At 38.9% G+C, this 288,358-nt stretch overlaps 5 protein-coding genes across 6 annotated transcripts; 2 read left to right on the top strand and 3 right to left on the bottom strand.

The window, feature by feature from the left end:
• The first annotated feature begins 21,681 nt into the window (after nucleotides 1-21,681).
• On the top strand, nucleotides 21,682-32,209 carry colec10 (collectin sub-family member 10 (C-type lectin)). Its single transcript, XM_081388729.1, has 6 exons — nucleotides 21,682-21,900; nucleotides 22,873-22,944; nucleotides 25,327-25,398; nucleotides 26,017-26,070; nucleotides 26,235-26,330; nucleotides 31,317-32,209. The coding sequence occupies exons 1-6, from the start codon at nucleotides 21,786-21,788 to the stop codon at nucleotides 31,712-31,714; spliced, it is 807 nt and encodes a 268-aa protein (XP_081244855.1). The 5' UTR covers nucleotides 21,682-21,785; the 3' UTR covers nucleotides 31,715-32,209.
• Nucleotides 32,210-33,302: 1,093 nt separating this feature from the next.
• mal2 (mal, T cell differentiation protein 2) lies at nucleotides 33,303-40,696 on the top strand (the record flags this gene model as incomplete). The annotated part of the gene is made up of 4 exons (XM_081388525.1): nucleotides 33,303-33,416; nucleotides 33,695-33,865; nucleotides 37,035-37,205; nucleotides 40,564-40,696. The coding sequence occupies 4 exons, from the start codon at nucleotides 33,303-33,305 to the stop codon at nucleotides 40,633-40,635; spliced, it is 528 nt and encodes a 175-aa protein (XP_081244651.1). The 3' UTR covers nucleotides 40,636-40,696.
• A 16,206-nt stretch (nucleotides 40,697-56,902) lies between these two features.
• On the bottom strand, nucleotides 56,903-92,885 carry enpp2 (ectonucleotide pyrophosphatase/phosphodiesterase 2). Its single transcript, XM_081388638.1, has 25 exons — nucleotides 92,765-92,885; nucleotides 92,203-92,305; nucleotides 88,748-88,903; nucleotides 87,553-87,678; nucleotides 86,684-86,744; nucleotides 86,148-86,245; nucleotides 81,782-81,861; nucleotides 78,613-78,732; nucleotides 77,748-77,803; nucleotides 76,665-76,730; nucleotides 76,220-76,292; nucleotides 75,831-75,939; nucleotides 75,617-75,742; nucleotides 75,073-75,104; nucleotides 74,476-74,603; nucleotides 71,054-71,138; nucleotides 70,870-70,957; nucleotides 70,059-70,228; nucleotides 68,797-68,842; nucleotides 64,831-64,970; nucleotides 64,582-64,717; nucleotides 64,119-64,196; nucleotides 60,819-60,951; nucleotides 59,221-59,374; nucleotides 56,903-57,778 (listed from the first exon to the last, which is right to left on the bottom strand). Exons 1-25 carry the CDS (start codon nucleotides 92,780-92,782, stop codon nucleotides 57,608-57,610), a joined length of 2,553 nt encoding a protein of 850 aa, XP_081244764.1. The 5' UTR covers nucleotides 92,783-92,885; the 3' UTR covers nucleotides 56,903-57,607.
• Nucleotides 92,886-93,133: 248 nt separating this feature from the next.
• Nucleotides 93,134-179,604, bottom strand: taf2 (TAF2 RNA polymerase II, TATA box binding protein (TBP)-associated factor). Of its 2 annotated transcripts, XM_081389078.1 has the most exons (27): nucleotides 179,406-179,604; nucleotides 179,187-179,241; nucleotides 178,623-178,783; nucleotides 173,545-173,663; nucleotides 171,704-171,845; nucleotides 165,550-165,781; nucleotides 159,165-159,349; nucleotides 150,561-150,674; nucleotides 148,308-148,407; nucleotides 148,128-148,213; nucleotides 147,887-148,022; nucleotides 147,536-147,690; nucleotides 146,407-146,521; nucleotides 146,152-146,261; nucleotides 145,904-145,969; nucleotides 128,746-128,998; nucleotides 127,913-128,053; nucleotides 121,305-121,415; nucleotides 120,900-121,093; nucleotides 114,095-114,234; nucleotides 106,771-106,840; nucleotides 103,040-103,149; nucleotides 100,327-100,535; nucleotides 100,036-100,125; nucleotides 96,256-96,414; nucleotides 95,943-96,033; nucleotides 93,134-94,302 (listed from the first exon to the last, which is right to left on the bottom strand). In XM_081389078.1, the coding sequence occupies exons 1-27, from the start codon at nucleotides 179,453-179,455 to the stop codon at nucleotides 94,025-94,027; spliced, it is 3,672 nt and encodes a 1,223-aa protein (XP_081245204.1). In that variant the 5' UTR covers nucleotides 179,456-179,604; the 3' UTR covers nucleotides 93,134-94,024. The 2 variants fall into 2 exon arrangements, with proteins under 2 accessions (XP_081245204.1, XP_081245205.1); XM_081389079.1 differs by lacking the exon at nucleotides 100,036-100,125.
• Nucleotides 179,605-212,260: 32,656 nt separating this feature from the next.
• Nucleotides 212,261-213,659, bottom strand: LOC308704522 (C-C chemokine receptor type 5-like; the record flags this gene model as incomplete). Its single annotated transcript, XM_081388893.1, has 2 exons — nucleotides 213,419-213,659; nucleotides 212,261-213,335 (listed from the first exon to the last, which is right to left on the bottom strand). The coding sequence occupies exons 1-2, from the start codon at nucleotides 213,499-213,501 to the stop codon at nucleotides 212,261-212,263; spliced, it is 1,158 nt and encodes a 385-aa protein (XP_081245019.1). The 5' UTR covers nucleotides 213,502-213,659.
• Between the last annotated feature and the right edge of the window lie 74,699 nt (nucleotides 213,660-288,358).

Genomic DNA, 288,358 nt, shown 5'->3' with positions numbered 1-288,358 from the left:
CGCCTTTGCCTGCTCACTCAGTGCATTACACTTGGATAGTTTATTAAGTGTTTAATGTAAAATACTGCCTCATCAATGAAGCTTTTTTCCCCTGCGAATTTCTTCTCCCATATAGATGTTTTGAATGTGCTAAACAGTAAGTTTGTATGCACGTTTTTTTCCAATTTTTTTATTTTTATTTATACAGATGTGAGATACCAGCCCACATGAGCTATTCTATATGAATGTGGTGAAGGGGAGCTCACTGATTGGAAGCAGGGTTTTTTCCTCCAGTGAAAAAAAATAAAAAAAAAATAAAACATTAAACACCTTGGAAATGGATGTGATGTTCACTTATTAATTTGAACAGGATTTGTTTCCAGGTGTGACTTTCAAAATGTGCCTTTGACCCTCATTTATATTTGGATTATATTGCTAACTATACTATAAATAAACTAAAAACCTCACATTCTTTCTTGTAGTTCCCTCTCAGTCACATTCCTCATTGAAATAGGGGAGGACTCTTTACAGGCCTGTCGCCAAAGGGGGACATTAATAACAAAACTTGCAAAACGTGCTACAAAACGTCGTATGGTAATTTAGCAAACTTACGATTAAGAGCAAAAGAACTTAATTCTGAGGATCAATGACACAAATATATTAAAAGATCATTCTTTAAAAAAGAAAGGGGGAGAAATAGGACAAAAGCATTTCATCCTTCAAAAATTAAATTGGCTTCAAAAGTTTGATGTCATAACTACAGGTGGTCCAACGGTTCAGGTTTTTAAAAATCTATCTTACATCAGACTACTGCCTCTTTACCTTTGGGTTCTCTGAAATCTGAAAAATAAAGCATGATGTTAATTAAGAACAAGTCAGTTCAGTTGTCATACATACAGTCATATTCAAGAATGTTAATATACTAAACACAATATGATTCACTTTAAAAAAAAAGTTGCTGAACACAGAATAATCTAACTACAATTATAGTATTGTTAAATTCTTTTTATTTCATTTATTTTTCTAAAATCTATTAATGCTTCAATATCAAAAGAAAGCACTATGGCAGGGGTGTCCAATTTTATCACCAGTCCTAAATAAACACACCTCAAGCAGCTAATCAAGGTCATCAGGGTCAATGAAAACATCCAGGCAGGTGTGTTGGAGCTAAACTCTTCATGAAGAGGTACAAAAACCTTTCCATAGTAGGAAAAAAATACCATGGGAGTCAATGGCTACCATCAACTGTCTGGTTATCAACATTCTTCACTCTATCTTCTTTTGCGTGCAGCAGAAATTCATACAGGTTTGGAACAACCTGAGGGTGAATAAATGATGACAATTTTCATTTCGGGCTGAGCTATCCCTTTCACCTTATGTAGACCTTAATCTCTTTAAATATCACAAAATAGCCAGTCACTTTCTCAAAAAAAAAAAAAAAAAACGTGTTTTGTGAAAGCTAAACTGAATGGAACTAAATGGAAATCAGTTACATTTCTCAAATTTAATACAGATTCAGGAATATGAAAAATTACCTGAATAAGCAGTGAAAAGGCACAGGATATCAAGCCCAGATGGATGCAAGACATGGGCTATGTTTGCAGTGTAACATTCTTGCTCATGTTCATGTCTCATGCACTTCAAGAAATCTGTTAAATGACAGATCTTTATTTGGGAAATTCCTAAGAAAATTTACTAAAGCAAGCTGCATTTTTTTAAAGAATGTAGAAAAATAGATGCTTAATTCAAACACTTTAATAACTTTTTAATGTATCCATTTACAGTCAAGTCAAGTAAAGTCACCTTCATTTATATAGCGCTTTTAACAATATGAATTGTTTCAAAGCAGCTTTACAGTGATAATAGGAAATTACAGTAACAGATTGTTTTGGCTTTACAGCAGCTCTAGGATAAAGTTATTGTCCAGCTAAAGTTAGTTTGATTGATTTATTCACTTCAGTTGCGAAAATTTACTAAAGCAAGATGCATTTTTTTTATAGAATGTAGAAAAATAGATGCTTAATTTAAACACTTTAATAACTTTTTAATGTATCCATTTACAGTCAAGTCAAGTAAAGTCACCTTCATTTATATAACGCTTTTAACAATATGAATTGTTTCAAAGCAGCTTTACAGTGATAATAGGAAATTACAGTAATAGATTGTTTTGGCTTTACAGCAGCTCTAGGATAAAGTTATTGTCCAGCTAAAGTTAGTTTGATTGATTGATTCACTTCCGTTGCGAAGATCATTAGTTATTAATTTAGGGGCCGCTAACACGACACCGTTCTATCCGCCCATCCGCACAAAACATTATTTATTTATTTATTTACTTATTTTATTGCTTTAAACAACAAAACAATACAACATACAATTTTAGAGCCAGGGGAGCAAAGAAAACACATATAAAAATAAAATAAAAATAAACAATAATAAATCACAAGAATACAAGACCTTTGTATCAATCAAAGATTTTGAAGACAGTACACATATTAACAGTCTTAATAGCTTTTCCAGTTGTACTAGAATGAACGATTATCAGTTATCTCTGCGCAAACATAGACGTCGTGCACATGCGCATCACGTGTTCAGTGCACGTTTGAATACTGTATGTGTGCAGGCCTGTAGTCCTACTTTACAAATCAACCCTCAACAAACTACTTATCTGGCCTTAAAAATTTATAATACAGAATTATTTATCGCGTCCGCGTAGCCACGTGGGGACTCTGTACACATCCTTCATCAGATCTGAATATAGCCTGAATCCGGCGGACTGCGGTAAACCTTGGGATAAACATAGAGACTAATATTAGCGTAGACACCATCCTTCTTATAATGTAACATTGTTCCCGGTTCCGGCTGACCTAAACTATGCAGCCTTACATTGAATTATTGAAGTCTATAATGTGTTATGTGTATACTAGGCCAAAGATATGTGTTTTTAGTCTAGAGTGAGTCTGCTTCCCGGACAATGTTGAGAAGACTGTTCCAAAGTTTTGGTGCTAAATAGTGGACATATTTCGTGGTTCTGGTAAGAACTCTAGCTGCTTCATTTTTGACCAGCTGTAGTTTATTTATTAAGCGTGCAGGGCAACCAACCATAATATCATTACAATAATCTAGCCTTGATGTCATGAACGCATTAACTCATTTTTCTGCATTTGTTATTGAGAGCATATGACGTAATTTAGATATATTTTTAAGATGGAAAAATGTGGTTTTACAGATACTAGACACGAGACTTTCAAATGAAAGATTGGTATCAAAGAGCACACCCAGGTTCCTAACCGACGACGAAGACTTGACAGAGTAGCCATCAAGTGTTAGACAGTATTCTAGGTTATTACGTGAGGAAGTTTTTTGTCCAATAAATAGAATCTCTGTTTTTTCAAAATTAAGTAGTAGGAAATTACTAGTCATCCAGTTCTTTATATTAGCTATGTACTCCGTTAATTTTGTGAATTGGTAAGTTTCGTTGGGGCCCGACAAGATATAGAGCTGAGTATCATCAGCATAACAGTGAAAATGAATGCCATACTTCCAAATGATATCTCCTAAGGGTAGCATGCACAGGGTGAACAGCAACGGTCCTAGTACTGAGCCTTGTGGTACGCCATACTGAACTTGTGATCGATGTGACATCTCTTCATTTACTGCTACAAACTGATAACGGTCAGATAAGTTTGATTTAAATCATGCTAATGCAATTCCACTAATGCCAACATAATTTTCAAGTCTATTTAAAAGAATGTTGTGGTCGTTAGTATCAAATGCAGCACTAAGATCGAGTAACACTAATAGAGAGATACAACCCAAATCGGATAATAAGAGCAAATCAGACTCTAATGAGAGCTGTCTCAGTACTGTGGTACAGTCTAAATTCTGACTGAAAATCCTCGCAGATACCATTTCTTTTAAAAAGGAACATAGCTGTGAAGATACTGCCTATTCTAGTATCTTTGACAGAAAAGGTAGATTCGAGATTGGCCTGTGATTGACTAATTCTGTAGGATCAAGTTGCGTTTTTTAACAAGCGGTTTAATCATAGTCAGCTTAAAAGTTTTTGGTACGTATCCTAATGACAAAGATGAATTAATGATATTAAGAAGAGGATCTATGACCTCTGGAAGCATCTCTTTCAGTAGCTTAGTCGGTATAGGGTCTAACATACATGTTGTCGATTTAGATGATTTAACGAGTTTAGAAAATTCTTCCTCTCCTATAGCAATGAATGAATCAGATTTTTCCTTAGGGAGACTACAGCCTGATGCGATACTGTAGTAGACGGTTGCATAGTTATAAATTTTCCCTGATATTATCAATCTTATAAGTGAAAGTCATTACTGCTGTGCTGCTTGGAAACGTCTGGGCTTGAAGCTTTATTTTTCGTTAGTTTAGCCACTGTTTCAAATAAATACCTAGGGCTTTTGTTTATTTTCTTCTAATAGGGTTGAAAAATAAGCAGATCTAGCAGCTTTTAAGGCCTCTCTGTATGCAATCATGCTCTCTTTCCATGAAATGCGAAATATCTCTAGTTTTGTTTTCTTCCAGTTGCGCTCCATTTTTCTGGCTGCTTTCTTAAGGGCCTGAGTGTGCTCGTTGTACCACGGCGTTGGACTATTTTCTTTAATCTTCTTTAAGAGCAAAGGAGCAACTGTGTCTAAAGTGCTGGAAAAGAGAGAGTTAAAACATTCTGTCGCAATATCAAGTTCTTCTAAGCTATCTGGGATGCTGAGATGATGAAACTTATCAGGAAATTATTAATAAAGCAATCTTTGTGAAGTGACAGATCTAACATATTTGTAACACGGAGTCAGCTTTGGAGCCTTGGCTAAATGAAGTTTACACGAGACTAGATAATGATCTGAGATGTCATCGCTCTGCTGCAGAATTTCAACGGCATCAACATTGATTCCATGTAATAATATTAGATCTAGAGTATGATTACGACAATGAGTAGGTCCTGACAAGTGTTGTCTAACTCCAATAGAGTTAAGAATGTCTTTAAATGTCAATCCCAATGCATCTTTTTTGTTATCTACATGTATATTAAAATCACCAACAATTAGGACTTTATCTGCAGCCAGTACTAACTCTGATAGAAAGTCAGAAAACTCTTTGATAGAGTCTTTATGGTGCCCTGGTGGCCTGTATACAGTAGCCAGCACAAATCTCAAACGTGACTTATCATTTACACTAGATAGTATTACATTAGGCACCAACACTTCAAAAAAATTATATTTGAAACTAGACTTCTTAGTAATTCTGAAAATATTACTATAAATTACAGCAACACCTCCCCCTTTGCCTTTCAGACGAGGTTCATGTTAATAACCATAATCTTGGGGGGTGGACTCATTTAAAGTAATGTAATCGTTTGGTTTTAGCAAGGTTTCTGTCAAACACAGCACATCTAGTTTATAGCCTGTAATCATATCATTAACAATAAGTGCTTTTGAAGTAAGGCATCGAATTGTCTGCAAGCCAAGCTTTATCATTTGCTTATTTGTATTATATTTGTTTTTTATTTGTTGAGCATCAATACAATTTTTACCCTTAGATGGGTTTGGAAGTTTTTTGTATTTCCTAATCCGGGGAACAGACACAGTCTCTATATGATGATATCTAGGTGAAAGAGTCTCCATGTGATGGGATTTATCTGACCTCAGTGACATGAGACAGCTAGCAGACGGTCGGTTTAGCCAGTCTGTCTGCTTCCAAAACACTAAACACTATTCGAGTTAGACAACACGTATCAGGACCCACTCATTGTCATAATCATACTAGATAGATATTAGATTAAGATCTAATATGGTCACATGGAATGAAAGTTGATGGCGTTGAATTCTGCAGCAGAGTGATGAAATCGTCTCGCATACACAAACGCTTCTCGCTGAGGAGCCGAACGGTGTCCAGTCCTCCGCGAAGGTACAGCAGCATGGCGACGGGACGAGACGTCTCCGTTCCCTACTCAGGGAACGAGGGTTACCATACGTAACCGAGACGTTCCCTTTCGTTTGGGAACTCCTACGTCTCGTCGGAGGAGTTTCCAACGAATTGGGATCCCTAATAAAACGCCATGGTGCTGGCCCCTTCCAGCGCCCTGCCTAAGCTTAAGCAGCAGTTTCTTGAAACTTATCTCTTATGTGCAGAAGCTTAGCTGGGAGTGTCACACTGCTGTTCCGCAAGACCCGCTCAGTGGACATTGGATAACACTGGGAAAGCGTGCCCAAGATGTAGAAGGGAACGCTGCGGAGCCCAAAGCCTGCACGAAGGGAGGCACTAGGAATACACATGTGCACTAGCCCGCAGGGTAGTGAACACATGGCAGTCTCTGAGGTAGCCCTAGCCCGGAGGGTGGGAGCGTACTCAGCAGAGACGACAGACAGAGTCTGTCAAGGGGAAGACACTGGCTAACCCGGAGGGTAGCCTAACGTGGAAAGACACCTATGGGGTCGCCGAAGGGACCCCTACATAGGACCCAGCCTGAACTCAGCTCAACAGAGAGGAACAGGCCTGGCGACCGGCGATCCGCCTTGCCTGTCGCCGGAGGAACTCACGAGGTTAGCCGTTTGTTGGGTAACCAACGGAGCAGAACGCACTTATCTGGCCCCTAGGGCGAGAAATGGCGTAGCAAGCCGACACTAACCTAATTCCTCGCGCTACTGGCCGAAGCGAGTACACGGGAGGAAACAGGTTCTACACGAAGGCTATAAAACCTAGCGAACGTGTTGGGTGTCGCCCAGCCCGTAGCTCTACAAATATCTGTCAGCGAGGCGCCTTGAGCCAAAGCCCAGGAGGAGGCAACACTCCTAGTAGAGTGTGCCCTCAACCTAGGTGGACAAGGCACGTCCTGGGAATCATAAGCCCGGACGATAGCATCCACTAGCCAGTGGGCTAACCTCTGCTTGGAGACAGCCTTCCCCTTCTGCTGGCCTCCGTAACAGACAAAGAGCTGGTCTGAGGTCCTAAAGCTTTGAGTCCTGTCAATGTAACAGCGCGAACAGGACAGAGCAAAGCCAGGGCTGGGTCTGCCTCCTCTGGGGGCAGCGCTTGCAGGTTCACTACCTGATCTCTAAACGGAGTGGTAGGAACCTTGGGCACATATCCGGGCTGGGGTCTCAGAACAACGTGAGAAAAATCCGGCGCGAACTCTAGGCACGATTCGTCGACCGAAAATGCTTGCAGGTCCCCTACCCTCTTGATGGATGCCAAAGCGAGCAGGAGAGCTGTCTTCAATGACAGAATATTTAAATCGACTGCATGCAAGGGCTCAAAAGGTGGATTCTGGAGTGCTCTGAGCACTAAAGTCAGATCCCAAGAGGGTACGGGGTGCTGATTACGAGGAGGATTCATTCTCCTAGCACCCCTGAGGAACCTGAGGATCAGGTCATGCTTTCCCAAGGACTTACCTTCTACTGCATCGTGATGTGCGGCTATTGCGACAACATACACTTTGAGGGTGGAGGGAGACAGCCTTCGCTCCAACCCATCTTGCAGGAAGGAAAACACGACACTGATCGGGCAAGTTCGGGGGTCTTCCCGGCGGGAAGAGCACCAATCGACGAATAGGTTCCACTTCAACGCATAGAGGCGCCTCGTAGAGGGGGCTCTAGCGGAAGTGATGGTGTCTACCACAGCCTGTGGTAGGCCACCTAGAACCTCCGCGTCCCGTCCAGGGACCAGACATGAAGTTTCCAGAGGTCTGGACGCGGGTGCCATAGAGTGCCCCGTCTCTGAGAGAGAAGGTCTTTCCTCAGAGGAATGGGCCAAGGAGGGGCTGTCGCGAGGAGCATGAGTTCTGCAAACCAAGTCCGGTTGGGCCAATACGGCGCAACTAGCAGGACCTGTTCCTCGTCCTCCCTGACTTTGCACAGGGTCTGTGCGAGAAGGCTCACTGGGGGAAACGCATATTTGCGAAGACCCTGGGGCCAGCTGTGCGCCAGTGCATCCGTGCCGAGTGTTCCTCCGGTCAGGGAATAAAACAACTGGCAATGGGTCATGTCCGGAGAGGCAAACAGATCTACCTGAGCGGCTCCGAAGATTCTCCATATCAGCTGTACCACCTGGGGATGGAGTCGCCATTCTCCCGGAAGTGGGGGCTGTCGTGAAAGCTCGTCGGCCGCACGATTGAGCACACTATGGGATATGAATGGCTCGAAGCGACCTCAGATGCTTCTGACTCCAAAGGAGGAGATGGCGGGCAAGTCGCGACATACGACGGGAGCGTAGACCACCTTGATGATTGATGTACGCAACGGTCGCAGTGCTGTCCGTACGGACCAGTACGTGCTTGTGCCTGAGAAACCCCTTGAGGCGACACAAAGCTAGGCGTACTGCTTGCAACTCTAGGCAGTTGATGTGCCAATGCAGTTGGGGCCCCGTCCACAGACCCGAAACTGCATGCCCGTTGTACGTGGCCCCCCAGCCGCTGGCAGAGGCATCTGTGGAGACCACAGCATGCCTGGACACCTGGACTAGAGGCACTCTGGCCCGTAGAAACGCAGGGTCCGACCAAGGACTGAAGGTTTGGCGACAGTGCGGGGTGATATTCACCCGGAACGTGCCGCTCTGCCACGCCCATCTCGGGACTCGATCGTGAAGCCAGCGCTGAAGCAGTCTCATATGCAGCAAGCCGAGCGGCGTTACCGTGGCTGCGGTTGCCATATGCCCCAGGAGCCATGCTTCGAAGAACCGTACCAGTGAGCCGACCCGAATCACCGGCGTACCCGGGGTGGGGCAGCGAGGTGGAAGGCAGGGACTCGACTCCGGAGGCCCTGGGGCGGCCGGAAGTGGAGTCTGGGTGTGACATGCAACACCAACCTGCTTCCACGCGGGGGCAAACGACAGGGAAGGCACGGAGGCGTTCGGCTGTTCGTTGCCCTGAGGCGAAGGAGGGAGGGGAAATGAGGAACGAGGCCCGAGGGGATCGAGTCCAAGTATCCGCACCTCCCTGCCCAGTGGGAGATGAGAGTGATGAGGCCGAGGCGGCATCACTGTCATCTGAGCACTGGAAAGAGGGGAATGAGAGCGGCGAGGCAATGCTGCGGCGCACACTGTCATCCTGGCCCTCTTGGATGGAGGAGACTGAGAACGGCGAGGCAACTGAGCGTCGTCCTGAACTACCAGTCTCGACCATGTATGACCCAGGGGAAATAGAAATTGCTCTTTCTTTGAAACTTTGGGTACCGCTGGTCTACTGGCCAGCGGCGGAACAGAAACAAAAGGAAACAAAAGATTCTCCACCCGGCCCTCCTCCGGGGGAAGGAGAGGTGCAGAGGCACCCTCCCGAAGAGCAACAGGTACGTCCCCTGGGTCGCCTGTCTCTGGGTCTCTTCCCTCTCCTTTTGCCTGGAGGTTTAGAGGCGCTGGGAGCAGGCTGGGCAGCCCTCTTGTGGCCGGCACCCTGCGGCTTAGGTGAAGGCTGCTGCCTAGGCTGAGCAGGGGCGGAGGCGGCAGCAGGAGGGCGCCCTCGGCGACGAGCAGCCGGAGGCGGAGCCGGTGAAAACTGGGCAGCAGCACCCTTCTTCCGTGGCATGATGTGCTTGATCACCTCCGACTGCTTCTGGGCGGCGGAGATCTGTTGGGCATAATCCTCCACCGCGTCGCCGAAGAGCCCACCTTGGGATATGGGGGAGTTCAGGAGCTTACTCTTGTCCGACTCCTTCATATCGGCCAAGGTGAGCCACAGGTGTCGCTCCTGGACCACAAGAGTGGACATCGCCCGACCCAGGGAACGTGCGGTGACTTTCGTCGCCCGTAGGGCAAGGTCCGTCGCCGTACGCAGCTCTTGGAGCACCCCTGGATCAGTACCACTCTCCTGCATGTCACTGAGCGCCTTCGCCTGGTGAACCTGGAGAAGCGCCATGGCATGCAGGGCGGAAGCAGCTTCCCCACACGCACTATAAGCCTTTCCGGTCAGACCGGAAGAGAACCTACAGGCGCGGGAGGGGAGCGTGGGGTTACCCCGCCAGGTGGATGCGGTCTTGGGACACAGATGCATCGCCACAGACCGTTCCACTGGGGGGATGCCCTCGTATCCCTTCACTGCTCCGCCATCAAGAGTGGTGAGGGAGGAGGAGGGAGAGAGTCTGTGTCGGGCCGCCAGAGGGGCCTTCCACGTCCTCGTCACCTCTTCATGCACTTCCAGAAAGAAAGGCACTGGAGCGGCGCGCTGAGAACCAGCACGGCCCGCGCCAAGATACCAATCGTCGAGCCGCGAGGGTTCGGGACACGGTGGAGGATTCCACCCGAGCCCGACACTCGCGGCCGCCCGGGCAAGCATAGCAGCCATTTCCGGGTCCGACTCGGGCAATGCTACCACACCCGAAGGGGGCAACGCAGCCGAATCGTCATCCCCAGAAGATGACTGCTCTCCCTCCGATGCCGCGATCGACATCTGGTCCTCCGGTGGAGCTCCAAAAGAAACCGCTGGAGTCATACGAGATGACCCAGCCGTCTCAATTGAAGACTCCGATGGCTGCGACACGGAGGATTGAGGGGCCCGTGGGGGTCTTTCACCCGGCGGGTTATTCCTCACAGTAATCCTCAGACCACCCATGGGATTAGCCGAAGTAGACTTCTTCTGAAGTGAACCAGAAGAAGAGCTAGATCGGGGAATCGCCAAAGGAACTCCCCCTCGTCTGAGGGATCTCAGTCTCAGTCTCAATGTCGCGATGGTCATGTTCCTGCAATGAGAACATGACTCATCCACTAACGCTGTCTCAGCGTGCGCGAGGCCCAAACACGTGAGACAGCGATCGTGACCATCAGCCGGAGGCAGATATTGACCGCACCCAGAAACACACGGGTGAAACGTCATCCTTAAAAGGACGCGATCTTCACTCGTGTTGCTCTTTCAGAGAAAATACTCTTTTAGTGTGCCGAAGCACGCAGGGATCAAATGCGGCAACACAGCGGGGAAACTGCAAGCCCGCTGTGTGCACTCAACCGAATACCAGCTGTGACAACAGCTCTTTGAAAAAAGCAGCTCGCCTGAAGTGACAGATGGGATCCGGGAGATCGCGAAGATCACTGCCGCGCCGTAACACCAACACAAAGAGACTTCTTGAAACAGCAGACTCGTTGAGCTTCACGGAAACACAATCCAAAACGCTCATACACTCAGAGGACACAACCGGTCGGCTCCGAAGCAGAAAGCGTTTGTGTATGCGCTTGCTTCCGCTTTATACCCGCGCTGGTAGGCGGGCCGCGGAATGCAAATCCTGCATGCCAATGTTTATTGGCTCGTTTTATTTCACTCGAAGACAGTTGGTCTCCCTAGCGTGATCCCAATTCGTTGGAAACTCCTCCGACGAGACGTAGGAGTTACCGAACGAAAGGGAACTCCAATCATTATCTAGTCCCGTGTAAACTTCATTTAGTCAAGGCTGCAAAACCAACTCCCTGTTACAAAAATGGCAGAATTATCACTTTCCGCCACTAAAGATTACTTTATAAATAATCTTCCTGATCTTTTTAATCTCCTCAGCATCCCAGACAGGGTTAGAAGAACTTGATGTTGCAACAGAAACTATCGACTCTCTCTTTTCCAGCACTTTAGACACAGTTGCTCCTTTGCGCTTTAAGAGGATTAAAGAAAATAGTCCAACGACGTGGTATAACGAACACAATCAGGTCAAAGAGCAGCCCGAAAAATGGAGTGCAACTGGAAGAAAATCAAACTAGAGTTGGTAAAACAACCCTTGGTATTTATTTGATACAGTGGATACATTAATGAGAAATAAAGCTTCAATCCCAGATTTTTCCAAACACCACAGCAGTAATGACTTTATGAACTTCTTTACTTGCAAGATTTATAATATTAGAGATAAAATTATAACCATTCTAGAGTCTACTTAAATCAGACCATGCATTGTAGTGTCCCTGAGGAAAAATGATATTCATATTGCTTTATGAGAGGAAGAATTGTCTAAACTCGTTAAAAAATCTAAATCAACAACATGTATGTTAGACCCTATACCAACTAAGCTACTGAAAGAGATGCTTCCTGTGGTCTTAGATCCTCTTCTTAATACCATTAATTATTCTTTGTCATCAGGATACGTAATGAAAACTTTTAAGCTGTCTATTATTAAACCTCTTATTTAAAAAACGCAACTTGATCCTAGAGAATGTCAATTACAGGCTGATCTTGAATCTAACTGTTCTGTCAAAGATACTAGAAAAGGCCGTATCCTGTGTTCCTTTTTAGAAAGAAATGGTTCTTACGAGGATTTCCAGTCAGGATTTAGACTGTATAATAGTACTGAGACTGCTCTCATTATAGTTACAAATGATTTGCTCTTATATATATATATTTGTGTTACTGGATCTTAGTGCTGCATTTGATACCATACACCACAATATTGTTTTGAATATTGTTTTGACTCGAAAATGATGTTGGCATTAATTGAACCTCATTGACATGGTCCAAATCATACCTATCTGACCGTTATCAGTTTGAAGCAGTAAATGAAGAGGTTTCATATCGATCACAAGTTCAGTATGGTGTACCACAAGGCTCAGTACTAGGACCGTTGCTTTTCACCCTGTTCATGCTACCCATGGGAGATATCATTAGGAAGCATGACATTGGCTTTCACTGTTACGCTGATGATGCTCAGCTCTATATTTCTTCGCGCCCCAACAAAACTTACCCATTCACAAAATTAATGGAATGCATAGCTGATATAAATTACTACTAATTTCCTATTACTTAATTCTGAAAACAGAGGACCCAAAACTCCGGACGCAATAACCTAGAATACTGTATAACACTTCCCTTACGAAAAAAAAGTATACTTCAAGTTCATTTTATGAAGTATACTTGAGTAATGTTCAAGTATATTTTTAAGTATACTTTATGTAGTAAGTATACTAATGTCAATATGTACTAGTAGTAAACTTGTAAGTGTACTATTTTAATACCGCTTGGGACTAAATTGGCCCACTTGAAGTATATAAAAGTATATGTTTAAGTGTACTATAAGTGTAACAGTAGTAAACTAAGTGCACAACTAGTTTTCTTTTAATGTACTCTCAGTAAACTACTAGGTTAGTAGTTTTATACTACAAGTTTTCTTTAAGTGAACTTAACATTATACTTATAGTTTACCATTTCTATATTATTTTTACTCTTTTAGTGTACTCTCAGTAAACTATTAGTTTATTAGTTTTATACTACAAGTTTACTTAGAGTACACTAAAAAAGTAAAAATAATATATAAATGGTAAACTATAAGTATAATGTTAAGTTCACTTAAAGAAAACTTGTAGTATAAAACTACTAAACTAGTAGTTTACTGAGAGTACATTAAAAGAAAACTTGTAGTATAAAACTACTAAACTAGTAGTATTCTTTAAGTGAACTTAACATCATACTTATAGTTTACCATGTATATATACTTCCGATATACCAGTCATAAATGTTTGAGGAGGGATTAACATGATGCCGACAGTGCAGCGACACTGAAGGAGATTTATAGATCACATTACTTCTAGCTTTTTGCTATAACTATTGTGCCTTTTAAATTCACAGTTATAACAGCCAGAGAAAATATAATGTTTAAATATCAAAGGCTAGAGCCCAACTAAAGCCAACACCTTTCACCATCATGGTGACTACAAATTAGTCAGGGGGCCAATTCTGAAAAGGGCTTCCGTTAAGACTTTTGCGGACATGTTTTGGTACAAGCTGTCACCCTATTTTTTTAGTTAGAAGACACCCATAGGTAAGATATTAGGGTGGTTGTCAAGCTGAATTTTTTTTTGTGTGACTTGTACAAGCAATTTCAGGCCAATTTTTTGGTTTCCTGCTCAACACGACATGCCAACAGTAAATGTTGAATATCTCCACAACCACAAGGACCATATTCATAAAAATGGTATCAAATGAAAGCCAACACTCATGGGATGTCTGCTGAAGTGTCAGAATGAACATTTATTGTACAGTGTTAGAGACAACAGAACTAGAACATGAAAAAAACTATCTCCGCCTAAAGAGAACCAGTTTTCAAAGTGAATATCAGCTTGGAAACATAACCTAGTATCCCAAAACCTCTATCAATCAGTACCCATATCTATGGGAATGAGTCAAGCCAAGTTTAAAGCTTGTAGGGAGAGACAGTGCAATGCTGCACAAGTTATAATACTTTAATGTCAAGGCGGAAATTTAGAACTGTAGATGATGGTCTATGGTGCTATTTGACTTAATTAGTGTACTAGGTTGTAACACAAATTATATCACATTCACATATCACTATAGTTACTAATTCCATCCTAACAAAACTGCTCTCTCACTTCTTTAGGGTTAGGGGTTAGTAACTAGTTAGTAGTAATAACTATGTAATAGTCGTATGGCAAAGGTATGTTTTTCCCCATCAAAGCAGTGGCTCTCAGGTTGGCAGAGGTTGGCTCTCAGGTTGTCAGTCTCATCCCTTTGATCTTGACAAATGAAACATTGTTCCCAATCAATATCTCTTCCTATTTGTTTTTCTTTGGACGCTAGGCTTACAGCTTCCTCTGGATCCATGTTATCTCATCTGAAGGCAAATACATTTTTCACTACACTAGTCTGATTGGTTTCTGAGTGGATCACTACAATGTCCTCTGACATAAGCTGAGGGCTTTGCTATCTAACAAACTTATTAACGCTTTTAGCTATAGCAGACTGTAAAATAGGACAGCAAATAAATTAAAAACAATATTTCCATTACACATCTGCACAAAACTTAATTTACCTATTAGTAAGTATGCTAGTAATTATGAAAGTAAATTAGCCTAGCTAGACACTCACCTAAAGGATTATTAGGAACACCTGTTCAATTTCTTATTAATGCAATTATCTAATCAACCAATCACATGGCAGTTCCTTCAATGCATTTAGGGGTGTGGTCCTGGTCAAGACAATCTCCTGAACTCCAAACTGAATGTCAGAATGGGAAAGAAAGGTGATTTAAGCAATTTTGAGCGTGGCATGGTTGTTGGTGCCAGACGGGCCGGTCTGAGTATTTCACAATCTGCTCAGTTACTGGGATTTTCACGCACAACCATTTCTAGGGTTTACAAAGAATGGTGTGAAAAGGGAAAAATATCCAGTATGCGGCAGTCCTGTGGGCGAAATGCCTTGTTGATGCTAGAGGTCAGAGGAGGATGGGCCGACTGATTCAAGCTGATAGAAGAGCAACTTTGACTGAAATAACCACTCGTTACAACCGAGGTATGCAGCAAAGCATTTGTGAAGCCACAACACGCACAACCTTGAGGTGGATGGGCTACAACAGCAGAAGACCCCACCAGGTACCACTCATCTCCACTACAAATAGGAAAAAGAGGCTACAATTTGCACGAGCTCACCAAAATTGGACAGTTTAAGACTGGAAAAATGTTGCCTGGTCTGATGAGTCTCGATTTCTGTTGAGACATTCAGATGGTAGAGTCAGAATTTGGCGTAAACAGAATGAGAACATGGATCCATCATGCCACTGTGCAGGCTGGTGGTGGTGGTGTAATGGTGTGGGGGATGTTTTCTTGGCACACTTTAGGCCCCTTAGTGCCAATTGGGCATCGTTTAAATGCCATGGCCTACCTGAGCATTGTTTCTGACCATGTCCATCCCTTTATGACCACCATGTACCCATCCTCTGATGGCTACTTCCAGCAGGATAATGCACCATGTCACAAAGCTCGAATCATTTCAAATTGGTTTCTTGAACAATGAGTTCACTGTACTAAAATGGCCCCCACAGTCACCAGATCTCAACCCAATAGAGCATCTTTGGGATGTGGTGGAACGGGAGCTTCGTGCCCTGGATGTGCATCCCACAAATCTCCATCAACTGCAAGATGCTATCCTATCAATATGGGCCAACATTTCTAAAGAATAAGGGTGTCACGATTTCGATTTTAAATCGAAATCGATCGAAATTAATGCTCAATCTCGATTATCGAATCAAAAAATGGAATCGTCGATGCTGCCACGCCCCCATGTCACGGCAGCTCGGCTTGCCTGTAATAGGTAAAACTCCTTTTCTCGAGAATATTGAGCCTTTATTTTAAAACACATTGCAGCTGCACAGCGAGAACATCATATCTCGTCTGAGCGAGCTGATTGTCTGTGCTGCGGCAACTGCACGAACCTATGGCGAGTTAGCAGTGGCGTACGGTCCAATGGGAGCGCATGGCGCCCTGCCAACCTCGAGCGCGCCAATTTGGACGTGGCTGGAGAGTATAATTCACAAAAAACTCGCCAAAGGATTTTAGGTTTAAATCGACTGAAGCGAAGTACCTGATATGAGCGAAATAGCACGGCAAGGCAAAGCAGTACTCGTTCCCTTATCTCTAAGGGAACCGAGGTTACGCAAGTAACCAAGTAGCCTACGTTCCCTTACGAGAACGTTCTCTCGTACTGCGTTGCAAACGCTGTGGGAACCCAATTTAAAACGCCGTGCTATTCGCCTGTGACTGCTCTGAGGAGTCCAGGGAGCCCCGGGACTATAATAGCCAGGTAATAGGTTATATTGTTTAAGTTTCCAATTGACTGAAGATAGTTATTGTTACATTATGTTGTTAATAAACGTTTTAAATTTGACAATGTAGTGTGTGGTATTGCGAACAAAGGTCAGATATTATTATATTGCATAAAAGTCTTAAAATGGCATAGCTTGTGCTTTCAATTTATTTATTTTTAAATCGAGAATCGAATCGAACCGTGACTTTAGAATCGAAAATGTAATCGAATCGAGGATTTGGAGAATCGTGACACCCTTACTAAAGAATGCTTTCAGCACCTTGTTGAATCAATGCCACGTAGAATTAAGGCAGATCAGAAGGCGAAAGGGAGTCAAACACAGTATTAGTATGGTGTTCCTAATAATCCTTTAGGTGAGTGTATGTCTGGTAAGTATATAGCTAGTTGGAAAACAGTTTAGCTTACCTGTTTCTGGCAACATTTGATGGTAGAATGGTAGAATCTTGAGGTAAATGTTTGTGTTGACAAATAGATCAAGTTAATCTGTTGTGTGATTGTGTGATTCACTCCTTTATAAAGTTTTGTTCAGACTGTACTGTTGACACCTGCTGTGATCATCTTCTCTGGATCTGCTGCCTCAATCTACTGCCAAATCACAGCTGCGCTGACACAACAGTGCCCCTTGTGGTGTGATACTCTTGTGGTATTTATTGATTATTATTTTTTAATGATCATGCTTGCACATAAGTTGGATTATATTGCACATTTGCCCAAAATTACAATAGGTAACATGGAAGAAAATGGAAGCACTTTGGGGAAAAAAATCCGCTTTTACCACTTTTAAGAATATAGTGTTAAAATGGACAAAAAAAATTTTCTAAGCTGACAACCTGGCTAGAACACATGTTGAGGGGATAAATATTAATACTGGATAGGTTGTATACTTGTACCAAAAAGTGTCCGACAAAGTTTTAATATCAGTTTTGGCCCCCTGACTAAATGAAACGATAAATAATCAACATCTAAACCTCTGTTGATTCTCAACAAGATATTTTGTAGACGTCTGATAGAAATAAAGTCAGTCTGTTTAGTAATAAGTTAAGCTGGTAATGTTCGTCTTCGGTTCAAACTTGCAATGGCACACTCTGCGCACTGTCACCTGTTTAAATAGGCCACGCCCCTCCCTTACAGAAGCTTAACATTATCTCAGCTTAACATGATTAGTGCAATGAATCTTTCAGCTAAATAGTACAAACAACTAATGTTGTTTAGTAATGATAGCAGGTTTTTACTAAACATAAAAGAATAAGTAATGATTACTCGTAAGTTTAATTAGAAACAAAATCTGGGTTTACAGTGCTTCATCGTTCTGATTGTTTTTAAGACTATCCAATTGCGCCCAGAGGAATATTGAGCTACGGTAGCTTCTCCAGACCCTACACTCAGTTTCAACTGAGAAAGGTCTGGTGTTAACCAGGCTACCATTTATCTATTATTTTTACTCTTTTAGTGTACTCTCAGTAAACTACTAGTTTAGTAGTTTTATTGTACAAGTTTACTTTTAATGTACTCTCAGTAAACTACTAGTCAAGTAGTTTTATTCTTTAAGTTTTCTTTAAGTGAACTTAACATTATACTTACAGTTTACTATTTATATACAATGTTTGCAGTTGCAGTAGGCCTGCAGTACACTACTATGTTCAAATGTTATTTTTTATACTTGAAAAATACCTTTAATTCTACTTTAATTTTAAAAACATTTTATTAGCTTCATCCTTTTTTATCAACACTTAAATGTCAGTAAGTTTCATAAAGAAAGGGAACATTTTGTTAAAATGTTGAGAAAATATTTGAGAAAAATCACATTTTTGTCAAAGACTACGCCTTGATCAGATCAAGAACGATGATCAAAACACAGGTGGAGTAGATCGAGTCCAACACCCCCAAAGCTTCACAGTCGTTTTCTCTTCATGGGTTAGGCCTACACTTAATTTCATTTGGAAACATTAAGCAGTTTTGATTTACAAGCTGTTTAATGTTTGATGTCACATTATTTTACATTTGAGTGAGCAATCTTCTATCACATGTTTCAGCTTCTTCTTCTCCTGTGTTTTGATCCAGAGATTCTGTTTTATGTTTTACATATCTGTTTTATAGCAACACTTTAATCAATATTTTCAAACAAAGTTTCATAAGACTGTATATGAAAAACGATGTAAAAAAAGTATATTTAATAGGCTACTCGATCAAAAGAGTTAACACAACTACAAGCCAAGTATACTTTGAATAATTAAAATTTTAAGTATATCTTGATCAAAAGATTGAGTACAAGTATAGGCTAAATATACTTGGACTTTTCTCTCAGTATAAGTCAAGTACACTTAAGTGTATTTAAGTATATTTTTGAGAAGTATGTAAAATGTAGACTAAAAGTATGCTTTCTTCTTTTTAGTTTAAAAGAAGTATACTAACACTTGAATAAACTTATTTTCCATGCTCATTTTATTTACTCTATAAGCTATTCCACCGAAACTTTGTTACTATATAAAGCTGAACATGTTAGTTTATAAGACGGTGTGTAATATTATGTTTTTAAAAAAGTATTTAATAAGCTCCTCATTAAAAATAGTAAACACAAGTACAAGCCAAAAATACTTAGAATACTTAATTATACTTTTAAGTATATCTTGATCAACAAGTATAGGCTAAATATACATAGACTTTTCTGTCAGTATAAGTCAAGTATACTTAAGTGCAATTTGAAGTATATTTCTGAGAAGAACATAAAGTATATTTCTGAGAAGTATATAAAAAGTAGACTGAAAGTATACTTTCTTATTTTTAGTTTAAAAGAAGTATACTAATAGAACACTTGAATAAACTTCTTTTTCGTAAGGGTTGGTGGCTGCTCTGTCAAGTCGTCTTCGTCGTCGTCAGTTAGGAACCTGGGTGTGCTATTTGATACCAATCTTTGTTTTGAAAGTCACATTTCTAGCATCTGTAAAACCGCATTCTTCCATCTTAAAAATATATTTAAATTACGACATATGCTATCAATGACAAATGCGGAACAGTTAGTTCATGTGTTCATGACCTCAAGGCTAGATTATTGTAATGCTTTACTGGGTGGTTACCCTGCACACTTAATAAACAAACTCTAGCTGGTCCAAAACATAGCAGCTTGAATTCTTACTAGAACCAGGATCTTAAATACACAGAGATGATTAACTAAAAGATGAACAGCTGTGATGATGAGTGTTAGTCCATGGTGACTGATGAGTGGTGGGAAACTAGAACAAAGGATAGCATGTGACTAGTGAAAACCAAAACAAACTGAATATGACTGTGACAGGTATGCTAACATGAATCCTGTTTTCAAAAGTTTGCATTTTCAGCCCCCAAAAATGCTGGTGTAAATGAACGGCTCAGAAGCATAAAAAGTTTTCCATTTTTAGTTCATATAGTTGATTTTTGTTGTTGATTTTTTAGTTCATTTTTGTTGTATAAATGGCCCCTCAGACTCTTTCTGTTTCATTGTAAAGTGACATAACGTCTAGGCATGACATAACATCTAGGTTACTAATGTAACGTCAACATCAGTGACTGACAAATTGGGATCTCGCCTGAGAGCCCAATCACCTTCAGGTGGTAACAGAATAAGCCAATGCACTTTGGCGAGTGAGATTTCCATTGTAAGCCGCTCCCCGCTTCCGGGTATATAAGGCAGCGTGCAAATATTCACATTAAGTTTTTTCGCTGAGGAGACGAGATCATTCTCTTGACTTCGGGCCTTGCATTACGTCACCATTTTCACAAATTCGTGTTTTTGTAGTTTACACTGAGATTATAACAGTATCAGTTTCAAAAACTTACACTTTGAATCCCGTTTTCAAAAGTTTCCACTTTCAGGCCCTCAAAATGCATTTTCATGTAAATGAACGGCAGTTGGAAACAGTATAGTGTAAAACCGGCCCCTGAAGGGGAAATAACAATTTATGAGGAAAATCTGTCAAGACATTTTGCTGTGTGTTACCTCACAAGGAATTAAGCCCTAAAAACAGTATTAGTTTATTTTTCACAGACCAGGTCAAAAGATTGGATATAATAACAACCATCCCAAAATGTGCTATTAGACTATAATTTGACATTAAGTGGTATGTGTTTTTAAATATTGTCATTAAGATATGCAAAAACAGTATGATTAATTAAAATATCCAGAAAGTGTTTGGGTGAAAGATGGAAGGCAATTCTTAAAAACAAAACAAAAACAAATGTAAAAAAAAAAAAAAAAAAAAAGCAAACTTTTTGAAAGGTTGGTGCTTCAATCCCCGGTTCCACTTGGTCAAGTGTCGAGGTGTCCATGAGCAAGACACCTAACCCCAGCTGCTCCCGACAAGCTGGATGGCGCCTTGCATGGCTGACACCGCCGTCGGTGTATGAATGAGTGAATGAATGGGTGAATATGAGGCTATGTAAAGCGCTTTGGTGGCCATAGGTCTGTGAAAGCGCTATATAAATGCAGTCCATTTACCATTTACCATTTAAAATCCCTCACTTTATTAATGTTTTTACTCTACATTTGTGCAGTGTTGGAGGATTTAAGATTGTTTTTAAATGAATATAAATAAATTGAAAAACATTTTTTCATAGACATAAATGGTAGACTATAAAAAAAATGTTGTTACATAATTTGTCGAAACAATAAACATTAATAAAATGAGTGATATATATATATATCTCTGGAGACCCTGAACTTCCTGAGTGTGACTTTTTTCACTCTAACATACAACCTGATATCTTTCAAATATATATATATATATTTTTTTTTTTGTAGAGCTAGCAAGTGTCAACCACCACATCAAGTCTCATGTCATTTAGATGAAGGGATTTATTTTTATTTTTTATAATTACATTATAATGTAAAAAAACAAACAAACAAAAAAACATTTTATTGTCTGGGGTCTCTGGAGTGTACAATAAATCTCTGGAGTTAAACAATAAATGCATTTTAAATCACAGTTTGAACACACTAGATTCATTAAACTTAATAAACTATTTTGAAAATTAGTTAAACATTTCAACATATGATGAACAAGACATCTCTTTAAAATTCATATAGTATGTACATTTGCCACAATACTATCAGAAATTATCTTCATGGTGGCAACACTTTTTTACTCAACCAAATTCCTCTCTTGCAGTGCAAGGAGATAGTCTGCGTTCTGGACAGTGTTGTTTGAAAGCTAAACACAGATATGATAAGGTCTGGTAAACATATGTTAAACTCCCTTTTCACTCTCCTCTTGAGAACAGAACGAAGTTTCCGATTCAAGTCATGGATGTACACACTTTTAGCAGGAAACTTTTTTTATTTCTATTTCTTTGTAATGTATACCTTTATTGTACTACAACTGAAATTTGCTCCAACAACATTCTCCCTGGATCAAAAGGTATTTGTGTTTTTTATTTTTTATTTGATGAAAAAGACGATTTTATCACCTTTTTAATCATATTTTAATAGTTTTTAACAGGTTTTTAATAGTATAGATTTCAGAACAGCTATTATTATTATTATGATTATTATTTTCTCTGGTCAAACATAGTTTGGACAAATAACCTTCACTTTTTTTGTGAATTGCTATGATAATTCATGTGGTAACATCTAAAACATTCATGTGGTAAGCATCAAACTGCTTGTCCTAAGCAGGGTTCCAATGATGCTGGAGTCTCAGGGCCAAAGGCAAGGAAACACCCTGTGGATGGATGGCCTGTCCATGGCAGGGCATTACTGTATCAACCTGAATAACTTAGGTTACACTTACAAATCTAAATTTAAGGGCAAGATCAGTTAGAAATAGCTCTTTAAGTTAACAATTGCAGATGACCACTTTTGACATTGTTGGCTCCCTGCTGGTTTGTGCTACAGTAGCTTCTCATATGACAGGAAATCTGCTGGTAAACACAACAGTGTGCCTTTGTTAAAAAGTGGTTCTGTCATTGAAAGGATCACAGTGTCAGCAAAGGAAATTTTCTGGAACATTAACGTGTCAGTGATTATTCCATTGCGGTAAACAGCAAGCATTTAAGAGCTGATGTTATTTCTGGAAATGAGGTGTGTGTGTGTGTGTGTGTGTGTGTGTGTGTGTGTGTGTGTGTGTGTGTGTGTGTGTGTGTGTGTGTGTGTGTGTAATGATATATACAGTTTGTTTGTTTCATAAACAAAACAAAAAAACTGTTAAGAGGAAATGTCTCTCCCCGCAGCTCATACTTTTGGCAATGCCAATAAACTTACCCTTCTTGATATTGAATAACTGTCTGTATTTAAACAGCTGCGATGTAACTGAGAAGCGTGTTTGGGTAAGACCTGTCTGTACATTTTCTGTTGAGAGGCCCCAATCTCTAACTTTGTCTTCATCTAACAGGTGATCCAGGTGACGTGGGAACAAACGGTGAAGGGGGCAGACTGGGGAAAACCGGTCCACCTGGCCAGCGAGGTCTCTGAGACGTTGTTGGTTTGTTATTTAATGAATCAGTGATAGATTAAAGGGAAGTTGGTTGAAGCATGTCTGTTTACTGTTCATAGCCAAAAATATCCAGTAAACTCAAATCAGCTGCTTTAATAAAACTTGCTAATGCAGTTGCTCAATCTGTGCTGGATTTTTTTAATTATTTTTTTTAATTTTTTTTTATATATATTTATTTTGTATAGCACTTTTTCAAACAGATTGTTTTAGGTAAATGCATGTTGGCCATAATGAACAGGGAATATAGCATTAAATAAAGAATTTTCCATTTATCTTTTTTAGCCCCAAATGAGCAGCCAAAGGGGAAAAAAACACAAATGTGGTGAGGTGTTGGAGAAAAATCTTGAAAAGAATCAGTCTCATCTGGGTCCCATACTCCTCTGGCAACAAAATAATGTCATATAACAATACATATTTTAAGATTCAAGTCACATGTTCAGTTAAACAGATGTAAAATTATGCTGCCTTTTGACACATTATTAAGGCAGTAAATACAGCTTTTGAACATAATGATTGCAATATAAGGAAAATATTATGGAGTCCATCCTTCCATTTTTGACTACTCTAGTATCCTCAGTATGGGAATCCCAAAATAGGAAAGCAAAGGAGAAGGGTTAGCATAGCTGCTAATCATATTATTTCAGACACTTCACACTTTCATGAGACATAACTGTAATAGGTTATGAGATGTGTTTTGTGAATGCTTGGCTAAAGAGTTGTGTCTTTAATCTAGATTTAAACTGAGAGAATAGAAAGGACTTTCCATAGTTTAGAAGCCAAATGCAAAAAAAAGCTCTCCTTATTTACTTTAAAATCCTATTGGAACAATAAGTAGTCCAGAGTTTTGTGAACTTGAATGAGTTTTGTGGAATATGTATTTTAAAAAAAATTAGCTTCATTACACTGATCAAGCTGCTGGAATTTCCTAAATGCTAGACAGTAGCTTCTTATATACTACTCTAAAGAAGTGGTAGCATATGTACTACTCTACTAAGTTTGACCTGAAGTTAGCTGTTTGATGTGTCCTTGCCCTCACTGGGCATCAGAGTGTAGCTGGAAGACTGTCTGTTTCTGCCAGACCACATCTTCCCTTGAGGGAAGTCACGTCAGGGGCATGCAGACATGTTAATTGAGGCCAGGGGCAGCGGTGTCGCCATGTGTTCAAAGATGGAAGTGCTGCAGCAGACAAGCCTCTTCCAGGCTGTTAATCGAACCAGTACAAGAACGCCTGCAATTGCAATCACAGGAAGACATGACCTCTTTTCCACACATAAACGTACTTTACTAAAAATAAAATGAAAAAAAGCCAAAATGCCAGGAAGGCTCTTAGCCTGTTTTTTCACTCTACAGAGTGACCACAGAGGAATTAAGTTTTTCAATGGCTGTTTACTGCAAAATTTTGTTGTATTTTTAGCTATGCATCTAAATGTAACATATCTGCAAAATGCTATACATGAAAGCTAAATGTTCATCAGAAAAAAAAAAGGAAACTCAGAACCGATGGGTTTGACTGGCAAAACCATGCTAGACTCTGCTTTAATTCATTTTAAACAAGTACAGGAAATTATCATTCCAGTTTTTAATCAACCTCACACCCTCAAAGCAAAATGAAATCATTCACAAGAATAGAAAAAGTTCCAAAGTTTAAAAACAAGAATTGCAGGATGTCATTTTGAGACATTCAGATGGTTCAGTTCCTCTTCTCCACATAATTTTGTTTAGACACAAGGATGGTTCCTGTACTCCACAAATCATATCATAAATGCTGTCTGAGGTTTTCCAGCCTAGTTTGCCGTATAACTGAAATATTTTAATAAATGGAGCAATCACTGCTGATGGCAGAAAGCAACTGAAACGCTTTATTCTGTAAAAAAAGATATGAGAACATATGTATGGGAATGTCAGTGCCATGCACTCAGCCAAAATGATTAATCATAGAGATGATATTAAATGACAGTACAGAAATGAAAGCAATTGTATCCTATTAATGCTTTGGCAGTTGTATCCTATTATTGCTTTGCAAAACTCAGGAATGCCTATTAACCATTTCCAGATGGATATTTAATTAGGAACTTTGCTCCAAGGCTGTCACAAGCAGTCCCAAAAACAGCTGTCTCAAACCTTTTAACGAGCTGGAAAATGTAATTTAATCAGTTTTATATCAAAGACTACTGACACAATATAATTTCACCACACACAAAATGCAATGATTGAGGCTAAAAGAGTATGCACATAACAAGACTTATTGTGCTTTGACAGTGTGCTTGATTCCATTGGAAAAGCATTGTGAGGCAATTTTCATGAATTTTGGCAGAGTCAGATAACCAGTAACCTTGTTTTCTTCTTCCATAGGCCTGACCGGTGAATATGGAGAAAAGGGAGAGAAGGGCCAAATGGGAAAGATGGGCCCGAGGGGAACGAGAGGTTAGACTCTAAACAGAGATTGAATGCTGTTTGTTTATGTATGCTATGTTTACATATTATGTATGCTATATTGATACTTGGTGACTGGAGGCTAAAATGCAATGCTCATTGATCTAATTAGTTAATGTGGATGTCCTAATGCCCTTCTAGAAAGTGAAGGTATTTACTGTCCTACATCAATATTTTACACAATACTGTACCAGTAAAATTCCAGAAAATTTGGCACTCAAAGAAATAACATACATAATTTGAAATTATTCTCTAATCTGAACAAAATTGCAAAAAAAAAAAAAAAAAAAAAAAAAAATGTGTTTAATTCCCAAGTGTTTATTTTTTTTATAACAGGACACAAAACACTAATGTTTCAAAAAGAAAAATCATGGTTAGTTGGAGACAGACATAATTTGCTTTGCAGATAAGGGGGAGACCAGTGTGAAGTACTGTATGTACACTGCTGCCATCTACTGGTTATTCACTCTTATTACTGGATTCTATAAATCATTGCAAGACAAGTGCTTGCAATATTAATAATTAGAGGCTAATGTTTAGTTATTAGACTGTATGTTTACATGAAATGTCAGAGGTTAAATTGTAACTGTTAATCTGTTACTGTGACAGGGGACAAGGGACAACAAGGAATTGATGGTCTCCTAGGGTTAAAAGGAAAGCCTGGTAAATGTCAAAGCATCTGTGTGTTTTCCGCTCTATCTGAATGCATTTCATTTAAGAAAAAATACTTGTATCTGTCTCTAAATAAACAGTAGGCATTAGATTTTCTTCATATTTATTATTGTTTATGATAACACCACCTAAAGGCTGCACAATTTGTGTAACAGGTACGATCTGTGACTGTGGGAGGTACAGAAAGGTTGTCAGACAGATGGAAATCAATATAAGCAAACTGAGAAATGCTGTCAAGTTTCTTAAGAACGGTGAGACTTGTGTGTTTAATTAATCGAATTCTCTTGTGTGATCTTGATATTGTTTTAATGTTCTCCATTGTGATAATCATGCCATTTCCATGATATTAGACAACATAAGAAACAATACACAAAGTATTAACCCTTGTAAACCTTCACACAAATGGTGCAATAAAAAAACAAACAAACAAAAAAACAACAACATTGATTTCATTATATACTAATACTAACTCTAACAAATGCATTATAATTTGTTGATTGGCCTAACTTCATGAATATTTTTTTATTCACAACACCTGCCAAATAGTGAGATTTAAAAATGCTTAAAGGAGAACTCCAGTCAATTTTAACATTGAGCTCATTTTTTTTTTTTTTTTTTTGTAAATTTGGAGTGCTGTCAGTACAGAGAACAACGACAAAAATCGGTGTTGCCTACACCATGTTATCCTCTTTTTAAAATTTGCACCCTGTTGACTTCAATGGGGCAAGTTTTAAACCTGCTTTTAGCCTCTTAACATCCTTGATGTGTCATTACAAGTGCTCAGCTAATGTGAGTGATTCCTTTAGATATATGAGAAAGATATAAATAAAAATGATGTTTATTCAGCCAGCGCACATACCTGTATTTACATCCTGTTTTCGGTTGAAGTCTACAGTAGTCGATTGTCGAGTTCACGCGCATAGTAGTCAGGGGGCCAAAACTGATATTAAAACTTTGTCGGACACTTTTTGGTACAAGTATACAACCTATCCAGTATTAATATTTATCCCCTCAACATGTGTTCTAGCCAGGTTGTCAGCTTAGAAAATTTTTTTTGTCCATTTTAACACTATATTCTTAAAAGTGGTAAAAGCGGATTTTTTTCCCCAAAGTGCCTCCATTTTCTTCCATGTTACCTATTGTAATTTTGGGCAAATGTGCAATATAATCCAACTTATGTGCAAGCATGATCATTAAAAAATAATAATCAATAAATACCACAAGAGTATCACACCACAAGGGGCACTGTTGTGTCAGCGCAGCTGTGATTTGGCAGTAGATTGAGGCAGCAGATCCAGAGAAGATGATCACAGCAGGTGTCAACAGTACAGTCTGAACAAAACTTTATAAAGGAGTGAATCACACAATCACACAACAGATTAACTTGATCTATTTGTCAACACAAACATTTACCTCAAGATTCTACCATTCTACCATCAAATGTTGCCAGAAACAGGTAAGCTAAACTGTTTTCCAACTAGCTATATACTTACCAGACATACACTCACCTAAAGGATTATTAGGAACACCATACTAATACTGTGTTTGACCCCCTTTCGCCTTCTGATCTGCCTTAATTCTACGTGGCATTGATTCAACAAGGTGCTGAAAGCATTCTTTAGTAAGGGTGTCACGATTCTCCAAATCCTCGATTCGATTACATTTTCGATTCTAAAGTCACGGTTCGATTCGATTCTCGATTTAAAAATAAATAAATTGAAAGCACAAGCTATGCCATTTTAAGACTTTTATGCAATATAATAATATCTGACCTTTGTTCGCAATACCACACACTACATTGTCAAATTTAAAACGTTTATTAACAACATAATGTAACAATAACTATCTTCAGTCAATTGGAAACTTAAACAATATAACCTATTACCTGGCTATTATAGTCCCGGGGCTCCCTGGACTCCTCAGAGCAGTCACAGGCGAATAGCACAGCGTTTTAAATTGGGTTCCCACAGCGTTTGCAACGCAGTACGAGAGAACGTTCTCGTAAGGGAACGTAGGCTACTTGGTTACTTGCGTAACCTCGGTTCCCTTAGAGATAAGGGAACGAGTACTGCTTTGCCTTGCCGTGCTATTTCGCTCATATCAGGTACTTCGCTTCAGTCGATTTAAACCTAAAATCCTTTGGCGAGTTTTTTGTGAATTATACTCTCCAGCCACGTCCAAATTGGCGCGCTCGAGGTTGGCAGGGCGCCATGCGCTCCCATTGGACCGTACGCCACTGCTAACTCGCCATAGGTTCGTGCAGTTGCCGCAGCACAGACAATCAGCTCGCTCAGACGAGATATAATGTTCTCGCTGTGCAGCTGCAATGTGTTTTAAAATAAAGGCTCAATATTCTCGAGAAAAGGAGTTTTACCTATTACAGGCAAGCCGAGCTGCCGTGACATGGGGGCGTGGCAGCATCGACGATTCCATTTTTTGATTCGATAATCGAGATTGAGCATTAATTTCGATCGATTTCGATTTAAAATCGAAATCGTGACACCCTTATTCTTTAGAAATGTTGGCCCATATTGATAGGATAGCATCTTGCAGTTGATGGAGATTTGTGGGATGCACATCCAGGGCACGAAGCTCCCGTTCCACCACATCCCAAAGATGCTCTATTGGGTTGAGATCTGGTGACTGTGGGGGCCATTTTAGTACAGTGAACTCATTGTTCAAGAAACCAATTTGAAATGATTCGAGCTTTGTGACATGGTGCATTATCCTGCTGGAAGTAGCCATCAGAGGATGGGTACATGGTGGTCATAAAGGGATGGACATGGTCAGAAACAATGCTCAGGTAGGCCATGGCATTTAAACGATGCCCAATTGGCACTAAGGGGCCTAAAGTGTGCCAAGAAAACATCCCCCACACCATTACACCACCACCACCAGCCTGCACAGTGGCATGATGGATCCATGTTCTCATTCTGTTTACGCCAAATTCTGACTCTACCATCTGAATGTCTCAACAGAAATCGAGACTCATCAGACCAGGCAACATTTTTTCAGTCTTAAACTGTCCAATTTTGGTGAGCTCGTGCAAATTGTAGCCTCTTTTTCCTATTTGTAGTGGAGATGAGTGGTACCTGGTGGGGTCTTCTGCTGTTGTAGCCCATCCACCTCAAGGTTGTGCGTGTTGTGGCTTCACAAATGCTTTGCTGCATACCTCGGTTGTAATGAGTGGTTATTTCAGTCAAAGTTGCTCTTCTATCAGCTTGAATCAGTCGGCCCATCCTCCTCTGACCTCTAGCATCAACAAGGCATTTCGCCCACAGGACTGCCGCATACTGGATATTTTTCCCTTTTCACACCATTCTTTGTAAACCCTAGAAATGGTTGTGCGTGAAAATCCCAGTAACTGAGCAGATTGTGAAATACTCAGACCGGCCCGTCTGGCACCAACAACCATGCCACGCTCAAAATTGCTTAAATCACCTTTCTTTCCCATTCTGACATTCAGTTTGGAGTTCAGGAGATTGTCTTGACCAGGACCACACCCCTAAATGCATTGAAGGAACTGCCATGTGATTGGTTGATTAGATAATTGCATTAATAAGAAATTGAACAGGTGTTCCTAATAATCCTTTAGGTGAGTGTCTAGCTAGGCTAATTTACTTTCATAATTAATAGCATACTTACTAATAGGTAAATTAAGTTTTGTGCAGATGTGTAATGGAAATATTGTTTTTAATTTATTTGCTGTCCTATTTTACAGTCTGCTATAGCTAAAAGCGTTAATAAGTTTGTTAGATAGCAAAGCCCTCAGCTTATGTCAGAGGACATTGTAGTGATCCACTCAGAAACCAATCAGACTAGTGTAGTGAAAAATGTATTTGCCTTCAGATGAGATAACATGGATCCAGAGGAAGCTGTAAGCCTAGCGTCCAAAGAAAAACAAATAGGAAGAGATATTGATTGGGAACAATGTTTCATTTGTCAAGATCAAAGGGATGAGACTGACAACCTGAGAGCCAACCTCTGCCAACCTGAGAGCCACTGCTTTTATGGGGAAAAACATACCTTTGCCATACGACTATTACATAGTTATTACTACTAACTAGTTACTAACCCCTAACCCTAAAGAAGTGAGAGAGCAGTTTTGTTAGGATGGAATTAGTAACTATAGTGATATGTGAATGTGATATAATTTGTGTTACAACCTAGTACACTAATTAAGTCAAATAGCACCATAGACCATCATCTACAGTTCTAAATTTCCGCCTTGACATTAAAGTATTATAACTTGTGCAGCATTGCACTGTCTCTCCCTACAAGCTTTAAACTTGGCTTGACTCATTCCCATAGATATGGGTACTGATTGAGAGGTTTTGGGATACTAGGTTATGTTTCCAAGCTGATATTCACTTTGAAAACTGGTTCTCTTTAGGCGGAGATAGTTTTTTTCATGTTCTAGTTCTGTTGTCTCTAACACTGTACAATAAATGTTCATTCTGACTTTATGAATATGGTCCTTGTGGTTGTGGAGATATTCAACATTTACTGTTGGCATGTCGTGTTGAGCAGGAAACCAAAAAATTGGCCTGAAATTGCTTGTACAAGTCACACAAAAAAAAAATTCAGCTTGACAACCACCCTAATATCTTACCTATGGGTGTCTTCTAACTAAAAAAATAGGGTGACAGCTTGTACCAAAACATGTCCGCAAAAGTCTTAACGGAAGCCCTTTTCAGAATTGGCCCCCTGACTATAGGTTTAGTATACGATCATGCGCCCGAACTCGACAACCGACTACTGTATTCATATCTTGCACATCTACTGCAGTCAGATTCACCTGTGTTCACTCTGAAGGAGTAAAAAGAGGATTTTAAAAAGAGGATAACACGGTGTAGGCAACACCGATTTTTGTCGTTGTTCTCTGTACTGACAGCACTCCAAATTTACAAAAAAATTAGCTCAATGTTAAAATTGACCGGAGTTCTCCTTTAATAAATATATTTATTGACTCAAAACCATATACTTTTTATAACTGTCAACATAATTTTTAGTAGTTGTATGAAGTCAACTTATTTTTGTGAAATAGATGTCAAATTTTTGTATGATTTAAAAATGTGGTATTTTTTGTTGTAGTTGCTCTCTTGCAAAATTAATACTAGATGAGCTGAGACAACAGCTCCATTCCATATTGGCATGTCACAATTATTTCCACTGAAAACACGGAAAAATGTTTATTAGACACTAACCAGTACTATGTTTTGTCAATTTCTTTAAAGTGGTTCTAGGTATCAGGGAGACTGAAAACACGTTTTATCTGCTGGTGACAGAGGCACGGAGGTATGAAGACTCACTTCTAAACTGCAAGTTGCGTGGGGGGTCTCTTGCTATGCCCAGAACCACAGAGACAAACACCTTGCTGGCCAACTATATCAGAGAAGCTGATCTTGCTCATGTGTTCATAGGACTACAGGTAGGGGTGACAGAGGTGGGGTATGTGTATGTTGATGGTAACCCCCTCTTGAATACCACAGTCTGGGCTCTGCAGGGGCCACACAGCAGTAAAGGTGCCTGTATGCAGCTTGGTAGTACCGGAGGCTGGAGCCAGGTAGATTGTGGAGCCACACAGTACTACATATGTGAGTTTGTCAAAAACAAAAACACTTCAGCAACTTAAGACCTGTGATGGTTTAATGGCCACAGAGGAAAAGAGTTTTTATTTTTACATCATCATTTTAAATATGCTATACTAATGTATGAGTAAATGTCATATATCTTGTCTCATGTTGGCTAATGTATTTAGATTTTTTATAAAAATATTAAGATGTTTCTGATTTTATGAAATTATCCACCACCCTTTAAATCACTTAAATTAAATAAAAAGTAAATAGGATAACAAGGGGTCTGTGAGTGTGTCTATGCCTTTCTTTAATTAACGGTGAGAGAACTTTTCACTCTAAATCCTTCACTGTTAGATGTCACTGTTTTTTTACAGCAAAATACTGCCAGCAAGTGATTGTAAAAACTAATTACAATAATCTACTGCAATTGCTGAATATGGTTATTTTCTGATTACTGTACAATGTAAAATATAAAATTATGTTTTATTATTATTAATTTGCAGACTCAAGACTCACTTCTTATTCACTTCACTTATAGTTGCTTCATCATTAACAAAATATAAAAAAAGAAAAGAAAAAAAAAGTGATTTATTATTGACATAATGTAATCAGTATCTGTACAGATAACATTTATTTTTCCAGCAGATAAATAGAATTGCATGTTGCTATCTGTTCATCATGGCATTGTCACACGTGAAGCTAAGGTACTTTTTATAAGAAGCTCTGATAAATGCTAAATACCTAAACAAACTTAAAATTTCCTGTGCACATTAGCAGTATTCAGTGTATATCCCTCATCATTGTACAAACTTAACACTAAAGCCACTAAAGCAGTGGTCTTATCCACGAAACTAGGCTATAATTTATAAAAATAAGCCTATGCACTTCACCTTTATATCATTAATGGTGAATTCTATCAACAATCACCTTTTTAGAAAGCCTTTTACCCCTTTCAATATGATTCCACTTCAACTGTAAGTATATTTATTTCATTCAGTACCTGAATTCAAATAAAACAAATCATTTTAAACTCCATTAATGAATTTTATAACTCCACAAAGCACTGGAAGAAATGTACATTATTTATTTATAGTTTATTTGGTAGGGTAAGATACAGTGAACATAGATTATCTTCTCGAAGCAATCCCATGTCAGTATCATGTTTATAGCCAAGGCTAATTCACAACTCCGCACATTCACGTTTATCTGGGCTTTTTTCTGGGCTTTTCTTTATAATCATTTCAGGGTGTAACATAATATTTACTCAGGTATGTTGAACCTAAGCATATGCATTAATCATTAACCAAAGTTGTGAAACCATTCAGTTATTTTTGTACGTGGCCAAACAGAAGAAGAAAAACCATATGGTGCAAGGAAAATACAAATTGAGAGGCATATTTTAAATACCTTCATTTTAAATAGGTATTTAAATACCTCCTTTTTTAAAGGAGGTATTCATTCACAGTAAATGAAACGGCCTGCCCTCAGTCCCAGGGATTTGGCTGAACTGTGGAAGTGAGAAAGGACAAGAACAAAATGGGAGTGGCCACACACCTGTCAGACCTGTTCCTGATACATGACTCCAGCAGAATTCTCCTATGGATTAGTCTTTTGTTCAACCTGTGCTTGTCGAGCTGAATGAGGATGGCGGAAACACCGAACCCAGCCACTACCTCCTTCCCAGCACCGACTATTTCTCTACCCCTCGGAGTGGAAATACTGAGGACGTATTCCGGGGCCCTGATTTGTTTGGAAATTGTAAGTGTTGTTTGTAGCTATTTCAAGACTTACTGGGTTAAACTTCTGTAACTCACAAAGGTGTGTCCCTTGTAGTATTATGGCAATACACACCTTGATAACTAAAACATGGTCAAATAATGGTCATAATAATATGCCTGTTATGATTATTTATACTTGATAGTCTGAGAGAGAATACAGTAATACTACATTAATTATGTCTGTACACACCAATTATGCTACACAATCTTTGAGGCCTCTGAATTCAGAAATTTCTTCTTCTTTTTTTCAAACACTAGGTGTTTGGAGGATTGGTGTGGATATTAGTAGCATCGACGAATGTGTCCGTGCCATTGTTGCAGGGATGGGTGATGTTTGTATCAGTAACCATGTTCATCTGTTCATCTGTATACCTCGCCCTGTTTCTGCTGGGCCTGGCTGACAAGATTAACACTGACTGGAATTTCATGGTGAGTGTGTATTTCTTTACAAATGCACAGTGCTCAGACTAGCTCTAACACATACATGGAGTTGACACTTTAGTGTAGATTATTGTACACAAATTTCCAGGACAATCCTCCAAGTAGAGTTTGGGGTTAAGCACCTGCCTCAAGGTCACTGGGTTGGTATAGCAGGAAATAGTGCTTGCAAGATTTAAGGTCATTTTTCAGGTTATTTTAAATGCAAGAAATTCACTTTTAATAAAACTACATCTTTATTTGTGTAATATAAAGGTCACTTTAAAAACATATCAGACATTTTTGTTATTACATAGTTATTACACTACATTAAAATAATGATTTGATCTCTGATTTCTGATGTCACCACAACTAACAAATTTGCCCCAATTATCTTTTTATTTTATTTTAAAAGTTGCAGTAACAAGAAATACCTGTGAATAAAACATCAAATTAGACCCCCTTTGCCAGTGTCCACACATTGTAATGTTTTTTCTTTGTTGTGCTCAAAAATCAACGCACATTTTGTTTAATTTCATTAAATGTAAGAAAGATAAATGGCAAAAAAATAAATAAATAAATCACAATTCAAACATGTACAATGTCAATGTACAAGAACAATGTCAGTTAAATTTTGAAAAAGTGAAAAAATGGGGGATTTTCAAACTCTAATCTTACATTTAGCGTTTGAAGATGGGCCCCAGAAACAAGGATGAGGAGGAAGAAGAAAAAGAAGAAATAAAAGAAGTTTAAATATAGTCCTGCTTTGCAAGCTGTAGAATAGGCATTTGGCTCAGATAAATCTAATAGCAAGACTTAAGTGTCAAAGAATAAGCATTGTGCCAGTTTTCAATAGTGGCCATGGCCTCAACTCCAGTGCTGAGTAATGTCTACTCTATAACCATGATTAATGTTCATGGTCTACCACACTTATGTAACAATTAGTTCACTGAAGGTGAGTTGAATGTGCAGTTTATTAAATGAAACAAACCAAACTAACAAAAATAAACCATGACATAAACATTAGCAAACTTGTCTAAAACTTGGCATTAACAAACTTGACAAACTCACAGACAGAGGGATTACAAAAAACAAAGCTACACAAGAAACAAAGTAACATGAGAGCCATAAATACACATGGATTTATCACATAACACCTGAGAGTAATCAGCCAATGACCAAACAGAAAAGAGAACATGACTAGAATAAACTAATAGGTGTGTTCGACTTCATGCGGCACTGCGCAGACTGTTCAGCGAGATTTGCTGTTTGCAGTTGGGGGGGATTGAAAATTTGCTGTTATAAAAACGTGAATTTGTGAGTATTAGCAGAATTGGTGTCATCATAAACACAAAACACACGTCATTATTGTCATTGGTGAACGCCCTGACGAAACACCCACACAAAACAGTCCAGGAGGGTGGTGGATTGGAGGAGGTCCAGGGGGAGGGATGGAGGGCCAGGCCCGTGAAGAGGAAGAGGGCGTGGACCATGGCTTGGATCATGGAGAACAGGCAGACCAGGAATGTGGAGCAAAGGTTGGCCTGGATCATGGAGCAATAGCATGCATGAAACATCCGGCAGATGACTACACTATGCAGGATCTGGTGGCCATGGTGGATCCAGCAGGGATGGGTACCACCAGAGTGGAGCTGGTGGTTGTGATTTTCACCAAAGCAGCACAGATTATCTTGTGGACTCAGGGGGCCATGGTGGAACAAAGGCCAGGGCAGTCCTCCTGAAAGTCTGTGAAAGGACTTTGTGGTCGTGACATGGGACATAGACAGTCCTTGTACAGCCCAGACAGATGACTGAAAGAGCTGTAGCCGTCGCCACCGCCTCGGAAGGAGTGAGCCCCACACACACACACAGCATAGCGGTGGTCATTACAGGAAGTACTGTGGACAGAGGTATGATCTCAGGAACTACCGGACCTAGACTTGGAACCACTGGACTTGATTGCTGCTCGACCTGACCTCAACCGTGGATCCATTACACTAGTGGTCAGTCTCGTCCATCCCGAGCCTGGTCCATTAGCTAAGAAGGTTCGTGGTGAACCAAGCTCCACGGCTGTTGAAGCTTGGGACGTATAGCACCCCACCCTGCCAATCGACTTTTTGTCCCTCTCCCCTCAGGCAGGAGGCTGTGCAGCATCAGAACCAGTGCAACCAGGTTAAAGAACAGCTTATCAGTGGGGGCCAGTGAATCTTTCCACCAGGAAGCCTTATTTATAGTACAATAGTAGTACATTTATCTCTCCACACGTGTCCTGCAATGTCCCTCAAAATTACATTTCCTACAGATGTGATGATGAACAGAGCAATAACCAGGTGGTTGCCCTACCTGAGAGAACTCAAACAATGACCCAATGATCAAGCATAACTAGGGCTGCACGATTAATTGCAATTTCCATGTAATTGCACTTAAACCGATTTGGCTGATGGGCTAGGATGCAAGGCATCAGTTGTCGGGGTCTAGAGAGGACAAGCCACGATGCTGAAGCCGCCGCCCCTCGTGCCTCAAACCAAAGAGAGAGAGAAGGGTGTGTGACCGCCAGACACCACTCCCCCTTTCCTGGACCCATCCCATCTCTATTGTTTATTCAGCTACAGCAATGATGCCCGATAGGGACTTCCTGGAATGAGGCACGTTATTGTACTTCTGCGGCAGGGCAAATTTGGCATGGCTGCTTGAGAGCGCCCTCTGGCGTTCAGATGGAGCAGCATTTACTACTGACCAGCCGCACTGCACTGACAAGCTGCGCGTAAAATAATCACAGCCTTTGCCAAATCGCGTGCGGTTTCTTTGCAGTTAATTGTGCAGCCCTAAACAGAACAGAGAAACAAATGACTTGAATAAACCAATAACAACATAATACTATAGGAACAGGGAACATATTGTTATGACAATTACAAAGTAAAAGGCATGAAAACCTAAGTGATTCAAGGTCCAAAACCAAATGTGACAATTTACATAAACCATAGTAATAATAGAGGTTAGAGGATAATAATAGTTAATAAATAGAGGTTAATAATAGTGCAGTGATGTATATTATGAAAAAGCTATTATAAGTTATAAGTTATAACTAAGTCATTATTAATCTGACAGGATTCTCTGAAATACAGTCTTTTGATCTGGTGATCTGTACACATAAGCATTAGAAATTGTCTTCCATTCACAGGATATGTTCTACCATTTCATCGCTTTGCTGTTTTATTTTGGTGCATTCTTGCTGGAGGCTACAGTTTCATCTGCGGGTACATATGTAAACAGCACCTGTATACGCAGACCCCGTGGCAATATAATGACATTTCTGGACTATCGGGAATACAGCATTAATGTTGCTGCTGCGGTGAGTTGTTAACACTTCCTTTATTTTCCCTTGCTATTTCATTACCCCTTTAGCGTAATTTTTTGATGAGCAGGTTGCACCATTGCTTTCAGTTACCATATGTGTCAGATCAAGACGCATTCAATTCTTTGTTTGTATTTGTAAAAGTAGAAATATATATATATTTTTTTATATTTTATTTAGATATTTCAAAATGATCCAACCCCTACCCTAAACCTTAACAATTTCTCAACAATATAAAACACATAACAGGCAAATAAAAGTACATTAATTTGTATTGTCAAGTATTTTGTTACAACGTGGATGCAGCAGAGATGAAACAGGATTTAAGTGCTGCAGCTTTATTCAAAAACAAACTCAAAACTTCACAAAACAGGAACATGAACAGAACAACCACGAACATGCAACGTAGAACTGACAAAGAACTGATAGAAACACAGGGCTTAATTAGACAGCAACTGAGGAGCAATTTACAAGACACCTGAACTGAAACTAAAATCAAATCAGTTACCATGGAAACAAACAGGCAGGGGGCGGAGACTGAACTAGAAAGAACTGAACTAATTAACGGATTAACCAAACACTGAGAAGAACAGAAATCAAAACAAACTGACAACGTGACATATTTTTTTACAGCAAAAACTGACCAAAAACAGGATAAAAGTAAACAACTGATGTTGCATTCAAAGTCTTCTGAAGTCATACGATATACACCCGAACCTTAGCATGACGCAATCAATCACGAGACAGACGAAAGTTGATCCCATTTTACAGTCAAAGCTGATGTAACATTTTTTTCTTGCAGCAATTTTTGAATGTGTGCTCAGGATGACGATCTTTACGGCAGATGGTAGTGATCGATTTGGTACTGTTCCTAAAACAAACCTATGTAGAGAGAATGGTGTCGTCTTAGCGGCCCCTAATTTAATAACAAATGATCGTTGCGACGGAAGCGAATCAATCATAACTAACTTTAGCTGGAAAATAACTATTAAAGAACCGAATCTTCCAAAACAATCTCTGTTACCCTAAATTATACGTTTGTCTCTGTAAAGTGGCTTTGAAACAATCTACATTGTTAAAAGCGCTATATAAATGAGGATGACTTGACTTGACAAACCAATTGTTTGGTACTTGTACTTTTTGAAATATATTGTGACAGCACTTGAATCTGAATCATTTCTACAGTTTGGGGATTGTTCCCATGAAACAATACTGCATCATTTACATAAAATGTTTTCTCCCTTTGACAAGACAAAAAAAAAATTAAAATAAAAAATAGAATTTTAAAAATGTTTTATAAATGACCTGTTTATTCCAAAATCCACCAGGCCTGTTATATACTGTTTAATTTTAGATAATATATAAATGGGTATGGTTTGGGTAAGGGGTTGTGTTATGTGCTCAAAAATATCTAAATTGTTTAATGGAAATACAATTATTATGGCTGTTTAAATTGAAAGTCATACCTCAACACATACGTCATAATGGCAAAATTATAACCCAATATATAATTTCAACATGACTATAAAATTCCCATGCACATTGTGTCTGTGTGTTATGCAAAGGTTTATAATTGAAAACAATGCGAAAGCCTGCATGTCAAAAAATTACACTAAAGGGGTACACAGTGCTTTAAAAAGTGATAAGCCAGTTTGTAATCTTATGTTTAGTTCTACTCACTGTCCAGTATTGTCTTTGTTTTTGCAAAACTGTTATTTTTTGCTATGGGCAATGATTTGGATATTCTTCTTAGTTTTGCCTTTTTTTTTTTTTTTTTATTAAAGGGAGAATTCACCCGAAAATGAAAATTCTGTCATCATTTACTCACCTTCAAGTTGTTCCTCTATGTTTTTCTTTCTTCTGCTAAACCCAGAAGAAGATATTTTGAAGAATATGGGTAACCATCAGTTGACAGTAGCTATTGACTTCCATAGTATATTAAAAAAAAAAAAAAAAAAAAAAAAAAACTATCATTGGCTACTGTCAACTGTTTGGTTACCCATATTCTTTGGGTGAACTATCCCTTTAAAAGCCAACTGAAATCAAAATTGACCCTATTTACTTTGTTAGCGCATATTACTAGTCTTGTGGTGAAAAATTAATCCGTGCAAGTTCATAAACAAAAAAAAATTGTTTGCCGTCGTAATCTTTAATCAAAGTCTGAAAAGTTACTTCCGGTCTGGAATGGCTGATGATGTAGGTTTGACGGCTTGGGTTGGGAAACGCTTTACCACTCCCCTCAAACCGTTAGTCCGCTATGAGTGAGAGATGGAGAGGAGGAGCGCTAGAGTAAAACCCTGCCCTCTGTTCAATATTCCTTTTCACTGGGAAATACGTCACAACACTGGAGAAAAGTCGTTTCCAACTTCTGGTTCACGCAGACTTTAATAATAAAATGGCTGATATTAAGATCCACCTCTCCCTGCTCCATATTCCTTTGCCTGCTCCAGGAGTTGCTGTTTTGGACTGGTAAGGATGCTTATGCAGAGTAATGATTTGGACACTCCACTGAGTCACAGTGTTTACAACTTTCAAGGGCTACTTACCAGTGGCTACTTATACCTGCTCAAAAAACAAACAAACAAACAAACAAACAAACAAAAAATTAAGGGAACACTTAAATCACACATTGGATCTGAATGAATGAAATATTCAATTTGAAAATCTTTATTTATCATTCTATAATTTGTTAAGAACAAAATTATGTGACAACAGTCATTGGAAACCAAAATCATCAACTTACTGGATTCAAAATCATACCAAAAATCAATGTTAAAAACTGAACTTACAGGCTGATCCAACTTGCATGAAGTTAATCACAGCAACTCATGATGTAAGTCAGTAGTGTGTATGGCCCCCACGTGCATGCCTGTATACACTCACAACAGCGTCTGGGCATGCTCCTGATGAGATGACGGGTGGTGTTCTGGGGATCTCCTCCCAGACCTGGATCAGGGCATCTGTGAGCTCCTGGACACTCTGGTGTGCTACTTGGCAGCTTCGGATGCTCCGATACATAATGTCCCAGAGGTTCTCAACTGGATTTAGGTCTGGGGAACGTGAGGGCCAGTCAGTGGCATCAATGTCTTTCGCCTATGCCTTTTGTCATTCGTCACTTAGTTAAGCTCTACTTTGTGCCAAAATAACATTTGATACTCTTCCTGTTTGAGTTTGAACAGTGTTCAATAAGGAATATATAATTATATAATTATATATGCAACCTTCACCATTCACATTCTAAAGCAGAAACAAAATCGTAATATTTATGGTGAGCCATGTTTGCATTTGCTTTCAAGCGATTAAAATTCTAAACACTTACAGTATGTAAATAATTCTGTTATTTCTCTCTCCACAGATATTTGCCTTTATAGTGACTTTGTGTTATGGCTGCAGTATGTTCATGGGCTTCAGGAGATGGAGAAAATAGCACACAAAAAGTGGAGCATATGTGACCCATTCATAACACAGAGTCTTCAAATGTCAACTGTACTATTATGGACTTTACACAAGGTGATAATGGTACCACTGGTTTACCACAATGTTTCCAAGTTCTTTATTCACATTAAAGTAAAGAGTCATTTTGAAAGCTGTAAAATATATTTTTTTTTTGGTGATTTGGCCAAAAAGATATACAATCATATTTAAATTTTACTTGTTTTAACATGTTATCCTTGAACTTCACTGGTGCTCAGAGAGGTACAATATTTCACCAGTCAGTGCTAGATTTTGATTTTACCTTATTGGTAATATTTCTAGATATATTATCGGTCCCAAAAACAAATTGTAAGTCCTTTTTCAACTGTATTACCCTAGTGAAAATTAAGTATACTGAAATGTTTTTGAAATGCATTTATTTTATGCTAAGTATACAACAAATACATCTACATATTTATGTACTTAATATAAATACCCTGCAATTGTACTTTTGGTATACTAAATGGGTATACTTAAAGTCTTCTAAATCAGAAACAAATAATTTTGTACTTAATTATCTTTAGTTATCCAGAAAGAGTGCTGAGGACCAACTGAAGATATACTTAAGTATATTTGATTGTGCTAAAGTGAAACTATTGCAAGTATACTTTAAGTCAAGTCAACTCACCTTCATTTATATAGCGCTTTTTATTTACAATACCGATTGTTTCAAAACAGCTTTACAGTGATAATAGGAAAATAATGCAACAAAGATTGTTGTGGCTGTACAGCAGCTCTGACAGCATGCCAATGCGTATTACGTGTGTTTAGTCTATAGGCATGTGGGTAACATTTTAGAATACTGTTCCTTCATTAATTAATAAATACACAGGAACAAATGAGTTACACACTATTAACATTCTACTAACTACTATTAACAAGAAACTCTGCTTAACCAATTAGTTAGTCGCGCTCAGTTGAATAGTTCACTATTAGCTAATCAGTAACTACTTTTTTTTCATACCTCTCAGAGAACTATTATATAAATAGTTCTCTGAGAGGTATACAATTATTATATAATTTATAATAAAAGGTAACGGTAACCCACTAGTAATGACTCAAGTGTGACTACATCCTTCTAAAGAAACGACTAATTATTTGGATCAGTATTCTAAAGTGAAAAACATGATAACTACCTAATATTGAGTGAAGTCATTGCAAGCTTTTAAGATTTTTGTAAGATTTTGAATAGGAATTCCTTCCGATGTATTTGGTAAAACTTTAGTCATTACTTGTGTGTTCCCATGATTTTCACTTTAGAATACCGATCCAAATAATTAGTAGTTCCTTTAGAAAGATGCAGTAACACTTGAGTTATTACTATCCAAAACCTTACAAAAACCTTGAAAGCTTACAATGTCTTCAGTCAATATTAGGTTACTGATTTGCTAATAGTGAACTACCACATTCGTCTGAGCGCTGTTACTTATTAAACTGTTAATCAGAGTTTCTTGTTAGATAATAGTAGTTACTAGAATGTTATAATAGTGTGTTACTCATTTGTTCCTGTATAGTTATTTATCAATGAAGGAACAGTATATTCTAAAGTGTCACCAGCATGTGTATAAAGATTGGTATCAAAGAGCACACCCAGGTTCCTAACTGACGACGAAGACATGACAGAGCAGCCATCAAGTGTTAGACAGATTTCTAGGTTATTACGTGCAGAGGTTTTTTGTCCAATAATTAGAAACTCTGTTTTTTTTTTGTTTTTTTTTTAATTAAGTAATAGTGGTAAATTACTAGTCATCCAATTTTTTTACACAGTATCAGCTATGTATTCCATTAATTTTGTGAATCATGCCAATGCTATTCCACTAATGGCAACATAATTTTTGAGTCTATTCAAAAGAATGTTGTGGTGGGAAGTATCAAATGCAGCACTAAGATCGAGTAACACTAATAGAGAGATGCAACTGCGATCGGATGATAAGAGCGAAACATTTGTGACTATAATGAGAGCTGTCTCAGTACTATGATACGGTCTGATAGGAATTCCTTCAAGATACCATTTCTTTCTAAAAAAGAACATAGATACTAGAAAAGGCAGTATCCTCACAACTTTGACAGAAAAGGTAGATCTGAGATCTCTAGAATCAAGTTGCAGTTTTTTAATAAGAGGTTTAATCTAGGCATCTTAAAAGTTTTCTGTACATATCCTAGTGACAAAGAGGAATTAATGATATTAAAGGTGGTATCAGTGATTTCAGGCCCAAAAATATTTTATCACATTCATCTAATCTTTCCTAACGATCCGCTAGCTGCCCGCCCCATAAGCATGCCGTCAAAAAACTGCGTCTCTGTAGGCAGCCTAGGCTCTGAGATCTGCACACAAAAACAAATGGTTTAGCCAAACACTCAAAACCAAAACAAATAGTGTTCCAACCAATCACCGACAGGGGGAGGGTGTTGTGAGGTTTTGTGCTCGTGCACGGCTGCACGCGAAGTCAGAGCTGAAGAAAAAGCTGGCTCAAAACCTCACAACACCCTCCCCCTGTCGGTGATTGGTTGGAACACTATTTGTTTTGGTTTTGAGTGTTTGGCTAAACCATTTGTTTTTGTGTGCAGATCTCAGAGCCTATGCTGCCTACAGAGACGCGTTTTTTTGACGGCATGCTTATGGGGCGGGTAGCTAGCGGATCGTTAGGAAAGATTAGATAAATGTGATAAAAAATATTTTTGGGCCTGAAATCACTGATACCACCTTTAAGAAGATGATCTATGACCTCTGGAAGCATCTCTTTCAGTAACTTAGTCAGAATAGTTTTTTTAGGCCTAACATACATGTTGTAGATTTAAATGATTAAAGAGTTTAGACAATTCTTCCTCTCCTATAACAATGAATGATTTTTTACTCGGGACACTACAATGCACTGCCTGATGTAGTAGACGGTTGCATGGTTATAATTTTCTTCCTAATAGTGTCAATGTTGCGAGTAAAGAAGTTCATAAAGTCATTACTGCTGTGCTGTTTGGAAACGTCAGAAGTTGAAGCTTTATTTCTCGTTTATTTAGCTACTGTATCAAATAGGTTGTGTTTATTTTCTTCTAAAAGAGAAAAAAATATTAAAGTCTGATATCATACTATCCCTACTAATAGTGATGTTAAACACATTTTAGGCTTAATATTAAGAAATGTGTATTGTGCAATAAAGAACTCCAAATAAAGTTTAAATATAACTTTTATGTCAGTAAGTCTCAAGCGATATGCCAGTAAATATGTTAATGGGTTGGTAGTATGAAATAAATGTATTTTACATTTTTTCACTAGGGTAGCCATTACTGTAACAACAGCAAGGCAAAAGCTATTTATATGACAAATGTGCTTAAGTTAGATGCAACAATGTATGTAATAAGTATAAAATATTTTATATATATATATATATATATATATATATATATATATATATATATATATATTTTTTTTTTTTTTTTTTTTTTACATAACTCATGTTAAATTTTATAATAGCTTTTATAAACCATACTTTTCTTGTAATAGCTTGTGGAATTTTCTGTTTTGGTGAAATGTGGCCACTAGAGGTCATCTTTTTCATGAATTATAAAAACTAAAATGCAACTGCCTGGTTCCTTCATTGAAAGTTTTTTTTAGAGCAAGCTCAGTGTAGATACTATCAGTACCTACAATATACTGTTAAAGTCATTGCAAAATGCCAGTTAAGTTTTTAAACCTTTATATGTTTAAAAAGTCTGTAATTTCCCACACCAGTAAAACCTTTGACCCTGACAGTGTAATGTCGGCTTGCTTGATTAATCATTCCTGCAAAGGGTTCTGTCATGCTGTCTAAATTATTCTAACATGGCAAAATGTGGGTGACCTAAGAATTGTTTTTTGGCAGGACAATAATATTGAACACAGGAAACTCCAGGAAAAAAAGTGTAGTTTATACATTTGTATGCTTTTTAATATATTTTTAAACTATAAATATATTCAGGTAATATACTCATCACAGTGTTTAGACAGAGGTTGTTATGTAATGTTAGGCAAGTGTCTTAACAATTTAATCAAATTGTTGGTGGTAGTTGGGTCTGTATCTATTGAATCTTAAGAAAATATGGTCATGTTTCAAAATATGTATTTTATACAACAATTCTTACTGTTATTTTATTTTTGTAGTCGTTAAAATTTAATTAGATTTACAATTTACCAAAATAACTGCATTGAATGTAAGTGAATAAACCCAAAAGTGAACCATTGTATTGTATAACAGCAGTTTGGGAAGAAATTGAATTGTAAAACTCTGATCATGTTAATATAATCTAATACATTGCCCAAAGTATTCCAGTACTGTCCAGAGGTATTGTTTCTTCAGCCTGTCAATGGCTTTTTCAACATGTAAAGACAATGTAGCACATGGTGAACCAATTTCCAGCAGCGTGAATAAACAGCGTACATTATTAGCTGCCAGTAACGTAACCAGTATGATCACTGTGCGCCAGTTTAGTCATAAAAAAGGCAAAATGGGAGGCTAACATTTTAATTTAACTCCTCTATTTAAAAGAGACAGCAGTCTACGATTCCCACAAAGAGTTAAGTCTTGTCATGTCACAGGCCTCCCCAGTCTAGGGTCAGGGAGGGGAAAAGGAAATTTATGAACAGAAAAATAAAAAAATAAAACAGGCAACCAAGAGCTCTCCTGTCCCAGCACTCCAAAAAAAAGAAGAAAAAAAAAGAAAAGAACCCCTCAAGAGTAACATTTATTGGGAAGTTCAAAAGACACAAAAAGAAGCTTCAAAAAGACATCAGGAGGGGACCAGCTCTCTAGGACTACAAACTGACAGGTCAGACCTAGAGTAATAAGAATATGAGCCGATGGTTTTAACTTCCCAACAGCCCTAGGAGCGCCTGACCACTTAAACCTCTGTTTTTTTTGGGGCCCTGGAGAGATTTTGACATGCATTGCTGCATTTGTGCTTATTTCAGTTACTTTATAACATTTTAATGGATAAAGTCTGATTTTACTATATTCAGCACAAACGGTGCTACAATAATATGGCAGTAGGCTACATAACATGTAGGCTAGTTAGTATTTTTAAGAAAATCAAGTTTACACCTGGTTGCACATCACAAATTATGTGAAATTTATGTCTAATAGGCCTATCAAGGTTTTAAACATTTTTATTTGTTTGTTTGTAGTTTATTAGCAATAGTAATAATTCTGATTGCTAGAAGTTTTCACCCCCAAAATTGATTAATAATATACCTTTTGGGCAATTTCAAAGAATAAGTAGAATTTGTGAGAAACAATTCTCACAAAGATTTTGAGGATAAAGCTAAAGGTCTAGAGAAACGATTTTTAAATAGAGGGTATACATTTGAACCATTCAAAAAGCTAAGATACTTGCAAAAAATATGACAAGGGAAGATTATGTGCTATACTTATGACCTGAATATATTTATTTTTCATAAGGGTCATTAGTGAGTTGCCACCACTTAATTTTAGTTAATTATTTAGAGTATCATTTCATTTTTCATTCAGCCTTATGGTTCGGAGTAAAATCAAACCTAGGGTCCTTTGCACCATGACCCCCAGAAGCCTTTTTTCCCTTGGTTGAACATTATTAAAGTCCCTGTAAAGTATGTGTTCTGAGTTTGTCACACCACAGAAAAATGTGTTATTAGCCACCCAGCCAAATTTTAATGATAAATTCATTAACATTTTTTTTATAAATTTTATAAAGTTTATAAAACTATCCCGTGTAAAATGATCACTACAGAGGCGGGTTTTGGCGGTGATCCTCAGCTCTCCATCAAGGTGGCTCTTCACAAAATGAATGATAGTTTTTCGGAAATTTAAATAGGGACACATATCTGTTTTGTACGTGATCGCATCCAGGTAATACGCATTTCCGTGACAAAGGCATAGCTAGCTAGCAAACTGTAGGATGTAGTAACTAATAGTACTGACAGTAACTCGCGATTGAGTTGCAAACTGATGTGAATGGGCTCCAGTGCGTCATCAAGTAGGGGCGTTTTTTTTTTTTTTTTTATAATTGAATTGCTAAGAACATACAAAATCAATGCCAGGGGTAAATACAATTGCGAGTACAGCTACAAATTATATATTCAGGAGAATATTATGCAAATGACACAGTGAGACAGTTTTAAGGGCTTTGGAATTGCTGGATGTACTGAGAGTGTCCAGGTAGGATTTAAGTTCCTTATAGAAAATAAAAAAGTAGGGCTTAGCATCCTGAAATTTACATTTGTGTAAAAAGAATTTTGCTAGAAAAATAAAGAGGTTTATCAAAAAATATTGGTCCTTTACATCTTTATCAAAGTTGTGTTGACCAAATAAAACATCTTTGTATAACAAAGAGAAGCTCTGTGATGAAAATGTGCGAACAAAGATAGAAAAATCCTTCCAGAACAGACTTGTATATGTGCATTCCCAGAAGAGATGAGAAATGGATTCGTGTTCAGCACCACAAAAAGAACATAAAGTGTCAATATCAGGAAACATCTTTTTTAAGTAAAGCTTCACAGGATAAAAAAGATGAAGTAATTTGTAAGACACATCCTTAACCTTATTGGTTATTAAATATTTAAATGACAAAGTCCACACTTTCTTCCATGGAATATTGACAAATTGACCATTCCAGTACGACACAATGTATGGGAGAGAAACAATCTCATTTTGAAATAGCTGTCTAATTTTTTTGTTCCGACTACAAGAGTTAGATAAAAAACAAATATTTCCAATCATTGTATCAAAAGGATGAGCAACTGATAAAGAAATCTGGGATCTAGCTGAATCTCTGAGAAGAGTTATTGCTCCATAAGGGATGGCATCCATTACAATAGCAAACTCTCGTGGAGTGACAGGTATATTGTACTTGTTCAAAAACTCTGAATATGAATACAGGTATCCATCAGAATTGATTAATTGAGAAACCAAAATAAAATTATTTTTAACCCAGTTTGGGAAAAACAATGACTTATTTTTATAGATAATATCACAATTATTCCAAATAAAGTACCGGTGAGGACTAAAATTGTGTTTATAAATTAGGTGCCAGGCCAAAAGCGCTTGTTTATGAAAATTTGACAATTTAAGGGGCAATTTGGTGATATTATAATTACATAACAATAGGAAAGGGAGACCACCCACCTTAGAGAAAACAAGACTAGGAAGAGTATTCCAGAATGAATCAGGGTTAGTTAAATACTGTTTTAACCAATTTATCTTGAAAGTGTTATTTAAAGAAGTAAAATCTAGAAAGTTTAGACCACCACATTCATAATTATTAATAACCACAGACTTTTTAATATAATGCCTCTTATGCTTCCACAGAAACTCAAAAAGCATTCTATCAATATCTGCACATGCAGCTTTATCCACATATAAGGAGAGAGCAGGGTAAGTCATTCTTGAGATACCCTCAGCTTTAGCAATAAGAGTTCGTCCTCTCAGAGATAAATCTCTCTGTAACCATGAATTGAATTTCCTTTTAGCTTTCTCAACAACTGGGTTAAAGTTCAGTCTGCATCTGACTTTGTCATCCTTACATATGGATATACCCAGATAGGTCACCTGTGACTTAACTGGAATAGCATAAAGAGAAAGAGAAGGACAGGTTTTAATAGCTAACAACTCACATTTATTAAGATTTAAGTTTAAACCGGAAGCTTTGGAGAAAAATTTAATGTGTTGGATTGCAATCGGAATCTGTAATTCGTTTTTTAAGAACAGGGTAGTGTCGTCAGCTAGCTGACTAATAAGAATATGTTTGTTGGCAATAGTAATACCTTGCAGATGAGTTCTCAGAAGAAAGGAAGAAAGAAGTTGTGCAGCCACAAGAAATAAATAAGGGGATACAGGGCAGCCCTGACGAACTCCTCTTGACAATTGAAATCTAGGCGAGGTACCTGATTTAAGGTTGATGGAACAGTTGGCATTATTATAAAGAGTTCTTATAAACTTGCAGAATGGATCACCAAACCCAAGCTTTTGGAGAGCTAGAAAAATAAACTTGTGTTCAAGAGAGTCAAAAGCTTTGTAAAAATCTACAAAAAGAATAAGACTGTCATCATCAACTAATTCGCTATAGTCTAATAAATCTAGAACAAGTCGGATATTGTTTGCTATATGTCTTTTTGGCATAAATCCTGATTGAGTCTCATCAATAACTGAACTCAGAACACACTTAAGTCTTTTGGCCAAAGCCCAAGCTAATATTTTATAATCATTATTAAGAAGACAGATGGGTCGCCAATTATCTATCAATGTTGTATCTTTTTTAGGTTTAGGTATCAGAGTTAAAAGCCCTTGAGTTAAGCTAGAAGGCAAAGTTTCTGACTGAATACTCTCCAAAAACATATTTAGCAGGAACGGTGCCAATTCTTTAGCAAAGCTTTTATAAAACTCGGCCGTTAGACCATCGGTTCCAGGAGATTTGTTATTTTTAAGGCCCTCAATCCCCTCAATTACTTCAGTGATTGTTATAGTTTTATCACAGGCAAGCTGCTCATCTTTAGATATAGATTTAACCTCCTTTAATGACTGAAAAAAAAGGGAGGCTGAGTCGTTACAGTAATTAGATGTATATAGTTTTGAATAGAAGTTACTACAAAAAGATGCAATATCCTTAGAATTATCAGTCAACATGCCATTGATTTGCAGAGAACTAATAGAAAGATTCCTAGAGTTGTGTTTTTCCATTCTAAAAAAATAAGCAGAGCTCTGTTCACCTTGTTCTAGCCAATTCCTCCTTGAACGAACATAAGAGCCTTCAGCTTTGTATTTATAAATATTGTCTAATTTAGATTGGAGCTCTGCAAGTTCTGATAAATCAGTTTCGGATAAGCTTACCTGAATTTTGCTCTGAAGTGTTATAATCTTTGATATGACCTTCTCTTCTTCATACCTTCTCTGTTTTGCCAAATTGCTGCTAAAATGTCTAATACATATTCCTACTTCATATTTTAACAAATCCCAATTTAAGCTAAATTTATTTTCAGAAGAAGCTTTCACCCAGTAATATCGAATCAGAAAGGAAATTCTTTTTTTCAGATCATCATGCTTAAGTACAGATGAATTCATTTTCCAATAAGAGGCTCTGGAATTTATATTTGAGTGTCCTGTGGATAGAGGAGTAGAAAGAAGAATAGTGTGGTGATCCGTTAAAGGAGAGGGAAGAATACTAACCGAAACATTATAATCTTTGAAAGAGTATGGTACAAGCCAATAATCTAAACGAGAAAGTCTTGAGCGATTCTTGTTACCCCATGTATAAGATTTAGTATTTGGGAACTTCTCCCTCCAAATATCAACTAAATCCAACTTCTCCATGAACATTTTCAATTTTAAATTAGGAGAAGTAGACTGCCTAGGAGGAAATCTATCAAGATTATTATCAGGAGTGATGTTAAAATCTCCACCAATACAAATTACAGCATCAGGAAATTTATTAGACCATAATAAAATTTTGTCTCCTATCTCATCAAGTAACAAGTCATTTTCTCTAGAGGTATTATATCCATAAATGTTTACCAATAAAACAAATATATTATTAATACAAATGACCAAAATAAGAAAGTGTCCCATAGGATCTATATAACTCTGTAACACTGAACCTGCAAAATGGTTTTTCACTATCATAAACACCAGCAGAATGTTCTGAACCATGGGCCATCCAAACCTCATTGCCCCATTGGCTTTTCCAAAAAGAAATGGAAACAGAGTGAGACTCCTGGAAAAAATAAAAGTCAGTTTTAAAAGATTTAGCATACAAAAACAATGCTTTGCGCTTTACATTGTCACGCAACCCCCTGGCATTGAGAGAAACAATTGAAATAGACATTTAAAAGAACAGAACAAGAGAAATAACAAAAATACCAGTAGTAGAACCCTCAAGGGAAAAAAAGGTGCATCAATAGGCAGCTGACTAATAGTGTCGGGTAAATCTTCGGCATGAACTCAGTCAATCAAGTTAGTGAGCTTTCTTAAAATGAAATCTGTTACACCCACTAAAAATAAACTGGTTAACCTTAAGGTGGATGAATTTCAGATCCATCAACAAAGGCACGACCCCCAATGAAGTGAGCTTTCTTTCCCTCTTTTCGAGCCTTATCTACAGCAGGCCAAAGCAGCTGTCTTCTTTCTCGATCAGTCGCGATGAGATCCTCAGTGAAGCGAAGTTGATTGGCACGAATAAACTCCGACGTCCTCGCTGCCTTCCACACACCGTCTCTCGTAACTCGCGAAGAAAATTGAATGATGATCGATCGCGGTCGTGAACTATTCTGGATCCTCCTTCCAATGCGGTGAACTGTGTCGATTTTGTCTGCTAGGCTGCTTCTTCCCTCAGGGAAAGTGGCTTCACAGATACGGATGGATTCCGCTCTTACATCCTCTCTTTCCTTCTCGGTAACACCGTGTAAGCGTAGATTCCAGCGACGGGAGTATCTTTCCAAGTCAGTGAGACGTTGTTCACAAAATCCCATCTTCTTCTCTTCAGTGTTCAATCTTTTCTCAACGTGACTGACTTGGCCTTTGATGTCATTTAGTTCAGCACATACGAAGTCCACTGTTTTTTTTAAACCTTCAATTTTTAGGGCATTTTCACTCACCATTTTCTCTAAGGTGTCAGAGCGAGTGTTAATCAAGGTGGAGAGCGTCGAAACAACAGAGGAGATATCATCATCTGTTTTGCCCTTCTTGGATGGAGGTTTAGCTGGGCTGTCTGGAAGTGGTGTTTTAGCCCCAGGCAAAGTTTCTTCCATAGACTAAGGATGGCTGACGCGAAACAGTCGTTCCGAAGCTTTGCGAGATCCCGAAGCGCAGATGTTTCGAAACACTGATCCGAAGCGTGATTCAAAACACCTATGTCACGTGACTATGGCCAAACGAAGCCTCGAGTTTTTCACTAAGTGTTTCATCAGGTGTGGTCCGCCGAATCAGCGTTTGATTGACACGGTCGGGAAACAGACCACACAGTCGCACATCTGTATAAAAGTGAAATCAACGCATCTTGACCTCGTGGGTTTTTGTGAGAGGAGTTTGATTTTGAGATAGCGGATTTTTGGTGATATAGTGACATAGTGCGATTTGATTAGTTATAGGCTATTTAGGCTTGCATTTAAATTTAACATGAATTTAAATGAAACTGGAAAGAGATAGCAGTAATCTTTCCTCATTTGTATGTCCTAGCTAAAAAAAAATATCTCCGCCGTCGGCGTCAATGGCCTCGTGGTCAGTGCGCCGACATGTAGCGTCTTTGCACTCGGGCGTCCCGAGTTCGAGTCCCGGCTCGTAGACCTTTCCCGCCTAGTTTTTTGTCATCTCTCTGTCCTGTCACAATAAAAGGAAAATCACCAAAATTTTTTTTTATATATATATATATATCTTTGCATGCCAGTAACAAGTGTCCCTTGTGAGAGGATTTTTTCAAAGGCTGGAGAAATTATCTGTAAAAAAAAGAAGTAGTCTAAGTCCTTCCACAGCAGAGAAATTAATATTTTTGAATAAAAATCTCTAAAAAAGTGAGACATTGTGGCTTGATTTCTTTTATTAATATTCATTTTGCAAGACCAAAGTGAGGAGCCTATAGGTTACAATCTTCACATATTAGAAAATTATAATAATAAAAAAAAAAAAACACATTTTTTTAATGGCTCGTCAAGGTTGTTTCAGATCAACACCTGCAAGTGACCACTAGGTGTCACCGTTGAGACGGGTGTCGGATTGATTCGAAGCCTCGAAACAATATGGCACATTTGGTTCAACTGTTTCAATTGCTTCACGAGGCCTCGATCTGGCCATCACTACCATAGACACATAGTTGTGAAAGTCCGTCTTGTCAGATTGCCGCGAAACACGCGACATATCTTTCCTTTTGTCAGCGGATGACTTCATATTTCGAATGTCAGAGAAAGCAGAAATCTAGATGTGGGTGATTTTGCGTAAAAGTAACTTTAAGGAGTGATATTTATGCCGTTATTAAAGATTGTCAGCAGAGCTCGGCAAAAGTTGTGTTAGCAGGATGCCATCTTGGACCAGCCTCCATCAAGTAGGGGCGTGTCCAGGAGCTCAGGGGCTCCAGTGCGTCATCAAGTAAGGGCGTGTCCAGGAGCTCAGGGGCTCCAGTGCGTCATCGAGCCCCCGTTTTAGCCCCGCCCAAAAAATCCGGAACACAGCAACGGTGAAAAACTGTTTAACGGTCTAACTCCACAATTCAGTACTTCACATTGCACAGTCTTTGTAATAAATTTAGCAATACATTTCTAACATTTATAATGTGTTTAGAATTTTTTTTTAGAATTGCCTTTACAGGGACTTTAAAGTTAGAGCTTATTTAGAGAAATCAGCCGGATGGCTTAAATCCTGCTGAATGTGCCCTAGTTATTGGTGATTCTATTACACGGAACGTGACAATAGAGACACCAGCCACCATAGTCACATGTTTGCTGGGAGCCAGAGTGCCTGACATCAAAGCAAATTTAAAAGTGCTGGTTAATGCTAATCGTAAATTCTCTAAAATTATTATTCACGTCGGCATTAATGATGTTCGACTTCGCCAGTCGGAGATCACTAAAATTAACATTAAAGAGGTGTGTGAACTCGCAAATAGGATGTCAGACTCTGTCATTTGCTCTGGACCCCTTCCTGTTCGCCAGAGTGATGAGATACTCAGACAGCCAGCCATTGAGTGAGGACAGTCTACTAAGTGGTCTCCGCAGAATAATATAGGGTTCATAGACAATTGGAAAAGTTTTTGGGGCAGACCTGACCTGTTGAAAAGAGATGGTATTCATCCCTCCTGGGATGGTGCTGCTCTTCTCTCTAGTAATATGGGACATAGTCTCAGAGTTGATCATTGACTATCTGATTCTGGGGCCCAGGTCAGGAAGCAGACAGACTGGCTAAACCAACCGTCTGCTAGCTGTCTCACATCACAGAAGTCAGATAAATCCCATCAGAAAGAGACTCTTTCACCTAGAGTCTCAGTCATCATAGAGACTGTGTCTGTTCCCTGAACTAGGAAATACAAAAAACTTCCAAACACATTTAAGGGTAAAATTTTTATTGATGTTCAACAAATAAAAAATAAATGTAATACAGATGAATAATTCAAAAGCACTTATTGTTAATGATATGATTACAGATTATAACCTAGATGTGCTGTGTTTGACATAAACCATGGCTAAAAACAGATGATTACATTACTTTAAATGAATCCACCCCCAATATTACTGTGATAAAACAAGCCACGTCTGAAAGGAAAAAGGGGAGGTGTAGCTGTAATCTATAGTAATATCTTCAGAATTACTGAGAAGTCTAGTTTCAAATATAATTCTTTTGAAGTGTTGGTACTTAATGTAACACTATCTAGTGTAAATGATAAATCCCTCTTGACATTTGTGCTAGCTACTGTATACAGGGCACCATACAGACTTTATCAAAGAATTTGCTGATTTTTTATTGGAGTTAGTATTGGCTGCAGATAAAGTGCTAATTGTTGGTGATTTTAATATCCATGTAGATAATGAAAAAAGATGCATTGGGATTGGAATTTAGAGACATTCTGAACTCCATTGGTGTTAGACAACACGTGTCATGACCCACTCATTGTCGTAATCATACTTTATCACATGGAATCAATGTTGATGCCGTTGGAATTCTGCAGCAGAGCGATGACATCTCAGATCATTATCTAGTCTTGTGTATACTCTATTTAGCCAAGGTTGCAAAGCAGACTCTGTGTTACAAATATGTTAGAACTATCACCTCTGCCACTAAAGATTGCTTTATTAATACTATTCCTGATCAGTTTAATCTCCTCAGCATCCCAGATAGCTTAGAACTCAATATTGCAACAGAAACGTTTGACTCTCTCTTTTCCAGCACTTTAGACACCGTTGCTCCTTTGCGCTTAAAGCTACACTGTGTAGGATTTTCTCCCATCTAGCGGTGAAATTGTTTATGACCTCCCATTCCGAGGGCGTTTTAACTCCTACGGTGGCCGTATTATTTCAAATCTGCCGGCAGTCGCGAGTAATCTCCCCCTCGCATTCGTCACGGTGCCACTGAGTGTAAAAACGCGAAAGGCAAAGCTTGAATTTCCAGGTATGTCCCTCTTTGGCTAATGTATTTTCAAGATGGAGGCGCAACATGGCTGCCGCCATTCGAGCGACTCACTCGTATGTATTCTAAATGGCAGATTCTATGCTTACGAGAATACTTGATTAGTTGGTAAAAGTAATTACACATTAATTAGCACATATCATTTTGAAAGAACAAAGTGTTTTTTTTTTGCTAATAATCAACTTAAAAAATTACACAGTGTAGCTTTAATGAAAAAAAAGAAAATAGTCCAAGGCCGTGGTACAACGAGCACACTCGGGCCCTCAAAAGAGCAGCAAGAAAAATCGAGCGTAGCAGGCAGAAAACAAAACTAGACGTTTTTTCCATTTTGTGGAGAGAGAGCACGATTGCGTACAGAAAGGCCTTAAAAACTGTTAGATCTGCTTATGTTTTGACTCTCTTAGAAGAAAATAAACAACCCTAGGTATTTATTTGATACAGTGGCTAAATTAACAAGAAATAAAGCTTCTTCTGAAGTTCCCAAAGAACACAGCAGTAATGACTTTATGAACTTCTTTACTTACAAGATTGATAATATTAGAGAGAAAATTATAAATATGCAACCGTCTACTACAGTATTGCATAAGGGAGTGCATTGTAGTGTCCCTAAGGAAAAATTCCATTAATTCGTTGCAATAGGAGAGGAAGAATTATCTAAACTCTTTAAATCATCGAAATCAACAACATGTCTGTTAGACTCTATACCGACTAAGCTACTGAAAGAGATGCTTCCAGAGGTCATAGATCCTGAAAACTTTTAAGTTGACTATTATTAAACCTCTTATAAAAAACACACAACTTGTTCCTAGAGAATTAGTCAATTACAGGCCGATCTCAAATTTACCTTTTTGTCAAAAATACTAGAAAAGGCTGTATCCTCACAACTATGATCCTTTTTAGAAAGAAATGTTGTCTGTGATTATTTCCAGTGTGGATTTAAAGTAAACCATATCATAGTACTGAGACTGCTCTTAGAGTTAAAAATTTGCTCTTATCATCCGATTGTGGTTGAATCTCTCTATTAGTGTTACTCGATCTTAGTGCTGCATTTGACACTATCGACCACAACATTCTTCTGAATAAACTCGAAAACTATGTTGACATTAGTGGATTTGCACTAGCATGGTTTAAATCATACTTATCTGACCATTATCAGTTTGTAGCAGTAAATGAAGAGATATATCAATCACAAATTAAGTATGGAGTACCACAAGGCTCAGTACTAGGACATTTTCTGTTCTCCCTGTATATGCTACCCTTGGGAGATATCATTAGGAAGCATGGGATTACACTTGTTGTTGTAGTGCAATGTGGGATTGAATAAGTGCACTCAATAACGTACACTATGGTTTCGGACACCACTACAAGTGGCGGCCCCCTCAAATAACGCCCTATTTGAAGGTATAGGGGGTGATTCCGGATTCAACCATTGTATCTATCACCATCTCTTTCATCGTGCACTTTCTACAGCCTCCAGACACGTTACACAAATTATAACTGAATTGGTGAATACACAAACTCACAGGTGCGAAATTGCTTGAGACTGCCTGGATAAAGATGTCAGTCGAACTCAAGCATTATACTAAAACACATTTCATTTATTTTAGCATTTGAGATGTTATAATAATGTTTGTAATTATATTAAAACAAATGAAACAAAAATACTTTAATAAATATAATATTTGTACAATAACTGGGGCCTCGTCATAGTGAGGCCTATACCCATCAGGCCCGTCTGTTGGCTACGCCCCTGGATTTATCTAATTTAATTTGTTTGTAACTTTTTCAGTCTTGGTGTTCCTTTGTTAAGATAAACATCCTGGGATTTGCCTGTTCTCTTGTGGCCCATGCCTGGATTTATTTGAAAAACTCTTTTGACTTGTTTTATTTATACTTTTTTCCATTTAAAGATTTATTGGACATTGTTTCCTTTATCAAGTCTACTGTGGATCTGTATCCTCTTCAGTCCCTGCATTGGATTATTGTACTTTTTGCCTGTGTTTATTCAAAAGGATTCTAAAGACTCAAGTCCTGCCTGCCTTCATTATTTTAATGCACTTCTAACCAAAATAACCTTTGAATGTAATGAACTCTGGATGAAAGAGACAAACATTTAACACAAGGCTGTTGTATGTTTATGTTGATGATCCATAAAATAAAACATTGTGAGCAACAAAAGTAACATAATCAAAATAAGTAAGAAATAATCTCTTGTTGGACAATAACCTGCAAACTGCCATATAACCAGCAGTCGGAGCTATTCTCTTTAAAACGAGCATGTTAATGGCCTAAAATCTTTAATGGCCTGAAACAAAACATTTTGAAAATGTTAAAACAGGACAATTTGTACAGACATTAAAAAAATTGGTTACTTTGAGCACATTAACATCACCAGTCAACACATTTACACAGTATTACAAAATTCATAAACAAAAAAATGTACTCATGGTTATAATTTACAGTCATAAAGTGGGAGAATGTAAAAACATACACTTAAGGACTAGCAATAAAAAAATAGGTAACACTTTATTTTACAGTGTCCTTGTTACATGTTACATGTAGTTACTATAGTAATTACAATAAATTGTGCATAACTACATGCAACTAACCCTAAACCAACCCCATTCCTAACCCTATACTAAGTACATGTAGCTAATTATTACTACTCAGTACTTAAATGTATAACTATACTACAGCACGGACACCTTAAAATAAAGTGCAACCAAAAATAAATATGATAGATTCTATAAAAATATACACCTTACTTCTGCATTCTGACAGTTAAGATGTAGGGGAATGCTAATGCAGGGATGCAGTGGTTTAGATCTCACTTTCGTAAGTGTGTAAGTACACTTTTAGAGAGAGAATCTCCCCATAGGTCCTGCTGGTGCGACGATAAAAGTCTAGTCCTGTGAGTAACTCCACGTCCCGTAGGCGCGCTGTGTGTGTCTTCATTAGTTCCTCCACCCACTTTGAGTCGTCTTCTGAACTCTGGATGACAAAAAGTGTGTTTAATGCTGTTTTTGCCTCTGACTTCAATTATAGACTCCTTAGTATTTAGTTGAAAATGGTGAGGGGCCATTTACACGACACCGTTTTAAACTAAAAACTTTGCCCATTTATTTACACGACAACGGTGTTTTGGTGGACTGAAAAAGTGAACTTTTGAAAAGTGCATGTTTTTGAAAATGATAAAGTTATTGTGTAGACATTATATGTGTAGACTAAAAAAACATGAATTTGTGAAAACGGTGACGTTATGCACGCATGCATATTACGTGTTAGTAGTATATAGGCATGCCGTTTTTCTTCACATAAAAAAAAAACTTTTCTTTGCATGCATAATACAGCGTTTTTAATTGTTTTTGCGGATCCGTGGGAACAGGGATTGTTTTGACAACGTCGTTTGTATGCAAAAAACACAAAGGAAAAACTTTTCCGTTTTTAGTACATCGTTGTCGTGTAAACGGCTATACTGTATGTAGAATTCAGAAACTGACAGTGATGGCCCTTAAGTAAACTGCAAACAACAAACAAGCTTGTTGCTTTTACTCGTGCACACCTAATGTGATTTAAGGCACCGATATACTCACAGCAAAGTTCTTTTTTGTTCTTTGCTTAAAGTAAAAAGTTGGAAATACTGGGAACACTTTGTTTTGATGGTCCCTTTTGAACTATGACTATAACTACATGTCAACTTAATCTAACCCTAACCCTATAAGTTTACTAATACTCAGCTAATACTCTTATGACATGTAGGTGCAATGTTACTTGCAGTCAGCAGAATGTGTTAAAGGGACCATCAAAATAGAGTGAAACCGAAATACGTTTGCAGCGAACATATTCACACTGGAATTTTTAAAAGTATGATTTTGGCGCTCCTGTCCATGTAACTTGGCACAGGTAAGTTTGGTAAGTGATTGTATTAGCAGAAATTCTTCTGACAGCAGAATAGTTGCATATTTACTATCTTACATAACAGTGAGACTGCCAGCTAAGTAATGTTCCTGTCTGGTAATAAACAGCATGAGGAGAGGAGAGGAGAGGAGAGGAGAGGAGAGGAGAGGAGAGGAGAGGAGAGGAGAGGAGAGGAGAGGAGAGGAGAGGAGAGGAGAGGAGAGGAGAGGAGAGGAGAGGAGAGGAGAGGAGAGGAGAGGAGAGGAGAGGAGAGGAGAGGAGAGGAGAGGAGAGGAGAGGAGAGGAGAGGAGAGGAGAGGAGAGGAGAGGAGAGGAGAGGAGAGGAGAGGAGAGGAGAGGAGAGGAGAGGAGAGGAGAGGAGAGGAGAGGAGAGGAGAGGAGAGAAGAGAAGAGAAGAGAAGAGAAGAGAAGAGAAGAGAAGAGAAGAGAAGAGAAGAGAAGAGAAGAGAAGAGAAGAGAAGAGAAGAGAAGAGAAGAGAAGAGAAGAGAAGAGAAGAGAAGAGAAGAGAACTTACATTACAGGTCTCATCATTATCTGATCGGTGTGGAAGAATGAAAGAGAATGCACTTAGAGGGCCAGCACAGGAGTCAGGAGTCTGTGTGTAATCCAGACAACTTGTAACAACAATGTAGTAATGAGTTGGGATTTGCACAGAGCCACTGACATATCTGTCAACAAAGAAAAAGTTACATACTCAGACTGAAGGATTATATCAAATTAAATTATGTACATATTAGGGCTTGTAAAATGCTAGTTTTGTGTCAACAGTTGCATTATGAATCTGGTAATGGTGATATGCATACTTTTATTTGTCACCCCACATCATCTCAGATGCACAGACATTCTTTCCACTCACATACTGTCTGTCAACACAGTATTGCTTTTGCCAGAAAGAGCAAAAACCGCTGATGCTGCTGCTGCATGTGGAGTCATTTACACAAGATAAACTCTGACCCACAGACCAGTCAACTACTGGTCATTTTTTGGGGGATAACTAGTAAAATCATAATGTATGCATACAGTATGTCTACACACCCCTGTTTAAATAGCTGTATTTTTATGATGGAAAAAATTAAACAAAGATAAATCATATAAGAACTATATCTATTGCCTTGGAAATGTTTTTGGAGCTCTCACCTGAGCGATACAGTACCTTTCAACAATGAGATCCTACTGATGCTTCATAAGCTCTTTGTGGTCCATGGCTCTTGTATTAGCATACAATTAAGATGTCAGAAAAATCTTTAGGTGAAGACAGGTGTGTACTGTTTCACATGAACTTAATGCTTAGCTAATTCAATTAGCTAATTTAGCTAAGAAAACACTCATGCAGGTTATTTAATTTTTTCTCTTTTTTCTCTGGAATGTATCGCTTTGGATTTCAGTGTCACTGCATAGGTTTTTACATCAAAGGTGCAAAAGTTTTGATATGATTTATCGTCATTTTTTTTTTATATAACAAAAATCATCTGTTTTAACGGGGTGTGTAGACTTTTTATATCCACTGTATGTGCCCTTAAATTTGTCAGGGTTCTCATCTGTCTGTTCTGTCTGTCTTATCTTGGTTTAATGTTTCCTTGTTTGTTGTGTTTGAGCACAAGGCTCTGTCTCTGTTTGTGTTGGCCATGTGCCCCTCTCCTCCAGTCTCCATGTTTCCTGTTACCACACCCCCTTGTTTAAGCCCTCTTTAAGTCAGTGTTCTGAGTGTGCTCACCTGTTCCTCATGATCTCTGCTCCCTATTTATTGTGTTCTCTCTCACTAATTTTGCCAGGTCGTTGTAATTGAGTGTGTTTTGCTACCTGTGTTACTTATTGCCTCATTTGCTTTCTTTCCCATTGTTTCAGTTGTGGATTTCGTTGTATGTTGTTCCTGTCTAAGTTTCCTGTTGTGTGGGTCAAGTCAAAGTCAAGTCAAGTTGGTCTTTGTGCTTCGTTCCTTGCCTTATGTTGGATTATGTTCACCTCCTTTCCTACCATCTCTTGTCCTGCCTGCTGTGTCTCAATAAACTGTTTAAAACTCATTCTGTGCTTGAGTCCTCTCTCACTGTTCCGTGACAAAATTAATAAATGTACTGTATATGTGATAAGTATAAGACTGTGAAGACAACTTACTGTTTTATTGTCTCTGCTGAATCTCTAAGACCATTGTAGTCATAGTCGAAGATGGGCCCAACGACCACATTCACTCCATTTCTCTCACTAGCATAACGTTTCACAAGTGATTTCTGGAAATAACCCCACACACCTGAGAGAGAGAGAGAGAGAGAGAGAGAGAGAGAGAGAGAGAGAGAGAGAGAGAGAGAGAGAGGGAGGAGAAATGCATCTTTAAAGGACAGAACAGAGATTAAACTTTAGCATAATGATTTTGAGTGAAATATTTAATTGAATGCATATTTCACAATTTCTTAGTACTGTGAATTCTAGAAGTTTGCTGGAAATCTGAAAAAGAGCACCTTCAAAAAAGAATAAAATCTTACTTCTTGTACATGAGTACGATACAATACAATAGCCTACTATATGATAATACTTCAGTGTCGGACAAAGTATGACATTTTTCTTGCATCACAGTATCTATGTTCAGAATGATTCAAACCATGACACAAATGTATACACTCAGTCCTCATGTTACACCTTACAGTCACATAATACATGGTATCACAAGATGTAACCCTAAAAAGGACAGAATGATCAAGCATATCTGGTTTTCCTCATCATAGGAACATCTTTACCCATTACAGTTTGGTACAGGCATTACCCTGCAGCAGACCTTTAGTTGTTTATAATCTTCATTTTTACAAGCTCTTCACAAGTTATCAGCTGGTAAAAATATCATCTTATGTATGCACATACAATGATTGGATCCTCCTTCACTGTGTGTGCGGCAGAGGAGGAGGAACCCTTCAGCCCCGCACCCGCCATGGGCCCAGTGATGAAGCCCGTGCCCACCACGGAACTAGAGACCAAGCCTGAGCCTCCCACGGACCCCGCACAAGAGCCCACTCCAACAATGGAGCCAGAGCCAGCCACCGGATCTGGCCACAGTATCAGTCCCAAGACTGGATCTTACTGCCAGGTCAGCCTAAGAATCATCGCCTACTGCTCAGACCATTCCAGAGCCAGAAGCAGAGCTTCCAGGCTCATGACTTCACCTCGGACTGTCAGTCTGTTAGTTGGAAAATAATTGGAAAGGAGACCAGAGGCCGTTTTTATAGATAGATGTCAATGGAGAAGAGGTTTCACTACACTGAATAAACTGCTTTTATGGGAAAATTTGCCCTTAAATATTTGTTTTGGATTTATCTATTTTAGAAATTACGACAAAACATTTTTTATAAGAGAAATCATGGATAATTTTGCATCCATCAAGGCTGCAATGTGATTGGTTATCAAGGCACACGTGATACAAGTGGGCCATTACATTTTCTCCAATGGTAGAGCCACAGACCCTGGTATCTCCCAATCATAAGACCATTTATGCCCCAGGTTTGACCTGGATCATCAGCAAAACTCCACCCTAGCTCCTCCCTCAGTCAGCTCCACCGGGAGGGGGTGTTATGTCATGATTATGTTCCGTTTATGTTTTTTCCTGTTCCTTCACTCTATTTAGTTTTGGCTTCCTTGGTTTCTGATTATGTGCCCATTTGTTTCAATTGTTAACCATTATGTTATCCCATGTCTTGTCTAGTTCCCTTGTTTGTCATGTGTACAGTATTTAGTTTGCAGTCTGTTGGTTATTGTAATTGTTTTGAGACATTGTGTTCTATGATTAATATTACTCCTGCAATCACCTGGGTGTTCCTGGTTCAAATAGAAATAAAGTTTTTGTTTTGGATGCTCCATTGTCTTTGAGCGATTACTACAACCACTCGTATGACAAATACATTAAAGAGCAAGGAGGAAAACATATTTGATGTGCTGTCTATATCTAAAGGTTTGATCTTGAATTGAGCCTGAGCTCTCAGATTACCCAACATCTGTTGAAAAATACCTAAAGTGACAAATATAAGCCTAAAGATGGAGAAGGGTAGGAGGAGGGATGCTTGAGAAACACCATCAGAGGGAGGTAGGCTAAGTTACTGCTTATATACCCTTGTAACATGATTGATGGGATTAAACGAACAAGCTCCTCATCTGAACATCTTTTAGTGTGCTTAAACCCTGCCCCTGCAAGCTTGCATTCATCTGCCTTCCTTTTTGAGTGCCACACCCAAATCTCAAAATCGAATCAACAACAACTGATAGATAGAAGCAAGTCCCCGTCCTACATTTTTTCTTTTCCGATAATCTGTTTCACTCGGATGGATGTCACAAAACAGAACAAAAGATCGGTTGCTACTTCCACTTCATCAAGACTTAAACAGGAATTTTTACTCCCATCTGCACTTTTCATATTCACAAGAATGCAAACAGCAAGCTGTTTTAGTCTTATCGTTTATGATAAAGTGTTTACAAATATTATTGAGCCACAAATCTAAAGAAACATTTCCCTCATTTTATGTTTGCTATAAGGTTTGCTGGGATGGTTTGTATCTTTTAGGAAATCACAAGTTTTACTTAACCATTATGGCCCCCAGGAAACCCTACAAAAAAAAAGGTGAAAATGAAATTAAGTGTGTGTGCGAGAGTGAATTAATTTGTACATCTGTCTGTAAATTAGAAGCTTATGTGTGTGTGGCCTGTAGTAGCACTTTGAAAACAAGCCACTTAAGAGCCACCTCTGTTTCAGAAGAAGGAACTGTACACACGTCAAAGGAAATGAGTCCCCACAAAGACACCCAAACAAAATGCTTACTCAAATATTCACAGAAAACATCATTTAGATGTAAATAAAATTTCCTTTATACTAGTTCAGGTTTACAAACAAATTCCCCACATGTAATATGCCTCTCTGGAATCTGTAAATGTGTATTTAGAGGGTTTGGCAGCAGAGGTGAAAGGAGAGTGCAGTGATGAATGGTGTGTCTGCTTTAGATTAGCTGTGCTAGGCTTAGGCAGTGAGCTGCCACCCACAGAGGGACACAACCCATTCCATATCTTACAGCAGAATGTGTTCTCTGTCTTTTTTCAAAACATGTTTTAAAAAATCCTCTCTTACTACTCTGAACTAAATTTAAAGAGCTATTTCTAAAGTATTTAACTCATTCAAATTGTTTTGTTGGTATAAATTAATTATATGATCAAGTGTCATTTTCCCCAGAGGGTCCAGTCATGACACTTTGATTAATTACAAGGTCAAAATGTAAAAAATTAAAAGAAACATGCACGGATGAATTGTTCACAAAAGGCCTATAACATGCACTCACAAAAAAAGATTTTAAGACTTTAAGAACTTTAAATTATTGTGAAAATAATGTGGTTATAATCTTGGGTGACTCAATGAGGAATCAATGCAAGCATTAAAGGAACACTTACGTTTGAATGCTGGATACATTGGTACAGTATTGGTAATGAGAACAGCATCATATCTCGGTTCCAGGGTGGAGGAAAGCTCTGTGAATTGTAAGATCATAATTTTCATAATCACAATCATAATGATCAAAGATCATAATCATATATATATATATATTTTTTTTTTACAGACATCGAATAATAAAGTCAAAATTCTTGCAGTTTTTATACCAATTTTGTGTGAAAGCACAAAACTAAAAACACTAAAACCTGTGTACTAAAAATATGCTCTGACCCAATTCTATCAATTGAGATATCAATTTTAATTGTATCCTTTGACACAGTTTTGGGTCCTATAAACTTGATTTTCAGGACATAAGCCCAATGCTGTACTAATTCGGTCTTGCTGGTTTCTGGAATTGGCTTATATTTAGTACATGACATTACTGAGGCTAGGGTGTACACTATAAAGAGAAGGAAGCCTCACGAGGTGGATAGAGGAAGCTGTAGGAGATCTGTTTGTCTGCGCGGTAGCTTGAGCAGGACTGACTGTAGGCTGGAAGAACTCTAATATCAGGCCGAACACAGTTACTCAGATCCTCAGTCAGAGGGGTGAAATCTACCTGCAACACAAAAGCCACACATTCAAGTTCAGACTCTAATACAACAGTCAACAGTTTACCTATTTTATTTTTTGTGAAATGACAACAAACTAACATAATTTTGTAAATTGTACCTGCTTAGATACAGTATAAGATGTCCAGAGAGGCATAGACAAAGCTTCACTGTAGCCGCTAATGTATTCACTATGATGAAGGATGCAGTATTTGGTGCGGAACATGACCGCTGGACGACCATAAGGAAGATTCTTGTTGTCTAAAAAATGAAAAATGAAAAACAAAATCAAAAATAGGAGTAATCTCTTAATATAAAAAAAAAACGAATAACAAAATAGTACTCCATCAATTAGTAAGTTAAAAGTCCACAAAACCAAACATTTTCAAAAAGCAATAATGTCTGTTCAGAAAACTTGGATCAAAGTGCTTGATTCATATGGATTACAATGTCTTTAGGTACATTTTGAAGTTTGAAAGTATTGGTTGTATGGACTAAGTGGATGGGCAAAAATTATGTTAGATTATTAAAAATGTATTTGTGTTCTTAAAATGAATAAAAGTTTTTGGCTGAATAATCCCTTTAAGCCAGACAAGGGTTAGTTCACCCAAAAATAAAAACACTGTCAATTAATTGCCAACATGTTATTGTCACGTGTATGTTCTGTTTTGGTTTAATTCTAGTTCCTGTTTCCTTTGTTCTCACTTTCCTGTCACTAGCAATTTCTGTGAAATTTCTGTGAATACATATGTGTCTCATTACAAATTTAGTGAAATGCTGTAATCATCTGATCTGCCCATAAAAATGTTGGAAATTATGCAAATGTGAAAATAGATCGTAACTGGTGCCCGTTGCTTTATATCTTCGGTTAATTATAAAACTGTGGGGGGACATAGGGACACACTTTAAGAGAGCAGTCAGAAAAATGGAGCGCAACTGGAAGAAAACAAAACTAGAGGTATTTCGCATTTCATGGAAAGAGAGCATGATTGCATACAGAGAGGCCTTAAAAGCTGCTAGATCTGCTTATTTTTCAAACCTATTAGAAGAAAATAAACATAATCCTAGGTATTTATTTGAAACGGTGGCTAAACTAACAAAAAAGAAAGCTTCAAGCCCAGAAGTTTCCAAGCAACACAGCAGTAATGACTTTATGAACTTCTTCACTTATAAGATTGATAATATCAGGGAGAAAATTATAACTATGCAACCGTCTACTACAGTATCGCATCAGGCAGTGCATTGTAGTCTCCCTGAGGAAAAATTTGATTAGTTCGTTGTTATAGAAGAGGAAGAATTTACTAAACTCGTTAAATCATCTAAATCTACAACATGTATGTTCTACAACATGCTATACCGACTAAGCTACTGAAAGAAATACTTCCAGAGGTCATAGATCCTCTTCTTAATATCATTAATTCATCTTTGTCTCTAGGATACGTACCAAAAACCTTTAAGCTGGCTATGATTAAACCGTTTTTTAAAAAAACGCAACTTGATCCTACAGAATTAGTCAATTACAGGCCGATCTCGAATCTACCTTTTCTGTCAAAGATATTAGAAAAAGCAGTATCTTCACAACTGTGTTCCTTTTTTGAAAGAAATGATATCTGCGAAGATTTCCAGTCAGGATTTAGACCGTACCATAGTACCGAGACTGCTCTCGTTAGAGTCACAAATGATTTGCTCTTATCATCCGATCGTGGTTGTGTCTCTCTATTAGTGTTACTCGATCTTAGTGCTGCATTTGACACTATCGACCACAACATTCTTTTAAATAGACTCCAAAATTATGTTGGCATTAGTGGAATTGCACTAGCATGGTTTAAATCATACTTATCTGACCGTTATCAGTTTGTAGCAGTAAATGAAGAGAGTCTCATCGATCACAAGTTCAGTATGGCGTACCACAAGGCTCAGTACTAGGACCGTTGCTGTTCACTCTGTACATGCTACCATTAGGAGATATCATTAGGAAACATGGAATTAGCTTTCACTGTTATGCCGACGATACTCAGCTGTATATTTCTTCAAAACCTAACGAAATTTACCAATTCACAAAATTAACGGAATGCATAGCTGATATAAAAAATTGGATGACTCGTAATTTCCTACTACTTAATTCTGAAAAAACAGAGATTTTAATTATTGGACAAAAAACTTCCTCACGTAATAATCTAGAATACTGTCTAACACTTGATGTCTGCTCTGTCGAGTCTTCGTCGTCGGTTAGGAACCTGGGTGTGCTCTTTGATACCAATCTTTCATTTGAAAGTCACGTGTCTAATATCTGTAAAACCGCATTTTTCCATCTTAAAAATATATCTAAATTACACCATATGCTCTCATTGACAAATGCGGAACAATTAGTTCATGCGTTCATGACCTCAAGGCTAGATTATTGTAATGCTCTACTGGGTGGTTGTCCTGCACGCTTAATAAACAAACTACAGCTAGTTCAAAACGCAGCAGCACGAGTTCTTACCAGAACCAGGAAGTATGACCATATTAGCCCGGTTCTGTCAAAACTGCACTGGCTGCCTATTAAACATCGCATCAATTTTAAAATATTGCTGATCACTTACAAAGCACTAAATGGTTTAGCTCCGCAGTACTTGAGCGAGCTCTTAACGCATTATAGTCCTTCACGTCTATTGCGATCTCAAAATTCCGGCCAGTTCCTTCTCCTATTTAGCACCAAAACTTTGGAACAGTCTTCCTACCATTGTCCGGGAAGCAGACACACTCTGTCAGTTCAAAGCTAGATTAAAGACACATCTCTTTGACCTAGCATTCACATAATACATTATAGACTTCTATAATTCAATGTTAGGCTGCATAGATTAGGTCAGCTGGAACCGGGAACACTTCCCATAAATCCTGATGTACTCGTTACATCATAAGAAGAATGGCATCTACGCTAATTTTAGTGTCTTTGTTTATCCCGAGGTTTTCACGCAGCCTGCCGGATCCAGGCCGTATCCAGATCTGATGAAGGACCTTCGCCTGGACCCGATCCAACGCAGTGCTGAAGTGCCAACTAGTCTCTCCCTATGGAGGATCCCTTTACCACTCTACAGATAAAGCGTTGTCAGGAAACTCAATTCGCGTACCTACCCCGAATTGATAAAATAAAATAAAATTCTGTATCAAAAATTATAAGGAAACACCAGTACTTTGTTTAGGCTTGGTTTGTAGGGAATTCCAAACCTGCGCACATATATTCAAACGCACATAACTATAGAACCAATTCTTAATGCGCATGTGACTGCCATCAGCGTTTCTCAAAGGTTCGCGTTTAAAGTCTGTGTAGAGAGAATGGTGTCGTCTTAGCGGCCCCAAATTTAATAACAAATGATCGTTGCGACGGAAGCGAATCAATCAAAACTAACTTTAGCTGGAAAATAACTATATTAAAGAACCGCTATAAAGCCAAAACAATCTCTGTTACCTTAAATTATACGTTAATCTCTGTAAAGCTGCTTTGAAACAATCTACATTGTTAAAAGCGCTATATAAATGAAGATGACTTGACTTGACATAGTTAATGAATGGGAAACACTGTTCCATATGACTTACTTTCTTCTGTGGAACACAAAATGAAAAAATTCTGCAAAATCATGATCTTTTCTACACAATAAAATTGATGGGGGCTCCAAAAAGGACCTTTAGCCATTGCATACTTGCAAGTCATTTTGAATAAAAGTCTGTTAAATGCATGACATGTAATTATCACTGTGGATACATGATAATGATAGCACAGAAGTCATATCAACTACCTGATACATCAGGTTTTTTTAAACCTGTGGTCAATATGTAGTGACATTTTATGAAACAGATTAAGTGTGAAAGAGTGTGTACTACAATTTTTTTCCTTCAGTGTTTTTTGGAAACAACAAGCAAAGTAAATGAGAATGACTGAATACTGACAGAGTTGTACAATTGGGTCAGCTATTCCCTTTCAATAGGCAAATACAGTAATATTAAGATAACACTCAAAATGAACCATAGCAGCTAACTGTTAGCTGTACATCAAAAAGCTGTTCAGCATCACTAAAGCATTCCAGAGAGAAGGGAAAGGAGTTACCATCAATAACTTGTCTCAGTCGTTGATTGAGCTCTTCCACTTTGTTCTGTAACAGACAGAGCCACAGTGACTCCAGGTTATAGCCTCTTACAAGGGTCACTTTCATTGCCCTCTGCCCCCTATTTTTTGAACGCAACTGCAAAAGATTAAAGGTGAAAATCTCCAGCAAGAGATCTACATTTGAGCAGAAGGTAAAAGCACTTTCAGAGGGAAGAGGATGAATCACCTTGATCCAATACAAGGAAATGTCAAAATAATCTAGGCCAGGGGTTTTCAAACCGTTCCTGGAGCCTCCCCAGCACTAAAGATTTTTGGATGTCTCCCTTCTCTAACCCAAGTGAATTAAGTCATCGGCTGAATAGCAGAGTACTCCATGACCTGAGTTGGTGTGTCCAATAAGAGAAACATCCAAAATGTGCAGTGCTGGGGAGGCTTCAAGAAACTTTGAAAACCCCTGATCTAGGCAGTTCAAGAGAAAAGCAATGGCAGCCAACTATCATTTCTGAGCAGGACTTGAGGGAAAAACTTACAGACAATAAAGCATGCAACAATGATAACTGATAAAAGCATGGGTACATGCACACAAAGCACTTTACAAGATTTTATGAGGGTTTCTGCAAATAAAAATAAACTGTGATAGTATATGAAATGCAACAGTAAATACTGCTTTAGAATCTGGTCATCTACCTCATTAAATTGCAATAATAAAATGTAGCACAATAATCCTGAACTGTATGTTTTAAAATAGAAACAAACAGAAGGAACTAAATCTACTAAACTATAATTACTAAAATAGAAATAATCAGTAATAACTAAATCTTCTAAACTATAATTTCTCAGGAATTGTGAGCAATGCTTGCAATGTGAGTGCAGTGATGTTCTGGTTGCCAGCACATTGCTGAGTTGTTGCTTACTAGCCAAAAAAAAAAAAAAAAAAAAAAAAAACCTTGCCAAGTGTCTATGATATTCTGGTCCCAAAATATGATATGGGTCACTACTTCAGTGAAACTGCATGAGATGTGTTTTGCTTGTTTCATTACCTGCCAGATAAAAAAATAAAAAATAAAATTGCTTAGAAAAGTAATAGCACAATGGGGACAAATTTCCAAAGTTCGATATCATGGTAATTAATATCAACAGTAATGTCGATGCCTGTCTCAGCAAACACCAATAATAACCTAGCTTTTAAGTGTTTAGAATCAACATTTCTTAACAAAAGTTTAGGAAGATTAATAAAGATCTGAAAGTACTCTATTGCTGACCTTGTCTTCACAGGTGCAGCCCAGATCATCATTACCAGCTGTGACTAGTCCTGCAGAGTTTGGCTTGGACACTTCTTCAGGCATGCTGGGTGCATACAGAGGGGTCCTTAGGAGCTGGTTAAGGCTACCATGAGTACCATTGTTAGGGGCTGGTTTCAAGCCAAGGAGATCTGGGAAGATCATGGAGGCAAAAGATCTGATGTGCTGATGTGCTTGTAAAGCATTAAATAATCAAGTGTTATTAGAGTTGCCAAGTATGCAGTTTTTATGGTATTGAGCAACTTTTACATGTTTGCTGTGGGTATTTTTTATTTATTTAAATTTATAATTATTTTTAATTGTTTAAATTGTACACATTTATTAAATTAATTTATGAATGAATTTCAATTAATTTCAATTACATTTATATGAAATAATCTACTTTTAATCAATTCTTAGATCCTATCTGATCTCTGCAAGACAGAAGAGGGCACTCACAGACTTCACTCACTATAATGCCACTAATGCATTATTACATTGATTAATATAGAAAAATAGTGCAAGAACTTGGGGAAATGTTGAACTTTTCAAAGATTTTATGCTGCTTATATTGGGGAAATACATTTTTTTGTATTTGCTTTGTGAGTGGATATATTTTAAGCTTGCCTCATTTTGGTTGGACATTTACCTGGCCCTGTCATGTAGACCTGGCAACCTTGATCATTATGCAAATATTGTGAATAGAGATCAGTGCTTTTGTATTGAAACTCAAAATATTGTGGTAGTCAGGATCAAATCTAGAGAATGAAAAATCAAAGGCACTTTTCCTCACCGCACATGACATTGTAAAGCTCAATATTCTCAAATGGTGGGATTTTTGTCTTGAATTTAAAAGCTGGTCCATATCCAAGGAAAATGGTCTGAAAAAAAAAGGCCAACATAAGTAACTAATGTACCACAACTTTAACATAACACTTAAAGCTGTAGCCATTAAAAAAGCAATTCAAACAACAAACCTGCATGCTGTTGATCTTATTGTCATATCCGTGATCACCAGCAAACCCACATTTCCCATGATTTCTTTTTGTTTCATAGAACTTTCTGTATCAAACAAGACACAACCATAGTAGGTCATTGCAGATTCTATCTCAAGAAAAACATTAGGAGGAGACATGCAGCAACATTCTTAACCTGTTGTATGATTCGACTATAGAAAAAAAGTATGGGAGGACTTAAAGGTAGGGTAGGTAGGATTTTTATAAAAAACTTTTTTTTCAAATTTGTTTAAACTGTCTTTATATACCAATACATAATTAAAATGTAAGTGCTCTGAAAAAGAGAGTATAAAAATCGAGTGACTGTAGACCTTTTAATCTGCAATAAACAGCTCATTATTTCCATTCGGGACGAAACAATTGATTGGTTTGGCTGACTGTCACTCACTCTCGCAACCATGGCTACCACCCCTGTTGCTAGATCTGCCCATATGCGCGCGCACCCGTTTGATTTGAGGAGTGCAAGAGAGGCGTGGAACCTACGAAGAGTAAAATTATGGCAGAGAAAGAGCATTCAAAATTCAAAGCACCTGCATATGCAGTCAGCGAAGGCAAACAAGGCAAAAACTACTTCCTCGGACCCTGGTTGCCCGCACTCTTGAACGACCTCCTCTGCTTCGCCCTCGACCCCGGACCTGTCCTCGAACCGACGAAGCGGTACTTGTCTCCGGAGTGTAGTCCTCATTAGAGTCAACAATGTTTTCATCATGGAAACTCCCAAAACACCGTATATGTTATGAATCTTACACGAAATTCACCTTCGTCACAGTGTAACTGATTGTAATGGACAAACATGCATCAATGCAACCTGTTTTTAGCTTTGCCTTATAAATATAGCTTGTTACCTATAAATATAGCTCGTTACCGAATCAAACAAAGTATATTTTAAACTTTACCAGTATCGATATGCTAGCTTGATAGTGAGTACTAAAATAAATCTTATTTGTTTATATTTATAGTGATAAAGTTAAGTATTTTATTACATGTGATTCTGACATGATGTCACTGCATGCACTGCGCTCCTTCCTCTCCACTTGTCTCAGGTAAATAAATGCGTCTTCCAGCTGAGCCTGAGCGTTTGGCGTCGCGCGTTCATGTGTTTTGGGGGCGTGGCTTTGGAAGGAGCTCAGAAGGGAGGGGGTGGGAGTGAATAGAAATAATTAGCTGTGTTTACAACAGTCGTGAGAGGTCTTTTTCAGAGTACTTACATTTTAATTATGTATTGGTATATAAAGACAGTTTAAACAAATTTGGAATGTTTTTTTTTTTATTAAAGTACTACCTACCCTGCCTTTAATTTTATCAGTCACAATAAAGTAATTTCATTTGTGATCGAAAAAAATCTAATCGTGTCCTACATTTTGGTTCTTGTTAAATGGATCACTCTCACTCAACACAAATCACAATTTTGATTTCATGCTACCCATAAGAATAAAGGTGTGAATCTTCGCTGGCTTGCTTTAAAAACGTTTCAAAGGTTAACAATTCGGTTCGATTCTCAATCAATCACGATGGGGTACTAGGAGTTAGTATTGTCAGTATCCCTGACCAATACCAGTTAAATACAACGATTCTTCAAGCTAATTTTGATACCAATGATGAAAAGAAATGCTAGTGAACACCTCTAAACAACTGTTTAACTATTTTAAAGTATTTAATTTGGTTACACTTTATTTTAAGATGTCATTGTTGCAGTGAAATTATATATTTAAAAACTGAGTAATATTAAGCAACTACATGTACTTACTATATGGTTAGAGTAGGATTAGGATTTGGTTGAGGGTTAGTTGCATGTAATTATGTATAATTTACTGTTATTACTATGGTAAGTCCATGTAACATATGTAACAAGGACACTGTAAAATAAAGTGTAACCTTTAATGTTTTATTTTAACATTTTTGAATTACTAACTTTGTGTAATCACGAGTAGGCATTTTTTTTTTTTTTTATAATTACAAATTAATAATAATTTAAAACACTTGTATTTAGGAAAGTAATTTTCAGCTAAATAAATATAGTTTCAAAACAAAAGCAAATAGTCAGTAATAAAGAGGAAAAAATAAACACAAGTCAATCACGTGGTAATGTTGCAGATGTCATGCTTAAATACTGAACATAAAAGTCCAGTGTTTAAATTCCCTAGCATAAATCAGTATTTAGAAGTCACTGAACATGCTGAGTGAAGCTGTGCCCCAGAGCCAAATGGTTCGTATGAAGCACACTTAACCTCAGTCATCACTGTGCTGTAAACTGTCCGTTTTAAATCAGTGGAAAGCAGACACTACATTAAATCCATATATTCCAGCAATACGTCTTAGCCCCAAAAGCATTCAGCTTCTTCAAATAGCAAGAGACCTGCTCATAAATATTCTATTTCATTTCATAAAACCTGAGTAGTTGATTTAACTGTGTGCTTCATGCAAGGACCTACAGGCCAGGTGAGACTACCCTAACTACTAACTATGAAGTAGTTCACTTCATGAGTCTGGTGCCACTGATTAGACAGGACTATATCTCTACCAGTGTGCCTGAAAGCTTTCTTTCATTAGGTATCTAGTGTCAGCCAAAGCAAACAAAGGAGGGTGTCCCAACCCGGCTGTGAGGAACCGTCTCTGGACCTGCCTCTCTTTTTCTGCATCCTCATCTATGGTGGATGTGTTATAAACCAATGGCTAATTTCAGTGACCTCACTGATTTTCCTTTTTGGAGATTAAAGCTTTCCATTTCAGTTGGAAATGAGCATACTAGGGATTACAGTGTGGTTTTAAGCATCTAAAGAAAAGCTAAAAACTAAAAAGGTACTTCAACTGAGCAGCATACACTGCAAAAAAATCATTATCAGTATTTTTGTTTCTTGTTTTCCACCAGTGAAATATCTGTATCTTCATGACAGTCAAAATTGAAAGATATTAATACTTGTTTTCAGAGAATATATTTTGAATTAAGCCTATTTTATAGTATAATTCTCAGAACATTTAGTAAGGTTAATGTTTAAAATAAGAGAAAATGTTAACACTTTACATTAAGGCTCAATTGGTTAATGCATTAGGCATCATGAACTAACAATGAACAACAGTATTTATCGATCCAGGTTAATGTTATTTCTACATACGCTTTTAACATTTCAAGTAGTGTAAATTGATATTAATGAATGTATTATGAACTAACATGAATAAACAATGAACATTAGTATATTTATAAATTTTTATCCAACATAATTTTGCCTCTCGAGTAAATGTATCTAGTTTTATAGATGATTGGATATTTTTATTGGAAAATAAGACAAAGTACTCCTTAAGATTTTCTTTTTGTAGGTTTGAGCATCTTTTAAGAAACATTCACAAACTCAGTAATTTTAACAAAGAAGGCTTAGATTATTTACCGTGCTATGTGCCATTTCCTCTCAACCATCAAGTGAATCTCCTCGATTCTGTGGTTGTTGGCATAGTGCAAACGTTTGGGAAGGTGCTGCTTCAAGTATGGTTTGAAGTGCTGGTCTGGCTTTTTACACTGTAGGAGAACCAAGTTTGGTGAAGTAGAACAGTGCATTCTGTACTGAAACATTCAAAGTACATTTTAAATTAAACCATTAAAATAATCAGTATACAGTGGTCCCAAAAGTATTTAGAGACTACTGGAGACTACAGTCACACAAATAATACTAGACTTTCCTCAGAACTATCTTCACTTTTCTGAGCCATTTTTACAAAGAGTTTTAACCAACTTTTAGTGGTTGAATAAAGTAAGTCCCCCTCAAGTTCACAGAGATGTGGTAGGGAAGTAACCACAGGATAGGTCATTACATTAACTATGGACAAGTTTTACTATGTTTGACAACCAGAAAGTGTCACATTTTGGGCCCACTGTAAAGCTTGTCTAAAATGTTACAGTTTCTTATAAAAGGCTTAGTAAAATATTAATATGATGTAAAGTTACAGTAAGTATATCATTATAAAGAACTTTAAAGAATGTCACTTACTGTAAGGTTTGCTACAACTGCTTTTGCATCGTCTAGAGAAAAAAGAGAAAAATGTAATTGTTTTGATGCCAGATGCTTTTAAAACAAAATAATTCCTAAAAATAGTGCATTATACTCTATTCTAGTTTCTTAAGTCACATGCTCTCAACCCAATTTTCAGTTGTAATGTGACATTTCATTAACACCAACCAATAGCCCACACAGCCTAGGTGACATCAGCCAAAAAGAGAAAGTAATTTAGGCACAGTAAGCTATTACACAAATTAGGGAAACATATATTTTTTTTCTAAGGACTAATGTGCTGTTAAATTGTGAGAAAGAATTAGGGAAAAAAAATTGTCAATTTTGGTTACATGTTGACTTAAAAAATAAAACTACACAAATTTAAACCTGTAACAAAGTGTGTAAAAAAAAAGGAAAAAAATCTTTTTCTTACTTAGACTGTTTTGATCTGATTGTACTCTATTTGTTCGAACACTAAGGATATATTTACAAAAAAATCCTGTGATTTCTAAAATTCTCCTTCTGTTTTTTAATAACTAACATTTAGAGTTGTTTGGATTTCGGGCTCTGATCCTTCCCAGAGAGCCAGGAATTAGGATGATGTCATCTGTGTTGGACATGTAAGAGCTTAGGAACTCTGTGCGGTCACAATGAGCTTCCTCCATTCCTGAAGAAGAAAATACATTTATAATTGATTTGCAAAAAAAAAGGCATCATCCCTAGAAACCCTAAACCAGGACTTCTAAATGTAGTACCATGGTCTCCAACCAGTATGATATTGACACAACGGTGCAGTTTCATCTGTTTCAGGCCATTCATCAGCTGTCCAATCACCTTATCAATCTCCCTCAGAGCACTGTCAAGCTGTAGAATGAAACAACATTTGTATAATGCTCAAGGTGAAACATCAATATACTTCAAATTTACTTGAGGCAAGTTTGAATTGACACACTATGGTTAGTGAATGTGAGCAGTGTTTGCAGTGAGTCTGTATTTGTGCTGAGAAGTTTGTTTTCATTACTGCTACATTTGCAACATGACCATATATGATTAGATGAGTAATGTGTGAGACTGAAGCCGGTGTGAGAGACAAGGTCAGCCAACTGATTTCATGAACTATATGATTCCTGTACAGTCTGCTTACCTCGGTGCTGTGGGGTCCTAATTTGTGGCCATAGGAATCCAGCTGTTCAGAATGCATTGCATAAACATATGGCCTGCAAAAACAGAGACACATGTTACCTTCAATAAAAAAAAAAAAAACCCTCAAAAATACAAAAAACAAATAGCATCTATTACTAGTAAATAGTACTACCTACAAAGCCACAGTTACTATAAGGCAAAGTCTAACATTAAAGCAATTAAAAACGAATAATGTGTTTGTTAAGATAACTACATAGTGAACCCAAAGAGAAATATATCAATGTCCCATTCACTATAAAATACAGAATATTGAACTTAGTTGAATAAAAATTAATGATTGGAGGGAGTTTTCAGGAGATTAGAACATTTTAAATGAAATGCTCAACCAAAAATTTATGTTCACAAAGCATTTAGGAGGGTATTTACAATAAATAATACACACTGACCTCTCTGCATCCGGAAGGTGAAGCCATTGCAACATAGTCAGAACTCTCCTTTCCAATGGAATGCCACTGTTAATATACCACACATCAGAATTGGTACATACACATAAATACTACGTAAATACAGAACATGCACAAAAATAGCCCTATAAAATTATTTAGTCACCATATTCAGGCAAATTTAAAGCATATATAGCTGAAATTTTCTCAAAGAGCGGTCGGCTGGGCAGTTAATTTGGCAAACCTTTGTATCTGAGTTTGAGGCCTGCACAGCACATAGTGTTTATGTAGGGTATCATGGGTCAAGGGAGCAAGAAAGATTTCAATCAATCTCTACAGGAAACCCTTTCCCCACTACCACCTCCACTCATCCTGACCTCCTGTCCAGTTGTATCAACATTAGGTCAATGTATGCACTAGCTAGGGCTCCTTAAACATACTGGCTTAGATAAGAATATGTGATTTAATTTCCTCCAGCTTTGAGGCCAAAGGAAGTAGCTCTGAAAAGCACTTTGCCCTTCCAATTTGCTTATTTCAGTATGCAGTTGATCTAAAGTATGCAGGGCCTTGATTTCACTATATAGGACCTTTTCTCACAAATTGCATGCAAAGCAGTTCAAGCTATCTCTTTCTATGCCTGAGTGAAAAAAATACAGTCTGAAAGCCCTCAGTGAGTGCAGATGAGGAGACCTTTGTGTTACAGTCCTAGGAAAGCCTAGGACTTGCCAGAGAGCACATAGAACAAAAACATGTGATTTCCTCATATGAAATTTCACTTGTGCAGTTCAGTTGTAATTTTCATGTCCTTTTAAGAAAATGTGAGTGGTGCTTGCCTGTGCAAAACTCTACATTCCATTGCTTTGTGGTTTCTAGAGTGATGTTTGATGTTTGTTTTACTGGCCCACAACATGCTCACCTAAAAAATTGTGAGACTGCACACCTCTACTCAACAAGCCACATGATCTGAGGTATCACTCATGTCCATAACATAAACAGTATGGAATGAGTTATTTAATTAGCCATGTAACAGAATAAAGACATTAAATATACATTGTTTGCATTTGAGTTTGGATCATGTTGACTTACACTGGCCAGAAAAATGTACCAGCCTTTACTCCCTGTTTCACTGCTGTTATCCAGATCTAGAAATGGAAGAAAATGTGTTATCAGAGAAAACATACTGTATGTTGTACTACTGTGGAAAAAGAGTTTTTCCTTTCATGTTTCTAAGAACAATCTGTCTCTCATTTTACATATCAGACAACCTGATAGATCCTTAAAAAAAAAAAAAAAAGGGATCACAATTCAGAAATGTTCTATATGTTGGGTAATTTTCACAAGTGTCTGGGCAGAACTTTTCAAACTGGAGTGACGAGGCTGTGTAAGTTCCATTTGTGATGGCCTCATTTACCGCTCAAGTCAGTGGGGTCTAGAAACAGCCAGAAGAAATAAAGTTCAGTGAAAACTAAGAATTGATTCCAGCTGCTGGGCTAATAGCTGACATGTGTGTTGGAGATGTCTCCTTGTTTTCATGTAGCTTGCACATGATCACAGATCTAAAAAGCTCACTGACATTATGCTTTATGATTCCACCGCTTGCAGTTTCATAAAACTGTGCCAGTAAGGTATGTACATGACTGGATTGACCTTTAATAGTTAAAATTTAAGTAGCCTTTTATTCCTGGATATTCCTTTTATCCTTTTATAAACAACTAAAAATGCTGTATTATACATGCCAGGCCAGTAGTTGGGAAGATCAATTTCAGCCTGTTTGTCCTTTGAGCCTGTTTGTCCTATCATATAGCTCTAAAATAACTGGAATATAGTGCACAAATTCTATAGATTATTTTTATGGTTCTAATGGACCAATGTGAGTAAATGAAGACAGAACTTCATTTTTAGATGAACTATCCCTTAAAAAAAAAAGAAAAGGAATGGAATAGCAACTCACAGGTTGTCCTCCCCACCATCGATGGTTGAGCTTTTCTTTCCCACGGAAGTTAAAGTTAGCATCAAAGCCAGGGTCATGCATGGAGTTACCCACAATTCCATGTGACTCAGGATAAAGACCCTAAAGCAAAGGAAAAACAAAAGAAAAATGTTCAAATCAAACTGTTTAAGATGTGTGGTAGATTTTGCCCTTTGCACCTGACTTAAGTTTACCTGGGGCGTCAACACCACATTTGACACTTAATAATACATAATAACAATACACATAATATTATAATATGACACTGAATTTATAAATAATATTTATACTCCAGCACTGCGTCTACAGTGGATAACTGGTTTCGAGTCAGTCGATGTCTCAACCTTTTTGAACACTATCACTTGGGAATAAGGTCTTTATTGTTCCACTAACCTGCTCCACTAAACACTATCATTTGAGAATAGAAGAAAGATCTCTAGTGTCTTGCCGGCTGCACAGCAATAGTCAAACAGACTCCAGACAATGCCTTTGAGTGTGCTTTAATCACGGCCAGAGGACCGCAGACCAATTTCAGAGAGAATCCCACCAGCAAAAAGAATACAACAGTTTTTATAGAATAGGAGCATGGCAAAGGTGACATGATTCATAACATAATTTTTCTACAATATAATTGGTTCTTCATACGTAATTCAGCAAACCCTTCTGTTACTAGGTAAAAGCAAATCCTGATCTCTTGATTACTTCACCTTGTTATTCAAAGTCATGAGTTTATATATTTAGATAACTGTCTAGTTTAATTTCCCCTTTTTGTTATATTCAGATATAATTCAGACACACACTGACTTTGGCCCAAGGTTTGGGGACATTTAGGTTTCAAAAGCACATATTTGTTAATCCTGCAAGAAAAATACAGAAATAATATTATAATTAGGGGCCAAGCACCGAAGGTGCGGAGGCACCTATTGTAATCGTTAGTGTTCTTCTTCTTCTTCCGACTGGGAGTCTATGGCAGCCCATAGAACCGCTTTGCGGGAAAGTTATGAAATTTGGCACAGTGATAGAGGACAGTCTGAAAAGTCACCATAGCAAATTTGGAGTCTCCAACTCAATCCCTCTAGCGCCACCAACTGTCCAAAGTTTCACTCATGTTTATGCTTATGTTAACTTTTGAACCGTAAGGGCTATTGAGCCTGATTCCTTGGCTCAAGCCGATTCGATAGCACCATATGACTTAATTTTCCGTCATGGAAATTTGTCCGCCATTTTGAATTATCTGAAAAACATACTTTTTCGAACTCCTCCTAGGCCGATGCTCCGATTTTCACGAAAATTGAACCAGATCATCTACAGACCATGCTGACAAAAAGTTATTCATATTCATAAAAGAATTCATAAAAATTTGTCAAACCATTCTCGAATACCGCACACATTAATTTTACGTAGCGCTTGCGAAAACAGACATAAAGCTGTATCTCTGCAACGCTTTATCGTATTCAGACCAAACTTGGTACATGTCATCACAAACATGACTTGAGGCTACATGCTGCGTTTCAGCGCAGCGCCACCTACTGGTCCGGAGATATGAAAATTTTATATTTTTGCTTATAACTTCTGAACAGTTTGTCCAAAAATCATAAAATTTGTCTCGTTAGATTCAGGGCAACATGCCGAGTTGACTGATATCCAATTTTAACATATTGGCTATTTTGGCTGTCGGCCATTTTAAAGGAGAACTCCGGTCAATTTTAACATTGAGCTAATTTTTTTGTACATTTGGAGTGCTGTCAATACATAGAATTGCCTACACCGAGTTATTCTATTTTTAAAATTTGCACCCTGTTGACTTCAATAGGGCAAGTACTAAACCTGCTTTTAGCCTCTTAACATCCTTGATGTGTCATTACAAGTGCACAGAAAACGTGAGTGATTCCTTCTGAGTGAACACGAGTGGATCTGACTGCAGTAGATGTGAAAGAAATGTATAAAAATGATGTTATTTTAAGCCAGCGCAAATACCTTTGTTTACATCCTGTTTTCGGGTGAAGTCCAAAGTAGTCGATTGCCGAGTTCACGCGCGTGATCATAGGTACTAAACCTATGCGCGTGAACTCGGCAATCGACTACTTTGGACTTCACCCGAAAACAAGATGTAAACAAAGGTATTTGCGAAGGTATTGCGAAGGTATTGCCTGTATTGACAGCACTCCAAATGTACAAAAAAATGAGCTCAATGTTAAAATTGACCGGAGTTCTCCTTTAAATTTTGTGCAAAAATGCTCTATTTTAAGAACGCATTAACGGATTGTTATGAATCTTGGTATGGGTCAGCAGCTCGATGCCCTGAAGGAGCGTGATAAGTTTCGAACCAGCACCACCTAGTGGTCAAAAGTTATAACAAAATTTCCAAAAATGCTAATAACTTTTTAATATATCTGCCTATTGAAATGCCACTGGTCTTAATAGATTCCTTGGGTCATGCCGAGAACATAAATACCAAGTTTACTTTATTTGGCCGAACTTCCTGTCCGCCATCTTGATTTTCATTCAAAACCTACTTTTTCAAACTCCTCCTAGACACCAAAATCGAATCGTATAATCTCCAGACTATGGCGACTAAAAGTTATGGATTTCGTGTCGAAAGACGAAACCGTTTTCGTATGGCGCAGCAGCAAAGTTGAAGCATGATGCCAAAATGACTATTCAGGCTTTATCTCTGTAATGCATATTGACACCAAACTTTGTATGTGTCATTGTCACTTCACTCTGACCACATCACATCAGTTTTGTAACTGCGCCACCTATTGGTCAAACGTGATAATCCATTAAATCATATTTTAAATTACTGTTTAAAGGATTTTTCAGTCATTTCGCCTAAAATCCTCTTTAAACGTCTTTAATTGCTCATTGTTGCAGTTGGTCTGACACTTTCAGCCATGTCTTGTCGTCTTATTCTGCTTGGCCCCGATAATGGCTGCTTGCAGCTATATTTTAAAGTTGTAATTGTAAGTTTACATTCCCCTTGTAGAATCTAAATCCTATCATTAAAAAAGTACCATAGATTTAGTTTTTCCCCACTAAGTAAAAATAAAAAAACAAAATGCAAAAAAAGAAAGATAAACATCTTTCAGATTCTGAAAACTTATGAGCAAAAAAAAAAACAAAACTTTTTTTTTTTTAAATTAATACATACCGTTGCAATTGTATACAAATTCGGGTAGGTTTTGGTGGGGTACATAGGTCTCATGTATGGTGCATGGGTTCCACATGATCCTACAAGAGAAATGACAAGTCATTTTTAGGACTGTTAATCGAAGGCATTAATTTAGTACAAAATATATATATTGCAAACTTCCCTTGCAATTTTGAGGTTGTGAGGGATAGACTGACAGCCTTTACAATGACATGAAGGTCCTAGTTCAAACGTAAATTTCAGAGCTCACAACTTTCACAACTGTTTTGTGAAGTATGTGTCTGCTGAAAGTTTTGGAAAGATGTTTCATGAGCTGAAAAATTGCCATATTATAAAACAACAGTATACAATCTATTTAACAAATTATCCTTTGTCTCTTGAGATAAGCTTGTTTTCAGAAATTAAATATGGTACTACCCTGCCTAAGGTCTTAGTAGACCTAAGGTCTATTAGCACATATAGAATACATGTTCTGTGAACAAGAATGTGTCCCATGTTGACTGTGTTTACTTTGTATATTGTCTTGCCTGTTTTTACTTCAGAAAAGCTCCATTGCAAAATGGATTGCTGTAGGCTGCAGGCCAGAAATAAGTGGGGGAAAAGTCAGCAAAGTTTTCTCTGAATCAAACCACACAAATTCTGAATCGATTCTTGGGTTTAATTTTAAACCCCTGCTGCTTGATGGCAGTTTTGTGTTTGCTAAAGACAGTCTATTTGCTAATTCCACAAGGAAAAAGAAAAAGAAAAATTATAAACTGTATATATATATTAAGTTGGATATATAGTACAACAAAACTTACCAGCATAAAAACAGTACACTCCAGTATACAGTATACACCAGTAAAATTGGATGTATAAGGATACTGACACTATTGGATGAGGACTGAATTTAGCTGGACCATGAGCTGGACAATGACATCACTTTTTTCTGCAGAACTGCTTTATATATTAAATTAACTCTGTTTGAATCATTGAATCATTTTCCTGTTATCACTGTAAAGCTGCTTTGAAACAATATGTATTGCCCTAATGAAATAATATACCTATACCAAAATATATTTAAAATACATTTATTTCATACTAAGTATACAACAAATCTATTAACATATTTACTGACATATCGCTTGATACTTACTGATATAAATACTACAATTAAACTTTATTTGGAGTACTTCTTTATTGCACATTTCTTAAATAAAATAAAAATAAAAAAAATCACTAGGGTGTATAAAGCGCTATATAAATAAAGGTGACTTGACTATATCAAACTCTATCCGCATATATATATTTACATCAAATAATTATGTTAATATATATATATATATATATATATATATATATAAATCTGCTTTGAAACAATATATTGTGAAAAGTGCTATACAAATAAATTTGACCTGACTTGACAGAGTTTAGAAAGGGTAAAGCAAAAAATTACTTTAGTGCAATTTATGTGGTTTCATAGCACAAGATTTGTGAGCATATCCCAGGGTCCTATGTTCCCCAGATTTACAGTATATGGTACATATTAAACACATGAAAATGTGTCTTATGTTCCCAGGGTCCTATGTTCCCCAGTTCAAAGGTCAGTTAACACATTAAGTAAACTTTTTAAAAGGCCAGGACTCACTTTCCCAGGGTCCTATCAACTTTATAAACGTCTACCCCTAAACCTTACCTAAAGAAGCTATGACCTTTTGTGATTCTAATACTCTAACCATATGTTTAGTTCTCTCAAGTCAAGGCCTGTTATATAGTACACCAGTGCTGGGGAAAAGAAAACCCCTTTGACAAGTTCCCACAATAACCCATGTCATATTAAGCAAAAACAGTGCTTGAAATATATATTTTTTCAGGTTCCCACACTGTAAAAATAAACCTGTAAAATTGACAGTAAAAATGCAGCTGTTGCCAGCACAAAAAAAAATAAATAAATAAAAATCATCACAAGAGGCCTTTCCACAAGCTGAGGTATATACTAATTTCAATCATGGCAACATTCAAAACAGTTTTAGCATGTTATTGAATTATTGCTTCAGCAGCAGAGCAAGTATAATGCAATAAATTGGTAACACTTTATAATAAGTATACGGTAATAAAGTGCTAACAAATCATTTGCAAACTATTAGTTTATAGTTAACTCATAGTTAATTGTGTTAATTACAGTGACAAAGAATGAATAACTTACTATTTATATACAGCCTATTAATATATTAACAATGTAGAGACTACAATATATCAACTACGAATTAACTATAAACTAATAGTTTGTTAATGATTTATAAGTACTTTAATATTGTATATTTATTATAAAGTGTTACCAGTAATTACACTATTTACACAACATAAGATATACCATAAAATCCTAATGTATGGAATTAGTAAAAAAAATTACGAGAAACAATAATTTAAACAAAATACCATAAAATGTAGTGTCACATGGAATTGTGGGAATGTCAGTTTACATTTTTTCACTGTAGATAATAAGATTACTAACAAAATCTGTACATTTAACAATATTTTATTACGTAAAATATCCCGTAAGATCTAGAAGCTGGGGAACATAGGACCCTTTTTCATGAGTTTTTTATGTGCCATATAAATCTGGGGAGCACCCATCTGTTGTGGATGACATGCTTTAGCTTGATGTTGCTTGATGTTTGGCCTCAGTTTCAAGCAGAAAGAGTGACCTGTGCAATGGCCTGTGATGCATGTTTATTACTACACGCTAGATCACCTGTGAGTGGCAGCTCATGTAAGTTAAGAAAAAAAAATAGACGTATCATTGGGTCATTTTGGAATTGTAATGTGCTTCTGATATGAATCAGAACCAAATCGGATTAAATCGTGTGGTGCTTAAAGTTCAAAGCTGTAAAAAGAAAAGAAAAAAAAAAAGCAATATATTACCTTTATAATTATTTTCATTTGGAGGCCTTTCTTAAATTTTAACATACAGGGTGGGCCATTTATATGGATACACCGTAATAACATGGGAATGGTTGGTGATATTAAAGTCCTGTTTGTGGCACATTAGTATATGTGAGGGGGCAAACTCCTCAAGATGGGTGGTGACCATGGTGGCCATTTAGAAGTCGGCCATCTTGGATACAACTTTTGTTTTTTCAATAGGAAGAGGGCCATGTGACACATCAAACTTATTGGTAATGTCACAAGGAAAACAATGGTGTGCTTGGTTTCAACGTAACTTTATTCGTTCATGAGTTATTTACAAGTTTCTGACCACTTATAAAATGTGTTCAATGTGCTGCCCATTGTGTTGGATTGTCAATGCAACCCTGTTCTCCCACTCTTCACACACTGAATGGCCCCCAAGGTCTCCCGATCTGACCCCCTTAGACTTTTATCTTTGGGGTCATCTGAAGGCAATTGTCTATGGTGTGAAGATACGAGATGTGCAGCACCTGAAACTACGGATACTGGATGCCTGTGCTGGCATTTCTCCTGCGGTGTTGCTATCAGTGTGTGAAGAGTGGGAGAACAGGGTTGCATTGACAATCCAACACAATGGGCAGCACATTGAACACATTTTATAAGTGGTCAGAAACTTGTAAATAACTCATGAACGAATAAAGTTACGTTGAAACCAAGCACACCTTCTTATCTTGCGGATTTAATTCATTTTCATACACCTCTCCGGTCCCTCAGATCTAATAATCAAAATCTGCTAGCTACGCCACGAACTCGCCTAAAGACAGGTGGGGATAGAGCTTTTGCCGCTATCGCACCTCGTCTATGGAATGCTTTACCGATCAGTATTAGGTTTGCTGAGAATGTGGACAATTTTAAGAGACAAGTGAAGACTCACTTGTTTAAGTTAGCTTTTGGGTGATCTATGTTGTAGATGTTGTTAATTTTATCTGTTTCAATTGATTTCAAAGTGTTTTATTATGTTTTATTGTCTATTGTAAAGCGCCTTGTGACCCATTGTGTCTGTGAAAGGCGCTGTATAAATAAATTTTACTTTACTTTTTACTTACCATTGTTTTTCTTGTGACATTACCAATAAGTTTGATGTGTCACATGGCCCTCTTCCTATTGAAAAAACAAAAGTTGTATCCAAGATGGCCGACTTCTAAATGGCCACCATGGTCACCACCCATCTTGAGGAGTTTGCCCCCTCACATATACTAATGTGCCACAAACAGGACTTTAATATCACCAACCATTCCCATGTTATTACGGTGTATCCATATAAATGGCCCACCCTGTATATACAATTAATTGGGATTTATTCTATCACTTAATCTGTATATAATGTAATACACTTCATAATTTTTAACTGATTGACAGCTTAGTCAATATTCATTCAAATTCTGTTTGTTGATTTTAATGAAAAGACAGTTCTTACTGAGTTTCTCGATATTGGGGATCACTGGGCTTCCTCTTTTCATGTAAGATGCACGAAAGCCATCAACAGACAACATAATGACAGGGGGCCGAACGAACCTAGATAAGCAGAAGCATAAGTACACAAATACAAACAAAATGAAATTAGGATTTGTTGCTAAAATGTGTCCTTATTTCTAGTGGACAAGTGGTCTTTTATTTGAATGTTCTTTTTATAACAGGCTTCCTTAGGCATATGTTTAGGCTCAAAATCTCACACTTAATGTGCATACATTAACATTAATTGTCATGCAATCCACCCAGCAGTCTTCCTGGATAGGTGTTGTCACACAGAAACCCAATATCCATCTCTTAACCCCACTGTGTTTGCTGTCATTCAGCACTTCACAGCATTAAATAAATAAATAATTCCCTTTCTTCTAGTATGTGAAGCACAGTTGTGAAAATATGAGTTTCTTTGACCTAGTGTTGAATATAAAAGGGGGGATGGATGAGGAGTGTGATGTTTGTCACTGAAATCACAACTGTGTCTCTCACCCGGAAGGACACTCATGGTTTTTAATCTCTTCACACTCGTCCTGTAACCAGGGAACATCACCTAGACAGAGAGAGGAAGTCAGTCAGTGATGCAAGTCAAGTCAAGTCAAGTCAGCTTTATTTATATAGCGCTTTTCACAATACAGATTGTATCAAAGCAGCTTCACAGTATTAAATAAAATAGTACATCAGTGTTTGTTTCTAGTGTAAAACGTCCACGTTTGGTAATGCTCATCAATAGTATTGTTGATTGATTAATTAAATTAAGTATCCCCAACTGAGCAAGCCAAAGGCAACAGGTGACAGTCATACATATGCAAACACGTCTAATGTCCAGGCAATACAGTGCTCTTGTTTTACAGTTGCACTTGAAATACACCCATCGCCACCTTTTTTTAAATTGTAGTTGGTTTGTCAAATATCAAATCATTATTAGAGCAAATCTTGATAACGCCCTGGCAGCTACTTTCACTGTTAGCTATTAGTGAACTACCACATTCGACTGAGCGCTATTACTTACTAACTTGTTAATTAGAGTTTCTTGTTAGTTAATAGTAGTTACTGGAGTGTTAATAATTCGTTACTCATTTGTTCATGTGTAGTTATTCATTAATAAAGGAACAGTATTCTAAAGTATTACCCTACTTTCTAGTTACGCAAATACTGTGCCTAAGAGCTTGATGGGAATTGACTAAAATATACATGATGGGCATTCTAGAGCAAAAAGTACAGCAATGTATTTGCCAATATGTGGTAGGCACTTTTAAATTAAAATATTTTCTAAGACTGGTCTGTCTCCTCCACCTTAAACCAGGTTTGCTAAACTTTCTGCAAATTACATAAAAATAAAATACATGAAGGCCTCCAACCTTTGCAGAGAGACCTGTAGTTGGAGCAGCAGTCTCCTTTGGCCATGCAGTCCTCTGAGCAGTGACAGGCATGGTGCTCATTACGAGTTTCACCACAGCGCTCTTTACTGCACTCAAACCCTCCCGCTGAAGGCACAAAATAATGAAACATCTCTCGTAGACAAAATCAACATAATGCAAAATTAAAGGAAACTGTTACAGAAGCCTGACACAAACAATTTAAGGTATGCCTGTCCTTAGACAAAGACAAAAAGTACAGAGGGGTCCAAAAGTAAAAATACTTTAATTTGAGAATCATGAATTTGAGAACTTCTTAGTATTTGGCAGAAAAACATTTGTGTAAAACCTGATGAATCCATATTATCCAGCATGATTTGAGAATGTTCCAAAATAGCATTGTTTGCTTCAATGGATGCAAATAAACATGATCATTTGTAAACCATGTTTACATTGACATGAGTTGTCAATGTAAAAATTTTGCTTATTTCATTATTGACCTAACATTGCAAAATTTTAACATTTTCCTTCACTTCATAAAGTCTCAGGGCCCTATTTTAACAATGTAAGCGCACGGTGCAAGTGCACTTAGGACGTGTCAGAATCCACTTATGCTAGTTTAATGAAATGGTCTAAAAGGGTTGTCCTTATTCTCTTAATAAGTAATGGGTGTGTTTTGGCCGTAATGTGCAATAAACCAATCAGAGTCTCATCTCCCATTCCCTTTAAAAGCCAGGTGTGCTCGTGCCATGGCGGATTCTCTATTTACATGGCGGAATTTGCAAGCGGAAAAACTGAACACTTATCTAGCGAGGAATCGGATCTGCTCATGCACGAGGTTAAAGCACGCAAGCAGACCATCTATGGGTCAAAGTGTATGAGCGTTGTGGACCCGCCTATAGGCTCAGATTACTAACGCGCTCTTTAAATAACAAAAAAAATAAAAAATACAATGGCATTGACTTTAGACCAGGTTTTTGTTGGTCAATGGCGCAGTCTATTTCTGTTGCCTCAAAATAGCAACGCGCCAACAATGCGCCTGAACACATGATGATAACTGCGTTGGACTGAAACTAGCAAAGAACACTTGCGTCGCGCCTGGCGCCGCATTGTGCCGGTGTATGATAGGGCCCTCAGACTTTGGACCCCACTGTCCATCTCGTAACTGAAAAGAAAAACAGATGTAGATGGGGCTTACCTGTTTTCAGGCAGTGCTCATCAAAGTCTGAGCAACACGTATCGTATGTTTTACACAGGTTGTCACAGCGACAGTTTGGGGGTTCTGCTTCCACTAGTTCAAAGCACCTGTTTTTGCAGGAACCTGATAGGCTGTTAAGAGGTTGGTCAGAGAGAACTTGGGGGGGGGGGGGGATGGGGGATAAAGATCAAGAAAGAGAAAAAAAGAAGATAAAACAAAGATTAAAGAGAAATTTTAGATCTAAAAGCACATACCACCAAAATCAAACGTTTGTCATGCATGTGCAAAGACTGCTCTGCTTTGAAGCCAATGAAGCCTTGACAAGCATATGCAGTTCAATTACTTCCACCTGTAAAATCTCAAAAATGGGTCAAGGAGCTGAAATGTTCTCTCTACATCTCAATATTGACTTAAGGGTAGAGCAAAGCAAATATTTCCTTAATTTTCGATTACCAGCTGAGAGAGCAACAGAAAATGGCTGTTTCATTAAATGTTCCCGGCTCATTACTACTAACCTACATGAACTGACTGACATGAAGGCTTGATTAAAAAAAATAAATGCGGACCATTTAAACAAACAAATGACGCTATGAAGTTAAATTGCAGAATGAACAATGAATCATTGAATACTGGATAATGCAAGGTCAAATTATTTCCTTTCGTTCAAGCTCGATTAAATTCTCAAAGCTAGGCTACAGAAACAGTCTTGACATGTTTAGAATGGCTTCAGTTGAATTGGCCTGGTAGATAAACAGACCAAATACAGTGATGCTGTCCAACATACACAGTAAAACCAACTTGAGTGAAACCTCTAATATCACACGGGCTGGACTCACAAAGCTATTACATGCATGCATTTTAACACATCAACATAAATGTACATTTCATTACATTTCTAACTAAATTTCTAACATTTATAATATCTGAATGTACGTTAACTTGTGATCTTTTAATCATTAAACTTTGTAACTAAATTTGAATTTCAAAGGCAATACTTGCAATTTGCAAGGAAAGTGTTAATAATCTATGTAAAGGAAGTAAAGGTAATTTTAAGGCAGTTAATGCCTACTTTGTTCATGCAACAGTTTGTGTAAGACTGTTAAATAATAAAAGTAGTCAACAGAGCTGCTCAGTCATGATGTCAATTTTTAGGCCAACCATGGCCCTGTTGCCATGGGTTCTCTCAGGAATTTCCTGAGTTTACATAATAGTTGTGATAAATATAATTGTGATACAAATAAGGTTCAAAACATTATTTAAAGAGACTTTCACATTTAGTTGTACAACATAAATTACGCCATCATACAAAAAAAAAAAAAAAAAAAGATCAAAGAACTTATTTTACTGACGCCTTTATTATTTTCCTCTTATTTTATTCTCGTTTTCCTTTCCAGATATTAGCACTAAAAATGGTGGCGCAACTAAGAAAGAAAGAAACCAATGACAGTTCAGTCTACAAAATATTACAAACACGCAATTACAGTTGATTATATTTTGAATTTCTATCAATTTAAAAGAGGTCTCTGTAAGTTTTTCTTTACGTTTAGCTATCCGTAAATGTCCCAATAGCATTGATAGTCTTGGACTTTATTCTGACGCTTAGTTTGTTTATTACGGCTGCCACTTCACAGTGAAGCTGTTTGTTCATGTTTAGTTTTGTTCCTTTCCATCCATGCTTTTCAAATAATATACACATTCATACTAAATAATGATTTTTTTTTTTTTTTTTTTTTCTGGTGCACTGTTGGTGGCTTGTGTTTTACAAGGCTGGCTCATTCATTGCCTTGGACTATGAGATCTCTCCCTGTAGCTGTATTCTTAATCTATGTATGTGTGTATGAATCTGTGCATCCAATATGGCAGACAACTTGTGTATAGCAGCCCATAGAAATAGCTGCTAATGCAGTATATATGTAGGTTATAGATATCTATGGAAGTAGTTCTAGTAGTAATTCCATATGACATGTCTGGTCATGTTATGTCAATATGGCAGCACCTTTGAGTGGGTGACCCACACTCAATAGAAACAGATTTTTCTTCTTTAGAACTCTTATATTTTAATATTTTCCTTATGTCATGTGACTGAACATCAAGTTTAGCTTATTTCTTCATATTTCACATTTTCACATTTTTTAAATAAAAAAATAAATAAAAAAATAATAATACTGAATATTCAATTACAAATTGAAGCTATAGCCTATATGGGCTATTCCTAGTTTTTTGTGCCTTTTGGACATCATAAAGTTTAGAAAATCAAAATTTGATTTGATGAACTTTGAGTGCCAGTTTAAAAGAAATGTGTCCCCTCGTTAGGGACAAATGAATAACAGTTTAAAATACTTATGATTCTAATCATAAGTAGATTATGTGTATCATTGTGTAGATTATTTTAAATAACTTGTGTTCCTTTAAAAGAATATCAGTTAATAAATTATTGGTAACACTTTACAATAAGGTTTCATTAGTTGACATTAGTTAACACAAACTAATAATGAACTGCATTCTACGGCAGTTATTAATCTTTGTTAATGTTGTTAATAATAATAATTTGTTACATTTATATAGCGCTTTTCAGGTACTCAAAGCGCTTTACATAAGTGGGATCTCTTCAATCAACACCAACATTAACACCAACAGTTAATGTTTATTTCAACATTTACTAATACAGTATTACAATCAAATGTTATATTTGTTAACACGAGTAAAAGCACTGTGAGCCCTAGTGAAAAAAAACCTATACCAAATGTATTTAAAATACATTTATTTTATACGAAGCATACTACAAATCCATTAACATATTTATTGACATATCGTTTGAGACTTACTGATATAAATATTATAATTAAACTTTATTTGGAGTACTCTACTGCACACTTCTTGATATTAAGCCTTAAAATGTGTTAAATATCACTATTAGTAAGGATAGTATGATCTCTGTATAATATCAGACTTTAAATGTATTTCAATATTTAAAGTGTATCTACAGATTGGACATTCTGACTTAAAATCAGCCAATGATATGAGCAAAAATAAGCTAACATAAAATAGTTCTCAAAAAAACCCCCTCTATATTAGAGAGAATCATTACTGATATATCAAACAATGCAACAAAAATGGGGGAACAAATTCATATATAGAAAGTGTTGTATTTATCATAAAAATGGAGAACACACACCTCAGGACAAAGGTAAGATTTTTTTGGTTCAAAAGGCTTTAAAATGTCTAAAACATTTTTTTTTTATAAACAACTTCAATATGCTAAGAGTTCAAATTGTGTTATTTAGGGCTAAAATTGCTTTATATTACAAAGCAATTTATATTTACAATTTATATTATTCAATATTTTAAGTAAGAACATGATATGTCCTGCACGAGGACACAAAAGCCACATAATCTATATAGGCCTATATTATATAGTATATGTAACCTAAACAAATTCTGAAGTATAAACCTACATCCAGAGAAAGACTCATCTGATGATCCTGCCTTGTCGGACCGCCTGACCACATACGCCTCACACACAGTGCACCGCGAAAGAAGATACATGACGGAGAATACCTGCGTACAAACACACCGTTAGAGAAGACATAACGGAGTGGGTAGCCTACAGATATAGCAGTAAAACACACTCATTCAACTATGAATGAGGTAGTAGAAGTTGTAAAATAATGCAAATTTAAAGCGCCCGTCAGTTAATTTCACATTTCTATCAACATATAGGACGGAAGAGAAGACATAATGTAATGGCATTTTATTAGACTTCTTGCATTGCAAAAAGATAATTGAGGTTTCCAAACAGCAAATCCAAGCAGTCTAATATATTTATATTTTCAGCTGCCAATAAACTGCCTTTTAAAAGTTTTCATGCGACTATGTTAAAAGACCTATGTGCAATAAAATGGCGTTATAATGCCTTTGGGTCAAGGCATATTACTTAATCACATCTATAAAATGTACTAGAAAAGTCAGCTAAAAGTATAACTCTTATTATAAAGAGAACACAAAAACGTACCGTACCCATTTCAGTTGCAGCATGGTTGATGTGTGTCTGTTCCCTGACTCACTGCAGCACTGAGTGAGATTCACGTTTACTTTACCCTCAACCAATACACACAAGGAAACATGAACTAACGTCACATCTGGCAAACCTGTGACGAATTACACTGAGACTTTTAAAAGCCCCCACAACACTTAGCACTGATATCAAGCAGACATTTGTATTCAAGAATGAGTTATTTTTGGGCCCAAATTAATTTGTAGTTAGGTCTAAAAAGATTGGAAACATTAGAAGGAATAATACAAGTTTTAGTAAAATAACATCATAGTGGCCTGTAGGCCCCTAAACAATCATGAAAGTAAATCATAACAGAACATGGAACTTTTTTTTGTGCTAAACTTCACATGCTACATTTTTATTTTGTTCTTAATATCAGGGTACTCCAAGCGTGCATCCCAAACACTAATTCCAATAAGCTTACAGTTCCTCACCACATGTATAGATTTACATGCCTGAGAAATAATTAAGACATTTAGTTTTTTACCTACAGTATTTATCAAAACAGAGATCCAGTTTAAGAACTTTTTTTTTTTGTGGCCAAAAAAAAAAAAACACAAAAAAACCCCACAAAGATACAAAGCTTATTCAACAAAATCTCTTTATGGATTTATACAATAAAAAAGGAAACAAGTGAACAAAAAAAAACGTATTAATTGCAGTTCTGAATTATAAAATTCCTACAATAATGAAACAAAAACTGGGCTGGGGTGTAGATGTGAAACTGGTAAAAATGACTTATGGCTTTAATTATTACACTTTCCAATTAACAGTAAGTTCAGTGAAAAGTAAGTAAACCATAGAGATCACAGACTGAAATGTTCCCTCATAAAAGTACTTTCAGAATGTTGACATTTATCTTGAGATACAGTGGCTGGATTTAACCCTAGTGGTCCTGGGTGGTGAGAGTCAGTGGATCTGTGTGTGTGTGTGCGGTTAAGAGGGCATAAACCAGTCAGCTTTACATGCGGTCAGATGACACTACAGAACAAATTTTTCCTTCTCATGTACTGCATGTTAGGTTGTTACAGAGATGGGAAACAAGCCGAGATTAGTTAACTCAACATGATACATGAATTGCAAAGAATTTTCATTTTTGCATGAACTATTGACTTATTGCCTGTTGGGTGATATGGCAATCCAGCATTTAGAGCACTGAAAATGGGTGAAAAAATAATTATCAAAAATCTATTAAAAAATGTGTATAGTCAGGACTAGGACTATCAGTCAGACAGAGATGGAGAACGAATGGAGCGGCCACTGGCAGGGCTGTTACTAAAAGCGTGAGACTCTCTGTCTTTATCTTTGTCCTTACTCTCATGCTTGTGTTTGTGTTTATGTTTGTGTTTGTGCTTTTTCTTCTTCTTCTTGTGCTCATGATGATGATGATGGTGGTGGTGGTGATCTCCATATTTGGCAGATGTGCTCTCTTTGCTCAGTGTGGGCATGGGTGTTCCTGGCATAGACAGAATGGCTTGCTCTACTGAAGATGGTTCCTTCCCTATGAAACAGTGAGAGAAAAGTTGAAGCAACATAAAACCAATTAAAACCAAATTACACTAAATTACCAGATTTTAGAATTTTCCAGTAAATACACAATTGTGCTTTTCACACAGGCAAAAGTATTAAATTTTTTTGCCCATAAGATACCATTTACACATCACATCAGCACCATGATTGTCAATAATCAAGTCTGAAAGGGGCTAATATCTATAGACCAATTTCGAGCCGACGTCACAGTTACGTCACAGCGTTAGCGGGTGGCAAAACAAAGGGAAAACTGGAGGCGGCCAACACAAACCAGCACAGATTCGGCTACATAATAAGAGCTTAAATTATTATTATTGTTATTAAATGTCATCTTGTTGTGTGCAAGAATCGACAGAGTACAGGCTCCAATTTGAAATGTTATCGTATAATGTTTTCAAAATTATTGTGATTATTTGCGAAATCATCTTTGATTGGATACATTGTTTTGATTGATTGTGATTAGACTTTTTGAAGAACCTGGTAAGAAAGGGTAATCAAATACATAGTTAAAAAATGTATATGCTGTATCTGGAATTTTTATTTCTAGAAAATATTCACATCATTAAAATTGCACCGTAATGTCACTCTTTACATTGTCGTCTTCTGTCTGGCCATGGCGCTGGCTAGGCAGAACTGCGGATCGTAGGCTACCACACAAGTCTTGTACGTGACCATTTAGTGCAGTTATAGGCATCTAAAGATTTATATTAGCCTGACTACGTCAGACTTCGTACTTCCGCTCAATTTCAGTTCGCTTCTGTACTCAGTCTGAGATAGCGACCTATCTCCCCGTTTTCCTCCGGCCTCAAAACAGCCGGACACAGCCGTGACGCAGACGCTGATTGTACCGTGGATGCGTAGATTTACTTCACATAATCTGCATAAGTCGTTCACAGCCATGTTCACTCTTGTATTTCGCTCGATGGTTTTGTTTTCGCATCATACATGTGTTTACAGTGGAAGTTAGATGCGACTGAGTCTGCGCATAACACACGTCATAACCAAACGTTATGTGATTGGCTTACGGGTAACCAATGATTTTAAACTTCAGACAAGCGCCCCCCCGCGAGAAAGAAAGCTCTTTTCAATTATGCCCTTCCAGACTCTGTCTACGAAGCAAAGCGAAGTAGCAGAGTTTGGTATTACCAGGCTAGATTTATATGCCATCAGTTTCTCTTTACGCTCAGTTTCTCTATCAGGTAGGTGTAGAAGTCAGGCCACTCAACCGGAGGTAGCGTTAACGTAAATCCTGTATGAATGTCCATCCATTGACTGAGCATGTACGGGTCAAAATACTTAACGTTAAAATAACTTTTGCAAATAACAATCGCGTTCCTGGACAGTGAGTGACCTTGAACATTAAGATAAAATCGGATTTTCTCCAGTCATTATTAAAAAAACAAGCTAACAAAACTGGCAAACTAACGTTAGTGAAGCGGCCAGAGGGATCGTTCTGCCACCACCTAAGCTCCGCCCACAAAAACACATCACCATGTTTACTAACTGAAAAGGGGTCTATAGGCATAGATAAATTTAAAGATCAGACTTATTCAAGTTAATAGCTATTTCCAAAAATGTGTCTGTTGAGTGTGTTGTGTATTTCTGTCATGCCTGGAGTGGAAGGTCTCTCCAACATGTTCAGATGGTGGTAGATGAATGCCTGGCTGTCATGAACTGTGTCCATATCAATATCTTCCTCCTCCTGGGTGAGAAGAGAGTAGTTGAGAAACATTACAGTGCAAAATAAAGCCATATATATTTTCAGTCTTTCTTTTTTTAGCCATAGAGTGACTGTCGAGTGAGCAGAAATATTTAGAACATTTGACACTATACAAAATTCAAATATTTAGGGGTTTCTTATTTATGGTAACATGGATCTAATTGTAACTGTGTAACATAAGCATATTCATTGCTGATTACTCACTTTGCTCTTCACTGGTGCTTTAGCACTGGGCTCCTCTTGCATAACTTGTCCAGGTTCAGGAGATGAACCTAATGGAGTCTCTGCCTTCCTCTTTAAACCCTGTGGGGCCATGGCCACACCACTCAATGCTGGCTCCATGACAACATGCTCCTCCTTCAGCTGAGGATGATTAATGAGAAAAAAAAAAAAAGATTAATAAGCACCTCAGGGGTTTTTAAGGGTATAAACATTCCTCAAGCATTCTGGTTTGTGTTTCTTTTAAACTACCTAAGACAGGGGTGTCCAGTCCTGCAGAGTTTAGCTCCAACCCCAATTAAACACACCTGAACCAGCTCATCAAGCTCTTACTACGCAAACTAAAAATATTTAATGTCTATTGACATTTTTCTAATGCTGTCAATCAATAAAACAAAAATAACTAATTAATCTCACATTTTTAATCTCACCTATTCTAACATTAAAATGTTAATTAAAACTATTTTTATATTGAAAAATTTCAAATTGAAATGTAGAAAAAACATAAAGATGGTATATTTTAAATATATGCTTAATGGCATCCTTACGAATGAAGGCCAAAATCAAAGCTACTGATGCAAATTGATATCTCAAAATGAAATTAGTAATTATAGACATTCAACAATACAAGTATGATCATGATCCATCATTTTTAGCATATTTAGAAATGTAGAAACAACATAAAGATGGTATATTTTAAATATATTCTTAATGGCATCCTTACGAATGAAGGCCAAAATCAAAGCTACTGATGCAAATTGATATCTCAAAATGAAATTAGTAATTATAGACATTCAGCAATACAAGTATGATCATGATCCATCATTTTTAGCATTTAATAGGTTCATGTGAAGTTCACTTAAATTAAAAGTTATATTTTTTACAGCCTATTATAATAAATGTCACATTTAGCTGTGCCTATATAGCAAATATAGCAAAGGATTTGTTCTACTGGCCCTGTCGGGCCGGTTCTGATTTTTACCTTTACATATAGAATAATCCTTATTAAAGGTACAAAAGTGATTCAGTCAAGAGCTGTTTATTTTAACTTTGTCTTTTGTTGTTTGATTTACATCAATGACAGACAGCAGCAGGTGTATTAGGCTGCTGTCGCTTTAAAACCTGCTGCACATGATGCGGATCTGACACGCATCCAATGTTCTCATAACTCTTTACATTCATATAAGACTTTTTAGCTTGTTTAAGACTGTGCTTATGAGGATGCTCGCAAATAATGGGCATTTCGACAATTTTGGGTAACACTTTATTTTAAGGTGATGTAGTTATTACATTGTACTTCCTCAAATAATCATTGAGTATTAGGAATGGACAAGAGTACTTGTAAGTAACAGCGAGGATCGATCATTAAATCGATGATCGCCCTGACTTTAAAAAAATATTTATCTTTTTTTTTTCTGATTGATTATTGCGGCATTTGGGGCGTTTCCTGAGGTCTAATTTGTTAGCGTTAGACAGCACGCCTTCCAGACCGGCGAAATAAAGTGAAACTGGATTAGAAAGCAAGCTGCAGTGATGCCTGGAATCACTTTGATCATGAAATGCATTTAAGTGCAAGATGTGCAGCGCCAATCTCTCAGATACAGCACATTATAATGAGAACACGATTGTAATAGAATGTTGTAAATTTTCTGTGCTTTAGTTTTTCAGCGCACTGTAAAAGTAAGAGCGTGTCCACAACAAGAGTTACACATCAGACAAGCACGGTCAAGTGTGCGCATTCGCATCCTTTTGTGCAGATGTAAGTCGTAGGATTACTATTATATTGTCTATATCTGATATACCTTGTCAAATATAAGATGTGTTTGTTTGAGTTTAATAATCAGCTAGCAAAACGCTGCAGTTTACCAAACGTTCATTCACTCTTCAGTTTCAGCTCAAATGCAATGTCCGACATTATTGACTATGATTGGGTTATTTGAGACACATCTACACTGATATGTCATCCTCTGAGTTGATTCTGCTGTGTAGCCAACAGAAAACAAGATGTGTGCTGAATGTCATGGTGAACATGACATTCAGTTTGTGATAAGAGGTACCTCTTATCACAAACTGTTTTAATAAGAAACAGTTTGTTATAAGAGGTAAATCCACAATAATAATATTAAAACATACTGCCAGTTTCATATCTCAAAGTTAAATCCCCAGTTTATAATGGTTTTTAAAATAGTTTGTTTTTCCACCTTTCTGAAAAGCCAGGATTTAAAAATCACCCCATTCACAACGTCAAAATTTTCCTCTCACGCCCATTTATGCTGTGTTCAGACTACACGGTATCAGCCTGATTTTGGCACGAACCGTTTGATGTAGCATTCGTGGTGATTCTTAAATGACAATACGTCTTTTCACACTTGAAATAGTTAACCCTGGGTCATTCTAAACCCGGTAAAGGGAATCCTGGGTTATCTTGCTTCACGTTTCACACTGGTCATAATTTACCCGGGGTCAACAATCAATCGTGGGTATTCATAAACTGACGTTTCACATTGTACATTCCTAAACCCTGGGTTAACGTACTTATTTGCATAATATGGTGTCGGTGTCATTGATTAGATGAATGCAGCAATGCGGCCTGTTTACATAAAAGCTCTAGCGTTGCGCATCCCCCAACTGCCAACTGAACTACTATCGATACTGAATGGACATTTCAGACTATAAAAGGTAAGATAAAAACAATCAATAACCATGTTTATCCAATCATTAATCATTAATCATATAACCCGGGGTTATAAAGCCCTATCTGTGAAAAGCCCTATAGGGTGTCAGGACACATGAATCAGTCGTTTTATCTCGTATAGTGTGCCACAGTGGACAACAACACTTCACAAAGTCCCGACAGAAAGACTAGCAAGTTTAATTGTTTTCTTATCTGTGACATGAAGCTGACAGAAGCTCTTCCATACACAGCGGAAAATTAAACTATAAATACTATAAATTAAATTTAGATAAATCCTTAACAAATCTACAAAGTTCTTTAGTCAAGAGCAGTGAGTAATTTTCTGTTACCTTTATTCTTAACATTAATGATAGACAGCATTATTAGTGGCTGCTGTCACTTTAAGATCTGCCGCTGCTGCACATGACGTGGATCTCATTTTCTCACAACTCTTTACATTCATTAAAGACTGCTATTATGAGGTTACTCAACAAAACTGACATTTTGGCATAATTGGGTGTTATTGTTGGTTCAAGCGCGAAAGAGTACGCATGATACTGGAGCACGTCTTTTTGTATGTCGTGTGTCTCACATAGACAGGACATTTACAGACAGCGTATTTTGTCTTGTCGCGCTTGAATGGTTTAAAAGTATTTGCATGAATAAGAGCGTGATCATATAAATGTAGTCAAAGTCAAAGGATAACAGAAAAAACGGATGCGGCGTTAACTGCTTTATTTTTTTTACACGTTAAACTGTAAAAATGTATTGAAATTGAAAGGGTGGCCAAACTTTTGCACAGCCTTTTTTTCACATTTTATTTTATTTTATACTCAATACTGCTACAGTAAGAATTTTTGTCTGAAAAACATCACAGCTTTCTCTAGAAACTGAATAGCATATCACTACGATCCTTTCATAAAAAGACAAATTATGCAAATTATCTTATCATTAATTAAATTAAATGAATTAAATTATCATGCAGCCTCAGAGGGGTGCCCAAACTTGTGCATAAAACTGTAAATATATATATATATATATATATATAAATTGTAGTTGTGGTACTCCTAAATTTTTGCTGATGCTCCTACCTTTTTGAATTTGGGAGCACCAGTGCTAAGTTCGAGCTCTGTAAGACCCAATACTGTTGTCAAATAAGACCGCCCGACTTTGTTCTGTTCCTAGATGAAGACAAACGGCACCTAACTGGATCAAACTATTAGAAATGCATGGCTGAAGTTTATTTTTAATGAAGTGCCTTAACGACAAACACAAACACAGGTAACACAGACTGTGGATACGGTGCGATGAAGTTCACCAATCACAGCATAAGGAAATTCAATTGTAACAGAGAAATGTAAGAATTTAAGTGAGATGTTTACAATGCTGGTGAAGGTCATGTTTGGGGTAACCTCTGGGCCACCAGGGCCCTGCTCAGATTTAATGGTGGGGTTGAGAACAGCTTTTTTCTCCTTCAGGTTCAGCACGAGACCCAACTCTGGCAACGGCAGACAGGAGGGTCGGGTCAGCCCAAACAGAGTGTAGTACAGATTTACGGCATCACATCGCAAACGCCAGTCATGACAGGTACCTGAGACACAAAAGACATTTGAAGATTTCAACAGATTTGAAAGTAAAGTTTGTCAGACTTTTGATTTTATCATAATCATAATAAAGCAAGCATGATGTGTACATTAAATTGTCTATAATTCAGTGGTCTGGAATCAAGTATTCTATATATTTGCATATATATTGTGACATCGTTCAGGTTTTTGTTCCTAAACTGTTGTTGTGTTTAGATCAACTTCTTTATGCCCCTGATTACGTATAAAAGCCTATTTATTAAAGGGAACCTATTATAGCCCTTTTTACAAGATTTCAAATAGGTCTCCGATGTCCCCAGTGTGTGTATGTCAAGTTTTAGCTCAAAATACCCCACAGATCATTTTTTATAAGGTGGTTATTTATACACAGTCAAACACCATGTACAAGTGAATTTTGCATAATAGGTTTAAGTTTAAGTTTCTTGCTTCCAATTTTAGAAAAATTATATGGCATTGAACTGTAATCAAACCAACAAACCTGGAGCTACTACATAACCTGCAGTTATAGAAAATTAATCAACACCTTAGGAATGTCTGTCAACCAATCAAAATAACGAATTCAGCAATGCCATGGAATAAGAAATTTACATATTCACAAAGTGTGAGGAAATTCAGTCAAGTCCCTTATCTTGGGAAATCCCTCTCTCTGTCTGTGGCAATGCACTATCTACAGAGATAAATGTTTGTGGTGATTAATCCCAATATGCAGAGTACACAAATGGATTTAAAGCAAATTATGCACAGAACTTTATGCAACAGCAAGGGCTGACTACAAAGAGAAAGATCATCATATGAACCTGCAGTTCATTGTTTTATTCTAGCACAATTTTCATGTGCCGTTTTTGAAATTAAATAAGAAAAAAAAGAAAGAGATGGAGCCATGCATTTTAGAGAAAATACTTAAAATGTTCTTGGATCAGTCATGTATATTAAACAAATAATAGACTGTGCAACTTCAAAAATCACTGGAGGAATCACAGGGTATGAACTGAGAAAGAAGATCATGGAATAAAATATTAAAGTCCTATAACAGTCTACAAACTCTTCATCCAATTTTATGAGAACTGACTTTCATCAGAGCTGGCAATGGCTCAGCACTTGTACTGCCAAGAGTGGCTACAAACCCTGAATGAACAAAAGTGTGTTTTAACACAATGAGAGCAGAACAAGACCTCCCTGTCATAATATAAACCAAGAAACTGCTCACTAGAGCAGCAGCTCTTTAAGAGACTTTGGTTTAAGAACCAATGCCAAGGGTTATAAAAAAAAAAAAAAAAAAAAAGATTTATGTCAGTTCCTAAGAAGAACCGCCAATAATCAAAAGCAGGTTATAATGTGCTGTGGTTTCAATAGTATTGAATAGCTGCTTTCAGTCAAAACTTACTTTTACTTTTGGTTTCAGGCCAATAGTGCCTTACTGGTAGAGAACCAGAATTTAAATGTATGAATACATGTACAAACTCAAGAGTTCTTTTTAAAACAAACCACCTTGAGGGTTGCATAACAGATCAGTATATTAAATGATTATTGGCAGAGGGGTTTGGTAAATGTCAGGACATATTAACTAAATGTTGTCTACAAACATGGACCGTTTAGGTTTTAGCCCAGTCAACAATGGTAAATAGATGGATTAAATCCAGGGCCCAGTTGTTCAAAAATTGTAATCTGGATCAGGATTATCTAGATTTGAAAATCCCATGTTTTGCTATCAAGGATCAGGAAATCCATCTTACTTTTGTGCCGGTTTTTCAAAACAAAATAAGATTGAATCACCCTGATCCAGATACACACTTTTTCAGATTATCAGTGTTCCAAATAGAGTTACATTTCACAATGTAGGCTTGTTAGCTACTGTGTGCAAAGAACAACAGGTAGAAGAGTCAATGCGTATTTTAACACTTTTGCATTAAAAGTAATCTGATCGGATTTTGGCTATTGGATTGGATTAATGTGAATGCTTTTGGGTTTTCTTGCAAATATTATGCGTTCATTTGCAAAGAAGTTTTTTTTTTTTAATGTGAATGTAACGTTTCTAGGGGGAACACATAACTTTTGCGAAAGAACACAAAAAACATTAAAATATATAATGTTTCTTCCATTTCATATTTTTATTCCCATCACCATGTTCCTTTAGTGCCCCGATAGAGGTTTGATTGTTTCAAGGAAATTGAAAATGGAAGGAGATGATTGTTTATGTTGTTTTCTTTCTCTTCAAATAAAACAAAGTGACCCCACATTGATTCTACCTGTTGTCCTTTACATAGCTAGTAGCCAACATTGTGAAAAGTAACCCCATTTGGAGCACTGGTAATTCAGATTTGGTAACCCGAAAAAAGTGTGTATCTGGATCAAAGTGATCCAATCCTTTTTGCTTTGAAAAACTGAGATGTAAGATAGAAAAAACATGGGATTTCCAAATCTAGATAATTCTGAACAACTGGGCCCAGATGTTAAATCTTACGAGACAAAAAAGTTAATGTGTGTATTCTACCTGAGTTCATCAGCTTCCATAGTTGGTCCACTAAAGCTTCGTTACACAACGAAGAATCCACTGCTTTGGTGAAAGGTGGATTCTTGGCAAGCATGCTGAGAATCTCATGCCTAAAGAGGGTAGAAAATTATGAAAATCTAAAAAAAAAATACAGCAGTTAATAAACAATTAAAATGAATATCCACCATAAACTGTTATATCTGTTCTAATCTCTCTCTTGCTTCTTACCCAGTTCCATTTTAAAGATATATATTTTTTCTCAAATTGTCACAATACCTACTTTTTGTTGGGCGATATATTGTAACGTAACGTAATGGTGCACACAAGAGGAAGAGCGAATTATACAGGTTTGTATACAATTCAATGTATAAGAATGGAAAAATACTTGATTTTCACCACAAGTTAAAAGTTATTTTAACTTGAGCAATGTGCGTTTACAATGCCGCCACGTCATGCATGAGATGCTGCAAAAGACGTGAGTGCAAAGGTCAAATACGTCTGTCCAGCGTACGTTTACATTAAAAAACAATGGAAAAACAGTGCAGTGAAATGCAAAACTGTTCTCTGTGAAAATTAAGCCCAGTCGTGACTGCTGCATCCCATGTGAAACGGCCTTAACGCTAGCTGTGAGCGCACACCATTTTGCGCCATCACGTTTATATTTGCACTAGAACAGTGGATTGCGGTCATGTCCATATATCGTGCGACAAGTCGATATAGTTTATCAATCCAGCATGCCAAGGCGCATGAGAACTGTGATTGGAAGTATCAGGGTTATTCCACCAAATGGCAATGGCAATTTATTTATATAGCACAATTAAATACAACCCACATTGTCCAATGTGCTTTACAATAACTAAAAACACAAAAAAATAACAACAATACAACAGTAAAATGTAAGTAAAATACCATAAGATAAGTGCTTCAACATTTTAAAATAACAATGAAGTACGATGGAAGGGTGCTTCAACGTATTAAATGCTTTATTAAACAAAAATGTTTTTAACTTAGATTTAAAAACAGATAAAGATGAGGCCAGTCTAATCGAAATGGGCAAGTCATTCCAGAGTCTGGGGGCAACTACAGAAAAGGCCCCTACACTTCAATCTTGACTTGGGGATAGACATGAGTCTCTGACTGGATGACCGGAGTGATCCAACTGGATGGTGCTCAGTCAATAGGACAGACAGGTACGGTGGAACCATACCATTTAAAGATTTGTACATGAGAAGTAAAAGTTTAAAATCCACTCTGTAGCGCACTGGCAACCAGTGTAAGGAACGTAAGATAGGAGTGATAAGTCTAGCTGCCACCTTTTGGACTAACTGTAATCGTGAAATAGCTGAATGACTAAACCCAACGTAAAGAGAATTGCAGTAATCCAGCCTTGAAGAAATAAGTTCGATTACTTTTTTGAAATTTTTAAAAGAAAGAAATGCCTTTACTTTTGATAGCAGTCGGCGCTGGAAAAAGCAGGATTTCACTACTAAATTTATCAAATTTCAGAGATTCATCAAACACCACGCCCAAATTTCTCACCCAGGGCTTCACACAAGAGAACAAACCACCAGAATTTTGTTTAGGAGTGATAGAAGAATCGGAGGGTCCAAATAAAATAATTTCCATTTTACTCTCATTAAAATTCATAAAGTTTAAAGACAACCAGGTCTTTACATCAGTCAAACAAGCCATAAGAGTGTCCAGACCATCTGAAAACCATTTTAACGGCAGATAAATTTGAGTGTTGGCCGCTTAACAATGGAATGACAGCCCATGTTTTCTAACAATAGAACCAAGTGGAAGCATGTATAAAGAAAAAAGAATGGGGGCCAAAATGGACCCTTGAGGAACCCCACAAGATAACACAGCATTACTAGAGGTATGTTCTCCAATCTTCACTGAGAAGATTCTGTTGGTAAGATAAGATTTAAACCAGTCCAGCGCAACTGCCTGTAATGCCTGCAATTGTTCCAACCGGGCAATAAGAACAGCATGATCTACTGTTTCAAATGCAGCAGTTAAATCTAAAAGCACAAGAACAGCATAGTCGCCAGAATCACGGGTTATTAGTTAGGAAGAATTCAGAAATCAATATTTCTGACTAAGTTGAAACATTAGTATGATGTTGTTTAAAACATTATTCTGACCAGTTGTCATTTTCTGCAAATAAATGCACTAAATGACAATATTTTTTCTTGAAATGTGGAAGAAATGTTGTCAATAGATCTGTAACGAGGTATGATGTTATGGGAAGAAGGAGGCGGGAACCGGCGAACATTCAACAATATTTAATGAATAAAATGACACAAATACAAAATAAAAGTAAAAGCCAGCAGCCCCTCACGGACGACTGCTGGCAACATAAACCAAAAACAAAACATCAACTAAAACACAGGCCTGTCCTCTCTCGCTCTTCACTGTCGTCGCTCCTCCTTTATGCTTCCGCTCCTCCGTGAGAGATGCGAGACCGGTGCGTCGCGCACGTGTCGCTCATTATCAATCGCGCCACCGGCCTCGCGCCGTCCTCCCACGGCCCTCGACCTCGTCGTGCTCGCCACATACCCCCATCGCCCCTCGCAGGCCGGGGGGCACCCACGAGACTGTGCTTACTCCCCCTCCCCCCCTCCCCGGGGGGACCGATCACGGCGGCTGCGGTACCTGGGCTGGAGGTATGGATAGACGAGGTGAGGGAAAAGGAGACGGAAGCACGAGGAGCGACAGAGACGAGAGAGGGGAGAGAGGAAAAAAAAAAAAAAAAAAAAATTCTTGATCCGGTTCCCGGACACACTGCCGCTCGGTCCTCAACCAGCTGAGAGTCACTCGCGGTGCCATGCGATGGTACTGGACATCCGTTGGGGAACAGCTCGACGCTCCTCCGCCTCCTGGCGGACGGCGATGGCTCCTCCGGTTGAGGGCAGCCGGCAGCGAGTCTCCCGTTCCCTGCTCCGCCCCCATCATGGCCGACGGCAACAGGCTCCGGCCCACGGCAAACGGGACTCCTCCGCTCCCTCTCGGACGGCAGCCACCCCTCCTCGACCCAGGAGCACGGCAGCGAGCTCGAGCTCCGTCCCCCCAGTTCTTCCATCGCTCCAGCACCATCGCCTCGGGCAGCAATCGGCGGCCATCGCTCCCTCGTGCTGCCCGACCTCCTCAGCACCGCGATCCCCCCCAGCAGCGAGGGCTCTCCGACAGCGTGTCCCTCCTTCTTCCCGGGTTTCGGCACCAGTGTAACGAGGTATGATGTTATGGGAAGAAGGAGGCGGGAACCGGCGAACATTCAACAATATTTAATGAATAAAATGACACAAATACAAAATAAAAGTAAAAGCCAGCAGCCCCTCACGGACGACTGCTGGCTACATAAACCAAAAACAAAACATCAACTAAAACACAGGCCTGTCCTCTCTCGCTCTTCACTGTCGTCGCTCCTCCTTTATGCTTCCGCTCCTCCGTGAGAGATGCGAGACCGGTGCGTCGCGCACGTGTCGCTCATTATCAATCGCGCCACCGGCCTCGCGCCGTCCTCCCACGGCCCTCGACCTCGTGGTGCTCGCCACAAGATCATAGAACAATACAAATTTTACTCAAACACATACATATAAATAGTAAATCCAGAGAAACTGCAAATTTCTCTGCAATGGTCAGTGTAAAAACAAACAAACATACAAACAAACAAACAAACAAACAAAAAAACAACACAGTGAAAGACAGTGTTTGAAATCATTACTGACCTTATGTAATGGACTGGGTCATTCTGTACCAGATCCAGAAGCCACTGCAGTTCACTGGAACTCCTATCAACTACCAATATACAGAACATAAAATGAACGTTTTACAAGATTGACAAGTTGACAAACTATAAAGCTCTTCTTCACTGGCCAAACAATCAGGCCACCAAGGGCTAAATTAATAAAGTTCACTTCATGTTTCAGAGTATAGAAAGAGGAATATTTGTCTTGACAACTAATATATTCTGCGCTCACGCTTCAAAATATGGCCGGAGAAGAGCCTTTTGTTAGATTTTCAATCTCTTAAAGAAAAATTTGGTTTAAATTCAAAAGGACTTCTATAGATAGCTCTAATGTAAACAACATTTTTATCAGAAAATTAAACCGTCTGATGAAGATCCACAATAATGCAATCATCAAAATACCTTGGCCCACAAGGCTCAACCAATGGAGAATATTCATTTTTAGAATAATTTTGTAGGTAACTCAAGATGTTGGATTTTTTTATTTTATTTTATTTTATTTGTTCTGCACGGATATCACATGGATACAGTACAAGGAGGGGAACGAAACCCAATTGGGTTTATTCAGAGTTCCACTCCACTTGCATGAATAAACAAAAAAGGCACGAGGACAAATAAGTTGAATAATAAAGAGGGGAAAAACATTTTCAGAAGCATGATTATCCTAATGGAAGTAACTTAAAGTTACAGATGTTGAAGGGTAAAGGTAAAGGTAAAGGAGGAACAAAAGTAAAGAGCAGCATATGAGAGTCAGTAAGACTATAGTATACTGCAGGGAACTATAACAAAAAAACTGTCATTGTAAAATCAAAAGGTCTTTCAACTGTTTTTTAAAGACAAGCAGAGAAGACATGGATCTTAGGGACAAACTTAATTCACTCCATAGTTGAGGACCCCTAAAGCTGAGGTCAGTTTTATGACCTGAAGTTCTAGAGAACGGTAAGACAAGATTTATTTCACTATGCCTTGTGTGATGGATATGAGTATCTGAAATAAAAGTAAAGAAGTGTTGTAATGTTGGTGGGAAATCTTCTCTCTTATAAATAAACTTATGAATAAATATGCATGATAAATAGACATTGACTTTCTCAATTGATAAAATCTTGTATCTGAGAAATAGAGGTGCAGAAGGAGCATATTTAGAAGAGTAGGAGATCATACGCAAGAACTTCTTCTGAATTTTAGCGAGATAAGTGGGAAAAGTAGCACCCCAGACAATATTGCAATAATTCATAAAGGGAAATAAAAAGCTGTAGTAAAGCGTTAGATGAGCAGATGAGTGGATTGAAGGTAAAACAATTCTTAGAATATTTAACATTTTAGAGGATCTTGTACAAACTAGATCAACATGTTTGGACCAAGTTAAACCTTCGTCAATCAGAACACCGAGAAATTTTGTTGAAGCCACTTGAGTAACTGGAGCTCCATCAATTTCTATACCAGCATGTTCTTTGGGGTATCATTTATTAATATTGTGAAATATCATAAAATTAAATTTTTTGACATTGAGCGTTAGCTTGTTAGTGCGAAACCAATTTGATAATATTTTTAACTCGTCATTAACATGTTGGATCAAGGTGACAAAATCCTCGTGTACTGCAATGAGATTGGTGCCATCTGCAAATAATATGGGTAAGAAATGATCACAACAAAGGAATAAATCATTAATATAAATTAAAAACAATAAAGGACCCAGAATAGAACCCTGAGTAACCCCAAATTAAATTTTAGAAGTTTTAGAAAAGAAACCATTGAGATAAACAAATTGTTCTCTGTTAATAAGGTAATTGCGAAACCAAACTAAGGCAGTACCCTCCACTCCATATCTATTAAGCTTAGAAATCAAAATATCATGTGGAACAGTGTCAAAAGCCTTACTCAAATCGAGAAAAACACGAGAGCAAATTTCTTATTATCAAGGGCATTTGATATATAATTTACAAGCTGTATTAATGCATGTTCTGTTGAATATTTTTTCCGAAACCCATATTGGTGTTTGTATATAATGTTATTAATAATTAAATGTTTATTTAATCGTTCATAGACGAGTTTCTCAAATATTTTAGAGATACAGGGCAGAATGGATATGGGATGATAATTGCTAAACACCTTTGTATCATCTGATTTAAAAATGGGAATAACTTTTGCAATTTTAAGAGCTTGGGGAATAATTCCAGATTGAAATGATAAAGAGATTACATAAGTAAGAGGTTGAATAATATGATCAATGGTCTCCTTAAGGAGGATACTCTTAATGCCATCATGGCCAGGGGCTGAATTCTTTAAAGAAAAAATAATATCTCGGACCTCCTGCGTAGTTGGGTGATCAAGATTAGGGAGGGGAGAGTATCGCCCATTTATTTGGCTACATGGATCATTATCAGTTTTCTGGATATTGTGTGCTAAATCAGAACCAATTTTGGTAAAGAAATTATTGAAGCCATCAGCTATATCAATAGGGTCTGATAGACACCTTTCATGGTCCCTCATCTCTGTGGGTGCAGATGCAGCCAGGTTGGTTCCAATGTTCCAGGTTGATTTAATGTTATTAGAGACTCGATTAAACTGGTCGGCATAAAACTTTTTTTTAGTCGCCTTAATTAAGCTTGTGAATTGGTTCCTATATTTTTTGTATGTTTCTAGGTTATGAGTAGTAGGCTTGGTGACAGACTTGCGATACAACCGATTTTTCTTTCTGGATCGTTTCCTCAATTCACCGGTAAACCAGGGTTTGTCTCTAGCTACTTTGGATTTCACAGCTATCAGAGAAAAACTGGATTCCAGAGCAGAATTAAAGAGAGTCAAAAATAAATCATAGGCTTTGATAGCATCCTGCAACAACATGACCTCATCCCATATGATAGAGCTGATGGCTGATTTGAATATTCCAACATTTTTAAAGGTGAAATTTTGATATTTTACATGCACATTATTAGTAATACAAGCTCCAAAAACAGAATGTATCATTTGAAAGACTGGAAAATGGTCAGACACGTCACACCATAACAGCCCTGATGACACTTTATAGTCACGAGTTAAACAAAATATTATCTATAAGAGAGGCTGAGTGTGTGGTAACTCTGGTAGGTTTTGTAATTAAAGGGTAGAAGTTTACAGAGTACAGGGTGTTAAGAAAATCATGTGTAGCAGTGTGATCAGCGTGTAAGATATTCAAATTGAAGTCACCATGTAGCAAACAGAGCTTATGTTCCTTTGAAATAATATCTAAGGTTGAATCAAGTGCATCAATGAAAGTATTTATATCTGAAGCAGGTGGTCTGTAAATGCATCCAATCACAATGCTTTTCCCTTTAAATAAATAACATGAGGGAATTTCAATAAATAGAGATTCTACTAATGTTAGGTTGAAGTCATTACTTAAATCCTTTCTGAGAATATAATTAAATGAATCAGACACGTACAGAGAAACTCCTCCTCCTCTTTTCATTTCTCTACAGGAGTGGATAGCATTATAGTGTGATAGATTATAGAGGTGTGATGTGTCATTATGGAGCCATGTTTCCGTAAATGCTAGAGCTGAGAAGGAGTGTGACAAAGTAGATAAGAAGGTTTTAAAGTGATCGAAGTTTTCTCTGAAGCTACGTGCATTCACATGATGCAATGTGGTTCTCTTGATGCTAACCATTACCAAATATTTTGGGATTGTCCTAATATCAACATGTTTTTGGGAAGACATCCACACTGTTTTAGAAAAGGTTCTAGGCACTTCAATTGATTTCAGGTTTAAGGTACTCTACCTAGCAAGGTCTCAATGGTCTCCTGGGAGAGTAAAAGCAAATACATGTGTAGTAGGGTGCATCAAATTTGAATGGGAAATTTTAATTTCAAAATATCAATTTGGCTGGCATTGCATTTTGTTCCAATTAACATAAAAATGACTTTTGCAAAGTTTTGAGGGATTCCATTGAGATTTAGGGGTGCCACCTAACACATGAACTTTGGCGAAATTTCAAAAAATGTGCAATTTTTAGTCTAATTGCCAAAAGGTTGACCTGGAAATGTTGAGTACAGTGAACTTTTATACAGTAACATGTTCTATAGGGTTATCAAAGTAAAAGTTGTTTGTTTGAACCCTTTGGGCAACTTGGGCATTTCTCAGAATTCAACTTTCAAGATTGTCCATTCATTTGTCCTATAGACAAAATGAATGGAGGTCAATTGGACATGTTCATGTGGCCTTACCCTGTTAATTTACTGTAACAACTACAATGCTACTCTCAATACACATGAGACATCTACAGTGGGGAGAACAAGTATTTGATACACTGCAGATTTTTCAGGTTTTCCCACTTACAAAGCATGTAGAAGTCTGTAATTTTGATCTCTAAAGTTGACTCTACAAACTGTGAGTGACAGAATCTAAAGCAGAAATCCAGAAAATCACATTGAATGATTTTTAAGTAATTAATTTGCATTTTATTGCATGACATAAGTATTTGATACATCAGAAAAGCAGAACTTTGGTACAGAAACCTTTGTTTGCAATTACAGAGATCATACGTTTCCTGTAGTTCTTGACCAGGTTTGCACACACTGCAGGAATTCTGGCCCTCTCCTCCATACAGACCTTTCTCCAGATCATTCAGGTTTCGGGGCTGTCGCTGGGCAATACGGACTTTCAGCTCCCTCAGAAGATTTTCTATTGGGTTCAGGTCTGGAGGCTGGCTAGGCCACTCCAGGAACTTAAGATGCTTCTTACGGAGCTACTCATTAGTTGCCCTGGCTGTGTGTTTCGGGTCGTTGTCATGCTGGAAGACCCAGCCACGACCCATCTTCAATGCTCTTACTGAGGGAAGGAGGTTGTTGGCCAAGATCTTGCGATACATGGCCCCATCCATTCTCCCTCAATACGGTGCAGTCGTCCTGTCCCCTTTGCAGAAAAGCATCCTCAAAAAATGATGTTTCCACCTCCATGCTTCACGGTTGGGATGGTGTTTTTGGAGTTGTACTCCAAAAGTTTAGAGCAAAAAGTTTAGAGCAAAAAGCTCTATTTTTGTATCATCAGACCACATGACCTTCTCCCATTCCTCTTCTGGATCATCCAGATGGTCATTGGCAAACTTCAGACGGCCCTGGACATGCGCTGGCTTGAGCAGGAGGACCTTGCGTTCGCTGCAGGATTTTAATCCATGACGGCGTAGTGTGTTACTAATGGTTTTCTTTGAGACTGTGGTCCCAGCTCTCTTCAGGTCATTGACCAGGTCATGCCGTGTAGTTCTGGGCTGATCCCTCACCTTCCTCATGATCATTGATGCCCCAAAGGTGAGATCTTGCATGGTGCCCCAGACCGAGGGAGATTGACCGTCATCTTGAACTTCTTCCATTTTCTAATAATTGCGCCAACAGTTGTTGCCTTCTCACCAAGCTGCTTGCCTATTGTCCTGTAGCCCATCCAGCCTTGTGCAGGTCTACAATTTTATCCCTTATGTCCTTACACAGCTCTCTGGTCTTGGCCATTGTGGAGAGGTTGGAGTCTGTTTGATTGAGCGTGTGGACGGGTGTCTTTTATACAGGTTCAGAATTTTTGTTTTAGATTCCGTCTCTCACAGTTAAAATGTACCTATGATAAAAATTACAGACCTCTACATGCTTTGTAAGTGGGAAAACCTGCAAAATCGGCGGTGTATCAAATACTTGTTCTCCCCACTGTATACTCTGAATATGACAGTGCCCACTCTAGAATACTGTTGATGTTAAGTTTAATAGCTTAGCTAACATAGATAGCTAACTGGTTAACAAACTGTTGCTAGCTAACGTTAGCTAGATGTAATGAGCACCAAATACCTATAAATATGACTTAAATGACTTATAATAAATAAGTATACAAAGACACAATTACTGATATGAAAGTTATGTAATAATACATACCCAACACAGAAAGATCACCTCAAACAGAAAGATCATCTCAGTTTTCTTGAGCTGTAGTATTGTTTACCTCAGATCTCCATTGTGACCATTGAGCACTGTTAAGCACTTTATCCAACAAAAACAGATGTGCGGTGGCACCCCTAAATCATCATGTACTGGACAAATATTTTGCATGTGTTGTTTCTACATATATTGGAACATTTTTAGCACCCAGCCATATCAAAATTCAAGAATTGTGTTTTTTGATGCACCCTAATGTGTAGTATACTCCTTGCATCAAGCAAGAAAGTTATAACTAGATGTTGGTACAAACCTAACCCTCCACTAATACAAGATTGGATTGAAGATTTACATTTTTTTAAAAATAGTATGTTTTTTTTTAACATTCTTTACGGCTGGGAGTACTTCCCCCTCCTCTGTATATAATTTTTTTATTTTATTTTTTTGGTATTTTTTTGTTGATTCTAAAGATAATTTGAAGAGATACATTGACCTGTTTTCTTATGCAAGGATTCTGTCAATGTAATAATAATAATTATATTTATATAGCACTTTTTTTTTTTTTTGGCATCCAAAGCACTTTACATTGCAGGGTAAATCTTCTCAACCAACACCATGATGATGGACAAGGACAAATTTGGCCAAGATGCCAAGGTTAAAACCCTACTCTTTTTTTTCGAAGGACATCCATGGATTTTGTATGACCACAGAGGACGACGGTTTAACGTCTCATTTGAAGGACGGTGCTTTTTGATAGTATTGTGTCCCGTCACTATACTATGGCATTAGGACCGACACAGACCTTCAGTGGGCAACCAGTCTTTCTGTAGAAGTCTGTTACCCTTGTTTTTTGAGACAAGGGATTTCTGTTTTAGATGCTTGTTTACAGCAAAGAATTTGCATGTTCAGAAAGATGTAAAAGTGATGACAATAATAATAAAAAACAAAACAAAAAAACAACAATAATATATTCATCACTGATTTTGTATATTTATTTACTTGGCTTTCTATTGCTTTACTGGAAAGCCTTGAACAGACTCACCCATAACAATCATGGTTGGCTTTTCAACACCATTTTCCACATAAAACTTTAACTGGCAATTTGTCACTTACTATACAAAGAGAAATAAACATTCTTTCAAGGTTTCATGTATAAACTTCAATAGTTCTCCGTATTTGACAAAGGTATATTTATTGCTCTATTGATAAATGAAGTTGGGTTCAATTTCGTTGACAATGAGACCTACTATGTAGAAAGAACAGTTGCTATACAGCCTCCACAATGCAGACTTAAAAAAAAAGAAAAAAGACTAAGTAATTCCAGACCAACTAAATTATCCCAGTTTTCATAACAAAAAAAAAAAAGAAAGAGAAGGGTGGAAAGAAAATGAGTGGTTAAAGAAAAGAGTGTGTACCTCTTGTATAGTCTATAACAGCCTCCAGTGCTGCAATCCTCACATCCACAAAGTGGCCATACTCGGCGTAGGCCTTAAACAGGCTGGGGTCACTAGGGATGTGGCCGTTCCTCTGTAGCATGCGAATGGCTCGTAAGCAACTACAGTACAGAATTATAACAAACAAAAAAAATAAAAATAAATACAGATGCAAATAAGAGGTGGAGGAAAAAGTCTGGACTTAATATATAAAAGCTTCTGTTTAAATGCTTTAGTTTTCTTTAAGTGCCAACAAATTATTATTGATGGATTTAATGGACAATCGTCCAGCAAAGATTAAAACTTCTACATCTCCAGATTGTGGTTGAGAGAGTGCCCAGAGTGTGCAGAGATTGAATCTAGGCAAAGGGTGGCTATTTTGAAAAACCTGAAATATATGTTTGATTTGTTTTTCATTTGTCACTTCCAAAGACTCCAGGTTTAACTGGTTAAATTGCTTAAAAATCTAATTAAATAAATTACAAAATAGGGAAACAGTAAGAATCTCAGTGTATGATTTGGAATAATCAAAAAATAAATAAGTCAAGGGTCAAAAATGCTGTGGTCAAAAATGTCTTTGGTTTAAAGTGGGGTTAGGGATTGTGGCACCTATAGCTAGGCTTACACAATGACTACAAAATTTGTCTACTCATTAAATACCTTCCACAGAGGTTCACAGCCATGAACTTATTCACACAAGAATGACTGTAGTCATATGTAATTCTATATTATATAATTGTGGTCATGTATATTAATTATACATACAATTTAAGTATAAGCAGTGCTGCTTGTTTGTTAAAAAAAGAAGAGAGTTCTAGCTTTCGCAAATGTAAAGGCCCTTTCACACCATAAGTGAATGAATAAGCCTCAAGCTGAAGGAAATGCAAATTTACGCCTGTTACAGTTGAGGGCGCAGCACAAACCTTTCTGCTGTGCTACCATTCTGGATTGCAGAAGAATAGGACTCAGGAGATAAAAGTTCACCACTCTTACTTAAAGGAGACTAAAGAAGAAACAAATGTGATTGTTTAACTACAGTAATTATTGCTTAAAAGTATGGCTGAATTCGATCATTGAAGGTCAGCAGCAAACACATTGGTTAATAAAGTGAGTTTAAATATATAAAGTATATTATAAAGTATATTTGAGTTATTAAACATTTAATTAGTGCAGGTTTGCGTAATAATCTGAGTTTGCATTTCATGGTTTTTATTCATTTAGAAAAATACAGTAAATGCATGCTCACATTTGGTCTAGAATTACAATAACCATGTTTACACAGCGCACAGTCAACATGAGTCAATAAATGGGAAAGCAAAGTAACTTGCATTACTTGTTTTAAAAAGTAACTGAAAATTGTTCCCAAAATTTCGAATATTCCCTTTCATGCAAGTGGGTAATATAGCCATTTGTGAATGTAAACGTTCTGCAAAGTTGTAAAGTCTAAAGTGCACAATAAAGAAAGTTATTTTCTCTTAAAAGAAAGAATCAACTCTAAACTGCCTTTACGAGTCGTTCGAATCCTACTGCTTTACGGTTTTACGTCACTAGAAGACACATTTGCATAATGCTTGCCTATGTTGTACGTTGTCCACCCAGAAACAACCTGACACGCCCACAAACTGACGACGTAATTTTACTGACGACTGCTTTTCAAATCTCGGTTCAAAGCGGGATTCGCAAAACGCGTGTTGTTTGAGAATCATTGAACAATGTGGTGATGTGCAATGTATATTATGAGAAAATTAAAGTGTTTTTTGACTTTTGATGCATAATAGGGGCATTTTAAAAGTAATGCGTTACTTTACTAGTTACTTGAAAAAGTAATCTGGTTATGCAATTCACTCTGTGTAAGTATAATACTTATGATGCCAAGACATTGAGGATGCTAAATTGCAAACAGATTTTTGATGTCTCAAATGGTTTTGATGTGCTGGTGTTATGACAAATCGTAAAGGCCTACTAAAAACATTATAAACACTACTATCATTTTCATCGAGACATCAGAAGCTGTATTAGTATCAGTGATACTGGGCTTAATTCATAAAAAGATGCCATTAAAGGGATAGTTCGGCCAAAAATGATATTCAACCCTCTGAGGTCGACAAACGCGTCGGCGCGTTTTGCTGAATTTTCTCCACATTGTAGCACTATAAACTTAAATTTCTCCGTCATTTATGGTCATACAGAAAAAAGAAATATAAAAAAAGAATCTGTGGTATTTCTACTTTTGTATGTGTCCACTTCCAATCAAATCAAAACATTGTGCTTTTGTAAAATAAAGAAAATAAACAGTGTGTGCGTTCTGCCTCTCCATCGCGGTGAACTTTTTTTTCTTGAGCACGTCTATAAACTGAAACAAAACTCAGCGAATACTTGTCACACATTTATGAGCCATATACCTTTATAAACATTTAAGTGTGTACTTTTAAATGATCGGATTCAAAACGAAAACAAATATTCTCTGTTTAAGTAATTTGTATAAAACCAACAAGATGTCCAGCTTCTCAAACGCTTCCTAATTATTTTTTAATTTACCACGCCCACTCGCGCAAAAGATATTCACATGCAAATCTCCACATGGACCGCGTCTCGCTCATTACCTCAACAACAAAACACTTCACTTCACTTTTCGTCGAGTTTGAAAGACGTGCCTGAGCTTACATTGGATTTACATCAGAAGAAGAACGATATTTGAAGACAAGAAAGATAAGGTAAGAAATTCTTACATATTAGTTTGCTATTGTTGCATAAATTTCACATTGCAGTTGAACTGTTGCTAGATATATGGTGAATATTATAATATTTAGACCCGTGTTTACTGTTACTGTGTTTGTGGATATCTGCTCAAACGTAGATATGTATATGGTAGGCCTAACCATAATGTTTTATATTTGAGCGCGATCGCGTTTGAATGTATCATATTTTTGATCGTGATCGCGTTTTAATGTATCATATTTTTGATCGCGATCGCGTTTGAATGCATCATATTTTGGAAAAGCAAAACGCTCCAAACGGCTTCATGTTTTTACTATTATCTCATTTCATATCATCATAACGGATGGAAACATTTGAAGTAACATGATAATCAATATATTTTTCTCTAGCTTAGTTGTTACTGAAATCTTTTTGAAAATATATATAGGCTGCTATATTGTTATTATTTTATGCAGCACTGCGCATAGCCTATACCTACAAAGCACAACAAACTTGGTGTTCATTATATAATATATTGTTGGAAACATCTGTGTGAGTGTGTCTGTGTATTCTGTTCATTTTAAAAAGCAATTTTAAAAAGAAAAATCTAAAATGTATTCCCAAAATCGTGCAGGCCTTTCTCTTGATATCAGTATGTTCACTTTTTTTTTTTTTTTTTTTTTTTTCTCAGGGCCCAGATGCCACTGAGTCCTGCTGACTTCAACATTCACAGTACATGTCTCTGTACATGAACATGGTAAAGTGAAAATCAAACACCTTGGAAATGAAAGGTATGTACAATGTTTTTAGGAATGGCACAAAGGTCTCTTTCTTTGGATCATTGTTATCAATAAGTGCTTTTTTGTTGTGTATCTTTGGATTATGTTGTGTTGTAAATAAATCCAAACAATTTTAAAAGCCATTCTTTTTTAAATCTCCTCATTCTTTGTGCAAGGGTGGTCAGAATGATGGGCCCTGATAAGCTCCTAATAGGGCCATTAGGGAGGTTCTTTGTCTTTCTCAGGCGTGGAAAGCTTTCATATTAATGAGATGATCCGCCCCTTCGCATATTGCTTTATCACACAAAACACGTCGTAAAATTTTTAAATCAATATATTGTCTTCTCTGAATGAGCAGTCAGGGTGATTCTCACATAGTTTTAGAGCAAATATTCTAGGCTACGTCATACAATTTTCAAAAGTCTTGTGAAGAAATAATCAGTATGGGTTTCATGACCTTATTTCAGTGAGAATTTATTTTTGTATTTTCACAAACCACGCATAAATGTCATTATCTCAAAACTACAAACTTTTACATACATGCTGCTGATATATTATTGTAGCAGAGTTTGTGCTGAATACAGTGTAATTAGACTTTAGCCATGAAAATGTCACAAGTAACAGAAATAACCACAAATGTCAGAGCATGTCAGAACACCTCCAGGGCCCAGAAAACAGCTCAGACCCCAGAGGGTTAACCCATGATTTACTCACCCTCAAGCTGTTCGAGATGCATATGTCAATCTTTTTTTCAGACGAACACATTTTCAGTTATTTCAGAAAATGTCTTAGATCTTTCAGTGGTCCTACGTCATACACTGGAATCCATCTCCCGTGAACGCGCGTCGACCGTTGCCGGAAGCAAGATATTTTCATTTATAAAGTTTTAAAAATGTATATTTTTACGACAAAACCGCACGGATTACCCTCAGAAGGCCTTCGTTTATCCCCCTGGAGCCGGATGGATTATTTTTGTGAAGGATGCATGCACATTTTGGGACTTAAAGGAGGTGGACCCCATAGCTTTACATTATAACCACTGAAAGATCTAAGACATTTTCTAAAATAACTGAAAATGTGTTCGCCTGAAAAACGATTGACATATGCATCTCTAACGGCTTGAGGGTGAGTAAATCATGGGTTAAATATCATTTTTGGCCGAACTATCCCTTTAAACAAGTACTTAAAATATACTGTCTTTATCTTTTCTCTACATTAATTTGGAGATTAACTGTGAAATTATTACATTGTAAAGTGTATACAAATTGTAATATAATTAAATCACAATTTTTTTTTTATTAAAGGGGTGGTTGATTGCTATTTCACTTTTTTCATTTTAAATACTGTGTAATGTTGCTGTTGGTGCATGAACAGTATCTGCAAAGTTGCTGCGCTGAAAGTTCAACGTAAGCAGAGATATTGTCTTTTAAAAATCAGGAAGTTTAATGCCTACAAAAACGACTCGAATGGGACTACAACGAGATACTTCCCGGGTTTTATACGTAACTAACCCATACATTTACATCAACCCTCCCTCCGGAACATGTTCTGCTGTCGAAGAGGAGGAGTTATAGTGGAGAGCTGTAGCTGTCAGGTCTTCTGTGTTCAGGCTTCCTACAGACGCTGTAGTTCGTCAACAATGGTTAAAATTTAAGTTTGATTATGTTCCTGACAATTACAATCGTAGTTTAGCTCTCTGTGCTGCGCATTTTACGGAAGACAGCTTCCAGAATCTACACGAGTTCAATGTCGGATTCAACAAGAAACTATTACTCCAACATGAAGCAGTTACAGCTTTAAAACCAGAGGCCACAACCTGCAAGTAAGATTTAATCATTTTAAATGTATTTGCCTGTATAATTTAAGACGTACGTTTTAGTTTTATCAAGGATGTAAAAAAATGCCAGCGCTGGCTTTAGTATATGACAGATGCGTATAAACATTTTGGACCCGAATTTGTATATGTAAAAATTTTGTAAACGTATTTTCCATGTATACTTTATGACGTAATTTTTTGATTTGATCAAGAACGCAAACCAATGCCAAAGCTGTTTGGTTATAGTAGCTAGTTAGTTCGATGTTATTTTGTGTGTATAAGAAACGTGTACAAACTTCAAAAAATTATCGCAACAGCGAACTTCAGCGGCTGTTATCACATGTACACCTAAAGAAAACGACAAACTGAGTAACCGGTAAGTTTTGTGAATAGTTAAACAGTTGTTCATTCTATCAATAAAACAATATCTTTAAAAAACGGTATTACTCAGTCATGTATTCAGTTATATTAAATGTTTAATCAGGGGGAAAGCGTTTCTCAAAAGCTAACAAACAGCAGTAGCATTTTCAAGTAACAGCGTATGGAAATTCTTTGAGAGAATAATAATAAAATAAAATAAATTACCATTCAGAAACGTTTAGTAAGAGCCGTGTTTGCGGAGGTTCTGCTTGACTCTCTTCATCACCGCTCTCTGGGTCTGATTCTGGCTCAAACTGATGAGGCAATATTGACACCATTACATTTGACCGGGTCCGGAGCACATGCAACTGTCGCCCGTAAAGGTAATGGGCGTGAAGATTCCGGACGCAGTTTAGCCAATTACAACACACCGGCCGAACTAACCAATCTGAGCTCATTGCCTCTTTCTGAGGGAGTGGTTTCATAGAATCAGGAAGTCAACCGGTCGTTCGAATGACAGAGGAGGAAGCGGCTTACAATAAAGGTGAAATTTATGAAAAATAAGGCGTTTTTTAACAAACGAAACACGAAGACATGTTATATTGCAGCCCATAAACATAATCAAGCTAAGAAAAAAGGCAGTAAACCACCCCTTTAATCTAGTTAATTTTTTTAATCGATTGACAGCACTAGTACACTCACAAGAAAACAGAACATTGTGCTTTTGAATTAAATAAATAAATTAAACAGGATGCGCTTTCTGTCGTCTTGTTTTCCTTTCAGTCAACTTGTTTATGGAGTGCCGCGCCTCACAAAAATGAACCAAACTCAGCAGCATACTGGCGCAGTTTTTTTTGTCTTGTTTTTTTAATCTGTTAATTATTTAAGTCAAATATATTTCACATATCTATTCCTTTTATATAGGCCTATGATTTTATGAAAAAAAATTTTTTTTTATAAAATAATATTATAACATTTATTTTGAATAAAATATTTGTATTTTTAATGTAAATCCATTTTTCTTAAATCATCCTGGCGACTCATTTTTTAAGTCTTGCGACCTACCCGAGGGTTACAACCCAGGGTTTGAAAACCTGTGCTTAGGCCCTCAAGGTGATGTGAAGGGAACACACACCTGACTGTTACGGTGTTACGGTAGCTTGGCAGCAGCTTTTCCATGTTAAGGTAGCGTGTGATTTCCTCCAAGATCAGGCGAACATCTGCATTCAAGTTGTCCACTGTGCGCACCTCATTATTAATGCTGATGGCAGGAGTCAGTGAATTTGTCAGGGCATCAATCAGCTCAGCACGATAGAAATTATCAGAAAACTGCAGTGGGGAAAACACATAATTACAAATGTTCTGTGATGTTTCCGCTGACAAGTAATTTATGTCAATAATTACAGGAATTTATTGAAAAACCATGAGCTTTCAGCATTAGCTCCATTTGAACACTTGCATTTAGCCTGATACCTTTCACAAAAATGCTCATACTTTCACACATATGCTTTCTACAAATTGCTTTTCTTTGCTCTATTACCTTGTTCTTCCGGTTGTCATTGTACTTGATGAGGTCCAGTATAAAACTCAGGACCTCTCTGGGACAAAGGTTCTGAACATCTCTGAGCAGAGCCATGGCCACAGGCATAGTCTACAAGAAAAGAATAGTCAAGTCTACTTTAGTGTCATTCTAGCAATATACAATATACAGCTGAGGGAAATATTGTATCACCAGCACTGCAGCTCAATACACACAACAATAAAGAGTAAAACATCCACACTGTAAACTGCAAAAAAGACTAACTATGACAACAGGTACAGATGTGGCCTTTAAAAATGCGCGTCTCAGAGAAAAGAATGCCACGAGCACTTCCGAAATTCTGCGGGATCGTGCAGAAGGGGGATTAGGTGTTGGACGCAGGAAATACTAAAACCTGTAGATGGCAGTCGTGTTTCATGTGGCCATACTGAGTTGACGAAGTATGACGAATACAATGTTTTCTTTTGCCAGTTACATAAACAGTCACATATTCTTCATAAAAATCCGACTCAAACGCGCATCATTTGTCTTATTTTTTTTTTCTGTGTACTTACAGTAGAAGAGACGTGATGTAGGCTATGATAACTTAGTCTTATAACACAATAATTTGCGAAGACCTTTAAAGAGACCGAGATCATTTGCGCAATATCATTATCTAATTTTACATTTAGTTCATTTTTGCATCTTAACGTTTTAAATAGTTTTAACATGGTTGTAATGCTTTTCTGCATTACACACAGTACTTTTTATACTATCATGTTTCCCTTATAGGCGTCGATTTCGGTGGGGACGGTGGGTACGCACCCACCAGATTTCGTCATGAGTCATTTTGTACCCACCACTTTTAACTTCAGTCCATATTAATTTGACTTTTGGTTTGATTTTTTTTACCGTTTTCAGTGGTTATGAGGAGCTTAATTAATTTAACCTGAGATGTGCGTTATATCGCTTTTTGATCATTCTTTGTGTTGTCGAATTTTGACAGTTTCATTATTTGTTCATAATAATTTGATTCATAATTATGTCATTTTTTTCTAAAAGTAAAAAAAAAAGTTTTTTCTAAAAGCAATATTCTAAAGAGATACAAAGACATTGTACGTGTAGGCCTACCCAGCAGATTTCGTCATGAGTCATTTTGTACCCACCACTTTTAACTTCCAATGACCGTTTTCAGTGGTTATGAGGAGCAATATGAGAGAAAAAAATTGTAATCATTGTCTGACACAACAAAAAAATATATAATATTCATTTTATTTAAATTTTCGTGTTCGCATTTATGAGGGAAAAAACAACGTGTCAGTTTACGGTTATGGACGTGAGCGCTCTAAAAGCGGCACTAAAAGACTGCTTTAAAACTTTCACAGAGACCTCAAACAGAACAGCTGCCTTTCTTTAAATTGAATTTCGTTTTGTATTAATTATATCTTAATTTTAATCAATGTTTCGTGAACCAATTGCCTGGATTTAAGAAGTAAATATAGCAGACAATCACGACATTGGAGGCGCCGGCGATATCTCATAAATGAACCGAAACTCAGCGTGTAATGGACATTCACATTTACAGTGTATTTAGACACATTTGGACGCATTCATAATCATTACTTTTACCGGTTCTTTGTGGCAAGCTTTATGCGTGCGGTCGTGCGCTTGAGTGCGGCTATATTACGTAAACGCTCATGATCCATATGATATAAGTAGGCTAATTAAATTAATATAAAGGGGCGATTTGTCCACGAATTACTTAAATGAACAACTAGCCTAGTATACTAGTCGACTAGAAAAAAAAAACTTTTAGTCGAAAGCAGCCCGTATTCCACATATTTTCGAACCAGGCAACAGGACATCTGTGTTGAGCGAGGCCGAGGACCCTGCGGAATGAACGAGCGGAGCGGAATATTCAGAAATGCGCTCTCCACTCACAAGCTCTGATCGGAACAAACCCGAACCTCACTGTCTGATGAACTTGCAGAATCATCAAAATATAATATTTTCTAAAGAAGAATTTTAAAACTTTATTGGTGGTAGTTGAGAAGAATTCCTTTTTCCATATCTAAATCATTTCGAGTGCAATATAAATGTATCATATTGTTATTCTTATTATATAAGAATAATACGTATTTTTTACAACATTTTTAACATATAGAGAATATAAGTTTAGCGTGTTGTGTGTATTTCCCAATTATAAGCTTTTGGTGAAATTGCAAAAAAACTAAAAGAGTAAAACATAAAAACATAAAAACATGGCGTCGTCTCAAGAAATATCTGCGTACACACTAAACCACTGAAACCGACTCAAAACGATGTAGCCTATATACATACCAGACCAGGCACTGTAATTCTGCCACAGACATACACTAAAAACGGAGAAGACTTAAAGCATGCGCATAAACCTTGCGCGCTATACAACAATAATATTAGGCACAGTAGCTTCTTTTTTTTTCTTTTCTTTTTTTATCAAGAACTTTGTTGAACAATATGAACAACCATAAATGGTCTGGTACAAAATATGAGTCACGATATTCGATAGTTAACGGATGCATAAAGCTTGCCACAAAGAACTGGCAAAAGTAATCATGTGTCAAATATAGCAAGGAGACATTTTAATTGTTTACTAATCAACTAGTGTTTTATGTGTCAAAGATGTTGACAATGCTGACTCGTCATCTTCGCAGATATTGTGAACGTGCCTATAGAGAGAAATGCACACTTACATAAGAGAGTTGTCTGTTTCTTTTCGTTTTTAATTGTTTTGTTTAAAAGTGGACATTTCAAGCTTTCTAGATACATTTCTGAGTTTCGGTTCATTTATGAGACGGGCTCAGTTCACGAGCAATGCAAGTTATATCGCGCCGGTGCCTCCATTTCCTGATTAAATCGTCTTAAATGCGTCTCCGTGTGGACAGAAACCAATGTAATCTTCCTGATTTAATCACGTAAAACACAAGTCTAAACACAAGCACCACTCTTCTGAATGATGGTAACCACAAACCTCCAAGAGTTTGTAAACCAATTGTTTGTAAAACATATTTAAGATTTACAAATTAAAAAAAAAAAAAAAAAAATGTTTTACAGTGTATAAATAAAACGACATGAAGAAAGTTATTTCCAAAATGTAATTAATTGCACAGTCTTTGTTTTAGCTGCTTGTTTTAGCTGCTACCAATTGCACAGAGTCAAGAAATTACAACCACCCACCCCCCAGGTCTGCCGATTCAACCCCCAATGCTAATCGATCTCCTCTCAGGGAATCAAAAGAAAACCGGGTTTTCCAGTTTTCACCAGCGTGTGGGCAGGGTTTTAATCCCTTGCAGTTCCTTTGTTTAAATGCTATTTAAGCAAATATATACTATACATACGCTTTAAGTTATTTCAAATTAATGTTTATAGCTTAATTTGTTGATATCGCGTAACTTAATTTGACATATGTTGATATAACCAACTGACATTGTAGATTCCATTGCATGCCAGGAAGAGGCTTATGCTTTGTTTTAAGTAATGAGCATTTACTATAATATAGCCGCACTCAAGCGCACGACCGCACGCATAAAGCTTGCCACAAAGAACCGGTAAAAGTAATGATTATGAATGCGTCTAAATGTGTCTAAATACACTGTAAATGTGAATGTGCATTACACGCTGAGTTTCGGTTCATTTATGAGATATCGCCGGCGCCTCCAATGTCGTGATTGTCTGCTATATTTACTTCTTAAATCCAGGCAATTGGTTCACGAAACATTGATTAAAATTAAGACATAATTAATAATAAACGAAATTCGATTTAAAGAAAGGCAGCTGTTCTGTTTGAGGTCTCTGTGAAAGTTTTAAAGCAGTCTTTTAGTGCCGCTTTTAGAGCGCTCACGTCCATAACCGTAAACTGACACGTTGTTTTTTCCCTCATAAATGCCAACACGAAAATTAAAATAAAATGAATATTATAATTTTTTTTTGTTGTGTCAGACAATGATTACAAAAATTTTCTCTCATATTGCTCCTCATAACCACTGAAAACGGTCAACGGAAGTTAAAAGTGGTGGGTACAAAATGACTCATGACGAAATGGTTACACGTACACTGTCTTTGTATCTCTTTAGAATAAAAACGACATAATTATGAATCAAATTATTATGAACAAGTAATGAAACTGTGTCAAAATTCGACAACACAAATAATGATCAAAAAGCGATATAACGCACATCTCAGGTTAAATTAATTATATAAAAAACAGGGAACATTTTGTAAAAGCAAAACTGAACAAAATGCATATAAAATAATTGTATTAGGCTATGTGTTACCGAATATTTAATACCACTTCCCCATAATGTTGTAATTATTTTTTTAAAACAACATCTGTCAAACTGTCAATCAGATACCTCTTATCTGGTCATTTTTATTTTATTTTAGAAGTCATAACTGTTGATCACCCTTTGTATGGAATTTGTGAATATGAATATTTAGAAGATTTACAAACTGTCGGCAAGACCGCAAACCAACCCCGGACATTCTGAGACTAACGTGGAAAAATCTTTATGCTTAATGCATTAAGACAGTTCAATTAACATATTTATTAATAATGTAATGGCAAATCAGATGCGCCCAAAATATAAATGCTACGCGTTGTGCTGCAACATTACCTCACAAGAAATATCTGCACAAGAACAATCACACAAGAAATATCTGCACGAATTAAGAATCTCGGTAAGTCGCATTATTTAATTGCATTATGTTAGGATGATTTTGTGTATATATATAAAAAATACTGCTGGGTTTTTACAGGCAGAGTCACGTGTATTATGCTCACACTAAATTCTCTGTTGCGCTTATATAAATGCGCATTGCATGCACAATCATCTTAATAGTTGTACAAAAAAGTTATGCGCTGGCAAGAACGTCACTTTGCTGTTTTAATAAAAGCAATGTTAAATATTCTGCATGCACTCATCTCCTGGAAACCACAGCAATGACAAAGCATATAAAAATTTGTAAACGTTGTCCAATACCCCTTCTTGTCTTAATGAACCTTTTGCATTTACAAATATTTTCAAATGTCTGTATAATACAGTAGCCTACTGTAAATATTTGTGTCTATTACTATTTATAATTTATATTCTATTGTGGATGTTTTCTCACAATCATGACGTAATGTGAAGTAAAAGAAAAAATCTAATGTAAAGTTGTTTTTTATGCGCCACCTGGTGGATATTCTGTGAAGCGAAACACATTGAGGGATTTTTTAAGTAGGCCCCCCCGAAAGCACTTGCAGAATTCTGCGAGACTCTACGAGACGAATTGCCGAATGCCGCGGGAGAAAACGCGCGTTTTTAAAGGCCACATCTGTAAGTACCAAGGTCAAGAGACAATGGGATTAGGGGTCACTATACATATACTGTAGTGTACACACAGTTGTGGTTGTATACATCAGTGAAGTTAAAATAAAAATGGTGATTGGTGCACCATGTGACAACTGAAGAAATGCAAATAAAGGACAGTAATAACATTTGAAAATAATAAACTGATACAATAGTACACAGTAGAGAAACGCACAAAATATACAACTGAAGAAAGATACGATTGAAATAAACACTGTATTAAGATTTTTCCGGGTTCAGAAACTGTAATCAAATGTAAAATAACACTGCACTTTATAAATAAAATATACATTACAAATATAGTTACAATATTATTTAGTCAAAAACAGTGACTGAATTTTCTTTGTCTTTTGTTGTTTGATTAAAGTTATTATAGAGATGATAGCAGGAATTTTAGGCTGCTGTCACTTTAAGAGCTGCACGGATCCAATATACTGTTATGAGTTTTCTTTGTCAACTATTTATGTTCCCTTGAGACATAACCGACTGTATTAACGAGAATTTCTTGACACATTTTTGTGTGTATTCAAGAGCAAAAAGAAGCAGAAGAGAACTCAGTTCAGTATCGCGCACTATTCAGTATGAGAGGCGGCTTTCTGTGCGTGTGTTTTAGATGTGTGTACAGCACAGAAAATAGCAAGTGAGTCTTCTTGCGCTTGAATGGTTTAAATCACATTAAAACGTGAAGGAAAGGAAGCTGCGCTGGAAGGAATGAGGCTGCGGCACAATAATAGTTTTACCTAGATTATCTTATTTTCATAATCGTTGGTAGCCAAAATCGAAAATCAATTAAGATTAATCGCACAGCCCTACTAACCATCTATGGACACTAAATGTTTTTTCTGAGGTAAATGTAAAATTACGTGACATTGTTTGCAAGCTGTTTTACTGATGCCTTTCTATGGTTGAAACACTAATTGCACGATTACATGAGACATTCGTATGATGTTCATGTGAAATCGAGAAATCAATATTTTCAAGCCACCCCTAGTAAATTATATGGCAGGGAATGAGTTTGCAATAATTATCTAGCACAAAATAAGTAAACACTAATTGCTAATTAAGAAAAACATATTTATCAGCCACTGAAGTACCACTGGGAACCACCCTCTAGCATCTTTCCTGTGGAAGAGCTTCCTCATCTTTATCAGTGATATTTCATCCCTGCCATGAATCACTGGGTTGGCAAGGACCAACTGTTCTCCATGATACTTTTGGTTGAGGACAAGAATCAGGTGTTACCTTTTGCAGGAAGTAGGTCTGGAAATTAATGAAGTTGTTGGTCTTGACGATATTTGGGCAGCTTTTGCAGCAGAACATGCGTGTAAAGATAGACTTCATGGCTGGGGGCCCATTCCAGGTGCTCATCATGGAATTAGCAATCTAAAAAAGGTAAACAAAGTTACAAATGCAAGTTACAAATTACAAATACATTAACAGTAATGTATACTGGTTAATTGCCACATTTATGTTTAGAAATTTTCAATTACTGTCACGTTAAAGTTATAAACAAATTATTAATAGTTAGTAAGGTAGTCGTTAAGTTAAGGTATTGGGTAGGAATTGGGTATGATAAAGGGATGTAGAATATGGTCATGCAAAATAAGGCATTGATATGTGCTTAATAATTACTAATAAACAGTCAATACCCTAGTAAGATGCATGCTAATTAGCAACTAGTTAATAGTGAGAATTGGACCCTAAATTTAAGTGTTACCATCTCTTGCAATACAAGCAAAGAATGGTATGTTGCGCATCATTATTCTGCTATAATTTAGGCCTATATAACTTGCCAGCTGTAGTCTGCGTTTGGCAGTAAAAAGTCTCAAGGCTGCATTTATTTGATCAAAAATAGAGTAAATACAGTAAAACTGTGAAATATCATTACAATTTAAATACCTTTCCTATTTTAACTTTTTTTTTTATATTATTTATTCCTGTGTTTATTTATTACTTGGCCATTTTTGTCACATGATCCTTCACAAATCCTTCTAATATGCTCAGCAGGTACAAAATAAACACTTTGTATCATCATCACAGTTGTAAGTGGTTGTGTTGCTTAATACTTGTTTTACCTTAGCAAGACAGAAGCAAGCCTGCATGCGGACTTTATAGAAGCACTGGTCTTGTTCTAGGATATCCGTAAGAGCAAGTCGTGACGCAGGAGTGGGAAATTTTTCCAACGCTGAAATAGCCTCCTCCTGGGCCACTACATCCCTCTCAAACCGTAGTTGGTACTGCCACATGAAATCAGCCTGTTCAAACTCTACCTTCCGCAGGATGGACATGTCTGGATCAATTCGGATCCACAGCAGAGGAGAGTCAGCACTGTGACGTCAAAACAGAGGAAAATGGTTTATTGCAGGTATGATGCTGAAATTAATCAAGCTTTCTTTGACTTGGACTAAAAAGAATCTGAAGGACCTTCCTATAGCCTGGAATTGCCATGGATTCTAAATTCTGACTAAGGATATTATTTGAAAAATGTAGGCTAGAATGAAAGAAGGATAAAAAGGTAGATTCTATATGAACCTGATAACCAGTGCCAGAGTTCACAGTGCTGTGTACAGTGGTTGTAACCTTCTTCTCTCCTCATCCTCACCCTATGTTGTTGAGAATGGCTGATCTCTCTAGCTCCCTGTGGCAGCCCTTCCTGCTCTGACATCTGAGAGACAACAACACTAGTCATCACAAATCTCTCTCTCTCACATCTCCATAATATTACGCACAGACAATCAATGTGTCAGATGTATGAATTACTTAATCACAAATCTTTGTGCTTTGAAGCAAGAATATTATCTCCCAGCTAAATTTTCAAAACGACGCGAGTTTCACCAGTCATGTTGTCATTAAAAACCCACAACGAAATACAACCCCATTTCCAGAAATGTTGGGACATTTTGTAAAGTGCAATAAAATAAAGAATCTGTGATTTGTACATTTTCTTAAACCTTTATTTAACTGACATAAGTACAAAGAAAATATTTCCAATGTTTTTCACTGACCAAATGAATTGTATTCTGTAAAGATAAACAAATTTTGATTTGGATGGCTGCAACACACTCCAAAAATGTTGAGACGGGCAAAATAAAAGTTAAAAGATCATAGAATATCCAAGTTAAACTATTTAGAAACAGCCCACAATAAGCAGGTGAATTGGCAATATGTTAGAGTATATTGATTGCGTATAAAAAGAGCATCTCAGTCTTTGCTTGCAAAGATGGGTCATGGCTCACCACTCCATTGTCCAAAACCACTGTCACTTTACACAGTCTGCTGCTTCATCAAGAAATGCCACTTGAATCTCTGTTCTGCAAGGAGAAAGCTATATATCAATTCTATGCAGAGATGACACTGAATTCCCTGAGCCCGAGCTCATCTCAGATGGTCTAGAAGTCAGTGGAAATGTGTGCTGTGGTCAGATAAGTTCATTTTTCAGCTTGTTTTAGGGAAAAACAGACATTGAGTTCTCAGTCCCAAGGACAAAAGGGACCATCCAGACTTTCATTAGCGACAGGTGCAAAAGCAAACATCTGTCATGGTATGGAGGTGCATCAGTGCAAATGACAGGGGTAACTTGCATGTGTGTGAAGGTATCACTGACATGGAGGCGTATATTCAGATTGAACAGAGACTACAAGATCACATCTTTCCTGGGAAGCAAGACAAAGCCAGGCCTCATTCAGCATGTGCTATATCAGAGTGGTTTATAGACACTACACCACAGAGTGGATGTGCCTGCCTGCAGTCCAGATCTGTCTCTTATGGAAAATGTATGGCCCATCATGAAAAGGAGAATCAGACAATGATGACCACAGACTGTTAAGCAGCTGTCTTCTATCAAGCCAGATTGGGTAAACATTCTACTTGAAGTTAGTATCCTCAGTTCCCGAACAATTAAAAAGTGTAATTAAAAGGAAAAATGGTGGGACACAGTGGTAAACATGCCTCTGTCCCAACTTATTTGGAGTGTGTTGCAGCCATCAAAATCCAAATGTGTATATCTTTACAAAATACAGTTGATCAGTGAAAACATTGGAAATCTTTTCTTTGTGCATTTGTCAGTTAAATAAAGGCTAAAGATAATTAACAAATCACAGATTCTTTAACATCTCCTCACTACCCACTAGTTGCCTGTCCCCTGAACACACTGTAAAAAACACGGTCTCTGTAGTAAGGATGGGCATTTTTCAAAAATATTGCATTCGAATATTCGGGTTTAGTTAGTTAACTTAGTAAATTAATAGTTAGTTTTTTAGTTTTTGTCACCATTTCTGAAGAAGCTTACGATTAGGCAATATACACAACAAGCTTACAATATAAATTAAAGTTTTCTTTTAATTGAAAACATTAAACAGTAGGCCAATGTGTAAACAAAAAAAAAATATATAAAGAACAATAGGATTTAAGCTCAAGCAGCGCGAACGGAAAAAAACGGCTAATAAAGCAGAGTAACAGATTGCACCAGTTATCGTACAGAACGTACACATACACTCGAGTCAGCATATGATTATCGTGTTTATATTGTTTCACGTTTATGTTGAGAAAAACAATAATATCCACATGCAGGCGCGCCGCCAGCAATTTATGCTCGAGTGAGAAAACGCGCTGCGCTGACAGACGTTTCAGAGAAACAAAGATAACGGTGTTCTAGTTCAAAGTTTCTTACAGCACTTTGCGTTTTCTGTTCTTAAACCTCTCCCTCAACGAAACTTAAAGGGAGAATATGTCTCAAAATCATTTTGCTATTAGATAAGTTATCATCTCGGATCACTCGCACTACAGCTGTGCTTACCTGCAGTCGCGATGCAGTGACGGACAGCAGAGTCCTGCACGGGTCCGATTTTGTAAACCCGCACCCGCAGTGCTTAAAACCGCATCCGACCCGTTTTCCGACAGCAGCACTATCTATTTCAGAAATCTATTTCAATTAATCATAAAATGGCCCTGATGTGTCACTAGACATTAAGAAATCATGTTCGTTTCAAATACTAATATCACTGACAACAGTAGTCCGGCCAGGATATTGTCATTTAAAAAGTGGACTTGCAGCCCTCAACTGATGTTGATGTTGTCATCTTGTGTTTTGGCCTGACGCGCCGCCCTCCACCTATCTACCAATCACGAAGTCAGTAGTGTTTCGGGATCCGGGTTGCCAGCTTTGCTCTAACCTACTCTAGTCGGATAAAAATGTCTAACGTTACTAAATCAAAAAGACCTCGTTATAATTCAGAAATTCGTTGTGACAAAGTCCGAAATAAAACCAGAATTTGTATAGGAGATGCTTTTGAAAGATGGAGACGGCTGAAAACGGAGAAGAATTTGAACACAGACGCAACGTTGCTAATTTTCTCCAGGACAGGTAAGATTCATCTATGCTTGGCTAACTTGTACTTGATGTCAATGGACATTTCATATATTCATGACAGTCGAACAAAGTTACGCATGTTCGTGCAAAGTAACGTAACATTAGCTCACATCATGGACGTATCCTAACATTTGCAATGCATTATAGGAGCCCGTTTCTCTGTCATTATGCTGAGACGCTGATGAAAACAACATTAGCACGCCCATTATGGCAATTTGAAACGTAATTGAGACAGAAGCCTAACTTTACCTCAGAAAAAATTATTCGTCATTCGTTCTTCTCGTACAGTATATCGTGGACTAAGTTACACCTGCTGCAAGTTGACCTGTATGACCAGTGCTAATGTAATTTAGTTACTCTAACAATATTTTCTAATGGGACTGAAAACAACCCTGTGATAGCCATTGGTGATATTGAATTTGTCCCGCGTTATAATTGCTGTGGCAAATGTTTTGGTTATTTGTTAGCCTACTTATGACAAAAACTTTAGTACTTAAATCGAGATTTTTTTTTTTCGTATTGAAAAATAAGGAAGTTTTATTTTGTTGTTTATATGTTTTTTTTCTTTGTTTTACTATTATCCTTTTTTCTCAGATTTTTTTCAATTGTAATTGTATTTATATGTTCAAAATAAAGAAATCAAATCAAATTAAATATCAAATCAAAAACACTTATCTCTTAAGCTATTATGGCCCCAGCAATCTTTACGATTATATTTAACTAATGACAATTAGTACATTTTTTAAATACATAGTTACTTATCAAAATATCTCTCATGAAGCATAAACATAATTAACAGAAAAAAAATTACTGTGTATGTCTCGTCGTCACTTGCCATTGGAAGCTCATTGAAGCAGCCTACGTTTCTGCTGAATCCTGCAGCTTATCTGGCAACCTCGAGTCAGGGGGGAGGGGGAGGGGATACACCGCTCTACAGTATTTTTAAAGTGATTGCAGTACCAGTTTTGGCCACAATCCTACATAGTTCCTTTAACAGTTAAATTTGAAAAATACTGTTCGATAGAACTGCTTTGTTACCACAGTTATCTGCGTGCTTCCTCAGTGATGAAGTTCCACATTTGCGGCTATCCAACACGAAAATGCATGCAGCAAAGCCTTTCACAATATTTTCTTCAGATAACTCCAAATTTCTCCCACACACTGGACTTTATTTTTGATGACGTATTGTCGACAACTTTACAATCTCCACTAGCTATTCTTTTCTTCAACTCCTCAGCATCCATCTCGACGATAGGGTGACCAGACGTCCCGAAAAATTCGGGACAGTCCCGAAATCTAAGCTGTGGTCCCGAATCCCGAATCCGGCCCTAATTGTCCCGAAAATTATACTAAAGCAAATTCTTGAGTAGTTATTGTCTGATAAACAGACATCCCAACCTGCAAAAGTTCATTTCAGGGAGGTACCCCCCCCCCCAACCCCCCCCCCCCCCCCAAAAAAAAATGGAAGGAGGACAAGGATATGACATTTCACCACAGAGTTGTTGTCCCTAAAATATATAAAAGCATAATACATAATGTCTATAGGCTATAGGCCTATGCATTTATTTGTTCATAATGTTACAATTTGTAGATTACTTTTACTATTTATAAGCTGCTTATACTATTCATGTAAACTGCTTTTATTTATATTCCATTGCAGCTTTAAACAGGTCTAAGGAATAGGCTAATATGCACATGAATGAAATGAAACTTGTTGAACTCACCTCAACATGTCTTTTACAATCATTTAACCCGCCATGGGCAATGCTGAAGTCACTGTTACAAACTTTACAGCGTGCAAGACTATCATTATGTTTTACTCTTATAAGACAGGGGTACACTTTCATGTAGTCTGCCGTAAAATGTATCTTATACTTTCGTTTTTTGCATGTTTTTTTGTGGCACTCTCCCATTGCCATGGCGCTCCTGTTTCTAGATACACTGAACTGATTAATTCGGTTCGGGAGAAGCGATAAAACCCGCCCACACTGACAATTGATTGGTTGATTTACCGAAACAGGCCAATCAGATGCTCTCTATCTTACGTGCGCACACACGCACACACGCAAGGTCTCTCGCTCCCTCTCCCTCTCTGCTGTGCACGCGCGCTCTGGCTCGCTCGCTCTAGATTCCGGGAGATTTTAACTCATTTGCGGGTATCAGGGAGCCGCTATCAATATGCGGGAGACTCCCGGAACTTCCGGGAGACTTGGGATGTCTGGATAAACATTAAAAACTGTCCGTGGAGGTTGAGTCGTCCTGCAGCCAGCCCCCGCCGGCTGCAGCATCTTTTTCTTTTTTTGAAGTTCAAAAAAGATACCGTAGGCGCGAATTAAAATGCATTGATAAGCGAGCGCAAGTTGCCGCAGCCGCGAGGACAGGCAGCCAGTAAAGGTGTGATTGATTGGTCGCGGCACTGTTTGAAAAAAAAACTTCGGCCTAATGTCTGATGTTGGGTTACACAAAGCAAATCATCTACACAATTATTTAGTTTTCTTATTTAATGACCGACAATTTCGTCATAATAATAAGTTTGGCATAAGGCTTATTAGCGTTAGACTTTATAGGCCCTAGCCTGAAATGTCTGATTTACGCACTGTTACAACAGTCTTTTTTTATTTTTTGGTCACAATGACATTTGAGTGTTTTTTACTATTTACTATTTTACTATAGGCTATGTAGTCTAATATCATAGTAGGACTACCCCAAAACCTCACCAAAAAACACTGCTAGCCCCCGTCCCGAATTTCAGCCAATCTCATCTGGTCACCCTACTCGACGACTGCAAGCAGATCGCGCGCGCGCCGTTATGAGGAATTTTTAAAAGTGAAAGTAACCTATACGTTATAGATTCCTGGGAGGGCGTGGCGCATGCGGGCACAAATAAGCTGATGTGGATTTTAAATGATTTTATCAACTTGAAATACAGGCATATTTTTGTAGATGTGTTCTAAAAATATGCATATATTTTTACGTTTGCATGTGATTGTTTTAAACCCGTGTTTAGACCCGTGTTTCCCCCGTGTCCGACCCGACCCGCACCCGTATCCGACACAGTTGGATATTTCTCACCCGTTTGAGCAAAATTTGGTACCCGAACCCGTGCAGGACTCTAACAGACAGCTGTCTTTCCTCAGTCGACTGCTGTTTGGATTTCATGTGATTTCTCATTGTGGTGATGATATTATAACTCCAGATTAATTAATTAATTTGATCAAAAGTAATTCCATTTTGAAAGATCATTTAATAACCTAATTTTCGACTAGTAATTCCAAACTTCGCGAGGCAGATGACGACATTATGATAAAATACAAACAACTTGTTAAACGCGCCACAGTGCCACCCAGTGCATTTAATTATAACTGTGAGTTAGTGCTTGGGATTTATCAGGGATTCACTGCATTTACGACCCGCAAAGTATTTACGGCTTCATAAATTCGAATAGTATTTTATTTTTCGAATAATAATTACAGATCGAATATTCGAAAATTTGAATATTCGTGCACATCCCTACTCTGTAGACAGCCCAGGCTCCACAAATGGAAACAAAAACAAACTGGGCCAACCTGCACCATGAAACATAACAAACAGTGTTCCAGCCAATAACCGACAAGAATGATTTGGGGGTGGGGGTTGGGGGGTTTAGTGCGCGTGCACATGAAGGGGGGTGTGGGGAGTGGAGGAGAGAGAAGCATGAAGAGGGAAGTTAACTAGAGGGGAGATGTCCTAGACAACGACAACGACTAACGTTAGAATTATATTCTCTTGAATTTTGAAATGGCCGACACACGACCAAAGAGACGACGTTCCGATGAACAAATAGCAAAGAAGAGGGAAAAGGAGAAGGAACACGCAAAGTCCCGAATTTACATCGGAAAGGGAGGGGGAGGGGACGGCATGAGGAGGAGGCAGGGTCGAGCTTAGCTAGCCTCCATTTTGTTTGACAATACTTCGAACGTCAACAAGAAGTGACATCACCCAACATCGCTTATAGATCTGACACCCTAGGGTGGAAAGAGTACTGAAAAATATACTGAAGTAAAAGTATAATTAATTTCCAAAAAATGTAGTGCAAGTAGAACAAGTATTTGTCCAAAAAACTACTTGAGTAAGAATAAAAGAGTAGCTTATTTAAAAGTATGCATAAGTAGTAAGTAGTGAGTGCTGAGCTGTGGATCCCCCCCCATCCCCCATCCCCATTTATCACCATTTTATATCATAATGTATGACAAAAATAGATTTCAAATCAGTAATAAGACCTTAATGAACACTGAGCGAGCTATAGCTGCACATAAAATATTAATGTTCAGAACAGTGCAAAGAATAGAAAAACCTCTAGAAACTCATATGTGAGTTCAGCATCACACACAGAGATTGGTTAAAAAGAGATGGCAGCAGTTTTATTGTTTTGTGATAAAGAAATGAGAATCACTAATAATATCAAACAGTTTATCTCACCTACTGCAATGAAATAGGCAAAGATAGTGAGCTAACATGAACTAGATTGTAATTCCATTCCATTGAACAAGAAACAATTTAAACCTAAAGGCACATTGTTCTTAAAGGGGGGCATCATCCCCTACCCTTTATACACTACACAGCTACATTTACTCAAATTGTTAGCCTGATAATATAATTTGTCATTAAAATTTTGCATGAAATATAGAAGTATTGTCACCAGGGAAAACTTTTCCCAAAAAATAAAAATCAAACACGCGTCTCTTTGTGGAGCTGCGGCGGTCTCTGGCTGGAACAAAAAATATTGAACTTGAAAAATGTTTTGCACAAGTGCACTCACAAAATTAAGGTGGATTGTATGAAATGAATGAAAAAAAAAAAAAAAACATTATAAACGATAAAGCTGTAGTTCTCTTACGAGAGGTTCTCTCGTATTGCGTAAGTAGCTTACGCATCGGGAAAGTCTTCTTTCTTCGAGATCTGAAGCCAAAAAATTATCCTTAATTTTGTATTCATTGTCAACGCAGTGCAGCAGCCGACAGACCTAGGCAGGCTATATAAGCGTGCTCATTGGCTGCTCGGCTGCAACTGCTTAAGCCTATCGGTGAGCGCTCTGAACGCGGCAACCAATGAGGGCGCTTCGCGCCCTCCACACCCTTCTAACCGTCAGAATGGGCGTGGCCAGCATGTATATATTCAGCGCTCACAGGCTAAAATTCTGATTTTCTTGTCTTCAGCGACGCTCTTCGCATCGCTGGATCTTGAGAGCCGCCGCCGTTGAAACCAGCGACCAGCAAGCTTAGGACAGCGCCTGAGGAAGCCGTCCGTTTTCGCCGCCTTCAGCCATCCGTGCCTGCTACGCTATCCGGCGACATATCCTTTACATTATTACTGTTTCTGTGTGTACTCTAAAAGAGCACGAGGCGTTTTTGTAAAAACGCCTCGTTTTTGCGGCTCGTGCCGCGCCCCGCTCAGCAACGGAGACCGCCACCTCTCTGCGCTCTCCGCCTGGGCCGCGGGCACGCCGCCACCGCACTCTCCGAGTGCGAAGAGCTTTCAATGTCGACCCTGCGGGCTCGACTTGAAGCTTTCGACCAAGCTGTCGCTCCGCCTGTCCCTGCCGGGCCGCGCAATAAGAAGCGCCGCTCGCAGCGACCACCGGAGACTGTTGTGACTGAGGAGCTCGCCGGAACCTCTCCCTCGAGCTCTCTCTCGCCCTCTCCCTCCCGGCCGCTCAACCGCCGGCTCTGCCCGCGCCGCCGCCGCGTCAGGAGATGAGGCGAATGTGATAGATACCCGTACTCTCCCTCTGTTCGAGCTGTGCAATACGCCGCTCACAAGGGATGGCAGAAGCGGACGGTCTCGGAGCGAGTTTCCTCTCCCTCTGTTCGAGCCGCGCAAACTGAGCCGCTCACGAGGGATGGCAGAAGCGGACGGTCTCGGAGCGAGTTTCCTCTCCCTCTGTTCGAGCCGTGCAATACGCCACTCACGAGGGATGGCAGAAGCGGACGGTCTCGGAGCGAGTTTCCTCTCCCTCTGTTCGAGCCGCGCAAACTGAGCCGCTCACGAGGGATGGCAGAAGCGGACGGTCTCGGAGCGAGTTTCCTCTCCCTCTGTTCGAGCCGTGCAATACGCCGCTCACGAGGGATGGCAGGAGTGGACGGTCTCGGAGCGAGTTTCCTCTCCCTCTGTTCGAGCCGCACAAACTGCGCCGTTCACAAGGGATGGCAGGAGCGGACGGTCTGAGCTCTCTTTACGTTACAAGAAAGCTACTCCGTCCTCGCGCGTCACTGGTGAAAGGGGAACAGAGTGTTTTCGTCCCGCCGTGGCCTGGACTATAACCTCCATTCTCACACATTTCTCAGTCCCCTCTTAAGTTCAGGCGACTGGAATTGTTACTATTGCAGTATACGAGCCTGTTATAAATACACGCTCGCCTGCAAGCAAACGGCGTCACAAGACATGATACTAATGTATTTTCCCCTGTGGCTTCTGTGAGCTCGCGGCCAGTTTTTCTTACATACAGAAAACAAGCCCGCTCTCTCCCTCGTTGGGCCGCGCAGATTGCGCCGTTCAAGGGATGACAAAGCGGACGGTCACGAGCAGCGTTCAGCGTGCGCGCCTCACTCACCGGCGAAAAGAGAAGAGAGTGTGTTATAGTCTCGCTACGGCTGGACAACCGCCAATCCTCACACATTTCTCAGTCCCCTCTTAAGTTCAGGCGACTGGAAATATTACTATTGCAGTAAACGAGCCTGTTTTAAACACGCTCGCCTGCAAACAAACGCCGACGCGACACATGAGGTCGCTTTTTATATGCTCGCGCTAACTGAAAGCTTATGTGTTTCCCCTGTGGCTCAGTGGCAGAATCATACGCTTTCATGCGAGAGATCCGCGTTCGATCCCAGCTCTCGGGGAAAATAAAATTTATGCTGCTTGCTTCTCCGAGCTCGCGGCCAGTCTTTCTTACTTACAGAAAGCGAACCCGCCCCTCGCACCACACCTTCTCAGGGTGCTCGAGTATTTTTGAGCATCTAAACACGAGAGAAGAAAAGACGGTTAAATCCCGCAGCCCTGCGGCTGGACCACCGTCGAAGCTTCACGCTCTGTCAGTCCCCGTTGCCACGGCTACTGCAGCTGTTTACCCCGCAGTCAACGAGCCGGTATCTACCCGCTCGCCTGCGCGCATCCGCCGTTCTCACGGCAACCCAGAAAAATTTCAAAAGAGCATAATGTCTGGTTGCACGGCTGACGCCGTATGTGTTTCTAGTACAGTGAATGTGCCCACGTTCTGTGCTCACCCCTGTACACAAGCACTATACATTCCGTGTCTCTCACAAAGCCCACTCTCATGAAGCAGGCAAAAGCCGCTTTAGTGTTAAAAGTAGGTCACGTGTCCACTTCTCCGTGCCCACACCTACTCACTGCCCGCTCTGTCACACGGCCTCGCACGACCGGTCATGTTTTAAATGTGAGTCCTGTGCCCGCCCTCGAGCGCTCACACATACTAACTACATTTTCGCGCCTCACACTATTTGTTCCCCGTCCAAAGCCACCGGGACACTGTGTGTAAAACGGCCAGCTATCGCTACGTGCGATCCGCCGTATCTAACCACCAAGAGAGCGCGCGCGCCACGCCCGCCCCTGAATGTAACTCCTGTGCCCGCCCTCGAGCGCTCACACATACTAACGAACATTTTCGCCCCCGACGCCGCCATCGCGCGTCGCGCCTCACACTTTATGTTCCCCGTCTAAAGCCACCGGGACACTGTGTGTAAAACGGCCAGCTATCGCTGCGTGCGATCTGCCGTATCTAAGCACCAAGAGCGCGCGCGCCGCGCCCGCCCCTCCGTTTCGAGCTCTCGAGCACGCGATGCGCGGCGATCGGAGCCCGGAGGCCATTCTGCCCCTGGCTGCACACGCAAAAGCGTGGGAAACTATTCCAGGCGCATCAGAATGGGTGCTAAGCACAGTAAAACAGGGCTATACTCTGCAGTTCGCTCGCCGCCCTCCGCGCTTCAAGTGCGTATCGAGACCAGAGTGAATGGGGAAGTAGCACATCTACTTCGAGCAGAAATAGCTACACTTCTGTGCAAAAGGGCTATGGAACCAGTTTCCCCTTCCATGAGCGAGTCGGGCTTTTACAGCCGTTATTTCCTCGTTCCCAAGAAGGACGGAGCTCTCAGACCAATTTTGGATCTGAGACGTTTGAACGAGGCTCTTACGAGAAGACCGTTCAAAATGCTCACAACCAGACAAATTCTCGCGCAAATTCGCCCGAGGGACTGGTTTATATCTCTCGATCTAAAAGACGCGTGCTTTTCAGATCCTGATAATACCCCGTCACAGGCCATTCTTGAGATTCGCCTTCGACGGTCAGGTATATCAGTACACGGCCCGCCTGTCGACACAGCGCGCGCGCTGCATTCGACGCCTGGCCGCGTCCCTCCGGCCGGGCAGCACCGTATCTCTCAAAACATTTCAGAGGCTACTAGGTTGTATGGCCTCAGCCGCAGCAGTGCTTCGGCTGGGCCTTTTACGAATGCGCCCGCTACAATGCTGGCTGAATGCCCGAGTGCCTCACAGAGCATGGGCTTCCAGCGGTATTCGCATCAGAGTGACTCAGAGCTGCGTTTCAGCTCTGAAGCCCTAGTTAGCGGCCGACTGGTACCAGCGGGGAGTGACAATGGGAGCTATCTCACACCGCAAAATTATCTCGACGGACGCTTCCACCTCAGGCTGGGGCGCTCTGTTCGAGGGCAAACCGGCTTTTGGCCTATGGTCAGACCGGGAAAAATGCCTCCACATAAACTGTTTGGAGATGATAGCGGTCGAGAACGCGCTCAGGCGCTTCCTCCCATTCATACGGGATCACCATGTGCTAGTCCGCTCGGACAACATGTCCGTGGTATCCTATGTGAACCGACAGGGCGGTGTCAGATCCAGGAATCTGTGCAGGCTGACAGAACGCCTTCTCGTGTGGGCTTACCGCACGCTGCGCTCGCTGAGAGCCGCGCACGTACCGGGCCACCTGAATGTCGGTCCAGACAGACTGTCCAGGGACAACATTCCCCCCGGAGAATGGTCTCTGCACCCCCAGACAGTCCAGTTTCTCTGGCGCCTATTCGGCAGAGCGGAAATCGACCTCTTTGTGTCGAAAGACAATGCTCAATGCCCGAAGTTTTATTCGAAGAGCGAGGACGCGCTGTCCCAGACATGGCCCAGCCTCCCGCTGTATGCTTTTCCTCCGATCTCCCTGTTGCCACAGGTCATTTCGAGGATCAGAGAAACGCACCACTCAGTGCTGCTTATAGCCCCGCGATGGGAAAACCAAACTTGGTACCCAGAGCTAGTGAGGCTGTCGCACTCACCCCCGTGGCCGATCCCGGTGAGAAAGGATCTCCTCTCCCAAGCCGCTGGATCGATCTGGCATCCCCATCCAGAGCGCTGGTCGCTGCATGCATGGGTGATCAACGGATACCCGTTGACCTGTCAGAAGGGGTCGTGAACACGATCACACAGTCGAGAGCCCCCTCCACGAGACGGCTCTATGCGTCTAAATGGTCGGTGTTTTCTAAATGGTGCGCTACTCAAAACCTGGATCCGCGCGCATGCGGGGTCCCGCGGGTGCTCTCCTTCTTACAAGAGCTGTTGGAAAAGGGCAGATCCCCTTCCACGCTCAAAGTATATGTGGCCGCTATTACAGCGTTCGCTGAGACGACGCGCGGCCGGGCACTGGGAAGGAATGAGCTCATTATCCGCTTCCTCAGAGGAGCTAGACGGATGAACCCCCCGCGGCCCCCCTCGGTTCCCTCGTGGGATCTGTCCTTGGTCCTGGCGGCCCTAAAGGCTTTTCCCTTTGAACCGCTTGAATCCGCGGATCTAAAGTATCTGTCGCTTAAAACCGTTTTTCTGATAGCTCTGTCTTCAGTCAAACGAGTGGGTGATTTGCACGCGCTATCTGTTAGCCCTGCATGTCTCGAGTTCGGGCCGAATGACTCGAAAGTCATTCTCAGACCGAGGCACGGTTACATCCCCAAAGCGATTGGAACCCCGTTTAGGGCACAAGTTATTTCCCTCTCGGCTCTGCCAGCATCCGATAGTGGGGACAGTGATAACCTCCTATGCCCTGTCCGGGCGCTGAGAGTTTACATCACGCGCTCCGCCGCTTTCAGGCGTTCAGAGCAGCTCTTTGTTTCCTTCGGCGGACGCACCAAAGGTCTTGCCGCCTCGAAGCAGAGCTTGTCCAGGTGGATAGTGGACGCGATAGCAGCAGCTTATGCCTCCAAACACCTGCAGTGCCCTCTGGGCATCAGAGCCCATTCCACTAGAGGCATGGCCTCGTCGTGGGCCTGGTCCAGCGGAATTTCTATCCACGACATTTGTATGGCGGCGGGCTGGGCCTCCCCGTCAACATTCGTGAGGTTTTATAACCTGGAAGTTCCTGCCCTACAGGCAAAAATATTGTCAGTATAAGTGACATGTATGCTCTGCCCAGCTCCCGTGTGCAGACTACGTTCATATGCTGGCGCTATTCTGGTACTTTACTCAGGGTGAAGTGTTTGACTCAGACCGGCTGATCCGCTCTGTTTCCTATTTCCCGTTACGCGCTGTTATCGGTGTTGGCCCGCGCTGCTGGCCGCCCGCATTATTCTCTGCCGCGCGGGAATTTTTCTCTTCATGTGAGACCGACTATGTCGTTTTCTCCTACCCTTATGAGTGTTTATGTACTGTATGGGCTCGCTCTGCCGGCCCTACTGTTTGTACTGTTATGTTTATAGACCGGCCGCGCCGCTCTATTTCATATGCTGCATGAAGTGCATGTACTGCGCTGGCCCGTCTCTCCGACCGGCCACATTTCCCAGCAGAGTGTTTTCCCCGGTTCCCCTGGGATTCATGGGCTGGATGCTCGGCGCACACGGCGTTGACAAAGGGTTCCCGATGCGTAAGCTACTTACGCAATACGAGAGAACCTCTCGTAAGAGAACGTACTCGGTTACTTATGTAACCTCGGTTCTCTCTAGAAGAGGGAACGAGTATTGCGTAACCTGCCGTGTCGCGCCACGAGCTTTTGCGCTTCAGACTGCGAAAACCAGAATTTTAGCCTGTGAGCGCTGAATATATACACGCTGGCCACGCCCATTCTGACGGTTAGAAGGGTGTGGAGGGCGCGAAGCGCCCTCATTGGTTGCCGCGTTCAGAGCGCTCACCGATAGGCTTAAGCAGTTGCAGCCGAGCAGCCAATGAGCACGCTTATATAGCCTGCCTAGGTCTGTCGGCTGCTGCACTGCGTTGACAATGAATACAAAATTAAGGATAATTTTTTGGCTTCAGATCTCGAAGAAAGAAGACTTTCCCGATGCGTAAGCTACTTACGCAATACTCGTTCCCTCTTCTAGAGAGAACCGAGGTTACATAAGTAACAGAGTACGTTTTATCACATCTCACGCTGAAAGAGATGCAGTATAATGCCACTGGAATAAAGAGCATAAATTCAATCTGTTCATCATAAAAAGTGATTGTGTCTCTTCAGAAAATTTGGACTAAACCACTCAATTCATATGGATTAGTTTTATGATTTCTTTATGACCTTTTTGAAGCGTCAGAGTGGTAGTTGTGTAGCTGTCAATGAAGGAACAAATCTCTCAGGTTTCATTAAAAATATCTTCATTTGAGTTGAATGAAAGTCTGACAGGTTTGGAACAACATGAGGGTGAGTAATTGATGACAGAATTTTCATTTTTTGGTGAACTATCCCTTTAATTACAGTAACATGAGTATTTGTAATTCATTACTTCACACCGCTTCTGACACCAGTGTTGTGGGCATTAGCGGGTTAAATTAAGAGCTAATTCATTATTACTTATGTACAGCAATTCTCTATTGGAATTATAAAATTGATCTTAATCTGTTTATTGTGGAATAATTATTTTTATACTTAAGATTACGATGCTAATATTTCACATTTATAATCATATTTTAACAGTTTGGCTACGCAACATTTAGCATTTAATCAAATGCTGATTCAGCATTAAGGAGAGAAAAGAATGTACAAGAAGAAGAGAAACTAAGCTCTTTGTCTCTTGTTTGTGTAAGAACATAAATTTTGTGTGTGCATGTTGAACAGAAAGATGCATTCCATAATTAGACAAATATGTAGAAAGGCATTAATCTAACTATGGCTGCCTCCTAATAGTCGACTAAACGTTAAAGGGGGGGGTGAAATGCTCATTTTCACTCAATCTCCTGTTAATCTTGAGTACCTATAGAGTAGTATTGCATCCTTCATATCTCCAAAAAGTCTTTAGTTTTATTATATTTATAAAAGAAAGATAGGCTGTACAGAGTCTTTCCGAAAAAAACCGAGCGGCTGGAGGCGGGCCGTGTGGGCGAAGCTAAAGCTGTGCTTACCCGCCGAGCTAACAACACAGAGACATTTGAAGCAGTTTTACTCACCGCCCGGTTCCAACGCACGGCCGCGAACCTTTATCATTGTGACTGCTCGATCCTTAAGCATTAGACGATCTGCAAATCCGTCGATCTGGGCTTTGTTTATAAAACAATCATCGTCGAAATGCAGGGAACAAACAGTCCTACACAACTCCGAAAAAACAATCTCCATCCACTGGTCCCTTAACGCTGGGTTCTTTGGGAATCTGTGCAGGGTTGTCTTGCCCTGGCAACCAAAAACCCACTTCTTTGGCGACATTGAGTTTCCTAAAGCCGAGCAGAGTGCTTTGATGGTGTACTGCTTTCGCTCTCTTGCACTGGTCTACGAGTGCACGCTCGCGCTGTTCCGGGAGAAGTGCCCTTAGGACCCATATAAGGAAATTCCGCCCCATCTGACGTCACACAGACCCATACCCGAAAAAAACTTTCCGAAACTTGTGACAAACCAGAAGGACAATTTTTGGCACAGAAATACTACTTCAAACGTACAATTTTTGTAATTTTTGAAACTTTGTCCATGTTTAGCATGGGAATCCAACTCTTTAACAGTGTAAAAAACTCAGTATGCATGAAATAGCATTTCACCCCCCCTTTAAAAAGAGAAGGCTTAGTCCACCAAAACTGTATTAGTCCACCAAAACTGTATTAGTCGGTAAGTCGCAGAATCAGAAGTTCTGATAAATCTCAGATAAGAGTTATACTCTTATTTACTTATTTACTCTTATTTACTTGTATTTGTGTAGAGACACAATAACAACAAAACGTTGTGCTTTTGTAAAATAAAGAAATAAAGAATACCAATAAAGAAACCAAACTTGCCTCCCAGACATGAGAAATATATCTATAGAAAGCTTGCTGCATTTCTCTCTAAAGGCGTTTAGTCTACTAATGGCTTAAATTAACTAGTACACTAGAAAAATCTTTAGTCGGGGGCAGTTCTAAATCTAACTACTGGCTCATTTCCACTGAGCGGTACGGTACAGTACAATACGTCAATATTTCCATTTCCATTGTTTGTGAATAGTACCAAAATCCCGAACTGTACCACTTTTTTGGGACGCTTCCATTGGGGTACTAGCACAGTAGCCCAGTACCTAAGGGTGGAGCTAGACTCACTGCAGAACGTTGATTGGTTGACAGAGAATCGTTACTTGCACATGCTTTTTCAGCTGTGTTTTTGTGAACAAGAACAAGATCTGCTGTCCTCCATTGTTGTTTACTGTGTCGCTTTCTTCTTCTCGTGAGAATGACGTTGATCGCTACACCATGTCTATCAAGTAAGGGTACTGTTGGCGGTTCAAATGCAAGCCGGATCAGGGTTTACCGTCCAGAATCATACTGTACCGCTCGGTGGAAATGAGCATAAAATGTTCTTGCAATTCCTAAGTGTTGCCCACTTAAATGTTGGAACATTCATTGATCTGCATGGGATGGAAGCAATCATAAAAACAGCTTACTCCATGGCTGACAGGTCCATGTCTACTTCCTCTCCATTCATTAGAGGGATTTTCTTCTTCTTGTTCCTGGCAGAGAGAAAATGTAAGAGGATATATATATAAAAAAAAATAATAATAAAAAAATGAAGATAATGACCGATATTCATTATCGAAGATTTTTTAAAACAACACCAATAACCTGCTATTATATATAGGCATATACTCTGATTAGATTTAAGCATGATCTTTGTTCTGGAAGCAAGTCCTACCTTCTGCTTTTGGAGTGGCAGGGAATGTCATGTTTGAGACTGTTCTCCTCTATCTGCAATGTGTGGTTAAATGACCCATCCAATTCCTGCACTGTCACTTTAATAGGGCCCTGATGAAAATCAAAAGCATACACATGATGACCACTTGTAAGACCATTTTTGTGCTTTCACTACCTGTTTGAAACACTTTCTTTTATCCATCTATACATTCTCTCACACAATTTTCCTTATGGTATTCTCTCTGGAGTCACTCACCACATATTTCTGTGTGCCAGACGAAGTGTAGTCCTGACGGATTTCTAGTTCCAAAACATTTCTTTTCCTGTTGAAGGCAAAACTTCCAAAGAATTTCACCACCCCACTCTGGTCTCTGAGGTTGATGAGTCAACGGTAATAATATATTGAAGAACTATAATACTTAAGAACTTGAGCTCAACATTTTTAAAGTTAAAATCAACTGAAACATTTGTGTTTTCACAGAGATGAATTTGCCAGGGAACATCACCAAATGTTGTGCTGTTCGTGGATGCGAGTGGCACATCACTATAAAAGCAAATAAAACTTATAATCAATGAGCCAGGTATGGAATGTTTCAGCCATGGAATAAAAAATAAAAATTGTAATTGCAACTTTTTATTTCTCACAATTGGGAGTGTATATCCCGCAATTCTGACTTTAAACAATGTTACTGTACAAATACAGGTTTTTACAAAGTTTTATAAAATGATAAACCTCACATTTTGAGTTAAAATTATAACTGGTTAAATTTATATTCTGATGAGAATGCAAATTTGCTTATTTTTGATCCATAGGTTAATGTGTGTGTACCGCTTTGTCCATATTTTTTACAGTCTATGGTGTGTACGCTGCATACAAATATGGGCTGATGCATTTACTGTGAAATGTGCAGCACTCAAATGTATTTAAATCATCGCCCTTTGAAGTTTAATATTCACAATAAGCCATGTCGCAATTCCTGTTATTCTGTCCCCATATTTAATACCTCTGGAGAAATTAAGACTTTTCTTATGCCATATAAGATATTAATGGCTTTTAATGGCCTTTATTAACTAAATTTAAGATTTTTTTACCCACAGGGACCCTGATGAGCTACTCCTGACAACAGGACAAATTGATAAGGAAAGAGTAACCTTTTTTGGAACGTTTGTTTTGATGAATCCACTTCAGACAGCAGATTCACATCTCTGACATTAACCAATCATAACAGTGGTCATTTACTGACAAGTCTTAAAGGAGCTAAAACTGTTTTGATGGCAGAATGCAGCAACTGCCCAATCAGAATTAAGTATTCTTAGGAGCCACAAAAGAAATCAAGAAACATAACTTCCACAATCCACATAAAGGCTGAGCATTTGAAGGATACACCCATTGTTTGATGAGGGGTCCGATGTCCTTCCCTGAGACGTTGGAAATGGATTTGAGGAATCCAGAGGTGGATACCAGCATCTGGCTCCACATGTGAGACTGATATTTCTGGGATGAGGCTGTGCTGGCCAGACTCAAGAGCTTGTTAAACACCTGAAGAGAGATTTGATTGCCTTAGACTGAACAGTTAATAAATCAGCCACAAGGACAATGATAATTTTATATAAAGAATTAGTTGTAAATCAGTTTGAGTGGGTGGTCTAAAACTGAGGATTTGAGAGGAACCTATTCAAGATTTAACCACAATGAAATATAACACTTCCTTTCTTAAATGTGTCAGTTCCTCTACCTGTAACATGAACTCCATGCTAATTCGGTTTTCGATGAGCCTCATGACCAGGTGGGCTTTGCACTGGAACATCTTGTAATATTCCCAGGACAATGTGTGGGGGTGTTTGATGGAAAAGTGCAGGTGGGGTGTTGGACTGAAAGGAAAAAAGACACAACTTTCTCACTCTGTGTGAAACAACATCTTTTGTGCAAGTTTGGATGAGTGTGTATAATTACAATGATAGAGGTGATGTTATTACTTGTCTTTTTCTTTTCCACCAGAGAAGGTGGGATGTAGCAGGACTCCACCCATCTTTAGCTCATACTCCACGATCTTGTCCAGTTCCTGAAGGTTAAGAGAGTAACAGACAAACAGTTCAGCATTTAAAAAGTAGATGTTTAGGCAATATCTCTCCTTTGACGACCACTGTACTTTATACCTCCTTAATCCAGTGACGATACTCATTGACTCCAAATGTTTTCTTCAGGTAGAGGCCATAAATGTATCCTGAAATTCCCTTCAAAACCCACTCATCAGACCTGCAATTCAAAATACACATTGTATATAAAATACACCGTCATTCCGATTTTTTATAGTAATAAATATAATTTAGTTCAGTCAGAGAACAGACACTACAATTAAAAACTGAACGTGTCTGCTCAATTCAACATGAGCGTCGCAGGAGTCAGATTTCACCTCACTTTGCCCATTTAAAATGCACACAGCCGCATGAGCATTCATAACGTAGTATTCACATTCATAAGTGAGGTGCAAAAGAGGGAAAAAAAAATGTTTTATTTATTTATAATGAAGTAGCACATTCCATATCCAGGCCTTTGACCTCTTTATTGGATGAACAGATACTTAAAGAATGAGATGTAAGGCTAGATTTAAACTTGTGGCACACATTTTCAAGGAAAGCTTAATAATCCCACTGTCATTAGGATATATATATTTTTTTTTTATAAAAATAATAAAAAAAAAAAGAAAAAACAATCTGACATATTGATTTAAATCTAGGCCCTATATCCTAAAAAAACAACAACAACAGTATATCCAAAATAATAAAATCATCCAAGACACATTTCACTTTGCAACTGCTATGACATCACTCTAAACCCAACACTGTCTTCAATTACAGGGTTAAACAGCATCAAACACTATCATTAATTGCAGGCAGGCGACTGTTCTCCATTTCAAAGCAACTTCAGTTCTCCAGCTGGGGCTTGTACAAGCTCAAAACAATAAATAAATAAATAAATAAATAAATAAAGTCTGCTATAGAAACCTCCCCATCTGATTTTGATTTTAGACACTTACCACACAAGGGAGTTTATTGTAAGTAGTAATCAAAGCTTTGGACAAAGAACTAGAGCATGGGACCAAATGGACTCATAATCTCTCGGGGACACACACATACACATACACACAGAGTACTTCAGTTAGAAAGCCAGCACGATGGAAGAAACCATCTTTATGATGCAGAACAGAAAAACAGAGAGGGATCTACCAAACTTGACAATGAAACAATGAAAGACAAAAAAGTAGTCCAAAACTAGAGCAGTGAAAAGGAAAAGTGAAATCGGGCTAAAGGAGACTCTGTGATGATCATACTTCCTTCATAGGTAATTTCTACATCAAAGACCTAACATATTTTTAACAAAATAAGCACAGTCTGACATAACTATTTTGTCAGATTTTTTTAAAGCAATAGTACACATATTACAAGCTCAAGTAACCTTTGGGTTAAATGTTTTGCTCAGGGACAATGGTAATGTTCATAGACCATGTGGAGTTTGAATATAAAGCCAGGGACCAAAATTAACCCCTTTAAAGAAAAAGATCGCCGATAGCCCCAGATTATTGTTGTTCAACATTCACTGCACTTTAAAACATCACACTCTTACTTGATCAGGACAAACTAAGTATCATTAGAAATATTTAAGACTCCAGCTTCGATATTTGACCACCGTTTATGATAAAACTAGGTTGCAGTGACAATTTCTTAATTTATGTCAGGAGTGCAAAATCTATCTGTAATTTTTGATATTTTGAACAGAATGACATGCATATGAATTCTGTCACGTCTGCTCCGGTTTATTTGTGTTCACATAGATGCACTAGACCGCGTTCGTTAAGGCTCTTAGTCCAATAGTGCGCATATTTGGAAAAATATTGATTTATTCTCACATTTGCAAAATATTTCGTCATACAAAATATAATTTCTATGCATTTCCCACTGACTTATGTAACCTGAAGAGCTGAATGAGCATTCAGAGCGAGCTCTGTCTCTCCTGCTCCAGGTTTGCATCAGTTATGATTCCTAGTGCTCATTTGGCCAAGAGCTGTCAATCATCTTGCATGACCATATTCTATTTAATATATATATTAAAAACCTGCCAAATAATCCAATTGTCATAAGGATTTAAAATAAATAAATAAAATAAATTAATTAATAAAAAATATTACAAAGAGAAAAACAATAAACCTGGCTTGGCAGAATCAAATGCTTACTGAAACAAAAAACAATCTGCCATGTAACCAGGAGTTACTCGTTCAATAAATACTGGATATCTTGCAAGCTCAAAGTACCTTCCTGCAACCTTCATGTATGAAAGGTATATACTATTCTATATAACAAAAAGGCAACAAACATTAAACTACTATGGTTTCCCCATTCCTACCTACTTACCAGGACATCCTAGAGATGAAGCAACCAAAAAACTGCTGGGCCAGAGCATAAGCCAGAAAGCGCCTGGTCATAGGTGTCTGGTCTATGATCATACCACTGTGCAGGAGGTTGGTACTGAGAAGAACAAAGAAAAACACAGACACAAAATCAAACAGTGCATCAAATCACATTGTAGCTTCTGTTAAAGCTACAATATGTAAGCATTTTGTAATAAAATAACCAAAAATCACTTGCACAGTGTGATATATTTACTGCAGTTGTGTACTTACAATATCCCAAAAGTTCCCAAAGATTTTTAATTTCAGAGAAATTCCTATTTTAAATTAAAGCTGCAAGCAGAATTTACCGAGGTTCAAGCGTTTTAGGCCTTTAAGCACACATGCGTAAAAAGATATTAAGTTTTATTTAGTAAGCACGTGAACACTTAGAAAACTTAGGAAACCAAAAGTAATTTATAAAAGATCATATAAGAGATTCAGTCAATAATCATTCTGTACAGACGTAAATAATGTATGTTGGATTGATGTTTATAAGGAAGTTCATCCTGATAATACATTTTCAGCATTTTAAAGATTATTTTACCCTTTGGTGGACAAACATGCACCTATGAAAAAAAATGTACAGTGAAGAATGTTAGGGCACCATGGATTGTTAATGAGTTGAAAAACATTATGTTTGAGAGAGATGTGGCAAAGGGTACAGCAAACAGAACTGGGAACAAAGAGGATTCCTTCTAAACTCACTTTAAAGGTCCCATTGCATGAAAATTTCACTTTATGAGGTTTTTTAACCTTAATATGAGTTTCCCTAGCCTGCATATGGTCCCCCAGTGGCTAGACGTTTTGATGGGTGTAAACCAAGCCCTGGGTATTTTTGAGAAAATGAAAGCTCAGACGGGCGAATCTAGAAATCTTCCCCTTAAGTCGTCATAAGGGGAAAGGTTACCTCCCCTTTCTCTTCTTTGCCCGCAAAAAGAATTTGGCCCGCCCATGAGAAAATGAGCTGCACGAGCGCGATATTGGTTTTTCCTCAAGAGACATTATGGCTTGCAAACAAGCGAAGCATGGCAGTTGCTCAGTGTTTGGATGTACAAATGAACACAACAGTATTTTTTTTAGTTCCTTCATCCAAGCCTCTGAAGAGGGTTATGTGAATTTCTGATGTGTAATTGTTCAAGTTCAGACAGATAATCTTTCTCTTAAAGTCATTCTGTACTGTTTATGCATCAGTAAATCAAGCCAGTGACTAAACGATCAACTTCACGTCATTTCTCTTAGTAGGATGAAAATAATCTTACTTAAACTGTGATTAATATACAGAAAGCAATCAACGAACAATCCCTTTCCAATCGCCCAAGCTGTCAATCACACAGCGTGAGTTTATCTGGACACTTGCCAAAACTCGTTATGAAATCAATGACGCTGTTACACTGCACAACGAAGCTCTTACTTTACTTACCTCATGTTTGCATTGGTGAAATCATTAGTGAGAGTGCAGAAACTGCGTTGCAATGATAAGATCTTCATTCACGCGATCAACAGGCTGTCATCTGCTCAATGCTCATCACTGCAACCTTTTATGTGATGGGAATAGATCTTAATACTTAAACTTCTCACGATAAGTTAATCCTGATAGCTGTAATAGTAAAAACGTATAAAAGCTGTAATAGTAAAAGTTTTCGAGAGAGTTCCACATGTAATGCTAGATATTTCATATGCAAGCATGTCAGCCAATCACAGCAGTGGGCGTTTACACTGAAGTCTCACAGCAGACACGCCCCTTCAAACAGAGTGTTCAAATCAGAGGCTAAAATCAGGCAAGGAAATATGCCTTTTATTTCTAAATTATAACAACTTTTGATCTAAAAACATACTAACATTATAAGGGCACCCCAGGAAACATTCTAAAATAATAAAACAATCCATGCAATGGGACCTTTAAACTGTAATATAAGGGCTAATATAATAAGAATGCACTGGTGAAGGATTGTCTCTCTGCTTTGTTTAATAAGAAATATTTTTGTGTCTAGAATTCCTAATGTGGAATGGAATCCTAAAGAGGAATGAAAATATGGAATGATTTGTCATTGATATTACACATTTTTTAACAAGAAAAATTTGTTTGAAAAAAATATTTAAAGGAACATTTAATGGCACAATAATATATAGTAAATTGTTGATTTTGATATTTGGAATGAATGTTGGGTTAGTATGTTTCATTGACTTGACTTTTTAATGTTGTTGATTAAATGTAGTTCTGTATTTTTTTACTTGTTGGGACCCCAGGAAGAGTAGCCACTGCCTAGGTAGTGGCTAATGGGGATCCAAATAAACAAATAAACTTAGATCATAGATGGAAAACACAATATACAGCCAATTTACTAAGGAAAAATATGCTTATTAAAGTTTTTTTGACAGTTACAGCACCACGTCTTGCCTGATCTCCACCACTTTTATTAGGTGTCCTCAAAGTGTGCCCATACATATGTGTGTCAAATTTGTTGTAAATATCTCATTTCGTTTTTAAGTTTAGACACTTATATACTTATTACTTAATACTTGTGAGCATAAAAATGATCCATTGGTGACACTGATTGGATTTTTTTTTGTCAGTACCTAACATAATTTTGACATTTGGGCGTTATTGTTTAGCTACTGACCTATGTTTTCAAATTTCCTGTGGTGTTTTTGTCTCGATCTGACTAAAAGTTTCGAAGATAATTGCAAGTTTTTAAGCGCTACATGACACAGTTACACAAACCATAAGGCGAAACCTGGCATGTTTGGTATCGTTGGACTCGAGAAGGATTCAGGAGTCTAAGGAGGTCACTCCTGTGAAAAACGCTGGCTCGAAACTTTTAAGGCTCCTTCAGGCATTGTGCCGATGACTCATACTGAGTTTTTTGAGATATGGCAATGTTCTCATAGACTATCATGGCACCCTGGACAAAGGGTGGCATGGACAAATTGGCATTGCATGCCAATTTTCATCGGACTAATAGTTGGGTGCGGTTATAGCCATTTTCATGATTTTTTTCCCTGTTATAGTGCCACCAAGTGGCCAATCGTTGCGATTTGTTTTTCATGTGACCTCAGACCTCATGTCAGGCCTATCGGGTGACGTTGTAAGCTGTGTGAGTACTACCAGCCCTCGAAGTTTCAAGTCTCTACGACTTACGGTTCGGTCTGCCAGGTCAGTTTTAGATGGAGAATGCTGCATCATGGGAAAATTAACAATAACAATAGGGTTTCAGCACTACATGCTTGAACCCCTAATAATGGCTCGTCCCTGACTCCCTGTTCACTTGACGCCTGTCAATGACGTAATTAGGGCTGAACGATTAATCGCAATTTACATGTAATCACACTTAAATCGAGATGGCTTATCGCGATTTTAAAATCTCAAAGGCTGCGATTATTTTTTATGCGCATCTCGTCATTGATGTACGGCTCTGTAAACGCTGCTCCATCTGAAAGCACTGTGAGTTTGAGTCATTTATAACGTGCATTTGAAAAAACAACACGCGTCAAACATCTTTCCAAAACATGAGAAGCATTTATGAACCTCTTGTCCAACAACAGACAACATTTAATAACATGCATTTACTCCAAACTCACTTCATAATGACAGTTGAGCATCCTTCCGTGAGATGATGTGCCTTCTTACACAGAATAAGTCGTGTATTTATAAGTCATGTTTAATCAAAGCGTTTCAATCTTCTGTTTATTCAGCTACAGCGATAGGGATTTCCTGGAACGATGCACATTATTGTACTTCTGCGGCGGGGCATATTCATCGTGTTTGCATGAGAGCGCCCTCTGGCGTTCAAATGGGGCAGTATTTACTACCAATCAGCCGCACTCCACTGACAAGCTGCGCATAAAAAAAAAAATCGCAGCCTATTCCAAGTCGCAAACGGTTTTATTGCGATTAATCGTGCAGCCCTAGACGTAATATCCGCGTTATCCCTGGTTTCCACTCATACTGCCATTGTAACCATGGCGACAGCAGTTGTTTCGTTCAAACATTATGGACCATGGCAAGCAGACTTTGGGAAAAAAGGAGAACTAAAACGAAGATCAATATCAGCGTGGCATTTTCGAGATGCCGAGAGCTCCACGTCCATGACAAACTTCGACTTGACAGAGCTTTACGAGTCACGAATTGACGCTCTTGCACGTAGCCTACTTGATTAGACAGGTGAGCAAATGTAAATAAAACTAATCAGTAGCTATGTTTCCATCAACTTGTCAATCGAATTATCTGAAGTTCGGTAAAAAAAATCATGCGAATTAAGCTGCTGAAAGTGTGTTTCCATAAAACGGCTTTAAAGCGAATAAAAACCTGTGCGTAATGACGTCACATGCTGTTTTGCGATCAAATTGGTATATCGAATTGATTTGAGACATTTTAAGGTGTTTCCATTCATTTTCGCACTGAATCGCACAACATTCAAGCAAACATTTGCGAACAAAGTTTTGCAAGACAAAATCAATAGGCCTATTGCACAAGTTGTAATGGTGCAGAGTCCTGCACGGGTCCATTTTTTGAGACCGCCCCGCCCGTACGCGCAAAGTTCAGCAGATCTGACCCGTGCCCGCAATAAATCGCACACAAGCTAAAATCATTCAATTTAAAGTGCTTTATTTTTATCTCGCACCTCTCTCAACATCACCATAGCCTCATGAATGGGCTAATGAGCGCTAAAGTGCGCTTTGTTTTGGGCCATTCAAGTAGCCCAGGCTACCTCCAGTTCACGCGCGGGCGCCTCTCCGTGTCCTGATTATATTGCCTGAGATTTAGCTCTTTATTAAATCCAGGAAAAATGGTTGATTAAACATTGATTAAAATTAAGATACAATTAATACGAAACGAAATTCACTTTAAAGAAAGTCTTTCTACAAAAACAAACTTAATAAAGTGGTCAAAATCATGTCTGCCCACTCCATTTGTCTCCCGATATTCGGGATCATCTTATCTTATTCATGCTTTTTTCACTTTTCATATAATCAACATTAAAAACAAAAACAAAAAAAACTAAATCGTTTTTTAATGACAGGGCTACAACACATGGGTTTATTAGCCTGCCCTACAATCATTGAATATTATTTTGCTAGATTGACGGGTTTTTATTTAAAAGAAAGAGCGTAGCCTACGTTTGTAGGCCTATAATAGGCTATGGGCAATTTATATATACAATAGGCCTACTAAAATATAATTAATATTATTTTATTGCATTTGTATTAGTTGTTTGAAGAGTAAAAAAAAAAAAATCGGTCGATCTTAACGGAAGTTTACAACCGGCCATTCGGTCGGACTAAAAGGGGGAAAAAAATTTATTGGGTCGGTCCTAAATTGACAGGATCGGTCGGGTAACGGCAAAGAATATTTTTAAGGATGCCCAAAACACAATATTTGCAGTGTGTAATGGCAATTTAGACAAACAAATATTGCACATATTTTTCATCCGCTACCCGCCCGCAAGGAGTTCATTATCCACCCACATCCCCGCCTGTGAATTTTAGGAATGTCACAATCCATCCGTTTTAGCCACTTTTATGCGGGAACCCAACCCATTGCAGGACTCTAGGTGCTTATGTGACAGCTGATAGCGACATTATTTGACTGTTATGGCATTTCTTAGATTTTTGCTATAATAGCCGTTTTATTTTTCTGTTAAATCTCGTCTCCTCGTTTGTCCACGTTGTTGACACCGCCACACTGGCCATGTGTGCAAACCAGACAGTATATAATGGGTGCAAACTGGGCGGAAATGAACTAAAACCTTTTCTTTTGTGGTGGGTTGTACCCATAAAATGACCTAAAACTTAATCGCAATCCATTATTTATTCGGCAAATAACGTTTCCATCAGCGTTTATCGCATAAACCGTATATCGATCAAGATGAAATCCGATCAGACCGACCGTATTTCATTTTAGTCATTTAGACATTTTTTTCCATAAGGCATTTTTCATTCGATATCACATAATTCGGATAAAAACGTGGTGATGGAAACATAGCTACTGTTATATAGCTCAACATGATGAAATGTTAGAATATTATCAGCAGTATGTTATTCTAATGTTGATCTAGCTTACTGTTAGTCTCATACAAACAAACTAACACATAGAATAACATTATAACTTTCAACACACTCAAATGCTGTTTAGTGTGATAGTGTAGCCCAAGTGAAACAGCGCTGCGTTAATTCAGCACTTGCTGTAGTTCGGTAGAATGAAATGCCCTTCCTTTATATCCGCGGGACTCGTGTGTGGCGCTGATATCTGTCTCTCATTAGCAATCACAACCTGTTTCATACCAGAAACAGTTAATAAAATTAATGTTAATAAAAACATCAATGTATTTACTCATCCATAAACATTATTACATCCTTCAGCATGACGACAAGTCCCATCATTCCGCTTGTCACTGCGTCATCAACCTACGCCTTTGTTATTGTAAGATGTTAGCGACCCCTAGCGGCGAAAAAATTTACATATTGTAGCTTTAACAAAACCTTTGAAATTCACACACGCAAAGAAAAAAGAAAAAGAAAAAAAGAAAAATTCTAATGCAAGGGTTTTTCCTGCATTTAAAATATCTTTGCAGCCACCAAAATGAATCTTTGTCCCTCCAAAGATTTATGTGATAGTTTAATGTGACGATACCTGCGATTCTGCAGTACTGGTACCCACTGATAGCTGGCTGCTTTTAAATGTTTTAACACACTCCCGTGAGGGTTTGTGTAAGAGAAAGGTTTTTGTGAAAGTCAAAGGTTTCCAATTACAACGTTTCTGCAGCGTTGAGCTTTGTAGCCAATCACAGACACGTCTGTTGAGTGTATTAATACAATGGATCAGATTAACTGTTTAAGTTAGTAAGAATCCGCTCAACAAACGGCTGAGTTTTTGTTCAGCACGAGATCTGCACACTTGTGAATCCTTTCATTATAATCCTATATAACGTAACAAAATGTCAATAAGAGATTCATCGCACAAAGTAGACAGTTTAACTGATAATAATGGGAGTTTTCGCAAGAGCGCAGCTTTGTGTACCTAATGTTGAACTGAAATAATTGTCAGCTTCAGTGATTATAATGACAGTGATCTTTGCTCACTTTCTGTAGACTATGTAATGCATATTTTTGTCACATAAAAAAATATTAAGACTGTTACGAAAATTTATGTTGACAAATAAAAACATGACACGAAAACATGCCAATGAAAACTAAATCGAAAAAGAAACATCTAAAAGAAATAGTTGCTTGAGGTAAAGCTGTAGAGTAAATGATCTCCAGTAAACTCAAGCCTGTTCTATGACACATCGAGTGAGATTATTTATAATCCAATATCCTAGATATATAACAAACGCAACATTACAACTTCCATCTGCACAAAAGGACGTGAATGTGCATGTGAACTTGAGCATGCTAGTTTTTTACAGTCTAAGGTTTGAAAGGGAAACTCTGGATGCGCTCTTCCCTTAACAGCGCACTGATACACAGGAAACTAAAGCACATTATTTACAACATTCCATCACAATCCTGGTCACATTATAATGCTAAATATGGCATGTATATTGGCGCTGCACATCTTGCACTTTATTTTATTTTTAATGATAGAAAGTCATCAAAACAGTGTTTTTGTCATAACGAGAAACAACTTTAAATAAAACATAGGTTTACTGTTAAAAAATGAGAACTAAAAACAGGTTTACTGTTAAAAAATGAGAACAAATTAACACTGCTGCATTATTAATAACATCAATGATTTTGAAAAAGAAATAGCCTATCTAAAAGGAATATGACCGTCTCAAATAACCCAATGATAGTCAATAATGCATTTGCAATGTGTAAACACTGCATTTGAGCTGAAACTGAAGAGTGAATGAATGTTTGGTAAACTGCAGAGTTTTGCTAGCTGGTTATTAAACTCAAACAAACACGTCTTATATTTGAGACTAATCAGATATAGACTATATAAAAGTAATCTTACAACTTCTGCACAAAAGGATACACACATGAACTTGATTATGCTAGTCTAATGTGTAACTCACACGCTCTTCCTTTAACAGCGTGCTCAAAAACTAAAGCACAAATTTACAACATTCTATTACAATCGTGTTCTCATTATAATGTGCTGTATCTGAGAGATTGGCGCTGCACATCTTGAACTTAAATGCATTTCATGATCAAAGTGATTCCAGGGATCACTGCAGCTTGCTTTCTAATCCAGTTTCACTTTATTTCGCCCGTCTGGAAGGCGTGCTGCCTAAGGCTAACAAAACAGACCTCAGGAAACGCCCCAAATGCCGCAATAATCAATCAGAAAAAAAAAAGAGCAATATATTTACCAATTTATAAGTCAGGGCAATCATCGTTTTAATGATCGATCATTGCTGTCACGTACGAGTACTCGCGTACTCTTGCCCATCCCTAGTTAATATTACAAACTGTTTCTTTGAATTTATTTTGGATTTATTGTCAGTACTGGGCTTGCAGTTCACATGGATAGGGTACATTGTACTGCATGTGTGGATGACCATGTTCGACCGAAGACCATTTTGGACCCAGGAAAAACCCTGTAATGTCATTATAAACATACCTGAAAATACTCATTGATGCATATGATGAGACCTGCACATAAGCCTCGTCCACAAAGACGGTCTTGAAGCAAGCATATGGGTAGCGACAGGTGAGGATCTCCTCATAGAACTCAAAAATCTCATGCAGGTAGGACATGGTGTGCTTCAGCAGGGGCAGAAGCTGAGGCAAGCAAAAATGAGTCACCTGTGAAAGCACAACATATTTGATTTAGAACAATTTAGTGAATAAAGAAAGCAACAATAATTGCACTGGAAAACGTTTACATTTGAAAAAGTTTATTACATACAATATATAAGCATTATATAAGTGTGTACCTAATCATCTCGATCTGGGAAATCTGGATGATCTAATGTATCTAACCTGTGACTCACCTACAGTTAGGACATTAAACATTCTGGCAGTCCATATCACATATTTATAAATAAAAAAAGCACACCACCATCTAGTGGACAACTGCAAAAGGGAAACTTGTTGTCAATAACAATGCCAGGTATGTCTATGCGGAGTATCTGCAGGACGTTTAATACTTTTTAATACCATTTTAAGGAACTTTAACAGTGTACATACATAAACTACATAATAAATTGTGTTCATATGTATATATTTAAATAACTTAATACTAATTACTTATATAAAAATCTACAAAATCTACAAAAGTATAGAGATGGATTACAGCACTCAGAAGATAGAAAGATATAAAATGTACCATCACTACCTCAACAGCTTTATTAGAAACACCCTTGCAGCCGTGTTCAGTTTTTTTAGTAATTTAATGCTATGTTAATATAATGTTAATAAGAGCAATGCACTTTGTCTCCTGTTTTGTCCACATCAGGTGTTACTATTACACTATAAAAAACTAAAAATAATATTCAAGTAGTAGTATTACTCAGGGTTATTGTCGTTAAATAAAAATAAAACTATTAAAAACATACGTTTATATGATACTGATACCCGATACTGATACCCGATACTGCGCTCCTGTACTCGTACTCATTAAAGGCACACTATGCAAGATTTGTACCTTAATACAGGGTTCCTACACATTTTCCATTTCAAAATTCCATACTTTTCCAGACTCAAATTTTCAGATTTTCAGACCATATTTAAAGTGCCCCTATTATGCTTTTTTAAATATTCACTTTCATGCAATTTGTAATGCAGCTTTCTGCAAAGTTATGAAGATGAAAGAGCACGCGATAAATAGTTGTTGTTTCTCAAAAGAAAGAGTCGACTCTGAACCACTTAAAAGAGTCCGTTAATCAGGAATTCGAATCTTACTTCCGTGATGGCTACATGTCACTGGGTAACACATTTGCCTAATGCCCACCTATGTTTTATGTTGTCTGCCTGCAAACAACTTGGCACGCCCTCAAACGCTGTAGCTGGTTTGTGTTTTGTATGTCGAGAAGACGTTGTTTTCTGTTCTGCAAAAGCAAATTCTCTTTGTAAACCCTTTCAAATGAAGAGTCTGGTTAAAATTACAACAGCGATACAACAGCAGTATAACCTTTAGATGAATGCTTCTAAAAAAAAAGGTCTAAATGAGGTTTACAAAACACTTATCCATTAAAGATAGGAGAGTATCCACTTTATAAGTATAATTATTTATTGATGTATTTATTTTCTACCAGGTGTTCAAAATATGTAGTTTTGTATTGTGTAGTTCTCCGGCTAACTCGCGTTAATGTTACATCAGTCACTCGGCTAACATATGCACTTATTATTAATACAGTTAATGATACAGTTCCCACATGTGCACCACAATAAATTATAAATATAATGGGTTTGTTGATGGACATACACTTGTTAATGCTGATGGTGAGGAATTACAGCTGCAACATCTCATAATGTTCCTCAAACTGAGTAGTGTATCACTGTGAAACACTGAGTCCTGCTCGAGTCGTCCTTGCGATGGAGGTTCGGGTTGAATAACTAGTTCTTCCAATGTTTCATCATCTGACTCACGGATTGATATGGTAAAATCAACGTCTTTTCTGTGCGCAAACATTCGAAGTGTACACTGAATAGCCATTTGATTTGAATTCTCTTTCATGTCTTCATGCACATGAATGGACAAATTCACACAAAATTGTCAAAATGCCCATACAGGCAAGTATCCTTGTGAAACAGTCGGTTATGTCTTCAGTGAACATAAACAGTTGTAAAGAAAACACATGTAACAGTATGTTGGATACATGCAACTCTTTAAGTGACAGCAGCCTCTGTATCAGCAAGTACTAAAAATAAGTCTCGGTATCAGACTCATTCTGGAAAAAGTGGTATCGGTGCATCCCTAGTTAATTGAAATAAAGCTGAAATAAAACTAAATATAATAATTAGTTGAAAAACTTAGACTAAATGACAATTGGAAATGTTGCCTTGGCAATGAACTGAAATAATTTTAAGCTATTTAAAATTATTAACTGGAAATAAATAAAAACTAAACCTGAGAATGAAAAAAATTAAACCTAAATACTAATATAAAAGTAAATAAAAAATACATTAATAAAATGACAAAAGCACCAGAGGTCGCGTCACTTTCTCATTGTCCGTCATTTTAAAGGACAGGGTCGTAAAAATTCTGTCATAATCTATTAGTCATTTTGATTTTCATATTTGAATAAGACTTCTTTAGCTTTTATTTTCATTCACATTTTAATCATGAACTTACAGGACGAGCATATAGGCTAGATTATTAATTAATTTATGTATGAACAGAACAGATGACACAAACTGAGTGAAATTTCATGTTCAACACGAAGCAGATGAATGTTTTTTTTCCCCACACTGACAGTGGGGACAATTAAAACACAACCTTTTGTGCCTAAACAGGCAGTTATAAACAGCACAATATATTACAAAATATAATTTCGACTACAATAAGAACATCATGTAAAAAAATTAACTGAACTAAATTCAATCAAAGCTCTGTAGGCCTATCTGCCTGAACTCAAATCTTCCTCCTGGTCCGCATCGACTTAAACTGGGTGCTCGTCTGTGCGTAATCAAACGCATCAAGGGAGACTGATGCAGAGGCAATTTTCCTTAAACTTTGCATCTCAACATGTCGTGATCTTCCATTTCATTTTGGAGCTTGTTTAATCGGCTTGTTCGAATGGGGGAATTCTTGTAATATGTGTATATGTTATTAATAGTGGTGAGCCAGTGCCGTTCTGTGGCCACCACAGTGAATATTTATGAGGTACTAGGGACAGTCATTCTGATGAAGATGTTGCGCAACTCTGGCCTTTCAACCCAGCCTCACATTCACTCCATCACTTCCCAGGTCCAACTAACTACCTGATCCATAGCTACACCTCGGCCTGACAACACATATTATTTTTGCTGTGATGCATTCTGCAGTGCCAGAGGGTATTACATGATTTACAGTGAACACAGTTTCAGGCTCCTCTCTCTGCTGAAGTGTCAGGTATGTTATCAGCATTTTCTCAACCGTGATATTAGTAGTTTCATCAACTATTACCCTGACATATCTGCTGTTGGCGATACGATCATCAACAGAGCTATTTATGGTCATTGCTATAGCCTCCTCCATGTAATTGACAGTGTCTTGGTGGGTGTACGTGTGTGCACTGTTCAGGTGTGGACACCCAGCAGACTGTAATGGGTGAATTAGGTTAGGATATAGGTGGCTCAGGGTGTTTGTATTTGCCATGCAACACTGTGCAAAACTGTTTTTAATGCCTCATTTCAGGCTGATTTTTCAACATGCTTGACCACTCATGAAGTTTCAATGTGGCTATGGCTACTTTTGTGATCATTCAAAGCTGATCTGCATCGTCGTGCACCCTCGGACAAATCCGCTACTCATGTTAGCTTTTCTACAGATGTCAAAGAACATTTTGCCACCTTCCTTTCTCAGCCACGTGAATTCTTGCTCCCACTGAACCTGGTACTCCCTCCTGACCTCCTTGCTGCCGCTTGGTTGCCCCATAACTGCTGTTAGTGACTGATAAATGTTGTCTATTTGTCCTTCATCCTCCATTGCATCAGTTCCTCTTTTTTCATCTTTATTAACAATATCACAACTACTTGGCCATTTGAAGAAACTTCTCACACTCAGCTGCCGTGACATTTTTGCAACTGTATGCAGCAGTGACAAAGACGAGACAATACAAGCTAATTGCCAATTAATATGTGCAATCGCCATCAACTGGACAGGAGTGGGTTACAGTTACAAGTTACAATAGATCACCCTCAGTGTGATCTGTAAAGATTAAAGATGGCCTTCAGATTTTTCCATCACTGCTAAATAAAATCTGTCAATGATGGGAAATATTCGGTTAACGCAACCTCTGAAAAGCACATAACGAAATTAAAAACAATTTAACTAAAATTTCGATGGAGGCCTAAACCTGCATAAATAAATAAATAATAGGAGAATAAATAAAAATGACCTGATAAAACAAATATAATTATTTTTAATAAAATGTTATCCTGAATTATTTTTTTCTTTTACTATTATTGTTATTATACTATTATTATTATTATTATTATTATTATTAGTATTGTAGTAGTAGTAGTAGTATTGTACATGTGCCATTTGGGGTACATTTAAAGTAATTTAACACAGTAATTAGAGGTGGGCGATATATCGTTTAGACGATAATATCCAAATTGTTGTCTGGACGATATGCAAAATTGGGATATCGAATATTTCATAATTTGTACAATCCGACCCCCCAAACATGAAAAGAGCTGAAAGAAGTTAAAGAGAAAACAAATAACGCACACAATAACCTTCTAAACAATTATATGTAGCGATTTTTAATACTGTAAGGCAGTACTATTTGCGGAAGCAACCTCCGAGTGGCCCAGCCCATAGTCCCGCGTCGTCAAAAACGCATACGTAAATTCGAAATAGTGCGCGCAGAAGCACATGCGCAAAACCGTTTTTAAAATGATATATGAATTATTTTTATTTTATCATATGTCATTTTACAAAAGGACATTTTACAAACCGTTTGCGCATGTGCTCCTACACGCACTTTTTCAGTCAGAACACAGCAATCAGAGGAGGACGCGCTGAAAACTGTAATGCTGTTCTCTTCCTTCATAACTCGTAGGCCTATTGAGAAGGTTTGAGTTGCAGAGGAATTTGTGACTGTTTCACCTGTTCAACCACATCAAAGTTTCGCAATTAGTAAGTCCGTGCTTTTTCTCTTCTTTTGTTCTTATGTGCTGAAGGGCCGCTGTGCCTTGGTGAAACGTTACGTGAAGAGCTCTTTTCCAAAACGCCATAAACCTAAAAAGCTGCCTCAAAGATCCACCAAAAGTAATGATTATGAATATGTAAAATATTGCAATAAGACATTTTAAATTGTTTATTAATTTCTGTGTCGGCTGCAAAGATGAAGTTGACGATATGCTATAATGACTCGCAATCTTCGCAGTAGGCTGTGAACGCAACGGAGAAATGCACATTTATTAGGCTACATAGTTTTATTTTGTTTTGGATGGTTTTGTTTAGAACCAGCTTTCTGTAAATATAGTTCACATTTTTTAGGCCTGTGAGGCGAGTAGGCTACGGTTCGGTTCATAATGATATAATCTCCAGTTCAAGCACCGGCGCCTTATGTTGTGATTGCTAGCCTATATTTATATTTAATTTTAATGTATTAAATCCAAGAAATTGGTTAATGAAAAATGTATTAAAATTAAGATACAATTAATACAAAACGAAATTCGTTTTAAAGAAAGGCTTTGTGCTTTTTGTTTTGAGGTCTCTGTGAAAGTTTGAAAGTCTTTAGTATTTTTGCCGTTTTCATAGCGTTTTGGGGAAAAAATGGATGGATTTATAGCGTTTTGAAAATATTTTTTTTTTTACTTTGAATTTATCATCAACAATATTGTTGTTTGATTTAATAATCACTGTTGCAAAAGGTGCCTAGTTCCGTTTTTTATATATATAGTGGAAAAAGATTGGGGCTTCCTCAGATTCTGTTTAGTTAGCTCCTTTATTGTTTCTTTTAGCCTATAGCCTACATAGGTAAAATGCAGCAAGTCAAAAGACCAACTGGACCTTCTTTGCCAGTTTGCACACATTTCTTTGAAGGATGGCAAAAATATCGTCTGAATATCGATATCGAGATATTGGAAAAAAATATCGAGATATTCATTTTTGTCAATATCTCCCACCCCTAACAGTAATATATTCCTGTTTTAATTGACTTTTATGTATTATTTTGAAGGAAAACCACTGGAAGACCTTTCCGCATTATTGACAACTACGACAGATCAGGTGAAAAGCTGTAATCCTCTGCCCACAAAAATCTTTGAAAATGACCTTAGTCTTACCCTCCAAATTTCTAAACTATGGATTCAAAACTAAAAATGACATTAGATTTTCTCACACACACCTCATGCATGTAGGGGTCCACTAGAATCTCAAAGGGCCCCACAGCCAGGGAAATGTTAGGAGCCGCAGTGGGGATGGGCAGCATGTAGTGGTAGGTCTTCTTGCGCATATCGTTGGTGTAGACTGTCTCCACTAGGTCCCCACAGGACACTGCCACCATGGAGGCATCCACTGTGAACTCAAGCTTCCATGTGCACAGCTCAGAGTAGGAGTCTACACATGGAAACCAGAACCTAGTGAAGAAGATTGAGAAATATATAATAATCAATTAGTACTATTACACTCAGAGGCAATTTGGTGTGTATGTACATTAGGGGTGTGCTATATAGATTGCCTGCATGATGTGTGCGCGCATTTAGAGTGCATGCTTTCTCTGCATGATTGAACATATTAAAATGCAAAATGCAAGATATGGGGGCAAAACATTTTTCTGTCTTTTATATTTATATAATTTGATATAGTTAAACAATATCACGTGAAGAGCGACATATCGACACAATTGCAAATTTGATATTGATTTTATGCAACTGTTCAATAAACAAGAAGTTAATATTAAGTGACTCAGATACCATATTACTGCTCAACATAGTAGGCATTTTTCGTGTACTATATAGTATGGAAATATGAGATTTTGGATGCAGCCAATTACTTTGTTCAGAAAATTATTCAGCCGTTTGAACGATTCGGCTGAATGAATGACTAAATTGCTCACTCATTAAGAGTGACTTGAAACAACCTACTGCCGGTTTTAGTTTCATAAAAGTACAATTAAAGTATATATATTTTTTTTTATATAATTTCATATTTCAATAATCAAAGTTTTATTTTTAAAACATTAATCTCAAAATATTATTTATGCCATTGTAACTACAGGTTAAATTAATGTCCCCTTTGAGTTGCATTAAACAGTTTGTGTAAATAAATATAAATGCCACTTCAGATGCAGCTTTGTGTTTCCTCTGCATTGCAAAACAAATTTAATTTGTTTGGTAAAAATAATGTCTTATTATTCTAATTGTCTAGTGTCTACATTTAATTGGTTAGAAAAATTGCCCTTATATAGGTAAAATTGCCTATGAAGGGTAAAAATAAAATCAATTTACAATATCACAATCAGGTTTTTCCTGCATTGAAAATATCTTTGCAGCCACCAAAATATACCTGCCGTTCTGCAGTACCAGTACCAGTACCCACTGATAGCCGGCTGCTTTAAAATGCTCCCGTGAGTGTTTGTGCAAGCGCTCTGTGAAGAGTGTCAAAGGTTTCTATTTACAACGTGTTTTTGCAGCGATGAGCTTTGTAGCCAATCACAGACATATCTGTTGAGTAGGGATAGGAATAACAGGGTACCTTACGATACACGGCTCATGGTACCGATAATATCACAATACAGCAATTCAATCCTGTAATGATACATCACGATATCCATATAACTATGAAAAATAAATGCCTGTGAAAAGGTTAAGTGCAGGTTCTCTCTTTATTCAAGTCCAAACTGTTAGCACAAAAAGTTTTTCAGTCTGTAAATTAAATTTAACATTTTAAGTAAATTAAACATTTTATGCTTATACTTTTTAAAATCTTAAACTTTTCTTTGTGTGTAAATTGACACATTTAGCTCCTTATCGACTTATTAAACCTGGTAACATCTTGTTTTTCATCTGTGTTTACCAGCTTCCTTAAAATTAACCTGGGAATAATATTGTCAAAGGTACCGACTTGGGTATTTTAAAGGGGTCATATAATGGTACATGCACTTTTACAAGTTGATTGTACTGAAATGTGTGTTGGCCTGTACACAACCATCATAAAATGATAAAAATCCATCCAGTGTTTTTTTTTTAAATCTCCTTATATGTTTGACCCTCTCTGAAATCAAGCCGTTCGATTTTGTGACGTCACAAAATCGACGCCCCTCCCACGATTGGTGAGTGACAGCAGCGTTTCAACACAGACCCGCCCTCGCTCGTGAGCGAGCTGTCTGTCATCATAGTCCGCGCGTCATTGTTGATACCCTCACTGGAGCGCTGTCTATGAGCAGAATGGTGTCTGCGATTGTTCTTCGGTGTAATAAGGAACACAGCAGTCATTTTGATGTTCCTAAATTGACGTGGGGATTCCCTCACGGGGATTCCCCACGATCGTCCATGCTTTCATGTTTGCGCGAATCATTTCACACCAGACAGCTTTACAAACGAGAAAAAACGGATCGGTACCAACGTGTTCCTGCTGAACCTCCAGAAGTGAGTGTAATGTTTTATTAACCTTTATATTAATATTTATATTAATCTTTGCAAATTTGCAAACCTTGCTGCACGCTTCACGATGAATGCATCTAAGGTTTACACTCAGGGTACATTACAGCATGTTTTCTATGTATGACGTTCTCAATATAATTCATAATCCCACATTTATAATGAACAAGGCGTTATGGATATTGTGTTATTATTTCAAACGGTGTACGCACAGAACAGAGGGGCGGGGTGAGCAAAGCTCATTATCATTTAAAGACACATGCACTGAAACGGTGTGCTGAAAACAGAGCTGTTTTTGACCAGGTAAAATTAGTGTTTTCTTACAATACTAATGAGAATTTTTAATTAAAGTATATTACAAACTTTTAATTTAAACCCTAAAGAATCATATTAGATTGTACAAAAATGGCATTATATGACCCCTTTAACATTTTTTAAATGTGACGACACCAGCATTTTCCCCTAGAATTTTCAGCGCTGTTGAACAGATTCTTAAACACCACTGATTGGCCACTGTGTTTATGCGCTCAACATTTATATCTGTGATTGGCTAAAATGATCAAAGCTTCAAAAACATGTTATAAATAGACATCTTTGACGCTCTTCACCGAGCGCCAACAGCGTTTAAAAGCAGGCGTCTATCAGCGGATCTGTCTGTCAGAGAATATACTAGGTATCCGCTGATAGACGCCTGCTTTTAAACGCTCCCGTGTGTATCTGTATAAGAGCTCGATGAAGAGCATCAAAAATATCTATTTACAACATGTTTGTCCCATCAATGGTAAATATATATATATATTTTTTAAATATTTTATATAAAAAATGAAAGCTGAAGTGCGTCCAGACCTGGGGCATCTATTATTTCACTCACACTGCTGTCCACCATCCCGTTAAAAACCTTTTTCTTAGGCTAGTTAACTTCTGTTCACGTTTCCCTAATTCATGTGTTGAGTGCCACCTTGAGTCAAGCCAAGCCACATTTATTTATATAGTTTATAGAGATAACAGGCGTCACAGAAAATAGCGTCAGAGTCCAGGTTAAGTAAGTTCTGTGATGTTTCATTTTTGTTGTAAAAAAGTTATTCATTTAGTTCATTATATATATATATATATATATATATATATATATCCGCTCTGGAGAAAACCGTGATTTCATCGTTCAGCTCAGTTCAGTTTTCATATAATGGTGTCAGTGCAGGCAGATCAATATTATTGTTGAAAATTAAATTAAATGTTAAATGTTTAATTTAATGTCCCCAACTAAGCAAGCTAAAAGCCAATGGCAAAAAGGTGAAAAAAGACGAAAAAGGCGACAGTGGCAAGGAACCAAAACTCCATCAGGTAGCAGGATGGAGAAAAAAAAACCTTGGGAGAAACCAGGCTCAGTCAGGGGGCCAGTTCTCCTAAAGCCAATGAGGAGCCATGAAGTAGCGATGCTGGGAGCAGGGAAGTCTGTTTGGATCGCCCTATTTTATTAACTAAAATATCGATATTTGGCACCAGCGTATCAATTCTCTTATCACACGAAGGACAACGATATATATCGCCCAAACGATATTTAGTCCCACCCCTACTACTGAGCACGTGAATGCACTCGAGTTAGTCAGAATCCGTTCAACACCGCTCAAAACGGCACAGTTTTTGTTCAGTGTGAAATAGAAATAGTAAAATAGTTCTAAGCACTTTGTTTTATGATCTGTCCTGACAGTGATTTTTTTTTTTTTAAATGAATAAATAAGATAAGTTAATATTACAAAATGTTTCAGTTTTGGATTTATTGTCAATACAGGGCTAATCCAGCTGAGAAACATAGTTTGCATATCATCTGGCCATACAGTGTTGGGATGTTTTGATGTTCCGTTCAGTCTGTATTAGGGGTGGGCAATATCTCGATATTTAAAATATATCGAGATATTTTTTAAACACGATATGGATTTTGACATCGTATATATCGATATATTGTTTATATTTATAAAAATTTCATTATTTCAAATGTAGGCGCGTTGCGTGTGGCAAGCACGCTCATAATGTAAGAGACGCGACCACAACATTGCCCAACATCAAATGGCAAACGTAATGCAAGCGGAACGAAACTGCTCGTTATTATGTGGTTGAACACATAATGAATGAACTATAGTGCCATGAATGAACTATAGTGTCCACAGATCAGCAACATTCACCATGGATTTACTGTAGTAACACTACTGCAACCATGGAGGTTTGGCAGGAATAGTAGGCTATAATGCCTTCAAGTAACATTACGTCGGTTTTATTTTGACATTATGAATACAATTGCCTCAAATGTTAATCTGAACTAAAATAAACCTTTATTTATAACTACTACAATATTACATACATTTTTTTCCAAGGAGCTGTTTTGTTTTATATGCTCCTAGAGTCAATTATAGCTCCAGAATTGCTCAAAGTAAAAAAATATCATACTTGATGACGTTAGTTTTAATTCTAAAAAAAAAAGAATAAAAAAATATATTATTTAAAAATGTTGCAGAAGCACTTGTTCCTATGTGAACTGCCTACCTCTTTGCGCTTCAATAAAAAAGACTTTGTGGTATTTGGCATATTTGTTTTTGCAGTAGTTTTTGGGGGGTTCCTTGAGTTATTGTAGATGCCCATTGTAATAAACTCCCAAGATCATCAATTTTGCATGCTTCATTGAGTTATTTTAACGTGTTAATGATTAAATGCAAATTAAATGCGTTAACATGCAATTAATTTAAAAAGATTTAGATTAAAGTTAATGAAGCTATATATATATACACAGTACCAGTCAAAAGTTTGGAAATATTACTATTTTTAATGTTTTTGAAAGAAGTCTCTTATGCTCATCAAGCCTGCAGTAAAAAAAAAAAAAACAGTAATATTATGAAATATTATTACAATTTAAAATAATGGTTCTCTTTTTTAATATACTTTAAAATGTAATTTATTTAATCATTAATCATTCTAATATGCTGACTTATGATCAATGTTGGAAACAGTTGTGCTGCTTAATATTTTTTTTATAACCTGAGATACTTTTTTCAGGATTATTTGATGTATAAAAAGTTAAAAAGAACTGTATTTATTTAGAATAGAAATCTTTTGTAACAATATACACTACCGTTCAAAAGTTTGGGAACAATAACTATTTTTCTTTTTAAGAAATTAGTACTTTAATTCAACAAGGATGCGTTAAATTGATAAAAGGTGATGGTAACGATTTATATTGTTAGAAATGTTTTTATTTTGAATAAATGCTGTTTTTATGAATAAATGCTGTTAACGTTTTACTCAATGAATCCTGAAAAAAGTATTCCAAAAAAATATATTAAACAGCACAACTGTTTCCATCATTGTTAATAACTGAGTATCAAATCATCATATTAGAATGATTTCTGAAGGATCATAAGACACCAAAGACTGGAGTACTTGCTGATGAAAATTCAGCTTTGCATCACAAAAATAAATTACATTTTAAAATATATTAAAAAAGAGAACCATTATTTTAAATTGTAACAATATTTCATAATATTACTGTTTTTTTTTTGTTTGTTTTTTTTTACTGCAGGCTTGATGAGCATAAGAGACTTCTTTCAAAAACATTAAAAATAGTAATGTTTCCAAACTTTTGACTATATATATATATATATATATATATACATATACATATATATAGATTCATTAAGATACTTTCATCTAAATCTTTTGTACACAAGTATAACTTGGACACTCAACTTTGAGCCTTCCTAAAGAGCACAATAATAATGCTGAGGATGCAATCTATATAGGATTGTAATCTTAGTAATACTGAATCACTATTTGGAAGTAGCCTAAAATCTTTAACCATAACTACCATGACAATGATCTTCCATTTCATGCATATGAATGTCTGCAGCTTACCGTGATGAATTCTGGTTGCCGAAAGAGAAAACATGGGCTGCTCTTTCTGCCATACTTCCTTCCACATCAGGTACTACAAAATGCAACCCTCCTTTCGGCTGATCCAATGAGAATTCAATGTACACCTTCATAACTTTCATCTCTGCACACAAACACCGGGACAAACGGATTATTATTACAGATATTATTCTGTGCCTTAAAATTGAGCCATTATTAAGGGACATAGTGAGCACTAGTGACGTCAAAAGTTCTGCCACTTTGATAGAAAATTAAAATACCATAATTTTTTAATCTTCCAATGAAAACGAAAGAATTCTATCAGGTGACAAGCTCACGCACGTGTTTGCGTGCAACAACCACAACTCAAAATATTATCAACAACAAATCCCCAACCTACATTTTTGTCTTCTTCAATAATCAGTTACACTCGAATGTACGTCACAGTATGAAAAAAAAAGGGTCTATCAAAGCTTCCATTTCATTGGTTTCTAGGGCTGGGTATCGTTCAAAGAATTTCGATACCAATACCGATACCTTGATTTCGATACCGGTTCCTGAACGATACTTTTTTCGATACCAATTTTATGAAATCCATTTTAACAAGATTACATAACACATTACCTCAGAAAAACTTTGGCTTTATTTTTTCAGTTTGACTCATGCTCCTCCTTAGCCAGTGCACAAAGGAACAAAAAAAAGCACAAAGGAACAAAATATTCCTTATACATATACATAAGGAACAAAATATTTTTTTATAAAGAGCTCATGCTCACCAAAGCTGAATTTGTTTGATCAAAAATACAGTAAAACTTGTAATATTGTGGAATAGTATTACAATTTAAAATATTATTTGAATATATTTAAAAATGTAATTTTTTTCCTGTGTTGTCAAAGCTGAATTTTCAAAATCATTACTTCAGTGTCACATGATCCTTCAGAAATATGAAAACAGTTTTTGGAAACTATGACACATTTTTTCATGATTCTTTGATGAATAAAAATTTCAAAAGAACAGCATTTATTTGAAACAGAAATCTTTTGTAACATTACACATGTTTTAATGTCATTTTTGATCAATTTAATGCATCCTTACTGAAAAAAATTCTGACCAACACATTTTTGAACGGCAGTGTACATTCACAGTAAATTGCAATATAAGCACTGTCAGAGTGATCAACAAAGCATCTCTTCATTTACCTGTCAAAGACGGAGCAACCTTCTGCTCTTATGTTTACTCCGTGCTCTGTCAAGGGCTTCATCATATCTGTCGTGGTACCGGTCTTTGCAGCAATTATTTTACCGCAAATACTGCATCGCGCGCTGTTAGCATCGAGCCTGGAGAAATGTAGCCACACTTTTGATCGACTTTTCCACATCTTTAGGGTACTGTATGTGTGCTCGCGTCTCATTGAGTATGTGCGCGAGTTTGTGTGTGTGTGCTCACGTCTCATATGAGAATGTGCGTGGACAGTTTGTGCGCGCGCGTCTCATATGAGTAGGCTATGTGCGCAGAGAGTTCCGCGCGTCTCGTGTGTGTAGAGTTTGCGTGTATGTGCGTGAGCGATTTTAGGCGTGTCGTTGTGCATTTCATATGTATTTGGTTGAGCACTGATGTTGACGAGTTAACCCCTTAGGTATCGAAATCTGGTACCGAAAAACAAGTCATTTTTCGATACTCGATAGTATCGAGGAAATTCGGTCGGTACCTAAAAAGTATCGAACTCGGTACCCAGCCCTATTGGTTTCATTCAGTTGTTAAAACCATCAGATTACAAAAGACTCAAGCCATAAGAACAGACATTAAAATTTAATTAAAACATCATACTGCTTGATCTACTCACCATCTCCCTGTTTCCAGAGCTCAGAAGGAACTTTAATGGAAAGCTCCCCATTCCCAGCATCTGGATCCACAGCACTAACCGCTGCTGTGTAAGCACTGGAGAAATAGTTCAGGTTCCTCCTGTTAAGCAGAGGAAAACATGCACCAAGTTGTAGACAAGAACACACTTGAAAACCAATACATTATTACCCATTAGAAATTTAGACACAAATTCTCAGGTATATAATAATATTATAATGATAATGATCATTAAATGATAATAATAATAATAATAAAATTAGAAAAACACATTTTATTTTACATAAAGAAAAGCCTATAAGCACATTCAAGGACCAATAAGATTTTTGCATTGTGACATCGCCCCAAAGTTCTACTTTCTGAAATACAGTAATGAAAACCATCCTATTAAAGAGAGCATAAAGGCAGAACAGCAAATTATATAAAAATACTATACCATTTAAATAATTATTTTTCACCTTACAGTAATGAGAACTGGAGGAAGAAATATACTAAATTGTATTTTAAAAATTATGCCAACAAACATGTTAATGCAAAACTATGTAATTTAAAATTTTTTAGAGGGTTGTTGTAAAGATGAAATATTATGCATTTCATGACAGTTTTAGTGAGATTCATAATTCATCTTTATGTTAGTTCTCTTACGAGAGGTCTCTCGTATTGCGTAAGGTTAGCTTACGCATCGGGAAAGTCTTCTTTCTTCGAGATCTGAAGCCAAAAAATTATCCTTAATTTTGTATACATTGTCAACGCAGTGCAGCAGCCGACAGACCTAGGCAGGCTGTATAAGCGTGCTCATTGGCTGCTCGGTGGCAACTGCTTAAGCCTATCGGTGAGCGCTCTGAACGCGGCAACAAATGAGGGCGCTTCGCGCCCTCCACACCCTTCTAACCGTCAGAATGGGTGTGGCCAGCGTGTATATATTCAGCGCTCATAGGCTAAAATTTTGATTTTCTTGTCTTCAGCGACGCTCTTCGCATCGCTGGATCTTGAGAGCCGCCGCCGTTGAAACCAGCGACCAGCAAGCTTAGGACAGCGCCTGAGGAAGCCGGCCGTCTTCGCCGCCTTCAGCCATCCGTGCCTGCTACGCTATCCGGCGACATATCCTTTACATTATTACTGTTTCTGTGTGTACTCTAAAAGAGCACGAGGCGTTTTTGTAAAAACGCCTCGTTTTTGCGGCTCGTGCCGCTCCCCGCTCAGCAACGGAGACCGCCACCTCTCTGCGCTCTCCGCCTGGGCCGCGGGCACGCCGCCACCGCACTCTCCGAGTGCGAAGAGCTTTCAATGTCGACCCTGCGGGCTCGACTTGAAGCTTTCGACCAAGCTGTCGCTCCGCCTGTCCCTGCCGGGCCGCGCAATAAGATGCGCCGCTCGCAGCGACCACCGGAGACTGTTGTGACTGAGGAGCTCGCCGGAACCTCTCCCTCGAGCTCTCTCTCGCCACCGCCGGCTCTGCCCGCGCCGCCGCCGCGTTAGGAGATGAGGCGAATGTGATAGATACCCGTACTCTCCCTCTGTTCGAGCCGTGCAATACGCCGCTCACAAGGGATGGCAGAAGCGGACGGTCTCGGAGCGAGTTTCCTCTCCCTCTGTTCGAGCCGCGCAAACTGAGCCGCTCACGAGGGATGGCAGAAGCGGACGGTCTCGGAGCGAGTTTCCTCTCCCTCTGTTCGAGCCGTGCAATACGCCGCTCACGAGGGATGGCAGGAGCGGACGGTCACGGAGCGAGTTTCCTCTCCCTCTGTTCGAGCCGCGCAAACTGCGCCGCTCACAAGGGATGGCAGGAGCGGACGGTCTGAGCTCTCTTTACGTTACAAGAAAGCTACTCCGTCCTCGCGCGTCACCGGTGAAAGGGGAACAGAGTGTTTTCGTCCCGCCGTGGCCTGGACTATAACCTCCATTCCCGCACATTTCTCAGTCCCCTCTTAAGTTCAGGCGACTGGAATTGTTACTATTGCAGTATACGAGCCTGTTATAAATACACGCTCGCCTGCAAGCAAACGCCGTCACAAGACATGATACTAATGTATTCTCCCCTGTGGCTCAGTGGCGGAATCCTAGACTGTCAAGCTAGAGACCGGGGTTCGGTCCCCGCTCTCGCGGCAGTTAAAGTTTATGCTGTTCGCTTCTCCGAGCTCGCGGCCAGTTTTTCTTACATACAGAAAACAAGCCCGCTCTCTCCCTCGTTGGGCCGCGCAGATTGCGCCGTTCAAGGGATGACAAAGCGGACGGTCACGAGCAGCGTTCAGCGTGCGCGCCTCACTCACCGGCGAAAAGAGAAGAGAGTGTGTTAGTCTCGCTACGGCTGGACAACCGCCAATCCTCACACATTTCTCAGTCCCCTCTTAAGTTCAGGCGACTGGAAATATTACTATTGCAGTAAACGAGCCTGTTTTAAACACACGCTCGCCTGCAAACAAACGCCGACGCGACACATGAGGTCGCTTTTTATATGCTCGCGCTAACTGAAAGCTTATGTGTTTCCCCTGTGGCTCAGTGGCAGAATCATACGCTTTCATGCGAGAGATCCGCGTTCGATCCCAGCTCTCGGGGAAAATTAAATTTATGCTGCTTGCTTCTCCGAGCTCGCGGCCAGTCTTTCTTACTTACAGAAAGCGAACCCGCCTCTCGCACCACACCTTCTCAAGGTGCTCGAGTATTTTTGAGCGTCTAAACACGAGAGAAGAAAAGACGGTTAAATCCCGCAGCCCTGCGGCTGGACCACCGTCGAAGCTTCACGCTCTGTCAGTCCCCGTTGCCACGGCTACTGCAGCTGTTTACCCCGCAGTCAACGAGCCGGTATCTACCCGCTCGCCTGCGCGCATCCGCCGTTCTCACGGCAACCCAGAAAAATTTCAAAAGAGCATAATGTCTGGTTGCACGGCTGACGCCGTATGTGTTTCTAGTACAGTGAATGTGCCCACGTTCTGTGCTCACCCCTGAGAGCGCTCTCATCCTCAGAGCGCTGGTCGCTGCATGCATGGGTGATCAACGGATACCCGTTGACCTGTCAGAAGGGGTCGTGAACACGATCACACAGTCGAGAGCCCCTCCACGAGACGGCTCTACGCGTCTAAATGGTCGTTGTTTTCTAAATGGTGCGCTACTAAAAACTTGGATCCGCGCGCATGCGGGGTCCCGCGGGTGCTCTCCTTCTTACAAGAGCTGTTGGAAAAGGGCAGATCCCCTTCCACGCTCAAAGTATATGTGGCCGCTATTGCAGCGTTCGCTGAGACGACGCGCGGCCGGGCAATGGGAAGGCATGAGCTCATTATCCGCTTCCTCAGAGGAGCTAGACGGATGAATCCCCCGCGGCCCCCCTCGGTTCCCTCATGGGATCTGTCCTTGGTCCTAGCGGCCCTAGAGGCTTTTCCCTTTGAACCGCTTGAATCCGCGGATCTAAAGTATCTGTCGCTTAAAACCGTTTTTCTGATAGCTCTGTCTTCAGTCAAACGAGTGGGTGATTTGCACGCGCTATCTGTTAGCCCTGCATGTCTTGAGTTCGGGCCGAATGACTCGAAAGTCATTCTCAGACCGAGACACGGTTACATCCCCAAAGCGATTGGAACCCCGTTTAGGGCACAAGTTATGTCCCTCTCGGCTCTGCCAGCATCCGACAGTGGGGACAGTGATAACCTCCTATGCCCTGTCCGGGCGCTGAGAGTTTACATCACGCGCTCCGCCGCTTTCAGGCGTTCAGAGCAGCTCTTTGTTTCCTTCGGCGGACGCACCAAGAGTCTTGCCGCCTCGAAACAGAGCTTGTCCAGGTGGATAGTGGACGCGATAGCAGCAGCTTATGCCTCCAGACACCTGCAGTGCCCTCTGGGCTTCAGAGCCCACTCCACTAGAGGCATGGCCTCGTCGTGGGCCTGGTCCAGCGGAATTTCTAATCACGGTATTTGTATGGCGGCGGGCTGGGCCTCCCCATCAACATTCGTGAGGTTTTATAACCTGGAAGTTCCTGCCCTACAGGCAAAAATACTGTCAGCATAAGTGACATGTATGCTCTGCCCATTTCTCGTGTGCAGACTACGTTCATATGCTGGCGCTATTCTGGTACTATACTCAGGGTGAAGTGTTTGACTCAGACCGGCTGATCCGCTCTGTTTCCTATTTCCCGTTACGCGCTGTTGTCGGTGCTGGCCCGCGCTGCTGGCCGCCCGTATTATTCTCTGCCGCACGGGAATTTTTCCCTTCATGTGAGACCGACTATGTCGTTTTTCTCCTACCCTTATGAGTGCTTATGTACTGTATGGGCTCGCTCTGCCGGCCCTACTATTTGTACTGTTATATGTTTATAGACCGGCCGCGCCGCTCTATTTCATATGCTGCATGAAGTGCCTGTACTGCGCTGGCCCGTCTCTCCGACCGGCCACATTTCCCAGCAGAGTGTTTTCCCCGGTTTCCCTGGGATTCATGGGCTGGATGCTCGGCGCACACGGCGTTGACAATAGGGTTCCCGATGCGTAAGCTAACCTTACGCAATACGAGAGACCTCTCGTAAGAGAACGTACTCGGTTACTAATGTAACCTCGGTTCTCTCTAGAAGAGGGAACGAGTATTGCGTAACCTGCCGTGTCGCGCCACGAGCTTTTGCGCTTCAGACTGCGAAAACCAGAATTTTAGCCTATGAGCGCTGAATATATACACGCTGGCCACACCCATTCTGACGGTTAGAAGGGTGTGGAGGGCGCGAAGCGCCCTCATTTGTTGCCGCGTTCAGAGCGCTCACCGATAGGCTTAAGCAGTTGCCGCCGAGCAGCCAATGAGCACGCTTATACAGCCTGCCTAGGTCTGTCGGCTGCTGCACTGCGTTGACAATGTATACAAAATTAAGGATAATTTTTTGGCTTCAGATCTCGAAGAAAGAAGACTTTCCCGATGCGTAAGCTAACCTTACGCAATACTCGTTCCCTCTTCTAGAGAGAACCGAGGTTACATTAGTAACCGAGTACGTTATCTTACATCTTTCCGCACAATCCCAGGCTGGGTGACTCCTTTCACTTCATATTATGTAGTGTGTGTAATTAGAGAGTTCATAAATAAATCTGAGCTTACTGCTTGGATTCATGATGGCAGACCTCCAGCGTAGGGTCATTGTAAATGAATGGAGCCTCAAGATCATTCACTCTCACTCTGTAGATACGGCACTGTTTGCTGTTCAGTTTAATACGGTTCAGGTTCATCACTGTTGGAAAGATGGTCAGCTCCACATAACCCTACTCAGAGCAAAACAGTTATAAAAAAATCCATACAAAAGTGCTTTAAAAAATACTGGCACATTTATCAATACCATAAGCAAAATAGCTTTAACTGTAAAATGACAGGATAGAATTTTCATCAACAAGCTATTTGTATTTGCCAAGTTATCAGAAAATACTTCATATGCTTATGCAACAAAAAATCTGCATTAAATCTTTGAATTAAAGGTTAATGACCCATCTAATTATTTGACTGTCCATTATAATGTATTGTTCGGTTTTTCATAATGTTAAAAGGTAAAGGTTTTTACAGTCTTATCTCAATCTTCACAAATTTTAATCTGAAATTTTTAGTCTGTCTACTTCACATTTTCTGCTTCATACACATAATATTCAAAATCAAATATACATGATTACTCACAATGACAGACTTCCTCTGAAAATTTATGTTGTTAATGCAGACAACCTGGTGGGTTGTAAAGAGATAAACAAAAAATAATGCATTAAATTCATGCGGCGGTTGAGATGTTAATTATTTATTTAAGATACGATGTTGATTATTTATACTCCTGTTTTGAGATGTAAACAACTGCAATCATAACCATGCATGAGGTGAGAAAGAGTGCATTTTGATACTTATAGTTTATATGGTCGTGGGCTCTCAAATCCCTTGTCTTTCTTGCGGTTCATGCTGCTCCTCAGTTTATTCACACAAACCCTCTCAAACAGATGATAGGCGGTGTTATTTCTACTGGTTTCAAATACTAAAGGCAAGTACTTTCTTGCTCAAACATCGCTATAGTCCATCTCGTTATGTTTTAATTTGTGTAATAGCTGTGAAGTGTTAAAAAATCAACAACATCCTTCTCTATTTTGCCGAAAAGCAACAAAACTGTTCTCTTTCTGCGTGTCTTCAGCCATGTTGTTTGTAACCTTCGCCCTCCCGCGCTAAGGGTTCCCGGATGGTTCAACCAACATTTAAGGTGCATTACTGCCACCTACTGAGTGTGGGCCACAGTAGAGGATACCCACAATGAATGAATTCCCGCGTCTCGCCAGGAGATGGCGCCGCAGCTGAATAAATCATCCATCCATTTCACAAACTGAGCTGGTCCAGCGTGATATCAATACCATACAGGTATAATTTCCATTTTAATTGATTATTAAATTGTTTAATTATGGTTTATAAATGCTAGTTTCCATAGCAAAGTTCAGGATAGATCTTTTTATTACTACTGGAGCTGCTTAGTTTGCTACGTTTAAATTAATTATTAAAACAGCAAGCACAAACAGCCTACAAAAGCGGCAGCCCTTCCGGCGCACTCAGTGTCGAATTCACTCACTCGTTTTCATTCACTCCTTCAAGTGGACAATATTAGTGGATTAATGTATGGAATAGCCTAGTGAATGAATAAAGGTAGGGGCGATTTCGAACACAGCAATAGTCATTAAACCCCCCTTCAAAAAAGTTGTTATTCTTCTCTTCTTCAATTTTAATACATTCTTAAGGTTTAGAACACTCACCTCATATTTCTTTAATTATTCCTTTAACTTTATCCTATGTGTTCCATAATTAAGGCAGTGACAAATTATGTTCAACTGACTCTTCATCTCCACAATCACTTTCTTACTATTGTTTTATTTAAAGAAGTGTGCCCTATTCTCATCCTTAATATGATCGCTTGCTCTCGGTTTCTTCTTCTCGGATTCCATTTTTCCCACTTTTTGATTTATTTTATGATGTCCTTTATGTCTTTCATCCCATTGATGCAGGCAATTATGATACTAGGCTATATTATTGTTCCTGACTTACTAAAAGATAGGCTACTTCTATAATTAATCTATGTCCTGCTTCAAAACTTTTTCACCTAGATTATGTAGCTGTAGTCTAAATTTAGTTTCATATTTCATAGATAATATCAAGTGTGTTTTAAGATAATTGCAATGATATAAACGTTGATAAACTATATGAACATATTATAATCTTTTTTTCATTTGTGTTCTACAATGCTTAAGACTAACATCTCAACTATATTACATGATCTGGTGTTCGTTCCTTAACATTTATATTAAAATCTGGAATAACAAAATCAAAGCTTCCATTCTCAGGTTCCTTTGATCCATCTGAACATAGAAATAAACACAAACTACTGTGCCCAATTTCCTTGTCCCTTTAGCCCAAGACCTTTTTGTCTCACAGCATATTCTCAGTGTGAATCAGATAGGGAACGAGACTCTGCGTCCTTCGCCATGCCTCGGGGATGCCTGCTGAACAGTCCCTTCAGACGATAGGTGGATGACATCTTCTTCTTCTTCTTGTGTTTAATGGCGGTTGGCAAAACATTTAACGGTGCATTACCGCCACAAACTGGACTGGAGTGTGGAACGAGAGATTAAGCAGAAAAAAAAAAAAGTAAATAAATAAATAAATAATAATACTTATTAGACTCAGATTCTTTTAATTAATTCAGTTTCTTTAAAGGTCCCATGACATGCTACTTTTTGTAGGCTTTAATATAGTCCTTAGTGGTCCCTAGTACTGTATCTGAAATTTCTTTCCAAAAATTCAGCCTCTGTGCAGAATTATAGCCACTACAAGCAAGTCCCAGAATGAGCTTCCTTCAGACGGGCCATTTCGGTGTCTGTAGCTTTAAATACTAATGAGGAGGAGAAAGGCGGCGCAAGGTGGAGGGTGGGTGTGGCCTTGACCATCTTGCGCAACCGTACCATGCATGTTTGTTTACGTTGGATATATTGCAATGGCACGAAGACACGCAGTCGTTCAAGCATTTCAGTTTGACCCAGAATCTGATCCGGATGGAGAAGCAACGGATGAAGAAATTGCAACTCAGCGGCTCCAGCAGGACGTTTCCGAATGGTTAGTTTAAAATATTATGTCTGGATACGGTACTTTATTCGGATGGTTTACAGTTATTATCATGTAGCTAACGCTAACCTACTGTTGCCTTTTCATGAGAGATCTGTAACGTCTGTAATTTATCATGCGGATATCGCGCGCGCCATATAACCAACAGGAAAACGGTTATCTAAATAACAAAGAAATGTACAACACTCGCGTTACAGTATATGTAACTTGATGCTGTCTACCTTTACATTAGCGCAAGTAACTGCATTGCTGCATAGCTAATGTTACAGCCACATTCTAAGTGTAACAAGCTAGGTAACCAAAAACAGTAAAGCAACACACTTATATATAATTTGTTGACTTACTTGTCCGACGTTCAGCAAGCCCAGCTCTGTATTGACCATTCGATGTTCATTTGTACATCCAATTATTGAGCAATTATTATGCTTCGCTCGCTCAAAAGCCATGATATCTCTCGTGGACAAACTAAAATCGCGCGTGCGCGTTCTACTTCCTAGCTCATTTCTCATGGGCGAGAAATATTCTCTGGGCGGGCAAAGCAGAGACAAGGGAGGTAACATTCCTCCTTATAACGTCATAAGGAGGAGATTCAAGATCAGCGCGATTGAGCTTCCATTTTCTCAAAGGCAGAGAAAGATAGCAAAAGCTCAATTTACACTGATTAAAATTTCTAGAAACTTTGGGACCATATACAGGCTAGGGGAACTCATATTAATGTTAAAAAACCTCAGAAAGTGGAAATTTCATGTCATGGGACCTTTAAGAAACCTAATTATATAACAGTATATCTGACCTGCTGTTTTCCCCAAGAGACCTGACAATGAGACGTCATGATGTTTTGCCTTCCATAGTGACTGAAAGAGGTGCTCCCTATTAATATTATATTTCCTACACTGAAGAAGAACATGTTCCACTGTTTCTGGTTGATTACAATAAGTACATTTCCCAGTTGGGTGCTTACCTATTTTATACAATGAAAGGTTTAGACCTGTATGACCTATTCTCAGACGAGTTATTAAACTTTCTTCCCTCCGTTTCCAGCCCACCATCCTCCCAGCACCAACCTGTCTCTGTACATTATATAAATGCCTTCCAGTTTCACTGTTATCCCAATACCCCTGCCAAACAGACTGTGCATACTTCCTGATAATTGACTTGGCTTCTTCTTTATTTAATGGGGTTTTTAAGTCTACATGTTTAGTTTTGAGTGATCCTTTGGCCAGCATATCCAAGTGGATGACATGTTCTCTAGGCACCCATTTTATACTTCCGGGTCACACTAGTAGTGACGTCATAGGCTGTCGCCGGTCAATATCGATTGCCGTGATTGGATAACTTTTCAGACTCCTGCTCATGTGGAGGGCGTTCCCCATAGCATCCTCCAAGCAAGTGCAAGTTCTCTGTTCTCAAGGAACAGAGGTTATAGTCGTAACCTAGACGTTTTCTTTCCTCTCCCTCAACAGTAACTTTGGCAAGGTTATATTTATAATGTTGGGGGCACTTCAGATTATAGAGAGCATTTGATTGGTCAGAAAATCTGATGAGAAGCTGAAGTGCAGAATGTCATAAAAATCGTTGATTCGTATTGGCAGAAGTGAGAGACCCCAAGATTCAAATGCTTATATCTTCTAAATGTGAATTTTGTCAATGATTTGGAGAGCACTAGCCATACTTAAAGGAGAACTCCGGTCAATTTTAACATTGAGCTCATTTTTTTGTACATTTGGAGTGCTGTCAATACAGAGAACAACGACAAAAATCGGTGTTGCCTACACCGAGTTATTCTATTTTTAAAATTTGCACCCTGTTGACTTCAATGGGGAAAGTACTAAACCTGCTTTTAGCCTCTTAACATCCTTGATGTGTCATTACAAGTGCACAGAAAATGTGAGTGATTCCTTCAGAGTGAACACGAGTGAATCTGACTGCAGTAGATGTGAAAGAAATGTATAAAAATGATGTTATTTAAGCCAGCGCAAATACCTGTGTTTACATCCTGCTTTCGGGTGAAGTCCAAAGTAGTCGATTGCCGAGTTCACACGCATAGGTTTAGTACCTATGATCACGCGCGTGAACTCGGCAATCGACTGATTTTTGTCGTTGTTCTCTGTATTGACAGCACTCCAAATGTACAAAAAAATGAGCTCAATGTTAAAATTGACCGGAGTTCTCCTTTAAGGCTAACATATAGGCCTAAAACAATTCCATTTTGATTTCATGGAGACTTGGAACAGCAACTTGTTTAAAAGATTAAGTATATATTTTAAACTGCAACTCTTCTAATTTACAAATAATTTATAGTTAGTTTAATATGAAAAATCATCTGAGTTGTTTTGCCTGATTGATAACAGTTATTCAGATAAATAGGAAATACAGCAACTACATTTCTACACAGTGTTGACAACAATGCCTGAATTAAACCACCACAAATGTACTGTATGTTACTTAATTAAATGTATGTAGCTAACCCTGGTGTGATTATTGTGTCATATTTATTTTCTTATTTTACATAAGCTAAAAAGAAAAATATTCATATTAATCTTGTCATTATATTAGTCAGGATCACCAGTCACCATGCCTGTCACCTCTGCGCACTAAGTAAAGTTTATTTATATAGTACCTTTCACAGACAAAGAAGGGTCACAAAGTGCTTTACAGTAAAAAAAAATAAAATAAAAAATAAAATAACAGCTGTACAAATACCACATACATTTAATAAACACCAAACCATATTGCCACGCTTGGGCTGTGTGAGGCACGTTCAGGAAGACGAAGACAAATAACGATTAAACTATTTATGAACAAGACACGCATCACACATAGCAAGCAGAATAGACGTAGAACCGACAAAGGAGAACTGAAACTAGGGAGAATATATACACAGACAAATGAGGAGACAACAGGTGCACACAGTGAGCGATGACTGATGAGGATGATGACAGGTAACAGGTGAAACTAATAACAAGGAAACACGTGGTGCAAACACAGAAGGCAAAACAAAGTCCAAGACATGTGTCACAGTGACAATACACCCCCTCCTGGAAGGTGCGGCCTCGTGCCGTAACGGAAGAGATAAAGGCGGGGGATTGGGAGGAGCAGCAGGCGGAGAACTGGCAACAGGGCGAAGGGCTGAAGGTCGGTGGATTAATGGGAGAAGAGGGTCTAGGCAGAAGGGAGATGTATCCAATGGGAAGACTCAAGACCCATGGTGGAGCCGATGGAGGGAGGAGCCATGGAGGTTGAAGGGCAGAGGGTTCTAGGGCGATGACGGACTGAGGCGGGACCGATGGGGGAGGATGACAGGGTGGAGACGGAAGTTTGACGGGCCATGGTGGAGCAGAGGGTTCAGAGGGACACGGGGAAGCTGCTGGCTTAGGCAACTGAGGTGTAGATGGCGACACAGAAGGGCACGGTGGAGACAGAGGGACGGAGGAGCAGAAGGGAGTGAGGAGTCCAATAGAGCCGGGGGAACGAAGAGACGAGATGAAGCCAGAGGAGTGCAGTTCAGAGGTGATGGAAGGTGAGAGTGACCAAGGCGGATCCGGGGGGGACGAGGGAGCCTGGTGGAACTGGAGAACTGATGGGGCTGACAGGAGGCAGAGAAGATGAGGATGACGGTTGGATGAGAAGGGGCGGGAGAGGGTGGGAATTTAGGCTCAGGAACCGACTCAGGAGTGCCGGTGGCCATTTCTGGCTGGAGAAGAAGGCTCAGGGGTTGTAGACTAGACGGATTTTAGAAAAATGGCCTTCTATAAGAAGTCAAGTCAAGTCAAGTCAAGTTTATTTATATAGCGCTTTTCACAACACAGGTTGTATCAAAGCAGCTTCACAGTAATAAATTAGAACAATACATCAATGTTTGTTTCTAGTGGAACGTCTACGTTTGGTAATGCTGATCAATAGTATCGTTGATTGATTAATTAAATTAAATATCCCCAAATATCCCCAACTGAGCAAGCCAAAGGCAACAGTGGCAAGGAACCGAAAAACTCCATCAGGTGACCTAATGGAGAAAAAAAACCTTGGGAGAACCCGGGCTCAGTCGGGGGCCAGTTCTCCTCTGGCGTTTATGAACTAGAGGTCGGATTTAACTGTAGGATTAAAAGTATTATATGAATGCCTGGCTGAAGAGATGCGTCTTTAATCTAGTTTTAAACTGGGAGAGCGAGTCTGAGCAACGAACAGTATCCGGAAGACTATTCCAGAGTTTTGGTGCTAAATGTGAAAATGCTCTCCCTCCTTTGGTGGACCTAGATATCCTAGGTATGACCAAAAGCCTCGAATTTAGTGACCTTAAAGAGCGCGATGGATTATAGGGCGATAGAAGATCCGTTAAATAGACTGGAGCTAAGCCGTTTAGGGCTTTATAAGTCAGTAGCAATACCTTGTAATTAATACGGGACTTTATAGGTAACCAATGTAGGGATGATAAAATCGGTGTTATATGATCATATTTTCTTGATCTAGTTAGAACTCTAGCGGCGGCATTTTGGACTAACTGTAGCTTGTTTATTGAGGATGCAGGACAACCGGCTAATAACGCATTACAGTAATCTAGTCTCGAGGTCATGAATGCATGAACTAACTTTTCTGCATCAGAAACAGATAGCATATTACGTAGCTTAGCAATGTTTCTAAGGTGGAAAAAGGCTGTTCTTGTAACATATGAAATATGATTTTCAAAAGACAGGTTGCAGTCTAATATAACACCCAGGTCTTTTACTGTAGAGGATGAAGTAACAGGACATCCTACTATGTTAAAGTTGTATTGTGAGAGGTTTTGTGGGTGGTTTTTTGAACCGATAAGTAGTACCTCTGTCTTGTCTGGATTTAATAAAAGAAAATTATGCGTCATCCAATCTTTTATATCTTTAACACACTGTCAATTTGGATAATTTAGCGTTTTCATCTGGCCGTGATGAAATATAGATTTGAGTGTCATCAGCATAACAATGGAAACTAATTCCATGTTTCCTTATAATATTTCCAAGTGGCAGCATATATATTGAGAATAATAGAGGGCCTAACACAGATCCCTGCGGCACTCCATAGTTTACTGGAGTTATGATAGATTTTTCTCCATTTAAATAAACAAAATGGTAGCGGTCAGATAAATACGATCTAAACCAGCTTAATGCTTGTCCTTGAACACCAGTATAATTTTGTAGTCGATCTAAGAGTATTGTATGATCTATAGTATCGAACGCAGCACTAAGATCAAGTAAAACTAATATTGAGATACAGCCTTGGTCAGAAGCTAAAAGTAAATCATTTGTGATTTTAACGAGCGCAGTTTCAGTGCTATGATGCGGCCTGAACCCAGACTGAAACTTTTCATAGGTGTCATTTTCTTGTAAGAAAGAGCCCAGTTGAGCGGACACAACTAGTATTTTAGACATAAAAGGTAGATTTGAAATGGGTCTATAATTTTCTAGATTATTCGGATCTAATTGTGGTTTCTTAATGAGAGGTTTTATAACTGCCAGTTTAAATGTTTTTGGAACATAACCTAAAGATAAAGACGAGTTAATAATATTGAGGAGAGGCTCTTCCACTACAGGTAACACTTCTTTCAATAGTTTAGTTGGTATAGGATCTAGTAAACATGTTGTTGTTTTAGATGAAGTAAAAAGTTTATTTAACTCTTTTTGTTCTATAGTTGTAAAGCACTGTAATTGTTCTTGCGGGGTGATAATTGAGGCTGAATTATAAGGCGCGATTGAGGATTGAACGTTTACAATTGTGGTTCTGATGTTTTCTATTTTCTCAGTGAAGAACTTCATGAAATCATTACTACTAAACTGTAATGGAATATTTTGTTCAGGAGACATCTGTTTATTTGTTAGTCTCGCCACGGTGTTAAATAAGAACTTAGGATTGTTATGGTTGTTTTCTATTAGTTTGCGTAGATGCTCAGCCCTGGCCGCTTTTAGGGCCTTTTTATAACGTGACATACTGTCTTTCCATGCGATTCTAAAGACCTCTAAGTTGGTTTGTTTCCATTTACGCTCTAAATTACGTGTTTCTCTCTTTAGAACACGCGTAGTATTGTTGTACCATGGTGCTTTACTTTTCTCTCTGACCTTTTTTAATCTAATGGGCGCAACAATATCCAATGATCCAGAGAGAATGGTGCTCATAGTGCTAGTTAATTCCTCAAGTTCATCTGTTTGTTTGGGTTCACTGAGCAGCTGAGACAGATCCGATAAGCTGTTTGAAAAATTATCTATGGTGGATGGAAGGATTGTTCTGCCTAATCGATAACGCGGCGCAGCATGATATATTACAGGAGTACGTAATATGCAAGTTACCATGTAATGGTCAGTGACATCGTCACTTTGTGGAATGATATCTATATCGGTTGGATCGGTTCCATGTGATATAATTAAATCGAGTGTATGATTAAATCGATGAGTCGGTCCGGTAATGTTTTGCTTGACCCCAAAGGAGTTTAATAAATCTGTAAACGCAGCCCCTAACGCATCATTTTGATTATCTACATGGATATTAAAGTCTCCAACAATTAATGCTTTATCGAAGTTAACTAATAGGTCTGAGAGAAAATCTGCAAACTCTTTTAGGAAATCAGCGTAAGGCCCAGGCGGTCTATATACGGTAGCCAAGGCTAGAGATAATAGGGATGTTTTTCGAACATCTAAGAGCGTAACATTTAGTACAAGTACTTCAAATGAAATAAACTTATAACCCGTTTTCTGAGTAACATTGAGAAAATCTCTATAGATTGTTGCAACACCGCCGCCACGACCATTCAGACGGGGCTCGTGCTTATAGGAGTATCCTGCTGGAGTAGACTCATTTAAACCGAAATAATCATTTGGTTTAAGTCAGGTTTCAGTAAGGCAAAGTACATCGAAGCTATTATCTGTGACTATTTCATTTACAATAACTGCCTTAGGTGTGAGTGATCTAATGTTTAGAAGACCTAACTTTAAAAATTGTTTTTGATTACCAATAGCAACATTTTCTGGTTTAATAACAATTAGATTTTTTCTAGATCCTGCAGTAGATTTATGATTTGATCTCACTAAACGAGGAATAGACACAGTTTCTATGCAATGTTCTACACTATTTATATCAGTTAAATTGGTGCAGCAGAGACTATGATTTGGACTTTTGGTTACTAGTCAAAAGGTATTTAACATTTTGGAGATGTTATCTGACAGAAGATCCGATCCGAATCTGCTTGGGTGTAAGCCATCAGCACGGTAAAGCCTAGGACGCTCCCAAAACAGATTCCAATTATTTACAAAGAGAAGTTTCTGCTCATTGCACCATGACATTAACCATTCATTAAGCGCAAATAATCTACTAAACTTTTCATGACCTAGTCGGTACGTGGGAAGCGGTCCTGACACAATAATCATTATATCAGGCGATGTGCTGCGTACCGTATCGATCAGATTCCTGAAGTCTTTCTTCAGAACCTCCGTCTGGCGCAGTCTGATGTCGGCCCCTCCCGCGTGCAGGACCACGGTTCCGACACGCTCGTTCAGAATCTCGGGAACGTGAGCAGCGATTTCAGAAACACGAGCACCAGGAAAGCAGTGACTATGCACCTTACTTTTATTTAACGTAACGTGTACGTGTCGAACGATGGAATCGCCGATGATCACAGCATCGCGTTCTGTTTCGCGAAGAGGGGAGAAGCGGTTTTGTGTGGATATCTCGAAAACCGGGAGGGTCGGAGAGAGTTTTCATGGTCTAGACCTGGCTCGCGTCTTCCGCTGCGGAAAAATCCAGGCTTCGTGATGGCATGTTGGAGCCGGAGTGAACGAGACCATGGCTGATCGCGACCTCGACGATCGGGACCGATGTTGAGGAACGCACGGAGTAGACGAGGTCGGAGTCAGCGGGTTAGTAACGTTAATCTCTGATTTGTGTGCCTCGGCACGTGATGTTTCAAGAGCTAACCGCCGGTCTATCAGCTCGGCTTTTCTTACTAAAAGGTCGTGGATCTGTTTCTCAACAGCTTCCAGCTCAGACTGCACCGCGTGCAGCTCAAATGTGTCCTCACCTGCACCAAAAGGTAGACTACTTACATTTGATATATTCGCCATTTTAACAGATGGACAGTAAGTTAAGTTAGCAACGACACTACCAGTGGTGCTATCAATATTAATACTAATTTATGGCTTAAGTCTTGGATATAATCCGTCTTTTCAGTGGTACGGGTGTAGAGTAGACGCAGGATAGGCGAAAAAATGTTTGTTTGTAAATGAGTGCGGAGAAGACGCGTTCAGCCGTGATCCACGGACGTAACCTATAAGAGTGTCCAGCGTTGGATCACTAGGCTTGAGACGCGTCTGCTCAACAATCCGCGTTATAACTATGAGGTGAGGAAAAGTAGAAAATGTTCGTTGTAAGTGAGCTTAAAGAGAAATCAAGAATTATAAATCAATCGATGGAGCTCCAAAGACAACAACGCGCTCAGACGCGACGCATGCGCATTCGAAACAGGAAACAGTGTTTGTTTCTAGTGTAAAACAGAAACAAAAAGAAGTGAGGAGCATTTATGGGTACAAGTCGGGAACCGGCCTACCTTACATATTTCAAGAGTGCTGAGTCCAAAAAAACTGGTTCCCAAGCGAAATTGAGTTTTTTACCTTCTAATTTGCATATCAAAATGGCCGCCAAATTGCCTATCTTGCTCAGTTGTTGGACCATTTTCCCCTTGTTTTTTTGTAAGTAGGCAATCAAGATGAGGAAATTAAGTTTCTAGATCGATAGTCAAGGGTCAGAGCAAAGATATAATGGAGGCTCACTGCCTTTTTATGTATATATTTATGCAAAATACCAACTTTTAAGGTGAAATTAAGCATTATTTGTGTACATTTTTTAAGGCCGACATACATATTCAATCAATATCACTCTTAAATGTTCCCAGTGTATATATGATATGTGATGTATTCCATATTACATAATAACTAAGAAAAACACCATTGCAAGTTTTTTTATGCAAATTAAGGCGAGACACTACAGGTGAATAGGGTAACATTTTTAACTAGCAGATATCACCATGAAACTTTCACAGTTGATTACCTACATTAAGATGAGAAACAAAATGTATACATACAACCGGCACATCCGGGAACTTAACTGTCAATTTTGTAACCGCCCCTTTTTAGGGGAAAACAAACAAGATTTTCCATAGACTTCAATACAAAATAGCGGCACAAAACAACGTTCGTACACAGCCGGCAGACGTGTATAACTTTAGAAATCACTTAGATAAAATATGTCGAGTAATTATATGTCCACCCTGCCTTCCATAGAGCGTGAACGCTACATTTATAAGCTTAATTTGAGCAACTTAAAAACATGTCCCTTCATTCTACCCGCGTCAAATTGGTCTAACAACCCCACCCAGTGGCCAGAAGTGTCTTACCCGGACATTTATTCGTACCTAATCGAGTCACCAGGTAGCGAGTGAATGATTTTACTTAGATTTTAAGAAGTAAACATCTTAAAATGTATATATTATGTCTTTATATTTAGAACTGAGTGCACTTTTCTGTCCAGCCATACAACTAGCCTGATTTAGCTTTCGATAGCATCATCCGTAATTCATGATATTTCCATAACAGCAAGATATGGATGATGATGTTAGGCAGAGATGGGCATAAATACATGGAAATGTATTTAAAATAAAAATACAAAATACTGTGTGGGAAAATGTATTTAAATACAAATACATAATAGGGGTAGCCTACTGTGTGAAAAATGTTTAAATACAAATTACATTTGTTTTTTTCCAAAGGGTGTAAAATACAAAATAGTATTTTGTATTTAAATACATATTTTACATACATGTTTCTGAAATACTGCCCATCCTTGACAGGTAGCCTGGGGTAGATGATAACAGACATACACTAAAGACAGCCCAGCAGTTATCTAATATAACACGATGATCATGATATAGTGTAGAATATTGGAAATATGGGAAGCTTACATAACTTAAACTGTATGCTTAAGGCAGCTATTGTCCTGCTTTCTTTCTAATCAAGCTTATGTCAATACATTTTTATTGAGATAATATTGTTCAATAATGTTTAGCCTGTTTGTACAGTGAAGAGTATCAAACATTTCTAAATGATGGTGTTGTTTCTTTTATAGGAATTTACACGGTAAGCAAAATGAAAAACTTCAAATCATTAGAAGCGCACAAATTTTTTATAGATGGATGGGTGCAGACAATCCATCATTTTAAACCTGAAGAATCTGACAATACCATTTTTAAGACCCAAGTTAAGCCATCCTATAGGGTCACAGAGAAGCCTCACAACACCTGGGTTGCTGTCAAAAGTGATGGAAATATCCTGGCAGCCCATTGTGACTGCATGGCAGGGTAAGACTGAACTTATAGAAACAAAACAAATGTATGCTCCTTGTAACACTGTCGTTCTTCTGCTCTGTCTCATTTGTGTGAATAAGCACCAAACTAAATATGTGTGAATCATGTACTTGGCCAGTAAACTGCGATTAGTTTTTATTTATTTTTTATTTATTTATTTTTTTTAGACTTGGTGAAAGCTGTTCACATGTTGGGGCAGTACTGTTTAAGCTGGAAGCCTGTGTCCGCCTGGGTTACAACAAAGTTGCATGCACCAGTGTCGCCTGTGCCTGGAATGGTGTTTCAACCAAAACCATTGAGCCAGCAATGATTAAAGACATTGAGTTCTATAGTAAGCATGACAAAAAAAGAAGTGTCAGGAACCAGAGATCCATTCCAAAAGCTTCGGTCTCACAACAAAATCAGCTACTGCAAATGCTCTCTAACACTAAGGAGCTTCCCATTGGGCTAAGCACTTTTAAGAGCCATGCTAATGTTTTCACCCCCAAACCCTGGAACAAGAACTTAGAAGGCTTTACAGAAGAGCAGTGCTTCCAAGTGGAAGAGGAAACTAAAGGCCAAGCTGCCTGCAAGGCTTGGCATCAACATCGGGTGGGGCAGATCACAGGCTCTACTGCACACAGAGTCCTGCACACATCTCTGGAAACACCATCACAAACTTTAATTAACGCAATCTGTAGTCACTCATCGGTCACACTGAGAGTGCCGTCTTTGCAGTGGGGCAAGGACCACGAGGTGGATGCCATAGACACCTATAAATATGCTCTCTGCCTGTGCAGCGCTACATCCAACACCTCAGCTTCCGTAATGGTGACCGAGGACATTTTCAAAACCCACATCAACCTAAAAGTAGCTATAGCAGGCTTTAGAATTTCTAAAGAGAGGCCATACATTGGAGTGTCTTGTGATGGGTATGTTTCATGCACATGCTGTGGTAAAGGAGTACTTGAAGCCAAGTGTCCCTTTAAATGGGCAAACGATCCCACCATCAACTGGACAGAAGATGGTACAGGACATCTGGACACTTTGTTCTCCTTGAAGAAGAACCACTCATACTACACACAGGTACATTATGATTACTATATATATATGTATATATGCTGACTTCATAACTTGGACCCCACAGCAAAGCACCATCTTCCGCGTTTCTCGAGATGAGGATTTAATTTTTAAAAGTCTAGTTACAATTAGCAGGTTCTGGGCAAGGCAGATATACCCGCGTCTGACAGGAGCCTCATTCACCAGGATGGACCAGGAGGTAAACCAACTGATTTAAATCACTGTTAAACACTAATCAGAGAGACAGTGGATATTGTGCATACATATATTTAATATAATAAATAATACATTACAAATTACATATTATAATAATATTACCAAAGAACAATAATGTATTTTAAGTGTTCAAATGCTAAATGCATGTTTTCAGATGATGGAGGCAGAAGCTACAGACAGTACAGGGACAGCTTTATGTTGAGGTGGATGCAGGTAGATAAGGGATACAGTGTATAAACCAAGAAACTACATCATTAAGATGTTATAGCCTTTATATTGATTATTTCTCATCCCCCACTCTGTCATGGTTAAATACAACACTTGATGACATATTAACTAAAGCAGCACAGATATGCACAATTTTGTCTATTGTTGCCACCTCTTTGTCTTCAATTTCATCCTTCAGGGACTTGACGAACTGCACCGGAAGTGGGCCATTGAGGATGTGATACCTGTTCTTCAAGACGCCGATCACACGCTCTACAAGCAAAAGCACAGAGATAACACTTGTTTGTTTGTGAAATTAACAGAACCAGGGCTGGGAAGAAAATCTTTATTCTTGTTATATTTTTTTTTGGTTGCCATATAATATTGCACTGTTTACTAAAATGTTGTTCCTTATATACAGTATAGTTAATAAACATTTAACGAAATCATACATGATTCCTTCTTCTGATAAACTTACCAATATGTATTCGAACATTGGACTTCACTCTGGATTCCTCAACTTCTCTCCCTGACAGCTGTTTCCTCCCTTTTGTGAACGCTGGTGTAATTAGGCTGGCACCTAACAGTGCAAAGTCCTCTTGGAGGGTAAATCCCCGATCAGCCAAGATCTGTAACACATGTATAGAAAAATCCAAACTATTTGTTATACATTCCAGAGCACCACAACCTAGCCTCATTTCCCAACATTTATGAAAGGTTTAAATCAAATAGTCTACATTACCTGATCTCCAGGTTGGTGGTACAGTGGGGATATAAATCCTGATTGTCTGACAATCTTTACATCAGATGCTCTGCCACCCCAACCCTTTGATAGGAATATGATACTTCCAGCTGGGCTGCAGGCAATGAAGTACTTCACAGTTGTCCACTTCTTGTAGTGCGAGTAAGTCTTTGCCCTGTGTTAAGCAAAAAGTGTTACATTGTTTTAATATAAATCAATCAGTTAAATGATGGACTGTATAAGTTGCCATCTTGTCTGACATGGTCTTAGGGCCTGTGTTAAAAAAAGTATGAATTGTTTCATAAATAATAATAATAATAATAAATATAATGCATTTTTCACTGTTCTGTTTTTCTTTGTAGGCCCTACTTACCTTGCCTTTAGTTTTCTGGAGTATTCGATGCGAATTTCGAAACAGTCAACTATTGAGGTTAGATGGTTAAATTTTGCACTCATGTGTGGTGGGGTTGTAGTGAAGAGACATTCTCTGTCCGGCCAATGGATAAGGAATGTAATTTTGGCATACATGATGTTTATCCATCTCACAAACATGTCCTGGAGAGTAGAGTGTCCTATGTGCAGAATTTGGCTAAGGAGAGCAACAGATGGATTCAACCTCAGTTTCAGAAGGTTCAGAAAGAGCTGGTCCTGCATGGGCAATTTAAACAGCCTCCCTGGACAGAACTGGACTAAGTATTCATGCAAGCATGAAAACACTGCCCAACTAAGCCCTGTCATGTTTTTGCACTTTGAGTCATCTCCTTCTACTGATTTGACACTAAGGCATTGTCTTGACAAGTTTTCCTGAGCAGTGTCTCTCTGCTGTCTAGCCTCGTCTCTCTCTCTCCTTAACATATCAATCTCTGCCATCATCTGAGCCCTTTCACTCTCTCCCAAGGGTCTTTCAAATCCAACCGCCAAGGCATCAGGCTGACCTGCAGAGGTCTCTCCACCTTCACCGCTAGACTGTTCACATACTGCCGTAGGCACATCACACAGAGCAGCAGGAGGACCATCACTCACCGACGTCTTCCTGGTTTTCTTGCTTTTTGTATCGCCCTTTGTCGAATGTGATGCTCGTTTTATTGCGCTATGAAAACGACTCGATTGTGTTGTAACAGACACGGCCTGTCTTCGGTGGGGGAAAATTGACGGAACAAAATCCGGATGAAGTCTGTCGTTTATTTGGCTGCCTGTAATCACAAGAAGCTGACGTTAGTTATGATTATGCCAATAAAAGTATAAGACTTACCTATTTCCATCCCCTGTTATCGCCCAATTACATGTCACTGAATATTAATTTCTGTAGGCTACTAACAAGGACGGCCGATGCGTGTACAAAACTGAATGGTGCACAAGAATTTACGAACGTTTTGTTAATGTTAGTTCGTTGAGTTTTCTCCCCAACATTTTCTGTAGAATGCTAGTTCACCGATATGAACAAATGCAATGATTGGAGTGAAGTAGGGATCTCAAGAGGATCAAACTTAGTTCACATTTGACTTACACTTCACCACCTCCCCCGTAACAGTGATGAATCAAACGAGACCGTAACAGTAGCTAGGCTAGCTAGGCTAACATAAAGTAGCGATGAGTTTTCAGTAGGCAAATTCAAATACACTGATATTTCAGTTAACGCATAACAGCATAATTATTAAAGAGACATAATAAGCTATTTTAGATAGCTTAGGCCTAACTTACCTGATATGAAATGTTGTCCGCAAACATAAGTGTGTGGAGATACAGGATCCCACAGCCTCCTGTTGCTGTCTTCTCGGCGTATCGCCTGCAGCCATAATTGCCTTCTTTCCGGATATTTAGTTTTACATGGTAAAGGAATAAATTTCAATTTGGGGTTTTTACCGATATTATTGGTGCACCCAACCACACAACAACTCTTTGGCATGTTTGTAAGGGCTAGTACACATCCTGAATCCGATACTGTGTATGGCGGTCGGCGGTTTGTTTTCCCCTAAAAGTGGGCGTGAATCTTTTCAGAGACGTTCTATGACGCTACGCCGGTTGTATGTATTACAAGTTTTCTGTAATTTAATGTTTAAATATGCAAATTAGGCAATATCTAATCAAATGTGCACTAATTTGCAAAGATTTAAAACAACGAAATCTGAGTATTGGATAAAGCCAGGTTAAAAAAAAAATTTTTCATTGTGTTCACATGTTAGATGGGAAAAAAATTACAGAGGGATTTATGGATATCTACTTTTGTTATCCTGTAAATCAGAAAATACTATCAATAGCCTTAAAAAAATGATTTTTGCCATGTTTTTTGGAATAAAATGTTATATAAATCAGGCTAGGAATAATATATTTACAAATCCCTCTGTAAATGTCTTCATAATATAACATAATATAACTATAACTAGGTACAAGGACAAAAGTTTGGTGTATAGGTGAATACTGAAGTGGAGCGTCATCCATGTGGTTTCCTTAGTCTGCTTCCGAAGCATTCACCGGCCCCAAACAAAACACAAACAAGACGGAAAACAAAAACACCAAAGAATCGACGATGAAAGTTAGGCTTTAATGCTCCAACAGAGTACTCCAAAGAGGTACATCCAAACACAACTACACATAGACGAGACCCAACACGAAACACAAACTGATCTGAATTTAAGTAGTTAGAGGATAATGAGACATGAACACCTGAACACAACACACACCTGAACTGAGTAATGAATCAAATTAACAACCATGAAGACAAGCTAACCAAGGTGAAAACACAAACAGAGTCCATGTGGAGAAAACTAAAAATAAACAAAACCAGATAACCCTGAAAGGAATACAGCTTTCATGTATTATGTGCTCTATTTATTGTTTTTAATGGCAAATTTATAAGTAAAAATAATACAATTATATCATTGTGTTAATTCTTTTTTGTAGTTTTTGTATTATTATTCTATTAAAATGAATGACCTATTAAATATGACATGAATATGAGAACAAGTGAACAAGTTATTTATTTTCATTATACCATATAAAGTTATTATCGTCATTATTTTTTAAGGTGTAAAATAGTTATTTCTACTCTCTGGCACACACAAATTCCGTCATCTTAAGCCGCTCACTCAATTTCATTTCTCTTTTCTCCATAAAGTACATGTGCCATTCACTATAATGAACAAGTGAACTTGTGACCGATTTCAGATGCATCTCAGACGAAACTGCAAAGTAAATGACAAATTATGACCCACAGACAAAACTTCATAATAAAAGTCAGACAAAAACAATAGCTGAAAACCAAAAAGAGCAGAATAAGACTGTGGACCGACTAGACGTTAAAATTTAAGATATTTTTATGGGCTGGCCCCACTCTCATGGAACCAATGAATACTGCTATTTGATAGAAGACTATAGTGGGCCACACATGGTTGCTGCTACTACATACAATGTGGGATAAAGGGTTTGAGGTTAGAGAAAATATTTTTTGACACATTGTCCCAAATGTCCAAGGCTTCTGAGAGGGGGTGTAAAACGTCTCGGTTACATATGTAACCCTCGTTCCCTGAGTAGGGAACGGAGACGTTACATCATGACGACGAATGGGGTTTCGCTTATAAAACGAGCCAATGGCAAAGAAATGCCATGGGTCTGCGGAATTTGCATTGCGTAACTCCGCCTTACCTCATGGGTATATAAGGAAGTATGCTGGCAACATGCAGATATGTTTCTTCGTCGAGGAGCGGCAACGTGCACTTTCAGGGTGGAGGGAGACTGCCTTCGGTCCAACCCTTCTTGCAGGAAGGAAAGCACGACACTGATCGGGCATTTTCTGGGGTCTTCTCTGCGAGAAGAGCACCAGGTGACGAAGAGGTTCCACTTCAACGCGTAGGCATGTCTCGTGGACAATGCTCTAGCGGAAGTGATGGTAGCCACCACCGCTGGTGGTTGGGTACTCAAACCTGCCTCATCCCGTCCAGGAGCCACACGTGAAGGTTCCAAAGATCGGGATGAGGGTACCATAGGGTGCACCGTCCCTGAGAAAGCAGGTCGTTCCTCAGAGGGATTGGCCAGGGAGGTGCTGTCGCGAGGAGGACTAGTTTGGAGAACCAGGTCCGGTTGTGTCAATGAGGGGCAACCAAAATGACCTTCTTCCTGTCCTCCCTGAGCTTGCACAGGGTCTGTGCAAGAAGGCTCACTGGGGGAAATGCATACTTGCAAAGGCCCCGCGGCCAGCTGTGCACCAGTGTGTCCGTGCCGAGCGTGCCCTCGGTCAGGGAGTAAAACAGGTCACAATGGGACGAGTCGTGGGAGGCAAACAGGTCTACCTGTGCGTCCCCGAACTGATCCCAAATCAGCTGAACTGTCTTTGGATGGAGTCTCCATTCTCCAGGGAGAGGCTGAAGCCATGAAAGCACGTGAGCATCTTGAACGGAAGCCTGTGAAGGGATCGGTTCAAGACGTGCAGGTCCAGGATTGGCCGTAACCCACCGGTTTTCTTCGGTACAATGAAGTAGGGGCTGTAGAACCCGGACTTCATTTCGGCTGGAGGGACAATCTCGACTGCACCTTTCGCCAGTAACAGGGGCATTGCCACCCACCATAGTGTAACGGACTCCCCGGAGGCGGGAAGGAGATCGTGCGAACTGAATCGCATAGCCGAGCCTGGTGGTTCTCTCAACCCAGCGGGACAGGTTGGGAAGCTCTAGCCAGGCTCCCAAGAACTGAACCAGCGGGGTCATGGGAACCACAGACGTACCCTTGGTAGGGCAGCGAAGTGGAATGAACGGTCCGGACGTGGGCGGCGTAGCGACCCGGTGTGGGGGCACGGTCATTGCCGCATCCTGACAGAGGAGGCCAGGGAAGGACCAGTGTTCCACGGGGGGCCTGCTCTGACAGAGGTCTGGCGAAAGAGGGGGACAAGAGTGGCGAGGCAGAGCGTCGCACACTGCCATCCATGGCCTCTTGGGGCTCGGAGGAAGGGGCATCAGTTCTTAGAAAAAAGATTCTCCCCCGGCCCTCCACCGGGGGAAGGAGTGGTCCTGCTACCAGCTCCTGAGAAGAACTGAGCCCTAACTCCAAGCAGCCCATCTCAGGAGTGCTGCTTAGCCTGGCATTTTGGCGGGCTAAGGGGCGGAGACGGGCGGTGCCGTCCTCCTGCTTGGGGCCGGTGAAGGCTTCGGAAGCAGACTAAGGAAACCACATGGATGACGCTCCACTTCAGTAGCACCTATACACCAAACTTTCCAGTCTTGTACCTAGTTATATTATGAAGACATTTACAGAGGGATTTGTAAATATATTAATCCTAGCCTGATTTATATAACATTTTATTCCAAAAAACATGGCAAAAATCATTTTAAGGCTATTGACAGTATTTTCTGATTTACAGGATAACAAAAGTAGATATCCATAAATCCCTCTGTAATTTTTTTCCCATCTAATATGTGAACACAATGAAAAAAACATTTTTAACCTGGCTTTATCCAATACTCAGATTTCGTTGTTTTAAATATATGCAAATTAGTGCACATTTGATTAGATATTGCCTAATTAGCATATTTAAACATTAAATTACAGAAAACTTGTAAAACATTTTTTTTCTCATCTTAATGTAGGTGATCAACTGTGAAAGTTTCATGGTGATATCTGCTAGTTAAAAATGTTACCCTATTCACCTGTAGTGTCTCACCTTAATTTGCATTAAAAATGAAATCTCAGACAACTTGCAATGGTGTTTTTCTTAGTTATTATTTAATATGGAATACATCACATATCATATATACACTGGGAACATTAAAGAGTGATATTGATTGAATATGTATGTCGGCCTTAAATTACACAAATAATGCTTAATTTCACCTTAAAAGTTGGTATTTTGCATAAATATATACATAAAAAAGGCAGTGAGCCTCCATTATATCTTTGCTCTGACCCTTGACTATCGATCTAGAAACTTAATTTCCTCATCTTGATTGCCTACTTACAAAAAAACTAGGGGAAAATGGTCCAACGACTGAGTAAGATAGGCAATTTGGCGGCCATTTTGATATGCAAATTAGAAGGAAAAAAAAAAAAATCAAAATTTTGCTTGGGAACCAGTTTTTTTGGACTCAGCACCCTTGAAATATGTAAGGTAGGCCGGTTCCCGACTTGTACCCATAAATGCTCCTCACTTTCACTTTTTGGGTACATCCCATCTAGACTATTGAGGCGGCGGCCATCTTTGCCGAGGGCTCACGGGTTGTAGCTGATGTGTGTGCTGCCCACACACGCAAAATAGCTGTGGCCACTACAATCAGCTTTGCATCATCCAGAGATGACTCAGGCACGGCAGCCATCTTGTCCAAAGACACAGGCACAGCAGGCATGACGTGAACAGTCTCTGGCTAGGCAGGCATGTCGTGAAGAAGCTCTAGAGGGGTGGTCTCAGCACATAATCCAAGTATTGTTCGAACATACCCGGGATTGCTGCTACTGGAGCTTGCTGGTGCAGATGATCATCCAGTCCGTACCAGAAGACAGTCTTTAGGACATCATCTGCCCAGTCCACATGGTGTGAAATTTCGAGGAAACTCGACATATTTCTCGAGCAGTTGGCCTTCCTGGAAACAGGTTACAAGCCGATCTGCAGGATTCAGTAGGGTACGGAGAATGCTCATGTTCTCCTTAATTCAGACAGTCTATAATTACCAATACCAACTTTTTGGGTGTGGTTGGTTCTTCTGTCATGCTTGGGCTGTGTGAGGCACGTTCAGGAAGACGGATAATGATTAAACTATTTATTATTTATGACCAAGACACATACCAAACATATCAAGCAGTAAAGACAAAGAACCAACAAAGGAAACTGAAACTTTGGAGACTATATACACAGACAAATGAGGAGACTAAGAAATCCATCCGACCATCCGATTGCCAGTGGGGAGAGGTTAATCGCCTCTTGTTTCTCCCTGAACACTGCACGAACACTCCACGACAAACGACGCACGACAAAGATGAAAATCGGCCCGATCCGAAAAAAAGTCGCACGAGTCAGAATTCGGCTCAAAATCGGACGAAAATCGCACAGTGTATACCCGCCTTAAGTGACAACAGGTGCACACAGTGAGCGATGACTGATGAGGATGATGACAGGTAACAGGTGAAACTGATAACAAGAAAACACATGGTGCACAAACACAGAAGGCAAAACAAAGTCCAAGACAGGTGTCACAGTGACACATTGTTAATTAAAAGCTTGTCCAAAAAGATGAGTCTTCAGGTGTTTTTTTAAATATTCCACATAGTTCTTAATGCTAAAGGGAAAGAGTTCTATAGCCTTGGAGCCACAACACAGAAAGCACGGTCACCTCTTGTCTTAAGACATATTCTGGGAATAGTTAAAAGGTCTTGGCCTGAAGACCTCAGAGACCGGGTCTCTGAGACCTCACACCTGGGGTGTGTGCATGTAATTAATCCTGGATGTAAGATGGTGCTTGACCATGCAAGGCTCTGTAAGTATTGATTTAAATTTTAAAATGCACTCTTAAACCAATAGGAAGCCAATGAAGAGCCTTAAGCACAGGAGTAATGTGCGACCTCCTGCTGGTCCTAGTCAAAAGCCTAGCAGCTGCATTCTGTACAACCTGCAGTCGATCCATAGAAGATTTGTTCTAACAAGTGTATAGAACATTTCAATAATCCAACCGTGAAGAAATAAAAGCATAAACAAGCATCCCCATCTCTTTTTTTTAGATCATAGATCTAATCTTAGCAATATTCCTGAGATGCAACACAGGAACGAACCACCGACTTTACATTACTGTCAGAACACATAGATTTGTCAAAAATGACACCCAGAATTCTCATATCAATATCACCGCAGTCAGAGGATGATAAACCCCCAATTGCCAGCCTAATCTTAGGGGTAATGTTGTCTGGGGCAATAAACATCACCTCTGTTTTATCTGTATTTGTTGGGGCAGACCTGACCTGTTGAAAAGATATAGTATTCATCCCTCCTGGGATGGTGCTGCTCTTCTCTCTAGTAATATGGCACATAGTCTTAGAACTCAAACATGACAATCTGGGGCTCAGGTCAGGAAGCAGACAGACTGGCTAAACCGACCGTCTGCTAGCTGTCTGACGTCACCAAGGTCAGATAAATCCCATCACATAGAGCCTCTTTCACCTAGATATCATCACAAAGAGACTGTTTCTGTTCCCCGAATTAGGACATACAAAAAAACTTCCAAACCTATCTAAGGGTAAAAATTTAATTGATGTTCAACAAATAAAAAACAGATACTGTATAATACAAATGAGCAAATGATAAAGCTTGGGTTGCTGAATATTAGATCCCTTACTTCAAAAGCACTTATTGTTAATGATATGATTACAGACTATAATCTAGATGTGCTGTGTTTGACAGAAACCTGGCTAAAACCAAACGATTACATTACTTTAAATGAGACCACCCCGCAAGATTATCGTTATAAACATGAACCTTGTCTGAAAAGCAAAGGGGGAGGTGTTGCTGTAATGTATAGTAATATTTTTAGAATTACTAAGAAGTCTAGTTTCAAATATAATTATTTTTAAGTGTTGGTGCTTAATATAGCAATATATAGTGTAAATGATAAATCACGTTTGAGATTTGTGCTGGATACTGTATACAGGCCATCAGGGCACCATACAGACTTTATCAAAGATTTTGCTGACTTTCTATCAAACTTAGTACTGGTTGCAGATAAAATCATAATTGTTGGTGAATTGTGATTTTAATATACATGTAGATAACAAAAAAGATGCATTGGGACTGGCATTTAAAGACATTCTTAACTCTATTGGAGAACTCTAACTTGATCGTACAGAATTAGTCAATTACAGGCTGATCTCGAATCTACCTTTTCTGTCAAAGATACTAGAAAAGGCGGTATCCTCACAACTATGTTCCTTTTTAGAAAGAAATGATATCTGAGGATTTTCAGTCATTAGTCAATTACAGGCTGATCTCGAATCTACCTTTTCTGTCAAAGATACTAGAAAAGGCGGTATCCTCACAACTATGTTCCTTTTTAGAAAGAAATGATATCTGTGAGGATTTTCAGTCATGTTTTAGACCGTACCATAGTACTGAGACTGCTCTCATTAGAGTTACAAATGATTTGCTCTTATCATCCGATCGTGGTTGTATCTCGCTATTAGTGTTACTCGTTACTCGATCTTAGTGCTGCATTTGATACTATTGACCACAACATTCTTTTAAATAGACTCGAAAATTATGTTGGCATTAGTGGAATTGCATTAACATGGTTTAAATCATACTTATCTGACCGTTATCAGTTTGTAGCAGTAAATGAAAAGATGTCTCATTGATTGCAAGTTCAGTATGGCGTACCACAAGGCTCAGTACTAGGACCGTTGCTGTTCACTCTGTACATGCTACCCTTGGGAGATATCATTAGGAAGCATGGAATTAGTTTTCACTGTTATGATGATGATACTCAGCTCTATATTTCTTCACGCCCTGACAAAACTTACCAATTCACAAAATGAATGTAATGTATAGGTGATATAAAAAATTGGATGACTAGTAATTTCCTACAACTTAATTCTGAAAAAAACAGAGATTCTAATTATTGGACAAAAAAAAAAAAAAAAAAAAAAAAAAAAAAAAACTTCCTCACGTAATAATCCAGAATACTGTCTAACACTTGATGACTGCTCTGTCAAGTCTTCGTCGTCGGTTAGGAACCGAAGGGTGTGCTCTTTGATACCAATCTTTCTTTTGAAAGTCACATGTCTAGTATCTGTAAAACCGCATTTTTCCATCTTAAAAATATATCTAAATTACGTCATATGCTCTCATTGACAAATGCGGAACAATTAGTCCATGCGTTCATGACATCAAGGCTAGATTATTGAAATGCTATTATGGGTGGTTGCCCTGCACGCTTAATAAACTAATTACAGCTGGTCCAAAACGCAGCAGCTAGAGTTCTTACCAGAACCAGGAAGTATGAGCATATTAGCCCAGTTCTGTCAACACTGCATTGGCTCCCTATTAAACATCGTATAAACTTTAAAATATTGCTGATTACTTACAAAGCACTAAATGGTTTAGCTCTGCAGTACTTGAGTGAGCTCTTAACGCATTATAGTCCTTCACGTCTATTACGATCTCAAAATTCCGGCCAGTTGATAATATCTAGAATATCAAAATCGACTGCTGGCGGTAGATCCTTTTCCTATTTAGCACCAAAACTTTGGAACAGTCTTCCTAACATTGTCCGGGAAGCAGACACACTCTATCAGTTCAAAGCTAGACTAAAAACACATCTCTTTTACATAACACATAACACATTATAGACATTATAGAATTCAATGTTAGGCTGCTTAGATTAGGTCAGCCGGAACCAGGAACACTTCCCATAAATCCTGATGTACTCGTTACATCATAAGAAGAATGGCGTCTACTCTAATATTAGTCGCTCTGTTTATCCTGAGGTTTACCGCAGTCCACCGGATCCAGTCTGTATCCAGATCTGATGAAGGACCTGCGTCTGGACGTGACGACAGCGCAGTCCTGAAATGTCAACTAGGCTCTTCCCTGTGAAGGCCTCCCTCCTCTCCCTTTACCTATCTATGGATAAAGCGTTGTCGGGATAATTCCAGTTCGCGTGGCTACGTGGAAGCGATAAAAATTCGGTATTATTTATTTTAAGGCCAGACAAGTAGTATGTTGAGGGTTGATTTGTGGGGAGGGACTGCGCGCCTGCGCACATGTGTTCAAGCGCACATGCCTGTAGACTGAACTCGTAATACGCATGTGCACGCCATCGGCGTTCTCACTGGTTCGCGTTTTTGAAGTTTGCGCAGAAAGAACTTAAGAGTTTTCTGTTAAAATGGTGTTGTGTTAATAAGTTAATAACTAATGATCGTTGCGATGGAAGGGAATCAATCAAACTAACTTTAGCCGGACAATAACTTTATTCTAGAGCTGCTATAAAGCCAAAAGACTTTACTTTAATTTCCTATTATTAATATTTCCTATTAATACTACTATACTACTATAATCCTGCCAAGAGAAAGCATATACATACTGAACAACAGAAGGCTGAGCATAGAGCCTTGTGTCACACCAAAGGACAAAGGGACAGAGTCTGACATGTAAGATCCTATGGACACAGAAAAACTCCTGTCGGAAAGATAGGAGGAAAACCAATCCAGAGCTAATCCAGAAATGCCCACTAGAGAGTTCAGTCTATCAATCAGAGTGTATTGATCAACAGTATCAAACGCTGCACTGAGACCTATCAAGACCACAGAACATTCACCTGCATCAGCAGCCATCAAAATACAATTTGAGACCCTAAGGAGGGCAGTTTCAGTTGAATGGTTTTTACAAAAACCAGACTGAAATTTATCACAAATATTATGAGCTATGAGATATTATCACTGCATCTCCCACAATCCTCCCTGGTTATCCCCTGCACTCACTTCACAATTACCACACCTGTTTGTCATCACCCTGTTCTACCACTCAACATAAGCCACCACACACAGAATCTGGCTGAATCTGAAATTGCCCCTATACCCTCAAATAGGGAGTTATTTGTAGTGGTGTCCGAAACCATAGTGGATGTTCTTGAGTTCAATCCCACATTCCACTGCAATAACGAGTGTACAACTATGTACGCTCAACGGCTGTCCGAATTCGCTCACTCCTTTTCATTTACTCCTTCAAGTGAACAGTGTTAGTAGACTAACGTAGGGAATAGGGATTGTGGATTCCCATACACAAAATAAATATATTTGAAATATATTTTCAGTATATATTTTGGAATATGCAAATATTTTAAATTGGCCCAATAAATATATTTCACACTTTACATCATATATTTTCGTTATATTTCAGAATATATTTCAATGTATTTGGATATTTTGACACTTTTGGGGACCCATACAGAAAAAAACACATTGAAATATTCTGAAATATAACAAAAATATATGATGTTAAGTGTGAAATATATTTATTGGGCCAATTTAAAATATTTGCATATATTCCAAAATATATACTGAAAATATATTTAAAATATATTTATTTTGTGTATGGGTTCAGCCAGAGATTGTCTGGTCTCGTCTCTAGGACTGTTATATCGTCTACGACTCCAACTGCATGGACTGCTATGTTTCCTTACCTGAGTCTACTAGTGTAGTCTACTCTACACTACTAACTGTGTGATCTCCCCATGCTCCAGGTGCAGTGTTCCTTCTTTCCTGGATCCCTGTTTCCTCCAGATCATCTGGTTACTACCTGTACCGATAAGAGACATTGTTCATATCCAGTACAACAGTGATTTAAATGTGTGTGTGGTGCTACTTACCTCTCAGTGTCATGAGGATGAAGGTAGATGAACCCAAAAGCAGACAGAATGCTCACACAATTTATTGTAGACAAAACAGAGAAGACAAAACCCACGAGGGGGCAAAACAAGACAAGTGGCAATAGCCTTGACTAAGACTTGACTAAGACTCGACGATGACTAACAACTAAACAATTCTCATTAAACGTTGAACAGGATACCAGACAAAATACTCACAGTGGTATATCATAAAGATAGACAGTGTTTGACAAAGCTTTGCAACATTTGACAGCGTTTGACAATGAACCGACAAAGGACAGAGAAACACAAGGGGGTTATAAAGGGAGGCTAATAATGAACACAACAGGTGAAACTAACACGGTGATAATAACAAAACGAGGATAACAAGGGGGCGGGGTTAGAAACGAGACAACGCAAGCACATGGCCAAACAAATAGCCATGTGCTGCACATGAAAACATGGGCCTGTCATGATTCTGCCGCAAGACAAGAGAAAATCAAGAACAAGATGGCAGAATCATGCAAGAACCCCTACCTTAAGGAGCGGCTTCCAGACGCAAAGGGGGACTAAACACGAGACATAACAGACTGTGACAAGGACACAAACCAACAAAACATGACGAATAACAACAACGGCAAACATGAATAAACAATTACAGGGTTAGGGTGCAAAATCAAAAACAATAAACAAGGCAGAGGAGGTGGGGGAAACACAAAGTCCTTGGGGGGCAGTCCAGGGTGGATGGGAGGACTGGGGGTCTTGGGTCTCCGGGACGAGGGCTGAGGACGGGGAATCCGGGGGGACTTGGGGGAAACAGTCCGAGGCTGGGAAATGACAGGGGTGCTAGGGGAAACACTAGGCAGCCTGACAGGGGTGGAATCTGACACAGGAACAGAAACAGCAAGCGGCGGGACAGGAATCTTGACGGGGGACACAGGAGACGACACAACAGGAAACAAGACAGGGGATGCTGCGGGTGACCGTGGAGCAGAAGCTAGAACTGAGCTCCCCGAAGACGGCTTAGTACCAACGCTCCCCATCTCTGAATCGGGGAGATCGTCGTCTGCAGCTGACTGGGGTACGGTGCTCATGGCAGCTGACTGGGGTACGGCGCTCACGGCAGCTGACTGGGGTACGGCGCTCACGGCAGCTGACTGGGGTACGGTGCTCTTAGACTCAGTGGACTCAGGACAAGACATGACTGACTTGACGGGGACTTCAAGAATCTGGACAAGACGTTTAAGGTACTCTGATAATGTCTCGGCAGCGACGAGGACAGGCATCTTTTGGTGAGCTGAAACCGAGCGCAAGACAGCTTCAGCAGCTGAATCGGCCGCGACCCTCTCTGCAGTGCTCACGACAGCAGACTCTGGAACCGTGCCTTCAATAGCTGGTTCCTGGACAGCGCTTGCAGTAGCCGGCTCTGGGACAGCGCCTGGGACAGCGCTTGCAGTAGCGGACTCTGGGACAGCGCCTGGGACAGCGCTTGCAGTAGCGGGCTCTGGGACAGCGCCAGGGACAGCGCTTGCAGTAGCGGGCTCTGGGACAGCGCCTGGGACAGCGCTTGCAGTAGCGGGCTCTGGGACAGCGCCTGGGACAGCGCTTGCAGTAGCGGGCTCTGGGACAGCGCCTGGGACAGCGCTTGCAGTAGCGGGCTCTGGGACAGCGCTTGCAGTAGGGGCGTGCTCTGGGACAGCGCTTGCAGCGGGAGCAAGCTCTGGGACAGGCAGAGATGAAGGACGAGAGGCTCCCCTCCTCCTCTTCTTTCTCCTAGGTCGCAGTGCGGAAGTCATAGCCGGACTTGTTACCGGTTGGAGAAGTTCAGCGGGATCTGTGACTTGAGTTAGAAGGGCAGTCTCAGGCAGCGCTGACTCAGTCGAGGATGACTCCGACAGAGAATCCCACGAAGTCCGTCTTCTTCGTTTGCCACGAAGATCAACGGGTGTGGATGAGACCTCGGGAGAAGTGGAGTGGGCCTGCTCTCCTTGAGAAATGACAGCCAGGACCCGACCCTCCAGGATCACGGGCAGCTTGGCTGGTGGCGACAACACGGTGGGACCCTGCGGCTCCTCCCGAGAGAAACGATCCCAGAGTTGGGCATAATCTCTCAGGATCCACTCACCCTGGGACGGGAATGAAAGGTTGACCATCTTTCTGTCAGTGGAAGCCGGCAACCAGCATTGTTCACGGATCTCTGATTGTCGCTGGAGCAGGGAGGACACACTGTCTACTGGGTTCCTTTTTGGTCGGTTCATTCTGTCATGAGGATGAAGGTAGATGAACCCAAAAGCAGACAGAATGCTCACACACAATTTATTGTAGACAAAACAGAGAAAACAAAACTCACGAGGGGGCAAAACAAGACAAGAGACAATAGCCTTGACTAAGACTTGACTAAGACTCGACGATGACTAACAACTAAACAATTCTCATTAAACGTTGAACAGGACACCAGACAAAATACTCACAGCAGTATATCATAAAGATAGACAGTGTTTGACAAAGCTTGACAACGTTTGACAATGAACCGACAAAGGACAGAGAAACACAAGGGGGTTATAAAGGAAGGCTAATAATGAACACAACAGGTGAAACTAATACGGTGATAATAACAAAACGAGGATAACAAGGGGGCGGGGTTAGAAATGAGACAACGCAAGCACATGGCCAAACAAATAGCCATGTGCTGCACATGAAAACATGGGCCTGTCATGATTCTGCAGCAAGACAAGAGAAAATCAAGAACAAGATGGCAGAATCATGACACTCAGGATTGTCTTCATCGTTCTTCATCAGGTCTGGTTGTTGTTGTGTATATAATCCTTAATCTCTATATTTCACCTGCTTGTTAATAAACGGAGTCATTCACTTTACCTACCTGTGCCATCAAATCTGTGTTCCGTGACAATAATAAGCATTGCAATACAGTGTGTAGCCTAATTGATTATAGAAAACAGTGTGTAAACTTTTGATTCAACTTTTTTTTTTTTTTTCTGATTATATTCTTCTGAGACGTCAGCTAATTCACAAGTATTCATTTAATTGGATTGATAGGAATTGGTAGCCTACATATGTCATAATATGTCTTTGTTTTGCTTTTGTAATTGTCATGCAATGAGAAAGAGAAGGATGCAAAATGCATTGAAATCAATTAAATAATCAAAATAATTGGTATAAAGGAGCAGGTAGAAAACATCCACACCAAACAGTGATGGAATGTACACCGAGGCGAAGATTTCCAGCAGTGATAAACCACGGAATCCACTGGAGAGCAATGAGAGGAAGATAACTCCACCATGAGGGCAAAAAATCAGCTCTCCCTCCAGAGTAGGCATAACGAGTGCTGTTGGTGAGTCGAGTCAGCAATCAAACTCGAAATAATGTGAGTCAATGACTGGTGATAGATACTAATCTGACACAAATAACAGAAGAAATCATAAGAGAAAAACAAGGCAGACAACAAAGTCAAACAAGAATTAAACAACTCAAAACAAACTAAACAACACCACAGAAGGGTCTCGGACTTACTCAGGAATCCTGACAGTAATGTTTCCATATTATTATATTCATTATCATGCAAGGTCACTGTCTGTTTTAGATTGGATGTGAAAGCTGTAGTAAGTGGTAGCACTGGCAGTGCATCATTTGGATATACATGGAAGCTGTTCTCATTTGTCTGCAGTTTTAATAAACAGTTATTTCAGAAACTCACTAAATCTTGTATTCCTTTGTTCCACTTGTTCTTTCTTTTTAATTTGAGTCACATGTATGGAGCAACTGCTTCCTTAAGTGTTACAGTTACATTTATTTAATGTAAATAATATTTATATACAACAGGGATTCTCAAATACAGGTTACATGAAAGGTTGCATAAAAAAGTAACTGATTTGTAAGGTTACATCAAAGGTGTGAAAAGTACTTTTAAAGCGTTTTTTACAATCTCCACTTCACCAATGCTGGTAGATTCAAAACAAAATTAAGTGTGTGAGTGTGAATATATATAGTACTGTGCAAAAGTCTTAGGGATGTTAATATCCCACACCCCCCGTCCACCCAAAAAAATGGTTTTAAGTCAGTTATTTATATCTTTTGCTGTAGTGTGTCAGTAGGAAATATCAGCTTACATTTCCAAACATTGTTTTTGCCATTAATTGTAATAATCCAGTGAGATTTGTGTATGCACACGGAGTCTGACAGCAGCCAGGATGATCTGATCTCACCATCATCGAGTCCGTCTGTGATTACATGAAGAAACAGAAAAAACTGAGATAGACTAAATCCAGAAGAACTGTGGAAACATATCCGAGATGCTTGAAGAAACCTTCCTGCAAAGCTACAGTAAAACCTATGCGCAAGTGTACCTGGACAAAAGCCGTTTTAAACGCAAAGGGTCGTTACACCATATATTGATTTGAATTAGTTAATAGAAGTTAAATCATAAATAAATTCAATTTGTGATTTTATTTTTGAAAGCATTCTCACTTTACAGCATTTTAACACAAGTGCCAGTACTTTTCACAGTACTGTAGCTTCGTAGGAAGGTTTCTTCGAGCATCTTGGAGATGTTCCAACAGCTCTTCTGGATTTGGAAATGTAAACTGATATTTCCTACTGACACACTACAGCAAAAGATATAAATAACTGACTTAAAACCATTTTTTTTGGGGGGGGGGGTACTTTGCACACTACTGTATATATATATATATATATATATATATATATATATATATATATATATATATATATATATATATATATATATTTTTTTTTTTTTTTTACGAAATCAAATAAAGTTTAAGACATTAGTTTATGACACTTAAAGGAAGGAAGGAAAACAGAGCTATAGTTTCACTTAGAAAAAAAAATATTATTTGCTTCCACCATTTCATATAAATGAGGAACAAACAAGTCTGCTATTTTTGTAAAAGAAAAATTCCATGATACCATTCATTCCAAGTCTGTTTGCCTTTCTTCCGCAAAACACAAAAGATGATATTTTGATTAATTATGGTAACCAAAAGGTTTTGGAGAAGATACTTTGGTAACCAAAAGGTTTTTGTCACCGTTGACTTCCATTGTGTGTGTGTGTGTGTGTGTGTGTGTGTGTACATAAAACATTTTTCAAAGTATCTTCTCTTATGTTCCACAGAAAAAAAAAGAAAGTCATGCATTTTGGAATGGCATGAAAGATACTTTTTTTAAAATGATGATAGAACTTTTATGTTGGATTAACTTAAGATATTTAATATTTCCAAAGCTTACGTGGTTGTTCTGGTAGTTTAAAGTAAACTGCTTTAAAAATTTAATTGTATAAAAATTTATATACATTTCTACATTGATTACTCATATAATGTGGTCCGATCTTCATCTACAGCTGGGTTTACACTGTAATTTTGGCCACAATTTGGCCGTCGGAGACAAATGTTGAGAATCCTAAAAGATTCCTCTGATTCTATACCTCAAAATCTGAAGTTGTTTGACATGTTCACTGACAGCTGATTAATGACCGTTGCAATCAAATTCTGGCAGTGTCAGAAGATTTCACGCACAGTCATATAGTGTGGCTTCTCCTAAGACATTTTATATATATATATATATATATATATATATATATATATATATATATATATATAAACTTACAAAATATAAACTTACAATTTCCTTTTGACAGTCTTTTTCCAATTTATACTGTTGTAGTTTTCTCATCATTGGTGTTGTGGGAATAAACTGTGGCCTGTGTAAGGTTCATAAATTGCAGTCTACAGCAGGGTGTCCTATACAGGAGTCTGAAAAGGTGCCTCCTAAATTTCTGTCTCACAAACGCATAGATAATGGGATTCAGGCAGCTGTGTGAGTAAGCCAAAGCTTCTGTGATCTGAAGACTTAGACTAATTGCCTTACTGATGTCACAAGACTGAGTTATGAGTTCATTCAGCTCTAAGACTTTTATAAAAGCTGTGACATTGTATGGAACCCAACAGCAGAAGAAGACCACCATCACCACAATGACAAGATGCACGTCCTGCCTCCTGGAAGAGCGAGCTGTCAGGAGTCTCTTCAGAATCATTGAGTAACAAAACCCAATCACAATAAGTGGGAGAATTAAACCTATGATATTCATTTTCAAGATACCAAAAGTCCTCAAAAAAAGGTAAGAATTTTTATCATTTGTTGGATAAGATGTGCAATGTATTTGTTCATTATAACCTGTGGTTTTCAGGTGCATCAACTCAGGAAAGGATGCAGAAACAGCAAAAATCCACATGAACACACTGGCTAAGATTCCATATGTCCTTGTTTGGACTCTCAAGGCAAACACAGCATGAACTACAGCTAAGTATTGATCAACACTCATCAGTACAATGGAGAATATCCCACTGTAGAATCCAATGTGGTAGACACTGAGGACCATAATGCACATAACATCTCCAAAGATCCACTGGTCTCTGGCATAATGTGCCAGGAAGGGAAGAGAGGAGACCAACAGCAGGTTAGATAAAGCCAGGTTCAGGAGACAGATGTCGGTCATGCTTCTCAGTTTGACTCCCATCAAGACCACCCAGACCACCAGTATGTTACCCAGAAAGCCCAGCACAAACAAAAGGGAGTATAACACTGGAAGAATGCTGGCTCCATGTTCTCCATAAACACAGGAATGCGCAGATGAATCAACATTTTCAGCATAGAAGTCATCATAGTCGTATGGCACATCAGTATATGGCTCATCATCCAGTTTCCCATTCTTACTGTCATTTGAGCTGGAAAAGAAACTGTAAGTAAAACAGAACTCTAATTTGGACAGTAACCAATAATCTTAAATGTTTATATGTTATAACCTCACCTGGATAAAGTGTGATGATACAGTTGAAGAGGTCCATTGGTTACCATCGCTGTCCATGGACGGATTGCAAGGGTCCTGTTCATGATAAATGCTATCCAAATTTACAGGCAAAAAAAATAAAAAATGTATCACTGTAACACCGTTTATAATCACAAAATAAAATTGAAAACAGAATCCAAAACAGGCGGCAGTCACTTTTCAGCCGAATGCCTTAAGTGAATAAAAGAAACAACACCACACATCTGTGTTTAACATTTCCTCTGTATAATTAAAGGATCTAGCAACGATTTCACAACAGTTTCACAAAGTGTATTTATGAGAGGAAAAGGGGCTTACCACAACAGATGTTCCAATGGTCTGAGTTTGTATGATTAAGAAGAGTAATGTGAAAATTCTTTAAAAATATCTGTCTAATAATATCTGTCTAATATCTACTTTTTACTAAATCTAATAAAAATGTAAGACATTAGTGTATGACATTTAAAGGAAAAGGGGAACAGAGCCAGTTTCACTTATGATTTGCTTCTGCCATCTCACATCAGTAAAAATGAAGAGGAACTAACAAGTCTGCTATTTTTGTAAAAAAAAAGAAAAAGAAAAAAAAAGAAGAATAATTATCAAAATTAAAAATCAAATCAAAAATTTAAATCTCCATTCTGTCATCTGATGGAGTTTGGGTTCATTGCCACTGTCGCCTCTGGCTTGCTTAGTTGGGGACACTCAATATTATTGATCTGATTGCATTAACACCTTTATATGAGAACTGAACTGAGCTAAACGATGACATCACTGTTTTCAGCTGCTGTATAAATAAATAAATAAAATTAAGAACTAATGATTTTTACAATGAAAATGAAACAACACTGAACTTACTAAAGGGTTTGTTCACCCAAAAATGAAAATTCAAATACAATCAAGACAAATAAGACAAACAATTCAAACGATAAATACAATCAGAGTTATATTAAAAAATGCACTGATATACAAAATGTTACTACTGTTTCAGTATGGTTGATGCGCTGAGCTTCCCCCCAGTTTCCCAGTCGCAACTCTGACTTGAGGGGAGGTCCCAGTTAAAAGTTACTGGGAACTAGAAATCTGAGGACAAATGCAACACACCATTATGCTCTGTTACAGCATACCTCCCACCTCCTACTTGGATTTAACGTTTGGAATGCTGTTTGAAGTTGGACATCTGGCCTGGATTTCATAATAACATTGTCTCTTAGTGCGCTACGAAAACTCTAAAGGTATAACTTAACTAAAGGTATACAATTTCTAGGCGTGTTCCCCGAACTATAGCCTACCTTAGGAGGTTGTTTAAAGAGATAGTTCACCCAAAAATGAAAATTAGCCCATGATTTACTCCCCTTGAAGCCATCCTAGGTGTATATGACATTCTTCTTTCAGGCAAATAAAATCAGAGTTATATAAAAAAATGCCCTGGCTCTTCCATGCTCTATAATGGCAGTGAATGGCTGTTTCAGTTTTGAAGTCCTTAAAAGTGCATCCATCCATGATAAATGTCCTCCAAACAGCTCCGAGGAGTTAATAAAGGCCTTCTGAAGCGAAGCGATGCGTTGGTGTAAGAAAAATATCCATATTTAAAAATGTATAAATTGTAATCTGTAACTTCCGATAACTGTCGTACGCGTGTTCACGAGAGACTGCGTATGACGTAGGACGCAGGTGTTGCATAATTTCTGGTGACAAACACGGAAGCGCAGAGGACAGAGCCAAACAAAACACTGGTCGTGAATTAGAAGTCTAAAACGAGAGTGTTTAAAGAAAAATGTCAGAGGATTTCGAGTTAATCCAAGAAGAGACTGAGTTTTTTGACCAGCCATATTTGTTTGAACCGGAGTGACCAGGAGCTCCGGGAGATTGAGGAGGCTGCAGTAGCAGCACAAACGAAAGAATTGGGTAGACAGAGAGTTCAGAAGACGTGGTGGTGCTCATGCGGGACGTGAAGCAATGTCGACAGAGGTTGAGAGTGTTTGCTGCCACAAATGGGCTATTGGAATTTTCTTTGTATGTCACAATTCCACCGTTGAATAAATAATAAAGTAGTAGCATAACAAAAAACAAAGCAAAGACAAATTTAATGAAAATGGGTAAACAGTGAAATAACAACACCATTTACAGAGAACACCGGATAATACTTTGGTAAAAGTCCTACTAAGATACAGAATTATATGTACCAAAAAAAGCTAAATTGTACAGAAGGTTTACTTTGTAAAACCTGGACTGGCGCTTTGAAATAGCCTCCTCTTTGTCAGGTTTTGGTTTCTGTGCAATATTTGCAGGTAGACTGGGAACTTTCACATGGAATGACTGGTCTTTAAAAATAATTTGTGGGTCCTTCCAGCATTCCAGAACTTTATGAACCAGAGCTTCTCTAAATGTTTGTGTGGTTGTTACGAAGAGTTTCCTGGCAATTCACTCTTTAGAGTGCTTAGGAATTACAACGCAGTACAGAGGTACGCCTAAAAAAATAAGACATATACATTAATGTACAGTACAATATATTACCAGTATACAGAGGTGTAAAGTCCAGGGGGCAGAAAGTAAAAGTCCTGCCATATGTTTGTTCCACCCATGACCTGAGCCAGCTGATTTCACTAATTAGTTCTATATCCTGGCTGAAAAACTGTGCTAATTAGCAAATCCAGGTGATTGGAACAAAATACTGAGGAGGGCTTTTACTTTCTGAACCTGAACTTTACACCTCTGCCAGTATAATACTTATAGTGATATACTAGGTGATAGCTCTTCCAAAAAATTAAGAGTCTGTAATCATTTATTCACCATTAGGTTCTTCCAAACCTCTATACATGTATTTGCTCTGCTAAATATAAAAAAAGATGTTCTGAAGACAGTTTTGGGGTCTCCACTGCCTTCCATAGTAGGAGAAAGAAGAACTACAAAAGGCAATGGTGACCCTAAATTGATTGGTTTGCCTCATTCTTAAAAAAAATCTTGCATTTTGTTTAGCAGAACAAATAAATTTATTCAGGTTTGTAACAACTGGAGGGCAAGTGAATTGACAGAATTAATTTTTTGGGGGGTGAACTATCCCTTTAACTACTGACACCAATACTAACACAAACTATCTGCAAACATACATTTATGTTCACATTTCATAATTAGGGTTCATCTATTGTGTGAATCATTTGTTGTGGTATTCCCCTTTCACTTACCAGCAGTGGTTGTGGCCTGTTTACACTGTACATTTTCGTTGTGGTCCATGATGGCCAGCTGCATCCGAGCAAACATGGATGACGGAAGTGTAGCTGCTTCTGACAGTACTTGAGTAGCACAGAATGGAACACTTCAAACGTGCCTGTAAAATAAATCAATATATTCAGTCTGTTGTTACACAATAAACACTTTCCACATTTACACACATCGCTGTTGTTATAACATGCCTGTATGTTTAAACAGGGACATTTGGCATAGGTCCTTGAGAAAACCTTTGTCCAATACAATTGTCTCCAGGGTATGGTACGCACAAGACTTTTTTTTGAGCCACCTCTTCCGTCTCTGTTGGTCTGGACTGAGGTCGCTATGGAGACATCTGTGCTGATCCTGAGTCCAACTACAGTATGTTCTCCACAAATGTGATGCAGTAGGGACTTCCATTTCCAGATCCTAACAAAAAGATTACAATTTAGCAATTTTTGGATAACCCTGTAATTTCATAATTTACCAGTGGAAATAGTAAATCTTACGTCAGGGTCACCTCCACTACTAGAGCATGAAAAACACAAGTGGCTGCATATGCACTTGATCCAGGGCTGGAGATCTCTATTGTCCTTGTATCTTGACAAGGACAACAACTTCTTCAATAGCCCTGTCAAAACAGTAATGTATTTTGAAAAAATGAAAACATTTTACAATTAATATTGGTAACACTTTATAATAACTGCACGCTATTAATCATTAGTTAAGCATTAGAAAACAGTTAATTCATCATTTATAAAGCATTAATAGACATTAATAAGCAGTTTGTAAATACAGCTATAAATACTTTATTCTTGTTTTAAAAGCATATCTATAATGTGTTTAATAATTGTGTTTTCATACTTTATTAAAGATCAATTTATCATTTCTAAACGAAGTATTGCATTATTTACACACCAGTTATGGCGCTTTTCCACTGCATGGTACGGCTCGGTTCGGCTCGGTACGGTTCGACTCGGCGCGGAACGGTTCGGCTCGCTTCGCTTTTCCACTGCATGGTACGACTCGACTCGTTATGGCACGGTTCGGCTCGCTTTAGCTCGTTTGCTTTTCCACTGCAGTTAGTACCGCTTCAAAGTGGGTGGGACTGATCGTTATAAGTTGCCGTCTCTACTACCATGACATCATATTAATTGCGAATTTTTCATTCCGTGTTTCCCCATCCACTCCTCGGCAACTGACGAGAGGAACGTCTGCACCTCGTCCACTGACCACGATTCAGCCATTTCTTTTTTTGAAGTTTATACTCTTTTTTTGAAGCAAATACTTTTAAAACAGGTTGGCTGTTGTCTACTGGCTATTTAAATCTAGCGGGTTAGTGTCTCGTGTTGTAAATACAATGACGCTGGTAGAGATGATTCTGTCTGACCAATCAGTGATCTGCAGTGTTTTCACGTCACATTTTAGTATCGGTACGGTACGCTTGGAACCTCAACAGAGGTGGTACCATTTAAAGCGAGCCGAAGCGAGCCGTACCGTACCGTACCATGCAGTGGAAATGCGCCAAAGCGTGCCGTACTGAACCGAGCCGTACCATACCATGCAGTGGAAAAGCGCCATTATTTAGGAGTTGTCAGTGGTTCAGAGTCCCATTTAACCCCAAGCATGTTACCCTCAGGGCGGGAGAGAGTACGCCCTTCTTGGCATTGATCTCAGCCCCCTAGAGAGAAGATGAGCGTAGATCGATCTCAGTGTTGAAGCGCAAGCTCTTAAGACTGGGCCAGTATCAGCCAATCGTCTATGTAACATGGCTAGGTCGAATGGAGGGACCCGATATTGGTAAGCTTTGCACCCAAAAGCAAACTTGGGAACCTCCTGTGTGGCAATATTTCTATATGAAAGTATACGTCCTTCAGATCGATCATGACGAACCAAACGTGATGTTGAATTTATGACACGATCGTCTTTACAGTTAACATCTTGAACTTGAGGGCTTTAACTGTAAGTTTTAAGCCTCGAAGATCGGAGATTGGACGCAACCCCCCATCCTTCTTGGGAACCAGGAAGTATCTGCTGTAATAGCCTGACTCTCTCTCTGGAAGAGGAACATGTTCTATGGCCTCTTTGCTCAGCAGAGATTGTAGCTCTTGTGACAGTTCATGCGCCAGTTCCGGTCTCACGGAAGTGGATACCACGCCGTTGAAACGCGGAGGATGATTAATAAATTGGATTCTGTATCCTATTTGTACTGTACTTAATACCCACGCAGAAAAAAGGTTTTCTGCCATTTTAAATTTCAAAATATATTTCAAATGAAACAATTTGCAAAAGTTAAAACATATATGAACATATATGTAAACATATATGAAAATATATTTACATATATTTAACTAAAATATATTTATTGGGCCAATTTCAAATATTTGCATATATTCCAAAATATATTTTGAAAATATATTTCAAATATATTAATTTTGTGTATGGGAACCTGCATACTTTCCCAGTGTCTTCTAGTACATTACTTTCTTTTCCTCTGGAATTGCCAGTCTGCTGTAAACAAAGCTGGCTGATTTCATTACATCTATTTCTAGTCATTCAGATCTCAGCCTGTTGGCCATGACTAAGATCTGGATCAGACCAGAGGAAACTGCCACACCTGCTGCCCTCTCCACTAACATCACTTTCTCACACACTCCTTGCCTGACTGGAATGATTGGAGGTACTGGTCTGCTCATCTCCAACAATTGGAAATTTTATCCTTTACCATCTGTGTGACAACAGCAGAAGTTTCCGCGCTGCCAGACTCTCTGAGAGTGGTATCCTTTTAACACTTCCTTTTAAGGGGATGTTAGATGTTCCGTGTCCTGGATGACAGCAGGAAGCAACACAACATCTAACATTTTGCTGGAGACCGCTGCCCCTCGAATCACCAGAGGTGGCGAGGAAGTGCAGTGGTTTCGAGAGGGTGTCAGGTAGGAGCTGTTTAATTTACATGCCTCGTCCCTTCGGGGCACACCCCCACAAACCTGGGACAAAACAACCCTCAGGATTTTGTCTTAGATCTATTATGAGGCTGCTGAATGCAACGAGCAGGTCCCCATTTTTTTTTTTTTTTCGAGGTGGAGCGCAACTCGCTACACTCTGCTTTTGAACCCTCCTAAAATGACGATGAGCAAAAAGAAGAGAAGCAAATGTCTCTTCGGACTGGCCCATCAGCGTATAACCACACACCCCTGCACTCATGATAGTCTTAATTCGTCGAGGGCACAAAGATGTACGAAGTATAAGGTTTTCCCCATGAACGAGTTAACGACATGGAGATCCTCAAGGAGGGCAGTCTAGCTGTAATCCGGCCATCACACGAGTCACCACCTCGAGAACCTCTCAAACGTTTTATCATAACAAGAGAAGTGTTTGGAGGCAGCTTTAATTCCTCAGAATTAAATGTGGCCAAAGAACAGCCAGACAATATTATATTATATATAATACATACATATATTATAATTATATTATATATATTATTATATACGCTCAATACATATCAGTTCCTCAGCAATAAACACATCCCAATCAGACAAGCAAACACGGTCTGGATGATAGGCTGTGTTTAAATCTTTCATAAGATCAGCCTGGTATGCCTTTAACACAACCATGGTGTACAACGCAGTACCAGCCTGACCGCTGAAAATGCATCTGATAATGTGATCCCAGGGGAGAGATAGCCCGCGAACGTCTCTCCAAACTGAGGCAGTATATATTGCGTGCCCTCGCACCCGCGATAGTAGAATGGCTCGATGTCGAGGACACAAGACACAAATATTTACAATCTTTATTTATTGAGTGTGAGTGTCAAGTCAAGTCAAGTCATCTTCATTTATATAGCGCTTTTAGAGATAAACGTATAATTTATGGTAACAGAGATTTTTGTTTTGGCTTTATAGTGGTTCTTTAGTAAAGTTATTTTCCAGCTAAGGTTAGTTATGATTGATTCGCTTTCGTCGCAACAATCATTTGTTATTAAATTAGGGGCCGCTAAGACGACACAATTCTCTCTACATAGACTTTAAACGCGGACCTGTGAGAAACGCTGATGGCGTTCACGTGTGCATTAAGAATTGGTTCTTTAGTTATGTGCGTTTGAATATATGTGCGCAGGTTTGGAATTCCCTACAAACCAAGCCTAAACAAAGTACTGGTGTTTCCTTATAATTTTTGATACAGAATTTTATTTTATTTTATCAATTCGGGGTAGATACGCGAATTGAGTTTCCCGACAACGCTTTATCTGTAGAGTGGTAAAGGGATCCTCCATAGGGAGAGACTAGTTGGCACTTCAGCACTGCATTGTCATCGGGTCCAGGCGAAGGTCCTTCATCAGATCTGGATACGGCCTGGATCCGGCAGGCTGCAGGAAAACCTCGGGATAAACAAAGACCCTAAAATTAGCGTAGATGCCATTCTTCTTATGATGTAACGAGTACATCAGGATTTATGGGAAGTGTTCCCGGTTCCAGCTGACCTAATCTATGCAGCCTAACATTGAATTATAGAAGTCTATAATGTATTATGTGAATGCTAGGTCAAAGAGATGTGTTTTTAGTCTAGCTTTGAACTGACAGAGTGTGTCTGCTTCCCGGACAATGGTAGGAAGGCTGTTCCAAAGTTTTGGTGCTAAATAGGAGAAGGATCTACCGCCAGCAGTCGATTTTGATATTCTAGGTATTATCAACTGGCCGGAATTTTGAGATCGCAATAGACGTGAAGGACTATAATGCGTTAAGAGCTCGCTCAAGTACTGCGGAGCTAAACCATTTAGTGCTTTATACGTGATCAGCAATATTTTAAAATTGATGCGATGTTTAATAGGGAGCCAGTGCAGTTTTGACAGAACCGGGCTAATATGATCATACTTCCTGGTTCTGGTAAGAACTCGAGCTGCTGCGTTTTGAACTAGCTGTAGTTTGTTTATTAAGCGTGCAGGGCAACCACCCAGTAGAGCATTACAATAATCTAGCCTTGAGGTCATGAACGCATGAACTAATTGTTCCGCATTTGTCAATGAGAGCATATGACGTAATTTAGATATATTTTTAAGATGGAAAAATGCAGTTTTACAGATACTGGACACGTGACTTTCAAATGAAAGATTGGTATCAAAGAGCACACCCAGGTTCCTAACTAGCCATCAAGTGTTAGACAGTTTTCTAGGTTATTACGTGAGGAAGTTTTTTGTCCAATAATTAGAAACTCTGTTTTTTCAGAATTTAGAAGTAGGAAATTACGAGTCATCCAATTCGAGATCGGCCTGTAATTGACTAATTCTGTAGGATCAAGTTGCGTTTTTTTAACAAGCGGTTTAATCATAGCCAGCTTAAAGGTTTTTGGTACGTATCCTAGAGACAAAGATGAATTAATGATATTAAGAAGAGGATCTATGACCTCTGGAAGTATTTCTTTCAGTAGCTTAGTCGGTATAGGGTCTAACATACATGTTGTAGATTTAGATGATTTAACGAGTTTAGTAAATTCTTCCTCTCCTATAGCAACGAACGAATCAAATTTTTTCTCCGGGAGACTACAATGCACTGCCTGATGCGATACTGTAGTAGACGGTTGCATAGTTATAATTTTCTCCCTGATATTATCAATCTTATAAGTGAAGAAGTTCATAAAGTCATCACTGCTGTGTTGCTTGGAAACTTCGGTGTTTGAAGCTTTCTTTTTCATTAGTTTAGCCACCGTTTCAAATAAATACCTAGGATTATTTTTATTTTCTTCTAATAGGTTTGAAAAATAAGCAGATCTAGCAGCTTTTAAGGCCTCTCTATAAGCAATCGAGCTCTCTTTCCATGAAATGCGAAATGCCTCTAGTTTTGTTTTCTTCCAGTTGCGCTCCATTTTTCTGGCTGCTCTCTTAAGGGCCTGAGTGTGCTCGTTGTACCACGGCGTTGGACTATTTTCTTTAATCTTCTTTAAGCGCAACGGAGCAACTGTGTCTAAAGTGCTGGAAAAGAGAGAGTTAAAAGTTTCTGTTGCAATATTGAGTTCTTCTAAGCTATCTGGGATGCTGAGATGGTGAAACTGATTAGGAAGATTATTAATAAAGCAATCTTTAGTGGCAGAAGTGATAGGTCTAACATATTTGAAACACGGAGTCGGCTTTGCAGCCTTGGCTAAATGAAGTTTACACGAGACTAGATAATGATCTGAGATGTCATCACTCTGCTGCAGAATTTCAACGGCATCAACATCTATTCCATGTGATAATATTAGATCTAGAGTATGATTACGACGATGAGTAGGTCCTGACACGTGTTGTCTAACTCCAATTGAGTTTACAATGTCTTTAAATGCCAATCCCAATGCATCTTTTTCATTATCGATGTGTATATTAAAATCACCAACAATTAGTACTTTATCTGCAGTCAATATTAATTCTGATAGAAAGTCCGCAAATTCTTTGATAAAATCTTTATGGTGCCCTGGTGGCCTGTATACAGTAGCCAGCACAAATCTCAAATGTGATTTATCATTTATACTATATATTTTTACATTAAGTACTAACTAAGTACTAAGTACTAAAATAATTATATTTAAAACTTGATTTCTTAGTGGTTTTGAAAATATTACTATAGATTACAGCAACTCCTCCCCCTTTGCATTTCAGACGAGGCTCATGTTTATAACAGTAATCTTGCGGGGTGGACTCATTTAAAGTAATGTAATCGTTTGGTTTTAGCCAGGTTTCTGTCAAACACAGCACATCTAGGTTATAATCTGAAATCATATCATTAACAATGAGTGCTTTTGAAGTAAGCGATCGAATATTCAGCAACCCAAGCTTTAGCATTTGCTCATCTGTATTATAGCTGTTTTTTATTTGTTGAACATCAATTAAATTTTTAACCTTTGATGGGTTTAAACGTTTTTTGGATTTCCAAATTCGGGGAACAGACACAGTCTCTATATGATGATAGCTAGGTGAAAGAGGCTCTATGTGATAGGATTTATCTGACCTTGGTGATGCGAGGCCACTAGCAGACAGTCGGTTTAGCCAGTCTGTCTGCTTCCTGACCTGAGGCCCAGATTGTCATGTTTGAGCTCTAAGACTATGTGCCATAGACTGAGTGTGAGTTGTGATCAGAGTAATCTGGTCACTGCACGAGCGATCGCCCCAAGCAGTTCTCCTTTTATTATCACTGGAGGAACGCTCGAGGCGGTAAACTCACGAGATTCAATGTCCTCTGCCCGAGCCGAAGAAGTGCCGAGGCACGCTTCGGTAGTCAGGCAAAAGGACATCGCGATCTGGAGAGAGAGCGAGCGATAGGGACGCACCGTCTCTCGCTTCTTAGCCAGATACATGAGCCCCACAATCATTGGGGGCGCTACCCCTTTGAAATAAGCAAAGCGAACGCGAAGCACTTTAAAGGAGAACTCCGGTCAATTTTAACATTGAGCTCATTTTTTTGTACATTTGGAGTGCTGTCAATACGGAGAACAACGACAAAAATCGGTGTTGCCTACACCGAGTTATTCTATTTTTAAAATTTGCACCCTGTTGACTTCAATGGGGCAAGTACTAAACCTGCTTTTAGCCTCTTAACATCCTTGATGTGTCATTACAAGTGCACAGAAAATGTGAGTGATTCCTTCAGAGTGAACACGAGTGAATCTGACTGCAGTAGATGTGAAAGATATGTATAAAAATGATGTTATTTAAGCCAGCGCAAATACCAGTGTTTACATCCTGTTTTTCGGTTGAAGTCCAAAGTAGTCGATTGCCGAGTTCACGCGCATAGGTTTAGTTACCAATGATCACGCGCGTGAACTCGGCAATCGACTACTTTGGACTTCAACCAGTCAGTTCTCATGCTGTCTTGAATTATCAACATTGAGGCAGAGGCCGAGCTTGCTTCATGTCACGTGATCCACTCGCTCTCACTCAATCCGCGCTTCCCAATCTAGCGGCGCCTAGCGTTGGCTGTCAACAGGCCCGGGGTGGGTAATCGGGAGAATTCCCGGTGGGCCGCTTCACTTTTGGGCCGGTCGAGGATTTTTTTTTTTTTTTTTTTTTTACATTTGTCACGTTAGTTACATTAGGCTACACACGTTCGGACGTTCCGCATTCTGACACCGCAGCGCGCAGCCTCTGCATAGGTTGTACCATGTGAGGGAGTTCTCCCCTCCCCTCCTATAGAGTTGGTTGTGTCCATAGCCCGTCTTTTCCGAAACGTTTTCTCAGTAAGGCTACCGGCCGAGGCACCGCCGGCGCCCTACCGATAGCTGGGCCGGCCCTACCGTAACGGTATGCGTCGGGGATGAATGGGAGGAAGAGGCCAGGAGGTATGGAAGCTTGTTTCCGCCACAGAATAAAACATTTTAAAAGATAATTGCGACTTTTTATCTAACAATTGCGAGTTTACATCTCGCAATTCTGTCATTATTTCTCAGAAGTGCGTGAAATAAAGTCGCAATTGCGTGTTATAAAGTCAGAATTGCGAGATATAAAGTCAGAATTGCGTGAAATAAAGTCGCAATTGCATGTTATAAAGTCAGAATTGCAAGATATAAAGTCAGAATTGTGTAGAATAAAGTCGCAATTGCTTCTTATAAAGTCTAAGTGAATTATTATTTAACCTTAACATTATTTGTTGAACCATGGCATTAATACAAACTACAATAGTGACTAGGCTGCTTGTCGGTTCGCTGACACCGCGCCGCCTCCCTCTCTTAACGTTACTGTGTCCTGCACAAAACATTTGTTTGTTGTATAAGTCATAATAGATGTGTCCAATAATTTGATTATTAGATTTGATTGTGCATTAGCCTCACATATGACTGACTGGCAGCGATGTGATGATGCCTGATATGAACTTGGGTTGCTACATTAACTTGCCTACCCATGACAAGATTTCACCGCATGTTACTGGTTCTTTCCCAAACAAACAAAGCAGTAAGTGTGTGTATCCAGTTCTGACATAGGATGAGAACATGAACACTTTTAAACCAGCTGATTTCTTTTAACTTGGACTCTTTTCACTTGTATGTTGAGATGAGAAAGAGAGAAATCTGCACACTGCCAGTTTTGAACACTAACTCCTAACAAAGATCTGAAGTGAGTTTTGTAGAGAGAGAGATTGCTTGACACACATACACAGAGTTAGCCTGGTAATACCAAACTCTGCTACTTCGCTTTGCATCGTAGACAGAGTCTGGCATGGCATAATTGAAAAGCGCTTGTCTGAAGTTTAAAATCATTGTTTACCCGTAAGCCAATCACATAACGTTTTGTTATGGTGTGTGTTATGCGCATGCTCAGCCGCATCTAACTTTCACTGTAAACACATGTATGATGCGAAAACAAAACCATCGAGCGAAATACCGGAGTGAACATGGCTGTGAACGACTTTTGCAGATTATGTGAAGTAAATCTACGCATCCACGGTACGATCAGTGTCTACGTCACGGCTCTCAGCCCGCCCTCTGTTCGTTGATTGGCCGGCTGTTTTCAGGCCGGAGGAAAACAGAAAGCTATTATGCTGTCTCAGACTGAGTACAGAAGCTAAATGAAATTGAGCGGAAGTACGAAGTCTGACGTAGTCAGGCTAACACAGAGTGGTCTGAAAACAAAAGACCTGACGATGCACCCGTGGCTCATCTATTTATAGTCTCGTGTCGCGGGTGCACGCTGATGACGTCACCGACTGAGGCTATATTACCTCCGGGTCAATTCTATTGACGTGTTTACACACTATATTCACAGCTGGTCACGCTTAAAGACGTTCCCAGTGCGCTAAGCAGCGCAGCATCGACTGTAGCTTTCGAAAGGGAACAAGTATTACTGGCAAGTACTTCTAGGGTTGTTAGCGTCAAAAGGAGTCTTGTCTCAATTCCCTCGCTGTGTTCACTGTTGCTTTGTTTGATTGGAGTTGATTGTGGAACACCCTCAAAAAAAGCTGATGCAGCCTGGACATATTTGTCCTCACCCTTGCCTGTTGCTGGTGGGGTGAGGGTGAGGACAAATATGAGGGTATTATGCTGGTGGGGTGAGGGTGAGGACAAATATGTCCAGGCTGCATCAGCTTTTTTTGAGGGTGTTCCACAATCAACAGTCTAGGCTGAGTTGGAACAGGATCCCTTGTTGTGTCTTACAACAATCCACCATATAGTTGTATTTGTTAAATTGCATCCAGGGATAAAATAAATATAAAAAATAATAATAATACATTTCATTTTAATTTACATGAGCGATTACTTAAAAACTACATATAACAATCATATTACAGTATAGTTGAATACTGTACAATACCTATTTTGGCTGAAACAACAGTGCAGGCATAGGCACAGCTGACGATTTCAGATATCGTTTTGACTTTCCCTTCTCTGCCTTGTAATCCTCGGATCCGAAATGTTCACTGCACAGCAGGCGTTTATAGACTTTTTCCATGGGTGTGTTCACATCCCAGCGAATAGCGAGCAGCCACAGCTTCAGTAGCTCCGTATCATTTACAGGGAACTGGTGAAATGTTAATGGAGCATCTGCCTTTGATGTCAAAGCACGTAATCGTAGACTTTTGCTTTGTTGATGTCATGGCGAACAAACGACAGAAGCAATAGTGCAAGTAAACTCAGTTTATTGGTAAAGATGAAAGTGAAGATCCGGTGATGAGTGAGTACAGATGGTACTCAACCAGAATAATACTTTTACCGCCGCCGTTCCCGCGGCGGTAAAATTGCGGGTGTGTATTTCTATTTGCTGCCTTTGATCGCTAAGAGGCGCTACAATCGCAGACTTTGAAAAGTGTCAGTTTATTCTCTCTATTCTATTGCGTAATCTGCCGCCGCGCCGCGGCTCATTGAGAGTGATTGAAATGTGATACTAGCAGATCAATTCAAGTGAAACATGTAGTTAAACGAATTCATATTATCACAAGACTGAAATTAAATGTAATACATTTAATAAATAATTAAAACATTTCTACACAAAACATTGCAATAGAAAAATATTAGGCTACATCAATGAGGCATAAGATGTGATGTTAGCAGCGGTCCGATGATAGCTCTGTGAACAACGCAACAGCACGAGCTTCACGGAGCTTCAAGCGATGCGAGATCGAATCTCACTAGCCTTGGCTGACAGCGTTAAATGTTTTACTTGATGCTTAGATAGGTAACTGTTTATTGAAGTCAAGCCTTTTGTTTAATTATCAATGACACATTACAACATAAATTTGCTTCCAGTGGCGGTGCTGCCGAGACGAGAAAACTGATGAAGGAAGATTATCAGCCGATCGCGTCAGAAAATGAAAATGATGAAGCTATCTTTAATCTGCTAAATTATTGTTTTGTGAATCATTCACGAAATTGAGATGACTGACATTGATAGCAAAGGAACATTTTTTTAAAAACAGATCCTGGACATTTCAAGGTTTAAATAAAGTGTCGGGGGCAGTTTATTTATTTAAAACAGGGTTGCATCGAGTTAGAGTTTATTTTCTAAGTAAGAAACAGAATCTTATTCTTGCGACATTTTAAATTTGTATTGCCAAAGAAATTGCAGCTAAATAAACAATTAAAACAGTAGGCTAGCTAGTCTACAAAACGAAAATAGTTCAAAGCAACATAAATTAAGATCATGCGTTTTTCTTTGCTTTTCTCTCGCGCTGGATCTCTTTTATTTTAGTTTATTTAGTCTCCCTGCACTGCGCGCGCCGGGTCTCTCTCGAAATTAAACATTTCAGGGTAAAAACCCATCATACAGCTGATAATACTGTAGTATGTCGCTGTGTGTCATCCATACAAATCACGAAAAAAAAACTGTAACAAATTATTGAGCCTTGCTTCAAAGAAACAGAATGCCTGGTTGAATTCACCATACAATAAAACGAGGTGGATCGCGAATAAAAGAGCTCTCTGCTGCTCACTTGCATTCGTTTAGTTGGCAAGAACGCGTTTCCTCAATACTTCATGTTTAGATAATGCCAGATTGTTGACAAACACACTGCTCAAACATGTTAAAATTCTACAAAACCAGTTGAAACAAATGGATTGAACACTTCAACTGAAAGTGTGTGTGAAACCCCTTTAAATACAATACATAAAACTACAATATTTATAATTTAAGGGCCTACATTTGGACACATCGAGAGATTTATCTTTAAAAGTATTTTGCCTTTGCCTGGTCATCAGGCTCACTCTCCATATGAAAGACAGAACATTTAACACCTCCTGAACCCCCCAACCCCCCACAGGCTATCTGAGTTTGAGACCGACTTAAAACAAAGAGAAGTCGCAATTCACACTTAGACATTAGCATTAGGCTAGTAAAGTGTTGATAATGAAAGAATTTAATTATTTAGGCTACATGTAGGCTAGTAGGCTAATATTTCTGCCATAAAAGTTTATTACTAAACATTTAATTATTTCAATAATTGAAGAAATAAAACGCTACCTCGGTTTGGGCCAGCTTTTTCCAAGCAAACCTAAATACAAACGCATGTTCATTTGTTTAAACGCATGCTCATTTGTTGTCATGAATACAATGTTCAACTCAATGTTAAATTCCACGGGGATCTTTGGATCCTTACAACCAGGGTGCATGCGATTTGTGAATTATTATTATTTTTTCCGAACCACAGTGCTTCGTGCTGCTGCCAAACTAAATAACATTTATAGAATAATTATGAACTTGAATGAAACAATATCGCAACATTTCGACAAATAAATTATCTGATCTGTTTTTACAATTTAATTCAGGGCGATTTAGCCTAGACTACATTTAATTATAGCGAGATTTTCACCCTTGTCCGTTCATCATTGGGAAGTAGATCCTATGCACCTCTCGGTTTCATACGGATTACCTAATCAGATAACATTTATTAAATATTTAGACATTTAAAGGCTTTAGACATAGCCGATTTCTTATCGTGACTGAGCTGAGGAAAGTGTCTTTCGGTTCATTTTTGTGACGCGCAGTTCCCGGAGACAGAGACGACAGATACACTTTTGTCGTTAGCCTAATATGAATAAAAGTTTACAGTTATGAACGATGTAGGCTACTCTACTCTGATCTGTAGGCTATGACTAAAAAACTGCGGAGTAGCCTATTAGGGCCTAAGTTATTTTAGCTGTCTGTTATGAGAAAAATAAATTCAAATGAACGCGCCGCCGCGTCTGTCGAACACTAATTAAACATGCCAGAATAAAACCCGACTTTAGAACAATGGATAGCGCCACTCGGCGTGGTGTGCCAAAACACTTAATTATAAACTTCAATATTTCATTCAAAATAATCTCAAAACGCTTTGTGACATTTTGAAAGCAGTGCATGCATTAAGGCCACTGGAACCGTGAACGTACTGTAACTCAAACTGGTTCTGATTTTATTGTTTGTCGTTTAAACGTGCCTATTGCATATCTTTATTTTATATATTTTGTATGGTCTATTGGTGAAGTAATTTATAGCATTGATTACTGTGGAGGGAGGGGGGATTAAAATAATTAATCAGAAGCAGGGATGTTTAGACCAGAAGGAAATCCCCGTCCCCCTTGACAAATCGCACCTTGCTTAAAACCATGTTTTTACAAACTCTTTATAGGCTAGGAACCAAAAAAAAAAAAAAAAAAAAAGGCTATCCTGTATAAAAAAATGTTTTGTTTGTTTGATTGTCTGCATTAATAATAGGCTATGACATGCATTAATAGGCTAATACAAAATGTACAATAGTCTATGTATATTCGGGATTTGAACCGGTGTCATACAAATGATCGATACGTAAGTTCTACCACTCGGCCATGAATTTACTCACTGAGAAATGCCCGGTTTCTCCAGTCTTCTCCAGAGAAGCGCTCATCATTCGTCTCATTCCTCAATAGAATAGTAAACAAATAATCAGCTTCATTGCACCTAATTTATTTTTGTTTGTTATTTTTGTTATTATTATTTATTTATTTTTTATCACGCTGCTCCCAACGGGCAATAGGCTTATGTCGCCCACTGACGTCTAGGCGTAGGCTACAATATGAAATAAAGGCTATATTGTTCTCGTCTCTATTTTTAAATTATGATTCTATTTTTCTGTCCTAAACAATGTTCTATAGTAGCCTATTTCATCTGTTAATTGACATTAACCCCGCTTACATTTCAAAATAGGGCAATAGCTGCTGTTTTGCACAATGTCCCTCTGCGCCACCTGGCGGTCATTTCGCGAATGACTTTGAAATGCGACTGGATTATTTTTACCGCGGTAGTTTTGCCGCGGTGGCTGGCGCGGCGGTAATAGGCATTCTGGTTGAGTACCATCTGTAGCTGGTGACACAAGGACTGGGTGGTCAGCGAGATGTCCGTGGTGAAGTGCTGAAACCGTGAAACCCAAGTGAAGACGAAATCCGAAGAACGAGGAACAGGAACGGGAACATGAAACAGGAACGTCGACAAACTGGGATCACACACGGGAGACATCAACCAACGATCTGACAATGAGAGAAAAGGTGCGGTGAGGTTTTATAGGTGGTTGAATGAGCTGCAGCTGGGGTGTTGAATGAGATCAGCTGGATCGCTGATCATCCGGAATGAGTGCCACACCCACTCACACACACACACACACCAACAGTTACACGAGACAAGAAGGAAACAATGAATTTATGAACCGTGACAGTATCCCCCCCCCCCCCAGGAACGCCTCCTGGCATCCCTAGGCTCCCTTACCTGTCGATTGTAATCATCAATAAGGGAGTGATCCAGAATGTCTCTGGCAGGTACCCAACTTCTCGCCTCCGGACCGTAACCTTCCCAGTCCACCAAGTACTGGACTCCGCGTCCCCTCCGCCTCATGTCCAGAATACGATTTACCGAATAAGTTGGTTCCCCGTCTACGAGACGCGGCGGTGGGGGAACCGGGGCTGGCGGATTAATACGGGAATAAAACACGGGTTTGATTTTGGATACATGAAACACGGGGTGAATCCTCCTGTACACTGGAGGGAGGTTGAGGCGGACTGCCACCGGACTAATGATCTTGGTGACAGTGAACGGGCCGATAAATTTAGGAGCAAGTTTATTAGATACGGAGCGGAGCGGAATGTTCTTAGTAGAAAACCACACTTTTTGACCAATGACGTATACGGGAGGCCTAGACCGGTGGCGATCGGCCTTGGCCTTGGTGCGCGCTCCCACCAGTTTGCCCATTGCTCTGGGGATGAAACCCTGAGGACAGACTTACAGTCGCCCCTAATAATCTACAAAACTCTCGCCAAAATTTGGACACAAATTGAGGTCCTCTGTCGGAAACCACGTCTGTCGGGAGGCCATGCAAGCGAAAGACGTGATTAACGACGGTCAACGCTGTCTCCTTGGCTGTGGGTAATTTGGGGAGGGGAATAAAATGGGCCGCCTTCGAGAACCGGTCCACCACGGTCAAAACTACCGTGTTACCCCGAGAGGGTGGGAGGGCGGTGATAAAATCTAGCGAAATATGGGACCAGGGTCTCGAAGGGACAGGCAGCGGTTGGAGTAACCCATCTGGGGAACGATTGGAAGTCTTACCAGTGGCGCAAACTGAGCAAGCCAAAACAAAACTGTGAACATCACGAGCCATGAGTGGCCACCAGAATCGTTGCTTGACCAAAAACTTGGTACGATTAACTCCTGGATGACAAGCCACATTGGAACAATGCCCCCACTGAATAACGTCGGACCGTAATCCCTCCGGTACAAATACTGGTTCGGTGGGCAACCGGCCGGGGGCGTTACCCCTTCTAAGGCTCTCTTGACCTTCGATTCGACCTCCCATACGAGTGTGGAGACAAATAGATTCTCGGGTAAAATGCACTCGGGAGTAGACGGGCGTTCGGAACGATCAAAAATTCGCGATAAAGAATCGGGTTTGATGTTTTTGGAACCCGGGCGGTACGAGAGTGTAAAATCAAAACGTCCGAAAAAAAGTGCCCACCGAGCCTGCCTGGAGTTCAATCTTTTGGCAGTCTTAATGTATTCCAAATTCTTATGGTCTGTCCAGACGATAAAAGGTACCCCCGACCCTTCTAACCAGTGACGCCATTCCTCCAATGCTAACTTGACCGCCAACAATTCTCTGTTACCAATGTCATAATTGCATTCGGCAGGAGACAAACGATGGGACAAAAACGCACATGGGTGCATTCTATCGTCTGAGGGAGAACGCTGAGAGATAACTGCACCTACCCCCACCTCTGACGCATCAACCTCCACCACGAACTGACGTGATGGATCAGGGGTAATCAAGATGGGAGCCGAAACAAAGCGACTTTTGAGTTTGGCAAACGCAGCCTTAGCTGCGTCTGACCACCTGAACGTAGTTCTGGGGAAGGTCAAGGCAGTCAGAGGCGAGGCTAGTTGGCTGAAGTTGCGAATGAACCGCCGGTAGAAATTGGCGAACCCCAGAAACCGCTGTAGGGCCTTACGGGAATCTGGAGTTGGCCATTCCACCACAGCCTTAACCTTCTCCGGATCCATCCGAATTCCCTCAGCCGACACAATGTACCCTAGAAAAGAAACAGACTGTGCATGAAAATCGCATTTCTCCGCCTTGACAAAAAGCCCATTCTCTAACAACCTCTGAAGCACTCGTCGGACGTGCTGCACGTGTTCCTGGAGAGAAGACGAAAAAATCTATATGTCATCCAGGTAGACATATAGAAACTGGTCGACCATATCTCGCAGCACGTCATTGACGAGTGCTTGGAAGACTGCTGGGGAGTTGGACAGCCCGAAGGGCATGACCAAGTATTCAAAGTGCCCCCTGGGGGTGTTAAAAGCAGTCTTCCACTCATCCCCCTTCCTTATGCGGACCAAATGATAAGCATTACGTAAGTCCAATTTAGTGAAGACGGACGCTCCCTGCAACCTCTCAAAGGCTGAAGACATCAACGGCAAAGGATAGGTATTCTTTACCGTGATGCTGTTCAGCCCTCGGTAATCAATGCAAGGTCGCAGAGAACCGTCCTTCTTCCCCACAAAAAAGAACCCCGTCCCCGCTGGAGAAGAGGAAGGACGGATGAACCCTGTTGCTAGAGAATCAGAAATATATTTCTCCATGGCCCCCCTCTCTGGAACAGAAAGCGAATATAACTTGCCCTTAGGCGGAGATTTACCTGGCAGTAAGTCTATTGCACAGTCATAGGGACGGTGCGGAGGAAGAGAAGCAGCCCGAGACTTACTGAACACTTCCTTCAGGTCCAGGTACTCCGTGGGCACGTTAGATAAATCCCCTGTCTCCTCCTGAAACACAGAGACAGAAACAGACGGACAGGCAGAGACAAGACAAGACTCATGACACTTGGTACTCCATTCCAACACCGTGCGCTGCTGCCAGTCTATCTTGGGATTATGTTTGATGAGCCAGGGATGTCCTAAGACTATGGGTGCGAGAGGGGAGTCCAGTATGTAGAATGACAGGGTTTCCGTATGGTTGCCTGATGTGATGAGTGTGACGGGTCCGGTGGTGAGTGAAATGTTGGGTAGATCCTGGCCATTGAGTGCGCGGACTTCAATCCTGCGGGTGAGTGGTAAGAGGGGAACTTGAAATCTGTGTGCAAACGTGTAGTCCATAAAATTACCTTCTGCCCCTGAATCCACCAGTGCTTGCCCGTCGTGCTCGTGAGCTGACCATCTCAGTCTTACTGGGAGGAGCGTAGATGTTGATGAGGTCTTCTCGGCGGAGATCCCACCCGACAGTAGCCTCAGAATTACTGCCGGGCTTGCCCTTTTACCGGACATCCGAAGGCGAAGTGTCCTGCTGCTCCGCAGTAAAGGCAGAGTCCTTGGGATCTCCGCCTTTCCTTCTCCTCCCGAGTAAGCCGAGCCCGTCCAACCTGCATGGGCTCGTGATCGTAGACGGGGCTGACCGCATCCCCGCCGCTGGACCGTTGAATCTCGGCTCCTTCCGCCATTCGACCAGGCAACCTCCGTCGTTCCACACGGGATAAACGAGCGTCTATTCGAAGTGCCAGTTCTATAAGTCCATTGAGGGACGTGGGCAGGTCCAGGGCGTAGATCTCCTTCTGGATGCGGTCAGCCAGCCCATGCAGGAACATGTCCCACTGCGCCTCCTCGTTCCAATGACACTCTACCGCCAGGGTTCTGAACTCAATCGAATAATCAGAGACTGACCTCTCTCCTTGCTTGAGCTCTGCTAGGATGCGGGCCGCCTCTCTCCCGGTGCTGGCGCGGTCGAAGACCCTCTTCATCTCGGCGGAGAGTGTCTGGAACGAGGTGCAGCATGGATCTTGATTCTCCCACACCGCCATTCCCCAGAGTGCTGCCTTCCCAGTCAAAAGCGTGAGAACGAAGGCCACCTTGGCCGATTCGCTGGAGAAGGTTCTTGGCTGCAGGGAGAAATGCATCGAACAGCGAGTCAAAAACGCTCTGCAAAAACTTGGCTCACCTGCATAGGCCTCAGGTACGGGAAGGCGCGGCTCTGACTGGGAAGCATTCTCCGGTGGTGTGGGGGGAACGGGCGGTGTGGGTGGCGCAGTGGGATTTCGCAGGGTCTGTAATTGCTGGGTGAGCTCGGACACTTGTGTCACCAGCGCTTGAACTGCCCGAGCTGTGTCATTGAGATTCTTTTCCTGATGATCCATACGTTGTATACTTGTGCTGACAAAAGTCTCGAGAGATGATGGGTTACCTGCTGCTTCCATAGCATGGTCAGATCGTTCTGTCATGGCGAACAAACGACAGAAGCAATAGTGCAAGTAAACTCAGTTTATTGGTAAAGATGAAAGTGAAGATCCGGTGATGAGTGAGTAGCTGGTGACACAAGGACTAGGTGGTCAGCGAGATGTCCGTGGTGAAGTGCTGAAACCGTGAAACCCAGGTGAAGACGAAATCCGAAGAACGAGGAACAGGAACGGGAACATGAAACAGGAACGTCGACAAACTGGGATCACACACGGGAGACATCAACCAACGATCTGACAATGAGAGAAAAGGTGCGGTGAGGTTTTATAGGTGGTTGAATGAGCTGCAGCTGGGGTGTTGAATGAGATCAGCTGGATCGCTGATCATCCGGAATGAGTGCCACGCCCACTCACACACACACACACACACACACAGAATCACAGTTACACGAGACAAGAAGGAAACAATGAATTTATGAACCGTGACAGTTGAAGTTCAATTTTCATATGGATGTCCTTCGACGACAACAAACTTGGTTCTCGCGATAACTATCATATTCTCACCGGAGCGTCCTGCGTCCTACATCATACGCTGGAATGCCAGTGTCTCGTGAATGAACGTACGACAGTTAGAGGAAGTTAGAGATGACAGTTTATCCATTTTTTAAATATGGATATTTTTCGTACACCATCGCATCGCTTCGCTTCAGAAGGCTTTTATTAACCCCTTGGAGCCGTTTGGAGGACCTTTATCATGGATGGATGTACTTTTATGTACTTCAAAACTGAAATAGCCATTCACTGCCATTATAGAGCTTGGAAGAGCCAGGACATTTTTTAATAGCAATCACCCAGAACACCCTAGCAACTGCCTAGCAACACCATATCAACCACCTAGCAACAGCATAGCAACCACCCAGAACACCCTAGCAACCACCTAGCAACACCATAGCAACCAGCCAAAATACCCTAGCAACCACTTAGCAACACCATAACAACCACCCAGAACACCCTAGCAACGCCCTAGCAAACATCCAAAATACCTATCAACCACCTAGCAACAGGATAGCAGCCGCCTAGCAACACCATAGCAACCAGACAAAATACCCTAGCAACCACCTAGCAACACCATAGCAACCACCCAGAACACCCTAGACACTGCCTAGCAACCACCTAGCAACCATCCAGAACACCCTAGCAACCACCTAGCAACGCCTTAGCAACCACCCAGAACACCCTAGCAACCACCCAGAATAACATAGCAACCGCCTAGCAACACCATAGCAACCACCCAGAATACCCTAGCAACACCATAGCAACCACCTAGCAACCGCCTAGCAACCACCCAGAATACCCTAGCAATCACCCAGAACACCTTAGCAACTGTGTAGCAACCGCCTAGCAACCACCCAGAACACTGTAGCAACTGCCTAGCAGCCACCCAGAATACCTTGGAAACTGTCCAGAACACCATAGCAACCGCCTAGTAAAACCCTAGCAACTGTGCCGAATTTTGCCACTGCAAGCACCACTCACATTTTCTTCAGGAAATGTCCATTCTAGTTATGCATATATTATTGTTATTACTTTGGTAAGTACATATAACATATTTAACAAGGACACTGTAAAATAAAGTGTTACCGAAAATGCTGTGTCCAGTGGGCTCACTGGCATTGCCTGCACACATGAGCAGCGGCTCTGGAATGTGGGGACCCAGAGAAACCTCTGCCCGAAACGGTTATTGGTCCTCACCTTTTCTCACCATCATCGAGCTACTGATGTGCTGCTGACGCCAGAGGTAGTGCCCAACAATGTCCCTCTGCCTCCCACTCCTTCATTTTTCACCCACGGTGACCTGAGAGAGGGTCTCAAGCATCTTCGACTGCCTGTGTCAAGCCTTCTGCACAAATGTCTGAGTGCTGCGCAGGGACAGGAGCCAGAACAGCCTGCATCCTCACCACATGCTGACCAGGATGGCACCAACATCTGCCAGAGGTGCATGTTGTTTTATGACAGTTCCGTGGCCATTGATCCCAACAAATGTAAAGCATTGGCGCATGTAACTCTTGAGCAGAGTTCCTCTCACTTGTGGCATGACTCTCGTAAGGTTAGAATCACTGCAAACACAGCAAGAAGGTCCCCATCAGTGGCAACCCTCAGACCTTTTTCAGAGAGCAACTCTGAAAATTGTCCACAGGGATTCTATGTGCAAGTGCAGCTTGGCATATTCTGTACTGGGCTGTAAGCTGCTTTAGGGCCTGTAAGCTGCTCATCTGGGTTCCATCACAGCAAGTTCTGCTACAAGTCCCATACAATGAGCAATTCTGTGCCAAGACTGTAGCTAGACTAAAAGCCTTTTATTTTAAGTATATGCTCCCTCATGTGTCAGATGAGTTTCCGCCTTTTGCTTTCCACAAGATACTTGCAGCTTTGTAAATAAGCAGGAATGAAAATAATTAGGGTTAAGGATAGGATATTAAGTAATTGGGGTGGGATGTATTTTAAATCAGTTGTTTTAAATCAGTTGTGTTAAACAAGAGATACATTTGTGATTTGTGTTTTAGAAAATATAAATTATTAAATATAAGCTGTATAAAATCAGTTGTAAGAAGTGTTTCATGTTTTCAGTAAGCTAGAGAAACCTTCTACTGACCTTCATGTAGAGGTAATATTTCACCATTCAATTTTCATATATAATAAATCAAGATGGAATTAATTTGCGAACTTGACATTAATTATACCTTCTATAATTAATAGAAGAGCTCTACAGAGCTCACATTATATGGTTTTATAAGAAATTACTGACATGTAACATTAGGCCACATTGTAAAGATTAAAAAAAACTATTCACAACAGGTAACATCTGGTCACATTGTATAGGTTTATAAAAATAACTATTTATTCAATTTTAGGGGTGAGGTTAATTTGAACATGACAAAGGACTTTGATGTTTTTCAGTCGGCATATGACCTGCTCAATGTGGACACGTACATTGGCAATGCACCTAGTGTTAGTGGTGTCTTCTTCAGAGAGTTGCATGTCTCTTTTGGTGAATGCTGGAATGACAAGTTTCACAGTCCTTTCATAAAAATCGGTAATGGTGAAGCCTCTGTCTGCCATTACTTCATCGCCTTGACGAATGTATTCCAGGAACCCTGAATTTGCAGTTATGAATTTATCACTGCACCTTCCTCCATACACTGATGAGATGAACATGATCAGTCCACATGGTGCAATGGAGACCAGATATTGATGAATGTAATGAAGTTCAGATGTTATGGGAAGAAGGAGGCGGGAACCGGCGAACATTTAAAGACTTTAATGATAAAAATAAAACAAATACAAAATGAAAGTAAAAGACAGCAGCCCCTCACGGACGACTGCTGTCACAATAAAATAGAAACAAAACACAACATAAGTCCAGGCCTGTTCCTCTCTCGATCACCACTGTCGTCGTTCCTCCTTTTATGCTTCCGCTCCTCTGTGAGAGAAACGAGACCGGTGCGTCGCGCACGTGTCGCTCATTATCAATCACCACCGGCCTCGCGCCGTCCTCCCACGGCCTTCGACCTCGTAATGGCTGTAGGACTCATCTCTCGAGTCAAGGTTCCTTGGCTTTTGAAGGGGTGTCTCTAAACAGTCGATCACACATGTTGTGTTTGGGAATTGTTCTCTGAAACATTGAGACATTGTTGCCTGGATTGTCTCCCTGGGAAGCCATGGTATGTAACACCTCATGTTCTCCTCCATGATGTCAAGCCAACACAAAATCACCTTGCTTACAATGGACTGAGAAACACCAAAACTTTCAGCAAGATCCCCCTGCAATAAATTAAGATGCAGCTTCATCAGAGTCATTAGGAGCTGATCCCAAGTGTGTAGCTGCAAGCTGTTGGTGTATGAATTGGTAAGGTGCTCGGCAACTGAATGGAATACATCCAATGTCAACCCTGTGTAGAGCTGACAAGGTGGTCGTTTCTCAGCAGAGTTATGTACAATGGCACCGGCTCAACGCATTGTGTTCCCATTTCAGATGAAGGTGGCTCAAGGTTGAATTGAGATTTTGAAGCGTAGTTGTGGTCAGAGACAGATGGATCCTCCCATTGTGTTTCTGCATCACAGGTCTGGGGCATGTGGATGTGATCATCCTCACAGTTGTCCACTGAATCACGGACGGTCATCGATGCACCTATAGAAATAATATAATCATAAACATTTTTATATTAGTACTTAACCCCCTGGGGTCGACGGTATCGCCGGCGATACCAGCTCGCTTTTTTTCAGTTCAGTTCAAAAGAAATTAATTTTGCTCTGTGGACTTTGATATTACAAGCAAGTTTCATACATCAATCGATTCTGTTAAATGTGTATTATTTTTGTGTATACTCACAATAAAAACAAAGTGTTGTGCTTTTTGCCAAATAAAGAAAAATAAACGTGATGCGAGTTCTGCCTTCTCTGTGTCAGTGAAGACCATTCTGAAACGCGTCCGAAAATGAACTGTAACTCAGCGAATACTCAGTCAAACAGACATACAGATACACAGACATGAAGCTTGAATTCTATGCTTTTAAATGAGGCAATTTATATAAAAAACAAATATTCTCATCTTGTGAAATCTGTATTAAAAGAGAGCGATCCCAGTCGAGCTCATTAGAGCTAATTCAAAGGTAATGTGACTCCGCCCACGGAGAGCGCGTGCTATTCAAACGCAAACTACTGAGGCAATCCGCGCAAACCTGAGAACGCCCCCATCTCAGCTCGAGAAAACAAGTTTATTCAGATCATTGTCAGAGGTGTAAAAAGTACTAAAAAATGTTACTCAAGTGAAAGTACAAGTACTGAGGGAAAATTTTACTCAATTAAAAGTAAAAGTATCTGGCCAGAATCGTACTCGAGTAAAAGTAAAAAAGTACCACATTAAAATTGTACTTGAGTATTAAAGAAGTAAAAGTAATAGCAAGAATGAAAACTAGAGATTCTTATTTAAGCTTTTAATCTCTGAAGTGAATGAACCACATACAAGGTTTTATCCTGCTTTAGAACTGTTTGTATTTAATTGTATTTATTTATCAAACTATAAGACTACTATCTAATGCCTATATGCAACATTCTTTAAACAATCAACTAAACATGCTTTTACCACTAAAAGAAAAGAATTCGCTAAGGTACAGCCACTGGTGCTCTTGATCCTGTGGCTGATTTTGGACCATAAACAATGGACAAATGGAGTCTTCAAACGCCTCAGATGTAAAGTTATTCGCTGTCAAAGTGACGCCAAAATGTAGGGGTGTAACGATACACGTATTCGTAGAATGGTTCGGTTCGTTGGACCATTTTTCCTGCCGACCAAAATTTCGTTATTTCAAATGTAGGCGTGTTGCACGTGGCAAGCGCGCTCATAATGTAAGAGACGCCGGCACAACCACAACATTTCCCAACATCAAATGGCAAACGTAATGCAAGAGGAACGAAACTGCTTGTTATTGTGTGGTTGAAGGACCGTTTATCAGTTTGGACCAAAGCAGCGCGAGCCAATCGTGATCATGCGACACTGTTACTACACAGCGCTAATAAGAGATCCAGTAAAGAAAGCATTTAAAATCGCCACAGAAGTAATAACATCGCTGCGAGATCTAGTGAGAAACATTCACATTTCTCCGTTATTAACGGATCAAACAGCGCTGATGTGGAAACCAGGAAGAAACATTGTGCCATGAATGAACTATCCAGTGTCCACAGATCTGCAACATTTACCATGGATTTACTGTAGTAACACTAACTGCAACCATGGAAGTTTGGCAGGAATAGTAGGCTACAATGCCTTCAATGCCATTGAATGCCAATCAATGCCATTACGTCGGTTTTATTTTGACATTATGAATACAATTGCTGCCCTCAAATGTTAATCTGAACTAAAATAAACCTGTTTATAACTACTACAATATTAAATTTCATTTTTTCCAAGGAGCTGTTTGGTTTTATATGCTCCTAAGAACAGTCAATTATAGCTCCAGAATTGCTCAAAGTAAAAAAAAAAAATCATACTTTATGATGTTAGTTTTAATAAAAAAAAAAAAAAATTGAATCAAGGAAATTTCTCTGGCATTTCTTTCTTTTTGCTGTATCGAACCGTACCGAACCGAACCGTGACACAAGTGTATCGTATCGAACCGAACCGTGAATTTTGTGAACTGTTACACTCCTACCAAAATGAATGGAAGTCAATGGAATGCTAACAGCAGGTGATGGCTTGTTAGCCAATGGCGGCCCCCGGGGGTGGTACGCTCTTCGGCTGCTGGATTGTCCCCCTGAGAATGACTGTAATAATTTCTCTAATTTATAGGTCAACGTGCTGTGCATTGTGGTAATAGATGCGACATGACGTCACTTCCAAAGGACCAATGAATATGTCTGACCAATTTGGTGAAATGTGAAAAAAAATCTCATTAAATTAGACTAGACACTAAACTTAATTAAACTAGGCATCAGCGCAATTCAATTGGTTTGGCAATAGCAAGGAAAAATAGAATGAAGTGATCTCCAAAAAAGAAGTACTTTTTGACTGTAAATAAAATTGTAAGGAGTAAAAAGTACTTTTTTTTCTTAAAAAATGTAATTAAGTAAAAGTAAAAGTACTGATTTTTAATTGTACTCAAGTAAAGTAAAAATCCCCCAAAATAATACTTAAGTACAGTAATCAAGTAAAATTACTCAAGTATTTTACACCTCTGGAGATTAGCATGCTAAGCTAGCTTAATGCTAACGTAGCTTATGGTTATCCTGATAGCTGAAGAGCCACATTAGAAAGAATGGCATTTGGTTAGCATGCTAACCAATAATTATGCTAAGCTAACTAGCATAAGACAACAAACAGGGTCAACTTCAGAGAGGAATATCATGGGAATGTAGACAACTATCAAAAATCTGTTCAGTCATTTCTGTGCGGTTCGGTCTAAAGAACATCTGATAAAATTTTGGACAAAATTGAGCAAGATTTGAAGGAGTAGTGAAAAAACAGTTTTTCATTTGTTCCAACATGGCGGACAGTCACATTGTTGGAAAATGACAAATGAGACATTGTCGGAATTGACATAAACCAAGGAACGTAATGACATAAAGCAATCAAAATTTGAACAATGTTTTCAAAAGTTAAGCATTTTTGCAAAAAACATAACTCTGGAACACTAGGTGGCGCTGTGTTCAAACTTCTCAGGTACCTTCAGGACATGGTGTTGATCATCCCTACCAACTTTTGTGATATGTCAAATAGTTTAAAAGATATGTCAATTTATGACAAAATTCAAAATGGCGGACACATGGTTCATTCGGAATGTGTAAGAAAACACATTTCTAATTAAATGGGAAGAAAGATTAATGTAAGTATTATCTGGGTAAAAATAATTCAAGTGACAATTCACAGCTTTATAAATGTTCAGAGAAAGAGCAAAATATATATTTATCTGGGTTATAGGTAATTCAGAATGTATCAGTACTGAAGGGTGATAGTTCAGCCCTTATAGTAGTATTTATTTTCATTGTAACAATTCAAAGTTCATTGCAGTGCTGAAACAATTGAATAAACAAGACAATGTATCTGGAATGTGGAAACCACAGTCTTTTTGTCAACTGCATGTCATTTACAACAGTAACATGTGGTTGGCCAACACATTGCAGTTTCTGAGTTCTTGGTTGGGAACAATTTAAGAAAAAAAAATCTGGTTTAACCATTTTTGTGCAGCTCATTTATAATTTGACTGAAATTACACACTAGACATTTAGACCAATAATGGAAATTTTATAGGGGACTAAAATTAAAGTACAGTTCGTATGAAAAGAGGATTAGTTGGAGTTTAAAAACAAAACAAAATTTAAAGCAATATAAATGGAAGTACAGGTACAAAGATAAAGAGGACAAAAGTTAGTGACGTATTGCATTTATTTAGAAGGAAATCAATTTGGGTGAAAAAAAAAAGTAACCATCAAAAGTAAAACATTGATAAAGAAAGCAAAACATTGATAAAGAAAGCATCCTCTATAGTTGCAAAACTTAAACATTTAATCAAGTAGGGAAAAAGCATCATAATTAAATCATTTTATAGTAATGTATATTTCCATTACAAATTTTAGCAACTAGAAATGGGGAAAAAAAAAAAAACATTTTAACTATTGAAAAGTAAACCCCTATAGATACACATCTACACATTTTTTACAACAAAATACAAGTTATACAGGCTATATAGACTTATCACAAGTTTTGTTTTTTTTTACAAAATTGTTTGTTTTTTGTTATAGGTCTTTTTTGCGGGATGAAAACTGCAGCAGGTTCTTGTGATGATTCAGTTTCTCCAATTTGAAGAAATTGTTCGTCGCTTGAATGTTTGGTTTCTGTTGCAGGTGTTTTTTGTGGGATGAAAACTGCAGCAGGTTCTTGTGATAATTGAGTTTCTTCAATTTGAACAAATTGTTTGTCGCTTGAATGTTTGGTTTCTGTTACAGGTGTTTTTTGCGGGATGAAAACTCTGGCAGGTTCTTGTGATAATTCAGTTTCTTCAATGTGAAGAAGTTCCTCATCAGTATTGTGGTTGGGGTGTTGTTTGCATTTGTAGAACCTGCATGTTGTGTGTAAATGTTACGGTTAAACTGTTCATGGCCAGGAACAGCTGTTCGATGTCCTGGGCATCGGTGTGGTTCAGGTCAAGTAGTGGTGCTAAAAATGTCTTCAAAATGGAATTTGACACTGTTAAAGAGAGCTCCGTTTTGTTTTCTTTAAACTCAAAAATGCCACCGAGTTTTGTGACGTAAGCGGTGCCACTCCTTAACATTTTGCACTTTGTGCAGCGGTGGAAAGCAAATTGCGGAGAAAAATCTTGCTGAAGAGTGGCACACTTTGGGCAGTGTTTACTAATGTTTATTTGGACACCTTGCAAAGCAGAGGTGATGGTTTTGTGAGAAGTAATTTCGTCTTCAGACATTTGGTGAAGTGGTCCAGTAGAAATTTGAACTTTTGAAGGTGTAATTGTCGAGTGTCTGGTTGATTGTAAAAAGGTTTTTTGTTGGTACCTTTTTGTCATTAAGTTCGTAAAGTCATACGAATTCCCTTGATGGACGTCATTAATAAAGTTGTCCCACAAGGCAATTTGAATTCCTCCGGTTTCATCATTTATCCAACAGTTCATTACCTCTCCTTCAGTCTTGTTAAAAAATACATTTTTAACAGACTGTATCTTTGTTACTTTGGCTTTTAGTGTGGGTATCTGTACACAAAGAGAGTGCGAGAGAGAAATCAGTCATGCCATTTGTTTTCAATGTACTTCAACTTTTAATTTGTATGGAAAAATGTTGTGCAACTTACATGATGCTGTGCATCTAGGGTTTTCATTTCGGCAATGGTGGAGGGGTATAGTTGCTTTGGGGGTTTATGGGGGAATGGTACTTGAGTCACTTCGAGTGTTGTAGAGCTGGTACTCTGGATATCATATTTTGTGTCATTGCTGTCTGGAAAATGAAAGAAACATTTTTAAAAAATTAGATGACAAGGAGGCACATGTGCAATCACTTACATTTTACTTAAAATACCATGTCATTTTTTTTAAATACTAATAATAACAACAAACAAAGCATTGTGAGTTTGTAATAAATGTTGACCACGTCACAAAAGTAAACCGAAACCATGTATACAACTATATACGTGCCTCACAGACATGAGAAATATATTAATGGAAAGTTTGAAATGTCTACTTTAAAAAACATGAACTGATTCAAATCTTAAACACTTTCAGATTATGTAATCTGCATGAAACAGTTTCTTGTTTTTTCAAGACACATTAATTATTGTTTGCAGGTGCACCACAGCAAGCTTTATGCGTTTGAGCACTGATTAGTTGATTATGTACATAGGGGATTAAAGGCTTATGATTTATTCATATAAATGTGCTATCCGTTGACTAATTGCTTAAGTGAACAATTGCTAGTTGACTAGAAAAATCTTGGGCAACCAAAGGAAAAAAAAAAGTAAAGTAACTTATGGGATCACAATTAAAAATGACTACAAATAAAAAGTGGAGTAAAATATACAAGGCATACTTACTTGGAACTTTCTTTGCATTCATGAGTTTGATTGCAGAGCAGTTTCTTGCAGCATTGTTCCATGAGGTTTGTTGATTACACTAAAACATGACGGTGTGGTGGTATGTGTCCCTGTCGGTTTGTAGTGAAGCGGTGAAGTATTTGCTATTAATTTTAGATAGTTTTATGGGTGATACAGAATGCACGTATCCTGAAATTGAGTCTGGAAGTTGGTTCATTTTTCTCTCAATTTTGTTTTTCAATATTTCTGTTCTTACAGTGGAAAAGTTCTAATGGAATTCTTTGCAGGATACTCTGGTATTTAACATAATTCACAATTGATTGGGAATGTACCATTACTAATTAAAACAGATTGAGTTGGTTCATAGTTAATTAATTGGAGTGTGTCATTCGTTGATGTTGATTTTAAGTTTATTAGTTAATTAAGGTCTTTAGTGGTAAGTTGTGGATAGATTAATACCTGTAAGTTAATTGGCTTGTTTGTCATTACACTACATTTGATTTTTGCCTGTTATGTATTTGTGGTATAGGCAGGTAAAAATAATACACCGATTTATGTATAGTTTTTTATAGATATTTACAAGTATTGTGCAATAAAGAAAAATGACAATGATATTTTATGGAATTATTTCTTTATTCATTTTAGTAAATATAATTTTTGTGTGGTAAACTTTGAAAAGTTGAGTGACATGTACAGCAATGATACTGGTATGATGAAACTGTCTGTTAAGTCTGTGTTACTGCTGTTGTTGATATTATCACTGGTCCAGACAAAGTAATTAATATGAATCAAAGCAGTCAATGTTTTGCATACAATGCATCAAATAGAGATTGTGGTAAGTCTATTCAATATTAAGTATCAGTTATATCCATTGAACAACAAAATTCCCTTAGCGGTTTTAGTTAGTGTGTACATTTGGAGTATTAAAGTATTGATGGGTTATTATGTTTACTTCATTTCTATATAGATGAGTACTATTTATTTAATTTTTACCCAAAATGAGGTGATATGAGAATTATGCAGCATGTGTCATGTAATGTCTGTTTCATTCATACATGAAGTTAGAGGGCGCCCTTGCCTTGAAAGTGTTCAAAACATTTCAGAAAATCCTTTATATAGCATTTAACGATCGGTGCAGCTGAATAACATGCAGGTAAAGACATTCTGAGGGATGAATGTTCAAGATAATAAACAAACTTTTATGAAGATATATGTTTTGTGTTATTACAGCCACATCCTAAATATGTGTTTTAAATTACTTCACCGTACATTTAAGCTCTTTATAAGTGCGTTTCTTGTGACAATAATTAATTCTGTCTTGGCAACAAATTGCGAAGTGTCTGCTTTCAAATGAGGCTGAAAAGAGGTGGAGTCATTCGTCTGTGTTCCTAGAGCAGGTGAGGTTGATTCTAAGATAGATCTAAGATAGGTCAGAGCAAAAGATTAGAACAATGCTTGAATCAACACAATTTTTATACTAATCCAACACGGGGTTCGAACCCACAACCGGAACGGCTCGGGATTAGTAACACATGGTTCAGCAGACTGCGCTACTCAGAGGACGTACAATCACAAACTGCAGAGGAGAGGCTTCAGTGTAAGAATGAGCACACAAAAGCAAGTTAACCAGATTAGCATGCTAAGCTATCTTAATGCTGATGTAGCTTATGGCTTATGACGTGGTACATCCAATCCTGGCAAAATAGATATCCTCAGATTCGACATGCAAGGAATCGATAGACACCAATTTTATGATTTTGTGACAAATGGTTCACAAGTTACAGCCTCTGAACCAATTTTGGGTCGACCTTGTTAAATTTGATCTAATCTAATCCCAGTGTAAGAAACATTAGTACAGCTCTTACCCAGCTAATAAAGGAGCTCAAATGACAATTTATACACAATTTCAAAGTCGCCCCACACTGGTCTCGAACCCACGACCAGAATGGTTCGGGATTCATGACGCATGGTTGAACAGATTGCGCCACCCAGAGGACATGTTTTACAAAACTGCAGAGGAGTGGTTTCAGTGAAAGAATGAGCACACAAACGCAAGTTAACCAGATTAGCATGCTAAGCTATCTTAATGCTAATGTAGCTTATGATGTGGTATATCCAATTCTGGCAAAATAGATATCCTCAGATTCGACATGACGCAAGGAATCGATAGACACCAATTTTATGATTTTGTGACAAACTGTTCACAACTTACAGCCTCTGAACCAATTATGGGTCGACCTCATTAAGTTTGCGACATCATAACTTTTTTTTTCCAGTATAGCAAAAAAATCGGGGACAGTACTTTTATGCGGCTCAGTCCGAAGATCATTTGAGTACATGTTTGGACAAAATTAGACCAATTTTGAAGGAGGAGTAGCGAAAAAACTGTTTTACATTCGCTCAAATATGGCGGCCAGTCACATTGTTGATAAATAACATATGAGATATCGTTGAAATCGGCATAAGCCAAGGAATATATTGACATAAAGAAATCAAATTTCAAGCAATGTTAGCAAAAGTTATAAGCGTTTTTTCAAAAAACAATGATATCTCTGGAACACTAGGTGGCGCTGTGATCAAATTTCTCAGGTACCTTCGGGCCATGCTAATGATGATCCATACCAAATTTGGTGAAGAAATTTCAAATAGTTTAAAAGATATTGCAAATTATGACATCATTCAAAATGGCGGACACGTGGTACATCCCATCATGGCAACATCGATATCCACGGATTTGTCATGACCCAAGGAATCGATAGACACCAAGTTTATAATTTTCTGACAAACTGTTCATAAGTTATTGGCCAAAATATGCATTTTCCATATCTCATGACCCGTAGGTGGCGCTGTTCCCAACTTTGGCATGGAACCTCAGATCATGCTTCCGATGAAGTGTACCAATTTTCGTTTCGATTGATCAAAGTTTGGCCGAGCTATAGCTTCTGAACCAATTTTGGGTCGACCTCGTTAAGTTTGCAACATCATAACTTTTTTTTTTCCAGTATAGCAAAAAAATCGGGGACAGAACTTTTATGCGGCTCAGTCCGAAGATCATTTGAGTACATGTTTGGACAAAATTAGACCAATTTTGAAGGAGGAGTAGCAAAAAAACTGCACACTGTACTTTTCAAAATGGCCACTACTGTAATGGGCGGAGTCTTAATGTAAGATATTGGTTCTGATCAGCATGATGAGATGAATCAGGTGTACTAAGTTTCATTTTTCTAGATCAAAGGGTTCAAAAGTTATAACCATTTCAATGTTGAATTTTTGAACTGCTGGTGGCGCTATAGAGTTGGACCTAGAGACTCAAAAATTGCTACAATTACTTTTCATTACCATCACTACAAGTGTGCCAAATTTCATCATTTTCCTATGTATGGTTCATAGGGCTGCCATAGACTTCAATTGGCGGAAGAAGAAGAATAATAATAAGAAAACTAACAGATACAATAGGTGCCTTGCCCCTTCGGGGCTTGGCCCCTAAAAACTAACAGATACAATAGGTGCCTTGCCCCTTCGGGGCTTGGCCCCTAAAAACTAACAGATACAATAGGTGCCTTGCCCCTTCGGGGCTTGGCCCCTAATAAGAAAACTAACAGATACAATAGGTGCCTTGCCCCTTCGGGGCTTGGCCCCTAATAAGAAAACTAACAGATACAATAGGTGCCTTGCCCCTTCGGGGCTTGGCCCCTAATAATAAGAAAACTAACAGATACAATAGGTGCCTTGCCCCTTCGGGGCTTGGCCCCTAAAAACTAACAGATACAATAGGTGCCTTGCCCCTTCGGGGCTTGGCCCCTAAATAGCTGCAAGCAGCAATACGGGGCCAAGCCCTGCAAGGCACAGCAAGCAGACAAAATACAGCAATCTACAAGTACTGTAAGCACAGCAGCGCAGCAAGCATTTAAGCAACAACAGCAGTGCGGAGCCAGAAGAACAAAAAGAGCAGAAATTGAATATACATGTAAATGTACACCAAGCACAGCAGTGCAGCGAGCATTTACGCACCAACAGCAGTGCAGAGCCAGAAGGAATTGAAATGACAACTTTATACAAAATTTTAAAGTTGCCCCACACAGGACTCGAACCCACAACCATATTGGTTAAGAATTCATGACACATGGTTTAGCACATTGCGCCACTCAGAGGACATACAATCACAGATTGCAGAGGAGAGCCTTCAGTGTAAGAATGAGCACACAAAAGCAAGTTAACCAGATTAGCATGCTAAGCTAACTTAATGCTAATATAGCTTATGATGTGGTACATCCAATCCTGGCAAAATAGATATCCTCAGATTCGACATGACGCAAGGAATCGATAGACACCAATTTTATGATTTTGTGACAAACTGTTCACAAGTTACAGCCTCTGAACCAATTATGGGTTGACCTCATTAAGTTTGCGACATCATAACTTTTTTTTTTCCAGTATAGCAAAAAAATCGGGGACAGTACTTTTATGCGCTCAGTCCGAAGATCATTTGAGTACATGTTTGGACAAAATTAGACCAATTTTGAAGGAGGAGTAGCGAAAAAACTGTTTTACATTCGCTCAAATATGGCGGCCAGTCACATTGTTGATAAATAACATATGAGATATCGTTGAAATCGGCATAAGCCAAGGAATATATTGACATAAAGAAATCAAATTTCAAGCAATGTTAGCAAAAGTTATAAGCGTTTTTTCAAAAAACAATGATATCTCTGGAACACTAGGTGGCGCTGTGATCAAATTTCTCAGGTACCTTCGGGCCATGCTAATGATGATCCATACCAAATTTGGTGAAGAAATTTCAAATAGTTTAAAAGATATTGCAAATTATGACATCATTCAAAATGGCGGACACGTGGTACATCCCATCATGGCAACATCGATATCCACGGATTTGTCATGACCCAAGGAATCGATAGACACCAAGTTTATAATTTTCTGACAAACTGTTCATAAGTTATTGGCCAAAATATGCATTTTCCATATCTCATGACCCGTAGGTGGCGCTGTTCCCAACTTTGGCATGGAACCTCAGATCATGCTTCCGATGAAGTGTACAAATTTTCGTTTCGATTGATCAAAGTTTGGCGGAGCTATAGCTTCTGAACCAATTTTGGGTCGACCTCGTTAAGTTTGCGACATCATAACTTTTTTTTTCCAGTATAGCAAAAAAATCGGGGACAGTACTTTTATGCGGCTCAGTCCGAAGATCATTTGAGTACATGTTTGGACAAAATTAGACCAATTTTGAAGGAGGAGTAGCAAAAAAACTGCATACTGTACTTTTCAAAATGGCCACTACTGTAATGGGCGGAGTCTTAATGTAAGATATTGGTTCTGATCAGCATGATGAGATGAATCAGGTGTACTAAGTTTCATTTTTCTAGATCAAAGGGTTCAAAAGTTATAACCATTTCAATGTTGAATTTTTGAACTGCTGGTGGCGCTATAGAGTTGGACCTAGAGACTCAAAAATTGCCACAATTACTTTTCATTACCATCACTACAAGTCTGCCAAATTTCATCATTTTCCTATGTATGGTTCATAGGGCTGCCATAGACTTCAATTGGCGGAAGAAGAAGAATAATAATAATAATAATAATAATAATAAGAAAACTAACAGATACAATAGGTGCCTTGCCCCTTCGGGGCTTGGCCCCTAAAAACTAACAGATACAATAGGTGCCTTGCCCCTTCGGGGCTTGGCCCCTAACTAACAGATACAATAGGTGCCTTGCCCCTTCGGGGCTTGGCCCCTAATAATAAGAAAACTAACAGATACAATAGGTGCCTTGCCCCTTCGGGGCTTGGCCCCTAATAAGAAAACTAACAGATACAATAGGTGCCTTGCCCCTTCGGGGCTTGGCCCCTAATAATAAAGCTGCAAGCAGCCTTTCCGGGGCCAAGCCCTTCTGGTTGTTTGGCTTGTTTGGATACATTATTTTTTACTAGGAATCTTTTCAACATTGCACAATTCACATGGTTTAACATTTGCTACACATTGGAAATGATTTAACAATCTTCAAAGTTAAAGCCTTTTGCTTTACTTAGTATTTGGTTTACACTCATACACTGTGGTTTGCCTAATAATTTTACAGAGACTTAAGATGTTGAAGGTAGAATCGCTGTAGCACAATGCGGAGCCAGAAGAGCAAAACATCAGAAATGTAATGTACATCAAGCACAGCAATTACAGCAGCACAGCTAGCATTTAAGCACCAACAGCAGTGCAGAGCCGGAAGGATTTTAAACGATTATTTTATACACAATTTCAAAGTCGCCCCACACTGGTCTCGAACCCACGACCACAATGGTTCGGGATTCATGACGCATGGTTGAACCACTTGCGCCACCCAGAGGACATGTTTTACAAAGCTGCAGAGGAGAGACTTCAGTGTATGAATGAGCACACAAAATCATGTTAACGAGATTAGCATGCTAAGCTAGCTTAATGCTAATGTAGCTTATGGTTATCCTGATAGCTGAAGAGCCACATTAGAAAGAATGGCATCTGGTTAGCATGCTAACCAATTATTATGCTAAGTTAACTAGCATAAGGCAAAAAATGCAGGCTAGGTCAACTTCGGAGATGAATATCTCGGGAACGGTAGCAAATATAAAAAATCTGTTCAGTCATTTCTGTGCGGCTCAGTCCAAAGAACATCTGATCAAATTTTGGACAAAATTGAACAAGATTTGAAGGAGGAGTAGCGAAAAAACTGTTTTTCATTTGTTCCAATATGGCGGACAGTCACATTGTTGGAAAATGACAAATGAGATATCGACGGAATTGGCATAAGCCAAGGAACATAATGACGTAAAGAAATCAAAATTTGAACAATGTTTTCAAAAGTTATAAGCGTTTTTGCAAAATACCTTATATCTCTGGAACACTAGGTGGCGCTGTGTTCAATCTTCTCATGTACCTTCAAAGCCTTGTGTTGATCATCCATACAAAATTTTGTGAAGATATGTCAAATAGTTTAAAAGTTATTGCAAATTATGACAAAATTCAAAATGGCGGACACGTGGTACATCCTATCCTGGCAAAATTGATATCCACGGATTCGGCATGACCCAAGGAATCCATAGATACCACATTTGTGATTTTCTGACAAACTGTTCAAAAGTTATTGACCAAAATAGCAATTTTTCATATCTCATGACCCGTAGGTGGCGCTGTTCCCAACTTTGGCATGGAACCTCAAATCATGCTTCCGGTGAACTGTACCAATTTTCGTTTCGATTGATCCAATTTTGGCCGAGATACAGCCTCTTAGCCAATTTTGGGTGGACCTCGTTAAGTTTGCGACACCATAACTTTTGAACAAAGATGAATAAAAAAAATCTGTTCAGTCATTTCTGTGCGGCTTAGTCCAAAGATCATTTGAGCAAATGTTGGACAAAATTGGAGAAATTTTGAAGGAGGAGTAGCGAAAAAACTGAATACTGTACTTTTCAAAATGGCCACTACTGTAATGGGCAGAGTCTTAATGTAATGTATTGGTTGTGATCAGAATGATGAGAGGAATCAGGTGTACTAAGTTTCATTTCTCTAGATCAAAGGGTTCAAAAGTTATAACCATTTCAATGTTGAATTTTTGAACTGGTGGTGGCGCTATGGAGTTTGTCCTAGAGACTCAAAAATTGGTCCAATTACTATTCATTAGCATCACTAGAAGTGTACCAAATTTCATCATTTTCCTATGTACGGTTCATAGGGCTGCCATAGACTTCCATTGGCGGAAGAAGAAGAATAATAATAACAAGCAGCAATACAGGGGCCAAGCCCTGAAGCAGCAGCAACTCTCCCCATCCCTCCCCTCCCCTGCCCTCCCTGCCCCTCTCCTGATCCCTGCCCCTCTCCTGACCCCTGCCCCTCTCCTGCCCCCTCTGCCCCTCTCCTGCCCTTCCTTGAATTTTTGAACTGGTGGTGGCGCTATAGAGGTGGTCCTAGAGACTCTAAAATTGGTCCAATTACTATTCATTACAATCACTACAAGTGTGCTAAATTTGAAAAAAAAAAAAAACAGCTGTTTTAATAGTACAAGTGAAAATGAACTCAATATGAAGATGTTTTATATAAATTTGCTGCATGTTATATTTATGGAGATCCTTTCTCAGATACACATCATGTGTGGAACTAAAACAACTTTTCCACCACTTAAGGCCACCGTACTTCTTCAGTCTGGACATGTGCCACAAAGGAATCGAACCCACGACCGTAATGGTTCAGGATTTATGACGAATGGTTTAACAACTTGCGCCACTCAGAGGACGTAAATTTCAAAGCTGCAGAGGAGAGGCTTCAGTGTAAGAATAAGCACACAAAAACATGTTAACGAGATTAGCATGCTAAGCTAGCTTAATGCTAATGTAGTTTATGGTTATCCTGATAGCTGAAGAGCCACATTAGAAAGAATGGCATCTGGTTAGCATGCTAACCAATTATTATGCTAAGGTAACTAGCATAAGGCAACAAACACAGGCTAGGTCAACTTCGGAGATGAATATCTCGGGAACGGTAGCAAATATCAAAAATCTGTTCAGTCATTTCTGTGCGGCTCGGTCCAAAGAACATCTGATCAAATTTTGGACAAAATTGAGCAAGATTTGAAGGAGGAGTAGCGAAAAAAATGTTTTTCATTTGTTCCAATATGGCGGATAGTCACATTGTTGGAAAATGACAAATGAGATATCGACGGACTCGGCATAAGCCAAGAAACATAATGACGTAAAGAAATCAAAATTTGAACAATGTTTTCAAAAGTTATAAGCGTTTTTGAAAAAGACCCTATATCTCTGGAACACTAGGTGGCGCTGCGTTCAATCCTCTCATGTACCTTCACGACATTGTGTCGATGATCCATACTAAATTTTGTGAAGATATGTCAAATAGTTTAAAAGTTATTGCAAATTATGACAAAATTCAAAATGGCGGACACGTGGTACATTCCATCCTGGCAAAATTGGTATCCACGGATTCGGCATGACCCAATGAATCCATAGATACCACATTTATGATTTTCTGACAAACTGCTCAAAAGTTATTGACCAAAATAGCTATTTTCCATATCTCATGACCCATAGGTGGCGCTGTTCCCAACTTTGGCATGGACCCTCAGACATTGCTTCCAAACAAGTGTACCAATTTTCGTTTCGATTGATCAAACTTTGGCCGAGATACAGCCTTTACACCAATTTTGGGTCAACTTCGTTAAGTTTGCGACATCATAACTTTTGAACAAAGATGAATAAAAAAAATCTGTTCAGTCATTTCTATGCGGCTCAGTCCAAAGATCATTTGAGCAAATTTTGGAAAAAATTGGACAAATTTTGAAGGAGGAGTAGCGAAAAAACGGAATACTGTACTTTACAAAATGGCTACTACTGTAATGGGCGGAGTCTTAATGTAAGCTATTGATTTTAATCAGCATGATGAGAGGAATCAAGTGTACTAAGTTTTATTTCTCTAGATCAAAGGGTTCAAAAGTTATAACCATTTCAATGTTGAATTTTTTAACTGCTGGTGGCGCTATAGAGTTAGTCCTAGAGACACCAAATTTGGTCCAATTACTATTCATGACCATCTCTACAAGTGTGCCAAATTTCATCATTTTCCTATGTACGGTTCATAGGGCTGCCATAGACTTCCATTGGCGGAAGAAGAAGAAGAAGAAGAAGAATAATAATAATAAATATAGCTGCAAGCAGCGATACAGGGGCCAAGCCGCTGTAGCACAGTAGGGCTGTAGCGCAATGCGGAGCCAGAAGAGCAACAACAGCAGAAATAGAATGTACATGAAGAACAGATGGGTTCAGAGGTACAGATAGGATGAAATCAAAATGAACAAAAGTTCTGATGAGAACAAACACAGAATGTAGAAAAAAACACATTTCTAATCCCAGTGTTAGAAACATTAGTACAGCTTTTCGAAGCCATGACCGGAATGGTTCAGGATTCATGACGCATGGTTGAACAGTTTGCGCCACCCAGAGGACTTGTTTTACAAAGCTTCAGAGCAGAGGCTTCAGTGTAAGAATAAGCACACAAAATCATGTTAACGAGATTAGCATGCTAAGCTAGCTTAATGCTAATGTAGCTTATGGTTATCCTGATAGCTGAAGAGCCACATTAGAAAGAATGGCATCTGGTTAGCATGCTAACCAATTATTATGCTAAGTTAACTAGCATAAGGCAAAAAACACAGGCTAGGTCAACTTTGAAGATGAATATCTCGGGAACGGTAGTGAATATCATAAATCTGTTCAGTCATTTCTGTGCGGCTCAGTCCAAAGATCATCTGATCAAATTTTGGACAAAATTGAGCAAGATTTGAAGGAGGAGTAGCGAAAAAACTGTTTTTCATTTGTTCCAATATGGCGCATAGTCACATTGTTAGAAAATGACAAATGAGATATCAACGGAATCGGCATAAGCCAAAGAACGTAGTGACATAAAGAAATCAAAATTTTAATAATGTTTTCAAGAGTTATAAGCATTTTTGCAAAATACCTTATATCTATGGAACACTAGGTGGCGCTGTTCTCAATCTTCTCATGGACCTTCAGGACATTGTGTCGATGATTCATACTAAATTTTGTGAAGATATGTCTAATAGTTTAAAAGTTATTGCAAATTATGACAAAATTCAAAATGGCGGACACGTGGTTCATCCGATCTTGGATAATTCGGTATCCACGGATTCGGCATGATGCAGGGAATCAATAGATACCACATTTATGATTTTCTGACAAACTGTTCAAAAGTTATTGGCCAAAATAGCAATTTTTCATATCTCATGACCCGTAGGTGGCGCTGTTCCCAACTTAGGCAAGGAACCTCAGATCGTGCTTCCGATGAAGTGTACCAATTTTCGTTTCGATTGATCAAACTTTGGCCGAGATACAGCCTCTTAGACGATTTTGCGTGGACCTTGTTAAGTTTGCGACATCATAACTTTTAAACAGAGATTAATAAAAAAAATCTGTTCACTCACTTCTGTGCGGCTCAGTCCAAAGATCATTTGAGCACACGTTTGGACAAAATTAGACCAATTTTGAAGGAGGAGTAGCAAAAAAACTGAATACTGTACTTTTCAAAATGGCCACTACTGTAATGGGCGGAATCTTAATGTAAGATATTAGTTCTGATCAGCATGATGAGATGAATCAGGTGTACTAAGTTTAATTTTTCTAGATCAAAGGGTTCAAAAGTTATAACCATTTCAATGTTGAATTTTTGAACTGCTGGTGGCGCTATAGAGTTGGTCCTAGAGACACCAAATTTGGTCCAATTACTATTCATGGCCATCTCTACAACTGTGCCAAATTTCATCATTTTCCTACTTACGGTTCATAGGGCTGCCATAGACTCCCATTTGCGGAAGAAGAATTGTTATTATGACAATAACAATTGCTAAATATAGCTGCAAGCAGCAATACAGGGGCCAAGCCCTGAAGCAGCAGCAACTCTCCCCATCCCTCCCCTCCCCTGCCCTGCCCTCCCCTCCCTGCCCCTCTCCTGCCCCCTCTGCCCCTCTCCTGCCCCCTCTGCCCCTCTCCTGCCCTTCCTTGAATTTTTGAACTGGTGGTGGCGCTATAGAGGTGGTCCTAGAGACTCTAAAATTGGTTCAATTACTATTCATTACAATCACTACAAGTGTGCTAAATTTGAAAAAACAGCTGTTTTAGTAGTACAAGTGAAAATGAACTCAATATGAAGATGTTTTATATAAATTTGCTGCATGTTATATTTATGGAGATCCTTTCTCAGATACACATCATGTGTGGAACTAAAACAACTTTTCCACCACTTAAGGCCACCGTACTTCTTCAGTCTGGACATGTGCCACACAGGAATCGAACCCACGACCGTAATGGTTCGGGATTCATGACACGTGGTTTAACAACTTGCGCCACTCAGAGGACGTAAATTTCAAAGCTGCAGAGGAGAGGCTTCAGTGTAAGAATAAGCACACAAAAACATGTTAACGAGATTAGCATGCTAAGCTAGCTTAATGCTAATGTAGTTTATGGTTATCCTGATAGCTGAAGAGCCACATTAGAAAGAATGGCATCTGGTTAGCATGCTAACCAATTATTATGCTAAGGTAACTAGCATAAGGCAACAAACACAGGCTAGGTCAACTTCGGAGATGAATATCTCGGGAACGGTAGCAAATATCAAAAATCTGTTCAGTCATTTCTGTGCGGCTCGGTCCAAAGAACATCTGATCAAATTTTGGACAAAATTGAGCAAGATTTGAAGGAGGAGTAGCGAAAAAACTGTTTTTCATTTGTTCCAATATGGCGGATAGTCACATTGTTGGAAAATGACAAATGAGATATCGACAGACTCGGCATAAGCCAAGAAACATAATGACGTAAAGAAATCAAAATTTGAACAATGTTTTCAAAAGTTATAAGCGTTTTTGAAAAAGACCCTATATCTCTGGAACACTAGGTGGCGCTGCGTTCAATCTTCTCATGTACCTTCAGGACATTGTGTCGATGATCCATACTAAATTTTGTGAAGATATGTCAAATAGTTTAAAAGTTATTGCAAATTATGACAAAATTCAAAATGGCGGACACGTGGTACATCCCATCCTGGCAAAATCGGTATCCATGGATTCGGCATGACCCAAGGAATCCATAGATACCACATTTATGATTTTCTGACAAACTGTTCAAAAGTTATTGACCAAAATAGCTATTTTCCATATCTCATGACCTGTAGGTGGCGCTGTTCCCAACTTTGGCAAGGTCCCTCAAACCATGCTTCCAATCAAGTGTACCAATTTTTGTTTCGATTGATCAAACTTTGGCCGAGATACAGCCTCTACACCAATTTTGGGTCAACCTCATTAAGTTTGCGACATCATAACTTTTGAACAAAGATGAATAAAAAAATCTGTTCAGTCATTTCTGTGCGGCTCAGTCCAAAGATCATCTGATCAAATTTTGAACAAAATTGAGCAAGATTTGAAGGAGGAGTAGCAAAAAAACTGTTTTTCATTTGTTCCAATATGGCGGATAGTCACATTGTTGGAAAATGACAAATGAGATATCGACGGACTCGGCATAAGCCAAGGAACATAATGACGTAAAGAAATCAAAATTTGAACAATGTTTTCAAAAGTTATAAGCGTTTTTGCAAAATACCTTATATCTTTGGAACACTAGGTGGCGCTGTGTTCAATCTTCTCATGTACCTGCAGGACATTGTGTTGATGATCCATACTAAATTTTTTAAAGATATGTCAAATAGTTTAAAAGTTATTGCAAATTATGACAAAATTCAAAATGGCGGACACGTGGTACATTCCATCCTGGCAAAATCGGTATCCATGGATTCGGCATGACCCAAGGAATTCATAGATACCACATTTATGATTTTCTGACAAACTGTTCAAAAGTTATTGACCAAAATAGCTATTTTCCATATCTCATGACCTGTAGGTGGCGCTGTTCCCAACTTTGGCAAGGTCCCTCAAACCATGCTTCCAATCAAGTGTACCAATTTTTGTTTCGATTGATCAAACTTTGGCCGAGATACAGCCTCTACACCAATTTTGGGTCAACCTCATTAAGTTTGCGACATCATAACTTTTGAACAAAGATGAATAAAAAAATCTGTTCAGTCATTTCTATGCGGCTCAGTCCAAAGATCATTTGAGCAAATTTTGGACAAAATTGGACAAATTTTGAAGGAGGAGTAGCGAAAAAACGGAATACTGTACTTTACAAAATGGCTACTACTGTAATGGGCGGAGTCTTAATGTAAGCTATTGATTTTGATCACCATGATGAGATGAATCAAGTGTACTAAGTTTTATTTCTCTAGATCAAAGGGTTCAAAAGTTATAACCATTTCAATGTTGAATTTTTGAACTGGTGGTGGCGCTATAGAGTTGGTCCTAGAGACACCAAATTTGGTCCAATTACTATTCATGGCTATCTATACAACTGTGCCAAATTTCATCATTTTCCTATGTACGGTTCATAGGGCTGCCATAGACTTCCATTGGCGGAAGAAGAAGAAGAAGAAGAAGAAGAATAATAATAAATATAGCTGCAAGCAGCAATACGGGGCCAAGCCCCTGAAGGGGCTGTAGTGCAATGCAGAGCCAGAAGAGCAAAAACATCAGAAATTAAATGTACATGTAAATGTACATCAAGCACAGCAAGTACTGTAAGCACAGCAGCACAGCAAGCATTTAAGCACCAACAGCAGTGCGGAGCCAGAAGAACAAAACATCAGAAATTAAATGTACATGTAAATGTACATCAAGCACAGCAAGTACTGTAAGCACAGCAGCACAGCAAGCATTTAAGCACCAACAGCAGTGCGGAGCCAGAAGAACAAAAAGAGCAGAAATTGAATATCCATGTAAATGTACATCAAGCACAGCAAGCAAAGCGAGCATTTAAGCACCAACAGCAGTGCAGAGCCGGAATGAATTGAAATGAAAACCTTATACCCAATTTTAAAGTTTCCCCACAGAGGATTCGAACCCACGGCCTGAATAGTTCTGGATTCATGACACGTGGTTTAGCAACTTGCGCCACTCAGATGACAGAAGTTGCAGAGGAGAGGCTTCAGAGTAAGATTAAGCACAAACAAATCATGTTAACCAGATTAGCATGCTAAAATAGCTTAATGCTAATGTAGATTATGGTTAACCTGATAGCTGAAGAGCCACATTAGAAAGAATGGCATTTGGTTAGCATGTTAACCAATGATTATCCTAAGCTAACTAGCATAATGCAACAAACACAAGCAAGGTCAACTTTGGAGACAAATATCTCGAGAACAGTAGTGAATATCAAAAATCTGTTCAGTCACTTCTGTGCGGCTCAGTCCAAAGAACATCTGATCAAATTTTGGGCAAAATTGAGCAAAATTTCAAGGAGGAGTAGCGAAAAAACTGTTTTTCATTTGCTCCAATATGGCGGACAGTCACATTGTTGGAAAATGACAAATGAGATATCGTCGGAATCTGCAAAAGCCACAGAACATAATGACATAAAGAAATCAAAATTTTAACAATGTTTTCAAAAGTTATAAACGTTTATGCATAAGACCTTATATCTCTGGAACACTAGGTGGCGCTGTGTTCAAAGTTCTCAGGTACCTTCAGGACTTGCTAATGATGATCCATACTAAATTTTGTGAAGATATGTCAAACAGTTTAAAAGTTATTGCAATTTATGACAAATTCCAAATGGCGGACACGTGGTTCATCCGATCTTGGATAATTCAGTATCCACGGATTTTGCATGATGCAAGGAATCCATAGATACCACATTTATTATTTTCTGACAAACTGTTCAAAAGTTATTGGCCAAAATAGCTATTTTTCATATCTCATGACCCGTAGGTGGCGCTGTTCCCAACTTTGGCAAGGAACCTCAGATCATGCTTCCGATGAAGCGTACCAATTTTCGTTTCGATTGATCAAACTTTGGCCGAAATACAGCCTCTGAACCAATTTCGGGTCGACCTCGTTAACTTTGCGACATCATAACTTTTTTTTTTCCAGTATAGCAAAAAATTCTGTTCAGTCATTTCTGTGCGGCTCAGTCCAAAGATCATTTGAGCAAATTTTGGAGAAAATTGGACAAATTTTGTAGGAGGAGTAGCGAAAAAACGGAATACTGTACTTTTCAAAATGGCCACTACTGGAATGGGCGGAGTCTTAATGTAAGGTATAGGTTGTGATCAGCATGATGAGTGGAATCAGGTGTACTAAGTTTTATGTCTCTAGATCAAAGGGTTCAAAAGTTATAACCATTTCAATGTTGAATTTTTGAACTGGTGGTGGCGCTATGGAGTTGGTGCTAGAGACTCAAAAATTGGTCCAATTACTATTCATTACCATCACTAGACGTGTACCAAATTTCATCATTTTCCTATGTACGGTTCATAGGGCTGCCATAGACTTCCATTGGCGGAAGAAGAAAAATACTATTATTCTGACAATAACAATTGCTATTAAAGCTGCAAGCAGCCTCAAAGGGGCCAAGCCCTTCTGGTTGTTTGGCTTGTTTGGATACATTTTTTTTACTAGGAATCTTTTGAACATTGCACAATTCACATGGTTTAACATTTGCTACACATTGGAAATGATTTAACAATCTTCAAAGTTAAAGCCTTTTGCTTTACTTAGTATTTGGTTTACACTCATACACTGTGGTTTGCTTAATAATTTTACAGAGACTTAAGATGTTGAAGGTAGAATCGCTGTAGCACAATGCGGAGCCAGAAGAGCAAAACATCAGAAATGTAATGTACATCAAGCACAGCAAGTACTGTAAGCACATCAATTACAGCAGCACAAGCTAGCATTTAAGCACCAACAGCAGTGCAGAGCCGGAAGGAATTTAAATGACTATTTTACACACAATTTCAAAGTCGCCCCACGACCAGAATGGTTCGGGATTCATGACGCATGGTTGAACCACTTGCGCCACCCAGAGGACATGTTTTACAAAGCTGCAGAGGAGAGGCTTCAGTGTATGAATGAGCACACAAAATCATGTTAACGAGATTAGCATGCTAAGCTATCTTAATGCTAATGTAGCTTATGGTTATCCTGATAGCTGAAGAGCCACATTAGAAAGAATGGCATCTGGTTAGCATGCTAACCAATGATTATGCTAAGCTAACAAGCATAAGGCAACAAACACAGGCTAGGTCAACTTTGGAGACGAATATCTCGAGAACGGTAGTGAATATCAAAAATCTGTTCACTCACTTCTGTGCGGCTTACTCCAAAGAACATCTAAACGAAATTTGGGCAAAATTGAGCAAGATTTGAAAGAGGAGTAGCGAAAAAACTGTTTTTCATTTGTTCCAATATGGCGGACAGTCACATTGTTGGAAAATGACAAATGAGATGTCTTCGCAATCGGCATAAGCCAAAGAACGTAGTGACATAAAGAAATCAAAATTTGAACAATGTTTTCAAGAGTTTTAAGCATTTTTGCAAAATACCTTATATCTCTGGAACACTAGGTGGCGCTGTGCTCAATCTTCTCATGGACCTTCAGGACATTGTGTCGATGATCCATACTAAATTTTGTGAAGATATGTCAAATAGTTTAAAAGTTATTGCAAATTATGACAAAATTCAAAATGGCGGACACATGGTTCATCCGATCTTGGACTATTTGGTATCCACGGATTCAGCATGACCCAAGGAATCCATAGATACCAAATCAATGATTTTCTGACAAACTGTTCAAAAGTTATTGGCCAAAATAGCCATTTTGCATATCTCATGATCCATAGGTGGTGCTGTTCCGAACTTTGGCATGGAACCTCAGAGCATACTTCCGATGAAGCGTACCAATTTTCGTTTCGATTGATCAAATTTTGGCCGAGATACAGCCTCTGAACCAATTTTTGGTCGACCTCGTTAACTTTGCAACATCATAACTTTTTTTTTCCAGTATAAAAAAAAATTCTGTTCAGTCATTTCTGTGCGACTCAGTCCAAAGATCATTTGAGCACATGTTTGGACAAAATTAGACCAATTTTGAAGGAGGAGTAGCGAAAAAACGTAATACTGTACTTTTCAAAATGGCTACTACTGTAATGGGCAGAGTCTTAATGTATGATATTGTTTGTGATCAGCATGATGAGAGCAATCAGGTGTACTATGTCTGATTTCTGTGGATCAAAGGGTTCAAAAGTTACAACCGTTTCAATGTTGAATTTTTGAACTGGTGGTGGCGCTATAGAGTTGGTCCAGCAGACTCCAAAATTGGTCCAATTACTATTCATGGTCATATCTACAACTGTGCCAAATTTCATCATTTTCCTATGTACGGTTCATAGGGCTGCCATAGACTCCCATTTGCGGAAGAAGAAGAATTGTTATTCTGACAATAACAATTACTAATATAGCTGCAAGCAGCAATACAGGGGCCAAGCCGCTGTAGCACAGTAGGGCTGTAGCGCAATGCGGAGCCAGAAGAGCAAAAACAGCAGAAATAGAATGTACATGAAGAACAGATGGGTTCAGAGGTACATATAGGATGAAATCAAAATTAACAAAAGTTCTGATGAGAACAAACACAGAATGTATAAAAAATCCCAGTGTTAGAAACATTAGTACAGCTTTTACCCAGATGATATAGGAGTTCAAATGACAATTTTATAGTTGGCCCACACTGGTCTCGAACCCACGACCAGAATGGTTCGGGATTCATGACGCATGGTTGAACAGATTGCGCCACCCAGAGGACTTGTTTTACAAAGCTTCAGAGCACAGGCTTCAGTGTAAGAATAAGCACACAAAATCATGTTAACGAGATTAGCATGCTAAGCTAGCTTAATGCTAATGTAGCTTATGGTTATCCTGATAGCTGAAGAGCCACATTAGAAAGAATGGCATCTGGTTAGCATGCTAACCAATTATTATGCTAAGTTAACTTGCATAAGGCAAAAAACACAGGCTAGGTCAACTTTGAAGATGAATATCTCGGGAACGGTAGCGAATATCAGAAATCTGTTCAGTCATTTCTGTGCGGCTTAGTCCGAAGATCATCTGATCAAATTTTGGACAAAATTGAGCAAGATTTGAAGGAGGAGTAGCGAAAAAACTGTTTTTCATTTGTTCCAATATGGCGGATAGTCACATTGTTGGTAAATGACAAATGAGATATCAACGGAATCGGCATAAGCCAAGGAACATAATGCCGTAAAAAAATCAAAATTTGAACAATGTTTTCAAAAGTTATAAGCGTTTTTGCAAAAGACCTTATATCTATGGAACACTAGGTGGCGCTGTGTTCAATCTTCTCATGTACCTTCAGGACATTGTGTCGATGATCAATGCTAATTTTTGTGAAGATATGTCAAATAGTTTAAAAGTTATTGCAAATTATGACAAAATTCAAAATGGCGGACACGTGGTAGATCCCATCCTGGCAAAATTGGTATGCATGGATTTGGCATGATGCAAGGAATCCATAGATACCACATTTATGATTTTCTGACAAACTGTCCAAAAGTTATTGGCCAAAATAGCAATTTTTCATATCTCATGACCCGTAGGTGGCGCTGTTCCCAACTTTGGCATGGAACCTCAGACCAAGCTTCTGATGAAGTGTACCAATTTTTGTTTCGATTGATCAAACTTTGGCCGAGATACAGCCTCTTAGCCAATTTTGGGTGGACCTTGTCAAGTTTGTGACACCATAACTTTTGAACAAAGATGAATAAAAAAAATCTGTTCAGTCATTTCTGTGCGGCTCAGTCCAAAGATTATTTGAGCAAAGTTTGGACAAAATTGGAGAAATTTTGAAGGAGGAGTAGCGAAAAAACTGAATACTTTACTTTTCAAAATGGCTACTACTGTAATGGGCGGAGTCTTAATGGACTATATTGGTTTTGATCAGCATGATGAGAGGAATCATGTGTACTAAGTTTTATTTTTCTAGATCAAATGGTTCAAAAGTTATAAACATTTCAAAGTTGAATTTTTGAACTGGTGGTGGCGCTATAGAGTTGACCCTAGAGACACCAAATTTGGTCCAATTACTATTCATGGCCATCTCTACAACTGTGCCAAATTTCATCATTTTCCTATGTACGGTTCATAGGGCTGCCATAGACTTCCATTGGCGGAAGAAGAAGAATAATAATAATAATAATAATAATAATAAGAAAACTAACAGATACAATAGGGGCTATCCCCTTCGGGGCTTGGCCCCTAAATATAGCTGCAAGCAGCAATACAGGGGCCAAGCCGCTGTAGCACAGTAGGGCTGTAGCGCAATGCGGAGCCAGAAGAGCAAAAACAGCAGAAATAGAATGTACATGAAGAACAGATGGGTTCAGAGGTACATATAGGATGAAATCAAAATTAACAAAAGTTCTGATGAGAACAAACACAGAATGTATAAAAAATCCCAGTGTTAGAAACATTAGTACAGCTTTTACCCAGATGATATAGGAGTTCAAATGACAATTTTATAGTTGGCCCACACTGGTCTCGAACCCACGACCAGAATGGTTCGGGATTCATGACGCATGGTTGAACAGATTGCGCCACCCAGAGGACTTGTTTTACAAAGCTTCAGAGCACAGGCTTCAGTGTAAGAATAAGCACACAAAATCATGTTAACGAGATTAGCATGCTAAGCTAGCTTAATGCTAATGTAGCTTATGGTTATCCTGATAGCTGAAGAGCCACATTAGAAAGAATGGCATCTGGTTAGCATGCTAACCAATTATTATGCTAAGTTAACTTGCATAAGGCAAAAAACACAGGCTAGGTCAACTTTGAAGATGAATATCTCGGGAACGGTAGCGAATATCAGAAATCTGTTCAGTCATTTCTGTGCGGCTTAGTCCGAAGATCATCTGATCAAATTTTGGACAAAATTGAGCAAGATTTGAAGGAGGAGTAGCGAAAAAACTGTTTTTCATTTGTTCCAATATGACGGATAGTCACATTGTTGGTAAATGACAAATGAGATATCAACGGAATCGGCATAAGCCAAGGAACATAATGCCGTAAAAAAATCAAAATTTGAACAATGTTTTCAAAAGTTATAAGCGTTTTTGCAAAAGACCTTATATCTATGGAACACTAGGTGGCGCTGTGTTCAATCTTCTCATGTACCTTCAGGACATTGTGTCGATGATCAATGCTAATTTTTGTGAAGATATGTCAAATAGTTTAAAAGTTATTGCAAATTATGACAAAATTCAAAATGGCGGACACGTGGTAGATCCCATCCTGGCAAAATTGGTATGCATGGATTTGGCATGATGCAAGGAATCCATAGATACCACATTTATGATTTTCTGACAAACTGTCCAAAAGTTATTGGCCAAAATAGCAATTTTTCATATCTCATGACCCGTAGGTGGCGCTGTTCCCAACTTTGGCATGGAACCTCAGACCAAGCTTCTGATGAAGTGTACCAATTTTTGTTTCGATTGATCAAACTTTGGCCGAGATACAGCCTCTTAGCCAATTTTGGGTGGACCTTGTCAAGTTTGTGACACCATAACTTTTGAACAAAGATGAATAAAAAAAATCTGTTCAGTCATTTCTGTGCGGCTCAGTCCAAAGATTATTTGAGCAAAGTTTGGACAAAATTGGAGAAATTTTGAAGGAGGAGTAGCGAAAAAACTGAATACTTTACTTTTCAAAATGGCTACTACTGTAATGGGCGGAGTCTTAATGGACTATATTGGTTTTGATCAGCATGATGAGAGGAATCATGTGTACTAAGTTTTATTTTTCTAGATCAAATGGTTCAAAAGTTATAAACATTTCAAAGTTGAATTTTTGAACTGGTGGTGGCACTATAGAGTTGACCCTAGAGACACCAAATTTGGTCCAATTACTATTCATGGCCATCTCTACAACTGTGCCAAATTTCATCATTTTCCTATGTACGGTTCATAGGGCTGCCATAGACTTCCATTGGCGGAAGAAGAATAATAATAATAATAATAATAATAAGAAAACTAACAGATACAATAGGGGCTATCCCCTTCGGGGCTTGGCCCCTAAATATAGCTGCAAGCAGCAATACAGGGGCCAAGCCGCTGTAGCACAGTAGGGCTGTAGCGCAATGCGGAGCCAGAAGAGCAAAAACAGCAGAAATAGAATGTACATGAAGAACAGATGGGTTCAGAGGTACAGATAGGATGAAATCAAAATGAACAAAAGTTCTGATGAGAACAAACACAGGATGTAGAAAAAACACATTTCTAATATCAGTGTTAGAAACATTAGTACAGCTTTTACCCAGATGATATAGGAGTTCAAATGACAATTTTATAGTTGCCCCACACTGGTCTCGAACCCACGACCAGAATGGTTCGGTATTCATGACGCATGGTTGAACAGATTGCGCCACCCAAAGGACTTGTTTTACAAAGCTTCAGAGCACAGGCTTCAGTGTAAGAATAAGCACACAAAATCATGTTAACGAGATTAGCATGCTAAACTAGCTTAATGCTAATGTAGCTTATGGTTATCCTGATAGCTGAAGAGCCACATTAGAAAGAATGGCATCTGGTTAGCATGCTAACCAATTATTATGCTAAGTTAACTTGCATAAGGCAAAAAACACAGGCTAGGTCAACTTTGAAGATGAATATCTCGGGAACGGTAGCGAATATCAGAAATCTGTTCAGTCATTTCTGTGCGGCTTAGTCCGAAGATCATCTGATCAAATTTTGGACAAAATTGAGCAAGATTTGAAGGAGGAGTAGCGAAAAAACTGTTTTTCATTTGTTCCAATATGGCGGATAGTCACATTGTTGGTAAATGACAAATGAGATATCAACGGAATCGGCATAAGCCAAGGAACATAATGCCGTAAAAAAATCAAAATTTGAACAATGTTTTCAAAAGTTATAAGCGTTTTTGCAAAAGACCTTATATCTATGGAACACTAGGTGGCGCTGTGTTCAATCTTCTCATGTACCTTCAGGACATTGTGTCGATGATCAATGCTAATTTTTGTGAAGATATGTCAAATAGTTTAAAAGTTATTGCAAATTATGACAAAATTCAAAATGGCGGACACGTGGTAGATCCCATCCTGGCAAAATTGGTATGCATGGATTTGGCATGATGCAAGGAATCCATAGATACCACATTTATGATTTTCTGACAAACTGTCCAAAAGTTATTGGCCAAAATAGCAATTTTTCATATCTCATGACCCGTAGGTGGCGCTGTTCCCAACTTTGGCATGGAACCTCAGACCAAGCTTCTGATGAAGTGTACCAATTTTTGTTTCGATTGATCAAACTTTGGCCGAGATACAGCCTCTTAGCCAATTTTGGGTGGACCTTGTCAAGTTTGTGACACCATAACTTTTGAACAAAGATGAATAAAAAAAATCTGTTCAGTCATTTCTGTGCGGCTCAGTCCAAAGATTATTTGAGCAAAGTTTGGACAAAATTGGAGAAATTTTGAAGGAGGAGTAGCGAAAAAACTGAATACTGTACTTTTCAAAATGGCTACTACTGTAATGGGCGGAGTCTTAATGGACTATATTGGTTTTGATCAGCATGATGAGAGGAATCAGGTGTACTAAGTTTTATTTTTCTAGATCAAATGGTTCAAAAGTTATAAACATTTCAATGTTGAATTTTTGAACTGGTGGTGGCGCTATAGAGTTGACCCTAGAGACACCAAATTTGGTCCAATTACTATTCATGGCCATCTCTACAACTGTGCCAAATTTCATAATTTTCCTATGTACGGTTCATAGGGCTGCCATAGACTTCCATTGGCGGAAGAAGAATAATAATAATAAATATAGCTGCAAGCAGCAATACAGGGGCCAAGCCGCTGTAGCACAGTAGGGCTGTAGCGCAATGCGGAGCCAGAAGAGCAAAAACAGCAGAAATAGAATGTACATGAAGAACAGATGGGTTCAGAGGTACATATAGGATGAAATCAAAATTAACAAAAGTTCTGATGAGAACAAACACAGAATGTATAAAAAATCCCAGTGTTAGAAACATTAGTACAGCTTTTACCCAGATGATATAGGAGTTCAAATGACAATTTTATAGTTGGCCCACACTGGTCTCGAACCCACGACCAGAATGGTTCGGGATTCATGACGCATGGTTGAACAGATTGCGCCACCCAGAGGACTTGTTTTACAAAGCTTCAGAGCACAGGCTTCAGTGTAAGAATAAGCACACAAAATCATGTTAACGAGATTAGCATGCTAAGCTAGCTTAATGCTAATGTAGCTTATGGTTATCCTGATAGCTGAAGAGCCACATTAGAAAGAATGGCATCTGGTTAGCATGCTAACCAATTATTATGCTAAGTTAACTTGCATAAGGCAAAAAACACAGGCTAGGTCAACTTTGAAGATGAATATCTCGGGAACGGTAGCGAATATCAGAAATCTGTTCAGTCATTTCTGTGCGGCTTAGTCCGAAGATCATCTGATCAAATTTTGGACAAAATTGAGCAAGATTTGAAGGAGGAGTAGCGAAAAAACTGTTTTTCATTTGTTCCAATATGGCGGATAGTCACATTGTTGGTAAATGACAAATGAGATATCAACGGAATCGGCATAAGCCAAGGAACATAATGCCGTAAAAAAATCAAAATTTGAACAATGTTTTCAAAAGTTATAAGCGTTTTTGCAAAAGACCTTATATCTATGGAACACTAGGTGGCGCTGTGTTCAATCTTCTCATGTACCTTCAGGACATTGTGTCGATGATCAATGCTAATTTTTGTGAAGATATGTCAAATAGTTTAAAAGTTATTGCAAATTATGACAAAATTCAAAATGGCGGACACGTGGTAGATCCCATCCTGGCAAAATTGGTATGCATGGATTTGGCATGATGCAAGGAATCCATAGATACCACATTTATGATTTTCTGACAAACTGTCCAAAAGTTATTGGCCAAAATAGCAATTTTTCATATCTCATGACCCGTAGGTGGCGCTGTTCCCAACTTTGGCATGGAACCTCAGACCAAGCTTCTGATGAAGTGTACCAATTTTTGTTTCGATTGATCAAACTTTGGCTGAGATACAGCCTCTTAGCCAATTTTGGGTGGACCTTGTCAAGTTTGTGACACCATAACTTTTGAACAAAGATGAATAAAAAAAATCTGTTCAGTCATTTCTGTGCGGCTCAGTCCAAAGATTATTTGAGCAAAGTTTGGACAAAATTGGAGAAATTTTGAAGGAGGAGTAGCGAAAAAACTGAATACTTTACTTTTCAAAATGGCTACTACTGTAATGGGCGGAGTCTTAATGGACTATATTGGTTTTGATCAGCATGATGAGAGGAATCATGTGTACTAAGTTTTATTTTTCTAGATCAAATGGTTCAAAAGTTATAATCATTTCAAAGTTGAATTTTTGAACTGGTGGTGGCGCTATAGAGTTGACCCTAGAGACACCAAATTTGGTCCAATTACTATTCATGGCCATCTCTACAACTGTGCCAAATTTCATCATTTTCCTATGTACGGTTCATAGGGCTGCCATAGACTTCCATTGGCGGAAGAAGAAGAATAATAATAATAATAATAATAATAATAAGAAAACTAACAGATACAATAGGGGCTATCCCCTTCGGGGCTTGGCCCCTAATAATAATAATAATAAATATAGCTGCAAGCAGCAATACAGGGGCCAAGCCCTTAAACGCACCGCAAGCAGAACAAGTATGGCGCACAGCAAGCACAGCCAGCACATCATGTACATGAAGCACAACAAGTACTGTAAGCACTGCAGCGCAGCATATATTTAAGCACCAACAGCAGTGCGGAGCCAGAAGAACAAAAAGAGCAGAAATTGAATATACATGTAAATGTACATCAAGCACAGCAGCGCAGCAAGCATTTAAGCACCAAAAGCAGTGCAAAGCCGGAAGGAATTGAAATGACAACTTTATACAAAATGTTTATGTTGTTCCACGCAGGACTCGAACCCAGGACCGGAATGGTTCGGGAATCATGACATGTGGTTTAGCACCTTGCGCCACTCAGAGGACAAAACCTGCAGAGGAGAGGCTTCAGAGTAAGATTAAGGACAAAAAGCATGTTAACCAGATTAGCATGCTAAGCTAGCTTAATGCTAATGTAGCTTATGATTAACCTGATAGCTGAAGCTGAACATTTGAAAGAATGGCATCTGGTTTGCAATTATTATGCTAAGCTAACTAGCATAAGGCAACAAACACAGGCTAGGTCAACTTCAGAGATGAATATCTCGGGAACGGTAGCAAATATAAAAAATCTGTTCAGTCATTTCTGTGCGGCACAGTCCAAAGTACATCTGAACAAATTTTGGACAAAATTGAGCAAGATTTGAAGGAGGAGTAGCGAAAAAAATGTTTTTCATTTGTTCCAATATGGCGGATAGGCACATTGTTGGAAAATGACAAATGAGATATCAACGGAATCAGCATAAGCCAAGGAACATAATGATGTAAATAAATCAAAATTTGAACAATGTTTTCAAATGTTATAAGCGTTTTTGCAAAAGAGCTAATATCTCTGGAACACTAGGTGGCGCTGTGTTCAGTCTTCTCATGTACGTTCAGGGCATTGTGTCGATCATCCATACTAAATTTTGTGAAGATATGTCAAATAGTTTAAAAGTTATTGCAAATTATGACAAAATTAAAAATGGTGGACATGTGGTTCATCCGATCTTGGACAATTCGGTATCCGCGGATTCGGCATGATGCAAGGAATCCATAGATACCACATTTATGATTTTCTGACAAACTGTTCAAAGGTTATTGGCCAAAATAGCAATTTTTCATATCTCATTACCCGTAGGTGGCGCTGTTTCCAACTTTGGCATGGAACCTCAGGTCATGCTTCTGATGAACTGTACCAATTTTTGTTTTGATTGATGAATTTTTGGCTGAGATACAGCCCCTGAACCAATTTTGGGTCGACCTCGTTTACTTTGCGACATCATAACTTTTTTTTTTCCAGAATAGCAAAAAATTCTGTTCAGTCATTTCTGTCCGGCTCAGTTCAAAGATCATATGAGCATATGTTTGGACAAAATTAGACCAATTTTGAAGGAGGAGTAGCGAAAAAACTGAATATAGTACTTTTCAAAATGGCCTCTACTGTAATGGGCGGAGTCTTAATGTAAGATATTGGTTGTGATCAGCATGATGAGATGAATCAGGTGTACTAAATTTCATTTTTCTAGATCAAAGGGTTCAAAAGTTATAACCATTTCAATGTTGAATTTTTGAACTGCTGGTGGCGCTATAGAGTTGGTCCTAGACACTCAAAAATTGCTACAATTACTTTTCATTAGCATCACTACAAGTCTGCGAAATTTCATCATTTTCCTATGTACGGTTCATAGGGCTGCCATAGACTTCCATTGGCGGAAGAAGAAGAAAATTGTTATTCTGACAACAACAATTGCTAATATAGCTGCAAGCAGCAATACAGTGGCCAAGCCGCTGTAGCACAGTAGGGCTGTAGCGCAATGCGGAGCCAGAAGAGCAAAAACAGCAGAAATAGAATGTACATGAAGAACAGATGGGTTCAGAGGTACAGATAGGATGAAATCAAAATGAACAAAAGTTCTGATGAGAACAAACACATAATGTAGAAAAAAAAACACATTTCTAATCCCAGTGTTAGAAACATTAGTACAGCTTTTACCCAGATGATAAAGGAGTTCAAATGACAATTTTATACACAATTTCAAAGTCGCCCCACACTGGTCTCGAACCCACGACCACAATGGTTCGGGATTCATGACGCATGGTTGAACCACTTGCGCCACCCAGAGGACATGTTTTACAAAGCTGCAGAGGAGAGACTTCAGTGTATGAATGAGCACACAAAATCATGTTAACGAGATTAGCATGCTAAGCTAGCTTAATGCTAATGTAGCTTACGGTTATCCTGATAGCTGAAGAGCCACATTAGAAAGAATGGCATCTGGTTAGCATGCTAACCAATGATTATGCTAAGCTAACAAGCATAAGGCAACAAACACAGGCTAGGTCAATTATGGAGACGAATATCTTGAGAACGGTAGCGAATATCAAAAATCTGTTCACTCACTTCTGTGCGGCTTACTCCAAAGAACATCTGATCAAAATTTGGGCAAAAAAGAGGAGTAGCGAAAAAACTGTTTTTCATTTGCACCAATATGGCGGACAGTCACATTGTTGGAAAATGACAAATGAGATGTCGTCGGAATCGGCATAAGCCAAAGAACGTAGTGACATAAAGAAATCAAAATTTGAACAATGTTTTCAAGAGTTATAAGCGATTTTGCAAAAGACCTTATATCTCTAGAACACTAGGTGGCGCTGTGCTCAATCTTCTCATGGACCTTCAGGACATTGTGTCGATGCTCCATACTAAATTTTGTGAAGATATGTCAAATAGTTTAAAAGTTATTGCAAATTATGACAAAATTCAAAATGGCGGACACGTGGTTCATCCGATCTTGGATAATTCGGTATCCACGGATTCGGCATGATGCAAGGAATCCATAGATACCACATTTATGATTTTCTGACAAACTGTTCAACAGTTATTAGCCAAAATAGCAATTTTTCATATCTCATGACCCGTAGGTGGCGCTGTTCCCAACTTTGGCATGGAACCTCAGATCGTGCTTCCGATGAAGCGTACCAATTTTCGTTTCGATTGATCAAACTTTGGCCGAGATACAGCCTCTGAACCAATTTTGGGTCGACCTCGTTAACTTTGCGACATCATAACTTTTTTTTTCCAGTATAACAAAAAATTCTGTTCACTCACTTCTGTGCGGCTCAGTCCAAAGATCATTTGAGCATATGTTTGGACAAAATTAGACCAATTTTGAAGGAGGAGTAGCGAAAAAACTGAATACTGTACTTTTCAAAATGACTACTACTGTAATGGGTGGAGTCTTAATGTAAGATATTGGTTCTGATCAGCATGATGAGATGAATCAGGTGTACTAAGTTTCATGTCTCTAGATCAAAGGGTTCAAAAGTTATAACCATTTTAATGTTGAAATTTTGAACTGGTGGTGGCGCTATAGAGTTGGTCCTAGAGGCTCAAAAATTGGTCCAATTACTATTCATTAGCATCACTAGAAGTGTACCAAATTTCATCATTTTCCTATGTACGGTTCATAGGGCTGCCATAGACTTCCATTGGCGGAAGAATAATAATAAATATAGCTGCAAGCAGCAATACAGGGGCCAAGCCGCTGTAGCACAGTAGGGCTGTAGCGCAATGCGGAGCCAGAAGAGCAAAAACAGCAGAAATAGAATGTACATGAAGAACAGATGGGTTCAGAGGTACATATAGGATGAAATCAAAATTAACAAAAGTTCTGATGAGAACAAACACAGAATGTATAAAAAATCCCAGTGTTAGAAACATTAGTACAGCTTTTACCCAGATGATATAGGAGTTCAAATGACAATTTTATAGTTGGCCCACACTGGTCTCGAACCCACGACCAGAATGGTTCGGGATTCATGACGCATGGTTGAACAGATTGCGCCACCCAGAGGACTTGTTTTACAAAGCTTCAGAGCACAGGCTTCAGTGTAAGAATAAGCACACAAAATCATGTTAACGAGATTAGCATGCTAAGCTAGCTTAATGCTAATGTAGCTTATGGTTATCCTGATAGCTGAAGAGCCACATTAGAAAGAATGGCATCTGGTTAGCATGCTAACCAATTATTATGCTAAGTTAACTTGCATAAGGCAAAAAACACAGGCTAGGTCAACTTTGAAGATGAATATCTCGGGAACGGTAGCGAATATCAGAAATCTGTTCAGTCATTTCTGTGCGGCTTAGTCCGAAGATCATCTGATCAAATTTTGGACAAAATTGAGCAAGATTTGAAGGAGGAGTAGCGAAAAAACTGTTTTTCATTTGTTCCAATATGGCGGATAGTCACATTGTTGGTAAATGACAAATGAGATATCAACGGAATCGGCATAAGCCAAGGAACATAATGCCGTAAAAAAATCAAAATTTGAACAATGTTTTCAAAAGTTATAAGCGTTTTTGCAAAAGACCTTATATCTATGGAACACTAGGTGGCGCTGTGTTCAATCTTCTCATGTACCTTCAGGACATTGTGTCGATGATCAATGCTAATTTTTGTGAAGATATGTCAAATAGTTTAAAAGTTATTGCAAATTATGACAAAATTCAAAATGGCGGACACGTGGTAGATCCCATCCTGGCAAAATTGGTATGCATGGATTTGGCATGATGCAAGGAATCCATAGATACCACATTTATGATTTTCTGACAAACTGTCCAAAAGTTATTGGCCAAAATAGCAATTTTTCATATCTCATGACCCGTAGGTGGCGCTGTTCCCAACTTTGGCATGGAACCTCAGACCAAGCTTCTGATGAAGTGTACCAATTTTTGTTTCGATTGATCAAACTTTGGCCGAGATACAGCCTCTTAGCCAATTTTGGGTGGACCTTGTCAAGTTTGTGACACCATAACTTTTGAACAAAGATGAATAAAAAAAATCTGTTCAGTCATTTCTGTGCGGCTCAGTCCAAAGATTATTTGAGCAAAGTTTGGACAAAATTGGAGAAATTTTGAAGGAGGAGTAGCGAAAAAACTGAATACTTTACTTTTCAAAATGGCTACTACTGTAATGGGCGGAGTCTTAATGGACTATATTGGTTTTGATCAGCATGATGAGAGGAATCATGTGTACTAAGTTTTATTTTTCTAGATCAAATGGTTCAAAAGTTATAATCATTTCAAAGTTGAATTTTTGAACTGGTGGTGGCGCTATAGAGTTGACCCTAGAGACACCAAATTTGGTCCAATTACTATTCATGGCCATCTCTACAACTGTGCCAAATTTCATCATTTTCCTATGTACGGTTCATAGGGCTGCCATAGACTTCCATTGGCGGAAGAAGAATAATAATAATAATAATAATAATAATAATAAGAAAACTAACAGATACAATAGGGGCTATCCCCTTCGGGGCTTGGCCCCTAAATATAGCTGCAAGCAGCAATACAGGGGCCAAGCCGCTGTAGCACAGTAGGGCTGTAGCGCAATGCGGAGCCAGAAGAGCAAAAACAGCAGAAATAGAATGTACATGAAGAACAGATGGGTTCAGAGGTACAGATAGGATGAAATCAAAATGAACAAAAGTTCTGATGAGAACAAACACAGGATGTAGAAAAAACACATTTCTAATATCAGTGTTAGAAACATTAGTACAGCTTTTACCCAGATGATATAGGAGTTCAAATGACAATTTTATAGTTGCCCCACACTGGTCTCGAACCCACGACCAGAATGGTTCGGGATTCATGACGCATGGTTGAACAGATTGCGCCACCCAAAGGACTTGTTTTACAAAGCTTCAGAGCACAGGCTTCAGTGTAAGAATAAGCACACAAAATCATGTTAACGAGATTAGCATGCTAAACTAGCTTAATGCTAATGTAGCTTATGGTTATCCTGATAGCTGAAGAGCCACATTAGAAAGAATGGCATCTGGTTAGCATGCTAACCAATTATTATGCTAAGTTAACTTGCATAAGGCAAAAAACACAGGCTAGGTCAACTTTGAAGATGAATATCTCGGGAACGGTAGCGAATATCAGAAATCTGTTCAGTCATTTCTGTGCGGCTTAGTCCGAAGATCATCTGATCAAATTTTGGACAAAATTGAGCAAGATTTGAAGGAGGAGTAGCGAAAAAACTGTTTTTCATTTGTTCCAATATGGCGGATAGTCACATTGTTGGTAAATGACAAATGAGATATCAACGGAATCGGCATAAGCCAAGGAACATAATGCCGTAAAAAAATCAAAATTTGAACAATGTTTTCAAAAGTTATAAGCGTTTTTGCAAAAGACCTTATATCTATGGAACACTAGGTGGCGCTGTGTTCAATCTTCTCATGTACCTTCAGGACATTGTGTCGATGATCAATGCTAATTTTTGTGAAGATATGTCAAATAGTTTAAAAGTTATTGCAAATTATGACAAAATTCAAAATGGCGGACACGTGGTAGATCCCATCCTGGCAAAATTGGTATGCATGGATTTGGCATGATGCAAGGAATCCATAGATACCACATTTATGATTTTCTGACAAACTGTCCAAAAGTTATTGGCCAAAATAGCAATTTTTCATATCTCATGACCCGTAGGTGGCGCTGTTCCCAACTTTGGCATGGAACCTCAGACCAAGCTTCTGATGAAGTGTACCAATTTTTGTTTCGATTGATCAAACTTTGGCCGAGATACAGCCTCTTAGCCAATTTTGGGTGGACCTTGTCAAGTTTGTGACACCATAACTTTTGAACAAAGATGAATAAAAAAAATCTGTTCAGTCATTTCTGTGCGGCTCAGTCCAAAGATTATTTGAGCAAAGTTTGGACAAAATTGGAGAAATTTTGAAGGAGGAGTAGCGAAAAAACTGAATACTGTACTTTTCAAAATGGCTAGTACTGTAATGGGCGGAGTCTTAATGGACTATATTGGTTTTGATCAGCATGATGAGAGGAATCAGGTGTACTAAGTTTTATTTTTCTAGATCAAATGGTTCAAAAGTTATAAACATTTCAATGTTGAATTTTTGAACTGGTGGTGGCGCTATAGAGTTGACCCTAGAGACACCAAATTTGGTCCAATTACTATTCATGGCCATCTCTACAACTGTGCCAAATTTCATAATTTTCCTATGTACGGTTCATAGGGCTGCCATAGACTTCCATTGGCGGAAGAAGAAGAATAATAATAATAATAATAATAATAATAAGAAAACTAACAGATACAATAGGGGCTATCCCCTTCGGGGCTTGGCCCCTAAATATAGCTGCAAGCAGCAATACAGGGGCCAAGCCCTGAAGCAGCAGCAACTCTCCCCATCCCTCCCCTCCCCTGCCCTCCCTGCCCCTCTCCTGATCCCTGCCCCTCTCCTGACCCCTGCCCCTCTCCTGCCCCCTCTGCCCCTCTCCTGCCCTTCCTTGAATTTTTGAACTGGTGGTGGCGCTATAGAGGTGGTCCTAGAGACTCTAAAATTGGTCCAATTACTATTCATTACAATCACTACAAGTGTGCTAAATTTGAAAAAAAAAAAACAGCTGTTTTAATAGTACAAGTGAAAATGAACTCAATATGAAGATGTTTTATATAAATTTGCTGCATGTTATATTTATGGAGATCCTTTCTCAGATACACATCATGTGTGGAACTAAAACAACTTTTCCACCACTTAAGGCCACCGTACTTCTTCAGTCTGGACATGTGCCACAAAGGAATCGAACCCACGACCGTAATGGTTCAGGATTTATGACGAATGGTTTAACAACTTGCGCCACTCAGAGGACGTAAATTTCAAAGCTGCAGAGGAGAGGCTTCAGTGTAAGAATAAGCACACAAAAACATGTTAACGAGATTAGCATGCTAAGCTAGCTTAATGCTAATGTAGTTTATGGTTATCCTGATAGCTGAAGAGCCACATTAGAAAGAATGGCATCTGGTTAGCATGCTAACCAATTATTATGCTAAGGTAACTAGCATAAGGCAACAAACACAGGCTAGGTCAACTTCGGAGATGAATATCTCGGGAACGGTAGCAAATATCAAAAATCTGTTCAGTCATTTCTGTGCGGCTCGGTCCAAAGAACATCTGATCAAATTTTGGACAAAATTGAGCAAGATTTGAAGGAGGAGTAGCGAAAAAAATGTTTTTCATTTGTTCCAATATGGCGGATAGTCACATTGTTGGAAAATGACAAATGAGATATCGACGGACTCGGCATAAGCCAAGAAACATAATGACGTAAAGAAATCAAAATTTGAACAATGTTTTCAAAAGTTATAAGCGTTTTTGAAAAAGACCCTATATCTCTGGAACACTAGGTGGCGCTGCGTTCAATCCTCTCATGTACCTTCACGACATTGTGTCGATGATCCATACTAAATTTTGTGAAGATATGTCAAATAGTTTAAAAGTTATTGCAAATTATGACAAAATTCAAAATGGCGGACACGTGGTACATCCAATCCTGGCAAAATTGGTATCCACGGATTCGGCATGACCCAATGAATCCATAGATACCACATTTATGATTTTCTGACAAACTGCTCAAAAGTTATTGACCAAAATAGCTATTTTCCATATCTCATGACCCATAGGTGGCGCTGTTCCCAACTTTGGCATGGACCCTCAGACATTGCTTCCAAACAAGTGTACCAATTTTCGTTTCGATTGATCAAACTTTGGCCGAGATACAGCCTTTACACCAATTTTGGGTCAAATTCGTTAAGTTTGCGACATCATAACTTTTGAACAAAGATGAATAAAAAAAATCTGTTCAGTCATTTCTATGCGGCTCAGTCCAAAGATCATTTGAGCAAATTTTGGAAAAAATTGGACAAATTTTGAAGGAGGAGTAGCGAAAAAACGGAATACTGTACTTTACAAAATGGCTACTACTGTAATGGGCGGAGTCTTAATGTAAGCTATTGATTTTAATCAGCATGATGAGAGGAATCAAGTGTACTAAGTTTTATTTCTCTAGATCAAAGGGTTTAAAAGTTATAACCATTTCAATGTTGAATTTTTTAACTGCTGGTGGCGCTATAGAGTTAGTCCTAGAGACACCAAATTTGGTCCAATTACTATTCATGGCCATCTCTACAAGTGTGCCAAATTTCATCATTTTCCTATGTACGGTTCATAGGGCTGCCATAGACTTCCATTGGCGGAAGAAGAAGAAGAAGAAGAAGAAGAAGAATAATAATAAGAAGAAAACTAACAGATACAATAGGTGCCTTGCCCCTTCGGGGCTTGGCCCCTAATAATAAGAAAACTAACAGATACAATAGGTGCCTTGCCCCTTCGGGGCTTGGCCCCTAATAATAAGAAAACTAACAGATACAATAGGTGCCTTGCCCCTTCGGGGCTTGGCCCCTAATAATAAGAAAACTAACAGATACAATAGGTGCCTTGCCCCTTCGGGGCTTGGCCCCTAATAAGAAAACTAACAGATACAATAGGTGCCTTGCCCCTTCGGGGCTTGGCCCCTAATAAGAAAACTAACAGATACAATAGGTGCCTTGCCCCTTCGGGGCTTGGCCCCTAATAATAAGAAAACTAACAGATACAATAGGTGCCTTGCCCCTTCGGGGCTTGGCCCCTAATAAGAATACTAACAGATACAATAGGTGCCGTGCCCCTTCGGGGCTTGGCCCCTAATACAGTTTTTTACAATCACTTTGCTACTATTTTCAGAACCTTGATGTCATTTTTCAAAACTCTAGACACAAAACTCAAAACGGTTATCACTTGTAACACAGGCTATCTAATGTTCAAAACATTGCATTGTGTATTCACATCTTTAAAGAAATCTTGCACTTGCACAATCATTGGTTCAAAAAACTAATTTACTGTGAAATACCGTTGAGACATAACTATAGATCACCCACACACAAGCAACTGATAGTTTCATTGTGTCATTGTTCGTACAATCATTAAATATTGTAGAACAAAATAGGTGATACAGGTTTCATTATGGCACTACATGTACAGTAAATACATCTCTGTAAAGGCACTGCAGTAGTAGAGAGAATACTACAGTGGAATCATTGAACAAAGTTTGTAATATATTGATGCAAAACACTACAGTACAATCACAACATAGGTTTATTTGAATCAAAGCAAAAAATAATTAGCTATGAAATAGAAAAGAAAAGACAGTACTGTAAAACATCAAATGCAGTGTTCCTCAACTTGCTTGCTTGTACTGTAAGAAACAGAACAGGAGTGATGATCTATACAGTGCAGTGCTGTCAATACTGTACATAGTCTGAAAAGGTAGTACAGTGTTTGGGACCATAGACACAGTGTCTGATGAAGCAGTATGATCAAATATTAGGCTACATCCATGGATATTGTAGTCTAATTGGTTCATGCTCCATGCTAATTGGTGACAATGAATATCGTTATCTTGAAACTTTCATGATTTAGTAAACATGGAAGATTGTTTGTCTGTTTGCATACAACTATGCATTCAGAGTAATGCAATAGTTTCTTATCATTTTGAGCAGTTGTATCAATTGATAGTTAGATCAATGTAAGGAAATGAATAGACACTCATTTGAAATGTAATGTGTGAATTGCCTTTTGAAATAGTAGTACTTTGATGTTAAGTTGTGTCATATTGAACAGGTGATTTTTGTTGAATGAACAAATGATCTAAGTTTTATGTGTATTGTATCCAAGCAATTGAGAAAAGGGTTAGAGTTTTGAAAAATGTGCATTTTGATCATTGGTTGTGAGTTTTGTGTCTAGAGTTGTGAAAAATGACATCAAGGTTCTGAAAATAGTAACAAAGTGATTGTAAAAAACTGTAATAAAGCTGCAAGCAGCCTTTCCGGGGCCAAGCCCTTCTGGTTGTTTGGCTTGTTTGGATACATTCTTTTTTACTAGGAATATTTTGAACATTGCACAATTCACATGGTTTAACATTTGCTACACATTGGAAACGATTTAACAATTTTCAAAGTTAAAGCCTTTTGCTATACTTAGTATTTGGTTTACACTCATACACTGTGGTTTGCTTAATAATTTTACAGAGACTTAAGATGTTGAAGGTAGAATCGCTGTAGCACAATGCGGAGCCAGAAGAGCAAAACATCAGAAATGTAATGTACATCAAGCACAGTAAGCACATCAATTACAGCAGCACAGCTAGCATTTAAGCACCAACAGCAGTGCAGAGCCGGAAGGAATTTAAATGATTATTTTATACACAATTTCAAAGTCGCCCCACACTGGTCTCGAACCCACGACCACAATGGTTCAGGATTCATGACGCATGGTTGAACCACTTGCGCCACCCAGAGGACATGTTTTACAAAGCTGCAGAGGAGAGGCTTCAGTGTGTGAATGAGCACACAAAATCATGTTAACGAGATTAGCATGCTAAGCTAACTTAATGCTAATATAGCTTATGATGTGGTACATCCAATCCTGGCAAAATAGATATCCTCAGATTCGACATGACGCAAGGAATCGATAGACACCAATTTTATGATTTTGTGACAAACTGTTCACAAGTTACAGCCTCTGAACCAATTATGGGTTGACCTCATTAAGTTTGCGACATCATAACTTTTTTTTCCAGTATAGCAAAAAAATCGGGGACAGTACTTTTATGCGGCTCAGTCCGAAGATCATTTGAGTATATGTTTGGACAAAATTAGACCAATTTTGAAGGAGGAGTAGCGAAAAAACTGCACACTGTACTTTTCAAAATGGCCACTACTGTAATGGGCGGAGTGTTATTCGCTCAAATATGGCGGCCAGTCACATTGTTGATAAATAACATATGAGATATCGTTGAAATCGGCATAAGCCAAGGAATATATTGACATAAAGAAATCAAATTTCAAGCAATGTTAGCAAAAGTTATAAGCGTTTTTTCAAAAAACAATGATATCTCTGGAACACTAGGTGGCGCTGTGATCAAATTTCTCAGGTACCTTCGGGCCATGCTAATGATGATCCATACCAAATTTGGTGAAGAAATTTCAAATAGTTTAAAAGATATTGCAAATTATGACATCATTCAAAATGGCGGACACGTGGTACATCCCATCATGGCAAAATCGATATCCACGGATTTGTCATGACCCAAGGAATCGATAGACACCAAGTTTATAATTTTCTGACAAACTGTTCATAAGTTATTGGCCAAAATATGCATTTTCCATATCTCATGACCCGTAGGTGGCGCTGTTCCCAACTTTTGCATGGAACCTCAGATCATGCTTCCGATAAAGTGTACCAATTTTCGTTTCGATTGATCAAAGTTTGGCGGAGCTATAGCTTCTGAACCAATTTTGGGTCGACCTCGTTAAGTTTGCGACATCATAACTTTTTTTTTCCAGTATAGCAAAAAAATCGGGGACAGTACTTTTATGCGGCTCAGTCCGAAGATCATTTGAGTACATGTTTGGACAAAATTAGACCAATTTTGAAGGAGGAGTAGCAAAAAAACTGCACACTGTACTTTTCAAAATGGCCACTACTGTAATGGGCGGAGTCTTAATGTGAGATATTGGTTCTGATCAGCATGATGAGATGAATCAGGTGTACTAAGTTTCATTTTTCTAGATCAAAGGGTTCAAAAGTTATAACCATTTCAATGTTGAATTTTTGAACTGCTGGTGGCGCTATAGAGTTGGACCTAGAGACTCAAAAATTGCTACAATTACTTTTCATTACCATCACTACAAGTCTGCCAAATTTCATCATTTTCCTATGTATGGTTCATAGGGCTGCCATAGACTTCCATTGGCGGAAGAAGAAGAATAATAATAAGAAAACTAACAGATAAAATAGGTGCCTTGCCCCTTCGGGGCTTGGCCCCTAATAAGAAAACTAACAGATACAATAGGTGCCTCAGCCCCTTCGGGGCTTGGCCCCTAATAATAAGAAAACTAACAGATACAATAGGTGCCTTGCCCCTTCGGGGCTTGGCCCCTAATAAGAAAACTAACAGATACAATAGGGGCTATCCCCTTCGGGGCTTGGCCCCTAATAATAATAAGAAAACTAACAGATACAATAGGTGCCTTGCCCCTTCGGGGCTTGGCCCCTAATAATAAGAAAACTAACAGATACAATAGGTGCCTTGCCCCTTCGGGGCTTGGCCCCTAAAAACTAACAGATACAATAGGTGCCTTGCCCCTTCGGGGCTTGGCCCCTAATTATAGCTGCAAGCAGCAATACAGGGGCCAAGCCGCTGTAGCACAGTAGGGCTGTAGCGCAATGCGGAGCCAGAAGAGCAAAAACAGCAGAAATAGAATGTACATGAAGAACAGATGGGTTCAGAGGTACAGATAAGATGAAATCAAAATGAACAGAAGTTCTGATGAGAACGAACACAGAATGTAGAAAAAAAATACATTCATTTCTAATCTCAGTGTTAGAAACATTAGTACAGCTCTTACCCAGATAATAAAGGAGTTCAAATTACAATTTTATATACAATTTCAAAGTCGCCCCACACTGGTCTCGAACCCACGACCAGAATGGTTCGGGATTCATGACGCATGGTTGAACAGATTGCGCCACCCAGAGGACATGTTTTACAAAGCTGCAGAGCAGAGGTTTCAGTGTAAGAATAAGCAGACAAAATACATGTTAACGAGATTAGCATGCTAAGCTAGCTTAATGCTAATGTATCTTATGGTTATCCTGATAGCTGAAGAGCCACATTAGAAAGAAAGGCATCTGATTAGCATGCTAACATTATTATGTTAAGCTAACTAGCATAAGGCAACAAACACAGGCTAGGTCAATTTCGGAGACGAATATCTCGGGAACGGTACCGAATATCAAAAATCTGTTCAGTCATTTCTGTGCGGCTCGGTCCAAAGATCATCTGATCAAATTTTGGACAAAATTGAGCAAGATTTGAAGGAGGAGTAGTGAAAAAACTGTTTTTCATTTGTTCCAATATGGCGGAGAGTCACATTGTTGGAAAATGACAATGACATATCGACGGAATCGGCATAAGCCAAAGAATGTAATGACATAAAGAAATAAAAATTTGAACAATATTTACAAAAGTTATAAGCATTTTTACAAAAGACCTTATATCTCTGGAACACTAGGTGGTGCTGTGCTCAATCTTCTCATGTACCTTCTGGACATTGTGTCGATGATCCATACTAAATTTTGTGAAGATATGTCAAATAGTTTAAAAGTTATTGCAAATTATGACATAATTCAAAATGGCGGACACGTGGTACATCCAATCTCAGATAATTCGGTATCCACGGATTCGGCATGACCCAATGAATCCATAGATACCACATTTATTATTTTCTGACACACTGTTCAAAAGTTATTGACCAAAATACCAATTTTTCATATCTCATGACCCATAGGTGGCGCTGTTCCCAACTTTTGCATGGAACCTCAGATCATGCTTCCGATGAAGTGTACCAATTTTCGTTTCGATTGATCAAAGTTTGGCCGAGCTATAGCTTCTGAACCAATTTTGAGTCGACCTCGTTAAATTTGCCGCATCATAACTTTTTTTTTTTTTCAGTATAGCAAAAAATTCTGTCAGTCATTTCTGTGCGTCTCAGTCCGAAGATCATTTGAGCACATGTTTGGACAAAATTGGACAAAATTTGAAGGAGGAGTAGCGAAAAAACTGAATACTGTACTTTTCAAAATGGCCACTACTGTAATGGGCGGAGTCTTAATGTAAGGAATTGTTTGTGATCAGCATGATGAGAGCAATCAGGTGTACTATGTCTCATTTCTGTGGATCAAAGGGTTCAAAAGTTATAACCATTTAAATGTTGAATTTTTGAACTGGTGGTGGCGCTATAGAGTTGGTCCTAGAGACACAAAAATTGCTACATTTACTATTCATGGTCATCAATACAAGTGTGCCAAATTTCATCATTTTCCTATGTACGGTTCATAGGGCTGCCATAGACTTCCATTTACGGAATAATAATAATAAGAAAACTAACAGATACAATAGGGGCTATCCCCTTCGGGGCTTGGCCCCTAATAAGAAAACTAACAGATACAATAGGTGCCTTGCCCCTTCGGGGCTTGGCCCCTAATAATAATAAGAAAACTAACAGATACAATAGGTGCCTTGCCCCTTCGGGGCTTGGCCCCTAATAATAAGAAAACTAACAGATACAATTGGTGCCTTGCCCCTTCGGGGCTTGGCCCCTAAAAACAGATACAATAGGGGCTATCCCCTTCGGGGCTTGGCCCCTAATAAGAAAACTAACAGATACAATAGGTGCCTCAGCCCCTTCGGGGCTTGGCCCCTAATGAACACCAGGTTTGTTGTGCCTTGTAGGCATAGGCTATGGCAGTGCTGCATAAAATAATAATAACAATAACCATATCAGCCTATAGTTTTTCCAAAATATTCAAGTAACAACTAAGCTAGAGAAAAATATATTGATTATCATGTTACTTCAAATGTTTCCATTCGTTATGATGATATGAAATGAGATAATAGTAAAAACATGAAGCAGTTTGGTGCTTTTCAAACGCGATCGCGATCCAAATATGATACATTCAAACGCGATCGCGCTCAAATATAAAACATTATGGTTACCATATACATATCTACATTTGAGCAGATATCCACAAACACAGTAACAGTAAACACGGGTCTAATATTCACCATATATCTAGCAACAGTTCAACTGCAATGTGAAATTTATGCAACAATAACAAACTAATATGTAAGAATTTCTTACCTTACATCTTTCTTGTCTTCTAATCGCGTTCTTCTTCTTCTGAGGTAATTCCAATGTAAGCTCACGGCGAGTCTTTCAAACTCGACGAAAAGCAGAGACTTGTGAAGTGTTTTGGTGTTTTGTTTCTGAGGTAACGAGCACGTTCGCGTTCCATGTGGAGATTTGCATGTGAATATCTTTTGCGCGAGTGGGCGTGTTCAAATTAAAAAATAATTAGGAAGCGTTTGAGAAGCTGGACATCTTGTTGGTTTTATACAAATTACTTAAACAGAGAATATTTGTTTTCAGTTTGAATCCGATCATTTAAAAGTACACACTTAAATGTTTATAAAGGTATCCCAGATAGCAATTACATGTGGGCCACATGTGGGTATTATCTGGCACATATGGCCTAGATGTGGCATGGCTGAACAGATATGGGCCAAATCGTAGCCATATTTGTTTTGCCATAACTTTAAAATCTGCGGGAAATGCTCTCTTGGTTCACAACTGATTTTGAGGTATATGGCCCAGATAACAACGAACACATGAGGACAATATGTGGTTGAGCTATGGCACACAGTGAGAAACACCGACTTGTGGTAAACATTTGGCTTATACTTGGAAAAACACAGGAATCCTGAAATCAAGTGCGGCAAACATCCGCCGTTCCACACCTCAGGTTGCTCTGCATCTTCCCTCCTATTGGTGGAGAGACTACGGCGCGAGTTTGACTGTGACGCTGGCCAGCTGACGCCTTTTACTCTGCTTTCCTCACGACTGTGTACATTCAGGTAAGTGATGTTTTGGCATTTTAAAGTCATTTAATTGAAATATGCAGCATTATGTGTCAATATTGCATGTTATTATGCGTTTAGTTATTCGTTCCATCGATGAAAGGGTTGAACTAGCTAATATTTTCCTCAGTTTACTGCTATAACTTACAATAAAGTTTAATGTAATTTAACGTTAACCGTTAACTTAGGCTATAGCAGTTCGCTGGTTTGCCGTTTTAAATTAAGATGTTTTTGTTTATAAATCAACAGCTCACTGTCGTACACAATAAAATAGTATAGTTTGTCATTGTGTAGTAGCCTATTTGTGAATTAAGGCGACGCGGTCCAATGTCGGTGTTGGTGTTACTGTTTGTCAGAAAACCTAAATCCTAATTTGTGTTCACAATCATTCAACTAATCATAATAATATAAAAATGCCACATTAATACGTGTGCATTATTGTATGTATCTTTATTTAACTCTGAAATGATATTCAACCAAGACTTTTTCTCATGACCTTTCCCTCTTTAAAATTAAAGTTGTAATGTTAACGTTAGGCTATTAGTGTCAAGTCACAATACCAAAATTATGACTTTCGATACAATACCTGAACATTAACATGAACTAATAATGAACTGCCGTTCTACTGCATATATTAATATGTGTTAATGGAAATTTCAACATTTACTAACGCATTCAATATAAAAATTTGTACTTGTTAACTTTAGTATGCACTGTGAACTAACATGAACAAACAATGAATTGCTGTATTTCTGTTAACTATCAATTAATTGAGCAGCCATTCACTGCCATTATAAAGCTTGGAAGAGGCAGGACATTTTTATAATTACTCTAATTTCTCACGATATAGTTTATATACCATGCTATGGTATACTGTCATACCACCCAGCCCTAATGTGTGGTATGGGTGGGGAAATGACAATAATTTCCATATTAAAAACCTAGAAAATATGGTTTCAGATGGAGTAAATAATAGTTTATAGTTCATTTCTGAATATAAAAAGAACTTTCATTTTAGGGAGGTCTATTTAAATGCATATTTCAACCACTTACACAATGTTTTTTTTTCCTATCAGATTACCTATGTGGGTTTGGTTGGTGGCTCTGACCTGGATAACACCGTGTAAAGAGTGCTGAAAGGCACTTTTACTACTGCTGTGGCACGTTATGAATTGGAGAGAAGTCAATGGGAAGATTGGTGTCCAACGCCTGGTCGTAAAGGAAGTTGTCATTGGTGAGACCTTTTTTAGAAGTCACTTTTATTTGTATTGCACTTTGCACAATTCACAACTTTTCAAAACCGCTTTACAGAACATTGTATTTTTATTTCTGTTATCTCAGTATCGAACCAAACAACTTTTTTTTGTCATTACCTGATCACATCCGTGGCTCACTTAAGTGACTGCATTTTTTTATTTAGAAGTTTTTTTATATATTGCG

The sequence above is a fragment of the Scardinius erythrophthalmus genome, assembly GCF_964197995.2.
Source record: "Scardinius erythrophthalmus genome assembly, chromosome: 16".
Classification (NCBI taxonomy): Eukaryota; Metazoa; Chordata; class Actinopteri; order Cypriniformes; family Leuciscidae; genus Scardinius; species Scardinius erythrophthalmus.
The sequence above is the reverse complement of the archived record's forward strand: the minus strand, read 5'-3'. Positions and strand labels throughout refer to the sequence as shown.

Coding starts and splice junctions, on each gene's coding strand:
- taf2 (XM_081389078.1), bottom strand. CDS start 179,455: ATGAACCGCAAGAAAGACAAGGGATTTGAGAGCCCACGACCATATAAA. Junction 173,664..178,622: donor TGCCATCATGAATCCAAGCA/GTAAGCTCAGAT, acceptor TCTGCTTAACAG/GAGGAACCTGAACTATTTCT. Junction 146,262..146,406: donor CTGGCACACAGAAATATGTG/GTGAGTGACTCC, acceptor GATTTTCATCAG/GGCCCTATTAAAGTGACAGT.
- enpp2 (XM_081388638.1), bottom strand. Junction 76,731..77,747: donor GGTACATTTTTCTGGCCAGT/GTAAGTCAACAT, acceptor GTATATTAACAG/TGGCATTCCATTGGAAAGGA. Junction 68,843..70,058: donor GCTGCACCTGTGAAGACAAG/GTCAGCAATAGA, acceptor TGTCTGTTACAG/AACAAAGTGGAAGAGCTCAA.
- colec10 (XM_081388729.1), top strand. CDS start 21,786: ATGGATGTACACACTTTTAGCAGGAAACTTTTTTTATTTCTATTTCTT. Junction 26,071..26,234: donor AGGGTTAAAAGGAAAGCCTG/GTAAATGTCAAA, acceptor TTTGTGTAACAG/GTACGATCTGTGACTGTGGG. Junction 26,331..31,316: donor TGTCAAGTTTCTTAAGAACG/GTGAGACTTGTG, acceptor ATTTCTTTAAAG/TGGTTCTAGGTATCAGGGAG.